Here is a 288,358-nt window from a genome sequence, read left to right on the forward strand (position 1 = left end):
GATCATAGGGTAAATATTTTTTTTTGAGGAATTTCCTTATTGTTTTCCATAACAGCTGCACCAAACTACATTCCCACCAACAGTTTAGGAGGGTTCCCTTTTCTCCACACCCTCTCCAGCATTTATCGTAGAACCATCATTCTTGATACTTCTGACCAATCTCCTTTCTGATACAGACACACTGCAGTTCCTTCTTCCAGTCTAGCTGCCACAGAGGATGCTGTTGACTAGAACTTGGCACACACATTTTATCAGGTTGTCTTTGTCTGGGCCCATCATTTTGTTTTCATTTTCCCTGAGCTGTGGAAGCCAAAAGGAGTTTATTTCCCTCAAAAGAAGTTTTAGGAGAGGCTGTATCACTAGCTTAGGCAAATCCAGTTTGATTACATGCACTGTCTTCTTGTCTCCCCTCACACTACAGTCAGGTTTTCAAATGAAGTTTTAATGTGAAACGGAACCCTTCCAGTTTCACTTTTCCATTGGTACAAAAGCCCTAACTTGGAAAATGAGAGTGAAAATTGTTTAACTAATCACAGGATTTCAGATCTTTTCAGTAGGGCGATAAAGAAGATGAAAATAGTCTTTTACTGGAATCAAGGCTTAAATACACAAAAGCATACAAAGAGGGAAATGTCCATGAGGCCAAAGGGAAAAAAAACAATTGGCTTAAAAAAAAAAAAAGTGACAAGCTTTGTTTGGGCTGGGGGAGTGGGGGTGTGATTGAAAAACCATATTTCATGACATGATTGGCTTGACATTGATAAATGTTCTTTCTACTATCCAAAGTCACTTGTAGGAGATTGGTTTCTTTAAAAAGAAATCTGCTGAATAGACCATCATCACTAGAGGATCTCAGTGTGCTTTTTCCTAGTTACTAATCTTACTGTTTACTCCCTCTCCTTTAACGAGGTGGGAAATCTCACTTTGTGCAATGAGGTGAAAAATAGCTCCCGACTCTGAGCTGATTTTTGAGTCACAGCTCTGTTACCTAAACTTCACTAGGTCTTAGTTTCTCCATTTGTAAAATGAGAAGAAAATACCTATCTTATACAGCTATTTTAAAGATTAAGAAATAAAAGAATAAGAAATATTTTAAGAATAAGAAATATTGTTTATTATTACTATAATAAAGAATATAATTATTACATGCAAAGGGCTTTGTATATGTTAATTTGTTTAATCCCCGACAATCAATCGCATGTGATATACACTAATACCAACCTCAGTTTACGAATGTGAAAACACAGGCACAAATTAGTTAAGTAACCTGCACAAGGTCACTCACTGTAACAATCAGGGAGTTAGGCATGTTCAAAGGGGAAGTAGAATGTTTAATAAAGGTGTGGGCAGAATTAAGGGAACAAGTATCGTGATGGATCCAGGGACTACTCGACAGAACAGTCATTATCACCTCTAGTCCTAAAGGGACAAGAGGAGAGACTGCTATAGCTGAAACCAGGTGAGAGCTGCACACATGGGAGAGATGGCCTTGGATACAGAAACCCAGCCAGTGCCAAAACCACAACACAGCAGGGAAGGAGAGATGGGATTCATGTCTTGATCTTCTCTCCTATCTTCCAATCTTCTGTCAGACCTACCATCTCATTGGTCAAATTCAACTGGGAATCAGAGGTCAGAAAGTTCAGGTGACATAGAACCTAGAGACCGGCCTCCTAGGGCAAGGTTTTGGCTGAGAGCAGACCAGGAAGGGCAAGTGGAGAAAAACTAGAACATAGTTTTAGAACTAGGATTCACATCCCTGTTCTCCACCGCTCACTCTATTACCTCTTGAGCATAAACCGGTTGTTGGCTTTCCTCCTTCATATCTGCAAAGCCAGAGTGTTCGCTTCATATCTACCTTGAAACCAAACGTTCACTGAAAATCATGACTCATAATTTTAATAAACAGTTACCATGAGGAGGGTTCCCAGCACAAGGAGTGCAGATGATTCACATAAAAGGGTTCGCATTAGACAGGTTTTATTCCCAAGTCACTCCTCCTGGTTCTAGCCTTAGAGTGCCTCCTCTTCCCTCCTCCTGTACGTTCGGCACCTCCTGGATCCTTTATCATCTCCCTTTTCCCCCACTAGCATACTCAAGAGCCTTCTTTATTTTAAACCTGGGCGTATTCTGATACTTTCCTTCCCCCAGACCCTAGAGGTTTCCTTCCACACCTCAGTGGGCTGAAGAAACTTTTCTGCAAAAGATGTCTCTCTCCACCAAGAATTCTCATGTCATCTACTAAGAAAATTTTTTTTTTAGTCACTGCATTTATGTTTATAGGGCTTGACACAGTGCTTGCACAGAAGAGGGCTCATGACCTGGGAATTAGTAGTAGTAGTAAGAATAGTGTCATTTTGTCCAAGTGAGGTGAAACAGAAAGCTTACTTCTGGCCGTAGAGAATGATGAAAATGCAAGAGTCAAGATCTAAGCAAGAGAGACAGTGCTTCCCTGAGAGCATCCTGAAACCATTCCCAGAGGACGACATCTTAGTGCATTTCGACCCAACTTCTTCACCACGGCTTTTGGCAGCTTTCTTTGCACTGCTCTTCTCCAGAATCACCCTACTAGGCACCTTCATCCACAAGATTTTTTTTTTTTAACATTTTACAGATGTTTTCCTTTTCCTGAGAAATGCCCTAGTGCATATTATTTTTCAAACTGTTGAGTTTCATGCCATAAAAACTGTATTCCTGGCCTTGGGTTAGCATGATATAAGAAACTTGAACAACCATGACCAATGGCGGGATAATCTTTTGTTTTTTAACTTTCAAACAGACATTTTTGAAATTGTCCATAAGTCTTCTACCCTTTCAGACACTTGACTCAATCAAAGTGCGTTTTCCTGTCCAAATATATGGTGAGTTTGAATCTGTTCCCATTACATCACTTTCTTTCGCCTCTACAACCTACCAAATATTTTAAACACAGAAGACATATAAGGTGAAAGAGATCTGTTCGCCTGTTATGAAATCATCAGTTTCCTTGCTCTAAATAGTAAACTTTGATGCCTACAAAATGGGTAGTCGTGTGGGTGGGAATGAGAACAGGACAGTGAAGTGGAAAGAGCATCGCAGAGGCAAGATGATGTGAAATGGGTGGTCAGATTCACTGTGAAAATACAGATATTTCTACTTCCATGCAAATTTTCACTAACCTAGATACAACTCATGGATCTGCCCACGCCTCCCCATCTCACCACTGCCATCCAAATTTGAACTCCCATCACCTCTCACTGCAGTGGCTTCTGTATCAAATGCATCTGGAGTACAGCCTACCCTCACTGCTGCTCCACTGAATTCTCGCTCTATTCCTGATGCTTGGAACGTGGGATGCTCGTGGGAACCGCTCAGTCATTCTGCCTCATGCACAAACCTGGCAATGCCAGGGAGCTAACCCCTCCAAAGGGTGACCCTGGACCAAAGGAGTCAGGAGCTAGTCAGAAGTGTATTCCCACCCAAACTGAGAGGCCCCCAGCAAGATAGATCTAGGTCCTGGTGTCTTCAGAATTTGTCACCATCTTCCACACCCCTGGGTTGACTTCGCCTTCTTTCTTATCTAACACTTCTAGCCCTCCACTTCCGTTCCTCAGATCACTTCCCCAAACAAACTACCCACACACAAGCGTTTATCTCGGGCTCAGCTCTGTGGAGGAACCCAGGCTACAGCAGCCTCCTAACATTCCCCAGCTATCTCTTTGAACCTTCTATCGTCTGTTCCACAGCAGCCAGAGTATGTCTTTTAAAATATCAATCATACCATGTCATTCCCCTTTTCAGAAACATCTAATGGCTTTCACCACAGTCAGAATAAAACCCAGAGTCCCTTCAGTGCTTCCCAAGGTTCAGCGTGATCCCATCTCTGGTCCCTCTCTGATTTGTTTCCTTCTTCTCCATACCACTTACACCATGTGGCATTTATACTGTGGATTTCCTGTTTGGGGGCCATCTCCTCTGTTGGAATGCAGGCTCCATGACAGCAGGGCCTTGTCTACCTTGCCTACCACTATATCCTCAGTGCCTGACTACACAGGCATCAAAAAATATTTGTCAAATAAATAATGGGGCACATGATTTTCATTATGCATGCTATTGTAATGCTAGAACTAACATTATATCAGACAAAGAGAAAAAAATACTTGCTATCTGCTGCTTTGTTTGAGTGACTTTGGGATATGTTTATCCAACAATGGGTGAAAAATGTGATTAAAATGGCCAAGAACCCTTGTGCCAGTGATAGTTTTGATGAGGACTGAAAAACAAAGGCCATTCCTCTTGATCAAAAGCTAGATATAATCAAGGCTGGATTTGCACAGGGATGTTTAGCTTTATGACTATAGACTTAAAGCTATAAAAACACCAGCATTATTGAAATGCCTGCAGACAAAATTACTCTATTGTTGTGAGTCTGAATGTTCCAGCCACAAATCCCATATTTTCTCTTGGAAATAATTATTTTTAAGGTGATTTTTTTTTTTTAATCAAGAGGCTTCTTAGGAATGCAACTCCACCACTGGAACACAGATCGTACCCTGTCCTAATGAATGAGAGGGAGAAGAGCTGAATCTATGAGAAAGATTTTCCTGACATATACAAGAAAGTCTTAGAGTAACCCCAGAAATGACTACTATCATCTTGAAAGGAGATAGATACCTGAAAGAAAATGTGCCCTGTTAAGGGATGACCTTAAACCTAAAATTAAGCATGACTGACAACTCCAGGGGGCCATTGGGCATAGGGTTGGCAGCCACTGTGGTACCCAACCCTCAGGTAAAGCCCCAGATCGAATGCTAACTAGCTCTGTGAACCTCAATAGGTCACTTTTGTCTCAAATGCTCTTGAGGGCAGAGACTATCTCATTAACTGCAGATCTCAGCACCCCCCATAGTCCCTGACACAAAGGAAGTGCCCAGTACATGGGTGCTGAGTGAATGAGTTTGCAGGTTAGGCCTAGTTTGCACTCTTAAAGATCTAGTGTAACTTTCAACAAGAATCAGTGTGAATTATTTCTCTGTTCCTTCTGAAGATAGCCATTAGTATTTTTGCCATCACTTTGTCCCCTGTGTTAAATGAGCAATTTATTTACATGGGCAACATGATTCTCATGAGGTAGTTAGATTATGATTTTTCAAATTAGAAAGGGATCATGTCCAGCTAACAGAGATTTTTGTCTAAACAGATTTTTGTTAAAAAAACTGTTATATACAGATTGGACTTTATGACATGATTTTTGGTTTAAAATTCCCATTGAAACTAAAATTCTGATGGCTCTTCATGGAAGGAACATTGGATATTGGATCAGGAGACCTGGACAAGTGATTTTTTGGACAAGTTACTTCTCTTTGAGCCTCACTATTTACATTCGAAGAATGAAGGCATCTGAGGAAATGAATAATCTCTTCCCAGGCTAAACAAGGGCTAACTATTGGAAATATCAAGATTTTCCCTTTTTTTTTTTCGAAATATACTAGGGGACGCTTCCATTTGGTCTGCCCATGGGTTCTGGAGGAAGAGTGGAAGAGACTATGCATTCATTATCTGTTGTTACATAAAAAGCCACCCAAATATTAATGGCTTAAAGTAACAATGTGTTATTATATTTCACAAATCTGTGGGTTGACTGGGCTTAGCTGGGAGGTTTATCTGCTCCTTAGAGTGTAGAGTGCAGTGCTCATTCAAGTGCTGCCTTCAGCCATGAGCTCAGTGAAGCAGGAAAGTCTAAGTTGCTTCCCGTCCTTCAGAGTCTCTCCCCTAGCCTCTCATCACTCGGTGTTGTCTGCAGCATGGAAACTGGATTCTAAGAGGAAGTGTTTCTAGAGGACATGCTCCCATGTGCAGGCGTTTATCAAGTCTCTCATGCATCACATGATTAATATCCCAATGGCCAAGCCCAGAATCAAGGTAGGGGGTGGGGGGCTACACAAGAGCATGAATACCAGGAGGACTGGCCCATCGTAAGAGCAAGAAGTACAACACGGGGACAGGACTTTGTAGATTAAGATGTTTCTGCAGAGCTTTATCATTTCTCTCAAGGAACCTATTTCTTTGTTCTCCAGATTTCACCAGGCCACTGGAGGTCATTGCTTCCAGCTGGGGCAGATCAACCTCTTGGAATCATTAAGCACGTCCTCCCCAGAAATATACCCGTGACATAAATGACAATGTCAGCCTAATGGGACTTATCTGGTGTTCATCATACATGAAACATTTTGCCACCATTAATCAGATTCCCTGCAATAATCCAGGAAATAATGAGGGAGGCTGTATGGTCTGAAGGGCTAGACAAAGGATGAAAGGAATAGATTTTATTTTTGTCTTTAGCAAGGTACAACAACAAACATTTATTGAGGCCCTTCAGTGTACTCAGACATGTGCTAGGCAACTAGATTGTAGCAATGGAAGAGAAACATAATAAAAACTTCAATACACCAGAATATAACTAGAAGGCATCTTATCTTACTGGCATTTCATACCAACAACAATACTAACAATTATTACAAGGATTACTGCTATTATTGTTACTATTTTGTTTGTTTTAAATCACTCCATCTTGTATTTTACATGCATTGGTTCATTTAACCCTCACAATTCTATAAGAAAGGTGCTAACATCCCCATTTTACAGCTCGGAAAACTGAGGCTTAGAGAAGTTAAGCAGCTTTCCAAGGTCACTCAACAAATTAGAGGCATAGAAAAGGTTCAAATGTGTGTACTGACTTATTCAGCCACCATTTATTGAATGCTTCCTTTACACCAGACTCTGAATTTTTATATTTTCACCCATTACATGTTCAACAGTAGCTCCTCAATCATATGCCCAGAGGAGTTCAAAAGAGAATGAATGAATAGATATTTAAAAAAAAAAAAAAACTACACTGAAATGAGTTTCTGCCCTTAGTCAAGAATTGAGTCTCTGGGACCCAACACCACACTGTACCATCTGAACTGTGCCGCATAAAATATTGCACATGACTTACCCTCTTCCTTGGAAGCTCAATGCATCTACTTCCCTGATCTGGGGCTGCTGCCCTGCTATCCTGCCTGCATGTGAGTAGGGTCCTGCATGACTTTAAGATGCTCTTGCTTCATCGACATCATATTTCATCGACTTGTTGAGTAAATGGAGGTAAAGAGTAAGAGAAATGATGCAAACTTGGATCCTATATTCATGCTTCAACTTTCAAATTTAGGCAATAAGAACCCTTTCCAGAATGCTGAAACAGAAAAAACTTCAAAAAATATGAAAAATTTCACAGTATTCTCTAGTCTTTATTATAGAGACATGAAAGAAGAATCAGTTATCTTGGATACATTCTGGGGGAAATTTTGTCTATTAGTTTTGAGTGTACATTTACTGCAAAATGCACCAGCACTATGGCCTCAAGCATTTGGATTAAGTGAAATTTTCCTGTGTAAGGCACAGATTTGGCCCTTGGAGTCATGTCTGGATGACAGGCAGGCCTTCTTTACAAAAAACAACTCAAGGGAAATATAAGGCTGGAAAAAGGCAAGTGAAAGAGACAATAAAGTATAATAGGAATCCAGAGAAGACAGCCTAGCTGGGTGGCCTGTCCCTAAGAGACACCATTGGGAGCTGGCAAACTGCCTCGAATGGGGAAGGGAGGGCTGAGATGAGTAACTGAATGAGCAAACAGGGGAAGAGTGTTAAGCTGCATCATCTCCACATGGGATCTTGAAGAGAAGGGATGCATTTCCAAGAAGACACAGTAAGTGTATGCCTTACTGGTTTCATTGGAAGAAGGCGAACAGCCCCTGTTTCCCGGCAGCCCCATTACAATGGATAGAATGGCCACCAGTAACAGAAATTTAAAGACCACTATTAATTTGGAATGAAATAGAGTTTCCACAGGGGAAAGAGAGACTAAGGCATTATCGTCCACAAAGTCCTTAAGCCAAATGGATTTTTCTTTCTTTTAATAGAGGGAGGGACCCTTTCTACATGATTGAACAATGAGTGATGTTTTCCTTCTTCTTCGCATTTTTCTGAATTTCATAGATCGTTATAATGATCAAGAGTCTCTGGAGGCAAGGAAATATCCATAATGAGATAGAGATAGATGGGATGAGGAGAGAACTCTTGGGACCGGTAAGCTTTGGTGTAGGTCAGGAGAATGAAGACGAAGTCTGGAAATGAAATCGGTGGCTGTAGTGTGACGTCACTACCTGAGGCCAGAGAAAAGGTAAAAGGGGCAATTTTAAAAGAGGGTGTAGCTCAGTGGTAGAGCATATGCTTAGCACGCAGGAGGTCCTGGGTTTAATCCCCAGTGCCACTATTAAAAAAATAAATAAGTAAACCTACCTACCTCTGCCCCTTCAAACAATTTTTTTTTAAAAAAAAGCTTTATCTCTCACATTTTTTTCCTAAAATTAAACTTCATAGAAAACCAGTGTCAGGACCACTCAAAAGAAAGAAACCACAAACTTAGAAAAGGAGACGCAAACTCATTTTTAAGGGGATTGATTCTCCCAGTTGTATGTACAGAACATCCTCTGATCCCTATTTCTATGAGAAAGTCAGGATTCTTAATATGAAGCACTAAATTTTAGAACAGGAATGTAAGTAAAGTCTTTATATAAATGTATGTTTTTCATTGTAAATGTGAACACCACATATTTCAAAATGGAGAAAAGAATTTGCTCATAACATAATTTTGCTTTGTGCTTTTGCCATTCACCATACATCACATAGCAGAATCATTCTTCTATGCTGCTACACAGTCTGCATAACCACCATACAAATGGCCACCTACTATTATGTATCATAATTTATAACTTTCAAATATGAGTGTGTGAAGCAGGCAAAGCATGCCATTGGAAATGCTCTTGAGACAGCTATAGAAAAAATTCAGTTTCTTAGTTGAAGTATTCAACCCTTTGCTTTCTATTTAATGGAAAGGCATCTAGTTTTTCCCATGGGTTCATTAAGTTATCAATGCCTGAAGAAAGGACTCTCTCTAGGGACATTCAGCACATTTGCTTTATGAGGACTTAACTAGCATAGTTGTTGAATGTGTAAGTGGCCTACGAGATGGGGGACATAATCACTATGGTAGGTGACAGATTCTGAATCCAAAAAGGATTTGATAGGCTGGAAGGACAATAGGATGCATCAAAGAAGATAATACATTATAGGGTAAGAGTTGAAAGAACTAGGAATTTTTTTTTTTATGGCAGTGTGCATCTGTTAATCCCAAACTCTCAATTTATAGCCCCCGTTTCCCCCACTGGTAACCGTAAGTTTGTTTTCTATGTCCATGAGTCTGTTTGTGTTTTGTAAATAGGTTCATTTGTACTAATTTTTTTAGGTTCCAGGTATAAGTGGTATCATGTGATATTTGTCTTTCTCTGTCTAACTTACTTCACTTAGTAGGATAATCTCTAGGTCCATCCAGTGTTTCTGCTAATGACATTATTTCTTTTTTATGGCTGAGCAATATTCCATTGTGTATATATACCACATCTTCTTTATCAGTCATCTGTGGATGAACACTTAGGTTGCTTCCATGTCTTAGTTATTGTCAATAGTGCTGCTGTGAACATTGGGGTGCATGTATCTTTTCCAGTTAGAGCTTTCAGCTTTTCTGCATATATGCCTGGGAGTGGGATTGCTGGATCATATGGTAACTCTAGAACTAGGGGTGTTTTCAAGAGAGAAAAGAAGCCTTGTAATGGATAAGATAATGGTCTTCAAATAGGTGGGTAGGCGCTTCATTATGAAAAAGGAATTCAGAAGAGAACTGTAATAAAAGCTAACCATGAATATAAAGCTTCAATTTAGAAATTACTTCATTTAAAAAAAGAAATTACTTCAGCAAGTGGAACTGTTAAACAAAAAGTAATCCACTATCATTTGTCCATTTATTCCATAAATATTTATTTCACACACATCTATCTACTACATGTTAGCACTGTGCTGTGTACTGAGGATACAGCTGTGAACAAGGTAGTCACGGTCCCCATCCTCAGAGATAGGATGAAACAAAACAGTCAAATAAACTAATAAAAAAAAAATCACGAAGTGTATGTTATAAAGTAAACAACAAAAGGACCTGAGATAAAGATTAGTAAGAAGGACCCACTATAAGCAAACAGCCAGGAAAAACCTTCCCATGCAGGTGACACTTGAGTGGAGCCCTAACAAAAGAGGAGGAGCCAGTTTCATAAACAATAATGGAAAAAGAGTTCCAGGCAACAGATCCGGGGCAAAAAAACGAGTCTGGGTGTCTGGAAAAAATGAAAGAAGGCAAATGGGGCTAAAGCACAGTGTGTGAGGGGGAGTATGGTGAGAGAGGAGGTTGGAGAAACAGGTGGAAAGCAGGGCTTTGTGATTATAGTAAGGAGAGTGGATTTGCAGATACAAACTGCCGTATACAGATAAACAACAAGGCCCCACTGTATAGCCCGGGGAGCTATACTCAATAGCATGTAATAGCCTATAATGGAAATATGAAATGTATCTGTATAGCTGAATCACTATGCTGTACACCAGAAACAGCATTGTAAATCATCTATATTTCAATTAAAAAAAAAAACAATGAGAAGCTGTTAAGAGGCTTAAACAGGGACTGACTTGATTGATTTTTTATTTTAAAAGAGCACTGTGGCTGCAGTGTGGAGAAGGATTGAGAGAGAGATTGTAGCAGAAGCAGGGACACCAGAGGAGGCCACTGCGTTGGTCCAGGCAAGAGACAATGGAGGCTTGGGCTGGAGCGGTAGAAATGGAGACAGAGAGGAGTGAGCAAACCAGGGTGGAATCTTAGCAGGGAGTATGTTCACAGCCCCCAGAAGAGCTCAGTCAGAGCTGGAACAACCACTCCTCAAGGGGCTGTGGAAGGAATTCAGAATCTCTGAAAGCCGCTTTTAACTCTGTGACTCTACAAAAGGCGGAGAAGAAATTCAAGAAGAGACACCAGCATGTGAATAAAGCCCCTGGTGGGTTCGAGACATGGTTCCCATTGATTTTACATGCACAGGCCCTCTTTTTCTGAAAATTTTAGCAGTGAAAGGCACTAGGTTGGCCCAAATTCCTCCAAAGAGTTAATTGCTGGCCTGACCCCAGGGCGGTCAGAATAAAACGGGAGCATGTGGAAGGCATCGGGCTCACAGTGTGGACATGAGCAGCACTAATGGGAGCACTGCATTGCCAGGCACCACCCCATAACTCTACAAATTAGCCAGAGCCTCTGGAATCCCAGTTTTGCAGCTGCTGCACAGATGTGCGCTGAGCACTGGGATGGGAGCAGAGAAAGGAAGCTGGAGCCTAAAGAAGTTTTATCCAAATCAAACCAGGACTCTAGGTAAGTAAGGAAATGACCACCATTCCTGTCTTGACTGTGTAACCTGGAAGATCTTTCCAAAATGCAAATGCGATCATGCCCTCATTCTCATCCCCAAACTTAAGCCCTTTAACATTTTTAACATTGCTTTTAGGATGAAGACCAAAATCCCTAGCATGGTCTTTTAGGAAGAGGAGCATATGTCCTGGTTTACCCAGAATAGTTGGGATTCATGCCGTTTTGGGTCATTATCAATAGCCCCTTACTTTACTTTCACAGGTGTTTCCGTTTGGGCAATAAATCATGTGATCACCCTACCTATAAGGTCCCATGTAGTCTTTACATGGCTGGTTTTTCCATCCTCATTTCCGGCCACGCTCTGAGCGGCAGTCACACTGGACTTCTTTCTGTTCCTCCAACTCCCCGGCATCTCTCCTGCTACAGGGGCCCCACATAAGCTCTCCTCTCTAGCTGGAAAACCCTTGCACTTCCCTCCCCTTCACCAAAACCCTGCTCCTCCTCCTTCAGATCCTCCCCAACCAGGAGAGGTCTCCTTTAGACTGTCCCTTACCTTCAACGTATGTTCCTCTCCACGGCACTTATCACAGTGGGTTTTGTTTGGTTTTGCTTACATTCATCTGGGTGATTCTTTGATTAACGTTCAACTGTCTCTCCCTTTGGAATCGGGTCAGTGACCGTGTGGTTTTTGCCATTGAAAGTCGAATGCCAAGCAGATTTTGACTGACTGAATTAATAAATAAGTTAATGTACAAATTACTGATTACTTACTGGCTACTCTCGCCCAAACAAAATAAAACAAAACAAATAAACAAAAAGTGTGTACTAATACACTAAGGAAATGGTAAGAGGTGACGATTGATTTCTTATTTCTCTATTTTTATTTTTTTAAGTTGAAGTATCGTCGATCTACAATGTCGTGTTAGTTTCTGGTGTACAGCAAAGTGACTCACTTAGGTTGCTTCCACATCTTGGCTGTTGTAAACAGGGATGCTGTGAACATTGGGGTGCATGTATGTTTCTGAATAAGCGTTTCCTCCAGATATATGCCCCGGACTGGCATTACTGGATTATACGGTAGCTCTATCTTTAGTTTTTCAAGGAACCTCCATACTGTTTTCCATGGCTGAACCAATTTACATTCCCAAAAGGTAACATGATTAAGATCCTTGTGATATATTCATTGGCCTGTGATTTTGTGTGTGTGTGTGTGTGTGTGTGTGTGTATTCCAAATAAGTATTGACTTCCATAGTGATCACCTCTTAAAGGCTAGTTGTCCCAAAGGTATAGCTGATAATTCAATGAATTTCTAAAATTCCTCTTTGGCGCTTGCCTGAAAAGTCTTCATATGTTTTATTAAATCTCCTCAATAATGGCAAAACAACAGCCTATGGAGGGAGGTTTTGATTTCTGGAAAAGCCAGCTGACATTTTGTACCAAGTCTGATAAATGAGCCTGGAAACCAAGTCGGACAGGGGTGTTTAGGTCAAAAATGAGGTAAAACTTAACTGGGGCCAAATCTCTCATATGTCTCCAAAACTGACTCTGAATTAGGTAATTCCAAACACTCTCTGAGCCCTGGCAGCAAATGCGGAGGAAGGAAATAAGCCTCCGATGAGCCTGTTTGAAAGAGGAGCGTGGTTTGGTTATTTGAAAACATTTGCGGAAAATCAACCTTCACAAACAAATTGCTCAGAATAACAATCCCACCTCCCAACTGGGTGGTGCTTTGGAGCTTGTAAAGTGCTTTCCTCAAACTGATCGAGAAACGTCCTTTTCAACAAGTACACACTCTAAGAGATTTTGCTATTTTCATTTTGAAGAGCAAGGCAAATGGGGCCGAGGAGGTGGGGACGTGGAATCGGAGCTCTCCTAGGGTCATGAGTCATGAAGGCTTTAATGAAATCGAACACCTCCCGGGACTAAGCATGACTGGAAAAATAAATACCAGCTCCCCGAGACAGCATCACAGGGTGTTCCAGCCAAGTGTAGGCATCCCCCCGAGCCCACCTGTTTGTGCTTCCTCAGCCCAGATCTGCCGGGGCCTGCCCCACGACTGACAAACATCACTGGGCTCTGAAATTCCATTAGCACCACCAGAATGTTCGCCCCGTAGCTTCTGAGTGGGCAGAAAGAGAAAAAGTATTTTCTGAGCCCCACCTGAAGTTGACAGGAGCCAAGTGCAAGGAGGAGCCGCAGAGCCTAGAGCACTCGATCATGTGATCGGCTTTAGGGTTCTTCCAACGCATCAGGAGGAATCTAGAACAAATATGCCTGTTGAGCCTGTGTCTTGAGGGCCCTCTGTCTTACCACTCTGAACCATCTGGTGTCAAATTGAGTTTCCATTTCAGGATTTCAATGCCATTTTCTCTGGGAAGTGGGTATTCACCTGGGACTGTCCCAGGAAATCCAGGACTTGCCACCCTTCTTGTAACAGAGGCACCCTCCATGGATGAGCTCCAAGTCATTCCATGTTTCCCAGAGAAGGAGAACAAGTAGAACGCTGCCCATTTCTGAGCCAACTGAAACCAACCACCATGCCCTCAGGCTGGTGTCTGACAACACACAGCAGGTCCTGAAACCACAAACCACATCCCCCACCATGCTCTGACAAACAAGAAGGGGCCTGATATTTATCAGGACAGCCAGACATTTGCCTCCATGACTAAACATCCTTTGTCCAGAGTCCCAGGGAAAGCCACCAGCTCTCCACGTAGGCTTTCAAACCCCCACATCTCCATACCTCCCCCACCCCAAGCCCGTCTATTTTCCAAGTGAGTGGAGTGCCTTCCGTGACCATGCTGTTGGATGGCATCTGTGGATAACTGGGTTTAGGGACTTGGTGACAGATTTTCAAAGGTTTGCTTAGGAAGATGATCGATGATGGAGCAGTGCCTCTCATACCTGGATGTTCGTAGGAATCACATAGGGTTTTGTTAAAATGCAGATTATATTTCAGTGAGTCTGGGGCAGGGCCTGAGACACTGCCTTCTAACAGGCTCCCAGGTGATGCCGAGGCAGCCAGCCGATGGGCCACATGGCGCCTGCAGCATCTGTTGTAAAGGCTTGATGATACCTTGGGTGTCTTTAGTGCTGACGTGAGGGAAAGCACGCCAATGAACTCTGTACCCACAAGGCAACACGGTGGAAGGAGAGAGAGGAAGAATAAAGGAGAAATCCAGGGGGATAGATGTGAGACAGGAAGGAAGCAGGCAGGGCACGGACATTCAAAGAATGACACAGCCATTAACACCAACACGGAGGAAAATTCAACTCCCAGTAGGCCTTGAGGCCCAAGCTGGTGGGAGATTTGACTTCCAGGAGACCTTGAGCTTCATTATACACTCGTTATAACATATTAGCATAGGAAATGTCACCCCCACAGGCGCCATGACAGTTCCTAGGCTGCCTATAAAAGGTTGAAGAGTGGGCGGTGGCCCAGTTCCTGGGAAATCGCTGCTCCTTCCCCAGAATAGTTGGAATAATCCTCCCACTTGTTAGCACATGAGGTTACCAAGCCCATAAACACTAACAGCCTCCCACCTGGAGGCCCCTGTCCCTGCTGAGAGGGAGGGATCGCACTGTGTCTATGGCGAGTGTAACTCCCTTTACTTTAAACGGAGCGCCCAAACCCCACACCTCATGGCCTTTCTCTTGCCTTCTAAAACAGCCTGCACTGTCTATGGAGGATGTGTCTCTCTGGATAAATCTACCTTTACTCAGCTGTGGCTCACACTTGAATTTTTTCCTGTGTGAAGCCAAGGACCCACATTTGGCGGGACTCATCCCAGGGACTAAACCGAGACCTGGGACACGGCCATCCTCTTGCCCCACATTTTTCCCTTATCAAATTGAGAGGAAAGTGGGAGAGGCAAAAAAGAAGGAAGAAAGGAAAGAGGGAAACATAAGAGAGAGAAAAAAGAAGAGAATAAAAATACACAAAATTAAGTAGAGAAGAAGAAATAACTGAGAGTTAAGTGGGCTCCTCTGGCGTACGCGGAAGCAGCAGCCCCATCCCCACTGCCTGCAGCAGCAGCAGTCCCCTGCAGTAGAAATCTCACACTCCGATGTTCACCGTTGTCGGCCAATGGCGCACAGACCTATAGCACAGTGTCCTCTAGTCCAGTGACTTTCCAACTTTCTGATCATCCCTCCCCTGAGAAATACATTTTACACTGTGACCCATCACACACACACACATGCACTCATTCTACAAATGTCTTACAGAAATGGTATTTCCTATTCAATTCAATGTTCTACTCTAACCTACTCATCCTTCAGTTGATCAAATTGTAGTCTGAAAGGGGGAGACACTAGCCTAAGGTCTTAGGGCTGGTTGTGAGCAAGGGGGAGACAGGAACCCAGAGCTCCAGGCTCACTCTCCATCTACTTCACAGCCACTGTGCCTTGACTGGGTGAACTTGACGATGCAGACTCCACAAATGGACTTAAAGGCAAGTTGCCAAGCTGAGATTTGGGCTATGTGTTAGGATAAGATCTTTTTTTTTTTTTTTTGTATTAATAGTTTCTCCCCCTTTATTTTAGGTTTCATTATCCCCAGCCCTCGACACTTAAGTAATAGTAATCTCCATGATCCTTGTCTTTGAGAAGGAATGAGATAGTGCAGAAAAGTAGAAAATTTTAAGTCTCTTCTTAGCTTTAGTTTTGAAGTCTTTAAGCCAGTAAGGGAAGATTTAGAGTTTAGCCAGAAAGAATAACTGTATCTGAAGAGAGATCTCCCAACCCCCAGCCACAAGGCATGAGAAAGATATCCCCAGGTGAGGGCAAAGTGAAGTGGAGGGATGGGAGACAAGAAAGAGTTACTGATACAGGAAGTGTCCTGTGGAAGGGTCTGCTACCTCCTAATACCACCACACTGAGGGACAGGGATTAGAACTGCAACATACGGATTTGGGCAGAGGGAACATTCAGCCCACAATACCACTTAACAAATCATTCCAAAACTTAGTGCATCAAAACGTTTCTTGTTAACTCTCTTGGTTCTGTGGGTTGCCTGGGACCAGCAGGGTAGTCCTCACTTGGGGGTCTCTCATGCAGCTGTGGTCGTGTGTCAGCTGGATGTCCAAGATGGCTGATGGTCACATGCTGACAGCTCACAACAGCGCTCAGCTGGGAGCTCAGCTGGAGCTGTCAACCAAAGTGCTTACCCGGAGCTTTTCCATGTGACTGGGGCTTCTCGCTGCACGGCAGCTGGATTCCAAGACAGACTGACCCAAGGGCAAGCATTCCAAAAGGCCCAGGTGACAGTGATGTGACCTCTATATTACCCGTACATTGGTAATTAGATACAGAATCTTGATGAGACTCCGCTCCTTTCTTTTGGCAAGACTATTTCCTGGGTGGTGGTGTGTACTTCCAGCAGAAGGGACGGTTTACCTGGTTGTTTGTCTTTTTGTAATAACAGCCCTTGATCATCAAACACCTAGATGAAGTCATTCATCGGGAGTTCAAATTTGCATATTTCAAAGACCATTCTGGCTATCGTACAAATTATCTTGAAAAAGGAATAAATGCCACAGTTATGTGCAGTGTCATGAGAATGGCAATCAAAATCAAGTCACAATTATATAAAGATTTATTGGGTACTTCATCCTGGTTTGGTCATTTCAATAGTCTAAAAATAAATGAGTTCATAGGAGAGAAAAGGAGTAAATTGTTCTGGCATACTTTTTCACTGATATTGTTCAATTATTTAAAAAAGATCCTCATTAAAAAAATTTTAGGGGGGAGGGTGTAGCTCAGTGGTAGAGTGCATGCTTACCATGCACAAGTTCCTGGTGTCAATGGTTCAATTCCCAGTGTCTCCATTAAAATAAAACCAATAATAAAATAAACCTAATTACCTACCCCCCCACAAAAAATTTTTTTAATTTTAAATAAAACATCAGCCCTTAAATGTTAACAAAAAATTTATTTACCCCACAACCAGGATGCATAATTAGTCTTAAATATTAAGTTTCCTTAAATGATTCCTTTTTCTTCCCTTTCTCCTCTTTTTTCTTTTCTTTCTCCACTTCCTACCTCCCTCATCCCCCATCTTGCTTTCTCAATTTTTTCTATTTCAGGTAAGGAGATATCAAACTTTTTAAAAAGTAAAGGCAGCAAATCACAAATGGAACAAAATTATAAACGTTGTGATGAAAGATGCTTTTATCCAGAAGTTTCCTGAACTGAGGGGTATGTGCCCTGCTCTGGTAGCCATGGGCAGACCTCTTCCCGGAAGGTCAGGTTGCATTTCAGCAATAAATCAAACCCTATGTGCATCACCGAGAGGAGACAGAGCAGCGGCGAGGAGAGAACACAGGAGCTAGAGCCTGATAAACATGGACCAGATAGGGCCCCAGCGCCACCACACACAGTGTCATACCCATGACAGTTCAAAGAGGAGAGATTCTTCTCCGGCTTTCATGAGCCTCACAATCACCTGTGGGTTTTGTTAGAATGCAGAATCCGATGCCGGGGTCTTGGAGTGGGATCTGAGATTCTGCGTTCCTGATGAGCTCCTAAGTGGTACCTAAGCTCCTAGACTGTGCGTCCCTTGGACAGGAGAGACTCTAGAATCCACGGAAGTCCCTGTTTCTGCCCTGAAAGAATCCCATCCTTTGTAAGTTTTTCCTCTGTGGGACAGGATTCTCACCATTGGATCACAAGCACATCAAATGACATTGTCACTGCCTGAATGATTCCTACTAGTTAAAAACGCTTCCCACATAACTTTGTAATAAATGGTATCACTTACTCCTGGACCACAGGGTATTTACATAACTTACTCCCAGTAATGCTGCATGTGAAAAAAGAGACCCGGCACTGCCCTGTGCAAGGAGAAGACAGCAGGAGGGTTTGGAAGCCCCCCAAGAAACAATACTCTTGTCTCTGCCTAAGAGAAGCCAAGATTTTACCACAGGGCTGAAGTCTGGGTGGCCCTTTGGGTTTCCAGTCTGCATCAGAGGCATACAAAAAATGACTTTATGATAATTAGTCTCCGCAACATGCTTCCAATGGACGCATTATTTGATCCATGTTATAGGTGGAGAAACTATAGACGTGGGGAAGTTATTTCTCCCAGCCAAGGCCACCCAAAGTGTCAGGGATGAAAATGAGTTCAAGAACCAAAAACCATGGGTAATCCGTCCTCAACATAAGCCATGAGACATTTTCTACGAGGAATGTTCAGGAATTCGTTCAAAAGTCTGTATTAAAAGTGAAGGGCAGAAAAGCATAAAAGAGCTCGAGATAAAATTTTTTGTTATTTGTTATAATGTGTTGTGTTTTGTACGTATTCTTCACCACAGAGGGTTTTCACAATCACCTTTTCTTGAATTATGCCCGTGTGACTCAAACCAGTAATTTAATCTCTCTGTGCCTCCGTCTCCTCACCTGTGAAAAATTGGGATAGAAATTAGGATAATCACTTCCTCTCCGGTGAAAAACTGGGATCTCACCAAGAATGAAATGAGATCACGCCCGTAAGGAATGTTAGCAGAATCTGGCATGTTGATTGGTATCATGTAAGTGTTGGGTTATTCCTACGCAGATGGTGTGACACATTTCCTCAGTGATAATGCAAGTTTGTCCTTGGTGGGAGCCACGGGGATCATTGCATCCGTTTTCTATGATGCTGGAGTGGCGCTGAGCTCAGAGTAGGCTTAAAAAAACAATTTCCTGTCTGAATCCCAAGGGAAAAGGGATTCTCTCTCTCTCTCTCTCTCTCTCTCTCTGTGAATCGGTTCCCTTCCCAAGTTTCGTACTGTGCAGACATACCGCTCTAACTTTCCCAGAATAAGTGAGATGCCCAGTTTTCCAGAATATTTTTTAAGTTATAATTTCCTTATTTTTATAATCTTCCAAATGAGTTCACATACATCAGCTCATTTAAACCTTACAGCAATTCTATGAAGCAGGCAAAAATCTTAATGTGTCCATTTTTTAGGGATGGGGAAACTGAGACATACTGAAGTAGTTCCCTCTAGGTCATACTGATCAACAGTAATAATAGTTACTACTGCTAACACTTTTAAAGAATCAACATTAGGTTAAACACATGAAAAGGCTGATATTCAACCATTATAATAGTAAGTTCATATTGTCCAACCAAAATGCTAAGTGTATGTGTCATTTAATCCTCATATCAACCCTATAAGGTAAGAACAAATCCCCATTTGATCAAGGGGAATGAATATTTGGAGGTAAAGACATTTGCCTAAGGTCAAACAGTGGCGTCAGGATTCCCACCCAGGCCAAAATGACTCAAAGCCCAAACAATGAACGACTCTCCCAGACGGCCTAGGAAATGACAGAAATTGCACTGCCACCCGGATCTCTGACTATCGATGCAACGTTTTTGGTACTAAAAACACTACGTGTTTATGCTCACTCTCTGTAACAAGCACAGAGGGGAGAAAAGATCCTCCCCATATTGAAAACGAGAACACAGAGGCTCAGAACATTTTCACTGCTTGGTCAAAGTCACCACCTCTTCTACTATATGGCGCCTCCAGGCTGATAAAATCTGGCCCTGAGGTGTCTGCTGTCAGTTTAGCCCCCCAGTAGTGATCTTAATCATGCCTTATGCAGAGCCAGCGCCGACTTCCTAGACACACACTCTGCAAAGGGATCCAAGCAGCAACCAAAGCAAGTCTCAGCAATGGGCCCATCTCCGTCTCGTCCCATTAACAACAATCAGCGGTTACTGAGGCTAACATGGAAAAGGGTTCATCAAAAGAGGTCCTCCACTCTCCCGAGTGTTTAGCTTTCGTCTCAATGGGTAACTCTAAATGGGGACAGCTGAGCATCACTGCAGTCCGGCTGGGGAACAAGGATGAGGCTCTGGACAGCCTTGCGGAGTGGGACAGTCCGCCACCTCCGCCATCACTCACATTCGCCATCTGCAGGGTCAGAGCCCTGATGCTGGGCGTCAACGAGGAGGGATGCACTGCCTCCCACTGGGTCCAGTCACCGCCAGTTCAGAAGACTTCATCTTGACGAACTTCGCTTACTTTCAAAAATATGCTTTTTTGATTCCTGCAAGCCAAACCCATGGAAAAATAACGGAAACCAAATGCCAGGGAAATGGCGCCAAGGCAAACACATATGAGCCCTGAAATAACAGGAGATACTGTGGTCGCGTCTGACCTTCTGAACTGTGCTATGGGTTGAAGCAAAAACAGCCCTTGCTGCTGCTTCAGGGGTGCGGGGTAATACTAGTTTATTTGTAATGCGGAAGAGCTTGGGTTTAGGGAGATCGCGTTTTGAAACTCGGCCTCCACCATGGGGCCAGAAATAATATCATTTTGAGGAATTAATTCTTTTTTAAAGACCACCCTTCACCTCCGTAATCAACATAAGCCCAGAATCTCCTGATTTTTATCTGTCAAATGATGACTAAGGCTCCCAGAGCTTCTTTTACAAATGTTTTTCTTCTGATTATACCAATATTTTGGTGCAGCCTAGCTTAGAAGCAAGAATGCAAGTTCACTTGTTTATTTCAGCAGCCTGCAAGAGATAAACACGGAAGGGCCCAGGTGGGAAGGTAAAATGATCACTCAAGGTCAAAAGTGAACACAGAGGACATTCCTGGTTTCCACCCTGACCAGTCCAGGCCCCCAGGAGTAAGGCAGTCTCAGACCTGCTGGGGGGCTGCCAACAGTCACAGACCTAGCCGTGTTCTGGGCGCACAAAACAAGTCACCGGGAGGAATTTACTCCATGTTAACATTACCAAGAAAAGACCACAAGCTACAGAGCTCATGCAAATAGAGCCTGGTTCCCATGGAAGAGATTAAAACAACTGCCAAGTTTGCCCCAGAATGAAATAGTCATTTTCATATTGTTTTTCAGATCGTATTTTCTTCCTTGAGTTACAGTATTTGCATATGTAGAAGATTTGTGTCTCAAAGAGAAAAAAAATGCATGGTAAAGTTAGCCTTCTCCTAATTATGGTGGGAAAATACCCTGTAAAAGAAATAATAATACAAATACCTTGTAGGGCTTACCATGTGTCAGGTTCACAGGGAAGCTTAACTATTTTTCAGGTATTAATACATTTAATCCTCACAACAAGTGATTGCTATTAGTGTCCAGAAAGTTTATTTTTATTTTAATGGAGTCAGATTTATCAATGTTTTCATCTGTTCTTTCTCTTGTTTGGGAATTTTTGAAAAATCAAAACATCATTTAAGAAGGAAAAAAAAATCCCCAAAATCATAAAAATATTTCTCCTCGATTTTCTTCTACAATGTTCCAATGTTCATATTTAGGTTTATAACTTATCAGAAATTTATTTTGAATGAAGATGTGAGGTAGGAATCAAATATATTTCTTTTTCCAAATGGAGAACCAGTTTTCCAAGTATCACTGATTCCCGGTACCACCATCCTTTCCACACCAGTAACGTCTCATTCCTCATATGTCAAGTTTACATCTCTGTGTGGGTGGGCTTCTGGGCTCTGTTGTGTCTGTTCCCATCGTGACCCCACATGATCTTAATGACTACAGCTTTATTGTAAGTGTCTATCTCGTAGAACAATTCCAACAAGCCTCCCCACCCATCTTGTCTATTCTTTTTGATACTGAACTCTGCCCTTTTATATCAATTTTAGCATCACTTGATTAAGTTCCAGGAAAAACTCTATTGAGGATTTTGCTGTAATTTGCAAGTTAATTTGAGGGAAATGGTATCTTCTTGATACTGAGGCATTACATCAATGAACATGGTCTCTTTCTCCATTCCTGTAGCCTTTTTTCCCCCATTGACAGAAGGAGTCTTTGTCTTGTTCCTGATTTTAAAGAAAAAGATTTTAAAATTTCATCCTTAAAAATGTTTGCTATAGGTTTTTAGTAGACACCCTTATTAAGTGAGCAAAATTCCTTCTATTCCTATTTTCCTGAGTTGGAAAAAGAGTTTTTAATCATGAATAGATATTAAATTTTATCAAGCACTATTGAGAAAGTCACATGGTTTTTCTCCTTTCATCTTTTTAATGTCAACCTATCTTTGCATTCCTATGATAAATCCAACTTTATTTTAATACATTGATTAATTTTCTAGTATTTTGCTTATTTAGGCACATATGTTTATAAACATGGCTGGTTTATAATCTTCCTTTCTTCTGCTCTCTTTGTCTGAGTTGGGAAGTGTTCCCTTTTCTTCTTTTCTTCTATTCTTTGATAAAATTGTCATCAGCAGGCAATTATCCGTTCCTCAAATGATTAGCCAAACCATCTGGTCTTACAGAGGGTTGGAGATAAACTTTCAGCAACTGATTCCGTTTCTTTAGTGGTGAAGTTCATACTCCTGTTTGATAAGTCATATTTTTCTAGGGCATTGATCTTTGCTGTCTTTTCAGATCTATGGGCATAATATCTTCTTTTTTATCTTTATGACGTCTGTAGTTATGACTCCTTTTTCATTTCTAATAGTCTTTGTGAATGCTGTCCTTCTGTTTGAGTTTTGCTAAATTAGCTTTTATTTCAAAGCATCAATTGGAGTGGACACCGCACTCCACTCAGATTCTCTAGGGTCCTTTCACCCCTCTTCCAGATTCAGGGTGGTTTTGCATCCAATGGCCAGCACCTAAAGCTCTTCTTCAGAGGACAGTCCTCACGCTACTGAAGCCACTTTGCCCACCTATGCAGAGCAACCACAATGGGAAGTCACATCCACTCCAGTTAACCTGTGGCCAGTAACTGACAGCTGTGGGAAAATGGGACTCACCTCCCCCTGCCACCGCCAACCAATAGGAACAGCTCTGAAGTGTAATTCATACTTCAGGAGCCCACTGTGGGATCAGGCTGAAGCTATCATCTGTGGGACCTGGCCCAAGACTAAACCTTTGCTTAGCTGCTTTTTTTCTGACCAGCTTTCACTGCCCCTCACATGCTTCTCTAGGTGTATTTCTGTAATAGATCAAGAGCACACTCATCTTCATCTCAGAGTTTGCTTTTGAGAGAACACAACAAGACAGCTGTTTTCTCTTTTTCAGTTCTCTGTATTGTGTTTTGTTTTCTGTGACTTTCATTAACACATTTCATCTTTTTATTTTCTTTTTTCCATTATTTTTGGAAGAACTTATTTTCTTGAATAGATGGTTAGCTCCTTAATTGTTAGTCCCATTTTTCTAATATAATCATTTAAAGCTGTAAATTTTATGCTAAGTACTGCTTTAGTGACATCCCACAAGTTTTCATGTGTTACATTTTCATTATTTTTCAGGTATAAATATTTCCTTATGTTCATGAATATTTCCTCTGCATGATAATCATTAGTCTGGTCACTGACATGTCCAAAAGGTCTTCTCTTTTGCCAGAGTCAGCTATGGCAGTAGATGTGCTTTGCCAACATAAGTGGAAGTGATGTGTGTCTTAAGGAAAACTTTAAGAGCCACATATTCTTCCCTCCACCACTGCAACTGGTCCTATGCCAGGTGGCGAAAGCTCCATCTGCTTGGGTCTCAGAGAGAGAGAAATGGGCAACAGAGCTCCCAGCTGACTTACGCTGGAAATGTACCTTAAATGGGAAGGTAACCTCCATTGTTTTAAGCTCTTGAGATATTTTAAGTCTGTGCATTCTTGCAGCATAATTTACACTAATCTGACTGTTGGATCTACCATAGTCTGCAGAAGTCTTTTTCTTTCTTTCTTTCTTTCTCGTTTTCAAATGGATAGAGTAATTCCAAGTGTTATTTTCTCTTCAAGTTTATACTTTATTGGCGAGTGGGCAGAAACTATACCCTATACATTACTGAGTCTTTGGCATTTGATGAGATTTCCTTTGTGGGCTAGCAAGTAATCAGTGGTTGGGTCACATATGTGTAGACTAGCTAAAGATAGCTAATTGGGTTGTTCAAAAGCTTCCATATCTTCACTAATTTTTGACCTTTTAATCTATCAATTACTAAGAGAGATGCTTTTAAAATCCTACTACCTATAGATTTTCACATTTTTCCTTCTAAATCAATTGATTTCTGCATTAAAGATATTTGAGGCCATATTGTTAAGTATATACAAGGGGGTGAATTGTTTATATTCGATTCTGAAGTGAATGTCTTCATCCCTAATAATGCACTTTGTCTTAAAATCTATTTGTCAGAGTGGTTGCTTCTGCCAAGGGCTCTGAAGTGATCACTGCCTGGAAGACCACTGGTTTGAGGTCACTTTTTATAATGATTTCTCAGCTGGGCAGGTGTGGCAGGCAGGTGCAGGATCATACACATGGATAAATTCAAGTTCTAAACCCAGATGAGAGGGGCTTCTCTTCCTTGTCATCGTTCCGTACTGAGGGTAGGTTTTTTTTTTTTCAGTCACCCTTTAGTGGAGGTATAACTCTTGACAGTTCCAGCTTTAGGAAGGAGAGCCAGTTCCAACTCACCCACCACAGCCTCATCTCCCATCCCTAGATGTAGCTGCAGCATCAACCCACGATCTTTCTCCTTTGGTTTTCCACCTTTTTTTTTTGGTCCCTAACTTTTTTGGGGGGGGGCCCTAAGGAATTTATTTACATTAGGAGGATTTTAGGTCATCTAGTACCAGCAGAACTAGAAGTTGTCTTGATTATACTTTATAACTGCACATCACTAACACTTCTGCCTTTCTAGGACGTGCTCCTGTCCTTTGAAGGACAGACTCTTTATTCTTCCTACTCCAAACAAGAGGATGATCAACATCATCACATCCTAATTTTTTTTCCTTCTCTTTGTTTCATGTTTTCCCTGTCCCTCTAGTTTTCCTTGGAGGCAAAAATCAGGGGCAAGAGATTCCGGGAGCTCAGAAGTGGAATCAGTGAAAGAACACTGCTGATGTTATTAACACTAACAGAATTAATAATGAACTGACATTTATTAGCATTTACATAAGCCGGGGCCTGAGCAAACACTTTACACATGTTCTCTCATTGGAACCTGGACACCCTATGAGGAACTGGACCGCAGAGTGCTAAGCCACCTGCTCAGGTACACACAGCCAGGAAGTGGTAGAGATGCCAACCTCAGGCATTCAAAGCCAGAGCCTGCAATGGCCTGCAGTCTCCCGTGAACATTCCAATGTGAATGTTGAAATTCCTCTTCTTTATTTAATATCCCCTTTACTTCCCTCCCCTGACACAGTATCTACTTGGCCTTTTCATCTCTTCTCTGGTTAGACTGGCAAGGGAATATTATGTGAATAAGATGTCTGGCAGTAACTCCTGGCTATGCTGCAGGACCCGGCTCAGGTGACACCTCCTCCAGGAGGCTTTCATGGTTGCCTGCAGGGGGACCCATGCCCCTCTCAGGGTTCCTGTAAGCATACTGAACCACAGTTATTTCATTCTGTGAATCTCTCCTACTGGCCTATGAGCTTCCTGAGAGTAGAGACAGTCTCCCATTCCTTTTTGTATCTCAAGCACATAGCACAGGTCTGGGCACATAGGAGACATTTGGTAAAACATTTGATGAATGAATGAATGAATGATTAGAAATCATCTTTCATGGAGATCAGAGCCTCAGCTAAATATATTTCCAAGGATGTGGATGTTTCTTTATTATTCTAAAAAAAGTACTAACTTTACTTGTGTTCTGAACACATGCAACGATCTCTCTAGAGGTACATCTTTTTCTGATTTATATGTGAAGTCGCTTTCAAAATTGCTAAGGTGTCACAGGACAAGCAGGGATGCACCTAGGGTCCTGTGACCTTACTCAGCTCAGCATTGTCCTGGGCCTGGGGAGGTCTGCTGCCTCACGGCTTCAGTCCAACTACGTGTCTTCCATCCAGTTTGAGGAACATTCTGTTTTGCCCTGTGCCCAAGTGTCCCTCTCCCCCGTTGTGACAGCATGCTGACCAGATGTTGCTTCCTCTGTGGGTGGCCACTCTGGGAAGCCCTGCGAATTTTTGCAAACTGATCCATTTATCCTGGAAGCAGCATTTTGGCATCTTTTTATTCTCCTCACCCCAGGATGCAACTTTGTGCGGATGCCCTTTTAAAAAATTGTAACAAATCCAGGCAGAGGTATAAATCCACCTGACCATGGCTGGCCCTGTAGGCAACTCTGTTTCCCGCTCATTAAAGGCGATAAACCATCTTGCTTTCTTAGAAATAGCATCGAGATGTCTCAGTCACCCGACTCCTATTAAAACATGCATGCTTCGTGCTCCAAAGCCTGACTGGAAACGTTCCTCTTCTGAAAAAAGGAAAACCACATACACTCAGGAACCCAGTTCTTTTTAATTGACCCCAGATGGGACGTGTTAGTACCCCTCCTCTCACGCCATAATAATTCCTTGTAATTAAATAACAAATATGTATTATATATACCAGAAGCATTTCTCAGCGTAGAAAAGTGAGGTGAGAACTGAGAAGCTATGGATGAGCAAAGTGGTAATTTTTTCATACTTAGATGAAGTAGAAAGGTTACACTCAAGGTGCACACAGCGGGGCTTTGAGGAAACTCACTGATCTCAGGCTTCTGCTCTGTCGGTGGGTCAGAGAGAAGGAAGTTGCATGGTTAAGAGCATCGGCCTCAGTTAGACAGGCTTTGGTTTGAACCCCATCTCTGTAACGCGGTAGCTGTGTGATGCTAGGCAAATTGCCTAACCACTCTGAACTTCAGTTTGCTCCTCAGTAAAATGAAACTAATTCTTCCTACATAGACGGTTGTTATGAAGATTAAATGAGAAGTTATGATGCCAAGGCAGGCAGATAAAGCAAGAGCTATCTTGTTAAGAGTGCCAAATCCATCAACAGCCAGGGCCATGTTGGATAAAGCCGGCTGCTGAGACACTCAGACAGAGAACAGGTAAGTTTCCATAAGGGAAAAGGGCAAGAAAGAGGCAATGAATGGCCCCAGGCATAGAACAATACAGCAAAGGGGAAACCTTGGCAATCAGGTCACCCATGGAACATAAAATTAAAAGGGGAGAATGGTGCTGAAAGCTGGGGAGTGGCGGTGGGGAGGATAGGAGAGAAGACTGGAGTCCAACTTCACCAGTTTGAAAATTCTGCTCTAGGTGAGAATTAAAGACAAGATGGATATTTTGGAAACTGGAGCCATTTCTAAGATTCCTATTGAATGATCTGATTGTGTAAAAATTCATGAGTCATCATGAATCCTCATCCTGCATTTCATTTTAGGCTTAAGTCAGGCTGCATTTGAGGAAGAAATGCAGGAAGTCGTAAGTCCCTGTGATAAAGTGGGCTCAAGTCCCTGCCAGCGGTGACTGCGCGGCTTCCCGCAGCCCATGCCGATGCTGGCAGCCCAGCTCTGGATTCGCCCCCAGTTTACTCCTCAGGGCAGGCGTTGGAAGCTAGCCTACTGCATGGAGCCGCCAAGGGCACAGAGAACCCTCAAGTCCTGGGCCTGAACAAGCCAGTGGCCCAACAATATGCACTGTGTTCATATTCTATTCAAAACGAAGCAATTATCCCCAGTGAGTAAAACTGGGCTAGTGGGCAAAAGCCTCTGGGAGACGACTTGACCCAGTATCAGGAAAGGCTTCCTCACAGTCAGAAGTGACCAAAGGATAGACTATAATGCAGTAAGATCTGGGAGGAGGGTATAGCTCAGTGGTGGAGCTGGTGCTTAGCATGCACGAAGTCCTGGGTTCAATCCCCAGGACCTCCATTTAAATAAGTAAACAAACAAACCTAATTACCTCTCCTCTCCTAAAAAAGTAGTAAGATCACCATCACCAAATGTGTTTCAGGCAGAGGCTGGCTTGTAGAAATTCAGATTTTAAAGAGGAAATTGGACTTGATGAATTGAAAGTTCCTTTCTAATTTCCCAGCCCCTCAAAATAGAAGGCATGACCTCCAATTATAACAAACTTACCCTTAAAAAAAATTTACCCTTTAACCAAGAAAACAGAAATTGTGAAAATTATAGCAGATCCAAAGCAATATATAATAAGTCAAATTAAAGGTCTAAAAACTCGGAACAGCAATTCCAGCTTTCCTGAGAAAGTTCAAGACAAACCTGAAATTCCTTCACACCTGAAGAAAATTCAGTAATTAGCATAAGCAGTATTTAGGCTGGGTTCCTGGTAGTGAGGATGAAAATGAAGTGCACAGATGATTTAGAGCCAGAGAATTTGGTACACAAACTCCCAGGCAGATTCCTATTTAAATATAGTACAGAGCATGATGCTTGCCAATAAAAAATAATAATAACCTCAAATAAACAGTTGCTTCGCCATGCCATGAGAAAAATCAGATCTTGGGCTCTATTTCCTGTGTTTGTGCACACAATGAATCCGTGCTCTGTATTTCGCTTTGCAAGAAATGAGAATTCAAAGTCATGGCTTTCCAAACTTCATTGTTAATTCAGAAGATAGAATATGTGATCTCGCGATTTCCCATAGGCTTTGGAATCATTATTTATTCATTCTTCATTTCTGACAATGAGGATTAGAAAAGGCATCCTTCATCCTACTAAAATGCATTAGCTTGAAACAGGAACTAGAGATAAAAATTACCTAGAGCCTTGTTACTCAGTGTGGTCCACAGACCAGCAGCCCTGGTATCACCAGCTCCTCCCACCCTCACGCCCACCCTCAGATCTGCTGAATCGGGATTTGCATTGTAACGCGATCCCGGTGATTTGTGTGTACCTTAAAATCTGAGAAGCCCTAAACTAGGAAACAGTGATTCTGTTGCAACCTTCTGACCTTCACCATCTGAAAGCTTTAAGAGGAAACAGCAGCCTCGGGAAAATAAAAAGAGGAGAAAATTACTCCGATCGTAATCATTAATGGAATCACTGATCGAGCCGTTTGCATTGTTTTAGCAAATTTTCAGTTGTTAACATGGTACAGCCGTGCTTCAAATGGGCTGGCAGAGCCTCTGGCTTGTTCTGACCCAAATCAGCTGATTAGTCTCGGTTAGTTACTAGGCTTCAGGGGAAAGGATAGAAAAGCCTTCAACAAGGGCCTCTACAAGGAAAGGCAGCTGTTTCTCATAAAGTGCCATGAATGAGCCTAGCAGGGCTTCATCCTTTATAACCTGCAACCTTCCTGCCTCTGGTGGCAGAGAGAAGCCCCTTCCTGCTAGGGTGGCTCCTGAGACACCAAGAGCCGCTACAAGAGCTCGGATGTGCCAGCGGATGGGAGATTTTTGAGCCTCCAGGTATGAGAAATATACAAAACAAAAATAAAGTATTTCCTAGAATACTTCCTCAATTCAAAATGACCACTGATTGCAGAAACACCATAGATCTAACAGCAGTTTTTTAGAAGGGGTGCTCAACACTTCTCTGTGTGTAAGTCACAGATATGTCCCCCATGCTTAAAACGTAAAATTGAGGAAGACAGGATTTGTGGGAATTGATCTTAGAACCCAGAAATTTTGGCAGACTGCTGCTTGACAATGTCATTGGCCAGGTTTGCTGATGGATATTCGTGATTAAGTCTTTACATCGCTCCCTGCAAATGCATACAAAAGTATGATGTTCAATGTTTTCTGCAGGCATCTATTTTGCTGCAGGACCGAAATAGACCCCAAAGAGCTACAAGGAAGAGAAATATCAAGATCCTACCTTCTCCAAAGAAATCTGGATTGAAAATCAGGTAAGTCTAAGAGTTTTGTGCTCCTGCAAAACTTTGCCTTTGGTGACCTGGGGCCTGAGTCTGATCACCTAATGAGCCACACTTCATGAAGAAAGACCATCGAATCATGGGTGTGTACGTATGTGGCAGGGGGAACTGGGTACTAGTCAGAAGCAGAGGTGGAAACTGCGGTCCTAAAAGGGGTCAAAAATTGTCCCCCAAACACATAGTGAGTCAGTGAAATTGTGGTTCCCTAATGTGCAAGGTCAGTGTCTTTCACGCGGCCATACATACCTCCTGCTTCATTCTAGATTTTTCTGGTGTAACAGTCAAGCTCTTTTAAGTAAGTGGGATTCCTCCACCTCTAGCGCCAGCCTGGGAGAAGCACACCAATTATGAAGCGCAGAGAGTGTCATCAGGAAATCCCAAGTAGAAGTTCTAAGCGCAGACCAAAGCCAGGCAGTGACCTTCCCATCCTGCCTGGGTACAAAATCCTCAAATAACTAAGGCCACGTGTCCCGGAATGCACAATGAATCATGCTTTGTCAAGGGAAAAATACTTTTTTCCTATGTCCTTCTGAAAAGTTGGTTACTACCTTTTTTTTTTTTCAATTTTAAATACGAGGATTTTCCACAAACTAAATTTATCATAGAAAAAGTCAGAAGGAAGAATCCTATGCGTTAAGAGTGGAAAAAAGAAAAACTGTGTCACCAGAAATTGTGGTCATTTTTGCATTTGTAGACCTTTATCTGAATTTTACAAAAAGAAAGAAAAAGAAGGAAAAATTGAGGTGGGTATTTATAAAAGGCAGAAGCTTTTAGAAGAATTCCTCTTAGAGGCCTCAGGCTTTCAAGGAGATGCAGGGCGTGTTCTTCTTTCCCCTGAATCCTAAAGCTCCCTCTAGTGACCAAGAACACAACACCGACCACAGGTACACAGAGCAAACATTTTCTCAAGCCTCTCGCTCTTAGCTAGCACCTTGAAGTTTCTACCTCATTTTTCACGTACACCTGATCATTTAACACAACAGGTGTAGGAAGTAGGAAATAAAGTATTCTTATGCCCATTTTAATAGATAAGTAAACTGAGGCTCAGCTTGGGCCAAGACTTGTGCAATGTCACATAGCTGATAAAAAGGGACCTAAGAACTGGAGGCCAGGTCCCCTGTGTTGTTCTGTTGCACTGTCTCATGTTCTGTGACGATTGTGTAAACTTATCCTTGAGTATTCTCACCAAAAGGTGCATGGAAGCACTTTTCGAAGGATTTACAGTAAGTGATTCTTGGCTTTCAGGGATCCCTTTGAGAATCTGATGAGAGCTATGGGCCCAAACCTACACATTTTCCCCTACAGCATCAGGAAATCCATGGGCCACCCCGAAGGGTATCAAGTGACCCTGTAGAACTCCAAGGACCCCACATTAAGAAGCCATCAACATCTACTGGGTACCACCTTGAAACAGCAAGAACTCAAGGAATATGAACTTTGAAATGCCTTACTCTTACCTTTAATTATGCTGTTCTGCATGCTTATTCAGTTATCCTTTCAGCATTGTTCAGAGTATTTAAAAGGATTGAAAAAAATTAGTATATATTTGCTGCCGTTTGAGGAAAAGCCTGTGGATGTTGCCATCAGTGCATTCTAGCACTCCCACAGGCATGCCTGGGATTAGTGGCAAATGGGGATGTTTCTAGGAAAGTAGCAATTTGAAAGCATTTTTTCAAATATAAGAGCACACCACAGCCTCACCGGCTGGCTCTGTGGAGAGTCTAAAAAGGCATCATAGTGAATATGTGAAGAACTTTTCTCAGTGAACAAAAACCAGTATTGCCTCTAAATTCTTAGTTCATTTCATCTTGCCGTTTCCAGTGGCTTTAGAAAAGCCTGGATGAACAGTGATGGTTTGCTGGTTCATGTAAGTCTCTTCCACTTAAGCTCCATGAGGGTGGGGACCACTTCTCTATGGATCAGTCATATTCCCAGCATCCAGCTTGGCCCCCGGCACTAGTCCACACTCAACAGATGTTTGATGAATGACTCTGTGAATAGTCTTCACTGAGTCAGCTCCTCTGGAAAACTGCTCATTTTCCTCCTAATTAATCAGTGGCCTCTGGTTTCATGGGACATTCCCTGGAACTTGTCACACAGGCAACCTCAGGTTCCAGATACCTGGCTATTCCAGAGAACAGAGAAAGTTCTGTTTTCTACTCTGGGAGCCATACCCACAGTCTAGATTGGGTGATAAACAAGCCTAAGGAATGGTAACAGCTTCCCAATGGAGTCATCCTAGAAAGAGTAATAGAAGTTTAAAAGGGATGCTATTAAAATTTGAGTGAAAATGCGGTGCTCTAGGGAGTAGAGGAACATTCAGCCGTCAGGGCGAGTGAGAGTTCATCTGAGTTAGGAACGCCTTTGGACCATCTCACGCACCCTCTACTTAACACGACCTTCCATTTCTCTGAGCTTTTATCATGCAGCCTCTCTTGGCTTCTCACTGACCCTGCCTGCCTGTTGAGATGTCACCTCAAAAGGTATCTTCTCCAGGTTCCCTGGTCAGCAGCTCTCACCTATTTCCATAGCAGAGTTCCTACGTTTACAACTGAGCTCCGCTACAGTCTTTCATAATTATATATATTGTCCCCTCCTTTCCCACATGCAGTAAGCCCAAGAGCAGAAGGATTTGCTGGATTCAAGAATGGAGTAGGGCATACCTTAATTAAAAAATATATTAATGCTAAAAAAAAATGCCAACCATCATCTGACAACACAGGATTGCCACAAACCTTCAACTTGTAAAATTTACAATATCTATGAAATACAATAAAGCAAAGCACAACAAAACGAAGCAGGCCTGTACCAAGTTCACACAGTAAAAGATTCAATATTAAGATGACAATTGCCCTCCAAACTGAGCTATAGATTCAAAGCAATCTTAATCTGAACTCCGAGTATGTATTGTATAAACTGATTCTAAATTTTATACACATATGCAAAGGAACTAGAAGAAGAAAACAAAGTTGAAAAAGAAGAACAAAGTTGGAGGCTTTACACTAGCTAATTTAAGGACTCACTTTAAAGGTTTAGTCATCCAAACCGTGGTGCTGGAGGAGGGCTAGAGGCATATATAGCTCAATGGAACAGAACACAGTCCAGGAACGATTCACACTTATGTGGCAAGTTCATTTTCAACAAACTTGCCTGGGTGATTCGATGGGGAAAAGATGGTCTTTTCAACAAATGGTGCTAGAACAATTGGCTATCTCCACACAAATGCAAAGAAACAAATTTGATGCTTACCTCATACCATATACAAAAATTAACTCAAAACGTTTCATAGACCTAAATGTAAAAGCTAAAACTATAAAATTTCTTTAGAAAAAATGTAGAAAAGAAAAAGTGGATTAGGGGAAGAAAGAAGAGGGAGAGAATAAGAGAGCTGGCAGCAAAAGGAGGGCTCGGCTGGCATTGTTGGCTCTGAAAAGGGAAGGGGCCGCAGGCCAAGAAATACAGGGGACCTCTGAAGCTGAAAGGGTGGAGAAATAGATTCTGCCCTAGAGCTTTTGGTAAAGAAGTCAGCTCTGCCAACACCTTGATTTTAGCCCAGTGGGATCCATGTCAGGCTTCTGATGACCTCTAGAATTGCAGACTAATGAATTTGTGTTGTTTTAAACCAAAGGGGGAAAAAAAGAATGGACTGTTTTACTTTCCAGTTTACGTTGCTTATCTTGATCCTGGTAAAGGCTATTTTTTCAGTGACAACTGGCAACATCCCCATGAAAACCTGGGGGCTTCTCAGTGAAGAATTCTGGTCTGAGCCACTGCTAAAAGCCGGGATTTCAGGTGGCTGGGAGCTTTTCACCCACAGTGCTCCTCTTTTCCCAAGTGTCCTATTGGATGTTTTATTTAAATCAAAGTTGCCCAAAGTTTTGAGCACCACCTTTGGGATTTTTGCCATAGCAAAGTAGCACCTGAGCTATTTACTAAATCTCTTTCTTCAAAGTAACTCAATTTTTAAGGACCACTTTTGCTTTATAAGTAATATCCATAAAATATTAAGTTTGATGTGCTACTTGGTTTTTCCTAATGTGCTTTGAAACAAAAACAAAATTATTAAAATGAAAAAAAAACCTTTTGCATTAAAATAAACTCCTAACCTATTAAAATTTCAAAAACAACTTTGCCTGCATACCCACAAAAACCACATTCAGGTGTCATCAGTGGGATGGCTCTGCCATTTTGTGAAATATTTTCCTAAACCTTTGCCATACCTACCCCTTCATTCCCAGCAGGCTCCCCCATCTTCTGCCTTCTTAAGGAGAGAGTCCACCAGGCTTCAATTCCGTCAAGCTTTTCCCTGTATCTTCCCACTCCATACGCACCCCTGAAAGCACACCTGCATCTGCTCTCATCCTTGCTTCTTCCTGCTCTGCTCTCAGAATATGAGCTGCCCTTCTTTCTACTCAAGAAATGTCTGCTCACTGGTGTGCTGAAGCCCATCCTGATGCATTGCCTCAGGGATCTTACTCCACCAGCTAATTCCCCTTTTGCTTGTACCAAATTATTTTAATTTGGGAAATATATCATGCACACAAAAACACATGAGCATATCTGCTCAGATTAAATAGTAAAATACAAGCACGTGTGTGCCCATCACTCAAGTTAATAGAGCTACCTTCAGACTTGCTCTGTGTCTCCATCGTATCGCTCTCCCACTCAAGAGTAAGCTCTGGTCTTTTTTTTTTTAAGATTTTAATGCCTATGTATGTAGACTTAAGCAACATATTATTTAGTTTTGCTTAGTTTTAAGTTCTATGTAAATAGAATCACATTGATGTATATTCTGTGGCTCACTTCTTTTATTCAATATTGTGTTTTGAAATTCACCCATTTTGGTGTGCTTAGCAATCGCTCTTTATTTTTGCTTCTGTTGTATATTTTATTTCATGACTAATCCACAAGTTTCCTTCATCTTCATTTGGGTAGAATATTCCATTACATGACTAATCCACAATTTATTTGTCATGTTACTGTTGTTAGATATCTGAGCTGTTTTTTAGCCTTTTGTTATTATAAGCAATACTATTTAGACATTTTTGAAAGCAGTGTCCTCAATATAATCGCATATTAAGCATTTTTTTCAGGGCAGGGTGGCTTTCAAAAAATTTTAACACAATTCATAATAAGAAATACATTTTACAACACAACCCAAAATGATAAACAGAATATAAAACCTTACTACTAGCAATCCAAAAACATTACCAAAACAATCTATAACCTTACTATCAGCAAAGCATTCTGATTATTTCTATTTCTTTTCTGTTCTGTTTAATCCTATCATATTCTGCTCTAGATTTTCTGTTTGTTTGCTTGCTTGTTTGTACATTTTAAAAAAGACTGGTTCACCCACCAGTGTGATCTGACTCCAATCAAGAAAGATTAAAATTGCCTTATGACATATACCTAGGAGTGACACTGCTGGATTGCAAAGCATGTACGTGTTTTAACTTTCCAAGGTAATGGTAAGCCTTGCTCCAATGGCACTCTCTTAATTTATAGACCAACAGGACAAATAAGTTACATTGCTCCCTGGCCTTGCTAACTTGCTGACAAATGAACTTTTAAAATGTTTTTCAGTTGGTGGATATTCCATGATAGCTCATTGTGGTTTTAATTTGCATTTCCAAGGTTGCTAATAAGACAGAGCCTACTTTCATGGGCTAATGGACAATTTGTGTTTCCTCTTCCATGAAATGCCTGTTTATATATTTTGGCCGTTTTTCTATTGGAATACCTGCATCTCACATATTTGTAAAAGTCTCGTCTGTTTCTGAGGTGCTGATCATTTGTTGGAAATTAGTTACACATATCATCTCCCACTACATGGCCTGTCTTTTGACTTTCTTTAATGTGTTTTTTTGATGAACTGAAGTTATGTAATATAATTGAATTTATCAGTCTTTTCCTTTGTGATTTACATTTTTTAATTTAACATCCTTAACTTTTTATCTGTTTAATGTTCTTGTGTCAAGAAATTATATTAAACTACATAATCTTCTAAAATTCTATGCTTATGGTTCCACAAGTAAGTCTCTCATCCACTAAAAATTGATTTTCAGTACAGTACAAGGTAGGAAATCCATTTTGCTTTTTTTAACCTATATGGATCCATGTTAACCTACGTGGATCATGCCAGCCCTGCTTACTGAATGGTTCATCTTTTCCCCAGTGGTCTGCATTGACTTCATCATGAATCAAGCTTGCATGCATAATTGGGTTTGTTTTTAGACTCTATTCTGATCCACCGATCTATCTGTCTACCTCAGGACCCATTACAGTATCTTAATCATTACAGCTTTATGAGTCCTGAATCTTGGTAAGGCAAGCCCCTCCATACCTTGTTCTTCAGAAGTTTCTGGTCTATTTTGGAACTTGTTTCTCTTCCATATAATTTTAGAACCACCTTTTCAAGTTTCTCATAAAATGCACTTGGATTTTGATTGGAATTACATTGAATCTACTGATAAATCTAGAGAAGCTGGCATCTTTATTGAGTTTTTCTATTCAAGATTTATGGTATATCTCTCCCTTCATTTATGTTGTCCTTGGGTGATGTGCAATAATGTTTTATAATTTCCTCCATAAAAGGGTTTATATTCCTTAGAAATTTATACTTTATGTTGACATTGTAAAAAGGCAACTGATCTGCTAGTAAGTAGAAATGCATCTGACTTTTCTATATTGATACCATATTCAGTCACTTTGCCTAACTCTCTCATTAAGTAAAATGATTTATCTGTAGAAACTTTTAGAATTATTTAAAATACAATGATGATCTTTTTTCTTACTTTCTAATCTTTATCATTTTTATTTCTTTTTCTTATTTTTACTGTACTGGCCTGGATCCACAGTAGATTCAGGTGCTAGCGAAACTCTCTGTTTTCTTCCTAATCTTAAAGGAAATACTTTCAACATCTCAACCTAAAATGTATTTGCTGTATGTTTTTGTAGTTGCCTTTATAAAATTAAGTTCCTTTCTATAGTAAGAGTTATTATTTCAGCTGTCATTTCTATAATTCTTACTTGTGTCTCCTTCTTTCCTTGTTTTTCTAAGACACTATTAAAATATAGTTGAGATACAATAAACTGCACCTGTTTCAAATGTACAATTTGATAAATTTTGACATATGTACAGTCAACTCGAGCAACTCAGTTGGAAAGCACCCATAACTTACAGTCAATTGTCCATGTCCACAGTTCTGCATCTGTGGGTTTAACCAATCATGCATTGGTGTAGTACTGTAGTATCTACTAGTGTAAAAAGACCCACCTGAAAGTGGACCCATGCATTCTTTTTCATTGCCAAGTAGTATTCCATCATATGATAGACAACATTTTTTTTATTATACAGTGATGGACATTGAGCTGTTTCTAGGTTTTGTCTATTAAGTTTCCTTGAGCCTTCTTTTGGGTTGCATTTAAGTTACTTGAAAACTATTTGATCCTGTTGGTCTTGCTTTTAAGCTTTGCTATGTGGGACTACAGAAGCATTTATTCTTGGACTGATCCTACCCCACTAGTGAGGCAAAGCGCTTGTGTGTGCTCTACTTGGTGGCTGTGGTTATGAGGTTTTGGACTCTGGCTGGTAGAAGTAGGAACTATTACCAGCACTACATGAGCCTTAGGGATTATAGCCTCTAATCCTTTTAGGTGGTTCTTGCCCCAGCCTGAGGTAGTTTCCTCACAGATATGCACTGATGGGTGCTTAGCTGATAACTTTAGGGAGGATTCTCTGCAGATTTCCAGGGTCCTCTTTCTGTGCAGCTCCACTTTGTCTAGGACAGTACCCTGCCATGTCCATCACATTAACTCCCCCAGACTTCCAGCTCCTTCACCTTAACTCAAGCCAACTGCTGCTCTCAGCCTGGGTTCCACTTCCCTGCATGTGGGCTGGAAATTCTCTTCAGGTAGTAAGTTAAAGCAATTGCAGGGCTCACCTAGCTTGCTTACCATCTCTTGGAGATCACCATCCCTTGGAGATCACTGTCTTTCATTGCTTGATATCTAAAGTCTGAAAAACTATTGTTTCGTGTTTTCCCCCTATTTTTCAGTTACTTCAGGTGGGAGAATATCTCAAGTCCCTGTTATTCCGTCCTTGCTGGAGGCAAAATTCTTGAACAGTGTCCTTATGTCTTTTGTGATTTTTAACTGTGAGCTGCAAATTTTCCCTAGAACTTTGGAGACAATTTTTTGAGGCTTGATTTTGAACTGATTTCCTTCAGAAAGGATTTATATTTGCTTTTGTCAGTGACTTGGAAATATAATCAGTTAAGGACTATTTTAAAATTAAATTCTTCATTCGAGTTGTGCAAACAAGTGTATGCTTATAAATTCTCAGGGGCATATTCCCCACTTCCACTCGACACAACTGTTGAGAGAAGAAAGGAACTACCTCCTTCTGCACGGTAAGCTTTGTTTCTTGTTGACCTTTATACAGAGCTTTCAGCCTTTGGAGTCCCAGACTTAGGCATGTTTCTTCCACTGGGAACACTGTGTGGTTGTTACATCTTGTACCCCACACTCCATGCAGCCATCAAAAGAGAAACTCAGCATCTCCAGGGTTCAGAAAACCGCAGAACAAAAGCCAGCTTTGGGGCTGGTTTATCACCCAGATAAACCTTCTTTCTTATTGTTCTAGGTATCTGTAGATTCCTTAATTTCATGTCAGTTCAGCAATTTCTTTTTAAAATTTCACTCTTGAATTTTAGCTATTTCAGTTGCAGGATGTCTATTCTGCCATGCTGATGGACTCGGGACTCTCACTTGTATCTTCAGCCTTTTTTCTTTTTCTACAGGCTCCTCATCAGCCAACAGCACATTCAAGTATCTATCACACTTAGAAAGCACTGGTTTAACAATGGATCCTGTCTCATAGCTACAGCCTTTTCTCACACCTGCCAGATTTTAAAAAGTGTTGTCTACACCCATCTGTTTCCTAATCTTTAATGCACACTCTAACCCACTTCTTCCAAATCTCCAATAAAACTGATCTTCAGCAAACCAACAGTGATGACCTCCACCTACTGAATTGAACAGTCATTTGGATTTATTTTACTTAACTAATCTATAATATCCAGCACTTTGGAGCATTCTCTCTTCTTTGCCTTTTTTTTTTTCACCATCTTTCCTAATTCTTCTTCTGCCTCCCCAATCATTCCTTCAGGCTGGATCCTCTTCCTCTATCCATTTCTTTTTAACACCCTGCAAAAGCTTTTTCCCCAATTTTCTCTTTGTAGCATCATCTTTTGCCAAGTCTTGTGAACCAGACACTATAAACTAGTTGGCAACCCTAGAGCCATCCTTCTTCTTTTCTACCCTCATAAGTAAAAGTACCATTTTTAGCTAGTACCATACTGCTCAGAATGTCTTATATCCCAATCTTCCTAGCATTTAAATAGAACCACGTGACTAAGTGAGGGCCAATGATGTAGAAATGTTGTCTGGGATTTCCAGGAAGATCACTTAAAGGAAACTGGTGAAGCTGGGTAGGGGCTCATCTCTGTGCTTCTGTCTCTCCTGCATCTTCTGCCCTGCAACATGGATGCAAGGATGGCTGGAGCTCCAGCATCCATCTTGGAACAAGAGGTGACTTTGAAGTTGGAAGCTATGCCAGTAAGAGGATAGAGCAGAAAGATAGGAGCATAGGTCCCTACTGACCCCATAGGGCCATATCAGCCTAAACCATGTACCTCCAGACCACTTTTATGGGAGAGAAGTAAACCTTTGTGTTTAATCCTATGTTTTTCTGGAGGACAGGGGTAGTGTTGTAAACAGCAAGTCTAGGCCAAAGTAATATATCTGCCAACTCTTAAGCCTCAGTCATCCTAGACACTTTCCTTTTCCTTATCTTTCACATCACACAAATCCTGCTGATTTTGACCCCTAAATGTCTCCCAAATCTTCCCTTACCCCTCATTTTATACTACCCAAGTCTAACTTCCAGGCCTCAATGTTTTTTGCTTAGACAAACACAGCAACTATTGAAATAAGTCTTCTAAACCATAAGCCTGTCTTGTCTCTCAACCATTTAAAACCCACATAAGTTCATTATCTATGGAATAAAGTCTAAATCCCTTAGCATTGCTTCCTTGGCCCTTCATAGTCAGATACCTGCCTTCTTTTCCTTCCTTTCCACTTCAAACTTTACTGCCAATAATATATCTTATATGATGAGTTCTTATATATTAAACACACCGAGTAGTTCCATGTCTTTATGCCTTTGTACACATTGTACACGTGGGATGCCTTTCCCCTTTTCCTCATCAGACTCTTTTCATCCTTTAATTTCCAATTCATATATAAGCTCATTCAGCTGTTCTTCGATGTCCTCCATCCCTCTCCCACATTTCCTCCTCTCTGCCGTCTCTATATCTTGCACGTATTACTGTCACTGAGTTTGTTATGCAATACTTTTTTGTTTATACTTTTCCCTTCCCTCCTATACAATGAGTTCTGAGGATGGGGAAAATCCTCTACTAATCTCTGTATGCCCAGCAAACAGTAGAGTGAAATGCCTAGCTCATAACCTTTGTTGAAAACTGTGCACTGAAGAAATGAAAATGTTTTAAGAAAGTTAGCAGAAATCAGTAAGTGAAGCATAGTAATTATGATAACTCTCCAGAAAAGACATTTTTCTCTAAAGAGTTGGGTCATGGCATTCTAATGAACTTGATATAGACAAAAAATCACCAGTAAGATGAGAATAATAAAACATCTATCTAGAGGTGGCGTGGAGTGAATTCTGTGAGCTTTGCTCATGGAGGATTTAGCAAGGTGTTTGGAACACAGTAAGCCTCCGCTAGCTTTAGCTGTCATGATTATGATTATTATTGTGTGATTCTGTCATAGAGCACCAAGAACATACTATGAATGTTAGAGAAACCTTCGTGTGGTAGGAAGACAGCTAAGACACCTTTAAGACTCTGTTGGGAAATAGTTTCACAAATGTAAAAAATAGGGGCTTTCCTTCCTTAAAAAAGAGTTTACTACACAGCTTCTTGAAGTGGTAGTTATTGCTTGAGAGTGGACAATAACCATCTATTTGCATGAGACCATTTGGTTGTTGGCATTGAAGCCATAAAGCTAGCTATGTGACCCGCCTTTGTTTTCCAACCTGCACGAGGAGCCAAAACTCTGAATCGACTTCCAGAACTCAAACCATATTTCCAAGAAGTTGAGCTTGGGTGTTTGCTTGCATTTTACATAAATGTATGGATAAACGAAGCAATGTTTTAGCAGGATAGGAGAGGAGCGTGCGTGGGAATTTAAACAACAGACACATTGTCTAGGTTTTCTCTGGTATGAGGGATTAAAGGAATGATCATAGCTTCACACATACTGCATGTTTGTGCAGTCATTATGCTTTACAATTGGTTCTGGTTTCCCCATTAATGCCAACAATTCTTTTTTAGAATGTGATAAACTTTTTTGGCTTCAGCTTACCAGTTCCAAACATTCCTTGGCCTTTTTATGCTTAATGATGGAGTTTTAAAAGCTATACTTTGTAGAACTCTGGGGTGGGTTTGTGTATGTGTGTGTTTATGTGTGTGTGTCTTAGAGCCACGGATAGGGCTGGGATACAGAAGAGGAAAAGAGAAAATGGGGCTTGAGGACTGACTATATTTTAAACATCAACTCACACAGCTGTCATTCATCATCAAAAAAGATAAATTTTAAAAGGATGCAAAGGAAGAACAGTTCCAAAACATAGTTTTAAGATCCTTACTGAATTTGTTTAGGTGACAACAAAACCTGGTTGCACACAGACATGTAGAAAACATGTCTAGATCTGATTGTCATTCTCCGTCCTTCGCTAGGTACATCCATGGGACTGGCCCCGATGAGGGAAAAGTAGCAGCAATTATTTTGATGGATCATATGCAACAGGGTTGAAATCAAACTTGCCCCAAATTAGTTTACTCCTTTTTGATTTCACTTGGATGTTTAGGTTTAGATTACCCTAAGTAAGCCCCAGAAACCTGGTAATTTTTTTTTAACTCCTGTCCTTCTCCAGTATTTATTAGTAAAGGCATCATGAGAAAAGGGAAGAATTACTATTATTCTGATTCATTGCTAACATTTCCCTTTCTCTAGGTACCAATATCGTAGTATTATCAATGCCTGGTATATGTCAGGTGTTGTGCTAGGTATTTTGAAACCCAGTTCTACTATCAACTACCAAGTTAGCTTTCCTACAGTAATGTTTTCTTGAGCATAAAATTGGAGATAATAAAAGTACCTACATAATGGAGTTGTAAACACTAATTTAACATAAAGTGCTTAGAATTAATGCCTGGTATATGGTAAACACTCAATAAATGTTCATTATGATTTGCTATTATTTAAATTCATCCTCAAAACTACCTTTTGAAGCAGATATTTTAATCCCATTTCACAGATGAGGACATTGAGGCTCAGAGGCAAAGAAATGGGCATAAAGTTACTCAGCTAATAAACCTCATAGCTGGAATTTGAACCCATTTCTGCATGCCTTTGAGCCCCATGCTTCACATAATGCTATACTCCTTCCTCAATCTGCTAACTTTTTATTCTTGCCTTGGGCATGTGTTTTTAACCCCTCTGTGCCTCAGTTTCCTCATCTGTAAAATGGGGGATAATGATAATGCCCACTTCTAAGGGTTATTAGAGTAAGACTTCAATAAATATTATTATTCTGATGTTTGTCCTAGTGATGACATTCTTTTCTAAAACTTGGGGCTACTCTGAGCCTTTTTATGCAAGTTCAGGGAAAAAACATGACTAGCTACGCAGTAAAGTGATGACCAGTTTTAACCTCATCTTTCACTCAGTGACATGATCATTATAGTAAAGGTCCTTTTAATCAGCTTAGCATTTTATTTATTTCTAAATTTCTCTTTGAACGTCTCTTGGAAGAACCCTAACATCTTTATGTAAGAATAACAGACTCAAACCACCTGAAATAACAAAAGTGGGGAATTTTTAAAGGGGATCTGTTTATTCTGGAATACCATGAAAGAAGTCAGCTAATTCAGCAGATTACGAGCTTCAAAGCAGTTCATCTTGACCAACTTGGAAGCCCAAACAGTCCTCACGGTCAGCATACAAATGTGAAATTAACAACTGGCCTGACAAGTACATTGTAAAAGTTGTATGGAAGAGAAAAGACTTAAGTGGGGAACTGGGGAAAGAGGGACCGCTTCGTTTTGATGGGAGCCTCGTTTATGACTGCTGACTTGCCATTTCAACAGCCATGGTTAGCACCTGATGCTGTCCTGTCTGGCTTAAGTTGTTACCCCTGGTTGGATTTTTTTTTTTTCCTAAAACAGATTTCATCTTTCTTCTCTTAAATAGCTAAGTATTTCAAATCCAGAGGACAGAAGAGGGCATTCTTCAAAAATAGGCTTGTCAGAACTAAAACTTATAAAGACAAAAAGTAAACTCTTACAAGAAGTTAAACATCAAATCTTTGTCAAAGAATTGCTTATCGTATATGGCATCATCTTCTCTTGATTGTACACATTACTGGAGGGGAACAGTGACCCGGATGATCCAAAAATCATTTATTTGATATTGGAATGTGTTTTTTTTGGGGGGGGGGGTGGTATTTACATTTGATCCTGGGTATATCTAGAGTTCTGGGGATTGGAAATGGAAACAAAACAAGGAGGTCACATTGTTTGATTCAGAGAACCAGGAAAAGCCATCCAGATTCTCGACCTTGAACTTGCCCCCTGTTCTGCTCTCGGTTCTGCCAGGATTTGAGACTTCTTTGCCAGACTACCAGCTTTCCCTTTTTCAGCCTGCAATGTTTGTGACTTACAGCTTCCATTAAGTGAAGGAGAAAATGGTGTTTGGGAGTGGAAAAGCCTTCCCTTCTAGTGCCACTAGGGCCGTACCATGTGTGAAATAAAAAAAAGCAGAAATTGGATGATGTGAAATGGGTCACTGTGCTCTGTACTCTCAGTTTCCTTTCTGCACAGGCTGATTCTAGTGAGGGTTAAAGGCAGTCCTGGGATCAAGCCCTCAGCCTAGCCTGTGGTACATATTTAGTTCTGTAGAAACGACAGCTCCCTTTTATTGGCTTGAGATTGAAGGGAGCTCTGCTTCTGCCAAATCACATGGTGAATTACCAATCTATAGAGAAGAATTCAATATAATCCCACAGGAAAAATAGATGGTAAATATCTTTGCAGAATAAATGAAAAAATACCATTGCTCCACTAACCAACTGGAGCCTACATAAAGTGATATATTTTAAAAGTGCAAAAATGTCAAAAGGTTAAAAGGGAGGAAAACACTGTAGTGCAGATGAAAAACACAGCCAGAAAACGCCTGATTTTTCTGACAAGAAGCCTACGCTCAGTTGCTTGCAATTATTCACTTTTATTATCCAAAATATAACACATTTGTTTTATTTTAATTACTTGCAAGCAGCAAGCAATGTACTGTGTCACTTTTCTTTGGTGATCGTTTCATGATATTGCTGGCTTACTTGTTAATGGTTTGTTTATTTAACTCCCAGGACACGAATGTCTGCATTATCTGATTGCAATACCTCTGCTCAATCCATCCCAGAACTTCTTCACAAGAGCAAGAAATGATGCAGGGTTTTAAAAATATCGCTAAACACTAATTATAACTTGGAAGGTGTCATGCAGTAATTCTTCAATTGCACTTTCTTCTCTTCTGCTTTCGGACAAGAAAGTAGCATTTCATTACCTAATTCTGTCTAGGAGTAACTTAAGTGTTAATCATAGTCAGTAATGTTTTTCAATGATTTCATTCTGTTTCATTTCAGTGATTCTCAGGTCAGTTGGAATTTCTTACATTTCTAGGATTTTAATCCCATGCCATTAAAACTGTGCAACATCAGTAACATTCATTTGTGTACTCATGCAGAAAAAAATTAACTTCCCAAATATTGAATTGAAATGATCCTTCATTAACGGTGTGACTTAATTGGGGATTGTCCCTATATCCAGCTTAAGATGAACTTCCAACCAACCTGAATTATTCCAAATGAAGGAATTAGCTCCTTCTGAAATAATTACAGTGGTTCTCAAAATTTAGAGTACATAACACTCCAGGAGAGCTTTTTTTAAATGCAGTTTCCTGGACTCAACCATTAGATCATATTAGTGTATAAATTCAGAGGTGGGATTCAAGGATCTCTGTTTTTAACCAACACTGTAGGCAATTCTTACATAGGTGGTTTGCAACACATATTTTTAGAATCACCAACTTATACTAGTATATTGATTAGATTTGAAAAAGGAATTTAGTGGCCATAACATAAAACTCTTTTTTTCAACTTGCTGTCTGTTAATCCTAATCATAATTATACTGCAAAGTGAATTTAAACACTTTTAAACTTGTTCAGCTTGATACTGAGAAGTCAGCTACCCTTAAAGGGGCATTGTGTTTTTTTTTAACATCGTGAGTCACTACTTCAAATATTTATTGCACGCTCATTACATATGCTCTGCACTGAAGCATATAAAAAATAAACACGACTAGATTCTGTTCAGCGGGGCTTTATAATCTAGTTAGGGAGGCAAGATACAACCATAAAGAGGTTAAGTTACTTAGAGTGAATGATTAAATGGCAAATAAGGGGAAATCAGAGGGGCACTGATAGGGATGAAAGTGAACAAAAGGGCCTCCCATGACTGCAGGGACGGGGAGAGGGAGGTAACACAGACCTCGAGGTTAGAGAAAGTCAGAGGAGTGACTACATCGGAAGGATTACACTCTTGGACTGCCAGAAACACATGACATCTCAGCAATGCATATTTGGCTTCAGAGTTCAGAGATGCCAACCATAATTAAACCCAGATGCCTATACAGAGTCACTGCTCACTGTAAAAGGGGCAAAGCTCCAGTTTTCTCAAAGGGTCCAATTTTTGAATGTCAAAAATGGAAGAAACTAAAAAGAAGCCTCACCCATAATCAATATGTATCAGAGAATGAACAAAAGTGAGGGAGAAAAAGGCAAGAAGTCTGATGTAGAGGCACATTTTTAAGAAAAATGGAAAAAGGTTTTCATTAATTAGTCAAGTTTTGTGCTGGAACAAAGTGCAAGAATGGAGAGGGGATGGATATGCCCACCCTCATGACACAGACCAGAAAATGTCAAAAGAAGAGCCAGGGGCGTGGGGGGCACATGAGAAAGCAAGTGAGTAAAGCAGGCTTGGGTGGGAGGCAATGGGCAGTGGTAAGATCTGTGGCTGAAACAACCCAAAGTCCATAGAAAATATCAAAAATACGGTATTAATTCAAACAAAATCCTGTACATGAATATTCATGGCAGTGCAATTCATAATAGTCAAAAGGTTAGAAACAAGCAAATGTCCACAAGATCCTATGAGCAGATAAACAAAATGTGGTAAGTCCATACAATGGAATATTTTCAGCCAGAAAAAGGAAAGAAGCACTGATGGATGCTACGTTGATGAACCCTGACAAATTGTGCTACGTGGAAGAAGCCAGACGTAAAAGGCCATATGCTGAAGACTCCATTAACATGAAATATCCAGAATAGGTAAATCCAAAGAGACAGAAAGCAGATTGGTGGATGCCGGGGGGGTTGGGGGGGCAGAATGGGAGTGACTGCTTAATTGGAACAAAGTTTTATTTGGGGTGATGAAGGGTGCTGAAACTAGATAGAGGTGGTAGTTGCCCATTAGGAATTCAGTACAATGGGAATGTACTAAATGCCACTGAAACGTTCACTTTGAAATGGTTAACTTTGTCCTGTGAGTTTCATCTCAATTTTTAAAAATCTATATTGTTTCATGATTTAAATTACTAAAGATAGATTAATTTAAACAACGATTTGGTTTCCTGCCAGTGGTATTTTATGAGGGATTGCACTGAATCTGTAGATTGCCTTGGGTAGTATGGTCATTTTAACAATATTAATTCTTTCCATCCAAGAACATGGTGTATCTTTCCATCTGTTTGTGTAATCTTCAATTTCTTTCATCAGTGTCTTACAGTTTTTTGAGTACAGGTCTGTTACCTTCTTAGGTAAGTTTATTCCTAGGTATTTTATTCTTTTTGATGCAAAGGTTGTTTCCTTAATTTTTCCTTCTGATAGTTCATTGTTATTGTATAGAAATGCAATAGATTTCTGTATATTAATTTTGTATCCTGCAGATTTACCAAATTCATTGATGAGCTCTCTGGTGGTGTCTTTAGCATTTTCTATGTGTAGAATCATGTCATCTACAGTGACAAGTTTTACTTCTTTCTTTCCAATCAGATTCTTTTTATTTTTTTACTTCTCTGATTGCTGTGGCTAGGACTTCTAAACTTTTATGTTGAATAAAAGTGGTGAGAGTGGGCATCATTGTCTGTTCTTTATCTTAGAGAATATGCTTTCAGCTTTTCACCACTGATTATGATGTTAGCTGTGGGTTTTTCATATATGGCCTTTATTATGTTGAGATGTGTTCCCTCTATGCCTACTTTCTCGGGTGTTTTTATCATAAGTGGATGTTGAATTTTATCAAAAGCTTTTTCTGCATCAATTGAGATGAGTGTATGGTTTGGTTTTTCTTCAGTTTGTTAATGTGGTGTACCACATTGGTTCATCTGTGGATATTAAAAAATCTTTGCATCACTGGGATAAATCCCACTTCGTAACAGTGTATGATCCTTTGAATGTATTGTTGGATTCAGTTTGCTAATATTTTGTTGAGGATTTTTGCATGTATGCTCATCAGTGTTATTGGACTGTGATTTCTTTGTCTGTGTGTTATCTTTGGCTGGTTTTGGTATCAGGTGATGCTGGCTTCATAGAATGAGTTCAGAAGTGTTTCTTCGTCTGCAATTTTTTAGAATAGTTTGAAAAGGATAGGTATAAATTCCTCTCTAAATGTTTGGTAGAATTCACCTGTGAGGCCATCTGGTCCTGAACTTTTGTTTGTTGGGAGTTTTTAAGTTACAGATTTAGTTTTGGTACTGCTAATTGTTCTGTTCATATTTTCTATTTCTTCCTGGTTCAGTCTTGGGAGATTATACTTTCTCAGAATTTGTCCATTTCTTCTAGGTTGTCCATTTTATTGAAATATAGTTTCTCATAGCAGTCTCCTATGATCCTTTGTATTTCTGTGTTGTCAGTTGTAACTTCTCCTTTTTTTCATTTCTGATTTTATTAATTTTTTTCTTGATGAGTCTGGCTAAAGGTTTATCAGTTTTGTTTATCACTTCGAAGAACCAGCTTTTAGTTTTATTTTCTATCATTTTGTTAATCTGTGTTTTACTGTACTTCTGTCTAATCTTTGTGATTTCTTTGCTTTTACTAACTTTGGGTTTTGTTTGTTATTCTCTCTCTAGTTCCTTTAGGTATTAGGTTACATTGTTTATTTGAGATTTTTCTTGTTTCCTGAAGTAAGCTTGAATCTCTAGAAACTTCCCTCTTAGAACTGCTTTTGCTGCATCTCATAGGTTTTGGGTCATTGTGTTTTTATTTTCATTTACCTCTAGGCATTTTTTGATTACCTCCTTGATTTCTTCAGTGACCCATTGGTTGTTTAGTAGCATATTGTTTTGTCTCCATGTGTGTTGTGTTTTTTGCATTTCTTTCTTGTAGTTGGTTTCTGTCTCATAGTGCTGTGGTTGGAAAAGATGCTTGTATGACTTCAATTTTCTTAAATGTACTGAAGCTTGTTTTGTCGTCTAGCACGTGAACTGTCCTGGAGAATGTCTCACGTGCACTTGAAAACTGCTTTTGGATGGAATGCTACTATATATATCAATTAAGCCCATTTGGCCTGATATGTCACTTAAGGCCAGCATTTCCTTATTGGTTTTGGGTCTGGGTGATCTGTCCATTGACTTAAGTGATGTGTTAAAGCCCCTAAGTGATGTTACTATCAATTTCTCCTTCTATATCGAATAATATTTGTACCTGGCATTCTTTGATAAGGAAGATTTGGCCCGCCCACCCCTCAAATTAATTTATTAGTTATTTAATTTATTATGGATGTGGATCCATGGATATTTATTTCATTCTTTTGATTATAATCCAGTGTGCTTTTTGTTTATTTGTCACCCCAAATGTTCCAGCTTCGGCACCAACGGCTCTTTCAGTTTGGGCCCTGTGTCCTTCTGACATGCTCTCATCTCCTCCTCCCACCCTTACTTTCTGATACCACTTGATGTTCCAGTCTTATCTTACATTTTTTCTGTCCCAGCCCTAGAGGCAAACAGCCATTTGTCCAAGGAATTCTGGCTCCTTTTATTGTTGAATGGCATTTAGAAACCAAGATCTTGGGTGTGTTCATCACTACCAGGTGCCAGTGCTTCTCAGCCCTCCCAAGGAACAGGACTGGAAATTACAGTATATTAACCACTGTAAACACACCTATCTACACTTATATCTGTACCTACCTATTTGTATAGTAAACCCTAACTCCCACCTCCATCCCACCTTTTTGTCACTTCTTTTTCTGACGGTGAAAAACCTGGCACCTGGCTCCCACTATCTACAACATATTTACTTTTTGGTCCAACCCTAGCAAATATGTAAGGTGTCAGGATTGCTAATGAGTATCCCTGAAAGAAAAAAATTTACTAGTGTTTGCATACGCTTCTTTTTGTCTTTATCCTTACAGGATCTAGGCAAAACATTGTTTTCCATAGTTACTAGGTCAGCTCCTTTCTTTCCCTTCCCCCGCAGAAGGAGTCTGTCCTGTATTTGGAATATAGTTGGAGTCACTTGTAATAAAGTTGGATTCGTTCCATCTTAGATTCCCCTGGCATTGTGGGTTCTGGTTTGGTAAGGTGTCTTGCATGCAGTAAAAGTTATTCTTGTGGTGCATGATTCTCTGAGTTTTGAAAAATGCATAGAGTTATGTAATCATACAGTACCATACAGATCAGGCCCATCTTCCTAAAACTCCCATTGTGCAGTGGGGGCGGCATTTTAAATTCTTTATCCAGATTCATACTCCTTTAAAAATCAAATGTGCAATTGACTAAAATAATCATTTCTAGACTAATATTCTTTAACAGTCACTATTTTTTCTTTTTTCACCCAAAGTTCATGTTATACTGCAAGAAATCTCCATGATTTATCAAAACTCTAAAATCCTCTCTTGAAGATACATCAAGTTATCAGTTATTAATGGTATGAATGGATCAACCAAGGTACATTTTGTATCCCCAGTCCATTTCCCAACATGCCTATTTCCATGTTCATTACAGTCGCGGCAAAAACACTCCTATGTTAATCCAAAGAAAATCAGAAAAAACAGGTACAAAAATAACTTTATAATACAAATTACAAATATTAGTATTTTTAAAAAAATTCTCCAGTGCTTTGAATTTGAAGTTTCCATGTTGCTGCTCTGCTCTTGGACTGAGACTGGCAAAAGTGGACTGGAACTCTGCTCCCTTCTCCCATAAAAATTTAACAAGCATTTTTCTATTTCTGTAAGCCAGAATGTGTTCATTGCTTTCCTAAATTCTTTCATTTAAATACGGAATAAATGAGGGTGAACCATTTAAAAGAAGCAGACGTCAGAAGCCAAACAGGTGGAAATGAAGTTAAGTCATAATTGCTGGTTAAAATTCTGACGGAGGTCTTTTCAGAAGCCAAGACATAGAGACGCGCAGTGGCTAGCAGGCCTCACTCGGTGACTCGGTTAGGCAACAGATAGGAATCCTGAAAATATTCAATCTGCAGACTGGGTAGTCTTTTTTTTTTTTTTTTTTTGTAATCGAAGTACAGTCAGTTATACTGTGTCAATTTCTGGTGTACAGCACAGCGCCCCAGGCATGCATATACATACATATATTCATTTTCATATTCTTTTTCATTAAAGGTTATTACAAGATATGAAATATAGCTCCCGTGCTATACAGGAGAAATTTATTTTTTTAATCTATTTTTATATATAGCGGTTAGCCTTGCACATCTCAAACTGCCGACGTGGCAGTCTTGAAAGCGCTCTCCTGAGCCTATTGCTCCTCAGAAGGGTATAGGGAACTGGAAGTCAAATTTCTACTAGAAATCTTGGACCAGCTTTGAGTAGGGGGAAAAGCTCTTAATCCCCAAGCACATCACCTGTCCTCATCGCCCAAGAAAGCTTTGGTACCTGACCATTGGGACTATGTGTACTAAGCTGGGGGGTCCATGTAGAGAGAGGCTTGAGTGGTGCTGGCTAGGGGTAAAGTGGGTAGAGTCAACCATGAGAAATTGTATGTAAAACTGTATGTGCATATGTGTATCTGTCTGAGGACAGAGTCAACAGATTTCATCAGGTTACCAGAGGTTTCTGAGTTATATATAAAGGTCAAGGACTACCTGGGTTGAGTTCTGGCTGGAGGGTTGGGGTCTCTATAAACGTGCCCAATCTGATTCCTCCTGGGATGCTGCTTCCCAGGAGCAGGTGTTCCACCTGGGAGGAGCTTCACAGGACAGCTGTGGTCCCAGCCTCCCTGGAGTACTGGTCCCACGGTCAGTCCCTGCTTCTTAAAGCATTCCTGGTTCTGGTTTTTATTTCTCCTTCTTCAAACCTTCCATCTCCTAAACTGGCATCTCTTAATCACTTCATGTTTCCTGAAGACAGATGTTGTCTAAGAATGGGTCGTCTGTCGTTTGTTTCCTTTCTGCCCTTTTACATTGGAGATTTCATCTATCCTCTTCAGTCAGTTTCTCCAGCATGTGCCATAATTTCCTATTTCCAAAACATGCTGGGACATTTCTGTTTGGATACATCACACCTTCCTCAAATTCACTAAATGTAAAACAACAACAACAAACTTTTGTGATTGCTTAAAATTACCCTTAAAATTCTTTCCCAATATTGATATTTTATGATTCCAGTTTCTGTTAATTATAATGCGCTCCTCCAAATGACTTGGGTTCAAAATCTGAGTAAATGAAATCAAAGTATTACGAGAATTTTAAATCTAGAAAACTTAGAGAGCAGTGAATCTAGATCCCTTAAAACAGCTAATGACAGTACAACATTGCAGGATAAATGAGACAAGTACACAGGGTCCTTGAGGATGAAAGGAGGGTCCCAACCCGGCCAGAATAGGAAGTCAGAGGAGGCTTTGTTGACATAACTTCAGAGGTGGGGCTTAATGGCTGCTCTCAAAACGTCGTTAGTTAAAAGGACAGGATTGCAGGAGAAGGTAAAACGTGAAGCATTCCAGAAAGAAGCAACAGAAATAAGCACAGGCATAAGAGATGGGAACAATATTGTTTATACAGGGAACTTTCAGAAGTTGGGAGTATAAGGAGTGAAAGCAACAAGGCAAAAGATGAGATGAGGGAAGTAGGGCCAGGTCAAACGGTGGTCCCATATTCCATACAAAGGGTTAAGCCCCTTGGTAGGAAAGCACATATCAGGACGGGGGAAGGGGACATGGAGAAAAAGCAGTGGTGGGGAGAAAGTCTTTTTCAAGTTGCCAGGCTGAGTTCTTCTCAAAGTCTGACACTCTTCTTCCAGGAGAAACATGTCCACATAGGTTGAAAGTCACCACGTATAATGCTCACTGAAGGATGTGTGTCATGCTGGTGAACACTGTGGAGGTGGTCGGGGGAAAGGGGTGAGAAGCAGTGCTGTAGGTGGGGGAGCAGTGTATCAGTCACATTTGCATCTCCCAGAGGTCACCCAGGTCGCTGTGGACAGGATAAACATGAGGGGACAAGATTAGAAGCATAGTGACCAGATAGGAAGCTGAGAGAGCAGTCATCCAAGTGAGAAATGACTGGGGCTGTGGCAAGAGGGATAGAGAGAAGTCAGATTTGAAAACTAAGACATTGGTTTCTAAACTTGTCTGCACATTAGAATCATCTGGGGAGCTCCAAAAAAACAAAAAACAAAAAACTTGTGATTTTATTGATCTGGGATGTCACCTGGCCCTTCGAATTTTTAAAAGATCCTCAGATGATTCTAACGTGCAGACAGGGCGAGGGAATCACTGATCTGGGGAATAAAATCAGCAGAAATCAGTGACTCACGAGACGGAGCTGAGGTGGCGGAGGCATGTGAAGGATGGCAAAGCCCAGCTTCCTAGCACTGGACACGTGGCAGAGCTGGGAGAACAGGACAGGCTGCTCTCTACTCTGGCCTGTTTGCCATTGAAAGTGCTTCTAGATTATTGTCCAGTGTATCTCAATGCAGCGTTCTGTGTTCCTTTTCAATTGTTTTGTGACACTAATACTTGGGGAAAACATGAACCACTGAGACCTCTCTTCCCACATGCTGCCCTAGACTGACTGAGCCCAGCAGGCTCCCTAAGGCAGGTCTGCACCTGCAGGTGTGGACTCCTCTGGTGGGCAGCTCAGGCTGGGGGACTCAACGGCCTTGCTGAACTTTTCTTAGAACTGCACTGCAGCCCAAGATTCTTATTTATTTATATTTATTGAGGTATAGTTGACTTACAATGCTGTGTTAGTTTCTGGTGTACAGCATAGTTTCGATTCTACATGTATATATATTCTTTTTCACTATACGTTATTACAAGGTACTGAATATAGTTTCCTGTGCTGTACAGTAGGTCTGTTGTTTATCTATTTTATATACAGTAGTATGTATATGTTAATCCCAAACTTATAATTTATCCCTCCCCCTCAACTCTTTCCGCTTTGGTAACCACAGTTTGTTTTCTATGTCTGTGACTCTATTTCTGGTTTCATTTTGTATAAAGTTTTCTTGTTGTTGTTGTTGTTGTTTTTAGATTCCACATATAAGTGATATCATATGGTGTTTGTCTTTGTCTGACTTACTTCATTTAATATGATAATCTCTAGGTCCAAGATTCTTCCTCCCCATCCTTCCTTCCCTCTCTCCTGCGCAGGGGTCAGATCTCCATTATAGTCTGATGGCTCTCCCTGCCTCCTCGGGCTCCCTCCCTATTTTCCCTCACAGGCTATTACTCAGATAATCTCTTACATGACCAATTATGTCTTGGGGTCTCTTTCTCAGAGAATCCAAACTAACAGAAGGTTGTAACTTTATTACATTTTAATTTTTCTGTTTGATTCTTATGAAATATGGGAAACAACTCTCCATAATTTCAGCCAAAGACAACTTAAATGAGTTTCCAAGGAGCACACTGGCAAGCCATCAAATCTAATTAGTCAGACCAACCTGGCCAGAGAAAAGCCAAAGTATGTCGGGGTTTTCCTCCATGGAACACACATGGAAGATTACTGCAACATCTTCACAAAGAAACCGGTTACTGTAAAGGCTCCACATCTTGAAAAGACTGACATCCCATAAAACATACACATATCTGAAAATGCTTCTGCAACTTTCAACAACCAAATGTTTTATAAAACAATTGCAAAAAAAAAAAAAATGGCATCACAATGCAGAAAACACCCCAGTGGCACCCATTAGGAATTCCTCTTCATTGTACAACTTGTTGGAAACTTTGTACCCTCATAGAATCTACTGCCAAGGGCTGTAAGTTACTACCATCATCACTAAATATATACAAAATGATACAAGCAGCATCTTCTATGTGTCAAAACATTATATGAGGCACTTTACATAGTGTGTTAACCTTTGCAGCCATCTTATGGAGAAAGGATTATTAAGTCCATTTGTTAGAAGAATAAACTGAGGCTTAGAGAGGTGGACACTTGTCTGGTTCTCACAGCGGAGGTAGCACAGTACATTTTCAAACTCAGGTGAGTGTCTGTTGCTCCCCTGAGCTAGGCTGCCTCCCAGCAGAAGCTGGACATAGCCCACAGGAAGGCCACCTCAAGTCATTTGTTTTCATGTCACACTCTAAGAGGGCATGACGTCACCCTCACCACCCTTACAAGGGGGATGCAGTGACCTAAGTCCACATTCTAAAAACACAAAAATGCACCACACAGAATGTAGAAACTTAGAGCAGAAAAGGGCCTTCGAGATCATCTAATGTCTTCATTGGACAGCTAAAGGATTTGGGGAGCATTTCTCCTCTTTTACTGAGAGACAGACACCCTTTGGCTTTACCTGCATAGGCACTCTGCCTCTCAGCCCACACCCAGAGAGGAGAGCCCTTGGCTGAGGGAGTGGGAGCTGTAGACAGGTTGGCGCTGGCCGGTTGTTTTGGTAAATTTATTCAAACTAAGAAAACATTCCGCTCCCACGCCACCCTGTGCTGCCGCCACCAAAGAGAAACAAAGATGGCGCCCACCTCCCTCTGGCCCTCAGGTGGTGCCTGGGACCAGGAAGCTGGTGGGAAGGGCCAGGCCTCTCCTTTTTTCCAGGTTCTGGCCTAGTTCTCCCAGCTTAGAGCACAGGAGTGAGAAAGGGAAGGGAGACAGCTCTGTGGTTTCTGGGAAAGAAAAGGGCAGTGTTCCTTCCCGAATTTTTTTCCTGCACATAAGGTACCGCTTTCTCCCAACTGACAGATAATTGAATATTTTCCCTTCTCGAGTGTCCCTACCCGCTTCCAATTTTAAGAGGAAATTCAAGATACCACTGCCCCTTTCTGAAAAATTTTCTCTCAGGCAGACTGCCATTATCAACAGTAGTAGGTAAATATTCACTATAAAGCAACTTTGTGCCTTTTCGTTTTTCTTAAGCCAACATATGAATTTAATTTAGAATATTAATGGGCACAGTACACACTTGAATATTATTTGCTGTGTTCTCCCTCTCTGAATAAAGAAAGAAATAATTTCTAGTTTAAGTCACAGTGTAATTTGTTAGCGTACCGTAAACTACTCTTCCTCTGCTTTGTTATTCACGTGGGCCACGAGTACCGTAAGAAAAAAACCTTTGAACTGCTACTGAGATCACTAGCAATTTATTTTTCAAATAAATAGCCCCATCTGTATTACTTTAGATGCTGAGGCCATGGATGGTCTATTTTTATCATCAAACTTCAAGGTTTACTTCCCCATGTAATCCTAAAGATTTTCTTTAGAAATGACTAAGATTTTAGAAATTCCCCTTGTAACTTGGTATTAGTGTGTCCATGGATAGGAGCAGTCTGAGAGTCCCTTTGACGTTCGCAGTCTATCATCTCACCTATCCTTGGTCTTGGAAAGAAGAGTTTCACGTGGAATCACCATTGTTTTAGCCCATTCCTAACTCTCCAGCCACCAAAATGATTACATGCTAAATTTTGTTTATTTGGGTTATTTATTTGAGCCTATCGGTCAAAACTGGGTCTCAGCTTAATCAATTCCTCCTGGAAGCATTTCCTGACCCCAAAGGTTTGCTTCCTCCTAAGGTGCCCTCATAGTTTGTGCCTTAAGGTAAGGACTAGTTTAACAGCCATCTCTGCTAGAATGTAAGCTCTAACAGGTTCAAGAGGAGGTCAGTCTCGTTGACCACTGCACCCCCAGAATCTAGCACAGTGCTAGAAATGCAAAATATACTAGTGGAATAATCGAATAGAGGTTTCACTCATTCCATTTGAACTCTTACGCACCAACTGATATCTTACAACAGCCCCCTCTGCCTTACAACATCCCTCTCTCAGAGGGAGAGCACCCTCCTCTTAACCCTCTTCCCACCTTTCTCATTGCTCTGCCAATGCCTTTGTTCCTTCTTTGTGTCTTTATCCCTACATTCTTTTCTTTTATCGACGCATAGCTGATGTATATTATATAAATTACAAATGTACAATACAGTGATTCACAATTTTTAAAGATTATATTCCATTTATAGTTATAAATTATTTGCTGTATTCCCCATATTGTACAACATACCCTGTAGCTTATTTTATACCTAATAGTTGGTACCTTTTGCTCTCCTACCCCTATATTGCCCCTCCCCCCTTCCCTCTCCCTGCTGGTAACCACTAGTTTGTTCTCTGTATCTGTGAGTCTCCTTCTTTTATGTTATATTCACTAGTTTGTTGTATTGTGACTCCACATATAAGTGATATCATACAGTATTTGTTTTTCTCTGATTTATTTCACTTAGCATAATGCCCTCCATCTATGTTGCTGCAAATGGCAAATTTCCTTTTTTAAGGCTGAGTAGTACTCCACTGTATGTAAATACCACATGTTTATCCATTCTTCTGCTGAGGGTCACTTAGGTTGCTCACATACCTTGGCAATAGTAAATAATGCTGCTATGAATATTTGGGTGCGAGGATCTTTTCAAATTAGTGTTTTTTGTTTGTTTGTTTTGGATATATGCCCAGGAGTGGAATTGCTGGTAGTTCTATTTTTAGCTTTTTTGAGAAACCTCCATACCATTTTCCACAGTGCCAGCACCAATTTATATTCCCAGCAACAGTGTACAAGGGATCACTTTCCTCCACATCCTTGCCCACATTTGATATTTGTATTCTTTTTGGTGGTAGCCATACTGATGGGTGTGAGGTGATAACTCATTGTGGATGTGATTTGCATTTCTGTGATGATTAGCAATGTTGAGCATCTTTTCATGTGCCTGTTGGCCATCTGCATGGCCTCTTTGGAAAAATGTCTATTCACTTCTTCTGCCCATTTTTTAAATTGGGTTGGTTTTCTGTTTAAGTTGAGTTGTATGAGCTGTTTATATATGTTAGATGTTAACCCTTTATCTGTCACATCATTTACAAATATTTTCTCCCATTTAGTAGGGATTGTTATCGTTATTGTTTTCTCAATGCTGTACCAAAGCTTTTAAGTTTAATTAGGTCCCATTTGTTTATTTTTGCTTTTATTTCCTTTGTTTTAGGAGACGGATCCAAAACCTCATTGCTGTGATTTATGTTAAGGGTGTTCTGCCTATGTTTTCCTCTAAGGGTTTTATGGTTTCCAGTCTTAATATATTTAGGTCTTCAATCCATTTTGAGTTTATTTTTGTATACAGTATTAGAGAATGTTCTAATCTCACTCTTTTACACGTAGCTGTCTAGTATTCCCAGCACCACTTATTGAAGAAGCTATCTTTTCTCCATGGTAAAATTCTTGCCTCTTCTGATACTGTGATAGTTATCATCATTCATTCAGTGGATCAGACCTAAAAGTTCTATCTGATTTTTCCTCCTTCCCTTAACCTGACATCCAAATGTTAGCAGTCTCGTTTGCTACACCTCCAAAATACACTCCAAACACATTTCTACTTCTTACCATGTCACTGCTGCCACCTTAATCTGAACTATCATGATGTCTTTCCTGGATACTTCAAAATCCCCCCAGGAGTCTCCCTGCTTCTGTTCTTTGTCCCCAACAAGCCAATTTCCTCACACAGCCAGAGTAATCTCAAAGTATAAGCCAGATTTTATCAATTCCCTCTTCAAACCTTCCAAAGGCTTCCTAATACAATTAGAATACAGTGTGAAGTGCTGAACTCATGACTATATGTGCTCTCACCCTGCCCGACTCTCCAACCTTGACTCCTATTTCCTCCATCGCTCTCTCCACTCCAGCCACTCCAACCTCTCTTCAAACACACCAAACTCACTTCTGCCTTGGGGCCTTTGTACTGGCTGTTGTCCTCTAAGTGGAAGCCTCTGTCTCCAAAGTTAGCAAGGCTAGCTCAGCTGCATGTTATCAACTCAGCGAAGCCCATCCATCTGGAGAAGTGGACCCTCGCCTCCACCCAGTCACTATCTATCCCAACACCTTGTTTTATTTTCTCTACAGCACCTAGAGCCAAATAAATTATTTGCTTACATGTTTAATACATGTTTCCTATCATTGTCATATAAGGGCCCATACGGGGAGCAGGGACCCTCTCATATTCACAGATGAACCTCCAGCCTCTAGAATACTAACCAGCACATAGTAGGTATTCAATAAATATTTATTGATTCAATTTGAAAAAAAGAGAAAACAACAGTATTCACGCTGTTTTATCACAGGGGTAAATGAAACCCACCCCAAGCACTGACAAGCTAACTTATTTGTGATCTATCAGTCAAGATTTGTTACTGTAAACTGACTATACTTTAATAAAGAAGAATGCGAATTTTTAAAAAAGTTAGTATGCTATCCAAGGTCAGTTATGTAAATCAATTATCACTGAAGAAAAAATATTGGTACATCTTATCAGAACTATCATTATACAAAAAAAGAAACAAACTTGCATTTTTAGGTACTTCCACTTATTATTTAACTCATGATAAGTTTCTAATATAGATAAGGTATTGAACATTGAAAAACCAGAGGCACCTTCCAGATCAGTAGACATAAAGCCAGGATACATACACTCAGGTCTGTAACACTCAGGTCTGTAACACCTGTGTTCTTTCTAGCAGATGATGGATTTGACATTACAGGTAATCTAGATATTTTAGAGCAGTTCCAATAGAGCAGTAGAAGTCAAAGAGATATTTTTTACACTTCAATAGAAATTTCACATGTTGTTAATATAGTTTGTAATGCCTATAATACCCAGTATCTTGACTTTCAGAGAAACTTATTCAGGTTAAAAACACTAACCTCCCAGTAATATGTGTATTGACTGGTTTGAAGAAGTCTTTGATTAACAAAAATGGAATTTAAATAATAAAGTTTGGTAGTCAAAATCTTTTAAAAATAACATCACTGAGGAAGAGAAACGGGCACCACAAGCGAGCAGGATGCAGTCCAAACTCTGCGGCACACAGAGCCTTTTCACTCTGACCCTTGCTTCTCTCTCAGCTACTCCTCACTACGTGCACGTGAGTGTGGGCAGCCTCGTAACCGACTAGAAAATCCCTGCTTATCTCTCACCAACTCAAATGTCACCTCCTCTTTGTAGCCTTTCTTAATCCCTTCTCAGGGTGAACTATCTCTTATCTTTCCAGATGAACTCTGAGCTTGATGTTAAGTATAGCGTATTATAATAGCTTTTATTCTATTACATGTTTTCCTGGCAAGGCTGTAAATGGTTTCTGAATTAAAGAAACATACCATTCAAATTCCTAAATCAATATGCATAACATCTGTCACAAAGTAAAAGTTTAACTAACATTGGTCAAACTAATTAATTACTGATTGAATGAAATGTCTAATTAGCATTATGGTTACAGCTGAAAGCTGCCTAAATGACTTAATCCATTGTGTGAAACTGAAGATGTTTTAGATATAAAAAGTTTATCTAAAATCCCTAGGAACACAGGCCCATATACACAGTTTTTTCTACCCAAGTTTATTGCTACCCTGGCAAATTCTACATTCTCTCTGTATAAGTAAATTTGCTCAAGTAGAATGATCACCTGACAGCTTCACCGTATCTAAGAGGTTCTGAGAAAGATGGTAGGCCTCTAAATCTCACCAATATTTTGACCCAGTAAACCCAACCGACTGCTTCCAAACTCTTCTCTGCTTAGAAGTGAATTTTCTGAGACTTCTGGTGAAATGAATAGCCTTCAGAGATCCTGCTGCTGTTTCCTAGTGTTGATCAACACCACCATAGGTTAAGCACCAGAAGCTTGGCAGAAGACTAACCTCGCAGAAACATGGAATATATTCTAAATAGGAATCATTTTTAAATGAACTCACAGGACTTTATATTGCCACAACAAATTTTCATTTCTTGATGGCCCCCTAAAAAAAGATACAGACTTTTAAAATTTAATAACAAGTGCTGAGTGCTATTTTAGTAATCCTTTGATCTACTATCTTAACATATATTTATTAATAAGCTTTTTGATTTCAACTTCAGTTCAAAAGTCACTGAAAATTAAACATTAAAAAGAATGCACTGATATTTCTAATTTCAAAATTAGCAATCTAATTATAATGTGTAAGTATTTGTGCAAAGTACAGCAAAATATTATTAGTATCTCAAGATTATTACATATCAATCTAAGACTGTGAGCCCAAAATGTTTTTAAATTTTCCTCTCAAAAACCCAACCCTCATTTCCCTGTTACCAAACATGCCTCCAGTTAGTGATTCAAAATATTTACACAGGGAAAAATATACCAAAAGTCATCAACAGAGACTGTTTTTGATTATTCTGGGATTCTAATCCGTTTAGATTCTTCTAAGAATTATCCTCAGCATGTAGTTCAGAAATGCTTGTTTGAATGATTTAATCTTACTATGTTCGTAAACATAAACAACATATAGTATGAAAAAACACATGACAAATTGTTAGTTTTATTAATAGTAGAGGGGTAGTTTTAATACACGCTAAATGCAAACACAATTGTTAGAGATTCAGTCACTTATCCTGTAAAACAATATGCCAAGATCAACCTTAAAGCATTTATAAAAATGTATAAAATATCTTCCTCAGTTAACCCTATACAAGTGCAAAAATTTGAACCTGTCGATAGTCAAATTAAATGTTGAGCTACTGACTAAGCAGTAAAAACTAATTTCTGATTTTAAAATTAAATAGCTCCAGGTAACAGCATGGAATTGCTCACGCCTACTATCTTTGTATTCTGCACAGAGTTCCAAGGCAAAGGGTGCTTCTGTCTTTATGTGTTACCAGTGAGGAAGACCTCTGTGGCTGGCTTATCACGGGCCTTTTAGTCTTCTTCCCGGACAGAGCCTTTGCTTCTTTGGGAGGAGGCATAGGAATTGGTTTCCATGGAATTGGGTTATAAAAGGCTGGTTCTGGATAAGAATTTCCACTGTAGAAACCTAAAATTATTAAACAATCAGAAGAAAACAAGAAAACTTCTTGAGATCAAAAAGACTACTTATTTTAAAATTCTTAGAAAAATGTTAAAATATTAAAGGGCAAAATATCACTGATAAACCAGTTTGACTCATTTAAAACTTGAATGTAAATATTTTCAAACAAGTAATACTTTTCAAATACAGGAACTATTGCAGTAAAGTTTAAAATATAAGTGATGATTTTAAAAGTTTGAAGGTTAATGTTAAAATCTATATAAATAAAAACTCATAAAAATTTTTAGTAAGAAATTAATTTTAGAACCCTTAAACTGAACAAAATCTTTATTTTTCTTAACTAGTCTGGGAAACCACTGTTTGTGTACTAGTTTCCCCTAGTTGGACAACTAAAGTTTACAGCAAAAAGAGTGAACCACTGAAATTCTAACTCACTGTCACTCAAATTAATCAGATTTCATAATATCACTGTAATTTTGATTATCAAGAGCAGTAGCACATTTGCAGACAAATGTTTACTAGAATAAAATTCATTAAAATGCAAAAAATTTAGGACAATAAGCCATTATTTCAGCAATTAACTTCTAGTCAATATGTATATTGCCACCTAAGTTTTAACTTTATTATCCAATTGTTTGGTTAAAACCACTCTTATGACTCTTTTTCCAAACAAGAAAGAAAAAAAAAAAGGCGCAGACGATGCTCGGTAGCTGTGACGGATGACCTCTGTGACACGCAGGAGAGGCCTACATCCTGACAGCAGGAATGTGTCATTCAGACACAGGCAACCCACTCTGACTGCACAGATATGTCAACACACACTTCACCAAGATGGTCAAAACAAAGTCTGGAATATGTTCTATTGTGTGAACAAAACAGAATGGGAGTATTTTTAATAATAAATCACTTAAACAAGTGAAGGCAGCTGTCAGCGAGGTATGAGCTTCCACCGTGAAGTACAAAGGAAAACCTGCATTGCCATTTATAACCATTTATAACCAGCCCGAGCCTGAGGGCCAGCCAGTTTTGTCTGCTTCACGTGCTGCCTCGTATTCCACCCTGCAGAGAGGACGCGCCAGACACTGGGAGCTCTGCCTCAGAGAGGGTCAGAAGCAGGGGGAGAAGATGACCCCTTAAATATATCCCAATTAAGGCTTTAAAGAGCCAAGGAATGTAAGAAAATTTTACTTGTTTCTTAACGTCAGACATCATTACTGTGCAATTTTGCTGCTATTGCCTTTAAAATGTATCTGATTTTAGAGAAAGACAACAAATTTGAGGTGGCTCCACAGGAACACAGTATATTATAATCTTCCAGAAAATAGTAATTTGAAAGAAAAATGATTTTTACACGTTTCTATTTCTGTCAAAAGGAAACCTAATGTATAATATTTGCTCCTGCAAACCGTATTTATGTAAGCCACATAACATAAAAACCAACCTGTAAGTTTTCCATTGGCATAACCATAGCTCTTTGCAGCTGGACGAGGTTTATTTTTCGCATTTTCCAACCATTCCTTAAACTTTCTTTCTGCTATTTCCTTTTTCTCCTGTAATTCAGCCTGCCGTTGTTTTTCTTTTTCCTTCAAATGACAAGACCAAAGAATCTCCGAGAATATTCTGTAACTAAAATTTCATTCAAATTCTACTGACTCTTTTCCAAGTAGCTCCCATCCCAGCGGCTTACTGATCATAAACACTGGATCACGTTTCCATAGTGAGCAAAGCTGAACATGATCAGGGATGTGATATGAAGGTGGCTGCCTCTCAACCATAAGACATTAAACCCAAGAAGAAAAAAGCAATTTGCTGTTTTAAAACACAACAGTAATTTATAATGTTATAAAACTTCCCACAAAAGTGTACTAAATAATATTTGAAAGCATAAACAACAGTAAGTTTGAACCTGACTGAAAAAAAATCATAGGCTTATTAGTATTTCTCAACTTAAGAAACTCAGAAACGCACATTCACTTCGGAAGCTGTATCACAGTATAACAGGTAGGGACGGCTGCGTGTATTCACGTTGTGCTAAGACAGTGTCAATTTTCTATTAGAGACCTTTTATACAATAGAGTTGGCACATATGAACGCCAAAGTCATGCATTCCAGCTGATCACTTTAGTAAAAATACCTTTTCTTTCTTCTTCTTCTCGCATTCTTCAGCTTTTTTCTTCTTTAACCATTCTTGATATTTTTCCCTTGCTTTTTCTTGCAAATGCTCTTTTTCCAGTTCCTTTGCTGCTTTTTCCTCCATTTCTTTACTAATTTTTTGTTCCCTTTCTTTTCTTTTCTTAAATGAAAATGAAGAAATTTTAATTGGAATATCTGTAATTATCCTTGCATTAGGAAGGAGTGTTATATGCAATAATTTTCTAAACTTCAGTTATTTCTTAAAATAGGTGGTAACATAGTGGTTGACACCACGTGGCTTATGAAAATGTGTAACCTACCTGCAACTACCTGATCAATTTTAGTCTATCGCTTGAGTACATGAGTATACATCTCATAATGGCCGTAATAAAGATCTTGCTCAATGAAGTACACTCAGAGCCTGGGACAGTGCTGAGTAAACAGTAGGTGCTGAATAATTTAGTGAGCAGAAATTACAATCTATTAGACCATCCTGAATCTTAGTGTTTTTTTAACAGATGTTTACCCTCAGTCTAAAATAGGAGCCACCTATGTACACATTTCCCAGACAGTTTGCTAATATGAATAGCTGGATAAATCTTCACCATCAGTGAGTTACAGAGGACAAATAAATGTTTTGGCCTATTAAATACTGCTTTAAGGGCACAGACAAATCTCTGGCTAAATAATTCTTATAAGTCTTAGATGAAAGGTTGGCAAACTATGGCCTACAGACCAAATATGGGTGCAGACCACCCACTTGTATTTGTAAATAAAGTTTTATTGAAATGTGGCCACACACATTTACTTAGGTATTTATTGTCTATGGCTGCTTTTCCAACACAGCAGCAAAGTTGAAAAGTTGCAACAGACCGTGTTGTTCGCAAAGCCTAAAATATTTATCTGGCCCTCTGCAGAAAAAAATTGACAGAGCCTTTATAATGCAATGTTTTTTTCCTCTTCTCATTCAAAAGATAATCTACAGCTAAATTCTAAATAACCAATGACATGGCTAGTTCTTTCTATCAAAGGTTTAGAAAATAATCTGCAAGGCATAAATAAAGTGCATGCAATACAAATGCCATATACATCACCCTTCATGGAGCAAAGAAATATGAGCCAAGACTAGAAATTCTTCCTTTGAAAGCATCTTGTAGAATACGTTAATAATAAACAATTTCAATAAGACCCAAGTAACAAACATCAGTTACATACAACATATTCCAGGGCTGTGCAGGAAAGGCAAGTCTTAGAAATCAAAGCCCGAGTCATTCCCCAAGTTGCTACATTTCCCTCTTGTTGGGCAGTCAACAGCTGCCAAAAGAAATCCATCCTTTCTTGCTGAGAACACAATATCCGTTGAAATAATACTGGAATTTAAGTACTTCCGACAGTCAGAAAATCCACAAGATTAAAAAGGATCCTGGAGCATATCTCACTCAATCTCTGTCTGAGTCATGAGACTCCTCTACAAGCTCATCAACAAGGAGTCATCTGGCCCCTATGCTGTTTTCAGTTTTAACAGCTAACATGTATTCCGTACTAACTCTGCCTGTCACTCTTCTGTACACTTTATATGTATGTACTGTGTCAATTAATTCTTATAACCACAATAGGAGAAAGATACTATTAAGATCTCATCTTAAAAATGAGGAAGCTAAGGCTAAGAGAGGTTAAGTAATTTACTAGAGGTCACACAGAAGGTAAGTGGCATATCACTAGAGATCATACACATATGAGAGAATGCTGAAAACAATTTTATGCCAATAAATTTAACTTACATGTCAGAATTCCTTCATATATACCACTTTCCAAAACTGATTCAAGAAGAAATAGGGTAACTGAATGAACCTCTACTTGTAAAAACAATTCAGAATTAAAAACTTTCCCACAAAGAAAACTCCAGCCCCCAACAGCTTCACTGGCAGACTCTATAACACATTAAAGGAAGAAATAATACCAAGTACTACATGAATTATTTGAGAAAACAGAGAAAAAGAAACAAAAGATATATACTACCCTTGTACACTGAAAACTAAAAAACATTACTGAGATAAAGATGACCTAAACAAACAGAAAAATCATATTTATAGATTTATTCTTTGGTATTATTACGATAGCATATTTTGTAGAATAATCTACATATTGAATGCAATCCCAGTAGTATCAGGCACTATTCCAGCAAGCATAATTAGGAAAAATGATAAGCTGATTTTAACCTGCATATGGAAGGATGCAGAGAAACTGAAACAATTTTGAAATAGAAGAAAAAAGATGGAGGATGAACACTATTTAATTAGAAAAATTATAAATTCAAGAATGACTGTATAAAGCTATGGTATCCAACTAGTGTGGTACTGGCACAGGATGTAGATCAAAGGGACAGAAGAGAGTCCAAAAATAGACCCACCTATGTATGGTCAATTGATTTTAAATAAAAATGCCAAGGTAACTGAATAGGGAAAAGACTATCTTTTCAACACACAGTGTTGGAACAACTGGATATTCATATGCAAACAAACAAACAAAACCCAAGAACCTTGGCCCTACATTAAAATTAACTCAAAAATATACATACAGGTAAAAGGTGAAGTTATAAAATTTCTGGAAGAAAACAGTGAATAATATTTTTACAACCTTGGCACTGGAAAACATTTCTTCAGTAGACCACAAAACCCAGAAGCTATAAAAGAAAAAACAGAAATACGGAATGTAACTAAAATATAAAACTTCTGCCCTCTAAAAAATACCATTAAAAAATTAAACAGGAGGAAATATTTACAATACATATATGTGACAGGACTCAAAGGAATATATAAACACAAACAAAAACCCCAAGAGAAGTAGAAGTGGTCAATACTGCTATGGGCTGAACTGCGTCCAACCAAAATTCTTACATTGAAGCACTAATCCTCAATGTAACTGTATTCTGAGATAGGGCTTTTAAAGAGATAATTAAGGTCCTAAAGGTGGGGCCCTAATCCAATAGGACTGGTGTCCTAATAAGAAGAGGAGGAGACATAGGGATGGGCATGTACAGAGCAAAGGGCACATGAGGGTATGGAGAGTCATCTGCAAGCCAAGGGGAGAGGACAGAAGCAAAAGCATACCTTGCAGACATCTTCGTTTTGGACTGTCTGTCTCCAGAGGTTAAGAAAATTAATTTCTGTTGTTTAAGCCACTCAGTCTGGTATTTTGTTTTGGCGGCCCTAGTAGACTAGCAGAATAAGCTTACAAAAAAGATGCTAAATATCATTAGATCTCAGGAAACTGAAAAGCAAAACAACAACAGCATACTATACACACTTAGAATGACTTAAAATGAAAAAGACTGACAATCTGGCAAGGACGTGGTGCACTTGGAACTTTCGGAATGGAAAATGGCACAAGCACTTTAAAAAACAGTTTGGCAATTTCTTATAAAGTTAAATACATACTTACCATACAACCCAGCAATTCAGCTCCTAGGCATTTACCCAAGAGAAATGAAAACAAGTGTCCACAAAAAGACTTGTACATAAGTGGTCATAGAATTTTACTCATAATATCCCCAAACTGGAAACAACCCAATTATGCATCAACTAGTTGCTAGATAAACAATTTGTGGCATTCCACATAATGGAATACTACTCAGCAATAAAAAGGAACAATCTTAAGACACGAAACATCAGGAAATTTTAAAACAAAAGCAGCCTGACACAGAGTAATAATATATATTCTATGATTCTATTTATATGAAATTCTAGAAAAGGCAAATCTAACTGACAGGGACAGAAAGCAGATTTTCTGGTTTGCCTGGAGCTGGGCTTGGTGGGGGTGGGGTGTGGGGGTGAAGGAAATGTTCTCTATCTCGACCATGATGGCGGCTGTAAAGGGACAGAAGCTTGTCGAACCTAATCCCACTGAAAATGGTGTGTTTTGTACATAAATGATAGCTCAATGAAGTTGAATTTGAAAGCTCAGACAGCTCTGCAGGATTTAAACTACAGAAGAGAGAGCAGAACGCCTCTAGTTAGCAGAAGGAAGGACAGCAGGATTGAGAGCAGCCAGCCATTCAGCGGCCTCAGACTGTCCAGCACTCCGGCTCTACACCACACACAGCACAACAATAAATTCCCCTTTTTTAAAAAATGATGCCCTGAGGGAAACTTAGTTTCTTGCAACTAAAGGAAAGTAACAAAACAACTGACTAAAAGTTTCTGAATTTCTATTTTGGTTCCTTCAGTAGTACCTGGCACATAATAAAAGTGCTGAATGCATAAATGATGCACTGATAACAGTGTTATCAATCATATGCTTTGTTGATTGGAGTTAATTTTTTTTGAATTAAAAAAAGTAGTTCCATGGTTTGAGAATTAAAAATCACTTTACTTTTAAATAGCATTTTTTAAAAAAATATTAAGGCAAATGCTCTTTTACAAAATATGTGATGACACACCGAACAAAGCAAATCTAAAAACTGGATTTGGACGGCAGCACAGATGTAAGAGCACCAGAGGAGACAAGCCATTTATTTGAAAAGGCTTGAACAATTTACAGTTGTAATATAAGAAACTAGTTTTGCTAATGGATACATAAATTCTTTTTGTCTAATTTTTTGATAGAACACAGTGGAAATGACTTAGAGAAAAGAACGCCACAGATATAGCTGAAATGTGACTGAAGCTGGAGGCAGCAGAGGACCACACACCGTGCAATGTAAACAGAGGAGAAAAAAGCTAGATGCCAGACAGGCAGAGAAGAACCAGAGGAGCAGTCTTTACAAATAGAGGTAAATGTAACCAAGACTGAAGTAAGAAACCTGATAGGTCCCAAAGAACAAAAAAAATGAGAGTAATCAATTATTCCTTAGCATGCACAAGAATTCTGCAGAATAAGTAAATTTAATTCTCAGGGTTCATTTCAAAACCCTTCTTAACTTTATGGAATCTTGCTTTCGATAATTAGTGATTTATGTCAGGGCAAGCCATTTCCCTCCAAAAGAAAATTTTTCCTCAAATAATTGGATTAGATCTACCGCCAGTAATTAAAACAGAATATATCATCTCTACTGTCTTAGACAAACAACAGCCATGTCTGATTGGCATGGTAAAATAAGCTTAATGGAGTCAGAAGATAAGAAGCTTTTAGAGGAGAGAGCATAGTATTCAATACATGCAAAACTATTTTATTTTATAGCTATAAAAAAAAAGTATCACCCAAAGCTTGGTAGTGGTCACACAGGCTTATTTTGATTGTGGCATTTATTCACAAAGAACTCTTTCTTGTATTATGGGATGTAGCAAACATAAAAATAATAATTTACTTCTGAAGTAAAAAAATACATTTATGGTTATAACATATGCACATCTAGCCAATTTCTTTCTTATACTACCTGGATGAAGAAAACTATGTTATCTTCAATTTACTGAAATTATTTACAAGGTTCTCTTCTTAATGTCACTGGGTACTGCATTCAATAATAGTTAGGAATCAAAAATTAGAATTAATTTAAAATTTCTGTCTTAAAATTTAAACCTTTGACTAAATTCATCAAATTAGATTAAAATAATAAAAGCAGAACCATTCTAATCTGCAAAAAAAAAATTACAACAGAAAACAAATGACAAGATAAGTATTTTTTAAATTTCTAATTTGTGACCCAATACAAGAATGTATTAAAATTGAAAGGTATGGGGAGGGCATAACTCAAGTGGTAGAGTGCATGCTTAGCATACACAGGTCCTGGGTTCAATCCCTTCCTCTAAAAATAAACAAATATGTAAACCTAATTACCACCCCCAAATATAAATAAAAATAAATAAAACTGAAAGGAAGATAATACATTTATCCATTCACTCACTGATTCCAAAAACAAATGTTTACTGTATTACAAAGCATTATATTAAATCTTGCAATGGATAAAAAGTAATATAAAAAATAATTCCTATCCTTAAGAGTCTTAAAATTGCAAGGGAAGTGAAGGCATGTGCATAATACAAAATAGCAACAAAATACAGACATAAAACAAGGCAGTATTATGACAAAGTGACATCAGTTAAACAAGGATTCAGAGAAGGAGTGAGTTTCCAGCATGTATCAGTGAATGTTTCATGTAGGAAATACTCTGAGTTGGATAATAAAAGAAAAGGTAAGATGGACCATGTGATGAGATCCCAAACTAAGGAAATATCATACAACAAAAAAAAGGAAGTGAGAAACAGAATGGAGGTGTTCTCAAAATTTCTCATGAACACACATCCTTGGGCACTGAGCAGTGCAGTCCAAAGCCCACAATTTCTTTGAAATCTATTGTGTACCTTAAAAATAATATATAAAATTTATTTTCTACTCCTTAATGGAGTATCTGTGCTGGTTTTAATACAAAACTGACATTTTTCCTCTCAAAATTTTCCAGCAAAACTAATACTACAAGAAGATGGGCCATGCTTATCCTGAGTGTGACTGCTCCCCAAAGGATGCCAGTCAGAAGCCGAGAGCGTGGAGTGAAGGGCAACACAGGTGGAAGGAGACATGGCTCAGGAGCAGAGAGTGGAAGGTGTTTAGCCCACCAGGCTAGACTGTTCAGACATCATTCAGAGGACAGTGTGGAATCATGAAAAATATATTTCAAACCAGGGAAAGACATTTGACTTTTTAGCAAGATTAGTCTGGCAAGGACACAGAGGATGAAGCCACTTATTCAATAAATATGTGGGGGCATTTTTATGTGGCAGGTACTGATCTAGCTGCTGGATAACTGAACAAGAGGCATAAATCCCTGCCCTTATGGAGCTTACATTCCAGTATGGGGAAATAAACAATAAATGAGTTGAAAAACGTAATGAGACCAGACAGGACGAAGAGATCACAAACAGGAGAGCGGTGATTGTAAAGGAAAGGCAGGGATGACTACAGACAGGGGACAGACTTGGCTTCTGATTCTGCCTACGTGACTGAGGTGATGACTAACATCAGTACTAAGCTCAGAAATCAAGGCGTTAGGACGATGGTTCTATCGGAAAAGAGTGGACAAAAATGGGTTGTTTCAGATTTGCAGGCCTAGTGGTGCCTGCCAACCTCACAGATGACAATCCAAGACTCTGGGAGTTTAGGTCTGGAGATACAGACTTCATGACGACGTGCAGCCAGACAGGAGTGGAAGCCACAGGACGGAAAAGGAGAGAAGCGAGAGCAAAGGGCAAAAGACGGACTTGATACATGTCCATGAGGGTAGGAAAAAAATCAGGTCAGAGAAGAAAGACTCCAAGAGCAAATGAGAAAAACCCAGGTGATGATGAGGAGCTGTGGGAAGACCCTGCAAAGGAGATGTCAGTGTGCACATGCATTTTCATCCTCCTCACCTGTTCATTCTTCCTCTGAACCCACTCCTTGTGCTTTTCTTCAGCAATTATTTTTCTCTTTTCACGTTCTTCCACTTCTTTCTTTTTTTCTAGCTGTTGATTTAATTCCTGTGGATTTTATTCAAACAAAAGGCAACATTTAATAGAGGTACTCAAATCACTTATTTTTCAAGTCTGAGGTTAACCAAATTAAACAAGAATATAGTTTGCTTTATGGAAAATATACCATTACTGACAATAGCTTACTTAAGTAACTAGTCTATGATGAAAAGAAAGCATTGGTTAAAAAGTATAAGTCATTTTTTAGAAATGCAAATAATTGCTTGGCAGCAAAACACTAGTTTCTTAGACTAAACTTCAGCTAAATTACCCTCATTGAAATCAACTTTCCCACACATAAATTTTGGCATCACTGTATACTACTGGCAGAAGCTCAAGAGAATTGCAACTTTTTTTTTTACAGTTCTAAAAAGCTTCTTGATTCTTGATGAAGATAAAGGATAGGAATTAAATAATCCCTAAATTAAACTTTTAATTCAGAGTTACACCAAAGAAGAAATGTAAAGAAGTCGTTCCATTTTCTGTAGGGAAAACAAGAATCTAGGTTTTTCTTCACTGATTTTATAGCTGCTGGAGTGTAAAACAAAACCACATTCATATCCCAGATTATTTAACTGCCTTGCTGTCACTCGAATCTACACGTTTGGGCATTTCCTCAGGAGAAAGAATGTGGAAAGTATGGCCAAATAAAACTACAAGCTGAATGCCACCACTCTGTCACTCATCAGTTAAATTACTGCATTAGTTGAGAATGCTGTTCAAACTAGACTCCTTGGACTCTCCTACCATAATTACTGGTTATTTTTCTTCTCCCTCCTTAGATACTAGCAACTGGATACTTTTCACATGTCTTCCACTGGACCTCACTCCTCATCGCCATGCCTCCCTTTCCCAGAGACCTGCCTACTGAGCATGGGTGGTGATGGGGAGGACAGTTTTTCAACTCAGCCAACTCCAGGGGATTAAATGGAATGAAGAGAAGACCCGGCACCAAGAACATACCTTGTGCACTTTACAACCACTGGCCGCAGGATACCTGTCTTCCATGACCTCTCACCCTAAATTCCTGCTGCATAGAAAACAGCTGCCCTCATTCAGAAAGTCCTCCAACTTTTAAACACTACACTCCTTCCATCCTCCCAAAGTAAAATCGCCATCTTGGTTTTAAAAGGATTCTTCATTACCTCTGCAGCTGCCATTCCTTGATTATTCACTTAAGACTTTTTTTTTTTTTTAATGGAGCACCTACTATAAAGACAGTGAGAAATGAGAGGCTGGGATGAAATCCCAGAAGTCTCTGATCTAATCTGGTCCTGTATACACAAAGGAATTAAGCTCTATATTGTGAGGTACTGTGTAGAACAGGAGCTTGGAGAAAGAAAGGGAAGGGGCGACTAGAGGAGAAAGAGCATGATCCAGGGTGGTCAAAATGAGCACCATGAGAGGAGCAGTGAGGAGATGCTGGACTAGAAGGGAGAGACTGGGGGAGGGGAGGGGTGACGAGAAATTAGAGTGTGGTACTAACTAGAAGGAAAAGGTCTCTTGAGACAGGCAGAGTAAATTAAACACTATGAAGCAGGAATACATGGCAAAAGGGGTATTTAAAACTCTTAATGATAAAGGTTGAAGACTCCATTTGAAGGGATCAGAACTATTCTGAGGGAGAATGACTAGGAGGTGGCCATAGTATATGAGCTGGAAGGAGATGAAAAAGGAAGGAACTGGAAAAAGATGAAGGGTGTGTGCGCGTATTGTGTGTGTGACAAGTTAGATACAGATTTGACCACCAATTTTCCAAAATAGTCCTAAATGTTATCGTCAAGAAAAGAAATTATTTAAATATACAACTAAAGATATGATTGATTACATTTATATACGCTTTTAAGATTCTTCATACAAACTCAAAAGTCAGAAAAAAAATCAGTCTTTGTATTCCTATTTCATGGTTCACAAATTTTAGTTAATGTCGACATAAGAGTTAAAGACGAAGTACCTAGAAAACGCCACCACTGACCCAAACAGTGCTCTAATCTTAGGAAGTCTGTTCAAGTAATTTGCTACCTTAGAATATACATCGCATTCTGAGAAACAACCCTCCCTTCCAAGGCTGGCCCCTCTCAGAATTTCCTACCCTGAATGCCTCCATCTGTTCTCCACCAAGGCAAGCCTCTTCCAGACACAGCTGGAGCCTTCTCTCACAAGGCCCCTCTGTCGTCTTCTGGTAACCACTGAATTTCAACAGAATTACAGCTATTTTCCCAGAGTAAACATTTGATTATAGAAAACCAAAATCTAAAGAGGATACTAAACATGCATTTGTATTTCAATAGCTTTTGCCAACTTTCAAAGAATATTTTACCACTGAAGGTAACAATGAGAAAAACTGAACAGTTCTGAGTTTCACTAGCTCTGTATCCTGCCCTATTCCTTCTTTAAGGGCTGATGAATGAAATGGTCAAAGGCAAGATGATGGGGGGGGAGCACCTGTATTATTCACATATTAGATAATTTTTATAATTTAAAACAGACCATACTAAAATATTAAAGCAAATGTTAAAAATTAAAATTAGCCAAAGGCTGTAGAGAATTTAGGGCAGTCTGCTAAATAATTTTTTTTAAATAATAAAAATTAAAGTAAAAACTATATGCTCTACAAAACCAACATGCTAGTTTTTCACAATACTATAATGTTTAATATTTACCATGTTTATCACCTCAACATAGTTACAAATGTAAAAAGACCATAAACATGATTTTGATGGGTTAAAATAATTTTTAACTCAATCTTATAGAGATAGCTGAAACAAATCTAAATATCTGTTGCTGAACACAAATTTATGAGCAAGGATGATCTTTTTAATGACTCAACTGTCCTTTAAATTTTCCTTTAAGTTTTCAAGGAAGAAAATAAGAAAGCCAGGGTAAATTCAAAATTAAATACTAAGTCTGACTCATTTACTTCTAAAATTCATCTTGGTATTGTGGAAAAAATAAATAAATTGAAAGTCAAAAAAATTGGTATCTAGTCCCAGCTTTGCCACTAACTGCAGCCTTGGCAAAGTTACTTCCTGGCTCTCATGCTTTCATAGAGATCTGAGATGAATTGTTCCTTATGGTTAAAAATCTGTGCTTTTAATGGTATGATTTATAAACAAATTAGAGAATACAGTAAATAAGGACAGAGAAATAAGGAAAGCATGACTGAGGAAATAAAACAAAGAGAAAGGCATGAAAAAAATGTGAATACCATAATAGCTCAAAATAAGTTTATACCAAAGTGAGTAGCTGACCCATATGTTATGATATCCCTGGCATGACTGATCCGGGAAGATTCACACGAAAATATTTTAATTGCTTCAGAGTTAAGTAATGATGTAGCCATTAAGAAATGTCAAACTACTAAATACATGAAAAGGATTTAATCTTTCAACCAATTATACTCTGCTACATGCTTAATCATTGTGGCGGGGACTTCATATTTTAGTCTGTTCTCAAAATAAATCCTTAGTAGTTATTATCATCTCCTTTAACACATAACAACAGCTAACTTACACTGAGTGTTTCCTGCATGTTAGGCCATCCCTGCTCTTCACTTAGTCCCCACAACACTATGAGGTGAATGTTACTCTCCCCTTTCACTGACAGTCCAGGCAGAGAGAGGTTAAAAACCCACAGTCCGAGTTTCGAATCCAGAAGGTACGGCTCAAGAATATATGCTTTTAACCACTCTACCATGGCCTCTCTACCACGTGGCTTATAGACGAAGAGACTGAGGTTCAGAGAAGTTAATCAGCTTTTCCAGGTCACAGAGTTAGAATAGCAAGGCTAGAATTTCAGCCTTGTTCTGTGAACTCCAAAGCCCAAGGTTCCTTATAATTTTCTGTAATTTAATTAACTTTTTATTGGATGCTGACTCCAAAATTACTTGAGTGGCCCTCCTTTTCTTAACATAAAAAGTGATTCCTAATAGGGCCAGAGGTAAAGCTAAGTACCATAAACAGAGCTCCACTTTACCACTGACTCACTAGATCACTGTTTCCCTAACTGTGGTCTAAAACCAATTTACAGGTTATGACCAGCCTTAAAAAAAGAAAAAGAAAAAGAAAAAAATAGACTATTACAAGGTTCTGCACAAAATTAAGATATTATTTCAGATATGTATGTAAGCAGGTATTACAGATATGTATGCATTTGTATGTAACACGAAGCAAAGTAGATTTCTCACTGTGAGTAAGTATTTTGAAAGCTACTGAACTAAATAATGGATTAAGTAACATTAAACTTTGAGGTTGAGGTAAGAGAAGTAAGAATCTGGGGTCTCAACAATATACACTAATTCTGAAAATAAATGAAAAAGCTTTAAGAAGGGTATGACTGGAGGGAGCGGCCAAGATGGTGGAGGACAAAGACCCTGAGCTCACCTCCTCTCACAAGCACACCAAGTCACAACCATCTGCAGAACAACTGACGATGAAAAGGACTGAAACCTGCCAGCAAAGGTCTTCTACAACTAAAGACCTAAAGAGGGAATCACAAGGAGACGGGTAGGAGGGGCGGACTATATCAAATCCCATGCCCCGGGGCAGGCAATCCACAAACTGGAGAATAATGCAGAGTTTCTCCCACAGAGCTGAGAGTTCGGAGACCCACATCAGGTTCCCCAGCATGGGGGTCCAGGCAGGGAAGTTGAGCCCCCAGAGCATTTGGCTTTAAAGGCCAGCAGGGTTTAACTGCAGGAGACCTGGGGGAAATAGAGATTCCACTCTTAAAGCGTGCACACAAAATCTCATGTGTACCAGGACCCAGGGCAAGAGCAGTAATTTGCTCCAGGAGCCTGGGCCAGACCTACCTTCTGGTCTTGGAAAGTCTCCTGGGGGGTGGAGGGTGGGGTGGCTTTGGCTTGCCCTGGGGACATGGACACTGGTGGCAGACATACTTGGGGGCGTTTAGCCATGTGAGCTGCTGGTGGCTGCCATCTTGGCACCTTAGGGCCAAGATCTGGCCCCACCCAACAGCCTATAGACACCAGTGCCGGCATGTCAAGCCAAACAACTAATTGGACAGGGACACAGCCCCACTCTTCAGCAGGCAGACTACCAAGAGACCTCCTAAGCCCACAGCCACCTCCAGACATGCGCCAAGACCCAGCTCCACCCACCAGTGGGGAGGCACTCATCCTTCCCACCAGGAAGCCTGCACAAACCTCTAGACTAGTCTAGAGGCCTGAGGATTGAGTCCAGCAACAGCAGGCCAAACTCTGTCATGGGACCAGCTGGGCCCTGGCCCTACCCACTACCAGGCTAACACAACCCGCAGGACACAGCCAATCCCACCCCTATTGTGTCAGGGACAGCCCGTCACCCACCCATGATTTGAAACGAGCTCTGGAATCCCTGGGCCCTGTAGGCAGACTCCAGGAGGCTGCTCTGCCTGCTGGTAGTCCAGCACTAACCCCGGGATCTGGCTCAACTGCCAGTGGGTGGGCAACAGCCCAAGAGTCTTCAGGACCCTGACTCCACCCACCAGCAAGCTAGCACTAGCCCCAGGGCCACATAGGGTTCTGCAACTGGCAGACCAGGCCCAGCTCACCAGTGGCCAGCAGCAGCTGCAAAAGGCAGGGCCTGGCAACCAGCCGAGTGAGGGGCCAACGAAGCCTACTAGACTGTCCACGTAGTCAGTCTGCCACAACAGAAGGATCATGCAGCCCTCTTAAGGGGAACCCCTAGAGCATACAGTGTGGGTGACCAGAGGGGACTGAGCTGCATTTTGAAATGAACTAACTGGCTGAACATTTTGTATGTTCCAGCATTAGTCTGTTCTCTCCTACAGAATGGGAGAAATCATGTGCAAATGATGCAACCAACAAGAGATTAATCTCCAAAATATACAAACAGTACACATATATATATAATGGAATACTACTCAGCCATAAAAAATAATGAAATGCCATTTGCAACAACATGGATGGACCTAGAGGTTATCATACTAAGTGAAGTAAGTCAGACAGAAAAAGATAAATATCACAGAATATCACTTATATGCGAAATCTAAAAAAAATGATACAAATGACCTTATTTACAAAACAGAAAAAGATTCACAGACATAGAAAACAATCTTATGGCTAGCAAAGAGGAAGGGAGGAATAAATTAGGAGTTTGAGATTAACACACTACTATATATAAAATCAGTAAACAACAAGGACCTTCTGTATAGCACAGGGAAATATATTCAATACTTTGTAGTAACCTATCATGGAAAAGAATCTAAAAAAGAATATATATACATATATACACACACACATATACTAAAAACTGAATCACTTTGTTACACACCTGAAACCAACACAAAATTGTAAATCAACTATACTTCAACTTAAAAAAAAGACTATGACTAGCAATGATATCAGTAACAATAACAAAAACATACCAGCCTCATTTAACCCTCTAAAAACCCTGTGACCAGGTATTATCCTATCCTTATTGTGCAGATGTGGAAACCAAAGTGTAAAAGTTTAAATAAGTCTGCCTGACGTCAAACCATAGGTCTTTCTCAAACCCTGTGCCCTTCTAAGTAGAAAGAAGTACTACTGTGCACTTTTCCAGGAATAAATTTGTATTTTAAAATACAAAGTATCATGCAATAGGGAAACAGCAAAATGTACTGGTTTCTACAGTCATTTGAATCATGCCAAGACTGTCTACCTGGATAGAAACCCATCACAGAAAGAAAAACTAGCTTCAAAACTGAAACGGAACGGAATGCGGAGGAACGGGGTGGGAAGGGATAAATTGAGAGTTGGAGATTTGCAGATACTAACTACTACTATACATAAAATAGATAAACAACAAGTTTCTACTGTATAGCATGGGGAATTATATTCAATGTTTTATAGTAACCTATAACAAAAAGGAATATGAAAACGAATATATGTATGACTGAAACTTTATGCTGTACACCAGAAATTGACACAGCATTGTAAACTGACTATAATTAAAAAAAAAATTAAAAAAAAACTGAAATGGAAAATTTATTCCAAGGAAGATCACGGAGAGTCAAGCTTTAGTTCCAAGGACTTTTATGGCAACAGGGATACTAACAGATTAAACTGAAATATCCAACAATAGTGAAATAGTTAACTATAGTCTATTATATATTTAACATATTTTAAATATATTTTAGTAATCTTAGCCAGTCATTTTTAAATGATGATGTAAAAATATTTAGTGATATAGAAATATATTAATAATGTAATATGCAGAGAAAAGCAGGTTACAAAACAGTGACCTTGTTCATTAAAAACAACGTACCCCTCACCACTCAAATCTACGTGGGTTCTGTTTGGGAAGGCAGACTCACTTCAGACAGTGAGTCTGCATACTGGAGGATGCCAAAGTATCCAAACCTATTTGGTTGCTAGGTTGTAAACAGCAAACAGTATGAATTCAAAGAATAAGAGATTATTGTGAAAATGTATCTCAAACTGTTTTTTGAGTTTGGAGAGTGAGAGTTCAGAGAGAATCACAAATACACAAATGTCCACGAGCGAGGCAGCGGGCACAGAGAAACCGAAAACCCATGAAAGCCCAGCGGATTCCCATCTCCCAGCACAAACTCACCCTACGGCACGTGTTCTGAGTGAAAAGGGGGTAGATTTCCTGTCTCTATTTCAATTTTTGTTTCTCTTCTCTCTTAAAAGTTTTACCAAGTGTATGCAGGGGAATTTACTTTTGTTAAATGTACATATGGTGACACTCCACTGTATGTGTCTATGTGTCTACATAAGGACATATATGTACATTTTTAAAAATTTATGAAGACGAACATTTGGAAGGCTGCATGAGATAATATTAAAAATGGTTATCTTCAGGGGATGGGATTAGAGTTTTTAATTTTCCTAATTATGCTTAGCTGTGCTTTCCAGGTGTTCTTATAATTAACATATACTATTTCTACAATAAATTATTAAAATTGATATAGCAAACTGATACAAAGTAATGCAAAAACTTTGTTTTGAGGAATAACATGAACGTTTTGTTTTGTTTTGTTTTGTTTTTATTGAAGTATAGTCAGTTTTCAATGTTGTGTCAATTTCTGGTATAATAACATGAACATTTTAATTTCGACAGCAGCTCCACTTTGTGAGCTCGTGGATTAAACAGGAAGACTAGTTTTACCTCCAGGGCCTTCTGTTGCAGACGGTCACGTTCTACTTTTTCTTTGCCAACAAACCATACTTCCCATGGCGTCAGGCTGCTTTCTGGTAAGAGCACCTGTTTCTGTTCTTCTTGGTTATCTTCGGATTCAAATGCACTATTACAAAAGAGAGGATATGATAGCGTTTGTACTCAAAACTCTTTGGGTTAACAGTGAAAATCACTGAGCTGTACAATAAAAGCCAAATTCCATGATACATTTACAGTACTGTGAATGAATTCATGTATATTTATATGTAAAAAATATAAATATAAATATTAATATATTTTAATATTTTACATATAAATATACATGAATTAATTATATATAAATATACACTTGAAAAATCATGAACAGGAAGTCCAATATTTCCATCAGTTTTATCCTTCAGACTGTCTCTGAATTCCTGCATCTTCTAAAATCATATTATTTAAAAATCTACTGGCATGTGGGTTACCACATCCAGGGCACCTGTCTGAATGACAATTTTTTATTCTTAAAAATCTTGTACTTGGACAACTAATTAAACACATGATCCTAGTCAGATCTTGGAGCAGACTTTTTCCCTTTTCCTTCCTTAAATAGTTCACAAAGGAAAGAATGTGTCTATCCATAGAGAGGATAAAGCCAATGTGGCCACAATGAGGGATTCGGGGTGAAGAGTGAACAAAAGTTCTTTATTCTCTCAACTTTTCTGGTAAGTTTGAAATTATTTTGAAATTAAAAGGTACAAAAAAAAATAGATGGCCCTTGTCTTCTTTAATGTTCTGGTGGACTCCGTTTTGCCAGTTCTCCCCGCACAGCTGGGTTATCTCCTACCACAGTCCCCACCTGCACCATGCACCTCTGTCAGTCTGTCTCTTCTGTGTACATGGAAAGCAGCTGCTCACTCAAGCTAAAGAAAGGAGGGGAGGGGAAATACTAGGAGTACACACAGACATAAAGACTACAGGGCCTTGACCAGACACACAAGCCTCATAAAACTCAGGAAAAGCAGAACTATGAGCACCCATGGAAAGAAGGGTTGTTCAGGACCCAAGGCAGCTCTAAAGATCAGGTTATTAGAGACTCAGCCCCTCTCTGTCTCTTTAACGTTCCTGCTTCAGGCAACCAACTGCCTCGCCCACAGCTATGCACAACTTTTTCCAGCTCATAGCTTCTGTTCACTTGTCTTTTTCTGCCACTATTTCTTCATTCACCCACGTCCTTATGGAATTTGTATTCTAGTGGGGAAGGGACACTGTTGATGTACTGTTTATTTCTTACATACATCTTTCCTTCTCAGTTTTACCAAACACCCTCAACTGCTCTCATGGCTCCAACTATCACCAGGTGCTAGTGATGCCCGAATCAGTCACTCCAGGCTAGATCCCTCTCCTGAACTCCAAACTTTCATTTCCGTCCCGATCGCTCCACTTAAATATCACAATCAGCCCAAAACAAGTCTAATCATCTTTTACCACCACCAGCTACCCTCCCCACCAAGAAAAATCTTACTCCTTCTCTTATGATCCTACCTTGATGAAGAGTACCAACATCCAGCCAGTCAGCCAAGCCAGAAACCCAGATTTCTGACTCCTGCTCCTCGTCCACATCTGGTACCCCTCCCCACACACCCATATAATCACCTTGTCATGTCCAACCTACTTCTTTTAGTTGTCTCCAGCCATTCTCCTTTTCTCCAACCCTACAACCACTTCCTGGACATAACCCCCTTTCTCCTACCACTTCAAACCATTCTCCAGTTGCCTGATTCATCCTCCAAATGCATCCTCCCCATGTCAAAGTTCCTCCGTGGCTCCTCTGCCCTCAAGATGAAGTCCAAACTCCACAGCCTGACACCCTTGAGTTGGCCCTGCCTATCTTCCAGCCTCTTCTTCCCCCAACAGCTGATCCGGACTCCACATTTCAGCCTGGCTGAAGTGAGGCAGGCTGATGAGCGTGCCATGCAGCTCTGCCTAAAACTCAGAAATTCCTTCCACCTCCACACACGGCCAAAGAGCTTAGATTAGGGAGTAAGACATTTGGGGTGAATCTCTACCTGCTGTTTCCTAAGCCTCCATTTCTAATCTGTAAAATGGAGGAAACAGTAGCGGCCACCTCACAGGTACTGTTGCATGAAGGGCTAAGTTCAGTTCTGGGCTCTCAGTAAGCATTTGGAATGTGTCGTTCACTAGTGCTAGGAGGGGTATAGCCAATTCCTACTCTCCCTTTTAAGATTCAACTCAGGCATTAATCTTTATTGCCTCACATTGAAACTCTGCAAAAAATCTGGACTAAGTGCCCTGGGCTTTCTGTCACTTGTCCATCTCTGCCAGAGGCCATGCATTCCTTGCAGACAGAAGACATGTCTTAACTCATATTTTCATTTCAAGAGTCTAGCTTAGGGTCTGGAATATAGTCAGCTCCTAAGAAATGTTTGTTGAAAAGAGGAAATCTGTGAGATCATTTTTTTAAAATTATACTTTAAATATTAAATTTCTTGCTGTATCACTTTTAACGAATATATTCAAAATGTGTGGCACATATCCTGCAGCTCCACCCATAATCAAGAGAGGCTTGATAAGCAGATGTTTATGGCCAACATGTTTAGGCTCAGGTTTCCTAACGGATAGAGTGATATAGAAACCAGGATAAAGCTGAATAAGTAGTCAGCCCAATGCACATTATAAAAGACTCCAGGAAAATACTTATTATCTTGTCTGAAGTCACCTGTAAGCTTCATCTCAGTCCCGTCCAAAGCACTTGAAGGCCAATGCATCCTCCAAGCTTGGCGTTATACACCTAAAAGCCCCGGAGCTCATCTCTGTCACATGCAGCTGGTGCCTGAGTCTATCCCCCCAAAAACTTACCCTCTTAATTTTGCCAGGCATATCCCTGTGGCAGGTGAGGATGGAAAAAAAGGCATAAAATCCCACACAGCTCTATGTACATGCCCTGGTCCACGAGAGGATGCTCACTGCCCAGAACTACGGCTGGACTGTGACTCGGCTGCCTGCTATCCTCATCCCATCACCCCAGAACTGTCTAGGGCACCAACTAAAAATCAGAGGTAAAGAGGAGGAATGAGGAAACATTCTAAACACTTTCCTGAAAAGAAGTGCTAGGTTTTCTGAAGCATTAGAAAACAGTCACCCCGTCTATCTGTTCTCTAGGAAGCGGGAAACAGGCATTGATTCACCAGCATCTGACACTTGCCACACACAGGCCTGACGACTCCTGCATTCTTCCCAGACCACATCCTACCTATTGCTTTGACTGACAGGGAATGAAGTGTGATAAGGAAGGCAGCTATAGCCCTGGGGTGTTAACAGCTCACTGGGGCTGTGGCTAAGATTTGACATAAATAGGACTGGCTTCTCTCATGGTGAGCTCCATTTGGTCAGGGTTTGGCTCTTGGAAGCTACTGCAAGGTCTCAGTGGCTGAGCTGTAGTGTCGATGGCCACCATTACTTTGGTGGCTAAACTGTGTCTACATTGCTTAGTCCCGCTGATTAGCTTCAGAAGGTATTTTCCAAAGCCTTAAAATTTATTTTTAAAATCTTTGGGACCAACTCAGTCCTGAAGAATCTATACAAGGGCCCACATGGAAATGGTCTCCTAAAACTGTTTCTTGCTGCTACAACCACTGTGGACAAGTGGTTTGCTTGGATACTATTACTGATCTCCATTCCTACCAATGTACTTACTGTTTACTCCTCTTAAGAGATTCACTGCTGTAACTGTGTATATGAGTCACTTCAAATGGTTCCATATTCCATTCACTCCCTCTGGGTGCTCATACATACACAAACCCATAGCATGGTTTCTCTTGTCTGTATGCCTTAGATTTCCTGTATCGTACCTTGTGCAACTTGACAGTCAGAAACCTGTAAATGCTTTCTGAAGATGATATACGAGTCTACCCCAGAGTGGACCTGTATTACTAAGCCTACCTCAAAAAAATATATTCCTGCAGGGATAGGCCCTAAGCTCCTATATATACCCAACAACAGGCATATAGCATAGGGAAGAGAAAACTTCATCAGTATTCTTTGGTACTAGGCCCAGCTCTGCTAATAACGAGGCATATGCCTTTGAATTCAACTTTTTATTTGTAAACTGAGCCACAGTTTTGTTACCTGTAAAATGAGCAGCTTGATCTAGGCTTTAATTCCATGAGAGTAGACCCTGTGTCTATCTTGTTTGTGGGCCCCAGTATCTAGACTAGTATGTGGCACAAATGTTTGCTGAATGAACAATTGTAGACATAAACAAGATGACTTTAATAATCCCTTTGATTCTAAGACTCTTTGATTCTTAGAACATTCTCTCTGGGTGCCAAAATTGACGTTGCTAACCTCTCTGCTTCATCTCCTTATTTACAACATAAAAGCTATACTGCTTACTGCAACCTACTTCACTGGCAATCAGATTTTTTTCAAAATAGCTACAGGTATTACTAAGGTGCAGTAAACCACATTTTGGTGTTAAGGTTTGGACAAGAGTTCTAGTGTCCACAATCTGATTTCTGAGTACTCACAAAACTCCTGAAAATGTAGCAAAATTTTGTATTTAAGACTGTGTGTTTCTGTGGCGAGTGAGACTATAGCAATCATCACATTCTCAGGAAAATAGGATTAAGAACGACGGAAAAATCTGTGGTCCTGCTCAAGAATCGGCCCAGGTCTCTATGTGCCAAAAGGAGCAGCACCTGTGCATGCAGGTGCCTGCGCAGCCCTTGAGAGAAGACAGAAGGGCGTTTGGCCACCAGAGGAAGGTACTCAGAAGGGTCTGAGGATTCTTGAGAGGGGCTGCATAGGCCGGAGGCCGCGGGGTTTACCTGGCGCACCCCTGTAACTCCATTCCTCTCAGGCTCTCCACCTTGGCCTCTGAGTCCTGAGCATCTTCGTCCACATCTTCCTCTTCGTCCCCGTCACCATCGTCGTCGTCAAACGGGAAGCTCCGGTGGCCGAGGGGAGACAACAGCGACAGGGTGGAATTGCTGCAGCTCAGCGGCGGCGACAGCGAGCACACCTCCACCGCCTCCAACGCCTGCCCCGGGGCGCCCGTCATAAGGACGGAGAAGGAGCCCGAGGAGGGCCGAAACCTGGACCTGCACTGGCCAAGGAACCGGGTGTCGGGAAGGGGCAGAGGAGCCCCCCACCGCCCCGCCGCCCACATCGGGCCCGCCAAGTTCAAACCGGCGGAGCGGCGGCGGGGGACGTGCTCTCCCAGCAGGCCCCGCGCGCGCCGGCCCGGCCAATCCGGGCGGGCGCGGACCCCGCGTTGCCATGGCGACGCATGGAGGCCGCCGGGGCTTTGTCCGAGTCTGCGGAGCGTGGCTTCCTGCGCCGCGGCCTCTCTCCGCCTGCCCTCCCTCCTACACGGCCTGGGCCCGCGCGGCTGCCTGTGACTTAACCCCGCGCCCTGCTCACGGACGAGGTCTGGCTCCCGGCTGACAGCTTGGAGGCCCCGTCCCACGTTTGCTGTGGTGTAGCAGTTCATTGGTACAGGAAGTGTGCTGTCACTGAATAAGGCAGATGCTTTGAGGAGGAAAGAGGCAGAAGCCAAAACTACCCCCATATCATTACAAGGTCAGGGTTACAAGGATCGGTAGTGAGTTCTCTCAGCGCAGGGACACACGCACGGCGGTATTTTAGGAGTGGAGGCGCGAACTTGATCCACGTTTACAAGAATATCCAAGAATGCACTTTCGGTACAGTCTTTCATTGTTTTTGGTAGCACCTCGTCAGCCTGGCGTCTTAAAGGAACTCGTTTGTGCATGTGAATATTGGGGCCTCTCTGAAGCCTCTAGTTCACTAGAATATGCTAAGCACGTTTATAATATAAAAGTCTTGCCGTTACAAGTTCCTCATTTTGTGCTGAAGAGTCATACCATTTTAATATTCTATGATGTGCCTTTTATGAGGGATAAAAACATTTTGTGGGACCTTGAAAGCCCTGTCCTCTTAGGGGTTGGGGATGTAGTAACAGAGAGATGATAGGCAATAAAGCTGGTTGCTTTGTTCGTGCTGACAAAACTAAACTCTTGTAAATAAATGGGCTTTGTCCAGCTCATAATGCATATCGCTAGTGGAAGTATCACAAAATGAACACTGACAATGGCTAAAACAGCACATAAAAGGTGTTATTGACGAAAGAGTGGTACAAAATCTTTGATGAAATTTAGATCTGCAAAATTTGACACGGAAGAATTAGATACGGTAGAAATAATAGTAACCACGGGCAATTCAAAAGGCAAAAAGCTATAGTTAATAAAATAAGATGAAGTTAAAACTATTTAAATAGAAGGTAAATTTTGTTAAAATTTTCAGTGAAAACAATGAGCATGGACGGACATTGGAGCAATTTAACTGAGTAATAAAATTGATGGAGGAGTAAAAGTTACTTGAGTTTTCATCCTCTATCCCTGTTATTCAGTATTGGCATATCTGGTTAAAACCTTTATAGGAGAGCTTCTCTAGAATCAATAAGAACAGAGTCAGAAGGTCCTGGAACAATTTAGGGCTTCATAAGGAAGGGGCTAAACCTGAGAAGCTATTCCCAACAGACATCACCCAACATTACTGAAGCATAGTAGGAAAAAGTACAGTTTTAGTATGAAAGGGACCTGGATTTGAATCAGTGGTTTTCCTCTTATTCACTAGATTTCCTTAAACAAGATGTTTGGCCTTTCCAAGTCCTGACTTCCTCCTCTGTAAAATAGGGAAATAATCTATCTCCCAGTCATAGTACCTCATTAACTCTAAAGCTTCTAGCAGAGGACTGAAGAGAAAATGGTAAGTGGTAACTTGTGTCATTTAAACTCCAAAATTTTTCCACTGTAACCCCTTGCTGTGGGAATCTAAAATGTTTTAAACAAATTATGCCCTTTCCTAGATGCCTCAGAGTCATCTTCATGACCAACTACTGCGTTACGCTGGAGCAACCCTGGAGCTATGAAGAACCACACGGCACTGGTGCTGGTGCTTGAACATAATCAAGTCCTGTGGTCGTCTTTTTTCCAGTGCCTTTTCATTACTGGGACTAAGAAACCATAATCAAGTTTGGTAGGATTATATAAAACGTGTAAATAGGCTCAAAAGAGGGCCTCTCCCCTTAAGCTTCAGGGTATTAACTTCGTAACTTCTCTTCTTACTACTCATTTATTTTCACTTTTATGGTTTATTTGGAATAATTTATATTTTTGGCTGGCTTTGTAACCTTGTGTAAGCGAAGAGTGACCTTTGCTTGAAAATCTCTGACTTGGTTACAAAAATAACACCATTACCAGTGAGTCCTACAGCGGTATACTTTACAACTTAAAAACAATTTATCCCTAGACATATTGAATTATTTTCAGATGAAACATGTCTTAGATTTGCTTCAAAATAATCCAAGGAGCAGAGGGATCAGAGAGGGACAGTGAATGGGATGAAGATGAAACAAGATTTGCCATGTGCTGTTGAGCACTGCCAAAGTTGGATGATGGATATGAGCAGTGAGGGCCGAAGGGATGGGAGGACAGGTGATTATACTATTCTGCTTTTTGTGATGGGAATTCCAGAAATACACTGAAGTTTAAAACAAACAAAAACAAAAAAATGTCTCAAATTGAGAGGAACTGGGTGCTGGTTTGAGTTCTAATTTGCTTCGTGTGCCAGGTATTGACTTAAAATTCATTAGGCCCTCTGTTTTCCCATCTGTAAAATGAAGGCTTGATGACTGTGAATATTGAGTTACTTGTAAGCACAGTAGTACATTCTTATCCACGGGGGATATGTTCCAAGACCCCCAGCGGAAACTGCAGACAGTACTGAATCCTATGTATAACGTTTTCTTCCTATACAGTTTAATTTATAAATTAGGCACAGTAAGGGGATATCCGAATTGCCAGCATCATTATTCTCACGCTTTGGGGCCTTTATTAAGTAAAATAAGGGTTACTTGAACACAAGCACTGAAGTAGAGAGTCACAGACAGCTACTAGGTGACTAACAGGCAGGATACACTACACAAAAGGATGAGTCATTTTGGAGTAGAACAGCTTAAGGTTTCATCACAATACTCAAAGGGTGTGCAATTTAAAACTTAATGAGTTGTTTATTTACAGAATTTTCCCTTCAGTATTTTCAGACTGCGGCTGACCATGGGTAACTAAGACCATGGAAAGTGAAACCCCAGATAAGGGAAGAAAGGGAGGACTACTGCATTCGGGCAATAGACTGCCTTTGGAATCATGCCAGTTTTTTAATCATTTGCTTTTAAATAAGATCTAATTGATGGTATTATCTTAAATTTCACAATTTGTTTTCCATGAGTATGGTTCAGACTTAAGATAGAAAACAACCTCACTTCTAAATTTCAGCAAAGTGTTCTCCCAACATTTCTTCTAATACTCTTAAAAACACTTTAATTTACTTACTTAAACACTAAGCAAATTCATTAATATACCTAGTTATAAATTAAGGCAAATAGATTGCTTTCCAGAAACTTTAATAATTCAAGACACTGCATACAATATTGTATTTCCTACCATATGCATAGCACAGTTTACCACATCTTTTAGATACCTGCTATTCTATTTTTTAAATGAATGCAATGAAAGTTTTCAGTAACATGACTTTTGGAAAAAAAACTTTTAGCTAGATTTTTTTTTACCAAGTTACGATTTAATATTTATCAGATGTGTAAATATACAAACATGGTAGCAGTTTAAAAAACTTGTGAATAGTTGGCCTTACAAAATTACAACGCACTGTAAATAAATCCTTCCCACATTTTATACAAACTACATGATTTTGATATACAAAGATTCTGTTTTTATTACACTGACAATGTACAACCAAGACTATTTACAATGCAAAAAGTATATAAACCACAATTTAACATTCTGCTACTGGCAGCCACTATCGTTTCGGAGGTAGCTTTAATTAAACGAAATGAACAGAAGCCACATTTCCCAACTTGTGTTCTAAAAATAATTTACATAAGATAAAAATTCATTATATGCACATTATATACAGTTTAATTATTAAACTGCAATCTAGCTTAATGGTTTTTAGTATATCCTGAATAACTAATATGGCAGTGGGTTTGCTACTGATTTAGCACGTTGTTCAAAAAAAAACATACTGAACTTTTATAACTTTAAGACTCCACGTCATGACAAGTCAAAAGTCCATAGATGAGAATCAAGTAAGAATTTTTAATTTTTAAAAACAAAGGCCTAAGTTTTGTTCCTTTTTCTTTTCTTAGTGACGTAGTATCTATTTTGTCTCACAAGAACACAGTTTCCGAGCTGTTGCACAGGCTCTTGTAAATCACAGTCAGTGGAAAAAAACGTATGGAAGCTTCCACGCCATAGCTTAGGTTCAGGAGAATCCAGCTCGCTAAGAAATCAATGTAAGTGCTTTGTGTCCTAAGGACCCAATTTCTTCCAACTGAATGAAACCATTTGCCACAGTTTACTTTCAGTATAATTCAATCTATAGGTAGCTAATGTACCAACAAAACTGGAAGGTACTGGTAGAGCCAATGATACTAGGAAGTGTTTTATCAATGAGAACATTACACGATCAAATCCCTCTGATGCTATTAAAATCCCACGTTAGTAGTTTCGCCAAATCTACTAAACCCACCCAAGCAATTAGCCCTTTACTTTTTCCTGGTAGTATGATCACAAAACACTGAAGAAAAAATTACTGTGATCAAAACAAAGCAATGTATAATGACTGAAAACAAATGTATTCGTCTACTCTTTTAAAAATCTTAACAGTTGTTAATATTGTTTTAAAAACATCTTCAGGTTTTAGGTGTTATAAATCTCTTAAACTTGATGATTCTATTATGCCAAAGATGGAAATAGGAAATGCAAGAAGGTAATGCCTACATACACTCTCAGAGTCTTACCTGGGAGACAATCCCTTTTTTTGGCCCTGCAGTAAGTTGTCCTGAGATTAATGATGAAACATTAGGTAAAATTAGCAAGACTTTTTCTTCAGTTATGCAAAAATCACCATTTAAAATATTCTTAAAAAAATATTAACAGCTGTTCTTTATCGTGCTTAATTCAGAAATAGGTATAAATTTGCTTCTTATGGATCAGAAAAACCTAACGTTATATTGCTGTGATATACATAAAATCTTTTTCAAGTTATAAATTTGTTTCAAATAGACTACCCATTGCTTGGACACTGTGTTTTTCATCAGTTGATAGTTTAGGCACTTGTTCTTTGAAAAGGTCTGGTTTAAGAAACAAACTGCCACCTTCCTCTTCTAAGTGACACCAGGCAGTGATCACAGAGGTGCTTCTCAGATGAAGGGTCAGACTAGGGTTCATGCTATCAACACTGTGGTTTCGGTTCATGGGGGAAACAGTCACAAAGACATCGATTCAGTCTTTCACTCTTGGTAGATTGTAAGCATAGCGCACCAAGGGGAACCCTCGACTCTGGTAGAAGCAGGCTCGCCCACAGGCCTGCACCTGGTCCGAACTGTCCGAGACAAAGGAATCTTCTTCATCCGCATAGTCGGAGTGGGCGGACTGCGTGCCGCAGTCGGACCAGTAGCCGTCCGGTCTTTGGCAAGAACCCACTGCCAAGGCGGGACAGCTGTGCGATTTTATTAAGTGTTTGCAGGACGCGGGCTTTGTCAGGAGAAATGACTCGCAGCAGTCACACACGGTCAGGTGACCCTGCAAGTGCGAGTACATGCCGCAGTCGTAGTAGAAGTCCTGCTCCACGCAGCCGGCTTGGCTGCCGATGGAGATGGACACGGACCCGCTTTTCCTGGTCATGTGTCGCTTCAGTAACTTCCAGTCTTCTTTAAACTTTGGGTTGAAGAAAACATATAGGACTGGATTCAGGCAGGCAGGCAGTGGGAAAAATATCAGAGTAACAGACTTCATTATTTCGGGGCTGATGGAGATGGCCGTGATCAGGGGCGCAAAGGAGAAAAAAGCTACCGGGCAGAAGAAGATGCAGTTGGTGAAGATGAGCCAGGCAACGTGCTTAATCGTGCTGGAGTGGGAGTTCTCGGACAGGTCTTCTTTCTCCAGGTTGCAGTAGAGTTTAGTGTAGATAATGGCCATTAATAAGAATGCCAGCGAGTTCAACAGCACTAAGGTGACGGTGAAGCCTAAGGACGGCGTCTCTCCCGTGGGAAAAGGCAAGCACAGGGGGGAGGCCGAATACTCCCCGCCATGGAGGAGTGGGAAACAGCCTGCCACCGCGGCGCCCAGGAAGGCGAAGAGCGCAGCTACCCGGAACTGCCTGAGGTGGCGGCTCTTCCCATTTTTCATCATATCTTTCGCAGATAAGCTTCTTTCGACCGCTGCTAACATTAATAAAAATATGGCACTTTCTGAGGAGAAAACGGCAAGAAACCCGGCTATTTTGCAGCCGCTGCCGATCTCCCACCAAATACCAAATTCTGCAAATCGGCCCCAGGACACGGCATCCAGAAAAGTTAAGATGCCCGTATAGGCTCCCATGAATAGGTTAGACACAGATATGAGGCCTATGAACAGTTTGGAGGAAGACAGGGATGTGCACGATGCAAATGTTGTGAAAATGACGAGCAGGTTGAAAAACAACGCCACCAGGAAAATGAACCACACGGTAAGACGGATCATCCAACTTCCCAGTAAATACTCACAGGGCTTAAAAGCACCTAAAACGAAAGAGAGAGAGAGAGAGAGAGAGAGAGAGAAATAAAAGGCAATTTAGAAAAGACCATATTCTGTACGGTATGGCTGGAGCGAGAAACTTAAAAGATAGTGAATCTGGAATAATTAATCTGCTACCAAACTGAAGTAAACCAAATTTAAAAGACTGCCATCTCTTAGACATTTTTGTAACTGAACTAGGCTATTTTTAAAATTTATTTTAAGATCATATTTCAATATCTATTTATTTCATTTCTTTTACTATTTGGCAAAGCCATACCGTGATATTTAAAAGAAAAATTTCACTTTCTCTTATACCTAAGTTAATATGCATAGCACCATGTCTAATACAGGAAAGGGACCTCACATACTGGAGACTTGGAATCAGATAGACCAGGGTTTGGGTTTAGGGTTCATAACTTTCTGCTCTTGCTTGAGAGGGCAACTTGAACCTCTACAAATTTCATTGTCTCACTTGTGGATAATAACACCTATTTCATAGAGTTGTGTAGTGTAAGTAAAACGACATACATAAGGCACTCAAACGGGCTACTGGGTACTTAGCTGGACTTCAATAAATGTTAAATCCTTTTCTTCTTCCTTCCTAGTCCTAATAGACTTTACAATAATTATGTATTATATGTATGTATAATACACAAATTTTTTACACATTTCTTATTGCTTTCAAAAGCAATCTGATGAAGCAGGTTAAGACAGGTATAATTATCCCCATTTTTCATCCAGAGAAACTGAGATTTCAAAGTGTCTGGTTGACCTGACAAAGGTCATTCAGTAAGATAGTACAGTGAGAACTAAACCACATTGAAGTTAACTAGTCATATAAAGCCATGTCCAATAAAACCCTGCATAACTTCAACTAGGATTGCAAGGACTAATTTAGTAGCTGAGTTATACATTCTAGTAACTGACTTCGGCATGCTAGTTATGTCCCAAATGGCAACTGTCTTATTTAAAAGTTAGTAAAGAAAAACAAAATTTTGTCTACAAAGCACAAGAAAACTATGTATTACAATGCCTAAAAGACACATTCTGATTTATCTTTGTGGATTGTCCTGAAGTTTGATACCTACTGTAGGCATCTTAGTCACTGAGATATTCACAGACCTAACTACCCAGCTTTGTACCATTTATATCGATCTGACTCGAGAAACTTAAAAAATTTTTTCTAATTAATTTTTTTATCCTCCCCCCCACCCCAGGGAAGTGTTAAAAGGAAGCTTTCACCTTTATCTCAGTATCTGAACTCATCCTTCTGCAAGGAACAAGGAACAGCTCATCTGACCTGGGAGGACGGGCCACCTCCCTTTGGAAAGTGTTTGACTAGTGGGTGGAGTTACGTTCCCTCAAAAGCCTGGGAGGTCGGCCCCACCCAGCCTGTCTTTGGAAACCTGCTGCCTCCTCCAGTTCCAACAGAAGGTTCCTGCTCTCCTCCGCTTCCTGCTTCTGAGTCAGCACAGGGGCCTCTGTGTTACTACAGCTGAGTAGAGTGAGGAGGCAGGCCTGCAGTTCACTCCCATTGCAGCCTGGGGAGATGAGCTCAGACCAGCTTTCCCCCTGGTTGACCCCCGAGGTTTAAATTCAGTGTGGAAGAAATGGAATCTCTGCATATTCAGGTCAAGCCACCCCCCAATAAGAAGTTCCCAGATCATCCTGTGTGATTATATTAAAGAAGGAATCTACCTCATAGCACACAATTTAGCCACTATTTAAATGCTTCTTTACCAGTAAAATTCCAAATCCAGCTTCGCTGATAGATTAGGTAGAAGACAACATCACAGTCACAACCAAATAGGCGGTGTCAGTTTAGTAACTTTCCCAAGTCTAATAAAGTTCAATGAAATAAAATAGAAATAAAAGGAAAGGCAAGGTTGCATTAAAAAAAAAAAAGAGGGCAGGTGGGTAACACTAAACATCCTTATAGACCAGTAACTTCCAGAACTAGACCTAGGGTTAAAGTTGCATGAAGAAGGAGCTTCTCCATCCTTAATGTGCACAACCCTCCTCTGGGGAGCTTGTTAACACAAAGATCTGAGTCACTGGATCTGGGCCTGAGATTTTGCAAGAGATGCTTAAGTGCCTGTATACAGACCACACTTGGAGTCAGGCCTTATGAAACCAGCTCATCCCCCTCCTGTTACAGAAATCATTATCTATCCCCGGAAGTTTTAGACGTACTTGCCTAATGTTTGTTTAAAGTGAGAAACTGCAGCCAAACGTGTGGGGCTTACCTGTCGAGGGTGTACAGTGGATAATGATTTGACTGTGTTCCTCATTTGCAGCGCTGCTTGTGACCCCTGCTACATCAGCGGGACCTGAATGTGTAACACAAACTGTGTTTAATTCAAGCTTCGTGCAATTCGAAAGAACCGGATTTTCCTGCAGTCTTTCCTCTTGTACATGTCATACATTTAAGTTCAGCTTGCAAGAGGCTTAATATCACATAAAAGATGTCAGGTACACAGCACACGGAAGCCATTTTTCAGATTTCATATTGCTCCTTTACAAACCGTTTACAATAATAAAGACTTTGATTAATGCTGTAAAGAGTGTTCTATTTTAAATTTAAAAGTTCATGCACTTGCCTTTATCCTTTGCCACACTGTGGTCTTGGAGGCTGTTATCTCCTGTGTTTGAATGTGTGTAAGAGTCACAACCCCAAAATGCACAGCACTGATAAGCATATGGTACAGATAAAGACCTAGAAAAAAATTGCAAAATCTACACTGAATACCAACTTCACAGACATGCTTTTCTTTTGTAAAAAGAAAATACTTTGAGCTGGTCACTATCCTGTCTGGACTCAGTTTCCTCATCTGAAAAAAAAAATGCTTTGGTATCAAATGACACCATGAGTTTCTCCATTTATATAAAGTACACTTTTAAACACTGAATCTAAATTAGGCCATATTCAAAATGTAATGGAAGTAGTGCAATTTAAAGTAAAATCTTATCAGACTCCTTTTATAAATGAATTAACCACACCCAGTTTATCATATGAAACTGATAGTTTCATTTAAAATTAATGTCCCAGGTCACTTGTGACTTTACACCATTAAGTGAATTTGTTTACATACGTATAATGAAAATATTTTTTCTCTTCCCCCACAATAATATTCCCAAGCCCTCTCTCTACTTTCTCTAATGAGAACCCCCCAACTCTAATGTCTCTATTAAGTCCCATAACATTGTATCAGTTTTCTGAAGGTTCACGTGTCATTTCCGCCATCTTGTTACAAGTGACAAATCCCTCTGTATATACAAAACCGTTCCGATGAAGAGTTGTATTATCTCTCTAACAGCATCCAGGTCTGAAATGCATGTTCTCCAAACCTATGCAATAATGCTCCTGTTCTATTTTTTTCCCAAAATTTGTGAGGATAGAGATTGAAAATACTCTTCAATGATAGCCTCTCAGAAAATCTGGGAACCACAGCAAAAGCACCCAGGACACACTGTAATTTGGAGGCCTACCAAAACTTCCACAGAAAAGAAGAATAAGCAAAAACACACCTGAGATTAACAAAGTCTTTTGCTGCTAAGGCTTCTTTCAGCTTGAAGTTGCCCACAAGTTTCAGCTGATTCAGCCCGTTTAGGCCTTCCGTTGGAAATGACGTTAATTCATTGAAACTTACATCTCTAAAACGTGAATGAGATTTCAAATTAATTCCTAAGACACAAATCACACAAAAACATCTGTACGTGTGTTAACATCAGAAAGACTAGAGCACTAAGATGAAGTTTAGGTGTGCGGATACCCTCTGAGAAGCTGTCACTACATCATAGCAGGTTAGCATTTATACAAGGGAACACTAAAGAGAAAAAAAGATTTTTTGACAGGGTAATGCTAAAACACAAGTTACTGCAGACTCTTCCCTGCCTTCATGATACTGCTAGCCTAAACCCGTCAACTTACAGGTTAGTTATTGACCCAAGCTTGGCGAAAGCTCTGTCGTGAATTTCATGGATCAGATTTCGACTCAGATCCCTGCAATTATAGAAAGAAACTATTACTCTTTTCCAATAAACCCAAAACACAGTTACTTTGACAAGGCATTAGAGTCTGCTATAGTCACAATAACCCTGATTAAGATAACAGAGGTCTTTAATCTTGCTCAACAACATTTTTTATGTTTATGCTGAATGCCTCCCCTTCACAACAATCTATTTCTTGGAATGTGGTCCAGGTAGCAGTCATTCTAGTTGGTATCTGTTTCAAAACAGTTGTGAATTTTCTCCACCTTATCATTCTGGTACCAGTTCAAAAATATAAATGATACGATATAACCTTTGGTACTATTAACCAGGTGAGGGAAAGCTCAGCACCTGACAAAGCTGAGAATACACACAGGCTTCGTGTTATTTGCCTTCTCAAAGGTTAGTGATAAGGCCGTTGAGGGAAGACAAATAATCAATGGGCAAACAAGAGCATTCCAGAAGGGCCTCAGATATCACTACTTCCCCAAGCAGGAAATAAAGACCATATCAACACCAAAGCCACATACTATACTCAGGAACACACCCTGAGGACTTCTGATATTACAGAATTAATGAAACAGAGAAATAATCTGAAGTCACACTTACAACTGAGCCTTAATGGAAATGTAAAGACAGGGGTCAATTCATTCCACGACACATCTCCTGGATAACAGGAAAATTCGACGAACTTGGTTCCAAATCATGAAAAGGCCCCTGGGTTTTCACTGTTGTCTCTTATCAGTGCCCGAGAAGTGACAGCCGCGAGGAGCCAGTCCCCTTCCCCATTGCTGCCCAGACCCACAGTTAGCCTGTGAGCAACCCAACTACCAGTAAAATATTTTCTAGTAGAGAGCGTGTTTAACTTCTTAATGGGGATCCACTAGAAAATAGGATTTTAATATATGTAATATCACTTCACTGTCAACTTTTCAAATTTTTTTTGTATTAAAAAAAATCGTTCCCCAATTCAGTGTATTGTGTTTTATGCGCTGAAGTTCTATGGAGGCAGTGACGTGGTTTGTCTCTGTCACCACTATATTCACTCAAATACACACTCGAATGCAAGTCACTTTTTAAGTGAGTGCTTCTGCTGCACATTAGCTATATTTGCCAGGACAGATACCCCGGTGTAGGGGTCAGCAACCTTTTTCCGCAAAGGGCCAGGCAGTGCATACCCTTCACCTCTGGGGGTCACATTGCCTCTACTGCAGCAATTTGATTACACTGTAGTATGGTGGAAGCAGCTTTAGATGATACTTAAACAAAAGGGCATGTTTGTGTTTTAATAAAACTCAATTTCCAGAAACAGGAAGCAGGCTGAATCTGACCCATGGACTAAAGTTTGCTTACCCCCTGCCCTAACAAACTGACAAACTTCATTATCATGACTTGAAAACACACAAGATGCATTTCTCAGGCTTTACACATTTTACCTTTTCACTCACAAATGGACAATCTCATGAATGAGCTAAGGTTAAAAAAAAATGCTAAAAGGAAATAATTTATAAAGTACCACATGGCAAAGTTTGAAAAACAATATTTATGCTTAATAAATCCTATCTTTAAGTATATCCACTAACATGGGAATTATAATGATATATTAATTTATAGCTTGACAAAAATTTTATGTATCTTGAATAATCAGAGAGAAACTTACAGAATCCTTAAAGATATCAGGCCTTGAAAAGTACCTTCCTTGATCTGGTGGATCTGATTACGTTGCAAAGAACTAAAAAAAGATATGAAAGATAAATGAAAAGAGAGAAAAAAGAGAAAAACACATTTTCTATTTTTGAGAAATAACTTTATAAAAATATTTTCAATGGGGGTAGATAATTAGGTTTATTTATTTATTTGTTTATCTATTTATTTATTTAACAGAGGTACTGGGAATTGAACCCAGGACCTTGAGCATGCTAGTTATGCACTCTACCACTGAGCTACACCCTCCCTTGTAAAAATAACATTCCTTAATAAAACTTTTTCTAAGCTTAAATATTCATTCATAAGTAATATTAATTGATCCTGTTGAAAGAGAACTGCTGGCTCCTCATCTATAAAATGAAAGGGCTAGACTAATTGGTATTCTATCCAAAATTATACTGAGAGTTTAAGGAACACTATCTAAACTCCTCATCACCCCCACTCAGGGGCGAGCAGGAAGACAACACAGTGAGAAAGGATCCTGGACAACACAGCTATACCAAGCAACATGGAAGGAAGGTTAGCGGAAGGAGGCGATGAAAAACGGAGATACGGTTGCCTCCCTCTCCCCAACTCCCACCAGAGCTGTCCTATAGAGCTGCACAGCAGACATCCATGTCTGGTTTTCCCTCAACAGCCAGGACCAGTTTGGGGTTGGATGTCTTTTTGTATACACTACCCTCCCCCCATAGTGTCTCATATTGCCTCATAGAAAAGTGCCTAATAAATGCTGGTCGCATGAACACACCTGGTACAACTGGACATTTATTCATAGAGAACACCCACTTACATGCATTTCTAATTTCTTAATGGGAAAGCCATTTATTTAAAGTAGGAAATGCTCAATGAATTAACAATAGACCACAGCAAAGAGAGTAAATCAAAGACCAACTTACATTTCTTCCAGAGCATGGCAGCCATTAAAGCTTGGAAGATCTTTTATATTATTGTAAGACAAGTCCCTTAAAACAATGGAAGTTAACAAATTAATTATGTTATCAGAATACAATATTAACAGAGTTGTACCTGGAAGCATTGAAAGCAGTTTAAGATCTGTAATAAACAGATACGGCTGAACAAGAAAAGCAACTGTCATTTTCTAAGACTTGTAAGCTTTCTAGAGCACCTCAGTGATAGAACACAACAGGCTTAAGACTAGCAAACTTCAAGTACATAATGTTGAGCATAGACAATATAAAATATATTTTAAAACATTAAGGATAGAACACAAATAAGAAAAATATAGTACAAAAATACATAAAAATTATGTTCAAATGGTAGCACTGTAGATTTTTAAATTTACATGTTTATAATATAAAAATATATTTAGATATTATATTTATATTATTTATACCATAATTATCTATATATTGCTTATATCATAAATAATTTCTATGTTGTTAATGAAAAGGCTATAAGAGGAGTGGTATGCACACTCACATTTTTAAAAATATTTATATTAAATAAAAAATCAGGACTAGTTAACTCTTACTTAATCCCACTGCAGTATTTCCTCAGTGGCGATCACCGTGTTTGATACTCCGTGACACCATTTAATTACTTGCTTGATCAATCAGTCACTTATTTTGTTGCTCTCTCTCTCTCCACTGAATACTTATTAACAACTTAGTAACTTAATTGTTTGTTCTTGTGACATTTTTACATCCTTTATTTACTTTTAATTTCCAGGGCAGCTTGGAGATTTTTTGGGAAGGCTCCATGCTTAGTTGGTTCCTGATCCAAGAAAGATTGGGGCTCTTACTTAGGTTATGGATGAAGGAGCAGCATACAGAGACCTAACCACCCCCTCCACCCACCCCAGGGCAGCCAGAATAAGGACGAGGAGTCAGGATAAGAAAAGAAATGCAGAAAGAGCCTAGTTTGGTCTGACTTTGTTCAAAGTCAAGCCACAAGATGTAAGATATACACATAACCGTAAAACCAAATTCAAGTAAACATGACCTATCCATGGGGGCTACTAAACCACCTGCTCATTTCCATGAAGGGAATAAATGCAAAATACTTATACCTTGAAACAACCTAGTGAAAATAGTTCATTAAACATAAAACTCAACACGTGTGAAGTACGTAAAAGAAAGGTACGAGAAGGGAAGAGGAACCCAACTTACAAAGTCCGAAGCATCTTCTGTTCTTGGCACAAATTACTGGATATGCTGCTTATCTTCGTACCTGTTAAGGTCCTGTGGAAAAACATTGTTTATCTAAGAAATGATGCAAGTTGAGATGGTAAACAAAATGCTACCCTCATACGGAAAAATAAATATTCACATATTTGCATACAGACTTGTCTGTAGGTCCCACTGCCTAATCACTCCCTAAAGTTAGGCCTGTGGGAAGGTGAATTAACCCTAATACCCACATCATTTTCATAGTAATGCAGAAAAGCTTGTGACATGAGATGTTACTACTGTCCAGACAACATGTGAACCAACAGAAAAAAACTAACCCCTAGTCACAGCCTGACCACAATCACCTGCAAGTTCTGTCCCCATCCTCACATCCAGAACATTCAAAACCAACTTAGCATTCTGCCCCCAAACTTTATTTGCATCTTTTCTTTCAATCAACCTGGCTCCATGTTTTGAGATTTTTCTCTTCATCCTCTCCCTTTCTATGTCCCCATCTGCAGTCAGTCACCAATTCTTGTTCTTTCTTCTTCTGGGGGTCTCAGCATCTGACCTTTTCTCTTCATTTTTACGGCTACTGTGCAGATCAAGGGTAAAATGATGCAGAGAGGGGTGGAGGGAGCTCAGGTGGGCCACGTGGAGGAGCTCCAGCAATGGGTTGAGGACACAGAACTCTCATGGTTAAATGTGTTCATTCATCCAAGTGGAGTATTCCATGGCCTCCATACCATTCCATCCCCAGTCTCTCTTCTTACCCTCCATACACCGCCTCCTCCAGCATTTTCAACACCCCTAAACTGCCTTAAGAGTCAAGTTTAAATGCCTTAGCTCAGTGCTTCCCAACTTCTTTTCTTACGTCTTGGCACACATGAAAATTGTCACTTTTATGTGGCATACTGTGGTGACGCTCATTGTGGCAAAGACCCCAGCCATGTCAGGCCCTACAGGGCTGTCTCGGGGCGGGGGGGGTGCTGAAGTCATTAAGGTCTTAGATGCACCTGCAGCCCGTTCACAGACCACCACTGAGAAGCTTTGCCATAACCAAGTGTTCAAGGTTTATCATTTTAAAATTACAATCCAAACAGATTTCCAAATTTCTCCATATCATCCCCCATTCTAATATAAACAAGCAATTCTAACTATATTTGATCATCTGTATGCCATACTTGAGTACATTTTCAGGATTCCCCATTTTACTAAATCCTGTCTTTCTAAATAAAAGATTCAGCTCTGGGAAACTTGACAGCATCCAATGTTGAAACGTTTCACCTCTTCCATAAAGCCTTTTCTCACGTATACGTTGACTGCTCCACTTCTGAATTCCTAGAGCGTTGCTTCTAATTTGGCACTTACTTATTGCCTTTTATTTTCAGTGACCTTTTCAGATCTTCTCTTCACATAATAGGTTATATTCTACCTGCACTGGCTGACTTCAGACCCTATGGATGCAAACCTCCACGGATGATATTCACAAAGCAATATTTAGGAATCAACGTTAACTCAGCATCATCACCAAAAAGCACTGGCAACCCACTAGCAGGCCTGTGTGTTATCTTTACACAGCCCCTCCTCAAAAGGTCACACTCACAGACTCTCCAGATGGACAGTTCCGGTCAGGTTGGGGAACTGCTGCACCATGCTTGCACCGCGAATGACTCTTTAAGAAATTGGGAGAGAAAAGGTAATTTAAAATAAAAAATTTTCATAGATAATATTTTCATTTTATTTTTTAAGCAGTTTAAAATTACAGTACCCCTATACCTAAAAAAGAAGATTAGTTTCATCTCTTGATTGTACCCAAAAATGTGATCATTTTGACCAAGTGTTTATATAAATAAGAGCCATCCTACATTTTCAGAATTGACCTTTGGACTTCCACCCAAGGAAAAGAAAATAAAAGATTTTGTTTTCTGGAGCTACGATAACAAATTCTAGTTTTCCATTAAAGCAATTGTGTAAGCATTCAAGTTTGTTTTTGAATTTCTATAATACTTACAAGGAATGCAGATCAGATAAATTGTGAAATGCTGTGTTCCCCACAAAAGATAGAGGATTATCATACAAGTGTCTGTAAAAATACCCAAAAGAAAAACACAAAGTTTTCATACGTTTGCCAGTACGCCAACACTAAATCTATGTTCACAAAATTCATATATCTAACAGCCTGAATTTTCATTCTTCATCCAGATGTCTGGCATCATACAGACATTGCTTTACAAGATGGCATATTAAAAGAAAATTTCAAAACTACTTACATAGTTCTTAAGAGTGGATTACCATCAAATGCTCCATCAGGGATAACAGAAATAGAATTACTGTGAAATAACCTAAAAAGATAGGAGAAAAATATTTTGAAACACTTATCCCCTTGTGAAATAAGTTAAAACCCAAATACCTACTACTGTTCAGTAGGACATAAAATACAGCTGATAACAACTACGTGAAAACTTCAAAAATGTGGGGAAATTAAATTTTTAATTCCATCTCATCTTTTTCAGGACCATACCTAATTCTTTTTAAACCCACTGCTCAACCTAGTATCTGCCAGGTCCCTTACATACATTTAGCTTGTTTCATCCTCAAAGAATTTTAGACCACAAGAATCATAAGGTATTCTAACCCCAAATCTCTCTCAACATCACCTGCATTTAGTCTTTGAGCAGTGCATCTTAAGAGTGTTAGCTATCAACTCATGACACACAATCTCCGTTATGCCATATGCATTCTTATCTCTGACCCTGACAAATCCAGCACCTAAAATCCTCCCTAATCTCTTTCATTTACTCAAGTATTTCCATTCTTTCAAGTCTAGTCAAACTCCTTCTCTTCAGTGATGCCTTTTCCAATGACTCTACGCCTCAATGAGGTCTTTTTCTGCAGTGATTTACTTACCCTACTCAGCACTTATTTCCACCTAGAAACTGCTGTCTGTCTGTCTGTCTTATGTGGTCAGCCTCCCCAGTGAGACTAAGACCACAGTTCCTACAACACAGAGTCCATAAGTTGTGGCTTATTTCACCCGAGTCCAGCCCTACACAGTAATCTATGATCAAAACTGTCTGTGTTAGCCAACACAATCTATACTGTATGATCATGTGTGTGTATGTGAGCGTATCATGGTCTATATAATGGAACAAAGATGTTCTATGGTCTTATTGTTGGAACATTAAATGGTTCTAGGGCTATTCAGGCATAGAGAGGGCAAAGCAATACTCACAGCTCTTTCAGGCTGGGGAGGGCTTTAATAGCCTGAGGAAATTCCCCCAAGTTATTATAATTCAAGTCCCTAGAAAAAAATTGGGAAAATACATATAAGAATGTTGAAGAGTGGTCACAATTTATTATGTACTTTGGTACAAATCGTTTTTTTTTCTTGTTAAATCACATCCTCTGGATGGTACTCTTTCTTCATCAACCAATTACCATTCTCTTTAACTAAATGTACACCTTTTCTTAGAATATTGAATAGAAAGAAAGAATCTTAATTCTTCTCTGATGTTTTAGGTCAACAACTTTAAACGTTGAAAGAATTCTCAGAATCATATATCACTGGTACATTAAAGAAACAAATCATCTGAGTAACAGTTCTCAGGAAATTCATCATAACATAGAATTTATTGAGTATCCATTTGTAAACGACAATAGCCTGAAACTGAGGATTCTATTTGAGGTTCAGAATGGCTTTCTGAAATTCTGGTGTGAGAGCAGCTGACCTCATCTCTACCATCAGCAGGATGACCTGAGATCAGTATGAACAAGGAGAAGGACCAGGATGGGTTCATACAACTACCGTCCTCAAGGAGGTGACAAACTGTTGGAAAAGCTGCATTAATTAAGAGAGAGAAAAGCCATAGTAATCTGCACTAGAAAATCAATTCTGAGAATGTTTAAACTTTCATTTCTTTTAACCTTAAAGAGAATATTAGCTTATGATTGGCACAATTGATTTCAAATGAGAGCAAAACAAAATCAAAAGTCCAGATCCTTGGAGACTTGTTTATTTTCCTTTTCTACATAGGGGGGAAAAAAGGCAAATCAAAATTTGACTGGAAAGAAAAGGTTTAATTTTAGTATAGTTGGAATAGCATATATGGTCTAGGGTCAGAAGGCACGTCCAGTCTTCTGTTCCACTGGTATTTACACACTTTGAGAAGAAGGACTGGGTTTGGCAGTATCTTCTTCAAGAGCTTAAACTTTCGAATAGCCACTGATGTTTACTATCCTTGAGGAAAGTGATAATAGATTATTAAAAGATGTTAAGTCTTCTCATTAACTGATGGTTAACCGAAAAATTCAATTAAACAAAATATTACAAACCCTAAGCATTCTAATCAGATGTTGCAAATCCATCTAACTGGGACATTCTCTGAATCATTTACCATATCACAATAGAAAATATTATAAATCTCTGAATAAAGGCAACTAATACTAAACTAAAACAACAAAAAATAAAGATCCTACTCTTATTATATATTATACACAGCTGCACAATGTCTTTGCTCCTATCATGGTGCAAGGGACAGTTGAAAACAGTCAGAATTTCCAAACACTTCAGCAAATAGATACAACAAAAATATCTTAAGCAAAATGGAAACCTCCATCGCATTTAGCATATGAAAGCAGAGATAGTATTTAAACTCACTGTTAACAATTAGTAAGGCAACTGAGATCATGGAGAAAACAAAGAAACAAAAAAACTTGTCCAAAATTAGTTTTATAAGGTTCAAAGTTCCAAAATTGTCTATCATACATTTCAACAAAACCAAAATTTTTGAAAAGGTATACAGCTTGGCAGATTGAGCTGCTTTTCCCATGTCCTTTTGTAAGAAATATCAAGTTGAAACTTGCGTGCCATTTTTAACTAGAAACCTAGATTAGTTTTCATGACTGTGTTATTTGAAGGCAAAACTTTAGTCATGTATTAAAGCAAATTAAATAATGAGCTGAACTCAAGACCCTTATTTTTTTCCTTCTTCTGCACTGAAATGCCAAACTGCACTATCAACATCCCAATGCGATTGTCCAAGATACGAATAAACTTACAAGGTCTCCAGATTATCAAGTCCGTCGAAACAGTGTTGACCCAGGCTTTTAATTTTATTGTTATGAAGATGCCTATGGAAAAAAGTATCAAAATGACTCTAGCCTTACCCATAGCAACTATCGTAACATTTTAGATGTCTAAATTGGTATAGCTTAAAGGAATGGTGCAGCTAAATATTGCAACACTTGGCTAATGGAAAACAAACAGCATTGGGTAGTTATCTCAAACAGCATTGGGTAATTATCTCTTGATAAACACTGCACAGACTTGGATTCACTGAACACAGGATGCTAATGGAAAAGGAACAAATCTCTAGTGGCAAAAGGGTACACACGTGGAAGATTCTTGAGTATTTACCCATATCCAAACAAAAGTTTTGATGAGCTTTTAATTATATGAAGCAAAATTTAGATGAGTTCTCCTATGGGGAGGTGGGGTAAACGTCAGCTTACACCAGTGCGAATTGGTAACAGATTTATACAAGAAATGCCACTTTATTATGTCCAAATTTTCGAAGATTAAAAACAACAATGAATCACATACTCTATGAATAGACAGGATGGTAAAAACATGAAATATCACTGCCACTTCGTTTCTATGAGCGTCTCCAAGAGGATTCCGCTTCTTTTAACATTGAACACATTGCTGAGACACAAGTAAAAGCTGTACAAGTGTTTGCTGAATAATCCACTTTCTTCTCATGATTACAAATGGCCATTTATCTTAGATTCCACAGTTATCATCAGATGGTAATTTTTAAAATTATTCTTTGTATTTTAAAAAGTCAGCACATTTAATTTTGTAAAAAAAAAAGGCAGATCCCCCAAACACTAGTTCTCCAGAAGCATACTCAGTGAGGTACTTTCATAACAATCTGTCACAAGAACTCTGCTTTTGCCCCTAAATTAACACCAAAACACAGTATTAAAAGGGGGGTACTTACAGAACTACCAGACTGGAAAGGTTGGTAAATGCAAAATCAGGGATGCTGGAGATTTTGTTGAGAGCCAAGGTCAGAGCCTGCAGAGTCGGCAGATTGCTGAGTGGATGCACAGGCACCTCTGTCAAGCTGTTGTCATCCAGCCACAGATGCCGCAGCTGGGCGAGCCCCTCAAAACTGTCCTCGGGCACCGAGGTAATATGGTTGGCATCTAAACGCCTGATGGAAACAAACAACCCCGTTCAATGATGGATTCTAGCGGAATGAGTCAAGGAATGGGCACGTAACACAGCTCTCAGAGTTTTCCAGGAAAAAAAATGAGTTATAAAAGTGACCAGGGCCACGGCATCCCTGCCTTCTTAGTTTCACTAGAAGTTCTCCTAAAATTGAATGTTTCCCCAACCAGCATATGAAAGGTACTGGTTTCCCTTCATTCACAACAAAAGGATGCATACAAATCTGAATCCTTCAAGAATCTTTGGCTAAGCATGATTTTATCGCAGAATGATATGTTGGGGAAAAAAAAAAGAAACCCACAAAGCTCAAGCTGGGATTTTATACTTGAGAACGTGCTTATCAAAAACACAGAAAAACAACAAGAGGAAACTAAGTTGAGCAACTAAGCTATTTTACTTACAATTTTATAACTAATATTTCATATTAAATTTAATTGCTATTCTGACTTGGTACCAAAGGGGAAAAAGTAGGAATTTATTTATAATTTTTCCTACAGCAACAAACCTTTTCAACAGATTCTCACCAGTCAAGTTAAAAATATAGGTGTCATGTTCATAGCAGCACTATTTACAATAGCCAAGACATGGAAGCAACCTAAATGTCCATCGACAGATGACTGGATAAAGAAGTTGTGGTATACTTATACAGTGGAATACTACTCGGTGATTTAAAAAAAAGAATAAAATAATGCCATTTGCAGCAACATGGATGGAACTGGAAATTGTTATTCTTAGTGAAGTAAGCCAGAAAGAGAAAGAAAAATACCATATGATATCACTTATATGTGGAATCTAAAAAGAAAAGAAAAAAGAAAAGAAAGAAAGAAAAAAGAGGACACTAATGAACTCATCTACAAAACAGAAACAGACTCACAGACATAGTAAACAGTCTTATGGTTACTGGGGGAAAGAGGGTTGAAAGGGATAAATTTGGGAGTTTGAGATTTACAAATGTTAACCACTATATATAAAAATAGATGAAAAATTTCTTCTGTATAGCACAGGGGACTATATTCAATATCTTGTAATAACCTTTAATGAAAAAGAATATGAAAATGAATATATGTGTATATATGCATGACTGGGACATTATGCTGTATACCAGAAACTGACACAGTGTAACTGACTATACTTCAATTAAATATATATATATATATGTATATGTGTGTGTGTGTATATATATATATATATATATATACAGGCATCAGGTACTGACAAAGCAATCCTCTCCTCTACTCTTAGAACTAAGTATGTTTGAAAAATTAGTTTGTCAAAATTAACAGTTATTTAAAAAGGGCAAACTGTCTCTAGGAAAAATTAAGTAGCTCCTCCAATCAACCTTATTGTTGCTTTAGAGTTTCTTTGATTTGTTTTTCCCCCAAATTTTGGAATTAAGGGCACCTTACTAATAGGATTACTCATACTTAAAAATTAAATCCCCAGCTGAAAATCTAGGTGTTTGTGTTGACACAACCAGGCATAATTGTTGGAATAACTGCTTGTTAACAAAAAGACAAGCTAGTATTAATATGATGAGGAACAGTAGGCACCAGGCAAATGACAGCTTTCTTCGCAAGTCCCTGGTTGATATATCTTCACTATAAATCCATCTCTCACAGGCGTGGACCACTTGGTGAAATTAGGGCACACAAACACACACAAATGGGTGCAAGGTCAAAATGGCAGCCTGTTTTTAAAGAAATCAACTTCAGCAGCTTTCAGGTCCAGGACATCAGCGTGGTCTCTGTGCCTCCTGTGTCTCCATGCTGCTCCAGCTTCGGTTCCAGCCATAACTGTCCCTTTTCCCCTTCACGCATGTGCTGAGTCCCCACTCCCATCCAACCGCCCCAGCCCCGGATGCAGTCTCCTTCCCAGAGGCAGATTAGCTGGGGTCACAGACCCCTGCTCCTGGTGAGGATCTGATGGATGCTCTTTGTCTGATAGTCAAGATAACCAAAAGAACATTAGAAAAGGGGAGATCTTCAGAAATTGCACAGCTGCCTTAAGAATTCACTTAGAAACAAACAGTTTTAGGCTTGTTTATTCCTTGGACTCTGTAGAACCTACCACTGAGAAGAGACAGGCATCCTTTACATAACAGACTGGCAAAGTCTGGCTACAGAGCTGCTTACCAGATTTGCTTTAATGAGTAGACAGGAGATTGTTCAACCACTCACACACGCGCACACACCCACTTCAAAACCTCAAGGAACTTCTGATTCGGGAGAGCGAGAGAGATACTGAACATAGAATCATACAATTCATCATAAAATGTAACTAATAGTGCCATTAAATTCTACTTGTAGCTAATTTATCTGCAATTCATTCAACACATGTAAATGAGCATCATGTGAGGCAAGAAAGGTAAAAATGGTGAACCCGACGAGCGTGAGGAGACTGACATTCCAGTGGGAATATACAATATATATATATTTATAATTTGATATGATATGATATAATATAATATAATAAACAAGCTGAAAAAATGACTGTAGAGTGTAGAAAGTGCCATGAAGTAAATACACAGGGAACTCAGATAAAAATTAGCAGAGGCTGAGGGGGAGGGTAGCTACTTAAAATGTGTTGATCAGGAAACACATCTCTAAGAAGGTGCCATTTAAACGGAGACCCAGAGCGAGCGGCAAGGGGAGCTGGGCAAGGAGCATTCAAGGGGATAGAAAGAGCAAACAGCGAGGGCAGAGACTCAGGAGCAGAAACCAGCTGTGGTCCCAGCAACTCCCAGAGGGGCCGAGTGACTAGAACACAGGAGGAAGAGAGTGTAGGCGCCAGAGAGACACTGATGGGGATGTCAACAGGCGCCAGACGGTGCAGACCCCCACAGGCCAGGTAAGGGGTTTGGACTGTATTTTAAGAACAAATTGAGGGGGAGGGCATAGCTCAGTGATGAGAGCCTATGCTTAGCATGTGCAAGATCCTGGGTTCAATCCTCAGTACCTCCATTAAAAAAAAAACGTTAAAAACAAAAAACAAGTTGAAATCCTGCCCCAGTTTCTCAGCATCACAACAGTTTAAAAATTTCAACTGCTTATGTTGTAATAATGAGGATAACGTGCACTCTTATTCAACAAAATAATGAGCACTGCCCCCCCCAACATACACACCCGCAACACTCCACCGACATTAGGTCATCTCTATAAGTGTTTCAGTAAGATGTGCTTCCAATTATAAGGTAAAGAAGTACTAGGGATGTAATGTACAACATACATATAATTAACACTGTTGTATGTTATATATGAAAGTTAACAGAGTAAATCTAAGAGCTCTCATCACAAGGGAAAAAAATTTTTCTATTTAAGTATCTATATGAATTGATGGATGGTCACTAAACTTACTGTGGTAATCATTTCATGACATATGTAAGTCAAATCATTATGCTGTACTCAAACTTATACAGTGCTGTATGTCAATTACATCTCAAAAAATGGAAGAAGAAGAAAAAAGATGTGGTAAAATACTATAATATGCAAAGTGGTCTAGACTTTTTTAAAACGTAAGTCCAGTGTTCTATACGTCATTGAGACTCCTGCAAAATTCTGTGCCACACACCACACAGAAAGGAAAGGGGTGGTCTTAAATGACAGCAAGAAAACCAGGTGAGTGTTGCACTAAGCTAGAAATGAAACTGTCTTCTATGCACAGTAATAATACAACAATTAATGCACAGACCCAAGTTCCTCGTTAAAAAATGTCCCCAAATTGTGAAGTCACACATAAGCAAGAGGTCAAAAGGAAGAACTTTGGGAAAAATGGAACCCTTAAATAAGAAGTTAATGAGGAAGAGGATTTTGTAGTGACTCAAATGGTTAATCCTTATGCCTCATTTCACAGGTGGGTGTTGGTGGCACACCCATCAATGTAATGAGTTTGCACTTAAACTGGGATCAGTGTTTCACAGAGAAATGGTTTTAGAAAGCGTGGCTTTGTGCTGACCTACACTATTAATTATTCATCCTAACAGGTAAAAAAAAAAAAAAAGTGCTACAAATGATTCTTTCAACAGATGCAGTAAATGGCATCAGATATTTCAAAAGTGAAGAGATTATGTGGTTTCAGTTATTTTACCATTTTGACTCCAGTCGGCAAGAGGTAACTATTGCTTTCAGTGCACTTCAGTTGTTCAACAGTTGACAATGTATTAGATGAATTCCCTTACTATTTTCATCTTTAAAACACGCTTCTAGTCCCTATGCTCAAAAGCCTGTTTTATTTCTTACTGAGACTCACATACTTTTTTTCCCTGCCTTAAATGAAATTACAGTAACAATTCTATACACAGATATTTACTGATGAATGTCTATGTTATCATAAACGCTTGTTCTGAATAATCAAAACTCTCCCCTTTTCTCTCTATTCCTAACATATTAATAATGTAAACATTATACTCTTATACTCTGTTACCAGTTTCGAGTTTAAAACACTTAAGAAATTCTGTTGTTGTAGAAAACCTAGGACATTTGGTCTTTGAAATCCTTTAATATTCAATATAAGCATAGACTAATGTAGAGAAAAAAATTCTAATGGAGAAAATTCTGACAAATCTTTTAATATCCTACTCAGGCAATGCTCTAGCCATTTCCCGGCTTTGTGGAAGGCTGTTAAGTTAGCTTTTTATTAATATCTACAATTCATTTTCAGATTTTACAGCCATCTATAGTCACACACTTGTCATGAAACCACTTCTGGTCAATTTCAACCCCTAATGAACTTTGCTCCTTCTAAGCACTATTTCAAAACCACAAGGAAATCTTTCATGTAATTCAGATCTGAAGATCAGATTTTCAAACTGACTCAAGTGCTGATAAGACTGTTTTACACCGGGACAGAATTTCAATTGTATCTAACTTGACCACTACACCCACTATGCTAACAAACCCATGAACATTTCCTTCTTAAGTAAAACAGGCCTGACACACAGCTCCTTGTGTTTCTGATACATAGGAAAAAATCCCAATGTCTTTATTAAAGGAAATAGTTTGACCCCCCTCCTCACCCCCAACCCCCATCCCAATTTTGGAAATGTAAACTATGCAATGTACTCAGTGAGTGAGGAGCACAGGAGGCTTGTTTAAAACATTATTTTAGAGGAAGAAACCTACGATTTCTGCAAGAAACACTTTAAGTCATCTAAATTACCAAAAAAAAAAAAAAAAAAAAAGTCACGTGCACCTTAATGTAATTATGGGCCACAAATTAGGAAAACTCTATTTGGGTATTTTCTTGGTAATTTTTCTAACGTTCAAAGATTTTAGCCTTCTTTCATTTTCAACTTCCAACTAGACAAAATCATTGAATATTTTGATCATTAAATCTTGGGAAATAACTACCATTCTTTTTTGGGGTGGGAGGGTAATTAGGTTTATTTATTTTTAATGGAGGTACTGGGGATTGAACCCAGGACCTTGTGCATGCTAAACACCACTCTACCACCGAACCCTCCCCTCTAGAACCTCCCCTCTAGAAACATTCTGTATGAAGATTTAGAAGGAAAACAAGTTCTGAAGAAGCAAAAGAAAACTATTTAAAATGTCTAAAATATTTTGCATTAAAAAAATAATAAAATGTCTAAGGAATTCCAATCCCAGGGAGGTAAGATGGCCCCCTCCGCACACATCTGTCCAAGGTTAGAGAGCGCGCAGAGCGCGCAGAGGCGGCAATGTCACGTTTCTTGAAAGAAACTCATTCCAGTCTATTTACTGAAAGTGTCTATCCGGGATCTATTCCATTAGTCACAGCAAATAACAAATCCTTATATTCTACAACTTGGCATTCTGGCAAAATGAGCTATTTAACATATTTCTACTTCAAGTTAAACTTATTGAAACTAGAAATTAAATAGCCAATACCCCAGATACTCCTTTTTATGACGTTAGATACATTTTAAAGTTTCACCTTTACAGCATATGACATGCTTTATTAGTACATATTTTTATTTTTGCATTCACTGCCCATTAACTACTAGACTGTCTAATCTAGAATCAAAAGGTAATCTATAGTTTGCCATTTCCAGTGATGTGCTTTTGGTGCAGTTAAGAATGGCTTTATATTAGCAAGTGGAGGGACAAAGCAGTGAGTCATTGTCACCTAAGCCTTCTATAGCTCACACGCATTTTTACAAATGCTATGTTTACAGTTATTTCAAAGGGCAATGAAAAAAAACCTAAGAGATAGATTAGTATACAAACACGTGATGTGGTTAAAACCTAATTCTATAACCCAGAACACGTGTGATAACTACTATAATTTTTCATTTAGTGATTCTCAAAACTTCTGTGTACCTGAGGATGATCTAGGGAAATTTTAAAAAACTGCAGCTTCTTGGATCCTACGTTTAAAGAGACAATATCCTGACTTGGAGGATATGGCCTAGGAGTCTGCATTTTATCAATTACCGCTCCCCCCCCGCCCCCCAGTGATTCTGTTGCAGGCGGTCCAAGCGCCACACTTTGAGAAACTAGGCACCAATTCCACTGTATTTAGTATTAGGACATGAACTAAAGCCATGTGAGTCTGTGCTTATCATTCTAGTAAAATAACAAACTAACAAAGTTGCCTGTTCCAAAGAACACTTTTTCATTACTTTCAGACATTCCCTTCACCTGTTACGCAAACTGGGTAAACCAGTAATCCAGGGAAAGAACAGACAAAACAGTCATCACCATTATTAACAGTAACAGAGTCTACGAATGTTTACTGAGCATTTACTACATGGCAGATACGGTTAAAAGTGCTCTTCATGCATTACAGCACATGGGAGGTAGTAAGCAAACTACTGCAGAGCGAATTTTAAATAACTTGCCCAACATCCCGTAGCTGGGAAGTGTCAAAGTGGGGATTCAGAACCGGACAGGCCTGTTTCAGAATTCTAATTAATCTGAACTTACCTGAACTTCTTTTGAGAGCAACGTAAACATTCTGACAGATAAATACGCAAAGGGTTTTTCTGAATCTTGGCAAAAGATTACAATAACCACCTGCTTCAGTTGGATGCTTCTCTGTCTTTTCCAAGATAGAGGCCCTGAAGACAGAGAAACTGGATCTTCCACCCTGGGGCCGGGGAGACCTAAAGCTGTAGCCCTCACAACGCGAGTCTACAACACACACTCTAGTGTGGACAAGTATCTGTTCACGTAACATAAACATGGTTGTTTCTTTAGAACCTTCTGTGGGTTTGCATGGTCTCTGTGACGCTGCTGCTGCTTGCCTGATCCCCCCACTCTGGGCGGAAGTGAGGTGTGCAAACCCAAACCACGTAGGCAATGGCCCCCGTGCTCCAGGTTCACATACCTACACGTGGACATAGACGTGGGAAAGAAGGCAAGCAAGAATGAAGCAGAGAGCTAGGTGGAAGTGCTTTTGAAAATAGTGGCTAAACATGGTAAAAACCTAGAGCCGAAATCTTGAACACTCCAAACTAAGCCAACCTTTCCTCAAAAAAAAAAAAAAAAAAAAACTTGAGAAGACAGCATAGGCAATTAAGTTACCACCCCCAATGTGTGTACAAAGTCCACAAATGAGGATGTATGATCAACTTGTGCTGATGATCACGACCACCTGAAACAGAAGCCTCTCTGTGGCTGTTTCCTGAGCATCATGGCACAAGACTCTGGAACTTCTGTACACACATAACTCTGGTTCCAAAGAGGGGACAACCACTGGCCACATGCCAGCACGTAGAAGTGTATGCAGCAGTGTACCCAGCACTGTACGCCGGCAGCTTTCCCAGCTTCAAACACAGGAGGGGAGGTAAACCTTCGCTCTCACCAAGAGGCATTTCAGTAACAGCAACTCGCCATCGCCATTTTTATCCCAGGTGGGAGGCTAAATCTCTTCTTCCCCTCAGACTCCAGTGCTTTACGAATTTAGCAGCCAGAGTGGTCTCCTAATGGTTCAAGAAGGCAGAAAACCAAAAAGTTACTTACAAAGACTGCAAAGCACTCAGTCCTCGAATGGCTTCGTTGGGTACTGTTTTCAACTGGTTGTTTTGGAGAGTTCTGAGAGGAAAAGTTTTGGTTAGTGAATAATAAGCAATTGTTGACATTTTTCCTTAGAAGAATTGAGAACCATTTCTTTCAAAGTAAAAAATTCCTCCTAATAGCAAAAAGGTGGGGGGTAGGGGGAGGAGGTGGGTGTCTAGGCACAAAGCACCCAAGACAAGAGAATTGCCAAAGAGCACGGGGCACCTGTCTTAAAGCTGGAAATAAACCCTGGGCCCCCACCCCAAGCCACCTCCTGACACAGACCTGCTGGGTAGCCTGGGGTTGTCTCACTCTCGGGAATTAAGGCGCCCTAATTAATATTCATCACCTTAGATGCTGTGCATGTTAACTGGGAGGTATAACAAGTTAACTGGGAGAGACAACAAGCAAACCCACTGGAATCCCTAGTGCGTTTACAAACTGAAATAAAGCAGAGCCCAGAACACAGGCATTAGATAAAGACAGTTTTACCAAAAGGACAGCAGACCCTGAGCTCTGAGGGAGCAGTGGCCAGGTCCTCAGTGAACGCAGGGCCAGGACAGAAATAAAGCTTTAATTATCCAATCGTTACCACCCGGAGAACAGAGGTATTGATCAGTACTGAAAACGAAGTCTTTGTTATTCTTGCCTAATGCCTTTCCTGGTCACATCAACAAAATGACTGCCTGACATGAGTCATAACCACAGACTGGAATGGAAGAGGGCCCACCCAGTTCACTGAACCAGAGAGGTCTAGTGACTTACAGACAATCACCCAGCGAGGCAGTGGCCAAGTGGGGCCGGCAGTCAGTTCACCTGCTCCCCATTCGGCCAGCCTCCAAGCTTCTGACCATGGCCAGGAATTTATTTCCTGATCCCTCACAGGCTACATAAATCATAGGCATCTCCATCCCCTGTAGCTCTAAAATGACTTTACCATTTGGAGCTCTGATAAGCCTTTTTCCCCTCAGGGTCAGCTGATTTAAAATTCTTACAGCTATCAAAGAAGGAGACACAAAACCTTACCAGTAAAGTTGAAATATAATTTTGATTCAGTGCATTAGCCACATGAAGAGCCTAACATTCAACTGTCATGCACTGGAGGTCAGAAAACCTATTACTTAGACGTTAACTTTTGTTATCTAGACCCGGGGTTGCCTAAATCAGCTGTAGCCTCCCACACTACCCATTGGCCACTCCTTAAATCTTTTAATCCTGAACTAAAAGAAACTGTGCTTAACCTAGCTCCGAGCATGTTGACTATGCAGAAAGAAAATACACAGCCAGCTGTGAAACTCTAAAATTGCATTACTTACAGAACTTTGAGTTCTTTCAACCCCGACAAGGCCTTTGGGTGGATAAAAGAAAGGTCGTTGCCAGCCAATCGCCTAGGGAGAAAAAAAAAAAAAGGTAGCAAGAGAAAAATAGTAATTCAGACTCTTAAAATTCAGAACTCACAAAAACCCAATCTCCTATTGAAGCTCTCCATGAAACATTTCTCAAGTCTGTCTGACATTAAACGTGGACTTAAACCTTTGCTAAAGTGATCCCAAGTTTCCTCCAATGAGATAAATGTCTCTAGAATTTTTTTTTAACTCCAATACAGTAATTTAAGCAGGCACATTTTTATTCCAGTGAGGTCAAGCAAGCTAAAACACATTAGACCAAATTAAGTTTGCTATTCATGGTCACTCTCTGCAGTTTGCGGTATTTTCCAAGTGCCTTATAAATACAGACCGCTGGTCAGCGGGCAGGAGTTTATACAGATCAGAGCAAAGCAGTCTGTCAAGGAGGAATGCCTTGGGGAGGCCAGGCAGCCGGTTATCTCCCCATGACCAAGGGCAGCATACTCCGGGAGAAAGAGAGGCAAAAAGTGAAAGTCACTGTAAGTATAACTTGCCAAACAAAGGCATTTTTTTTTTTTAAACAAAGTTTGTCCTAAAGAAATTTCAAAGTGACACATTTAAGTGGGAGCAAGAGTGAAGGAAGGAAAGGATAAGCATTCTTTGAGTCCTTTTGTAAGAAAGGAGCACACACTTCATACTGAGTGCCACTTTTCCTCCCATTCTCCCGGCCCCACAGACACATGAGGGAAAGTTGGACAGAGGACTTTAGGAAGAAGCAGCTGGAAGTCGTACAACTCAGAGAAGTAATTTGTAAACAGGTGAACTGAAGGAGGACCCTTCAATAATGGCAGATTTGAACCACATGGGTCCATGTACAGGCAGGTCTTTTCCAGCAGTAAACACTGCATGCCACACAGTGCAGGCTGGTTGACTCCACGGATGTGGAGGAGCCTCGGATAAGGATGAGGTGGCGTGGTAACTATAAGTTATCAGTGGATTAAGTCTTGCATTGTTCAAGGGTCAATGGTATCGACTTAAAAATGCCAGTTGTGTGCCCGTGTGATCACACACAGGACTGCTCCAGCTTCCTGGCCCCGGCAGGGGTGCTCTCCCAGGCAACGAGATTTTGTTACCTATGATGTTTTAAAAATGTTTTCTCCCCAACACGTCATGGGATCATAGTCATCAAGTCATATCAATTCCTCCTTTAAAAGATCTATTTCCATTATCCGCTCTCTTCTTTCTGTAAGCACCCTGCACCGCTGGGCCTTATTCATCCATTCATTCATTCACTAAACCCTTGCATTTACCGATGGACAAATATGTGTGTCTACTCAGCGCCAGGCACACGACATCCTCTTCTTAGACTTCAAGTCCCCTCATTTCAACCTGCTTGTCCTAGACACCCTGATCTAAGGGGCATAAGGAAGGCTCCTTTACACTTCCTAAAACTTGAAGTCACTGAGATGACTGAAACCCTGCTTTTCAGATGCATTATTTTTCCCTTGAAGTTTTTGTCCCAGTTAAAATGCAAACGGCCCTGGAAAGGACAATACTTGACCCTTACTTAACATTAACACATAAATGTGTACAGAGATGTGTGTCAGTCGTGGGGTGGGAGCAGGGAAAATGAAAAGGGACTCAGAAAGTGAAAGTACACAGAATTATTTCTTTAATAGCAAGGACAACAATGCTGGATTCTCAGGCAACACCACAGGTTTACACCAGGGTTCATGCCCCTCAACTAAATTCTTCCTAGAAAGCCCGCGCAGCACGCAGGGCTGTGTTTCTCACAAGGCTCTCTGGCACCTAGGTCCCAAACCGCACGCCTTCCTGAGGGCTTCCCACCGTCCAGGCTCATGATTGCCTACTTTGTACCACATAGAAAATGCAGGATTGGAGAAGATGGTTTTAAGGCTTTTCAATGCTTCTATTTAAAAGTATTTCTCCTCAGCAAATCCTTTGGTCTAGACTAGCCAGCTTCACCAACACATCTTTAAATGCCTCACCTCACAATCTCATCTTCACCCCTTAAACACCCAACTCTATTGTGACTTTCTGTGAAAACTGCACTTCTTATCAACATGCCTTATGAACTCTTGGAACACTCAATGAAACAGGCCACTTTGTGCCGATTGTCTCTTGCACATTAGTCTTAATAGGCCAAGTACAAAAGCTTCCAAGAACAGGGCACACATCTCGTAACTCTGTTACCACTCACCACTGTGTCAACCCATTAGTCAGAAACTGCTTTCTCAGCATCTCCTCCTTGAAAACAGATAGCGTCCCACAGTCTCCCTTAGTGCAGGCTTAGGACAAGCTCTCTCGAGGGGCTTCCCCCCACCACCACCACACTCACTCATCGCATTCAGCTGATAAAGCTCATTGCCGTAATGCACTGTTTAAAAGGTCACATTTTTATAAGATCAAATTGGACCATAAGGACCACAATGGGCAATAACCTCCTTCCCTCAAGGGCGGCAAGTAGTCATATGACTATGGTATCTGAAAGGGAAAAAGCCAAAACAAAGCAAAACAAACAAAACAACAACACTATGAACAGATCCAAAGCTGTCACTGGATTCACATTCTCTTGTCTCTAATATTAGTTTCGAACGTCCCCATATCTATGGGCTTTCCTGGAGTTCAGTCTATTGTATGAAAAGAGTATTTTACAAAGAAGCAAAGGAAATGGCAAAATGCAGAGCGTCTGATTTCCTTTACTTGTCGACAGAAAAGGGTGCTGAGCCACATTAGCCAAAATATTTGCTTCCTTTCCCCAAGTACCTGCCTCTTTATAAGCCCTGGGAAAACTAAAGTAGCTTCCAGAAGTCTCCTCTCTTTCTCTCCACTACTTATCGTTCGAAGAAGTGACCAAATGAGCCTGCATGTGGCTTATCCTGGAATCCAAGCCCGCTATCTGGAGAAGTAAACACCACTAGGATGCGGTGAGTGGTGACCACGCTGGGCAAGGGGACACTGCTACTCACACCACTCCGACGGCTTCGTTGCTTCCTAGAGTCAAACATATCGGGTGGAGCCTTCTGGAATGTGTCTACCCACGTTTACCAAGCAGCTGGGTTAATGAATAATAAACACAGCCGCTTGGTAAATGCGCTGAAGCTTCAGCCAGGGCACCTTCCCGAGCCTCTTCACATTTTGCTTATTTCATGAGCCAGTATTTCTTACAGTAAATTCCTGCGGGTGCTTCATGTCCAAAAATTCAGATGCAAGAGAGGGCAAAGTGATTAAAGAACAGGGTAAGGGACCAAGTCCCCAAAACTCTGGAAGAAAAACCCCACTAGCAAATGCACCCAGGTAGGTAGTCGCAGGCACTGGGTGAGGCCGTTTACGTGCATTTGTTTTAATCATCTCAGGACCATAGCCCCACTTCTCTGGGTCTCCAGGAGGCTAGGTGACTTGGAATAAGTCACACAGCGGGTGAGTGCGGGAACCAGCACTCCAGTTCTCACCTGGCTGGCTCCCACGCTCACCCACGTCCTTCTGCAGTGGCAATGCCTCTGGTGTGTCACCAAGAGGCTGGGCAATGACTCCCAGAAGGTGACACAAAATGAGTACAGGCGAGTCAGTATCTGTGTCTGAGCAGCGACAGCTCTCACAGCAGCAGACCAGCGTTCACAGCAGGGACTATGGGTGAGGAGCTCAGAGCTGCAAGGACGGAGGCGTTTTCTACAGACCAACGCTGCCATCCTCCCCACGGCCAAAGATGACCAGGGGGATGGAAGGAGGGAAGACAGGACCCCTGAGTGGCTACGGGTGGCAGGGGGCATGCTCTAAACCCACTCTGATTCTATGTAAGATATAGAGCACTCTCTGATGTGCTTTTATAGGAACGCCCGAGGAAAGAGAGGTGGCTGATCTTGAGGAAGACTTTGTCACCAACGGCCTCTCCTAGCAAAGACCAGCTCCTTCTCCTACGCCTGCATTTGTCTGTGCTACACCTGATGGTTTTCTTAGCATCCCACTTCACGAGGACCTACTGTCTGGGTCCAGAAAACTGTTTTTTTTTTTTTTTTTTGACACCTCCACCTTTTTTTAATTTTGTTTTTTATTGAAGTGTAGTTGATTTACAATGTTTGTTTCTGGGATACAGCAAAGCAATTCAGTTATACATATATACATATATACGTATATTTTTCAGATCCTTTTCCATTACATGTTATTACAAGAAATTGAATATAACTTGGTAAATGATGATATTTGTATCTTTTGTTATTCTTCTGATGACTGTGAAGCTCTAAGGAAAAAAACTCATTAGGGTGAGCCTGGAAGAGTGAACAGTGGTAAAATGTTCCACTTGCTCAGGGAAGAGGGTCCCAAGCATCACTGCCTCCTGCTCTGTGCCCCGTAGCTTCTCAGTCTCCAAAGCCCAGAGAGAACCTCATGCAAAGTTTCAGTCCATCCACTCTTTTCCTCTTCCTGCTGCCACCTGAGTCTAAGCCCTCATTTTCTTCCTCCTGGAATATTGCCATGAACCTCACAAGACTCCTGCCTCAAACCACTTGATTGTAATACCGTGAGATCTAAATCTTAAACAGCACAACTCAGAGCATTTTCCCAAAGGCTTTTCCCCCCACGCTGAATTAGCAGGACTTCAGTATGGGCCTCTCTTCCTTTCTCACCTTACTCCCCAACGTTCCTTGTGTCCTATAGGTTAGTACATCAAGCTTTTCCCCCTCTGACAGCTTTGCCCTTGATACTTCGAAATACCCCCACTCCAGTGCCCCCCAGCTGGAACCTTACTCATCATCACTGTCCAAACTGGAGGCTACCTCCCTGTGACAGCAGTATGATATCACCTTCCTTTGATTCCACAGGTATCAACCCCCGCTTGTTGGATGCATCTTGTTTTGCTTCTGGTTACTATGAACGTGTCGCATCTCCTTCAAGTGTCTTACACATGCCTTATGGGCAGGAACTAGGTCATATTCATTTTGTGTCCTCTTACATGGGACCTCATGTGAAACAGACACTCCAGCGTTCGCTGGAATGCCTCAACGAAGCCCCAGGATCAGCCTCTGGATTCAAAAACAAGTGACGCTGCTACCTAAAGCGTGGGGAAAGCGTACTCATTATCTCCACGTTTCTGCATGTTTTCTCCTCTTGTTCCATTGCGACCCCTCCTCCCTCCTTCACTTCTACCCTTCCCTCTCCTAACGGGCCAGAGCTGCTTGGCTTGATTTTAAGTGCTGTGGCCACAGTGTTCTTTCTTAACCTTGGTGTATTTTCTTCAGGGAGTGAGGAGGGCCTTGAACAGAAGGACACCAGTCCACTGGTCAGTGGTGTTATCTCAACACACACTGGCTCGTGCACAGGATCACACAGAATTAAAACAAGTCTAGCAGGACTTCAAACGGGGACACGCTCTCCCTCAAGGCGACTCCTATTTATTCTGCTTGTTACAGCAGTCCCAGAGGCAGAGGCGGATTGGGGAGGGATGGAAAAAGGGTGGAGGAGAGGGAAACTGCCATCCATCAGCCTTCCTCTCCCATCGGATTTGGAGCCGTTCCAGGAAACAGGATACAAGAGGCTCAGTGTCTGATGTCTTTATGGATCTGTTTTGCGTGCATTTATTATTCATAGGGACCATAAATTCACATTAGGGGCTCCTTCTAGGGGAGGCTAGAGTTTTCAATATATCCTCGATTCTTAATGCGTATGCTATATGATAGTTTCTATCTGCCATCCCTCCCAGAAGTAAGACAGGAACGGCGCTGGTTAAATGGACACGGATCCCCGGTCATCTGTGTCAGAGGGTTCGTATCTTCATGAAACATGCAGAATTAGACTGGGGTTTTTGCACGTGGGAAGCAATTTAAAGAAACGAGAGAGGCCGTGTGAAAGAGAGAGTATACCAATTGGTGTTAACTCCTTGAGAAGTGCCTGGGTTTAGGTTTCTTCTGGTTCATTACAGAAATGTCATTGTAGCCACTTAGCTGGAATTCCAGCCAAGAATCAATGGAGGAAGGACTACCATATCCGCACTGACTAGACACATGCACCGAGATGGTGCGGGGGGGAGGGCGGTGAGGGGTCAGAAGCTTCCAGCAGCTGTTGTGAGGAGCCGTGGGGTGAAGCAAGCAGAGGCAGGCCGAGCGACCGCAGCAGGAAGGCCCAGGCCCCAGCATGGTCTGCACGCAAACAATCGGGAGCTTTGCTCGGGGCCACCTCTCCATCCCCGAGAGAAGTGGTCCGGGCGTAGGTGACAGCCATAGCTTCCTGTCCATTCACGTGGTGCCTCCCTCCACTTTGCAGAGGTGGTTACCAGACAGCCTGGCACTGTGTCAAGTCCCAACCGAACGTGACTCTGTGCACCACCCTTCCTTCTTTCTGAGCCATGTTTATCTACCCCTCAGCCACGTCTTCTCGCCTCCCTCACCATTTCTTTCCACACCTTTGTCTCCCTACCCAACAGCTTCTCCTTGGAAGCCACACAGATGATCTCTCACTGCTTGTAACCCAAACACGTCCGGGCTGCCCCTCCTGAGAGGCCATCACGTTCTCTCCAGCGGGTGGATCAGCACGGCGTCGAGCTCCTGGCCAGCCCGAGACTCGCCCCCAGAGATGGCGTTTCCAGTTCAAAACCCAACTGGCCAGGTGAGGCCACGGGAAAGCGCCCAACAGGAGGTGAGTGGCGTCTTCCTACTAAATGTAACTTGAGGTCAGCAGGACCCCCAATTCTGGCAACAGTTTCAAGGTAAAATTTTTTTTAAAATGATAGGGCATACCTCTAATGAGTCCTTAATCATCAATTTATTTTTATCTTAAGGCCCCACTAAGTGCTCAGAACTTTGCTGGTTCCCGGGGAAAACAGAGCGCAAGAAGTGATACTGTTCCCAGGCAGGGACATTTGGTAGCAGCACACAGTTACAGAAAACTAGCCCTTGTGCAGCACTTTCATTGTCATCGCCCGACTCCACTGGCCCTGACAGGGACTCCGTGCAGCGGGCCTGCTCCTGCTGCTTTGTAAACAGGTAAGGAAAGTGAGCCTATTGCCTCCACGCCTGGTCCAAGGTCCTGCAGCACAGCCAAACGATGTAAATCTCAGAAATAAAGCGAGGTAATTAAAAATAAAATGATGTAAACGCTAAAAGCAGAACAATGTTGTTTCGCGTTATTTTCTATAAATGACTTCCGAAAGGACCAATGCGTGTGGCTATTTTCTTAATGAATACAGAGAGCCAACAGCTAACTCGCATCCTTCACAGCTCCCCTTGGACAGCCTTCTTACCGAGGTTAAATAAACCTCACCGGACACAGTAAATCAGAGCCCAGAATCAACTAACCATGTTTCACTTACCCTTTTCTTCCCATACCAGGGAAGCATTTTATATTTTCATATAACTTTCATGTAAGTTTCATATGCAAAATTCAAATGTGTTTTATGAACATGCATGTATTAAGAATCCTTATTATGGAAATTCCCGAAGTTTTTAATATAGTCTTCCTTTACAGAGAAGGGAAAAATTATTTCATATATATTATATTACCTTACATATTTCTGTTTAAAAGCACAAAAACGAAAGCAGTAATGCTTATCAAAAAATAAACTCATCCTTGCTAAAACTCAGCCTACGGGCCACCTAGAACTCTTCCACATACTACAAGAGCTTTATTCAATTCAGAGAAACTTACATTCCACCAGCACCCAATTGCCCTTTGTGTTTTCCACTTCCTCGTACCGTCAGTAACCCATAGAAGACTTTATTTTATAGATAAATCAGTAAAAACCCTGGCAATGGTTACATTTCCTGAGCACAGTTTACTCTGACAACCTAGTCATTTATCCTCTGGCAATAAACACACACAATATCCACCCATAGGATGAAACATGTTACAGCTTTAAAACACATTTACAGCTGATATCAGCCAACAAAGACTGACCTTCTGTGACAAGCTATAGGTATGGCAAAGTAAATACTGAGTTTTCCCAAGACACTTCTCATTTCTTTTCTTTCACAGAAGGATAATTCATTAAACATAAAACTTCAGTGGAATTTAATTTTTACATAGGCTGATAAGATTTATTACATCAATAAACTCAAAATAAGAAGAAATCCTTTGTCTTAGCCCCTCCCTCAGTGTCAAGGTCAAAAACATGGTCACTGTCAGCAAAGGTCACACAGGAGAGAAGGGTGACAAAAGGCCCTACCTTTAGAGGAAAGTCAGTGGAGCTGAAGAGACAGGTGCATCCTGACATATGCAGAGCACAGAATAACAAGGCCCTCAGCCCAGCACTAAGGGGTGAGCAGCAGAGAAAGGGCAAGAGCAAATGGGAAAAGAAAGACCAGGGAAGGCTCCCTAGGGCCGTAAGGGCTCAAAACGGACCGGATAAAACGAGCGAGATGTGCATAGTATGCAGAGGAACCATGGCACATACTGCTGGTTGTCTGCCAAACACTCATTCCCTCCTTCCTGGCAGAGCCTGGATTTATTCAAATATGACTCAGCTCCATGAGTAAATTCTGATTGGTCTTAACCAACCAGGCTGAGAAAAGAAATTGTACACATCTACCAAAAGTCTGGAAGTATATACAACAAAATATTAACCATGGGTATCGTTCAGTGGTAAGATGATGGGTGATTATTTTTCCTCTCTTCTCCTTATCTTTTTACGCATCCAGATTTTTTAAATTGAGTATTCATTGATTTTAGGATCATTTACTTACAAAACCGAGTGCGTCAATGATACAAATATTTCTAACATCTCTAACATAACCTTCTTTGATGTATCTATAAAGTCCAACAGGGGAAAACGATGAACAAATCCTGAGTTAAAAGTTCCACTAAAGCATATAAAATTGTGTCAAACAAGCATGGCTTGACTAAGAGTGGACAATACATGAAAGAAATGACTTTTCCTCACTGGAAAATTCGATCGTGCTGGTAGACTATTAAATACATTTTCACTCACTTGAAGTCAGTACTCCTTTTAGTCAAAGAACAAATAATTAGCTTTGATGACCATGGATACGTGAGCCAGCAAACTGTGGGTTCATTTGCCTCTCTACACTTTCTGAACTCAATGTCAGACACTTTAACAATGAACTGCTGATTCTCCCACTGGATTTTCCCTAGTTGCTTATGAAACACTGACTTTACCCAAGTTCTGAGTCTATCACATGTCTTATTGCCTCTACTTCGAAGCTGCTAAGCACTTAGGAGCCTGCTGGTTCCACTGTAAACCTAAATTATTTGAGCTTTAACCTTCCTATTCTTCAGTGATCCCTTGTTCATTTCAGGTTGACCCAAGGAAACAAACATTGCCCACAGTGTGTCTACTCACTAGATTCCAGTGGGCTGTCATAACTATGGTTTCTTTCTCTTGGGCATGTTTTCCAACCCTTCTGTTTCCTTTGGGGGACTCCTTCTCTGCTCCAGGTAGTCCTAGCTGGGGTGAGTCCAGGACCCAGGTTGGACCATACCAACCAGAACAGTCAAGTGACTAGCTCAAGGACAGGCACATGAGGCCAGTCTGGCCAACCAGAGTCCTACTGGGAATTTTCTGCTGAAGGCAGCAAGGAAGACTTTCGATGTCCATCTTGAATCTCAAGATGCAAAGACGTCCGTTGGGCTGCTGGAAGGTTATATTTCCCCCTACATGGAGACAGGCTGCTTGCAACAGGAAAGAACAAAGCCAAAACATAAAAGCAGAGACAACTGAAGCCGAAGAGAAATGGCAAGCATGAGAAAACTCGCATAACTCTGAAACCCTGAGATCCAAGACCATCTGAAGTCAACTCTACCTCTGATCTTCCTAGTTCTACGTGAAATAATAAATCCTCTTTTATGCCTCAGGTGGGTTTCTTTGATACAGTATATATTCTAAACTTTATCTACTCTCCCTAAACCAGAACTATCTCCTAGCAGTCCCCAAATGTCTGCTTTGTGATGAACTTCTTTACTCCAAAGTCACTCTTTACAACCCTCAGTAGAAATGATTCTTTAAAGCCCACCCCCCGTAACACACACACAACCACTTAAATTTAGGACCTTTTCACATTATCTGGCTACAGGCAACTTTCTAGCATAGCCATGCTGATTACTCCTTTCTTGTGAAAAGCCTCCCCTCCCACAGGTCCCGGGGCACAGTCCTGCCCTAGTTCTCCTGCTCCTCCTCCACTTGGTCTCCTTCCCACACCCTGATTCGAGTGTTTCCCAACGAGCTGTCTTTCCGTCTACCCTCTTTCCCTTGGCAAGCTCTTCCAACCTAATGTTTCCAATAATCCCCTCAAAAGAAAGGACTCTAAAATCCATACCCATGAAACTCTCTTCTACCATCTCCATCCATGAACATCTAGTCTGGGACTCCACACCTGTATTTCCAGATGCCCTGATCCATCTCTCACCTAAATTCAATATGTATGTTCAAAATGGCTTGCAATAGCTTCTCTTCTGAAACAATTTCTCTTTCTTTAATTTAGTAGTCTTTAATTTTGCCAAAGCACCACCGGACTCCTGGTAATCTTAAAATGAAGTGTTACCCACCGCACCGCCCTCATCCCAGCTGAGACACCCTTCTATTCCCACAGTCGCTTTTGCATAGTTTCCTCCTCCCTCTCCCCGCTTCTCAGCCACCCTTGTTCCGATTCTCCCAATCCTCACCTGGACTTTGCCATTATCGTCCTCGTTTGTCTCCTTGCACCCGCTCAGTCCCAAGCATCCTGCCCTCTGCTAGGTGATTACACTGACAGAAGGTCACATCTGATCAAGTCATTCCCTAGCTCAAGAAACTTCAATAGCCACTCAGAAGTTGACACTCCTCCATTAGTCGGCCAAGAAAGGTCCTCAGCCTGGCCCCGAACTCCTTTCAAGGTTTCTTTCCTGTAATGTCCTTTCAAGAATTCAGTCCTAAAACCAAACCAAACACCAAAGCATTCCTCCTACCTACCCCATTCTGTCTCCACAGCTTTGCTCATCCTGCTTTTCCCACATCCCTTCGGGAATAACTCTGACCATCCCTCACGGCTCTCCAGAAATGCCGACTCTGTGATGAAGCCTTCCTTAATCTTCTTTGCGGGAAGGTATTTCCCTTCTCCTTTGAATTCCCATAGCTCTACTATACCACTGTCTCTCTTGAAGGCAAGCATCCCAGTTTAATTCAACACTGCATACAGTGCTTTACCTAACAAAAGTTTATTGAATCAATGAATTGCCTAATAAGTCTTTCCTCATCCTTTCCACATAGACAAGGGCATAGTCAGACGTGGGACTGAAACCAGGTCCTTTACTAACGTGCTGTGTGATCTTGGGAAAGTTACTTAACCTCTCTGAGGAAAAACTCAGCCTCCTTCCTCATCAGCACAATGGGAATAAACATAGCTCACAGAGTTGCATGAGTTAAAACAATATTCTGGTAGGGCCTATCCGGTACATAGTAGGTCCAATTAGTACAAGGTCCCTCCCACCTCTCTTTTCACCCTCATTCCCTAATCTCAAAGCTCCCCAAATGATACACAGCAAATGGTATGAATCAGAACATCAATACTCCTCTGTGAGATCACTCTGTACTTCCCAACAGCAAGTGCCATGAGCTTGGCTACCAAGTCGTCCTACTCAAACACATGAAGTGGGACAAGAGAACGCTTCCAAGAATACAAGATTTTTAAGTGTCAAATACCACTGGAGCAACTGAGGAGCTCTTTCAGTTTGGGGGAGGGATTTACTGCAGTTGATGAAGTTTACGTGAGAAGCCTTCATCAAGGGAGTGCTAAGCAAGTCAAACATTAGTTTGGAAATTCCTTGCAAGTGCTGGAAGAGAGCAATAGTCAGTTGCTTTCTACAGCTGCAAACAACCTGCAAGACTGAGATGACGTATATGCATCGCAGAGACATGGAAGCTGACGGGATGTCATGGACACACCACTGAACTACGCAGGTCTGATTCTAGCTCGGATGCAGGCTCGCTGTGGGGCGTGGAGCACGCTGCTCACCTATGCTGGGCCTTCATATTCTCCTCTATAAAATGGCACGACTGGACAAGAAAACCTCATTCTAGGAAGAACCCCTTGCTAACAAGCTTTTCGTCCAATGAACTTACTTAGGGAAAGGCTGAGTAACCAACCACCTTTGAGCATTAGCTGTGGACAGACTTAGAATTGCAGACGAGGGTCAACAGATGTCCTCTTAACTTCCCTCCAATTCTGTGCCTCTCAAGATAGTATCATTGCTCAGAAATTAAGAGGAAAGACTTGAATCAGATCAATGTGGATTCAAATCCTGGCTCCGCTAGTCACTGTATGACCACAGTGAGTTTTTCACCTCTCTAAAGCCCCCATGTCCTCATCTATAAATTAGGGTGATAATAAATTCTGTTTACATTCTAGGCATTGGAGTCTTGCAAGCATTAAATCAGACAGTGCATACTAAGTTTTTAGCACATAACAAGCTCTTGATAAATGTGGGCTGCCATTATTAATTCTACAGAACCCTAAAATCATTTACCAAGGGCAGACTTTGAAGATTTTTAATCATGTGCAGTAACTCAGACAGAGGCCACAAAAATCGGTTTCAGAAATTTAAAATGAATTATCAACACACACCATCAGGAGCACCTTGTGATTTTAGATTGTATCCTGAACCAGAAATTGGTTTCTTTCACTATAAAGAATACTAGGGGAACAGCTATTACTTTTGACTAAGAATCACAGATCAGATCATACATACCAATGCCAGTTTTCTAAGTTTGACAACTATGTTGCAATTATTTAAGCAAATATCCTTGTGTTTTTGGAATAACCAAGGTGCTATTTAAGGTAAAGAGGCATTATGACTGCAACTTACTTTCAAATGGATCAGAAAAACAATGTACATACATTTCACATTTTATATTGTGAGTATGGGTACCTGTGTGTGTATGTATGCAGAGTACATTAACATTTGGGGAATCTGAGTGTACGGTACATGTAAAAATTCTTTACGTTTGCAACATTTTGTAAGTCTGAATTTATATACTTACGTGTGCATGTATATGTGTGTGTGTATATATAGTTTTATATATAAGTATTGGCCAAATTATTTAAAGTTTTTAATTTTGATGCACTCTGTTTCTATCTGATTTGAAATCTGATTTGAAATCTCCCTGTTCAAATTATTTACTAACCTTCTTTTGTAAAGTAAGGCCTCCACTTAGAATTAATTGTCCTACAGACCAAAAAAAAAAAAGCACTCAGAGACCTAATTGTCACTTTAGCATTGTTATGCACTCCCAAGTCAAAGTACATTTTGAAATGGAAGGAATTATCCTAGTCTTGCAGTATGTATTAAACAATCATTGTATAAGTGCCAGAGCTGGCAACGGTTTCCACTGCTGTTGCAATATCGAAGCTCAAAGCAACATCCATGGATTCTTCACTGGTGGCCTATGGAAAAGGAGTTGGACGTTCCTTCTGCTGTTTCTAATTAAATCAATTTCACAACTCCACATTTCAGCCATTCCCTGCATGGCTCCCAGCGCCCTGACAGGTCTCAGGGAGAGCCGAAAATAGTTGTGGCAGCATCACAGCAGACAATAGACCCTGTGGATGCTAAATTCACATCTTCCAAAAATTCTGCCTTTCCTTTCACATCACTCACAGAAACCTGTATTGGCCCACTCCAATTCCCATCTCAAGCAAAACCACCTCTTCCCCTAATACCTCAAGACTGCAGTGTGCGAGAGGATTGAGTGACATTTACGTGACTCGTGTGGATGGAGCACTTTATGGTCATGAAGCACTTTTACATAAGTAATTGCCTTTTCCCTTTACAGTACTACTGTGAAGTCCCATTTTAAAGAGGAGGAAACTGAAGGGTGAAAAATCAAGAGACTGTCCCAAGATTTTGAACATTTTTTTTCTATTGAATTGAGGGCCAGATCCTATGTTTTTGGATTCCCAGAGAAAAAGTGTGTGTTGGGGGGGAATCAGTGAATGGCCTCTAGTCTTTTAGGACAAAAATCCTAGTCACCTCCCTTCACTCACACTCACAGCCAATTCAGCTCCTTCAGGATAAAGTCTAAACTCCTTAGCTTAAAAAGTCCCTCAGTGATCTGGCCCCATCTCCTAAGATTTCTCTAGCTTTCAATAGCTCAAATTTCTCTGTATTTCAGTTGGAATAGCTAACAACTTCCTGAATGCTAACGCTTCTGAAATGTCTACCTCTGTGCCTTTGCACATGCTATAAGGGTCTTCCTGGAGCACCTTTACCACCTAACCTCATCTGGCTAATTCCCGCGTGTCCTTCAAGACTCAGCTGAAGTTATTCAGCAAAGGCTTTCCCAAGTCCTCCAGTCTCAAGGCAATGGGTTACTTTAGGCTTCCACTGACCCTGCACACACTTCATCAGCAGTCCTTACCATGCTGCACTGAGTGTTGGGTTCATCTCTTCCTCTGGACTGATGCTGTCCAACCGAACTTTCTACAGACGTGGAAGCTTTCCATATCTATACTATCCATGACAACAGCCACTCACCACAGGTGGTTACTGAGCACTTGAAAGATGGCTAGTTCAATGAAAGAACTGGAGATTTAAATTTTATTTCACTTAATTGTTGTAAATCTAGATTTAAATAACCACCTGTGGCAAGTGGCTATGCTATTGGACAGCACAGCTCCAGACAGTCAGCTCCAAGGACAAAGACCATACTTACTTGCCTCTGTGTCCCTGGCACCCACCACAGGACCTAGCAGAGAGCAGGATTCAGTGCTTGTCGAAAGAATAAGTGAATGTGCAAAGAAAGCATCTATAAACACTTCCTAACCTTACTTGGGAAGTGATTCCACTCAATACTCTGAGCATTCCGGATTATTGTATAAAATTCAGCCAAACCACTCACATCTTATAAAGTGCACCACATTAATGATCATGGGGAAAAAAAAAACTCTCAGTAAATCCCTCATTTCTGTTCAGGGTACTTCAGCTCCACACTCACTCTTAAATGACTTCCAGATGACTTCTGGACAAATGGTGATGCTGTTTATGAAATATTACAATACTCATGGCAGCATCATTCTGGAATGTCAAAATCAACCATGGTGTTTTATAAAGAAAAAACATGGGATTTTTATTCTGCTTATTATATTAACATGGAAAAGAAATTCCCTTGAATGCCTTAAGTATTCCTAGCGTATTAAAGACTGTTTTGAAAGATTCTTTAAAATCAGCCATCAGCGCTCCTGACTGAATTCATTTTTGAAATCCCATACGGTATTTGGAGGAGCTGGACTGACTTGATTTGATGGGCTTCCTCACTGTGAGATGCCAAATACGGACAGAATGCGACCTCGCTAGAAAGGACTGGCAGTCAAATCCAATTTGGTTCCAATTAAAATTCTCGCTTGACAGAATTCAGGAGCTTGACATATGCTTGGTCATTTGAGATTTTCAGAAATCCAAGATGCGAACTTCACAAAGCAGAGATTAACCAGGGAGGACTCCGCATCCTGGAGCTCACTACCAAATCCCTCTGAGTGAAGCTGGCTGGGAATCAAAGGCGTGGACAAAGGTGGTCTGCACACATTGGCCCACCCGGAGTAAGGACAGCGTCTCCATTTCCCACCGGAGGAAGGGTGGTGGGGGTACGGCTCACATCCCCAACGGTTATACAGTGACTGAATCACCACTCATTAATGTCCTTTCATTGTATAATTACTTCTGTAAAGGGAGACTAATCCTTAAGGCTAAAACTGCATGTGAATTAAAAAGAAATAGGTAAAGCATCTGAGAGCTTGACTTGGGAGGGTGGGAGGTAGGGGGCTTCAAATACCTAGTTCACTCCCTTCTCATCCAATTTAAAAAATTTAATTAGAAATTAATAACTATGTCTTACAAAATAATGAATGTTCACTATAGAAAAAAATTGGCAAAAATAAAATAAAACATACACTTAACCCTGGTGTCCAGAGACAGCATTTGGTATATGGGCTGCTGCCTTTTTTTTTCCCTCCTCCCTCTTAGGCACTTTTAAAATCATGAAATAAATACTAGCTTGCATTTACATAACACTGACTCTGTTTCATGCACTGCCTTAAGTACTTAACATCTATTTTAATTCATTCTGCCTTCACCAGCATCCTATGAGAGAGGTTTCTGTTGTTATCAGTACCTTATAGACAAAGAAACCAAACAGAGGGAGGTTAAGTAACTTGACCCAGTTCACAAGCTTGGAAGTGGCAAATGATCTCCGTCCCATTTTGGCTGTGGGAACATTATGTTCAACTAAGTAGTGTGGGAAGGAAAATGTCCCCTTAACTTCATTAAATCCTTAACTGCTGTTTCAGGGCTGTCGGAAGCAGGGAGGCACAACCTGCGTGTCCTATACTTGATGCCTGTTCCCCACACGCGGGGAGGGGCTGAGCTGAGCTGGGAGACCGTCACTGACTTGGATCTAATTAATACTCCACAGCTGGCTGTAGGGCACAATCTGTAATATGAATTTAGATTCCTCCAGGGCTATGTCTCTTTGATGTTCTAACCATCAGACTGTCACCTTCCTGCCTCCACATCTTACATAACCCATTCACTTAGCCATTTTTAAAAGCCTACATTTAACTCGCTTCAACTCTGATTTTATTTTATTTTTCACCTGGGTTCTTAAAACACATTGTTCCCGATTCCTTTAAAATATAAAAGGGCTTATTTTGATTATGAACTTCAAATAAGTATGGAGAGCAAACCAAAATGGAGGTTACTGAGTTCAATCCCCAGTCCCTCCATTAAATAAATCAATGAATAAACCTAATTACCTCCTCCCCCACAAAATAAATAAATAATTTTTTTTTTTTTAATGGAGGTCACAACAGGTGGAAAGAAATTCTCCACCATGCAAACTGTTAAATTGGAAATGTGAGATGGCGCTGACAAGTTCAGAAACACGCTTAAAGTTAAAGGTGAGACCCGGAAGATGTTCCACATCCTCACCCCATCTCTAAAGATCACCTGCAAATGTCCAAGGAGACAGTTTTCTGCTCGATCACGCTGACGTTGTCAGGACCCTGCAATGCCTTGGATTATTCTGTACGGTTGTGTTACCCACACAGCAAATCCTATGGCAACCAGCGTAATTACACAGCAGCCTTGTTATCGCGGAATAACACTGTAATTAACCTCTGTCACTGCAGCATTCATGGTCATAACAATTGTGGCAAAAAAAGTCCTATGGAAGTAACATTTTTAGTTCTGGCTTTCAAAAATAACTTCAGCAATCACACTTCTGAAAAGATCGAGTTTGTTTCCCCTCTAAAAGCATGATTCCCTCTGCACAAGGGCCACAGAACCAAGCCATCTGAGTGCCCCCTTAGAAACAATAGACTCTCTCTGCTGTGAGAGCATCCAACGAGAACGGAAGAAACACACACACAGACATTTCTCAAACGAATACTTACAGCTCCTCTAGAAAAGGGAAGTTCTTAAAAGCGTCTTCTGGTAAGTGAGTAATGTTGTTCATACTGATATCCCTGGAAAACATAAAGTTAAGAAGATTGTTAACTTAAAGCACTTAATTCAACAGAAAACTAATTAGGCGTTGAAATTTTGTAAAGCAAGAAAAATGGGCATAGAAGACAGACATAGGAATAGTCATAATTTAGCTTCAGGAGGCAATGCTCAGAAAGCAAAAAAGTTGAATCTTTTATTATAAATTATGAGACATGGTTATGTCTCATAATTTATAATGTACCCGGACCCTGGGTTTTTGCCCTTTAAGTATTCTTGGGAAAAAAGTCTTGAACTACCTACAGTGAGGGAGCCAGTGCGGCTTTTCAGTGCCTCTGGTATTCGAAGTTCCTGATAAAAATAACAAATGGATACCCAGTACTCGATAAAAAGAAATTTGCAGGGATGGGTGGCTTCTTAAGCCACTGTCAGCGACAATAAAGCAGGTCCTAACTGTGCCCCAGTCGTATTTTCTGCAAAACCTATAAAAGTCCTCCAGGTAATAGCTGCAAGTAGATTTCATTTTTAGAAATGAACAGATGCAGGCTACAGACAAGTGCATACATGACAGGTATGTGGTCCATTTCCAGTTTTTCCTTAAAGAGGCAGCAGAGAGGAGGGTACTGACCCGACGATTCAACTCGACAATTAACTAGTTCCAACAGCTGAAAAAATACTTTATTAACATTTCCTTCTTCCCTGGCAGCTGCCTTTTGAATTGGCCTCCTCCTTCCATACTCCATGCTACCTGTGAGAGACAGGTTCAGGCAGCCTCCCAGGTGAAGGGACAGTCCCAGCGTGCACTGGGTCGATTGCCTCACTCAGGTGCCTCTGCCTCTTCTCTGGTGGTAAATTCTGTGGCTCAGCCAGCAGGCCTCTCCTTTTTAGAAACCACCAGGAAAATGCACACCTGTGACCTTCCCATGACTAGATGAGACATACTGGTCTGAGGAGGTGGACGAGAAATCAAGCACACAAAAACCAGCTGGCAACACTAACGCTGTTCACTACTTCGGCTGGGTAAAAATTTCCTCTAAAGAAGATGAGTCCCTTCTCCCATCTTTCCTCTCACTAAAATTCAAAAATGAGGGAGCAGGGGTAGAGTTCAGTGGTAGAATGTGTGCTTAGCATGCACGAGGTCCTGGGTTCAATCCCCCAGTACCTCTATTAAAATAAAATAAATAAAATAAAATAAAATAAAATAAAATAAAATAAAATAAAATAAAATAAAATAAAATAAAATAAAAAATTAGAAATGGAATTTGCATCCCTTCTTGCTAGTCTGTCCCAAGTCAGGTTTGGAACACGTCCTGGCTTGGGAATAATCGTTAACTGTAGTAGCACCAGCAGGAGCAGTTAAATGCGGGGAATACTGATCATGTGATAAGACTGCACATCAAATCTCACTTTACAAATCAGGAAACTGAGGCTTACTGGGGCAAAATAACCTCCCTGAGGCCACCTCACAAGTGGTGTAACAGGAAATGTGAGCTCCAGAGTCCAAGATCTTAACTGCAAACTTGGAGCCCTTCTGAAGTGCCATTTGAATCCTGCTTTTTAACTCCAGTGGTAGTCCAGACATACAGCAAACCTTCCATCCTACCAAGGTTAAAAAGAGGGAGGGAAATTTAACAAAAAAAAAAAAAAAAAAAAAAAGGAGGAGGCGGAAGACAGCCCCCAAGACTTTGGCACAATCATCAGTGAATTTCAGGAAAAGCACTTCTGCTAGATGATTTTTTAAAAAATGAACTATAAATAAATTCAGCAATTGAGGAAACAAAGTTCATATAAATTTCTCAGAGCCTGAAATTTCTCTGGAGATGACTCCTATGACCATAGAGATTCACGTGCATTTCAAAATTGTGTATCATTGAAAACAACTTAAGTGCTACTAAGGATAACTTATAGAAAGATTAATATACTCCTCAAGGAATGATCATTTTTAAACACCGTCTCGGAGACTACTTCAGTTACCTAAAGTTATTCCTGGGGAACGGGAGGTGGAACTCTTGGTTTTTCAGAAACCCCGGAGCAAGATACTAGAGAAATTGCACCAGAATAGGAGCCAGAAGGAGCACTGTTTAATCCAGGGTCTCAGTTTGCTCACCTGTAAAATGAGGGAGTTGAACTGATTGACCGGGGGCTTCCTGACCAGATATTACACACTTCTGTGATTCACCCTTTTTTTTTTTTTTTTTTTTGTAATTTTCATGGAGGGGCTTGAAATGAAAACACATGAGGTTCATTTTACGGAAAAAGCATGTTTCTGAAACATTTACCATAACACAAAACTTATAGACTATATATTAGTTTGCCATTATAAAACTCGAGTCACTCCCCCTGGAAACACATTTGCCCTGAACCAATAAAATCACTCTTAAGAAAACAGCAAACTTTTAATCACATTGAAAAGCAAACGATAATTTGAGTCAGCAGTGATTCTGTAAAATATCACACAACTGTGATGCTCTGTAGACATTCCAGTAAAGCAGAAAGGAGGACAACCATAATTTATTACTCTAAAAAGAAGGTACAGCATACCGTTCCCTCTACCTGAATTCAGGTGAGTCTCGCAGCAACAGAAGAACTGACTAACTGCCCCACCAGGAAGACACATAATTATGAGAGAATTTTCACCGTGCTCGTCTCTGCATTCCAATTTTTTTAAATGCATACACCTCTATCACTCACTTTTTCCCCCTCAGAGTAACAAGACATAACAGGCAGTTTTGCTGTGAGCTAGAAAAGCAATTAGTGGCACTCCATATTTACAAACCAGTACGTGTTAAACACGTGGTGAGGTTTTGTTTCAAAGCTTCAGATTCAGAGCGAACACTCACTTCCAAATTGTTCTGAATTTCAAAGACGAAGAGAAGTTCTATGTTTCTAGGTGTTTTCCTTCCTATTTTCTGGGCCTCAGTTGCCAAAGATTTGTGAATAAGGAAGAGGAAAAAATAAAAATAAAAGAAAGAAAGGGAGGGGGGACCAGCAAGATGTTATCTCCGGAGAAGCTCTGGAAACATGTGGTTACAGCATATAAGGTGGGTGGGTACTCATTTAAACTAATGAGGGCTAATGGTGATAAACAACCTACAGGCAGCCTTAACAGCAGACTCCAGCCCTGACATCACCAACTTAGGCAAGGGAACCTTAAGGCTGGACAAGGATGCTGGGAGTGAGTTAACACCCAAACAGAAGCCCTAAGCCAATAATTACAAGTATATTGAGCTCATCAGCCATATAAATTATTAAAATACCTAAGTCAAAGAGAGCTGGAGAGACATTTTTCAGCTCGAAGAGAACACCTCTGGGTCACTGCCTTGACATTCATTATGAGCAACACAATCTTGCCAGGAACATCAGTAATTAAACCCAGAGATCTGCTATCCTGGGTTCCTATGAAGAAAATAAATATAACACAGAAAATAAAATCATCACACAAGGTCAGAGCACCACTGACTCAGAAATATCTCTGAAGGGTAATTTCAAGAGAACTGATGGCCTTACATGGGGCTGGCTGGGCGTGGTTGGTAGGACCAAGCTTGGGAGACCAAGGCTCACGCGTGGATTCACCATCACGAGCTGTGTGATCTGGGGCAAGCTGCTCATCTTTTCTGAGCCCTGGCTTCTCCATTTGCAAAAATGGAGGCAGTAATAACTAAGCCCTGTAGAATGTGGTGAAGATCAGAAGATGTCAAGTCGCAGAGAAGAAGCTAAATAAGGAACAGGTGTCAGCTTATCCTCCTTGCTGCTCCTGGAAGCTGTCTGAATCCAGGGGACTGAGAGCCAGAGCCCGAGAATCTCACTGCCTATGGTGGCCTTCCTTCCCAGAAAAGAATCCACTCCTACACGAGAGAAATACTAAATGGTGTAGACAGCCTAGACCCTAGAGGTGTTCCTCACCGCAAAACTGGACTTGAAACTCCAGAACTGCAGGAGTTGAAGATGTCAAGATAGAGGAGCAACTTGAGATGAAATACTTTGTTTTAAAAGAAAAAAGTTGAGGCCCAGTTGTTGACAGTCAAAAAAGGAAGGAAGGAAAGAAAGAGGGAAGGAGGAAGAAATAAATTACATTCTTATAGGAAACTTTTAGAAGGACCGGGAAGACAAGAGCCATTTTCAAAAAGATCACGGTGACTTCAAGCACTTAAGTGACAAAGCAGGGGACAGAATCCAGAGCTTTTACTCAGCAGGGGGGAGGGGGGGAATGCCTGAATGCATCTTTTCTATGCATACTGGTTCTGTAACAGATTTCTCTATGGTTAGGTCTCTGAAGGGACAACAGCTGGAACAGGGCACACACCCACACCTGCATATCACACCTACACAATGCAGTGCCACCCCCCAATTTTTACAACAGAGATGGAAAATGCAAAAGCACACCCCGCTACTAGGAAAATAAAGGGGAACGCCCCAACTCCAGCGGTCACTGATTTCAAAATTAAAATTGAAAGGGTGCAATTGTTTAATTGAAACTGCTAAGTCTCCCCAGTGGTTCAACTATCATCTTTTTTTTTTTTTTGGCCGTCATAAAATTCACCAACGCTAAAGGATCTACAGAGTGAAGAGGAACATCATGTTTCAACAAGGTACCTTTTAAAATCCCTGTAAAATGCTCCCAAAGCGAGCCTAACCTGTTTGCTGACGGCCCAGCATGTACCCCGTGGACTCCGCCACTGCGTGCTTGCCCGTCTGGGCCTTTGGCCATGGAACTATTTAATTTTAAATATACTGTGATTGACCCAATGTGATCCAAATTTGAATAAATTCTCCTATGTGTGTTAGATAAAACTGCACTGCTGTTGCCATGATGTTGATAACAACTCAAATATTACCCGGCATTCCAAACAGTCGATAAATTAGTAAATTACAGCCAGGTTCTACAGAACACGGCGTCCTCTAATACGTTCTCTAGAAAATGCTGGTGATGTCTTTAAACTCAACAGACACAGATTAATAATGATTAAGGACTAATACTATTCCAGTGACTCTTCCAGGGTCTTGTCATCCACCAAAAATTTTCAGGCCCATCTCCAACGAACAGATGTCTATGGTATGAACAAAGACAAAAAAACTAATGCTGAATTTGAAAAATGCCACCGTGGAACCAGTTGGAAGGGAAGTACTCTCTCGTTCACAAGTAGTGTAGACATATATATATCACCAAAGTTCTAGTCAAAGCTTGTGAAGAGTTTAATTTCCTTTTTCACGGTATTCTGTATCTTCGGGCAAGTGATCTCTTTTTCTCCCCACTTTTATAATAACAAAGCAACCGATGTTCCCTGATTTTAAAGAACTGAAATACAGAGGAAACCGTCCACAGTATCAATACTCCAAAATAACCACTGTCATACTTCAAGGAGGTCATTACAGATTCTCTTTCTGTGTGTGGTATATAATTTTACAAATATGAAATCCTACAGTTCTGAACATACTTATCTCTTGACATCTAAGAGGCTTCATCTGCAAAATGGAAAGAAGAATTCTCTGAAAATATCTTTTAATAAAAGCATTAAGTATTTAATCTATCTCCATGATATTTTTAGCAGGCCATATATCATGGGATGGGGACGTCTTTGCATCTGGAAGCCACTGAGCCAAAAGGAAAAGAGGTTAATTAAGGATTTTCCTTTTCAAGAGACAAGGAGACATACTGTCATCTATTTAACAAATATGTACAAAGCACCCTTTATCCACACAGGTGCAAGGCACTGTGCAAGGATGGTGAAACTTTTGTATCAAGAGATATGTTCACAGTTCTTTTTTCCTTTACTTTTTATAAATTAAAATCCATCAGTCCACTCTATTCTTAATTTGCTATTACTGCTTAAGACATTATTGCACGATTCAATTAAATTTAACCTTTCTAAAATGCATGATTGCAGTTGGAAAGAATTAAGAACAACTCCATGTATGTGAAGACACTGCTCTTTATTTATGCTGCAGAAATGGGGCCAAAACCATAAGGATGCCATTTTAGTTAGATTTTGCTCCAGAGAGATTTTTTTCTAACTGTACGTGCTTTAGCACTGCTAGATGGACACCCTTCTGATGCCGGGTGCAATATTTCTACTACTGTTTTAGGCAACGGGATAAATTGTCTCCACATTATCTGGCATCTTCTCTGGTGTTTCAAACACAAATGCTCAGGGCTTCCCAGGGGAAAGAATCCAAAACTTGATTCTCTGAGCCTTGCAATCCTTAAGAGGAGAGCTGGACAACGGTACTGACACTTAAAAATAAAGGCTAATTACTGCAGAGAAGTAAAGCTACCTTGTAAAGTTGTTATCTATTTAAGGTACTTGAACATCCTAGAAATCTTCCTAACAACACAGGAAGGCTAGAGAAAATGCCTGTGGCAAATCTTGAAAAATAGTAAAAATACAATAAAAAGTTTGAGCCATAGGTGAGTCAGAGAAGAATGTTTAATTCATTTTATGATCATCTACTTTCATGGATTAAAATCTCTGCTTTGGGACCTTTTAGCATTCTTCCATTAAAGACCTGCAAAGCTATACTGCCATGGGAGAAAGACTGGCTACGAAGGGAAGCAAGAGAACTTTTTGGCTGCATAGAAATGGTCTACATCTTCATTTTGATGGTGGTTACATGATTGTACATTTTTTATCCAAACTCTTAGAGGGGGGAGGGAAATAGCTCAGTGGTAGAGCACATGCTTAGCATCCGTGAGGTCCTGGGTTCAATCACCAGTATCTCCATTAAAAAAAAAAAAACTCTTAGAACTGTATATTAAAAAATATGTATTTTACTGTATGTGAATTAAACCTCAATACATGTGTTGGCCTTTTATAAATAAGTACACATATGATTTTACCTCTTCGCATTTCTCCCACAGGAAAAAATAATTTATCCTGTGGCTGGAGGTCCTCTTTCCTAGCCCTTTCCAAAACCAAAGAATGTGATGCACAGCACTGGCTCGAGAGACAAACGACCTGCAGTTTTGGGGTTTTTTATGCCTTTTTGGTGTTTTTCTTGGTGTGTGTGGTTTTTCCAGCCTCTGCTATCCACCTGCAGGACCTTGAGCCAAGCCTCTTCATTCTGTCTTTACTGAGCACCTGTTAGGTTTGCGGCTGTGTGCTAGGTACCTGGTGTATAAAGACAAGACACAGAGTTTACCCTAAGGGTGTTCTGAAGCAGCAGCAGTCACAAAGCAGCAAGTAAATGCTGTGATACGTGTGGCATGGCAAGAAGACGGTCAGCCGAACCTGGAGCCGGAGAGAGGTTCCACAGGCAGGGCTGTGGTACCCAGGTGCAAAGGACAGATGTTACTTTATTGAGAGCTGCTATTTTAATCTGTTGTCTCACTCGTTAGGCTGACACTGTTTCCCAGCAGAGATGCGATGGCATGTTGAGCCGGTTAATTTTTCATTATTCAAGAAAGCCTCACTCACTACAGGGTGCCTGGCATCCCTGGTCCCCTGGTGCACCAATCAGTGCAGCCAAAAACATTCCCCAAACACTTCCAACCTCCTTGTAGGAAGTTGGCAGCACAGAGAAGGACATGAAATCTTATTTAGCTGGTGACAAATGGCATTTTTCAAAAAGAAATATAATGCAGAGTTAATATCAAAGCTCAGCACATCACATAGAAAAAGAATAAATACTGTTTCACGACAATTACTTGCAGTTCATATGTCCGTGATGTAAAACATCATTGCCACTGGGTTCGTAAGGAAAAAAAATTGAAGCCTCTGAATCAGACCCCTTGTTTGTTTGTTAAGTGAGATCAAATCAGTGGTCAAAGAGATAAAACTAAGATATACAACAGGAATTGGAGCATCGCGAGCAGTGTGGATGTAACTGGCAAGAGAAGCTACCAACACAAGCAGAAAGTGCATCCCCAAAGGCCTTGAGTCTGACCTCTAGAAATCACAAATTCTAAAAGCAGGGAAGGCTGCCAGAGGACGTGTAGGCGTGTCACGTTTACTGTAGAAAGATCATTCTGGCCGCCATCTATGACGATGGAAAGGAAGGCAAGTTAGGAAGAAGAAACCCCAGCTCCCCTGGAACTCAGCTTCCCTGGCTGGAAAGTATTCCGTACTTGCTAATTCCTGAGGTCCTTCCCAAATCCATCATCATGACTCCTGCTTTGGCATTCCTGCCCCTGCACATTCCATGCATAATTAGTAGAAAATAAGGAACCCCGAGATTCACGTGTTTCGTGTACTACACGCTTGTGTTAGCAAGTGTGTGAATGAGACAGACTTAAACACACCACAGCCCCCTCAGAATTACAAGCGTTCAGCAATTAAGAAAGACGCATGACTTCACTTCCAAAGGTAATATCGTAATTGTTTACACTCTTGGTGAAGCAATACAGCCGAGGAGACACTTAAGGGTGTGTTCTTCAAGGAGAAGCTAACTCAACAAGGCAGAAAAGAGACAGAGCAAGACTCGGGCTTGTAAATACCACACCACAATGGAAATCACATGTGACTGAAATTACGCATCCTGAAAAGGGTAACTTTAAAAAATAAAACTAGTTAGGCGAATTCAGATTTCTCTGATGTTGAAAGAATTATGTTGTGGGGGCTTATTTGTTTTTTCGGGGCTTGTTTTGGGAGGTTTTTTTTTGTTTGTTTGTTTTCTCTTTTTAAACAGAGCCAGTTTCCAAGTGTGAGATGTGCTCTAAAGAGGAAAATATAAAATGCTCTAAATCTGGAGCAGTGTTTACTAACTGGCAAAGAGAAATGAATACCAAAAAACACAAAAAGAACATTACTTTCCTTTCCATAGTTTGACGAGGGTCCCCCTGGCATCTGGCATCACATGGAACAGACAAGGGTTAAACTATAATTTTCCTTGTTTTCTCGCTACTTCACGGGTGTTCTCAGGCATTCTTTGGGTGTCAACAGCTGTTCTGGTAACCCTAACGATGACAAAACAGTGCTCATTACCAGCCAAGGCACACAGACAAAATGCTGTTTCAATAGTGCATTTAGCATCAGCAAGAAGTATTGTAAGGGTTGTCTCGTCGGGGCCGACTGGAAACATTCAATGACTTCATCCTCGCAGACAAAATGAACTATTCATAAAGAAATCAATCCCACGGCGTTTATTATGGTAAATATTCTAATTAACTAAACGGTTTATGTTTTATTATGGCTACACTTACTAACACCTCTGATGGGAAAACATGACTTCATGGTCCCTGCCTTCAAGCACGTACACCCACCCGTGAAAACTGTTGTTTAGATGTGTTGTTTTTTTTTTTAACTTCGGCTCAACCAATTAATGGGTTGTGAAATCATTTTAATGGGTCATAGCCAACTTTTTTTTCTTCCCTTTATTGGAACAGGGAGGAACAGAGAATAAAATAGAAGAATATCAGAATTCATCAAATGGAATAAAGGTAAGTATTGTTTCAGGGAATTCTGCATCAGCACATATGGGCTCCTGTCTTCCTGATTGCAAAGTCTCAACTTTAGATACATCGTTTAGTTTCAAGTTCATACGTATTGTCTGAAATATAATGAGAACCATGAGTTCAAGGACTCAGCTATTCAAGCCAAATGTTTTTATTCTTCCATCCAAAGGGAGCCAAAACTACGGCCACTTCCCTAGCACCACCAGGTTGGTATAATGGATTTAGTAACCTTTAAAGTCTTCCTTCATCTGTGTCCACACCCCAGTATTTTCATATTTTAGTGACATCGGTTTTGTAAAACTGACAGTAGCAGTATGAGAGAATGTCACAATGGGCTACCCTGAGATATTTTTATTAAAAGAAAAAAAAAGAGAGAGACATACACACACACACATTTAACAGGATTTACTACACTATTACTTTCCCACCGTTTCAGCAGAACGGTCGATCAATCAGCTGAGTTTGCTAAATTTCTACTTGGCTACTCTGGACTCTGTCACGATTTCTAGAAGTATATGGTAACAGCATGACAAATTTTCACGTATGTGCACAAAATGTTTAGAAGTAACCTGACAAAACCATCCTTCAATAATGTAATGATTTAAAGGTTAAACCCAAAAAAGACCCCCCCCAAAAAAAACCCCTACATGCAAGTAAATCCCTTCTAATGTCCCTAAGTCCAAAAGGGTCCCCCCAGTCGGCGCAGTGTGCATATCCAGTAGTCATCCTATGCAAGGGGAGCCCCAGTTTCCAAGACCCTGAGGCACTGACCTCATTATGTTGAGGCCAGAGGAAAATTTCAAATGATGAGGCCATCTATACCCTGCAGGCCAGCTGCCAACAGGCAAGGCCTTGAACCCCAGGGCAGGTGCTCCGGGAGTGCACCGTCCCTGTAATGCAGGCTTTGTAGGGCAACTGCTTCCATTCAAGCCTGGAGGCCTGCCTGCAACACCCCCACTGACACACACACACCACACACACTCCTCCTTTTCCCCTCTGATGACCATTTTTAAAAAGGCTTATAAAACATATTCTGTCCTTAAAGGAATGACTCAAAATTGTAACTGGGCTGACTCAATCATTTCTGTTGATTATTGGAGAACAGACATTGATAATGACAGGTTTATAAAAAGTCATTCAAGATATTCCCTTGGGAATGACTTGCAACTCATTAAACTCACTAATGATTTGTTCAATATAGAAGAAGCTAGACAATCAGATCTGAGAAGATCCTGGATCTCTGAGACAAAGATTCTCAAATCTCGTTTTGTAATACTTCTGGACAGCTCCATTTGTGACAAGTCTCTGAGTTCTAAAAAAGTCCAGGACACAAAAAACTTCAATTTCCTTTTAATTTTTGCAATCATTATGGGTCATATGGTCCTTTGTTTCTTACCCTGGACAGAAAACAATGGGCTACCCTGAAATCTGTTTATTAAGAAGAGCAAGAGCAAGAGAGAGAGAGACAGACACGTGTACACACTAGAACTCCAAAAACATATTCAGAGTTACTGCTTTAGAATGTTCATCTCTCAATTCTGCACCTGATGTTGTGTTGAAGCAGTTTTGTTACTAAATTAGAAAGCAGAAAATAAAATAATGTCTTAGAAAATAAGTTCCCGTAAGGAGGAGATTTTATTCCCCCAACCTCCAGTAAAATCAGGTACACACTTTTGATTCATTTGTGCGTGCGTGCACACACACGCACACGCACACGCACACACACACAGAGTCCATAAAGATCTTAACCATAATTGAAGGAAGTAAGATTAGGAGACCAACTCAGTTATCAACAAGGAGGAGGACGGCACACTCCAGGCTGCCTTGGACAACCCCAGTTTACGCCCCTTGTCTCAGCATAATTATTAGCAGGGTTCCTTTCCACTTTCAAAGGTATGGACATTTGGATGATAAATTAAATCATCATCGCACTCACAGCAGTAGGTACGACTGAACAGTGTTGGGTGAGCTGTGATGGGAGAAAGTGGGAACCTTGCTCTGGATTTCCTTGGAGAGGGCTTAGATAAAAGGGCAATTCCTCATCTGTATAAAATTAAGACGATAATAATAATATGGAAAACATTTATCAAGCAAGCATCCGCAGTGTTTGTAAATAGCGCTTTGATCAATTTCCTGCTCCTCCACCTACGCCTTATGCTCCATGAGGACAAGGTCTGGGTTTTGTTCACTACAAGCCTCTAGCACAGTGTGTGGCCACAGCTGAATGAATGATATGCCAGACACTGTGTTAAATGCTTTAGCAGTCATGTTGCAAATACTCACCATTTCAAAAAAAAAAATTTTTTTAAAGGCGTAATTTCCCAACCATCTAAAGATAGTCAAAGACATGGCTGCAAGAGAAAAGAAAGGAGGAGCATATAAAATAGCCCCATCCTTACAAGTGACAGGACAGACAGCAAGGGCACAACTTCTCTTACAGATAGCAAAGAGCATTAATGACAGGTTTCCTCCCAAAGTCTATTGCTATAACCAAATAATAACTCTGCATGCAAACACATTTGGGGAAAGGCAAGAAAGAGAGCAAAGCTTTCATTTAAACACAAGTTCCTGGGTTTAAAAATAGCTTGGGAGGAATGATGTAAAATTGGATTTCAGCAAAACTAATTTTTCTTCCTCAAAATTTCAAAATACAGGCTTTGTCCTATAAATAACATCGACAGAACCGCTGAACTAGAAAGCATGGTGGTTAAAATTTCCTCCCAGAAGCCTGACCAAGAGCCCTGGGTTTGAATGCAGCTCTGCTCGCTCGCCAGCTGTATAACCCTGGGCAAGTCCCTTAATGTCTCTGTGCCTCAGTCTCTTCCCCAGTAAACGGGGACAATACTTCTGACCTCAGAACGTCACTGTGAGGATGAGAGGATGTAAGTGCCAGCCAGCGCCCAGCACAGCACATAGCCCATAGCAAACAGTCAGCTGTTTACTACTTCCACTGTTATCACCACCCCCATCACCACCTAATCAAACCCTCTCGCCTGAATAATAAGGAAACTGAGGCCTAGAGGGGCGAGCTGACCCAAGAACCAAGATCAGAATCAAAACGCTACATCCCAGTTCAGGGGTTTTCTATGACCCTAAACTAGAGCATGTGGCAGGAACGTTTCAGCAATAGGCTTTGGAACTTGGGAAAATAACTTCCCCAGAAGCAACACGTTAAATGGCGCTAAGACTCTGAAGTCAACGGGTGAGAGCTGGCCGAGCTCCTCAACTGTATGCGGCTCAACTAACGGACTCCTGCTAGAACCAACACGTCGAAAGAAACAAACCGGTACTGCCCGTACTTAACCAAGTAAATGCGAAAGTCTCTTTCTGCTTATTAAGAACGCAGGTCCTTGAAGAAGGATGAAGTTTAAATGAGGCAAAATTGTAAAACAGAGTTTTGGATGCCTTTAAAAGGTGCTGATGTATTGATGGTAGGTGATATGTTCAGCTTTACTTAGAGAACTCACAGCTTTTGTGGTGGTTGTTCAACAAATCTTTATTGGCTTGATGAGTAAAACATCCCCTCTGGTCTGGGGGGTCGGGGGGGACAGCGGTGGGGAGGAAACAGCTGTATGCAAGCCAGGCAAAAAGGGAGAGAGAGGGTGGGGCTTCTGATGCTAAAGGCACAGCCTGTGTGAAGGACAGAGCCTTTCAGGAAACTGCAAGGAGAATGGCCTGGCTGGGATGCGGAGTTCACAGGTCGGAGGCAAACCCAGAAGGATAACACAGGCTCCCATTCCGGAGCGCACTGAATGTCCGTATAATAATGGATTTGAGGACAGAAATGAGAAGCTGTGGCAAATTTTTTTTAAGGAACATAAAGAAGGCTGCCTTACAAAGAAATTCTGGTGGATGGGCACGATTTTTACGTTCCCTCCACCTTCACAACCACCTTCACTGAACTCGCACGTTGGCCCTCTGCTCCCAGCCCCCACCGAGGGACGTCAGATGCAGCAGCTCCAAGAGACGGCTCGCCATGCATGTGGTGGGAATGTGGTGAGGTTATGGTTCACGAAGCTGCACAGTGTTCCCTTTATCAGAGCCCCTGAGAAGAAGCTCTCTGTGACCTCAATTCCAAGAACAGCTGTGTTTCTCCTGCACAACGTGTCCTTTTTCTCTTATAGACAATATAGAATCACAGAAGTGGACTCTCCGTTCAACTGTAACCTCCTCCCCTTCACAAATGTATATATATTAGGTGGGCAGCTTCAGTAATTCCTGTCTTCAGTTGATCTTTTCTGGTCCTAACTTGGGGGTGGGAGGCACTCCCGGTCTTTTGAGCCACTTATTTTGTATTTTTTGCTTTTTTGTGTGTATGCTATCTTGAATTCTTTTTGGAATGAGGAGCATTGCATGAGAATTTGGTGAGCACTCCCTAGATGCCTGGCATGCAGAAGCCAATAGAGGCACAAGCCCGTTTTGGAGGTGTTATCAAAGGGGGATTGCAGAAGCAAGAAGGTTGAGGTGGAGAGATACTACAGCACAGAGGCCAGAGGGGAAAGGCAGAGAAGAGCCCCCCAACTCAGAGGCAGAACCAGCAGCAGATGGTGATTAGGGGGTGGGAAAAAGTAAAGGTGAACCTCGAAGATGACGCCGTGGTGGTTTGGTCCACGGGTCTGGGAGAAGGATGCTGCCACCAGTTGGGGGCATCACAGGAGGGAAAGGTGTGTTGGCTCTGCTGGGTCCTGCGGTGTCCTTTCTCGGATGGTAGTAAATTCCAGCCCAGAATTGAGGTACGATGTCAGGGAGGGGTGAAGGCCTGGAGGAATAGAAAATCCAGAGTGGATGGCATCGCCCAGAGAGGACGTGCAGAGATATAAAGAACATGGCTGAGAAAAAAAAAAGTTAGGATATAAGTCAATTTGAGGAACAGAAACAGGACAGGAGTGATCAGGAATGAGAGGGGCGGAGAATCTGAAGGAGAAGCTTCAAGGGGATCAAGTAACACTCCGTCAAACGCCGCCGTGTCATCGGGAAACGTGTTAGCCACAGGGTTTGGTAATTAGATCATTTGTCAATAGGTTTATCACAGCATGAATCTCATAAATACTAACCATGACTAGAATTTTTCCCCCCTTATTTTGGCTCCGGCAATAGAACAAAGAAAGGGAGAGCATTTCCTGAGGTAACTGGGCAAGATTTAAAAGAGAAAAGGAAAAGAGACATAAGGTTTAAAGAGGATGTGTGTAAACATGTGGGAAAGACACTGCCTGAGGTGGAAATGGCTGGGCTGGGATGCTGGGGACCCACCATGGGACTGTTCCTCCCACTGGGACGGAGCGGGAAGAGGGTGGGTCCCCCGGCAGGGAACAGGTGGGGCTCCTGGCCGACCACACCTGCTAAGGGCACAGTGGTGGGGACAGGGCCCCAGGGGTGTGGGACTACTTGGCATCTATTCCTTCTTCTCTAAGGCTGGGAGGTTTGATTCCGGGCTCGCTCTCACACTGAACATGTTCCCCTCACTCCCACCAGAGTACTCACTCCCACTCCATCACAACAGTAGTCTTTTTCCTAATGTGTTTTCCCAGCTCTTTCTCAGCTCCAGTAATTAATTCAAATACACCATCACTTAAGTGCCAATCAAAGCTCCATCGAGATCTGAGAAGAACAACAGTGTGCTTATATGCACAGTCTATTAATTTAAATTACCAGTTGAGTCACTACATGCCAACAATTAAGCAATGACACACACACACACACAGACTGCACTTCACATGAATAGAGCTAAACCAGAGAGCTCGGAGAAGGAGCTGTCCTGGATGGTCAAGCTTCCCAGCTCGCTGAGGGTGTGCCCTCGGGGGAAACAAGGGCTGGAGGGGAGGGGGCACCAGCTTTCAAACAACTTTAGATGATGATTTCTTTAAAATGTTCTTTGCACGTCTCTGCTTTCTAAAACAGCACAGATCAGATATAACTGAACTGTTTCAGGGGCCCCCAGGATGAGCATCCAATGCTGTGAAGAACCACCAGACACAAAAGCAAATGCATTCCTCTAGCTCATCGCCATCCGCGTCTCTCCTTGGACCACTGCAGTCGCCTCTAGTCTGTTCTCCCTGCTTCCATGCTTCTCGAGAACCTCAACTCAACCTGCTAATCAGCAGCCAAAGCAATCTCTTTAAAATTAAAAAACAAAACAAAACAAAAAACAGTTCATGCCACTCCTCTCCTTAGCACTCCACCTGCTCTCCATCAGGGCCCTAGCCGACTTGTCCCCGCACTCCTCCCTAACCCCATTCCCGAACAATTTGCCCTCCCACCCCCAGCTCACCCGAGCTCCAAGCCTTTCTCCCTCCAGGCCTTGCTGCTGCCCTGGTCCCCCTGCTCCTCTCAGGGCACGCTCACACTCACCTTCTGGGTTCACCTCAAATGTCAGCCCTTCAGATAGTTTGTCCTTAGCCCCCTGAGGATGGTTCCCACTTAACTCTCAACTCACCATTCCAGTTTATTTCCTCTTTCTAGCTCATCGTTTGAGTTATCTTACTCGCTACCTTTTGATTTATTTTTAAAACTCCCACATAGCACTTACTATAAGCCAGCCCCGGTCACTCGACTGGGAGTTCTCAAAAGAGTGGTCCAGTATCACCAGGGAATCTGACAGACAAGCACAATATCAGGTCTTATTCCAGACCCACTAATCAGACTCTCTCAGGGGTGTTACAAGCTCTCTGGGTGATTCTGATGCGCATGCAAACGTGAGAGCCGTTGCAGTATATTATGTTGCCTCCTTACATGTTCATGGTCCCCTCTACCAGAACAGGACTTTTACATGGGTAAAGATCTAGTCTGCCTGATCCACCACCAATCTTTTAACTTCTAGTTCCAGACCTGACACATTAGAGGTACCTGAGGGGACGAGGCATCTCATCTCATAACGAACATGCCTGATTACTGAGCGAAAACTAAGCAAACGTCATGAATGCTCCAATGCCTATTGTTATTCAATTCTCCAAAGACACTGCTGACTTGGGTTCCTCTTCTGCTTTTCTTCCTTCTTAACTTAGCTCACTATTCTTTCCCCTAGACTTCTCAGCACTCAGGATGAAAAGGATTATGCCTTCTTAGAGCTGGCTGAACCAGGCGACGTGGCCACTGCTCACAGCACTCCAGCCACACATCTGTAAGATCTCATGGGCCACGGCAGTCACACATCACAGGTAAAAAGCTGGCTTTGCAGCAAGGCTGCCTGGGTTCAAATCCAGGCTCCGCCTCATATTAGCTGTATGAACTTCAACAAAATGGTCAACTTCTGTGCTCACCTAGAAAGTAATGAAGTGTCCGCACACAGCTCAGAAGGTTGCTGGGAGAAGTCCATAAGGGACTACACGTCACGGGCTGGGATCATGCCTGTCATACAGAATGCACTCCATCCACACTGGCTGCTGTACGTCACACCCTGCTGGTTACTAGCCCTCCGTCTTTGGCAAATTCTCTATTGTGGTAGTTCAGGGCCAAGTAGGGGTTTATATAGAAGAGCACTGCCACTCCTTTGCAGGCAAAAACTAAAAAGGCATGGCACATGCTAGAAGCACCGATCCTAAGATGGGCTATCTTTACAGTTCCCGAAATACCTTTCCTACTTGGCATTTTCCACCTCCATACTCTCTCTCCCCAACCTCCATCTTGATCTTGATTTCAAAATGCTCAGAAATGAAACAAGACAAGTACATTTGTCCCTTGGTATCCATGGGGACTGGTTCCAGGACTCGCAGTGGATCCCAGGACCAGTGGTGAAATCCACAGATGCTCAAGTCCCAGAGGCGGGCCCCCCGCATCCAGAGATTCAACCAATGTAAACATCGTACATGATCTGCAGTTGGCTGAACCCAGGCATGCAGGACCCGCGAACGCGGAGGGCCAACTGCATTTGCTTAAAAAAAAAAAATCAGAACTTTTCTGGAAGACAACTGCAATTGAAGGCAACTGTACAGAGGAGTGGAGGCGACAGGAGAGCGAGAGTGGGAAACTGGCTGCTGTTCTCTAGACAGGAGTGTCCCCCTATCCCCCCGCCCCCCGAGAAGGGCCGGATGGCCAAGTTCAAGAAGGAGGATCCTGCAGAGCTGCCTATTTCTACTCTTCGGGATGATATAAACAGAGGAAAATGAAGAAAAACAGAAACTGGGGAAGAGTAACTGGCATGCATCAAAGGAGTTTTAGATGCACACAGCGCTTACAGATGGCAGCAAGCATCTTCATCTCAGGGAATATCCAAGAGTACCATTTCGCAGAGCACGGGCAAGCCAGCACCCTTGCTTAAGAACTTGCTCCAGTGTTGCTTATGGTGCCAAATTTAAGCTCCCCTCTCCCTTCGAAGTTGAGATTCTCCATCAGCTAAGGCCACCTGCACCTTCTTTTTCTTCCCAAGCTTCTGCTATGGGCACATGCTCTGACAACACCCTCCTCCCTCGGACCTCCAGTGCCCCATCCCCACTCCCTGCCCCGAAGGACGAAGCCTTCACACTTTTGTTCACCTGCAACACTGCTCCTCAAAACACGGGGCCAGTGTGTAACCTGTTAGCAAAACACAGCTAGACCACAGAGATATTTAAAGCTCACCTCCTAGCAACCTGACAGAGTCATTTTATGACTCAAATCAAATCATAAAAACTTTGGGTTTTTATTTTTCCATTTTATTTTTCTAAAAAATGAATCGTGATTTTGTTTTACAAAAGTAGCAAGCCACCTTGGATTAGAAATTTAAAAATAAAATGAAACAAAACTGGTCCATCATCCCAGATACTTGAAGGACCCCTGTGCAAGACCCCTCACGTGGGATGCCCCTCTCCTCTCTTCTCCCACACCTTAATCTGATTTTCTTCGAGGTCGCCTATAAACTGTCCTCCCTGAGCAATCCCGCTCAGTGTGGACCCTCTTTCCAAAGTCTGTCCCCATCATCATTTCAGCTTCTGGAAATTTTGTAAGGAACTGAAGAGAAAGGCAAAGTAAGTCACCGGCAAATTCCTGGCTCGAAGGAGCCCTGTTTTATTTGCTTTATGCTTCTCCGCACCCACTGCACAAGGCAGCACCGTGTAGCACTTCAACTTCGGGACCAAAACCAGCCTTCAAAACGGATTCCAGCTTCCAAGGGCCATTGCCAAGCGCTGGCCATGTGGCCGAAGACGAGTCCCTTCACTCTTCCACGTTTCCGGTTTCCCTACTGGGATGCGAGGCGGGCATGGCACGCAGAGCCTTCCCGACTCTAAAATTAAATGCTGTCTGTCTGTTCTTAGAAAGGCTCTCAGGTTCCTCACCGGCACATGGGAACCCGTCTGCCTGCCACGGGGCTGGGGAGGTAGGAGAGCAGTTTTACAACTACAGAGGCCTCTGTGAACTTGAGGATTATTGTTATGACTCTGCAGATACCAGGTGCCCAGGCAAAATGCAGGGACTAAATATAGAGACTCCCTGCCGTCTGCTTCCAAAGCTGAAGGCTGGGATGCTGAAGCGCGCTGAAACTCTGACTATGGGAGCCACGGAAAATGCAGGCTCTGTGGGTGTGCAGTAGATGAGCTGGCAGGGGGCACAGAGAGCTCTCCTGGAGGTCAGGGGAGATGTAGATGAGAGAAGTAGGTATGGATGGAAAAGAAAGAAGGAAAGGAACAATGCCTAACTGTCGAATATATGCTCATTGTTTCCCCTTGTGCCCCCTTTTAATGTTCATAAAACTCCGGCCTCACATACCCAAAGTAAAAGACTATTTGGGGTAGAATCCTTTTCCATTAGGGTGAACTGGGAGGCAGAGTATATCACAAACTGTAACAGAAAAGAACACTGCTCACGCTCTAGGGCAGCTCAGTAAGAGAAGCCGCTGCCTTGTCCCTGGCGACCTCAGGCAGTGGCCAGAAGACCTGTCAGGGACACGAGGGAGCATTCCTCCCAGGACTTCGACTCCCAGATTCTGGTACCTTACGTCAATAAGCACCCAACCCTCCCCCTAAATCCCACACGACTCAGAGCCCAAAGCAGGGTTGCTAACTTCTTATTTTGACATGTGAGAACATCTATGAAACATCTAGTTTTAAGAGTAGGGGGGGGCATTTAATACCAAAATAAACCAAAAGGACATAATCTTAGAATAAAAAAATGTCCTTTAAGATGACTAAATAACTTATTTAAAAGTCACCACATTACCCCTAGTTTTCATATTTCACCACTCAATCTGTCACATAGGCAGGTAGGAACCAACATCGTAGGTGACCTTTCTGACTCCATACGGTTTTTAAATTCAAAGATTATGATGCTACAACCAAATACAAACCCTTTTATTCTAAAGGATCAAATTCTAATAGCAGTATTATCCTTTCTAGATAACATTTTTGTTTTAGCAGGTGCCACTCCCACATTATAATCAACACTACATTCAGCAATAAAGAGTTGGCATTTAGTGCAGGCACTGTGGCAAGTGATTCACATACCTTATCCTCACAACAACCATAAGAGGTAGATATCATTGCTATGCCCATTTTACAGAATGGGCAATGGACCTGCCCACAATTATCAAGCCAGGATCCAAAAACACAGGGCAGCCTGTCTTCAAAACTCTGTCTCCATAATCACTACATCCTTGTGCTTAAAACACACACACACACACACACACACACACACACACACACACACAACCCTGTATAGTTGATGTACAATTTGGTGTGCTATAGACACACCAAATTGTACATCAACTATAGTTCAATTAAAAAAAATCTAAACTAAACACACACACACACACACACACAACTGTCAGGCACAAACAAATTATTTTAAGAAATGTTCCCAAACCATTTTCTTATCCATGAAATTTATCCTATAAGAATGGGAGTGTCCTTTGGTTTGATGGAAAGTGAAAACACTTGTGGGGTGGGGGTTATTCAGTAGTAGAGCGTAGGCTTGGCATGCATGTGGTCCTGGGTTCAAGCCCCAGTGCCTCCATTAAGGGGGGAAAAAAAGTAAAGTCCCTTAACATAATTAAAATGCTTACTGCATAGTTTTTCCACCATAGCTTTTCATCACATATGTGCAGGGAAAAAAAAAATCTCAGGAAAGTAAATCAGAGCAGTAAAGATGTTTTCTGAGAGCTCTACCATCTCCCTAATTACAGTTTACAGCCTGGCAGTGAAAATCGCCAGTGGAGTGTTTGCCCTTGTCACAGGTGTTAACTTAATATTGTTTGTTCATAATGTTATCACGCAACTTTCACAGATTTGCAAGGAACTCCAAGTCGACATATCATGTTTTTGCAAACCTCTATGATGTGCCTCCTGCTTGGCTGTGCCCTGCACCCAGGAGAAGAGGGGTGTTGAAAGGAGGTTGAGGGGGTGAAAGGCGGGAGACACTGGAAAACCTGGCACACATTTGCCTGTTTGGTTTGGTTCCTAACTAGTTTTAATTTCAAATAATCCCCCCACCACTTTATGTTGATTCTTCTGTTGTTTCCACCCAATATTTAGACAGCAACACGAGCCATAGAAAAGTTGGGATGGGTCTAAAATTGGGGGAAGGACGGCAGGGCTGAAATGCCTGGGCCAGAGTGCAAACTGCCACTTATGTGGCGGAGCCGGGACAACCAATGTAAACATGTAAGTTAGTCCAAATATACACACGCTCATTTTTATTTTAAAACTGATTTTTGCATCTCAGTAATTTCTTCCTTAAAAATAGCCCAGGAACCCTACTGTTTCTGACCAATTTTTTAAAATAAATTGCTATTTTGAAAAGAAATCATAACTCTCCATGTGTGGTGGACGGAGAACGGACCCATGACACACTACTATTTTCTAGTGTCGAAAAAAGTTTCAAAGTAGTACCTCGGAGCAATTGTTCAAACCAATGTATCTCCATAATGTGCACTTTTTACAAAGCGCTTTATAAATTGTCAGATAAAATTTTTTAAAAAGTGGCTCTTTTTACTGAAAGCCACCCAGTCAGGTATTTCCTGCAGGAAGAGGGATTAGATCTTTCCTTCCAGTCCTTGCCATGCTGGGCATGGGAAGAAGACGGTTCTAATTCTAATAGTCTTTATAGATTTTTACCTGAATCTTACTTAAAGGACTAGAGTTGTGTGTGTGCGTGTGTTTATACTAAAACAAGCCACAGGGATGAACTAGCTCAAGCTGCCTCCAATCTCACTCCCACCCCCAGAACTTGGACTGAGGAACAAACCTAAGGCCCCTTGTGGATACTTTCTTTTTCCAAAGCTACGCAACCAAAATCAAGACCAGAATCTAGGTCTCTGCCTTTCCCAAGTTCCTCCCAAATTAGTGACTAGTGTGTATTATATACAAGGATCAAAATCTAAAAACATGCCAGATAGCAGAACAAATGCAAGTCTAGAAAGAACAGCTATGATTTCAAGAATGTACAGCAATGGTTCTCAATCAGGGTTGATTTTTATCCCCAGGAGACATTTAGCGATGTGTGGAGATATTTTTAGTTGTCACAACTGGAGAAATAGGGGTTCATGTAGTGAACAGAGGCCAGGAATGGTCCTAAACTTTCTCCATCACACAGGACGGTCCCTGGGGTGGTTAATTTTATGTGTCAACTTGACTAGACCAGATATTTGGATAAATGTTACCCTGGATGTGTCTGTCAGGGTATTTCTGGATGAGATTAACATCCAAATCAGTAATGAGTAAAGCAGACTGCCCTCCCCAAGGCGGGTGGGCCTCACTCTATCTGTCAGAGGCCTGAATAAAACAAAAAGGTGGAGTAAGGAGAAATTCACTCTCTTTCCCTGTCTTTAAGCTGAGACATGAGTCTTCTATTCTCCTACCTTCAGGCTCAGACTGGACTGGAATTTTACTATCAGCCCTCTCAGGGCTCAGACCTTCAAACCATCAGCTCTCCTGACAGCCAGGCCTTTGGGTGCACACTGAAGCCACACCCTCGGCTCCCCTGGGTTTCCAACTGCAAAGCCTGGGACTTTTCTCAGCTTCCGTAACTGCAAAAGAGCCAATTCCTTATCATAAATCTCTCATGTATCTCCTATACATATCCTAATGAGTTCTGTTTCTTGGAAGAGCCCAGACCAATACAGGGCCCCCAACAAAGGATTATCCAGCCCAAAATGTCAATGCTGAGGTCGAAAAACCACGATGGATCAGAATACTGACATTTTCATAATGGAGACCTTATGTTACATATAACATAAAATTGGCCATGTTAACCATTTTTAAGTGTATAGTTCAGTACGTTCACACTGTCATTCAACCATCACCACCATCCATCCACAGAACTTTTTTCATCTTGCAGAACTGAAACTCTGTACCCATTAGATAATAATTCCCCGATCTTCACTCCCTCCACACCCTGGCAACCACCGTTCTGTGTGTGTCTCTATGAATCTGACTACTCTGAGTACCTCACATAGAATGGAATCATACTGTATTTATCCTTTGTCACTGGCTTATTTCTCTTAGCAAAATGTCCTTGAAAGTTCATCCATGATGTAGCACGTGTCAGGATTTCCTTCTTTTTCAAGGCTGAATGATATCCCATTGTATTTAGGTCCCACGTTTTGCTTGTCCATTCGTCTATCAGTAGACACTTGGGTGACTTCTACTTTTTGACTATTGTGAACAATGCTGCTATAAACATATGTGTTCAAATATCTCTTCAAGACCCTGCTTTCATGAAAATGAATATATGTATGTATATGCATGACTGGGACATTGTGCTATACACCAGAAACTGACACATTGTAACTGACTGTACTTCAATTAAAAAAAAAAGAAAGAAAGAAAGAAAGAAAGGGAAAAAAAGATGAATGGAAAAAAAAAAACCAAAACCCTGCTTTCAAATCTTTTGAGTACATAACTCGGAGTGGAATTGCCGGATCATATGGAAATTGTGTTGAAATTCTGAGGAACTGTCATACTGTTTTCCACAGTGGCTTCACCATTTTACATTCCTTCAGGTTTATTTTGAATTGGCAAGGCTCCCAATGCCTGAATTTTTCTTCTGTCTACCTCTCTCTGCACTACGTCCCTGCTCATAGCCTGGTGCTTTCACCAAGGAGGTAATCAACCAATACTTTAAAAAGTGAAGTACCCTCAAAGAAACCCTAGGGGATGAGGTTTTAATGTGAATAATTACTCTCTAATGTTCCTTGAGGTCCAATTTCTATAATGCATCTTAACCAGGGTCAAAGGGTGAGGAGAGGCACAGAGAATGTGGGAAGGAGTATACCTGCATGTCCAGGAGATGATACTTCTCCAAACCCATTCTGAAAGCCACCTCTGGCTCCAGTCTGTGAAACCTGGTAGATGTGATTCCCACATCATCTTGAGTTCTCTGTGTGCCACTTTCCGGGAGATAAAGGGCCTTCCTACTTTTGAGATCTCTTATTTACAGATACTTTATGGAGAAAGGTTCTGGTTTTGGACGGTACTGGGCTCCACCCCCTGTCTACTGCATCAGACATTCTGGGGGTGAAGCCCAGCTATCTGAGTTTTACTGACCCTCCTGCTGATTCACATGCACACACAAGTGGCACAATTTAGAACCACTACCTAGATCCTAATTTACGCTCCAGATAGTATTTGAACTTTGCAACAACCTGGGGAGGCGGGGAAAGCTGGGATAGTGTCCCTTTTTAAAAATGGGGAAGCTGAGGCCCAGAGCAGTCACCTGACTGACCTCAGGTGATACAGCTAAGGAAATGGAGAGTTAGAACAAACTAGTTTTGTATCAAGGAACGTGAGTTACATTACCGGTAATGTAATTAGTATCATGCCATGTGAAGAGGTAGAAAAAAACTGGAAATAGCCAAGTAGTCTCATTACACAGGTAAGGCAACTAGAACCTGGAGCAGGTTTTACACCTGGGCAAGACCACACAGCATCATCACGGGAAACTCACTGTCCATCAGACCATCCCCTCTGAGCAGTGAGCCTCTAACAAGTTAACTAGCGCCTCAAACAGCGAGTCGCTTTTGATTCCCCTGAGATTCATGTGATCAGTTATTGGTTTGGGACCTACCAGGTATTTCACCAAAAAAAGCAGCACAGATAACTAACTAAACTCTTCTCATCATTAGACAAAAAGTCCTTTGATAAGACAACAGGAGCAACAGGACAAAAAGGTCGGGGAGACTGAGTGAGAGAGACCTAAGGAATGGATGGTAGACTGTAATCTGACCAAGGAAAGAAATGAATAAATGATGAATAAATGATGGCGAGAAAGTAAAAGGACTCAGGGGCTCGGGGACTTGATGAGGTTGAAAAATCTGTGTAGTGGCAGTCACGGAGAAACTAGGCTAAATGTAATAATAACAATAATACGTTATGGTCAAGACGCGTTTAGCAGCTTGGGGTGTTGGCAAGGTCCAGGACGTGGCCATGGGAGAACATGGCTACAATGAAACTGAAACAAGGCTCGCCAGTGTGATGGAGAGGAATGAAAGGAGAGGCAAGGGTGCTGGAAGGAATACCGTGTGGGATAAAAGGACTTACAGTAGCGTAGGGGTGGCAGAAATGAGAAGACCATGAGCTTAGCTCCTAATTCTTCTTTGAAGGAGCCAAGAGAGAAGCCAGGTGATGACAGTGCCAGTGAGGGGTCAGAACCGAGGGTCGCGCACCACGGAAGGAGCAGAGGCTGTAAGTGAAGGCGGAAGCCTAGCGAGCTGCACGCAGAAATGGGGCAGGGCGAGAACTCAATGCTGCTCTCCTGACGGTGTGGGAAGATGAGCAGCATCCAACCACAAGGCTGCAGGGAAGCAGGGTCCTCAGGGGAGACCCAGGAAGAGACTGAGGATGTAGGAGAGCGTATCAACCTGAGAAGGAGAGTTAGAAAGAATACGGGGCAAGGGTTTGGGATGGAAAGGAGGAATGGGAAATCAAATCAGAGGAGAAGAGACATGCAACCCAGCCCCAACACCATCTCTTCTGAGAAGCCTACAATCAAAGCAAAATTACTCTCCCCAGGAAATGAAAATGTCATCCCAAGATCCCAGTGGGCCCCAAACTGAACTTCAATGTTAAACAGTTTGTCCAAGAGAAACTTAATTCTATGTAGCTACACAAATAGGTTACCTACCTTGCCGTAAAATTATGTTTAATTTTGCTGTACAGTTTTGGAGAACTTGCCCTTCCAATTTAATGTAGAGATTTCTACAGAGTTCTTTAAAACCACCTAAGAAGTAATCATCTTCAGAACAGACCTGCAAAGTGTCAAATGAGGTAAGTGTTATTACCACCATGTTGCCAATAAAGAAACAGAAGTCAAGTGACTTTCCCAGGGTTACAGGGCAAGACAGAGTCAGGCCTGAGAAGACTCTTAAATGAATTAAGACAGCAGTCCTCAAAGAGCAAGTCAATATTCTGGGATATTCACTAATGGTGTACAAAGCAGGGAGGAACCATGCTGGTTCTGTCCTAGCCAAGGAAGAAGAGAGGGCTGCAGAGGGAAGCCATTTATTCTCATTAAATCATCCCTGAAATCTCAACCCTCTGCTATTAGAAAATCTGGTAAGGAAAAAATGAATTGGGTAAGAAGCAAAGTTACTGGACTCTTACCCCTTGGCTTCAGATTTTAGTATGAGGAGTCACCTACAGTAAAAGAGGAAGGGAATTAGCATAGATTAAACATTTATTACCAAACCAAACTTGGGTCTACCTGCCCACCTTGCAGCAAAGCCAATGTACTGAAACCATGTTGAGGTGAAGGAAAGTACCACATTTACTGCAGGGAGCCAAGCAAGGAGAATGGGCAGCTTGCACTCAAAGACCCAAACTCCTTCAAGGCTTTCGGGGAGGGTTTTCAAAGGCAACCTTAGGGGTAAGGGTTACAGCTTGTGAGATTTCTTCTGATTGGTTGGTGGTAACAGGGTGATGTTTTGGGAATCTAAACCATCGACCTTCTGGTTCCAACCAGTCTGGGGTCTATGTGCTTGTGGTCAGCATGTAGTCACCATCCTTCACCTGTGTGGAGGTCTTAGTTTCTGCAGAAGAACTCAAAGATATGCATCAGATTGTTATGTGTATCCCCTGAGGAGGAACAAAGACTCTGCTTTATTGCTGAACTATTGTTCGAGCTATTACTTTTCTGGTTTAGCCACTTTTCCTTTGTTTCTGTATTCCCTCACTTCTCTGATTAGTAAACGGCTTGAGTCCGCGCTTTGGAACCCAGGGAAGAACAAGGAGACTAAAAAGGCTTTTTCTAAAAATAAGAAATGTGGGACGAGGAGGGACTTTTGCAGCCAGGAGGGCCCTTCAGGGTCCTGCTCAGTTTCAATCCCTCCTCTTTGATACTTTGACACTTCTCATTTCTGAGAAGACCATGCATGGGACAAGAAAGGGAAGAAAGTTCTGGACAGAGAAGTTAATCACAAACTGGGCAGGGGAACTCGGTTTTAGGGGACTCAGTTTCCCACTTCCTAGGGGCCAGGCCCTGTGCTAGACACATAACATGCTCAATTCATTTAATTCTCACAACGACTCTGAGTGACGGGTATGGTTATAACACCAACTAGGGGAATACACTGAGGCTCAGAAAGGTTAAGAAACTCGCCCAAGGAGACTGGGCACCATGGAGTACCTTGCCTACTGCACTAGGCTGCCTCAAAAGACAAAAATCGAAGACCTGTAGTCTTACTGAAGGAAATCACAGCTGACCCTGGGCCCCAAGCCCTGTCTCCTGACCCATTATCTAGGAGTGTATCCCAGTGGGGTGGATTCTGAGAGCTGATCCCTGCACCCTTCCCCCAGCCACACCCTAATATTACACGTGAACTTAATACCAAGGCCCATGGGAGACTCCTCCCATGTTACATTCCTGGTACAGAAAGTAGAGGCTGGAAGTCTGAACTACTGAGTAGGTGGTCTCTGAGACGCACTTGCCCCACCTAAGCAGTCTGTGTATCTACATAGCTTGAGACCCAGCTAAGCACCACTCCACCTCCCACTAATTATGCTGCAACTTTAACAAGTCAGGGGGTGGGGGTGGAGGTTATTAAAACAGGGGAAAGTTGAAGCAGGTAACAGATGTACATATTAACAAATACACAGCTTTAATGTTGGAATCTCATACCTAAAAGCTGTTTAAAAATGTGTTCGTGTAAGTATTACATATACGCACACGCACACACATGCACGCACACGCATGCACACACACGCACATATAGATGGTATTTTTCAAAGGAGAACTGTGGAACGGCTAGAACATGAAAATCACCCTTTTGTGATAAATTCCAGGGCATATTCATAACGGGAGTCAGACAGATTTTGTTTTCCACCGCATAGTTCTATAAAAATAAACTGTCATCACAACATCCCTGTGGTAGTAAAAGGCCATATTTGCCTGCAGTTAAATCCAACAGCAGCTGCTCTATGGAAAAAGACGGCCCAATAATTGGCTTCTTTCACCTCTGTTAATCACGAACAAAAGTGTCATTCAGTTTCAAAATGGACAAAATGCTCCAATGGATGGTCAGCTAGCTGAGCCAATGGGGTGGAATAACAATAACCCTGTAGCATTTTCCTCTTCCCTTTTGTTTGGTCTTTCAAAGCCCTTAATTAAGACCTGCACAAAGCACCCCTACGGGCCTTTTTCAATGAGGCATTACACGCCTGTTTTCTTGTATTTAAAGAAAAAAAAATAGTGGGGATTTTCTGAGACACATTAAACAGAATACACAATTTCCATTTATTTGCAACTGAAATACTGTTAAAATTTTAGAGCTTAAATATTATCATCGGTAACAAAGCAAGTTCTTTGCATTTCAGGCTTGGGGAGCAGAGGCTGAAGGAGGGGTGGCTTAGAGGGGTGGGGGGGGGGCAGGAGCAGGAGTCGACAGTGCCAGCTCGGGGAAATGCTGTGCAACCATTTCTCCAGAAACAAAACTGTTAGCAGACATCATTTAGAAAGGTCTAGATCAGGCTCCTAAGCCTTTCATTAGCTTAACATATACACCCTGAAAGAAACAGGCAAAACTCATGGGGTATTCTTAAAGCAAACAGCTAGACAACGGAGACAAAGAAGTGGAACTGAAGCTGCTTCTTACAAACTCCTTAAAAATCACAGAGAAAAAGATAAAACATTTTTACAGTTAAGTGATCTCTGTAAGAACTTTGTGCAGTTCTATGATTGATTTCTGCCTTTTTTTTTTTTTCTATCTTGGCTTTAACAAAGCTTCACATATTACGGTGGATAAGAATCAGAATGTCTTACTTTTAAAATCTCCATAGCCTAATTAACCTTTCATTATTCAATTTTCTTTTTGCACAACTTAAAAAAAGGCCGTTGTGTTCATTTTTAAATGCTCTGAAATATAATCTTTCCGGGTTTAAGGCTGCTCTGAAAATACCTAGTTTTGCCCATAATTTGTCCCTCCCTCCCCCTCTCACAAATATCCTGAGTGACAGCTTAATGTGACAGCTTTCTTGCCACAATTCACCAAAGGGGAGTGGCAGGTAGGGTTCTTGGAGAACAAATACCTAACAAAGCCATCATTCTGGGGAGTTACTTCCAAACTGTCAATCCAATCCATCAAGTAGAATGTGTGCCACGATTCTCTTGTAAATGTGCCTATTTCAAACAGGGCAGAACTGGGCAGCTGCCCCACAGAAGACTAAATGACCCAGCTCAAATGTCACCTCTGCTGCGAAGCTTTCCAACTCCCCGAGGCAAAGCAAGTTGCCTTCCTCTGTTTCTACAGCCTTGTGTTCATCTCTCCTTACGCTGTTCCCACGCTGTACTTTATTTGTGTTTATGTCTGTCGTCTCCACCAAACCGGATCACCCATGGCCACTTGTGAGCCAGCATCGTAGCGTAGAAGGGGGAACAGCCTCTGGAGTAAGACCACTGGGTTCAGATCCTGGTGAGAGACTATAAAACATGTGACGCTGGACATGTTCCTTAAGCGTTTTGTGCCTCAGTGTTCGGAACTTAAAGTGGGGATAAAGAATACCGATCTCATATGGTTGTTGTGATGACCACAAGTGAACTTACAGATGTGACGCTTTCCACACAATGCCTAGCACGCAGGAGAGCTGTGACCAGTGTTAAAGCAGGAAGCATCACCCTCATCTTCCCTCCTCCCCCGACAAAGACAGGAGGAGCACGGCTGGGAGAGGAACGAGCACACACTCGATGTTCCTGGAGTAAACTTTTACTAAGCATATCAATTTATTAATAAAATATCAGTTTCCAAAGGCAATCTTTCCGTGTCTTTCAAGTTATTTAACATTTAAAACTATGCTGGGGGATGGGCATAATGCAGTTGTAGAGCGTGTGCTTAGCACGCACAAGGTCCGGGGTTCATTCCCCAGTATCTCCAACAAAAAGCTTTTTTTTTTTTTTTTTTTAAGAACAGGATGTCATGGGCAAAGGCAGAAATGCATGCAAGGGGAGCGCTAAAAAGATGCAGAGCGAGACGTGATTCCTGCCTTCAGAGAGCTTACAATAAGCAATTCTGCACAGGAGGCATTTGGAAGTAGGTATCTGTGGCAGTGATGGTTGACTAACCGCATGTCTATGGCTCCGCTTTCACAGTATATTTGACTGACAGGCATTTTCTCATCAGTGCAGTACATCATCCAGTACTTAAGAGACTTACGTACAACAGTGTGTCTCATTTTGCTAAGGGAAGAGCATGTAGGCAAGTCTAAGGATGTTACATTTCATATACTTCAGTGAAGCCTCTCATTCTGTCCAACCCTCATGCTAATACAGCACGTGCACTGGTTCCAAGTCCCCAGCCTGTCCTATGACAACGGTCACTGCTCTCTGGAGCCCTGTAAGAGTCAAAACTACTTATGCATGAAATTTTAAAATTTGGGTCACAAACAAATGTGTAGCAAAATCATTGTTTCCATTACGCTCTTTGCAAAGACTTTACCGTTAAATACAGAAAAGCTTGCTTAAATGTTGCAATTATAGTAAGACCTACTTTAACGAGATCATTGCTAATTAGAAACCATTATGGAATTTAAATAAAATAAACTATCCAGTGTTTCAGTTGTTCTGTAGTTGGAAAGAACGTTAAACAAAATAATTTAGCTACACATTTGCCCTTGACCCAATTTCTTTTGTCATAAAACACTAATTTCGTGAGAGTCTGAATAAGGTATTAAAGCTTCCAATAAATATTTGCATTTGACGGTGTTCGGTAGATTTATTGCATCCCATTCTCTTTAGAGGAAAGTAATGACACAGGAACAGAAATGAACTTAAACCAACCACTGGACCAAGCCCCCTGAGGGCAGCAGGGGCACTGCCTCTTCCCTCTTCCACCACCAGTCACCAAATATCTTTTCTCACTCTCCCATGGATATTGCAAATTCAAACAAAATGAAACAAAACAAACCACCATGATAAACTGTGATTGCTTTTCTTATTTTTCCATGGAAGTATGCAAATAGAGGGGGGAAAACTTACCTAGTTAACAATGTCTTACGATAAGTTAAATAAGCTCTAATAATAATTCAAACTATGTCAAGAGTCTTATATTCTTCATCCAAGAAAGAGTGGTGTCCAGCATCTTACCACTGTCCAGATATTTACTGGCTGTCTGTAAAACAATCAACACCTACTTCAATAGAATGCGCCCTTAAAACATCTCTGAGACTTTAATAAGAATAACATTGAATTTATTATAGTATCAGAATAATTAAAGTTTAGCAGAAATCTATTTCAATCATGTGAAATTTTGCAAATGTCACTTATGAGCAAAATTCTGAGACGCTACTTACAGAAATTAAATGGCAATTGTCTATACTGTGCTGAATATTTAAAACTCTCAAAATACTCTAGGAAATATATTACAGGAGAGTTTAAATTGTTTCTGCTGTGATTTCCAGCCAATTCTTTAACAGCCAGAACTGCTTTATTACCTACTTCAGTAAGCACTTCTTCTCTTTACTCCTTATCTTAGCGAAATGAGTCAGTTCTCCTAAAACTTGATCATTTAAAGCAAAAATGTCTTGTAAGCATGGAAATTGAAATTATTTATGGGTACAAAAAACACCTTCCTTAAAAACATTTTTAACGAGTGTGTTTAATGTGCTGTTTTATTTTCTAACCATGCAGCTGTACCCCAAACAGACTGGCATGCAAGTATTTTTATTGTAGACTATCCAGTGAGCCTACGATGCCACTGTTATTCTAGACCTCCTCTGAGAGGAATGGAGTAGTTAATATTGTTTAAGGAAATGGGAAAGGATAGAATTTTGAAGCTGGGTGACAGGGGCCCGGGGAGGCATGCTCTACAACTATGTTGCCCACTACCCACCCCGCAAAATGACATGAAACACTTCAAGCCTTGTAATTTGCCTAGAGAGACGTGGACATACTACTCTATTCGAAACAAAGCTCTGTAAAATTAATACTTTCAATTTTTCCTGGCAGAATATTTTCAATTCCTCGCAGGAAAATAGACACTTTCAATTCCACCAGCTTCCACGTGGACAATGAAACAGAACTTCCTGCAATGTTGTCGCTGCGAAATTAAAAAAAAAAACAAAAAAAAACTCTCATGGAAAATTTTTCCCACGTCTCCATTCCTCACTTTAGGGCTCCAGATGCAACTAATAGATTAAAAACTAAATGAACTAAAACAAAGCTATCTCTTCACCAAACTCACATAAACCTCTCAATTTCACCCATCACGTCTGACCCTCATCTTGACAGTGATTCGTTAGGTAACAATCTCCTCTGTACTGTGCCTCTGACGTCATGTGACTGCCTTACAAAAACAAGTCTTAAAAACACTCAAGTTTTCTTCTAAGAGTCTAATCTTATTTCCGAAGTTGGCATAACTGTTCGCTTTAAATAAGGAAATGTTAACTTGAAAAAGAGAGGCCACAGAGAAATTATTGAGTCACATTTAGCCATGAACTTCCCTTCCTGTGACTTCAGACAAACGCATCACGCCACTACTCTAACGGACAGTGTCCACCGGTCACATCACTCAAGAACTGAGGCCTCGGTCACTATGTCAAAGGTATAAATTATGGTTCAAAGACAGCTCCAGGCACTGCTGAGCTGGGAATCGCTTACCGAGCAACCGCCTTGCTCCAAACAAACTCAATGCTTAGGGGGCGAAAGGGCAGTGGAGGCAATTATTGGAAGGAAATTTCTCACTAGGCTAGAAAGGAATAATTAAGCCCTTGCATGCTAAATCACATCACCAGGGTTAACAATGAAGTAATCAAGTGTAAATGGTGACAAAGCCCATCTATAGGCCTCATGAAAGGAAATTAAGGTTGTGGGTAATCTAAACCATTGTTGCTTAAATACCACAAAAATTAGTCCCTAAAACTTCATTCATTTATCCCCTCTTTATACAAATGTGTGTGCTTTTTGTGGGAGGCAAGAAATTGGTTAATCCAGCAATTAAGGCAAATATAGTGAATCATCAGAAGTAAAACACCACTCAGCTCCTAATTCACAGGCAGAGATTCAGCCCCACTCCCCGTACTCCTTACATGGGACCTAGCACTCGGTCCATTTACGGGAGACTCACAGGGGTTTCATTCAAATCTATGGCTGAAACCATTTAAACCATAAACCTAATGCACACTTTATATATTACACATTCTGAGCTGCAGGGCACCGAAGCGAATTCACACACGCACACATGCACACAAGCATAAAGCCAGGCAGGACGCAGAGGGAAAGCGGGGGGACCGGTGCGTCATCTCCAACAACTGCTCCATGGCAATCAAAACCGGTTAAGCTCCAAAGAAGGGAGCGAAATAGACAGTTACAAGGGCTAGATTCAGACTTGGGGCTTTGCAACCTCAGGTGACTATCTCACTGCAGAGACAAGAGTTTCCTCAGCTTATTTAAGGAGTGGGGCCCAAACTAAGATTTCTACTAAGATTTCTCAAGACTCTAAATGGATCTGGTATATTTGCTGCTGCTGTTGGAAATAATTTTAAGACTCACCAGAAGTCGCAAAAATGGTACAGAGATGCATCGTTCACCCAGCTTTTCCCAAAGGCAACACCTTACATGGCTGTAATACATGAGCTACACCAGGAAATTTACTTTGGTACAACATTATTATCTTAAGCTACAGACCCTACTCAGATTCCACTACTTTTTACATGCACTCACTTTGTAAATCACACATACGAGTTCATATAACCCCCACTGCAATCAGAACAAGGAGCTGCTCCCTCACCGCAAGAGAGCTATGGGCACGCTACTCCACCTGAAACAAAGCGCTGGACAGAATTAATAATTTCAGTTCCTCCTGGCAGAATATTTTCAATTCCTTGAGAAAATAGACACTTTCAATTCCACCAACTTCCACTTGGAAAATGAAAAAGAACCTCCTGTAATGCTGTTGCTGTGAAATAAAAAAAATACTCTCAAGGAAAACTTCGCCCTCACCTCTATTCCTTGCGTTAGGGCTCCAAATGCAACCACACCTACATTAAAAACTAAATGAAATAAGACAAAGACACCTCTTTGCCATCATGACCCCATGGCTCCCTTCTGCTACCTCTTTACAGTCTCACTGTCCTCCCATCTCTAACCCTGGCAACCACCAACCTATTCCCCATCACTATAATTCTGTCATTTCTAGAGTGTTTTGAACGCAATCATACAGCATATATAATCTCTTGAGATTAGCTTTTTCACTCAGCATAATACCCTGGAGAGCTAGCCATGTTGCTGCACGTATCAACAGTTGGTTATCTTATTGCTGTGTGCTAGTCTTCTGTATTGATCTACCAGTTTATTGTGGCATATGGATTTTAATCTTTTTATGTTTTAACTTAATTATAATTATGGGGTGGGGAGGAACTTTTAAAATCATGTCCTGCTATTGCTTAAAATGGATTCATATTCCAAGAGATACTGACTGATTCTCTTAATCAGGAATCATCTTAATCCCTCCAAGATTCAAGCCTTCCTGATTACCCTACTTAAAATAGCAAGCCTCCTTCATCCCACTTTATTTTGTTTGACCGTACTTAACATTACCTGACCTTATGTGTTGATTGTGTTTATTTTTTTTATGTCTACCACCACCCCTACCCAACCCCATGCCCAGTAAGTTACAGAGGGCAGGGATGTTGTCAGATATTGTCATGTATCTGTATCCCCAGCACCAAGAACAGTTCTTTACACACAGAATACTTAATAAATTTATGTTGACCAAATTAATTTTAAAAGTAATGACTTATCTCAATAGGTAATTATTACTTTACAGTTGATTGATTGATATTGATTCCATAAACCATCATACAAATATTAGTAGCTCCCAGAAAATAGTTTGAACTGATAAAATTATTTGCATGAAAGCTTTTTATTCACTTCCACAAATTAACTATCTCCTGAAATTTCAATAAAGTACTGGACAAAAGGCAAGAAGCAAGTACAGGAAATCTTACCATCTGAGAAGCATAAGCCACAAGCAACACAAGTCAAAAGTCTCACTAAATACTAATGGTTTACATAATCAAGGAAAAGACTGTCAACTCTGATCATGGGCCTCCTTCTGCTTTGTTTCGTCAGCATGCTCTGAAGAGCTATCAATGGTCCTGCGCAAGTCATACCACTAAACATAACTGGATTTCCTCCATGTCAAATGGAGAATTGAGCCAGATCGACTGTTTTCTACCGGTTCCTAAAAGAAGTGGGTGGAGAAAGGAGGGAAGGTTGGAAAATATTAGCAAGAATTTGGTTATGATTTATGTAGCTGAAATGGTTAGCAAATAATAACAGGTAGCAGGTCTATAAACATGTAAGTGTATGTAAATGTATAGATATGTGTGTGTGTGTGTGTGTGTGTATTTACTGGGGACATATATGTAAATATAGCCTCTCTGATGGGTGGCCCATTACACACACAAGACTTTTGGGACCACTGCACCAGAGACCTTTAAGATTCAGAAGGGTCCAAATCTACATTCTGAGGAGCCAGGAATACTTCACGTGGAGGACAAAAGAGATTTAACTTCTCCAGAACTAACTCCTCATCTATAAAATGTGCAATTTATGATATCCACCATATACAAGACAGATGAATGCAAACATCTAGGAAAAGCACCAAAGGACACTGTCTTACAACCCACTCAACCAAAGAACCATGGTCTGAGAAAACAAGATCCAACAACCCACCCACAAAACCTCATTTCTTACCTGTGTTGCCCCCTGGGGTTTCTCCGTCTCTAACATGGAGAGTGAAAGCATGTGCTTTATTGGGCTGCTGGGAGCATTAAATGGATAATGCATGTAAAGGCGCTCCACTTAATGTCTGGGACTCAAAAACATTTTTTTTAGCAACTGTATTAATAACAAGATGATGATGGTGATTTGTCTGAATGGCAAGACAGACCTCGAGGAAGCTCTTCATGATGAAGAATGCAACTTAGGTGAAATAAAACAGAAAAATGCTTCCAGGAGAAGACAGCCTTTAGCATTAACAAGTAAATGACTCTCCAAGATGGGGCTGTGGTCACAGATTCCACTGTGCGCAGCCCTGCTGCTCAAGGAAAGCGCACAGGGATCCAAGCAGGAACCCATCCAGTCTGTAAAACATTAACAGCTTAATAAAGCCAAAAACACGGTGTTCAAGTCACCTGAAGAGGACCAGCGAAATTAATACCAAGTTGACTACATGAAACGCCTTGAGGGGAAAAAAAGGCTCATGGGTGATTCACTTTTATGCTGACTTCCCTATAAAAACATCTTCAACAGGAGAGGCAGGAAATTCCAGTGAGTGAAAGGGGGCAGCTATATGGAAACCATCATACTGCTCACTTTGCTTTTTAATTTACTTCAGGGTTTTTTTCTTGGTTCAAAGAAGCACATTCAGAAATTTTCTCCTTAAGAAACAGAAAAGTGAGTATGCTAACGGAGCCGATCCTCACGTACTATCTAAGTGAATGCCACCAAAGAAAAAGCAAGCCAAAGTGCACACAACTGGTCATTCTTTTCCTGACACGGAAAAACACGATTAACATAGAAAATGATGTGAAAGCTTTTAAACAAAGTTGTACAGAAAGCCAGGAGACCGAGTGAGAGAAAATTAAAAAAAATTCTTCCATGAATAAAAGATAACTTAGTTTTATGCAGTAGATTGATTTTGAATACAAGTTATTCCTAAATCAAACCACAGTCCCCCACTGTACGTACATATATAGATGTGTATGCTTTTCGGGGGAGGCTTCATTTTCAATTCTGGGGTTTTTTTTCTCGATAATAACCTGTAGCTTCTCACCATTTTGTTTCTCATTTTAACCTTTTCCCTCTTCTGATAAACTGTCAACTATCCAAGCTAACTACAGGGTGGACAAGTACCCAACACTGACTTACCACCCACCTGCTAGGATGTTAGGGCAAGTTACCTAACCCTTTCCAATTTTTGTATGCTCAGCTATCAAATGGGACACATGCCATCTATGACATGCCTAACACACAAGCAGGCCTAGCAGTTACTCACCAAATTTCCATTTTTTTTGAATCAGACTTCCCAAACATAAATAAACTAATCATTCAAAGTTTTTCCACTGTAAGCAAAATGCTCCACACTGGTATCATTTCTACACAAGTCCTTGGGGCATCACGGTTAACTGCTCGGTCTCAAAAAGAAGGCTAAGAATTCTACTATTGTAGAAGTACATACATTTAAACATAATCAATTTTAACAGCTTTCGTGAATACCACATACATACCACGTTAACAACATATTAAAGCTTTAGGTAATGAGTGATATCAAACCTCACTACAGCTCTAAGACATTAACATCTATACAACATTTTTGTAGCAACATATTCTTACCATATAACCCAGGATCTCACTTCTAGGTATTTACACAAGTGAAATAAAAACCTACATTCATGCAAAAACCTCTACCTGAATATCTGTAGTGGCCTTGTTTGTAAATTGCCAAGAACTGGACACACGGTAGGTGTCCCTCAACTTTGGAATGGATAAACAAATTGTGGTTACATCCATATAATGGAACACTCTTCTGCAATAAAAGGGACTGTTACCTACTGACATACACAAGAACATGGTAGAATCTCAAATGCGTTAGAAGTAAAAGAAGCTAGGCACAGGACTACAGCCTAGTACATTCCATCTGTATGATGTTCTGCTAAATGCAAAACAATATAAAATAGAAGACTGAAGGTAGAAAGTCGATCAGTTGCTGGAGGCCCGGGGTCAGGAGATGGGTTGACTCCAAAGGGCACAGAGGGAGAGATGGAAATGTTCTAGATCCTGACAGCGGTGGTGGTTGCATTCCTGTATACATTCCAAAACTGTGCACTAAAAAGGGTGAATTTTAAGATTGAGAGGGGACTTCCCCCTATGAATTCAGTTATGAAAATCAGTCACGTAGTCAAAGAAGGAAGATGGAACACCGGAGGTGGTTATTTCAGGACAAACATGGAGTCACTAAAAGAAAGTGAGGGGAACCTCAATCAGACTCATTTGTGAACAATCGTAAAACCAAATCTTTTTTAAATGTGTAGCCTTCCAAGGGCCAAGAAATTTAAAGAAAGTCTCTTATAACCAAGAACTACAAAAGGAATTACTCTTACAAGAAAATGGGAGAGGCATGTTGTTTTACAGCGAATGTTAAGGACTGACACCACGAACCACCAGAAATACCTTCTAGATGAGATGTATAGACACTGGTTATATCTGGGATGAAAAAGGAGCTTCCTTTTCAATAAATCAGCAACTCCTGTCAAAACCAGCCCGCATGTTTAAGAAACAATAGAACTAGAAATTCAGGCTGGGGTAACTTGCAGGGGTTGGAAAGGACCCTGACGAAATACATGTCATTATTTCCTCCACCAAAGTCATGAATCTTCTCATCTTTGGTGTCATAGGGTTTGTTTGGTTTTTTTTTTTTTCCTTCTCCTTCTGGAATGCTCCCTCAGCCAGGGTGGTGCCAAGGGCGACCTGAAAAAGACAGTAGTTGATTGACTCCTCTTCTCCACACTCTTGGCCCTCTCCTGCCACAGCTGCTGACAAGCCTCCACGCTGTGGATTCAGATGCCACAAAGCAAAGCCGTTAATGCCAGCTGATCTGACACCAAGTCCCCATAGAAGCTGGTACTACACAACAGATACCTCAAAGGTCAACGTGGCAGGGTTCGGCCACCATGAGACTGATCAGTTGAGCTCCTGCTGCAGAGTGACGACAAGACAAATTGAAAGTCAGACAGTCCTCAAGGCACATTCTGTTGGGAACAAAGCAGCCTCATTCTCAACTGTGTATTCATCAAACACATATCAAACACAAACAAACTCGAAACGTCCTGCACACCTGCACGCACACACACACGTGCACGCGCACACACACACAAATTCCCTTCAGTGACATATCTGATCAAGTAGGAAACTCCACCATGGAAGCAGGTCATACCAACTTAATTCAAACTGATATTAGAAACTGATTTATCCCAAACCTGAGATTTGCTTTTCACAGAAGGTAAGGGGGCTTCAGAAGACAGACTGACTGCTAACAGCAGAGCCTGGGGTTAGCACAGAAACGTGCCAACCTGTCATGAAGTGTGAAGCTTTCTGCTGCATGCCCTCACAGCCCCAGACTGTTTGCAAAGGACAGGAATGAAATATTCCATATGTTTTCTTTGTCAGTGACATGCCTATTGAAAGCAAGGCCATGGTAGTCTCCCTGCTGAGGGACTGGGTCAAGCTATTCATGTGTAACCAGGCAGATGTCAAGACGGTAATGGGAAAAACATCTCAAAACATTTTTTTTTAAGAAAGAGACCCAGAGTAGAAAATGCACAACTATATTTGAAATACTCAGACATCTAAATAGGTTGTGAGCACTCCTGCATCTGTGAGCTGCTGCTCTGGCTTTATAATTCATTTCCAAATCAGATCTGAATCAAAACCCAGAAAAGGTTTCCAAGCTTCTGAGAAAGATTTAACTGTGCTTCACAAGAATGTCGTATATCTTTTCAGAAATATGAAAAATTATGATGGAAGGATTTTTGTTCTAAAATTACCTCTAGGATAATAAGCTTTTCTTTATCCACAAAACACAAGTATTAGTCTCAAATGTAAAAAATCCACAGGCATCCAATAACTAATAAAATATTATTTTCAAAGTACTTAAAAGAAAAGGTTCTCCCATAATCTGCATATTGCTAAAATCAAAGTGATGTGGAGAAACGAAAACTCAGCTAAATTGGCAATCGTGAATAAATTGTATCCACCCGCAACGTGGAAAGTGATGAGAAACCACACTGGGCACCCACAGCATGAGGCTTCTTCAAGAATTAAGTGTGGTTTCATGAAAATCCCCAGTGTTCCAAAGTCTGGACCTAGATAGTTAGCAGCTAAAGATCACACTGACACTGTCCAAGGTTGCATGACCATTTGCTATGCGGACAAACAATGTGTCCCCTGTTAGGAGAGCAACCTGCCACTTGACCGGTCATCTCAGGAAAGTAGTGCCCGACTAGAGACCAACGCAAGAAAACATGACTTTCTCCCAGCTCTCTCCTCTAGAGAAACGGCAACTCCCCAGCGTTAGGCGCTCTTGTTGGAAAAGGAGTAGCACCATGTATAAGAAAGGATCTGGGTAAAAGCATATGCGCTACCCTTTCTCCAGCAGGATCTTTCTGGTTTTCTGCGTGAAAAACCTACCAGACAAGGAGCCTTTGTTCTATTAGCACCGGGGCTCACTGTGAAGTCTCCAACAGGCTATGGAACTGCTATACATTCAAAAAAAAAAAAAAAAAAAAAACAGAGAAATCGGGTTTGGAGTTTTAAATCTAAGTGATTTAAAAGGATACACACGCAGACAACTGTTTAGTCACTCCCCAAGGAAATGACAATGTATTGGGTCCTCCCTGTCAATCAAACAGCTCATACTGAAGAGTTTCTTACACATGACCTTTGAAGATGAAGTCAACTGACCTCTTTTTGCAGATGGAAGAACCGATGTCCAGTGTGGTTAAGTGACATCCCCAAGCACACAGATTCAGGAACTTAGGGGCTCTTGATTCCTTGTGCCACACTCTCAAAAATAAAACCAATTTTGAAGGCCTGTTGATAAAAATAGGCCCATAAAAATAAGACTGGAGAGTAGACAGTGACATAAAAAGCTGAATTACATGACCATGGACTCAAAATGACCTCGGAGAGAACAGAAGGCCAATAAGAAAAAAATTTTCTTTGTTACAAAGATAAGAAAATATGAAAAGCTTAAAACAAACCCCACTAGTCACGTGAGAATGAACTAGCCAGTAGCACAGAATGGATGAAAACTGGGATTAGGACAAACTGCTAAATAGCAGTTAGTAAAGCCACGTGTAATCTTTTAAAACATGATACTAAAATATTAAATGCACTGAATATTCCTTTCTTAACTCTGATCAAACGATATAAGAATTCTGTACATGCTTGATGTGAGATAAGGAGCTGGAAGAGGACCCGAGGGGCAATTACCAGATTCCGAAAATGCAAAAAACGGATTTAGTGCCTAAAACAGAAGGGGACGTGGATAGTCTTTGAGAACATTAGGAGCCTAAAGGTTAATCAGCATTCTCTGCTTTCTCCCCCCACCTCCTCAGGAGCTGACAGACTTCAGAGGTCTTAAGGCATAAGGTATTCAAGAGACAGATGAGTACTCTGGGTTTCTGGAGATTCTCTGGCAGGAAAGAGGCTCTCGGAGGTGGCGTCCACACAGGAAGGGTGACAACCTAGAACTGAGTGGCAATCACGGGTCTCCTCTTTCCTGAGAAGAATCTAGTCTGCTAAGCCCTTCTCATGTTATCCATCTAGTTTCTCCAAGGGCCTCTGAGCACCAAGCGTACCCTGGAGGAAAATGGAACAGGCCAGAAGGTAATCAACATCCTAGCCCACTTTCGGAGAGAAGCCTGGCAACTCGGAAGGACACCTCGTAACCTGTCCTTCAAAACGAGAAACGGGAAGACAGTGAGACTTCTAAGGTCACTCCAGCTTCCCTCCTAGGAAAGCAGCTCTGATCAAACTCTTCAGGGGAGTTCTGACGTTACCACTTGTACTAATTTACTCTGCCACTTATGCTGAGGGCTCCCAGGGAACTCAGAGCCTGAGGGGAGGGACCCCAAGCTTCCCCCAGCACCGAGGGAAAGGCACCACCTCCCCGTCACAGTCAAGTCACTCTTCCCGGGAGGGAAAATTTCCCCACAGAAAACTTATATTTTATATATATATATCTCTCCAGGAATGGGGAGAATCCATCTCAGGATTTTTCTGGATATCAGGTTCTAAAATCTGATTCAAAGAGCAAAAGTATTCTGTTGTCAGTATGCAGTGAGATTTCCATTCTTTTGATGATCAACTTTATATTTTTTTTTTTAAAAAAAGGCTGTATTCTCCTAGTATAAAAATAGACAGAAGAAAAGAAAACCTAGCTAACGGGGCTTACATAACCTTTTACTTATCTTGACTCAAAATACTTAAATACAAATGAAATATGAAGGATAAAGGGTCATTAAATATCCCGTAATATAGTAAAGAAGCTTCCCCGACATGTGTTTTCTCACTAGCACAGACAACAGTCCAGCCCGGGATCTAAACGTATTCCCAGTCTTGGCCCAGCTGCCTCCCAAAATATCTATGGTTTACATTTCCTTACAAGGATATTCTTATATTTTTATGGGCCAACATGTTGCCACAGCGGGGTTGGGGGTAGGGGGAGGGATTCAATGCTTTCCCCATAAGATCTCTCAGTACAGAAAAGCTAAGAAAACTAGAAAAATCTATTTTTTGAAATGTTCATTTCTGAAACCTAGACTATTAGATGGGCATTCCTGAACCCCAATCAGTTGCATCTAAAATAAGAAATGAAAATGTCAATCTTCCTGTAGACCTACTGCCGAGGGGGAGGACCTGGCTAGGGTGCTTTTCTGACAATTAACACATGTAATAGTACTGAAACATGAGAGAGACTCAACTTCAGAGACTAAAAACCCATTCAGAGTTTTAATTGCCATACGTGACATAGAATACTTCTGGATATTTTAATAAACTAGCTAAAAATAGTCCTAGCCATATACAAAGTTTAATAACAAATATTTGTCTATGGGCGGGTGGGTGAATCCAGAGTATACTACTAGGCAATCTTGCCGTGTAAAGGGGTTATTTGAGCAGTAACTTGCTTAAGTCTTTAGAAAGTGGAGATGTTAGTAAAATCACCTCTAAACTCAATTTTGATCTCATCTGATTTCAGACAGTAAGGCTGCTACCTGGTCTATAAGTTGCCCATCAAGTATTTAAAGACACAAAAGAAATGCCTAGAAAGGCAGACAAATTAGCCATTGTGGAAGAGTACTGATTTGCTCAATGCCGTAGATTTTTTTTTTTCCCCACAGACCGAATTTAAACTAGAGCGTTTTATTATCCTCAGTGATGCTTTTGAAAAAAACCACAGTTCACTGAACAAAGGTGGGGGGTCAGGGGAAGGAAAAAGTTATCCATATTCTTTTCTACATAGGAAACCAAGCTTTTGGCATTGCCGACAACTTGAAGGCTGCAGGAGGCAGTTAAGGAGCAAGCTGGACAACACATTCCCAAAGCCAAAACCTTGATCTCTGGTTTAAAAAATTAAAAGAGCAAAGCTGTGTTATCAAGCTACATTTGTTACATTTTTCCAAATTAAAGGCACATTTGGGCAGGGTTTAACTTTTAACCCAGCTATACCAATAAATATTGTACTTTTATATAAATTTGTTATCTTTTTTATAGAGAAAAAGTGAGAACAGTCTCAGAAAAATTTCAGAGTCACTGAAGGATTCTTACAACTTTGCTTGCTTGACATCCTTACACAGATTCAGAGAAATTCAAAGCCATGAGAGACATCAGTCATCATTTAGCCCAATACCCATTATTTCTTGATAAGAAAAATGGGACTAATTTAGCCCAATACCCATTACTTCTTGATAAGAAAAATGGGACTAAAAGGAGAGGACAACCAAGGACACCAAAGACCAAAATGCAAACTTGGAGGCTGTCAGTGCTTTCCACCTTTATAAAGATGACTAAAATATGAATTTGAGAGATAAACTGACAGAGGCCAAGAAAATGCCCAAACTTGCCTGGATCCACCTACCAGTACAGAACTTTCATCTTCCCTAAGAGATTAAGTTGTCAAATGTTACCTTACAATTCTAATGGGAAGAGCCAAGTGCCTGGACATTAAATGCTTGCGATACCGTAACTGTCATTAACATTTAGTTCAACTGAAAATCATAAAATATTAGCGGTTACCGCAAGCCTTAAGGAGCCCAGAATGAGAGAGTCACTGGTTTAAGCCCCAGGTATCGCTCAGACCACACCCAGCACATTGTTGCCTTGTGAGGCAGTGCCTTCCCCGTTCAGTGGATACATTCCAGCAGCGTTGGACAACTGGAGAAGTTTCTTGGGTGGAGGAGGGATTTCAGGATGGAGAAACCTATATTTCACATAACACAACAGAGAGGATCAGGCAAATACACAGGGGTAAGAAAATCAAATTAGATAGAAAGAAAACTCTTGGCAGAAAGAGTTGTTTACTTCCTTGTTCTCAGGTGAAGAAACCAAGGCCCTGAAGGGTTAAGCTTGTCGCCTCCTCAAGGTCACTTGTGTGACTTCTAGACAGATCTGGAGATCAGCTCTCCATTTTCCCAGCAGAAGGCTCTTGCCTCTCTTTATTTAAAGAGAACCCAGCAATTTGTAAAATAAAGGACCTATAGTTAAAGATGTTCATATATTGGCCTCATTTAAAACAAAGTTCGCATCTATGTAATACACATACATCTCTAAAAAGACACACCACACAAAATGAGCTAACACTGAAATTTATAGACAGTAGTTCAGACATTCAGATACCCAAACTTGATCATCAAAAAAGGTATAAACCTTTAGCCACTGATTACTGACCTGCTAGGGAACACAACTGATGTTGGAGGAAACGTAAGACAATACTTTCAAATAATACTATTAAAAGAAAGGTGCTTAATGTCATGGAAAAGAAACAAAACAAAACAAAACATCTTAAGGAAGAATCTGAGACGATGCTTCCTAAAGTAGAAGACAAAGCAACAGATTATTTTTAAAAACCATTCGAAGCCCCTCAGGTAACCATCAATTCTATATAGAAAGCTTGATAACCTGCCCACAGACAGGATACGCACACTGTGAAGGCTGGAGAGATTATGACTAATTATACTGAAGTGAGGACGTTGAGTAACTTTTTGTACGGTGTCCAAATTAGTAAAATAGAGTGATTTTATTTTCCAAGTGTGAAGCCATACCCACAGGAAACACGCGGGGCTGTTGCACCCGAGCAGAGCGCCTTAGCCAGTCATGCATTCTGTGACAAGTCTCCATGGCAAATTTCCTAACACACACTTCTAAACACAAAGAACTCCTCCTCCGAGTGAGTGGCAATAAACATGCTAGTGCAACTTCAACTTGAACGATATTCTGCTACTTCTGGGATCTTTTTACCACAGCGGCCAAATGCCCTCACCCCCCTGCCATCCCAACATTGTGGAAGAATTATAAAACCACAGAACTTCTGGAAGCCACCAGCTGCCTTAACTATAATCTAGTGAATTCACTTTTCAAATGAAGAAACTGTCCCATGGACACCCCCTAAAAAAGGAGAATGACTTGCCCAAGGCCAAACAATTACTTAGTGGCCGGGTAAGGATCAGACCCACCACCCTCTCCACAAAGCCACAGAAACAGCATTTATAATCCTGAAACTATGCACCAGGTATAATCTAGGACGTGGAAATGTGTACTCCCGGTCCACAGTTCTCAGATTTTGTGGGAGTAACACACAAATGAGAGGACACACGTGCACAATTCCCTCCCCACCACCATTGTGACATTATCACTTTCTCTCCCAGTCAAGGATCGTGGAATGCAGGTGATTAAGAGGGACCTCATGAGCTCGAATAAAGGAATAACCTTGTGTCTTTTTGATAAAATACAGTCCGGAATTTAATACTAGTTTAAAAAAAAACTTCCTTTAAAACCCCTCAGGGTGAATTGTGACACGCCAGTGCTCTGTGACGCAGGATCAAGAACTGCTGTTGCAAAATATAAATAACCGCTACAGGTGCAGCACACGGTGTGAACACGGGAATCCCATCAACAATCCTGGGGATTACATCTGACTCTGCCCCCAGACTCGGATAAAGCAGCTTTCAGCAGGAAATAGACACTGTCAGACCAAACAAGTTTAAACGAGTCTAAAGAGAAGAAGCAGGTATCCTCTCTCTGGGGCCTTCTCAGATCTGGACAAAAGGCTAACTGCTGAGAATGCTGAATTTGGCAATCCCGCGTGGGAATGAGGTCTGGATTCCAAGCCCCTACTCTGCCCCTCGGTGTGGCCTGAAGTCCTTATTCATTCACTGCAACATTTTTAACTGCTTCCTATGTAGTGGGATCTATAGGCTCCAAGTTGAGTAAAATAAAATCCCTGCCCTGTTGACCTGGAGTCTCCAATGGGGGATGTGAACACCCCTGGGTGAGATGAAGGTAGACACCATCGAGGAATGACAAGAAAACAAAAGACTTTTGATTAATAATTACAGTTTCGTCTGGGGGACTTCTATTTTTGTGATTGTCATGTTATGTATAACTAAACAGGCCTCGGCGCACATGCTCCAGAAATTGGGAAAAGGTGAACAAAAGTTTGGGGACCATGGATCTAGTCCCTTGGTGTGTAACCATGGATCACTAAAACTGTGATGGGACAGCAAAGCAGAAGCACTTGGAAAGAGACCTCAGGTGAGCCCAAGGTATCCTAGAAAATAAACTGGAGAGGGCACACCACAGCACCTGCACCCCACCCCAAGCCCACATAGCTTTGGAGATCACTGGTTTCCCCAAATGCAGATCTATTGCCCTTGAAATGCCCTTTGCATGGGCTTGTCATATAACGTATACTTTTAAGGGTGGAATGAAGAGTATTCAGGTGAAATAAGGAGTTATCAGGATGTACAATTACTCTCTACGTCATGGACAGAAGTAAATATCACACATTTGCCCACCACGACGGCTCAGAAAGTGCTATGATGCCGCCAGACTGGGCAATCTGATCTGCCCTGGTGCCAATTATTTTTCTGTCTGTTTCCCAAGCCATGGCCAGTCACTTTTGTAAGGCTCAAAGTTGGAAATATAGGGTGTCACTATCTTTGGTGAATTCTAAAGATGCCTGATGCTCTACAGCAAGGAGCACGTTCTCATAAAAGTGCGATACTTCTTTGCGGTTTTAAGGTACTAACATAAAACAGCCCTTTTCCTTATAGGGCAAGTCTACATATTAAAACTGGAGGAATCTGCTAAACAAGATCTTTGTAACTGGTCGAAATAGTAAAATTATGCTTTTCTCTTAGAGAGAGGCTTGAAAGAGGTTTCAGGGAAAGGCACCTCTCCTGCATGAATTCCCTAAAACTGTGAAGCAGTCTGGGGGTGGCGGTGGAGGGGGGAATGTAGCCCTATCCCCTCTACCCAATCTTCCTTCCCTCACTTCACCTCACTCCCACTCAAACTGTCCCTCCTAATGTACCTTGTGTGGGCAAACTGCTCTTCACTGCAGAGTCACCTTTTTTCAGTGAAAAGTTACATTTCACCATATTGAAGGAAAGTGACTTCTAATACGGAACTAACATCTGGGGTGGGGGGAAGGGCGGCGGGGAGGGGGAGGCTGGTGGCCAAAGAATGACACAGGTCCCAAGGTCACTGACCACAATCCTCAAAAAATAAATAAATAAATAAATAAATAACAAAACAACCCCATTGGCAGAGAGCAAGCAGGACACCTCTTACCACCCACCTGGAAACAGCAGCCCCCTGGCCTGCACAGAAGGGATTTCTTTACGGGGTCTGTTCCTCCCTTGAAACTCTATCTCTATGGGATGTTTCTCAGTAGCTATAAGGTAAAAGAAAATTGCCTTACTCAAAACCTCACAGAATCCCTTCCGCTCTGAAACAGCTCTTTCACTGCCCTTGATTTAATCTGGCCGCACACCGCAGCCAGGAAGAACAGGGCACACACCAAGCGCTGCACTCTGTTACCCTATTCTTCCTCTGTGGGTGCCACTTGCAAACACCCGCTCCAACACCTATTTCAGATTCCTCTTCTCTTCCAAAGCGAAAGTCTAAAGCTCTCCGTCCCCGTTCGTGGACGGGGGTTCTGGAAAGTCAGAACCATCCGAGTGACTTTCTCCACCTCAGGCAGCTCAGAAGAAAAGTTGTGTTGTACCTTAAGCAGGTACAGCAGAAAACTGCCGCCTCCCTCTTGGGGAAGGCAGAGCTCATGCTCTGGAACGTTCATCTTCTCCCAACACCCTGTACTTCAGGTCAGCATTCCTTCTTTAAAAGGCCTCGCTGGGTAAGAAGATTATTTCACCGAGAGAAACCTGCAATTTCCCCCTCCTTCTCCCTCGTTTTCTCCCGGCTTCCCTAGGCGCTTTGCTGGCAAGTCCAGAGTGCAACTGGACCGAGGTGCCAGGTCGCTCTCCCCGGACCGGGCCAAATCGGATGGCGATTCGCCCTGGCCACGGGACAGGTGCTGCTTCTCCCCACACGCTGGAACCCAGGAGGCTCCAGGTGCTTCCCCAGGAAACGTGCCTCGCCTGGTCTGAGACTCAGGCCAAGTTCTAGGCGTCCTCACCCCCGCCGACTGCAAAGCTCTTGCCAGCTGAGCAGGGGCCCGGGTGAGAAGAGAAGGTCGCGTGAAAAGGCTGCCAGGGACAAGCGTTTCCAGATTCCTCCTTCCTCCTTGGCCCCAGATGCACTTGGGAGTTGGAGGGGTGGTGATCGTGCCCGAAAAGTCTGGGGAGAAGAGCTACTCGGGTCTCGGACCAGCACCGGCAAAGCTTCGAAAGCTCGGGAGTGGGTGTCAAGGAGGTGACGGCGCCCCCCTCCTCGGGACACAGGGGGGCGGGGTGGGATCGGCCACTGGCTCCGCCCCCGGCGCCCCCGCCGCCGCCCCCTCCCCGGCGCCCCCGCCGCCCGCACTCACAGGGCTTGGGTGAAGGCGCTGAGCCCCTCAGGCACGGCCGTCAGCCCTTTCCCGGAGCAGTCCACCCGACGGTCGCCGTCGCAGCTGCAGGGCGCCGCGCAGAGAGGCGGCGCCGCGCCGCTGGGCTCGGCCGAGCCGCGCAGCCCCAGGGCGAGGAGGCAGAGCAGCCCCAGCGGGCCCGGCATTGCTGCGGCCGCCTCCCGCGCCGGCCTCTCCCGCGGCGCCGCTCGCTCGGCGCGCCTCCGCCGCCCTCCGACGCCCCCCGCCGCCACGGGCGGCAGGCCTGCGGGCTGGGCCGGGGGCTCTCCTCTCTCGGCAGTAGCGCGGGCTCGGCCCCTTCAACGGCCCGCGGCAGCAGCGCAGGGACGCGGCGCTCCGGAGTTTCGCCCTTCCCGCTGCTCCATGGACGCGCAGAGGCAGTCCCGCTCCTCCGGCGGCTCAGGCCAGCCGGCCCGGCCGGGCGCAGCTGCGGGGGCCGCGCTCTGCCATCGAACCCGCCTCCCGGTCCCCGGCCTCCTGCCGCAGCCGCTCTTCAAGGTTGCGGAGCGCAGCCTTCAGCCATGCCGGCCCCGCGCCCCAGCCCCCGCCCGGCTCTCGCACAAACACCCGAGCTCTTTCTCGCTCTCTCGCAGCCGCGGCTCAACCTCCTCCCGTCCTTTTCCCTTCTAGGGTTGCACGCTCGGGTTCCCAAGCCCCCAGCCACTGGCTTATGCAAATCACTTAGGTACATGCAAAACTAACCCCTCTCCCAGAGCGCCATTGGCCGGGGGAGGTCTCGAGCTTATTACTATGCAAGGAGGGGAGCCTCCATTGGCCAAGAGTGGGACCAGAGGGGCGTGTTTATCGGGCGTGAGTGACAAGGTGGTGGTGGTGGTGGTGGTGGTAGTTCAAGGCAAAAATCCCTGACTTGGCTCGATTTGCGTGGCAGGTTGTGGACTGAAGGTAAAAAGATCTGAAGACATAGAATCTGGTTTTTTCCTTCCCCACCCGTCTTTTTCCCTAAGCAGAAGTTGAATCTTCTAAATTGGATGACCTGAAAGATAGAACTTGCCTCCAGCATTTAGTTAAGTTTCAAATGACTCTCCACTGTTCCAAACGGCAGGACTTCGGGAGATGTGCAAATGGAAAAAAGATTTTGAAGAGGAGGGAAAAGGTTTCTCTGAATCTGACATAAATATTTGGGGGGTTAGCTATATACTAAATTAAAACAGTGTACTCCCACAAGCCTCTCACTTCACCTGACATCTTTATACATATCTTGACATGCAGTTGGTAGCTAAGTCTTAGCAATGAACTAACCATCCACAATACAGGGTTTTGGTGACTGCAACTCAGACTGTTTTCTCACATATTTTAAAATCCTAGGACACAAGAATCTTGCCAGGGTCAAAGGAGGTGATGTTTCTGAACACTGGACAATTTCTCCAGACAACAAAACATTTGAGTGCTAGGTGACCACCATTGAGAAGCCAGCAGCCACTTAGGTGTTAGGTAATTATCAGCATTCCTTCCTCTTCTGGACTTTTGTGGCTTAATAGACCCCACATTATTATTATCATTGTATCAAATACTGCTTTATGGGCACCTCCTTTCTTGCTTTCTACTGTGCCTTTGGGTTGTTTGGGTTGTTTTATTTTATTTTGAAGACATTTCCCATGAATACTTTAAATTAAGACAGGCAGATTAAAAATGTCATTTTCATCAACTTGATTGCTCATATCATATAAGTAAAATTAAAGAAAGTGGAAACAAGTTGATGCAGACCTAAGAAGTTTAAAATGAAAATTTTCCATCATCTTTACATTCAGGAGTTTATCTTTAAAAATAGTGCCCAGTTGGGCACATGGCTAACATATAATACATTTATTTATACATGCTGGAGAAGTCAATAAATACAGGCATGCCTGACTTTAAGTTTTAGAAATGACCAACTTCCTCTAATTGTAGGTCTGAAAGAGAACTCAAAGGTAGATGGCCAACTCTATGGTTTTACAGATAAGAAATCTGAAGCTTGCAGAGGTTGTGCTCTGCCCAAGATCATCACACAACAACTCCTGGGCCCCTGGTTCCTTGAATGGTGGTGCCCTTGGAGCCTTCCCTAAATTGGCTTCCATTGTCTAAATCATTTCCATTATTTTCTAGTGACTGTCACGAGCAAGTGAAATGAGGAGAAAATTGTTAATTTAGTTTCTTTCATTGATTCCTTTTCTCCTGTAATGAAACTGAAAGGTGACAGAATTTTTCTTGCCAAAATATCTCTCTTCTGCTGATTTTTTTCTTGTAACAATTATATATTATACTGATTGATTTTATTTTGGCCAAATAATTCATTTCCTTTCTTTTAAAGTAGTGGTTTTCAAACTTCAGTAAGCATAAAAATTACATGCAAAGCTTGATTAAAACTGCAAAATGACTTAAGTAGGCCTGGGTGGAGCCTTGAAATCAGCATTTTGATGCATGTCAAGTCAAAGTGGTCCAGGTGGTCCTTGAATCACACTCTGGGAACTTTATTCTTCGCTTCCAAGGAATAAAATCTTAGGGCTGACAACTTAAGTGAAAGAAGAGATTTGGATGTTGGAGAAAGGAGAGATGTAGATTCTATTGAAGAGTAAATTCCTTTTATCTATCAAATGAAGAAGATAAGAAAGGAGGATTCGAATTTGCAGCTTGTCCAAGAAGACAAAATATCGGGAACAATGGACTTGGGTGGAGAAGAAAAGAGGTGAAGTCTGTTAAAGCGTTAGCGTTTCTTGTAGTTGCTACATTATGTATGTTTTGCTTTCAAGATAAACTGGCCAATGAGTCTTTACTTCTTGGATAAGATTCCCTAAGAGGGAGAGAGAGAGAGAAACACACACACACACACACACACACACACACACACACCCTAATTTTTAAGATACTATCCAGGCAACTAGAGGAAAATGATCAGCTCTTATATACACCACAAGGACCTAGAAAGGTAACAGGATAGACCAAAATCTGATGGCAAGCAAAAAAATAAACTTAAGAGAGACTTTGCCTTCAGACTGGTTCCTCTTTCTAGTGTTTCACGGCGGTGGGGGAGTAAATTTGTAGCCTCCACAGGCTGGGTGAGAGTCAGTGGCATCTGGCTAAAGCACTTCTGCATTGCAGGTGCTTTTGGGCAGTGAAGGAGGCACCCTCCCCATGATGCTCACTGTGGGGCTTTTGTGCAAAGGGCACAGGGCGTGTTGACTCGTGGACAAGCTGGACTTTGGTCCCACTCACCTCCCTCGCCCAGACATTCCTGTAAATATAGAGCCTACACAAGTGTATGCAGAGGCCACACCTACCAGCTGCTCCACTGAGGAAACAAGAACTGGGAGATTGTAGGTATTCTCCAGCAGCAGTATCATAACTGGATTAAAAGTCCTCAAATATACAAAGTTTCACCTTTTATAAAATATGTGCAACTTCCAAAAAGAACAAAAATCTGCGTTCACAGCAATCAGCTTAAGAAATAAAGTATTGCAAATGGAGCTGAAGTTCCCTTTGTACCCCTCTGCAATCATATCTCTTGCCTTCTTTCTCTCCTGGGGAAGTAAGCCCTTTCCTAAATGTCATAACTAATTCCTGTGCACTTTGCATGCTTTTTGTATGTGTATGTCCCTAAACAATATATAGCATTGGTTTGCATATAGAAAGAATATCATTCTGTGTTCTTCTGCAACTTGGTTTTTTCCACTTAACCTGTGAGCTTTATCCATGTTCATGAAATATGTGCTATTGTTAGTTCATTGTCATTACTACCTAGTATTCCACTTAAAGAATGTACCCAATATTTAATTATCCATTCTATTGTTAATGTTAAGCTTATTTCTATTTTTTTCTAACAATGCTACCATGAATGTTCTTTTACAAGCCTCCTTGTTCATACATGCAAGAGAGTATCTAAAAGGTGTTTCCTTTATTCACATGTATGCCTGTGTGTGTGTGTGTGTGTGTGACTAGAAGTGGAATTGCTGGGTCATAGGTTATATGCAGTCACCAGTATTGGATATCAAATTGCTTTCAAAAGCGATTGTACTTGTTTGTGCTTCCTTCAGCAGAGAATAAAAATGAGAATAAATTAATGTAATTACTCTACATCCCACCAATACCAATATTGTGAGACGCAGGCATTTGTGAATCTGATGCATATGAAATGAGATCAAAAGGTAGTTTGAAGCTGAATTTCCCTGATTACAGCTACATCTTCTCATGCACTTGTTGTGCGTTTGGTGTGCCCTTCTGTGCATTGCCTGTTCATTTCCTCTGCCTGGTTGTTTTCGACTGGATTGTTTGTTTTTGTTTTTCTTGCTAAGGTCAGATAGTAAATGTTTGGAGCTTTGTGGTCCATATGGTCTCCATCATAACTATCCCACTCTGCCACTGTAGCATGAAAGCAACCATCAATGACACATAAACAAACAGATGTGGCTGTTTCCCAGTGGAGCCTTTTTGGCACAAGCACATGTTAGACTAGTCCTGGCCCGTGGGCCATAGAGTTTCCCAGCCCTGTTTTATAGCCACTAATCCTTCATTGAAATCTAATTATTTCTGAAAACCATTTGCAGGATTATCTAAAACTCAGAAGGACACACCTCAAATGTAACCATCTCTCCTTGCATGTTGACATCAAGCACTTTTAAACTTCTGACCTCCATAGTGAGCTCATGCCGAAGATTGTATTGCAGAAAGAGCCCCCCAAAAGTCCATTACAAGCTTAAACATGCCCCTCTTTCTAGAATGAATGGTGCAGAAATTATCCTGGGCACTTAGGGTTTATCATACTTTCCATCGAAAAGACACCCCAAATATTTGACCTGATGCAATCACATGAACTGTGAAAAATAGCTATTGACTCTATGAAAGCATAGGGGCTAAGCTTGCCACCTGAAGCTAGAAGCTGTATGTGAACATTAAAATATGTACATGTATATACACACATACATACAGATCTATGGGCATATGTATATGTATATATATATATATACATAAACATCTCAAAACATAATAGATGCAGGGAATAAAGAAAGAATATTAGTTCTGATCCCTTCCCATCAGACACCTGATATGTGTCTGCCTAACAACTGAGTCCTCGAGGTAAATGCACTTGTCTGATGCTCTGATGCCTCCACACTTGCATCCGGGGCTTTGGGCTGGAGGCGCTGCCCCACTGGGCCCCCAGGCTCGCTGTCGTCAACAGGTGCTTTCACTTACTCATCCTTTCCTCCTGAGTCTCCATGTCTCTAGAGTGGTCCGATTTTTAGGAAATAACACCTCTTTTTAAAGGATGATTTATAACCATTATTTTGAAGCACAAAAAGAAAAAAAAAACCAATAAAAAATAGTTGAACAATTTTAAATGGCCTTTTAATCTACACAAGTGGCTGACTTTGGGCTGCTGAGCCCTCTTTCCTTTACTGCCACCTGCACCAGATCACCGGACTGTGGGACGTGAGGTTTGGCAGTGAGGCATCTGATGTGACTGACTGAAGGCCACTCTTGAAGCCGACCCTTTTCAAAACATCGCCCAAAAGTTTCTTAGTTTCCTGAACTGGTCGAATATCCTGTGGTCAGATACCCTTGTTGGGTCTTCTGAAGACCCATATTGACCCCAAACTTCAAAACATTAGGACAAATATCAGAAATATTTTCCCATTTATAATACTCCTAATAAATATCCCTAATCCTTTCTAAATTGGATTTTCTTTTCTTGAGCTTCCCTTTTCAAACCTAACCCAAAAAGAGAATGAGACTCAAGGGGACAACTTCTGAATTCCAGACCCTCACGTGGATTCCAAGTTCCCAGTGCATCAAATGCCAGTGAGAAACAGAACGAGGCCAAACAGTAAATGAGCATTAAAGAAACCAGGCATCATAATACAAAAGTGAAGGTAGGAAACTCATAGTAGAAAACTGGGGAGATTATCACTGAGCCATGCTGAGGCTTTGTTAGGGCCAGAGTATTAGCACAGAGTTCAGTCATGGGATTTGGTTCCTTTCCCTCCCTCAGAATTCCAAACAAATCTTTGAACATTTGAGAAAAACCTTTAGCATGAGATAATTTTTTCAGAAGACTACGTGCAAAATCTGTACATCCCCCAAGAACTGCGTATACAGAAAACTAGCACTTGGGGTGGGGTCGTGGGGTGGCGTTGAGGGTGATTTTGTTCTGATGTGTCCTGGAAAGCTCTTCTTTGTCTACAAGTACATATGTGGAAAGAAATCTAGGAAAGAAGGCAACAAGAGATTTTAGACTCAAGAAGCCACGAGAGGATGTGGAGAAAAGACTTTACATTGTGTATATGGTCCTTCTTTTCCTGACCTGGACACTCAGTACTGTCTAAAAAAGACCTCTTGGGTAATTCTCTTTCTGTCTAGTGACAGCTACCATGACTCTTTTCAAAATAAAAGGAGTTGGTTGCTATCAGAATGAAGAGTTTAACAATCCCAAGGGTTTTTTGAAAATGTCTTTAAAATCATTTTCAAAATAAAAAAACTCTGAGGCAACGCTCTAAAAATTCAGGCAAACTACCAACCATCTGTAATTTTCAAGATTACCTTGGAAAGGGGCAAAGCAAAGAAAGCCATGAAGACTGGGTCAATGGTGCTGAATGTCAGGGTGATGCTAAAAATGCTTTCTTCGGGTCTGGTTGACAAAATCTGGTACTATTTATTAAACTTTTTTTTTTGGCTTCATGTTACTATTAAAAATATATGAATTCAGTTCATAGAACACTATGAGGATGATGTATGTAAGCCAAATCATTTACACCTTAAACTTAAAAAGTGCTGTATGTCAATTACACTTCAATAAAACTGGAATTTTAAAAAAAGGACACTATGAGGAATTTTTTTAAAAAATGCTTCAGTATGAAAGAGAAAATGGAAGACCTCGAGGTGCCAGGGAAACATGTTATAGTAACTTTGCCAGTTTGCTCCTTTTCTTCTAAAATAACACAAACTTTTCAAGCTTTCAAGATTTTTTTTTGATTTCTTTTTTCAAGAAATATTTACCACGCACTGCTCCTCAGAATCAACTCTGCTGGGGACTGAAAAGTTTAGATTCATGCAGGTCAGTCCACCAGTAAATCGCCTGGGGAAGATTTTAAACAGAAATTCCATCTCCATTGATTCTGATAAAGTAGATCTGGGGATGGGGCCCTGGATTCTCAATATTTAAAAAGTTCCTGATTCTGGGGCGTAGGGAAGTAGCTCAGTGGTAGAGCACATGCTTAGCATGCACGAGGTCCTGGGTTCAATCCCCAGTACCTCCATTAAAAAAAAAAAAAAAGTTCCTGATTCTGATGTAGGTCCAACCCACCCAAATTTATGACCCTCTGCTAGAGGATTGGGCAAGTTTGGGTCTTTTGAGAAGCAGACACCAATACAGGATGGCTCATGCAAAAGATTTATTAGGGGAAATGTTTGTGAGGGAAAATGAGGAGGGAACTGAGGGAGACTTTTAGAGCCATGAGATCTGGATGCAGGTTTGACTCCAGGCCAGAGAGAGAAGGAAGGAAAAGAGGTTGGGTGAGTCTTAGGCTGCAGTGTGCTTCCATCAGAGTTCAGGAAGACCAGTGGAGGGACCCCAATACAAAATCACCCATTAGAGGAGTCCCATGCCTCCTGCCTCAGTATCTCTGCCATGCTCAGTCACTGACCAGGACCAGCCTTTGGGAGATGTGGTGACAGAGTTCCCAGCAGGACTGTTAACAGTCTCCCTACAGTCAGAGATCTGACAGGTGCATTTCATGGCAGCCTCAGAATATAAGGTGTGATTTGGAGCCCCTCTCTTCAAGCAGCTTACAATTCAAGTTTGGAATTTAGAAATTTAGGCTTATGGTTAGGGAGGGTATAGCTCAGTGGTAGAGTGCATGCTTAGCATGCGCAAGGTCCTGGTACCCCAATACCTCCATTAAAATAAATAAATAAACCCAGTCACCACCCCCACCCCAAAAAGAAACAACTAAAGAAATTTGGGCTTAAAAGGGACTTTAAGGCTCGTCAACCAACTGCCTAAAGCTTAAGAATGTTCAACAGCATCTCTGCTTCTCTTGAATCTGTCTACAGTTAGCATATTCACTGGTAGGAGACTCTATATTTGGGCAGTTCTGGATGTTAGAAAGCTCTGTCTTATGTTGGGCCAAACTTTCTTCTTGGTATTTCTGAAATCCTCAGAAAGAGAAGGAACTTTGGAGACCACGGGTTAAATCTCATTTACCAGCGAGAAATCAGACTCGCCGAGGATGACTGAATTACCAAAGGAAACGTAACCCAGTTACCGGCAAAACTGGAGTTAATATCTAGGCCAGTTGCTCTCTCCACTCTCCACTTGGTTTAATACGTAGTTTTTAAATTCATGGAAAAGAGAACACTTTTGACAAATTTAGTGTCATATAAAGCAAGTTAATCTCAATGCCTCAGTCTTTGATTTGTTTAAAGGAACTTACCACGGCCCCTCTGAAACGACTTTTCTCTTGATCAAGCATCCAGTCTGAGCTTGGGTGAAGAGAGCTGAAAGATGTAAATCCAGAGATGATGTCCAGTCAACTAAGGTTGTTCATACTTAGTAGAAGGACCAAGACAATCCTAAATCAATCATCCTCCCCCACCCCTGGAAAACCTGTCTAGTGAACCGTAGATACTCATGCACTTCGGTCATTTATATAGGTTTGGTTTGGTTTTCTTTAATAGAGTGTGTTTGGAAAGTTTTCTCTCCACATTTACAAAGCTCTGAATTTTGTAAAATACATTGAAATATTAATTGGGGGCTTAAAAGGAAAGATCAGGTACCTTTTAAAACTTAGGCCTGCTCTGTAATTAGCCGTAACTACTAGAAAATTCTAAAATAGAACCAATGGCACGTTGGTGCCACCTTGTGGTAAAATATGAAAAGGTAGGAGAAAAAGGTTGTATACAGTTAAATAAATCTCTGAGGTTCTAGGTACAGGAGGTGGGGAAAAAGGGGGAGTGTGTGTTGTCGACTCCTTCCCCCCTTAATCAGCTTTACAATAAAAATATGAATATTATAAAAGAAGCCACGTTTGGATTTTAAAAATTCCAATTCTGCCAATATTCTCAAATTTTAAGAAATGTTTAAGTGATGGTTTAAACATTTGCTTTTGTTTCCAGCCATTTCTGCTCACAAATTATTCATATGGTCATGTTCTTATATGGCTTCAGTGACAGCACACTTGGTAGGTTTCATTTCTGTCTCAGTGATTAGTCCTAACTGCTTCCCCTGCTGGAGCACCACGGGAGACTGTAAATCCGTGAAGAAGGAAGAGGCACCGCTGTCTCACCTCCGCCCTTCCAGGGAGGGGCCTCTAGGCAGTGAACAAGCTCTGCCCCAGAGGGGTGGAGATGACGAGGATTCAGTCATGGTCCAGATGAGCTCGGTCAGTCTGGCTAATTTGATGAAGCACGTTTTCTTCTTAAGCGTAAGGTATGCATGCCTGCCCCAGGGTCTTCAACCCAAAGTTAAGTTCCAGGGGGCAAGGGCTTCATTTTTGTTCTCTACTGCACCCCTACGCCCTAGAACATGACCAGCCCATAGTAGTTGGTACATATTTTAGTATGAATTAATAATTGATAAAGATGTTATTTTTGTTCGCATCTGCCAACTCGTTTGTTTTATTCCCTGCCGTATTCAGAACCACAGGCAGAAGAGAGATGCTGTTTACTGGGCCCAGTCAAAACCCCAACTTCCCAGATATCCACCCGGGTGACTTCAATTCCCACCCTTCAGGTTTCTGTTCAGATGTCATCTCTGAGGCCTTTCCTGTCCTCCCTCTCTACAACAGCACCACTGCGTTCCATCATATGTTCTCCCAACACATACTGATATTTCGCCATGTGCCAGGCCCTGTTCTCCACTCAGATGCGGTGGGCCTGTGTCCCTGAGCCCACCGCAGACAGCCCAGTATGAGAGGGACTGTGGGGTCACTGGTTGTGAACTTGGACGGAGGGATTTAATGTTGCTGAGTCTTATTTTCATTTTGGCTCCCAGCCCTCCTCCTCTGCTGGACTTCCTAACACTCATCACCACCTGAAAGTATGTTTTCTTGTTCTTCTGACTCTCCTGCTTGTGTGTGTGTGTGTGTGTGTGTGTGTGTGTGAGAGAGAGAGAGAGAGACACAGGACTCAAAAATGAAAACATCTAAACCAAAAATACCAAGAAACCTAAATAAAATGAAATGAACAAGAGAAAAAACTAGTTAAAAGTGCACAGTGGCACTAGGGAGAAAGGAGTTTTGAAAACAAATTTGAGATTGAACCTTGGCTGTGTTGATCTTGATGCGTGATTCTGGAAGAACTATTTGGCTTCTCTAATTCCGTGAAAGTTATGGGATGACACCTATCTTGATGCACGCCATCACTGTTATTGTTTTTATATGGTTCTGATGTAAGTTCTCGATCTGTGGAATGAAGGAATGTACGCCAACTCAACACAGTGTAACAAGTCACTACACTAGGTTTTAGGTCCTGTGCTGGGTGGTGGGGGAGCAAATGTGAACCATACGGTTGTGACACTTCTTGCTGCCATTGGAACTTACATTCTAAAGGCAAGACATAATTAAGCACGTAATTTAACAGGGGAACAAGGCATTGCCGTATTAGAAGAGGATGAGGAACTGACCTTTCGATGGAACGGACAGAGTCTTAGCAGAGGCGGGGCCTTCGGCCTGAGGCCTTTTACACCTGAAAATGGAGCAGCCAGCCAGGGTGCGAAGCAGAGGGGAGCCCTCCAGCCCGGGGGGTTGAGTGTGGAGTAGAACAAGTTGGGTGCTGGGATGGGATGAGGCTTGAGAGGAAGTGGGGAGTGCATTATGTAGAACTTTTTACACCAAGGCAAGGGGTCTTCTACGTACAACAGGGAACTTTAAGGAGGGGACAACACAATCAGTTCTGGCTGAATTAATGCTTTGCATCAGGCGTGCACAAGGAGCCAGCGCAAACCTTTAGAGTGAGATACCCCCGGCCAAAGACAAACGCTCATCACGTTCCAGTTGGAGAAAGGGCCTCTGCAGAGACGCCTCTCTGCTGAATATTCTGCCACTGCCAACTCCTGGGCAGTCCTCGACCTGAGAAGGATAAAGCCAGTGCAGGAACTGGCAGCCTAAAATGAGGAAAAGGCTAGGTTCCGAGGGGCTGATAAGCTCAGATGGCCACTTGGAGGCACAAGCTTTATCACACAGATACACAGGTGTTGTAAGAAAGCATTTCAATTACAGCAAAGAATACTTCCCTTCACCCCTAAAGGCCAGGAATCTCCTCCTTTCTTAACCAGAACCATTTCTACTGAGACCCTTTTATCGCACACAGAAGCCACATTTAATTTTGCTTCATTTTAGCGACGCTACTGGAACACGGATTCTTACCCATTTGTTCTCTAGGACTGCCATAACGAGGTACCACAACCTGGGAGGCTTAAAGCAATATATCGTTTCAGTTTTGGAGGCTAGCAGACCCCAGATCAAGGTGTCCATGGGGCTGGTTCCTTGAGGGGCTGAGGGCGAATCTGTTCATGCCTCTCATCGTTCCTGGTGGTTTGCTGTTCATCTTTGGCATTTCTTGGCTTGTAGAACTATCACCCCACTGTCTGCCTTTATCTCCCTGTGGTGTCCTCCCTGTGTGTCCAAGTTTACCTTTTTTTATAAGGACACCAGCCATATTGGATTAGGGCCCACCCTAATGATCTCACTTTAACTTAATTATCTCTAAAGACCCTATCTCCAAATAAAGTCACCTTCTGAGGGGCTACGACTCTAGCTTCTCTTTTCGGGGTGGGGAACCAGGCATGGAATTCAACCCACAACACCTTAAAACATTAAGTCAAAAGTGAGCATCTAAACTCTGGTTCAAAGTCCATCAAGGGAGAGACACCAGAAATAAAAATTTCCCCTTAGCTATTATGCTTTCAGATTGCACTTCTTTGCCAAATAAAAAACAAAAGCAAAATAAAAGGCTTGGGTTCTTGTTACTTTCTGATAAAACGAGTTACTTTCAATGACTGCTGTATAAAGGGATCTTATCTGCACCCGGTGGCTAAATTTTTAACCCAATTGTTTAGAACAACTCTGGAGAGACCACAAGAAATTAGAATTTTTCCATACTTTCTCTCCTAAAGAAAACTTTTTAAAAAGGACTAAATCTCAACTGTGTCCAAAATACGCTTCTGTAGTTGAGAATTAGTTCTTACACATAACTTATTATTGACATGAAGCGCTTGCCTTTTCTTTTTAAAGTTTAAATCAAAAGAGTAAGATTGACAAATGGGCTCTATATGATTTACTTTTGCTCTGTAAATAAAGTTAAGTCCTAAAGATTTCAGCAGGTGCAGGTGTTCTGTCATCAAAGAAATAAATGTACAAAAAACTGGGTCACCACTCCATCATAAAACCAGAATAGTCAACAGTAATGAGTAGCACAGAACCATAATTAAAAAACTTAAAAAATGGATATTCTGTTTCACTGAAATTTTGAAGAAACTGAGGTCTGACAATAAATGCTTTTCGTTGTACCCTGGTTGCCTGTACCTTTTTATGTCTTAAAAACGTTCACTATGGTGAATTATGCCTTGTATTGTCTAAGACCCATTCCAGCAATCCGCCGTCTCCAGAGCTGGGTCATATCCTTCCTACAGACTGCTTTTCTGATTGAACAAACCCCATCCTGGGACTGACTTTATGATTTTCATTCTGGTGAGACCTCAACTCTACGTCTCTATTTCCAAAATTTGAATTTCTTTGATCACAGTGAAGAGAAATCTGAACATTCCTATGAATCTTATTTCCTACAAAGTTTTCAAGCATAATTTAAAGGTTATCTGTTTTTTAAGCATCAAAAATAAAAACTTGCTGGTCTTAACTAATTGGCCACAATGTCTTCCTTTACCTGAGGTCCTGAGCTATTTTATATGAAAGTAACAGTAAACACAAACAAGACTTACTCTGCAGGCATCTTTCAAAGGGTTTTACAGATCATAACGCCTACAGGCATCCTACTACACAGGAGAGACGGGGGAACTAAGGCACAGAGCAGTATCTCGTGTCAGGTTACACAGTCATGACGAGTCTAAGCTTCAAGTTGGCGTAGGCAGGCTCCAGATTCTGTCCTCTCAATCACATACCATACAATCTCTCTTAAAATAACACAAGAGAATTTTTTCTGTAGTTATATTTTATGAAAGACAAAGCAAAATATAGGAATTTGAGGTTTCATTCCAGTAACCACCACAGATTATGATTCACCTCATTTAAAAGTTATTTTATACATGTCTTTCAGAAACACATCTATTGTGTAGTTACATCATTTTTTTTTCAAATCCAAAGACCAAGAATATAAGTAATACAGATTTATTTCAAGTAAGTGTTAAGAATCAGAACTGAATTGATAAATGAAGTCATCCACTGAAAAAAATGTTAAATCCATTTTGGCTATTATATTCCTTTACCTCAAACTTAAGAATTAAAGTAGAAGCATATTGTTTGCTAATGTTTTTAAAAACTATGTTCAGATACAAATTAGTTTGGAAGTTCTTGAAAATTTAATGAGCAAGCAATTTGGTTTTTTCCACTATTTCATCATTACAGAGCTGCAAAATCTTTGAAGAAACACTATTAGTGACATTTTTTGAACAATGAAAAGTATAAAACCAGATTGTTAGCAGAGGAGACAACAAAATGTAAGTTAGGAAATTCATAAACATACATTTATTCAAGAAATACAATTACTGGAGTCCTTGATATTTCAATGATCATTCCACATTATAAAATATTCACAACATATATTCTTTTAAGTCTACACCAAGTCATGCTGACATTCTTTTCAGATAAGCCATAGCCATTTCTTCTATTAAATGCTGTAATATCCATTTATATTGTAAACAAAGTATTTGAGCCAAATTATTTAAGTCCTCGAGCAAAGTAACTTTCAAAAATTTAGAAGAGGAAGACAGTGACTTTTTAAAAAACACATCTGAATTCTCAAACCTCAAAGCACTAGGCCACTATAATCTAGTATGACACTAATGGATAAAGTGGCCATATTAAGACAGCACGTAATTATCAACAACAATATTTCTCATCTGCAATTTTTAAACATGCTTTCTTTAACAATAAATATTTATTTTTATAGGTTTTAAAGGCAAAGGGGGCAGAAAGGTGACAGATATTGAAAGTTTACATTTAAACTACTGACAGGAGGAAGGGACGAAAGGAAGGAGGGAGGGAGGAAGGAAGAAAAAGGTAGACTGTAATTACTTTCCAAATAAGGAATGCCATGTACCTTTTATTCCTAAAGAAATTACTAAGAAATATAACCAATCATTACATTTACAGCTATTTAACAGTAGCTGTAAATTGAATTATTCTATTCTGATACTTCCAGAGTCCAGTGTACTTAGAGCATTTTACAAAGGGGTAAACTAGTGGTTCTCAACCCTAGGTGCACCTTAGAACCAACTAGAAAGCTTAAAAAAAAAAAAAAAAAAAGCCAAAAAACAAGCATCTGGCCCCACCTCAAAGATTCTGATTTAGTTGGTGTGGGATGGCACTCAGTGTCACCATTTTTTAAAGGTCTGCAGGGTGTTCTAATGTGCAGCTGAGGCTGAGAATCACTGAGTCAACTCATTTGGAAAAACCAAGAAAATAAATGGAAACTGGAGAGGGAAGACAATTTATATTTATAATTTACAAATCAAACACCTATTATACACTATGTGCCTAGTTATGTTCATGAATCATACATTTATAAGATGAAAATTCCCTTCATTTCCTCATGATACTAGACCATTACTGTACATCTTTGCCACCGAATGACTGAATTCTTGTATGGTCAGGATTTAAAATTCTGGGACACACTATGAAAACTGCATTAATGAAAATAAACTACTGCTACTCATGCTGAACAGGAGCAAGCAAAACTACTGTATTTGGCTCTTTTAAGCTACCCATATTTTAAGAATTATAAATAAGTGCCAACCCACACAAAGAACAGATTGTGGATTACTGTAGAAGGAAAAAAAAATAGCTTACTCAACTTACTAAGTTTCAACACCAAAAAAGATTTAACTTGGCTGAATGTTCTGAAACAGCTGAGATACTGAACCAGGAAGCTATAATTTATAATGAAATGTTGACACACCCTTAGAAGCTACTGCAGCTGCAGCAATACTAAAATAAGATTTCCTCAGGGTTTACCAGCAATGCAAGAACACGAGCATAACAGTAACAGTACTGTTTTCATATGCACCAACACATCTCTTTAATATATAAAGCTCTACAACAAATACCTTTAATAATTTTATAATTAAATTAAGTCCATAATTCTTCTACACTACTTTGGTCTCAACATTTTAAAACATCAATTAATTTTGGAAATATACAATTTAACAACATGATCCTATCAAGAACAAGCACATTTTGCAGTGGACTAAAGACACATTCAACCATGCAATCCAGTGTTCAATACCTAAATGATAAATAACAATGCTGATTGACTTGTATTCTGAAAAGTTATTGAAAACTGGAATAATCTTTTAAGACTCACAGTGCTCACAAACATGCAGAAAAAGATAACACATTTCCATTCTTCCAGAAGGAATGTTACAAAATGCCCACTCTTTGCACAGGGTTGATAATTATACTAAATTCCTTATATATTTTAATCCACTTTTTCTTTCTAGCACCTGTCACTTAAAATTTCAAAAAGCCATACAAATGAACCTTAGTTCTTTAACTTCTGCCTTTAAAAAGACCTGTCACAGTCATCCACTAATAGCTGCCTTTCAGTAAAACAGTGACATCCAGTGGACAAATGAAAAGTATCTCTCAGAATTCTCATCATTATATTTGAATCATAAACAAAGATCACATCTCTAAATCCAACCATTTTAATATGAATGAGTTCCTACTCATTTTGACAAGAGTCTGCAGATTCTTACAAATGCATCACCTTACAATCTCTATATGTCTTAAACATACCTTCTATCTTTTTCTTATTTAGCATCAATTCTTTAAATTGAGCTACTTAAGAGATGTTAACTCTTGAGTGAGGTTAAAGTATTACTTTTTCTTCTTTGCTATCTCCCACCACAAACTAACTGGCTCACTTCTAGGAATGGAAGGACCAAAATATAAGAAGTATATTTAAATAAAAATGAGTAGCATTAAAAAAATTTGCAAAAGATAAAACCTAAACCTCTTTTGCATTTGTAATTTACGATACACTGTTGAATATAAAGAGAGATGTAATCAGTAATGCTAACAATCAAATTACATTCTCCTGCCTCACTGCTCAAATATTATGAAAGAATACATATTTTAGCAATGATTGTTTCAGTGTTTAAAAACTTTTATAAATCAGTATAAATGAGTATTCATTATATAGTATGTTTAAATAAAAGTAAAAAACTTCCACTGTGCTGGGTTATAATTTACCATTGATTATACATAGTGTGTGTTCCAGATACAAAACGCAGCAGCGATGTTAATTAACATTAGCAGTGTGATGAACTGCTGTAGCTGAGACTGTCATGTGTAATTTCTTGGAAAATCATAAAGAAATGTTGTAGGTTAAAGAAAAATAAAGCAAACAAAGTATGGAGAACTGTTATTTTTAAATAAGCAGCCAAATAAAGAAAACTTTTTTCCCTAAAAAAAGATTAAGAATGTAAAAGTACATTTGAATATTAAAAAAGCATTTTTAAAAATCTATAACAACTTTATGACAAAATCTGCATTTGAAAAAGGCCTGTAAAAACAGCAGGACACAATTGCCCTCATCACCTTTTTACTTTTTCTTGTCAGAAAAAAGAGTATGCATCTCTGGAACCATAAGTGATGTTAAAACAGGCAGGTATAAAATGGCAGGGAGGATTTCATGGGAAGTTTGTTTTTTTACAATCATTGGCATTGTAGCCATCAGTAGGTCACAAGTAAAACTTCTCTAGCTAAAAGCAAAATGGAATATAAAGTTTTTAACTGCATTAGGTTTGTTGCCTGCGTTTTGCTGATCTCATCTTTTCAAAGCGTGACTCCATTTCTTCTAAGACCTTGGGTGTGTACCGCACCACTAATTTAACCTTTCCTTGAGCTGCTTTCAGCAGTTCTACAGCTTTTTCATGATGCTCTCCTTCAACACTCTAGGAAAAAACAACACAAAGACATAAGCACAATTAGCATCTAGGCTTTCTAAGCGACTCAAAATGAAAAATGTTTAAAATAAGTGTAACTAAAAAAGTTTTAATATTGTATCATTTCAAATTATAAACCTATGAGATAATCCTGCTTTATCATTTTAATCAGTGTAAAATCCTCTGCTAAGTCATTCTGTTTGTAGTCCAGGAAATGGTTTTTAAGTTCCAAATAATTAGCATATCAGTCTACACATCCTATTATTTCACCAGATCAGAATTAAATCAAGTAACTGCCATTCTATAAGATAAAATTGAGGGTAGACTTTTAATGTATTGCCTTAACTATGAAAGAGCTTAATTACATCAAAAAATCACACTAAGCCTTGCTAATTTACATTGGAAAGAAGCAGAACACACATGTACAGTGCTTAAAAAAGTATCACTGTACTAATAGTAGTGCCTAAGATTCCCCCAAAGGATTTCTAAACTACAAAGCTTCTTTGGTTTTTCCCTACAATTTCTGTTTCTCTAACTCAAATACACCCCCAAGTGGTCACAACACATTACTACAAGTAGAAATAAAAAGTACCCTTACCACTCCATTAACAGAAAGGAGCTGATCTCCTCGCTTGAGGCCCCCATGTCTATCAGCAATTCCACCTGGAATTATTCGAGATATATAGATTGGAGAGTTTTGTTCTTTGCCTCCCATAATATTGAATCCAAGGCCTTCTTCTGTTTTTGGTAGCTCAACAACTCGAGGATGAGAATGTCCTTCACTGGCAGCAAATGCAGCAACAGTAGCCTGAAGGGAAATTTTACGTATTAAAAAAAGTAATAATAAGACTTTTGTTTACTTCATTCTTTTGTCCCTTTTTAGAAACTACTTTTGAAGTCAGTATTTTTGATGTTTGAATGTCCACAAACTCACTGACAGTTCTGAGAAGGAAAGCTAACCAGATGGTGTTTTAAAGAGGACAACAGGAAAGCCAACCCTGGACTATGCAGGAAGTGTTGAGATCTTTTAGACCACTCCTAGTCCTTCCAGTGCCTGGAACCTCTGTGCCCTGCTTGGCAAGCAGGTTTGCTAGAAAGATGAACACTATGCACATTAAAGAGGAGAATCCCTCCCCAGCATGCCAGCAGCCCTGAGCATTAGGGCTGGTCATTCTGGCTCCTTTAGGGGCTTTTGGGCAGGGCACAACCTACCTACATAGCTTGTAAGGAGGTAGGTGTCCTTGTATGCAGTAATTTGGCTGCTGCACTATCTGTACTGTGTACTAACTCACTCATCTAGAAATAACATGGAGAAAAAGAGGTGTACCTCTAGCTGATGTGAATTTTTCTTGTAGCTTTAGTTAACTATCTAGTTACTACTGAAACTCCACAGCAAATGAAACAGAGCCACATCTTTAAAACTTTAAAATTTAAACTAATTAGACTAATTCTAACACAAAGCTGAGATTTTTGGTTTCATCTTGCTTTCAAAGGTAATTAAGTAATTGGGAACTATTTTTTTGTGTGTGTGTTGGATCAGGGTACATAAGCAAAAATGGGAAGGAAGGGAGAAAGAAAATCAAGATTTGTTGAAAACCACTATCATCACATTCTAAGCTCTAAAAGAGGCCTCATTTTAGAGACAATGGAACCAAGGCTCACAAATTCAGAAAGCTGGGAAAGTCAGGAATTAAACCCAAGTTTTAATTTTTTTTCTACTCTGTCAAACTATATTCACATGTTTAAGTGTTTGTACTCAGTAGAGAATCTAGTATTTCCTTTTGTGAACCAGTAACTACCAATGAATAATGACTAACTCTAGTATAAGTCACCTACTGCTGATATTAACTTACTCTAACAACACATGATGGACACTGAGGTCAACATTTGGTTTGAGGAAAATAGTGGTTCAGAAAAACTACATAAAAACTGCTACCTGCAGCTCTGAAGAGGAAAGGGCAACACAGGGTAGTGCCCTAGATCTCCCATTTACCATTTGCATGGTCTGAGGCACATAAGCTAATCTGACGCCTCCTCACCAATAAATGAGGATCATAATTCATACCTCAGAATTTTTATGAATATTTACATGATGATAAATTATCTTATATATAGCAACTATGTATATGGTATGTGTATTATTTGTGTGCAAGTACATTTTTAAGCATCATCTAAACTGCATAAAATAGCTTTCATAAAGTCAATAAAAAGTCCTGTTTCTTAGTAATTGAGAAGTTTAGCATAGCTTGAAAGATACTGTTAGTTTTCAAAATAAACCTATTATGAATCTAATAATTGCACATTTTAAACCTCTAATTGATGAAGAGTTCTCTCACTTTAAGTAAATGAAAAAATGTACCTTTGCAGTCGCATTAGCTCTTACTTCAGGGCTGCTACTGATGTCCACAGTCTCATAGACATGTTCATACACCTGCAAAACCCAAAGTTACCACTGCGATTTTAAATCTCAGAATATACCATGTTTGAGTTCTTAGTGAAATTAATGAATGTGTTAAAATTTCAGACAAAGTTATACATCTTTGTAAAGTGTTTTTCTATTAGAAATTCCAAAAATGAGAGGGGCAGGTTCTAATGCTTTTCTAAAGTTCACTTTCTTAAGAAATTCTGAATCCAAATTTTTATCTTACCTAATTAATTCAGGGTTTTTTCTGTAAATTTTAATCCCATTTACTCACCTCTCTTACAGCATTGCAGAATTCACTTTGAAGGACTCGCTGTAAAGCCTGAAGTTTCTGTGGTGGTACCTCTCCACTCCTCTGTAGTTTTTCCAACAATTCAATTGCTCTACAAATATCTAGAGTTAAACAAACACACTGTGATAGATAATTTTCTTGGAATATTCTCTAAATGCCTACATAACAGTGGAGCATTGAGGGTCTATTCCTCAATGATTAACAATATATAGAACTAAGAGGAAAAATGAATTAAGAGTGTGAATTTGTGTGTTGTGTGTGTATTCACGTATGGAGGATGGGAATGTAAATTTTACAGCAGATTAGGAAGAAAATATTGATGTTGCACAAGTATAAAACTTGGAAAACAGCATCTCTGAGAGACACAGGGAAATGAAATAAAAAGTATTAAGTGTCACAGGAAAGGACTGGAGCTCAAATGTGACAGACACATGAACACCGTACTGCTTCAGGAAAGCTGACAGTATTATCAGAAACTATTTAGTCAAAATTTACCTACCACCATTTGGTTACCACTAGTAACCAAAGCACTGAACAGTATAAAACACTGTGTGCCAGTGAAATCACTGTTTATTTCCCAAAAGAAAACATAATATATATGTAGACATGAAAACTCTTCAATAACAGGTGCAGTCAGTAGCAGGGACACATTTAAAACAATGATACAAATGAGTAAAATTAACTGGTCTGTTTTCAACTTAGGATCATTAACACAGTGTTTTAATTAAGGCAAGCTCAGTCAAATACATGTTTACAAAATACAGAATAGAAAACAATTAGTTTTGTGAACCTGGTCTCAATAACAGCTGTGGGATTTTGAGCAAGTTACTTAACCTCCCCATGTCTCAGTTTTTCCACTGCAAATGGAAGTTAACAGTATCTCCTTTATAAGAATTACTTGACGACTAAAACAAAAAATACACAGAAAGGGCCTGGCATACAGCAAACATAAATGTTATGTTACATTAGCACCAATCAATCATAATTATTAAGGGGTTGTATACATTTATACAAATATATTAAGCGTGTTAGGCAATTCTCATTGGGAAGTGTGAGGATAAATGTTTTAAGAATTAAGAAATTTTGTAAAATTCAGTCGTGTTTCAACACTGACTATCTCTACTTTGTTTTTTTAAAACTGTTTTTGCACCACAGGGGGCTAGAGTACCTATCATTCTACTTTCCTTGCCTCCTTTTGTCTTAAGTGGAAGAAGTTCTGAATTTTATATTATACTAAAGGATTGGAACTTTTTCTGTACAGAATTAGTATGGCCCTCCTTGTGTCTGCAGCTGGGGAAGTAGAAATACATATAGTGAAAAAAGAAGCAGATTCTTCAATTTCAGGTAATAAAAGCTTCAACTGATGTTAATCAAATGCCATGGAAACAAGACTTTCCCCATTCTGGTCTCCCACCATCAGAATGGATAGTGAATGGGGAGTGTTAGTTCATCAACTATTTTGATTTACAAAGTTACAATATGCAAGCTACACAAAAATTTCCAACAAAGAGTTGAAAAAGCAATACTCTTTATTACATATATTATTACATAAAATACTCTTTACTGTACCCAAGATGTGCTCAAATGTGTTCCACTGAATCTCGTTTTGATGATGTTGAAAGCATTCAGGATCTTGATCGTATGCTCTAATTTTATACTGTGGGACTGCTGGGAGAGTTTCTTAACAGTCTGTTAAACAGAATGCTAAATAAGAACCAGAGTTGGTGTAATCTGACTTTCTCATCCTGCTAACTGGCATCCACTAGTAATTTATCCTACTAGGTTGCTGAACCTTCTACTGTGGAACAGAAATGAACTCTGAAAAAGGAAAAAAAACAAAGCCATGACTACCAAAACTAAATGCCAGAGATAAAGTTTCACATTTTGTACTGCATTTAAAAATACAAAAGACCGCCAACGTGTTAGAAATCCACAAATGACTTTCAAAGAAAAACACCTACTCCTGTTAACACCAAACAGATTTGTTCCCATCCACAAAGCACAGTGCCATTGTGCTCAGAAAGATGTCACAGTCTTAGCACTAACTTAGCAAGTCTTCCCAAAGTGAACTACTCCTCTGGCAAAAATGATGCTTTAATAGCCTGGTGGGCCGGACGAAAACAACATCATTTTAAACAGACTTACAAACAGTGAACACCACAGGGAATAGACAAAGTGTGCATTTGTTTGTGTGAAGGCACGAGGAAAGACATTTTTCCAAATATAATAATTCAAAAAATGTAGTCCCTTCTTAGAGCGGAAGTTCTACTATTCAGACTGTAACTGCGAACGTTAGTATTTGCGAGATAGTTTCAATCTCCATCCTATACTTTGTTTACTACTAGTACTCAAAATATTTAGTTTGTACTTTTTGGCTCTTACCAATGACTTAACATTGGTATGTCAAAAGTATGCTTGAAATTATTTGAACTAAAGGATTTGGGGAGGAAAGAGCGAAATGCTGAAAATCTGCAACAGGATTCTTTTAGGCCCTGTACTTTCACTGGCTTTTCAGTTTCTAATCGCTCAGCAGAACGGGTTTTATTTTCCTCGACAGCCTACTCTAAAAAGCAAGCAACCAGCCCGTTAGCAAAGGTCGCATCTGTAAAGAAAGAATAAGACTGCACTTTTCAAGGCTTTTATATTCTACCACTATTCCTCCTAGTTATGTAACCTCCTTCCCAGGACCACATCAGTAGAATTGTTTTTAAAGCACCCTCTGCTTACCTGGGAGGGGCACCACAGCCAGGAAACACCCCATTACAAATACAACTGAGGTTGTAGTGGAAGCAATGATAGAATTTGTGCGTAAAGAAGGGGGGTTCCGCGGGAATGTGCAGTGTGTCCGGGATGTGTGGGGGAAGGCGGGGACGCTAGATTTGTGCACGCATCAATACGGGCAGTGCGTGTAGTCTGTCCGAACTGGGCGTGTAATGTGTGCACAGCTTGACACGTCTCAGAACGCTGGGTCTGCCGTGCCCTCCCAGGGGCCCGGCACAGCCACGGCGTGTGCGGCGTGTGTCCGCGAACGCAGACATGTGGTGCAGAAGTGTGCGGCGCTCCGGGGCGCTCCGCGCGAACAGCCGAGGGGTCTGGGTACCAGCCCAGGGCAACAAGCGCCCACCCTGGGGCCCGGCACAGCCACGGCGGCGGCCACCGGCGCCAGCGCGAGGGACAGCCTGGTTCCGGGTCTCAGAGCTTGGCTGCCCCACCCCCCTGGCGACACGGAACCCCCCACCCCCTCCGCCCACGTCGGTCCCAGCCTCGGCCCCACTTACCCCTCTCCAGTCGCACAGGTTCCCCAAGCGCCGCCATCTTCTCCCTTTGCCTGCAGACCCACAGGAAATGACGACAGAAGGGCTGCGGTGGAGGGGCGGGGCCTAGCGGGAGCCCGGAGCGAGAGCCGGCCAGTATCGCGAGAGCGGGAGCCGCAGCTCTGGGGCTCCCGGAGTGGAGAGTACCTGGGTCGGAATTCGCGAGGTCGGCTTTGTGCTGCGCCGTGAGCGGTCGTGACGTTCTCAGATTCCCCCTTCCTCCTGTGGTTGAAAAGAGTCCCTTTCCCGATTCTTACGGCCTGCCGCTGGATTCAAGCCTTCTCCCACCCACGTGGAACCCTTAGTTCCAACCTGGCCATTCGTGGCCCTAGGAGCCAGCACTGCTCAATTCTCCTCTGGCCTCAGTTTCCCCTTCTGTCTGACAAAGAATCCTGTCTCCGACGTTCTTAGCATTCTTAAACAATGAGATTCGGTGACAAGTGTGTGAGTGAGATGTAGATTCTCCATTTGTGGCTACCTTGCTTTAGCAACCCAACGCACAGGTCTTCCCTAGAAATCTGTTTGTGAATAAGGATGGAAAGTGCAAAAGGCATGAAATACCCGAGGAGCGAGAGAACGAGGCACTTTGGTGCACCCCAAAGTAACAGTTTTAAAAAGCTGATCCAAAATCTTATGTAAATGAAATACGAAGACGCAAATAATATTCCTAATACATTGTAGATTCTTAGGGCCACTTTTTAAAATTTTATGAACCAAGAAAAATCTTAATCCTTAATGAATATAAGTGAATAAGTGAAATACTAATTTGCCCAGTACTTAGATTTTACTAATGTTTATTCAAGCTCTAGTCTGTGTTGTTAACCGGTTAGGGCCTTTCACAAACAAGTTTTCAACACTACATGACAGGATTGTTTTAACAACCTCCTGGTTGTCCCGACCCACCTGTTCTATTCAATTATAATACTTACTTCTAATCCATCAAGAGTACCACCATTGTACCGTTTTCCTCCTTGAACCTGGGTTGCATTATCAAAGGTTCCTATTCAAAATTTTCCGTGGCTTCTCCCCATATTTCCTATTTATAAAGCCTTGCATACTCTGAGCCTAACTCATCCATCTAACCTCAGTTCGCATTATCCCTCAAAGACAAAAACCAATAGAAGTTGAATATTCAAAACCACATTTCTTCTATTTCTTTAACTGAGTTATAGTCAGTTTACAATGTTGTGTCAATTTCTGGCGTACAGCACAATTTTTCAGTCATACATGAATATACATGTATTCGTTTTCATATTCCTTTTCACTGTGAGCTACTATAAGATCTTGAATATATTTCCCTGTGCTATACAGTATAAACTTGTTTATCTATTCTATATATACCTGTCAGATCTGCAAATCTCAAACTCCCAGTCTGTCCCTCCCCACTCCCCTCCCCCCTGGCAACCACAAGTTTGTATTCTATGTTTGTGAGTCTGTTTCTAAAACCACGTTTCTTCTTGTTTTTAAGTCTTCATTTATGTTGTTCTTATGTGTAATGCCCTTCTTCATCTTTTCCTGTTCTCCAAACTGTATACATCCTCAAACTGAACCCAGTTTTCAGAGAGAATAAAATGAATAAAAAGTCACATTCTCAGGATTGGGAATCAGAACATTACAGATCATTGATTATTTGAAGCATAGGTAAGGAAGAAAAAAGTCTTAGGAGCTATTTCTGAGCTGGGAAAATATGATTCAATTAACTAACAACCCATTTATAGTCAACATAAAAAATAAATGAAGGAGTCAGTTAATTCTTAAGGAGAAAACTCCTAAAATGTCCCTCCCTAATTCATATATCTTTGACAATTAGAGTTGGGAGAGACCTAGAGACTTCCAGCTCCTTCACTTTACAAAGAGGAGACTAATTACAGTCCTGAGTCTCAGCGGAGGCAATTGTGAGCACAAATGAAGCTGGGGTGCTTTTGCTTTTATGCCTCTGCCAGGTTATTAAATCCCCCAGCTTCCTAATCAAGAATTGCCCTTCCTATGGAAGAACTCCTCTTCACCTGTTGCTTCCTCATATTACTTCCTGCCTCAGAGATGAAGAGGAACACAAATTAGAATAGGAAGTCTGGGTCTAGACAAATCCCAGTGAAAGCTAAATTATCCAAATTTAATCTTTCTCTAAGAAATGCAAGTCCCAAGTAGGCTGCCAGGTATGAAACCTTTCTTAACCCAAGACATTGCAGATCGAATGTACTAAGACAGCATCGATTAAGAGAAAAATGGAGTGGGTGGGGAAAACTGGGGGTAAGAGGCTGTCTAGGGAAGCTAGGAACGTGGAAAGTAATATGAGGAAGCCAGACACTCCAAGTGGAATATTTTACTATTTCATTGCCTGTTGAACCATATACAAACAGGCACTACCATACAGAATAGATACTTAAAACAGCTATGTCTTATTACAAGGTAAAACTTTACTCTTAAGGGACCTATTCAGTACAATTAGAGTCTCAGTAGTCCTTTCTTTTTCCAACAGTTTCTATAATATCCTCCTTAGAAAAGCAAATTTTTAGATAAATGTCTTTCTTCATTTGAAGTGAATGATCTTGTCAAATGTGAGATAACCTGCATTTTAAATAAGTTAAACAATATATTAAAACACTTGGTCTAATCAATTAAATACTACAACACAGGGAAATCTCTTCAAGAATACCTTCTGAAGGGAATTTTTCTTGGTCACAGATCTCAGCTCAGAACACAAAACCCCATCTCGAAGTACCAGAAATCTAAAGGAAACCCTACTTGTTGTCAGAATGAGTTGCAGATTATATTAAAGTGTAAGGGTTTACTTTTTTAATGTCAATTGTTTCATCATCACTCTACAGTACATGTAAAGGCACAGATTGATGTATTTTTCTGGCATCTTCCTGACGCACCCTTGCCCTAAATAAATCTGTTTGCCAGGATCTTGTCGCTTAAATTAGCCATCTCAAACTCTTGGTCCTGCCAACACAGGCAATTGTGCCAATGTTCTCAGCATTTACTGGCACACGAGCTGTTGCCTTTTCTTTGGCTTTCTATGTGTACCTAAGGCCATCATCCTTCCTTACCAAGACAGCAGTCTGGCTTATGTGTCACTGAAACAGACTTCAGAATTGTTTGGACTCACTCTGGTTCTCTCCAGGGTGTGCATTCTGCACGATGTATTTTCAGCCACACAGTATATTGTTCAGAATTTGTCGTGCACATACTTGCAGATTGGCAGAGCCACCTGCCAAAGATGAGAACCTTTTAAGTTGTTGTCAAACGTCATAAAATGTGTTCCATGATTAATTTTGTGGGCACAGATTGGTTTTTGCACAGAGTCCAAAATTTGGGATATGTCACAGTGACTAAATGGCACCGGCATGCTGAATGAATTTGGAATTTGTCTTGTCAAGTGTGGGAGCAGGCACACAGATGGGCTTTGATCCAGTGGTGCTGCTTGGAATTCTCATTATAGCAATGATGTCACTTGTCACGTGGAGTGAGTGATAATGCTGCCAAGTTATGGACAAAGCAAGGCAAATAACAAAGTACAGAGGCCAGGGGAAAGGGTTTATGGCAGCACAGGAAGCTTTTACTACTAGCTGACCTTTGCCTAAATGACATAAACATTGTGTTGGGGCTGCCAAAAATATGCCTAGTAGAAATAAAAGCAGACAAGGAAACTTCCAACTAAAACAGTTTTTAAAGAAGGGCCACATAACCTGAAAAGCCTTCATTTCACAGAAGAGATCAAGTAAAACAAACATGCCCTTGCTTTTTAGATTAGGCTGTGAAAAGAATCTTTGAACTGCAAGCAAAGCGAACCAAACCCAAACCAAGCATTTTGCTTGATAAGAAAAGCTTTGTTGACTCAAAAGTTCAGCAACCATGCTGGGAAATGGGGAAAAAACAAACAAACAAACAAACAAAGATCTATAGTGGCAAAGAAATATAGCATATTCTCATCACGTGTGCACATCAGAATTCTCTGCAAGGCTTTAAAAATGCATTAATTGTGCAGCTAAAGCAGTACTTAGAGGGAAATTTATAGCTATAAAAGCCTAGGTTAAAAACAGAGAATGACTTGAAATCAATAAGCTAACCTTTTATCTTAAGACACTCAAAAAAGAAGAGCAAATTAAACCCTAAGTAAATAGAAGAAAGGAAAAAAAATAAAGATTAGAGCAAAAGTAGAATTTAAATATGTATTTAATTTATTTTCTATTCTCTATGTGTGTGTGTACATGTACAGACTAGGGGAAAAAAAGTGAGAAAATCAATGAAACCAAAATTTGGTTCCTTATGAAGATCAACAAAATTGGCAAACCTTTAGCTAGACTGTTCAGGAAAACATGAGAGAAGATTCAAGTTACTAAAATCAGAAATAAAAGAGCGGATATTACTACTAACTTTACGGAAATAAAAAGGAGTATAAGGGAATGCTATTAAAAACTATGCAAATACATATATACTCACTATATATTATATATAACTATATATATAAAAATATATATTCATATATGTAATTTATCTGTTATTTATATATATAACAATGTATATGAGTATGTATATGTATACATATATTTTTTCATGCCAGAGGCCCACCACATAAATTTTGATTCAGAAAGTCTCAAGTATGAAATGAACATTTGTATTTTCTGAAAACTGTGACAGTTTTTGTGATGTGCTGTCTTTGTTGAGAATTCCTGACCTAGCACATAATAGACATTCAAAAACAATGTATGTATTAGTTAATATTAGGTGCAGTTGCATATAAACACAGAATTCCAAAATGATAGTGTACTTAAAGTAAGTAAAAGAACTCCAGAGAGAGGTTGTTGCCGGCAAGTATGATGGCACCACCATGCCATCAGGAAGCCCAGCTTCTGTCACTTTAAACCAATATCCTAAAGACATGGCTGCCATCTTCAAGGTACTCATGACTTAAGAAGGCTGCAAGAGTTCCAGTTATTGCATGTGAGTTGCAGGCCAGGAAAAAAAAAAAGAATAAGGTATGACACAAGAGTAAAAATCACCCTTCCCGGTGGAGTCAGCATCTTTTAAGTACCCTTTCCAGAAGTCCTGCTTAATATTTTTAACCTATATCTCACTGGCCAAAACTCAGTGACAAGGCTCTATCTTGCAACAATGAACCAGGAAATACAGAGTTTTACTTTGAATGACACAGGGCCCAGCTACAAAATCTAAACTCTGTCCGTAGAGAAAAAGAAGAAAAAGAATACTGGGATGAGCCTCTAGACTTTTTGCCATCCCATACCACAACCTCTAAAACTTAACTCTCAACTTAGTTCCTGCAGCATTGTAGGTCCATAGATTTATTTCTCCCATTAGAAAGTTTCAACCAGTTGAGTTTCAACTCAAAAGGATTTACTTAGCAAGTGCTACAGGAAACGGGAGAAATGCCAGGTGTGTTCCTCCCCTCAAGGAAATGTCAAGCAATTTGGACAAATGAAACCCATAGCAATGAAACTATCTGGATTGCTTTCTATGAGCATTTACTGAAGTGTTACATTTTACAGCTTGGCCTACTAATTTTTTTTTAATATTTACATTAAAAAATTTATTCTATCTTATTTTATTTATTTTTTAAATTGAAGTATAGTCGATTTACAATGTTGTATTAATTTCTAATGTACAGCATAGAAAACAAACTTATGGTTACCTGGGGGAAGGGGGTTAGGGGGTATAAATTGGGAGTTTGGGATTTGCAGATACAAACTACTACATATAAAACAGATGCTACTACTATTCTTGCTGTACAGCACAGGGAACTGTATTTGATACCTTGTGATGGCCTAGAATAAAAAAGAATAGGAAAAGGAATATATATGTGTATGTTTACATTTTAAAGTTTAAAAAATCATTCTGTCTGCAAACTGACTCAAACTAAAATATTTACTGAAATGAACCACAGTACTATGTTAATGAAAATTAAGTGTGAAAATTAACATGCCTTCAACCACAAACCATTCCAAAGTGTGAAGATTTAGGAAAAAACAAAATAAAAGCCCAAACTCTCTAGAGCCCATTGTTCTGACTGCTTCTTATAACTTGTCAGGTATGGACAGAGCTTTGCAAACCAGCATTAGAATAATTAGCCTCTCAGTCTTTCAACTGATGCGGTCATCAAATGGCTAGTCAGAAGACAGAGACAGGAGCCTTATCACATCAATTCCCCAAATAAGCTCTGATGACCCACTGTAACAAAGCACTGTGCTGGGCCCTAGAGATACCAGGAAGCTATCCTGCTCCCAAACAGCTCACAATGCAGTGGAAGGGGATAAGGGTATAGACATATGTGCAACCCGAGAAACAACAGAGAGATGGTGCTAAATGTTGTAATTCTTACTGTCGCCATTCTTGTTGCTTTAGTTGCAGGAGTTTTAATAGAGGTGCAAAGTGTAGTGTTGGAAAGAGTGAGATGAAGTGATTTCTCACTGGGGGTAACTGAGAAAACTTTGGAGAGCAGGGGTTCTCAACCAGGGGTGATTTTGAAGCCCAGAGAACATTTGACAGTGTCTGGAGATATTTTTAATCGTCACGACTGCAGATGGTGGGATGGGGGTGAGGATGCGACTGGCATCTGGTGGGTGGAGGCCAGAGATGCTGCTCAGCATCTTACAATGTGTGGGACAGCCCCCTCAATAAAGAATGATCCAGCACTAAATGTTAATGGTGCAAGATCGAGAAATCCAGCTTTAGAAAGAAGGAAACATTTGTTCCGGAATGATCAGAATGTTCACAAGTGGGTAAGTGGGGAATGGGAATGCCAGAGAGAGGGCTATGTGAACAAAGCCATGCAGGAAAAAAAAAAAATGTACTCTCTGTTTAGGAAATGCAGAAGGCTTCAGTGGGGGGCAGGTGTACAGCTGGGGTTGGGGAGGGTGTGGAAGAACACAGGGGTTAACCTGTAGGTTGAGGGGGATTGTGGGGGCTCCTGAATGTTTGGGTTTATTCTTTGGGCTAGAGTGAGCCACCAGAGGATTTTAAAAATTGAAGAACTACAATTGGAACTGTATTTTAGAAATATAATCAGAGGGAGAAGCTTAGACTCTCACAGTAGACAGTAAGGAAATTCCTTTGAGAGAGAGTCACCTTTGTTTGAAGGCTGTCTGTTGTTAAGCCCTGATTCTTGGAAAGTGCCAAAACTTCAAGAAGAAAGGAGAAATTCTGGATAATGGGACCAGGGTGGGATGGTGTGGGATGATAGGGGATGGGTAGGGAGATGAGACAGGGCCAGATGGAAGAAAGAAGTACGCTGCTGAGTTTTATACTGAGATCCTTCCCCCTGACCTCTAAACCTGCAGTTAATAGTTACAAAACTCACAACGTGCTTGTTGTATTTGGATTTCTTGTGGAAGATGACTATATTCGGATTGAATGAGGGTTCGAAGAACAGGAGGTGAGAGTGGGGCAATGGTGGCCAGAGGTGGGGCAAAGGATTTGGATGCTTCTGTAATAAGCAGTTTCATTTCCTTTCAGGTTCCATAGTCCTGCTGCTCAGAACGGCTCGTGCTCCCCAAATGCCCCATGCTTCCCTGCTTTTTTCCCACCTGGCTTGCTTTTCTTCTCTAACAAATTTCCCCCACCCTTCAAGCCCATTTCCATTCCCTACGCGGCCCTTTCTGCAAGTTACCAATAGGGTATTGTGTTTACTGAAGTGTTTTATCCAATCAGATAGTGAGTGCTTCAGTTCACTAAGTGGGTAGGAATGGTCCTTCGTGCTTCCCTGACTCTCCAGCAGGTAGCAAATTATCTGGTGTGTTACCCACGCTCAGCGAGCATTTCTTGTATGAAGCGTGGGTGAGGCCAGTGAGTGGCAGAAAGATGGCAGCTCTGGACCTACCTGGCCTTTGCATGGCTTTTGTTAAGACTTTATTTTCCCTTCTGATTAGTTTTATGTTGTAAACTTCATCTCCCAACTTGAATATTTCCTTCCGATGTCTGATATTCTATCAGGAAGGAAAAAAACCAGAGTATGGCGTTAAGCCGGAGTGAATGGGCTAAAATCATGTTTCAGTATGCTTTTTAGAATGCTTCTATGTTATTAATTTAACATCGACCTGCTTATTAAGATTCCATTATTAAGGAAACAATTGTAAAAATCATTAAGGGCATTTCTATGGATCTTAGCCACTGAGTCATCTTGCTGGTTCTCAATTAGCTTGAGCTGAACATCCCTCATTCAGAGTATCAGGTAAAGTTTAATTTTTCTAATCATTAGTAAACATTTGTCCATGGGCTGATTTTTATGTATTTTTGTTGTTGTTGATGTGAAGAGGGCTCGACGCAGGAGCAGCTGCATGTGTGGAACAATGCCCAGGTACAGTTTAAAGTCCCTTTTCCCAAAACATCTTTCCCACACTCGTGGTGTGCAAGGTCAGTGGTCTCAACAACTAATAAGTATTTCCCGTGAGTTAAAGCATGAAGTTTCTAGTCTCCCTCCTTTTGGAACAGAGCATATCTCTTCTGGCATCAAAAACTTCTATTTGGAATGTGAATTTGGAATAGAAGCTGGACCCAGAGGTGGGGGAGATGGCTCTTTGGTTTCCATTGCTCCAACCAGATCAAGTTCTCTTCCCTCTTAAAGAATTTTGGTGTGAAGTTTATGACACCATGACTGGCTACCCCTCATCACTGTTGTCATCTGCTTACTTGGGGTCACTCCCCATATTCCTGGAAGCTTGGAACTCACCCTCCCTCATCCCAATAATGTGCCTCTCATGATTCTTAGTGATTCCAATCTCCACATAGACGATCATTTCAATACTCTGGCCTCTGACTCCCACGACCTCTTCTCCCCTAATAATGTCCCTCTCTCTCAGTCTCAACCACTCATCCCCCCAAAATGGGCCACTCATCCCCTACCCCAGTCCTTGTCCTTATCAGTGACTCCTATCCCCACCCCCCATCTTAATCTCAAGCATTCCGCTCTAGGCCCAACACCTCATATCTTTCCAGTTGTCTTGACTTGAAAGTACTCTGACTTGGAAATACTCTGAGCAGATAATGTGCATGTCCTGCCATCTCCCCACTGCCCCTCTTGTTCCACATGTCCTCACTTACCTCACTCACTTTTTTTATCCATCCTAGATTTGGTCATCTATCCTAATCATCACTCACATTACACACTTACCTCCCTGGCACCTCTCTTACTTCTTGGTCTGTCTTTGGCAAATGGCAATCCTGGTTATTTACAACTCTATTCCTATTCTGCACTTGTTTTCTGGTTGCTGAACTTGGCTGGAGGAAAAAAACCAGTTTTACTGCATGGTTTCACTTTAAACTCATGAACCACTAAACTCAAGTGGGCCCAGCAATTATAACTCATTTCCCTAGTCTGTTCACTCTGAGTCCATAAACAAGATTTCAAACCTTCTCTCTCCTCAGACTCTCAACACTTTCTTTCTTCATCATGCTGGGCTAATGACCTTGATTCCTTTTTCGCTGCGACAATGGGAGCAATCAGAGGAGATCTTCCACATGCTGTCTCCATCACTTCTACCAGCCTACTTTCATCCATGCTCATGGTCCATCTTCCATTCTGTTACTGTGAGCAGCTGACCATGTTCCTATTCAAGGTATACCTGTCCTCTGGTGCACCAGGTCCCAGGACCCCACATCTACTCAAGGAGATTAGCAGTTTTTCTCTAGAAATTTTGGAAGGGCTCTCTCTTCTTCAATATCAGTTTATTTCCATCAGCATGTAAACATACTGTATTTCTCATATGAAAATATTCACCCTTGGTCCCATGTTTCCCTCCAGCCACCTTGCTATTTCTCTTATCCCCTCTAGAGCAAAACTCCATCAAAGAGTTGCCCATACTTGCAGTCTCCATTTCTGTTCCCCTCATTCTCTCTTGAACCACTATCATTAGACGTTTATCTATACCATTCCACCAAAACAGCCCGGGCCAATGTCTTCAATAATGTTCACGTTGTCCAAGCTAATTGTCAGTTCTCTGTCCTCATCTCACTTGAAACAGTGAAACACTTTCGAACATTTTCTTCTTTTGGTTTCTAGGATATCACCTCTCAAGTCTGCTCTGACCTTATCAGACACCTTCTTGCCTTCTTTAATGGTTCCTCTTTATCTCCCTGGCCTCTTAATTTTGCAGGGCCTCCAGAATTCCATCCTTAGACTTCTTCTATTTTCTCTCTCCTCTCACTGCAGTCTTATAAGTACATACTAACTCTATCAGTGCTGTCTAATAGAAGTATAATGTGAGCTGCAAATGTGAGTCATAGATGTAATTTTGAATTTTCTAGTAGCCTCATTTGAAAAAGTAAAAAAGATACAGGGTTAGATGATTTTTAATAACATATTTTCCATAGCTCTATACATCTAATATTTTAGCATTTCAATATGTAATCAATATTAAATTATTGAGATGTTTTCCATTCTTATTTTCATACTTAAGCCTTTGAAATCCAGTGTGCATTCTACATTTAGAGCACATCTCAGTTTGGACTAGCCACATTTTAAGTACTCACTAGCCATAGTGGCTTCTGTATTGCACAGCATGGATTAGATACTGAATGTTGGTTTTTACTAAGTGAGGGGAGGAGTCACTGAAATGTTTTGAGGAGGGAGAGAACTTCACTTGATTTCTTTTTAAAAGGTCGCTCTGGCTGCCACGTTGAAAACAGAGACGATGGGAACAAGGAGGAAGCAGAGAGACCAGATAGGAGGCTAACACAGGTGGAAGACAGGGAGACAGTGGGGAAGTTATATTATAAGAGATGTAACAAGTGGTGGTATTCTGAAGGTAGAACAATTAGGATTTCTAGACGGATTGTACAGAAAGAAAGGAGTCCAGGAGGACTCCGGGGTTTTTGATCTGAGCTACTGAAAACATTGGAAGAACGGAGTTGCCTTTAAGGGAGATGGGGACGGCTGAGGATGACCAGGTTTGGGGAGGGCAGATGGGTTTGGCTTTTCCATTAGACACATTTAAAAAAAGAAGATAGTTTCAGATAGTGATAGATTGTTAAGAACAAGAGAACAGCTGTCAAGTAGTGTGCTCCTTAGACAGGCTTATCACTGAAAGCATCTCAGAATAAGGGGCATTTGCTGAGTCCGGAATGATGGAGTGAGGCCAGCCAAGCAAACATCTGGAAGAAAAGCATCTCAGATGGAGGGGACTACAAACAACAACAACAACAACAACAACAACAACAACAACAACAACAACAACAACAAACCCTGAAGTGGGCATGGCTGAAGAAGGGAAAAACAGCCAATGCATCTGAAATGAGTAGATGGAAAGGTGGGCAGGGGCCTGCCCTCCAGCGCCTTGTCAGCTGTGATAGAGGAGTTTGGAGTCCGTGTTCTGTGCACTGGGGAGCCTCTGGGAGGTTTTAAGCTAGAAGTGGCATGATCCAATTAACGTTTTACCAAGAAAACGCTGGCTCCTAAGTGGTGAATGGATTTATATTATATTACAGTAGTTATTATTGTTCTTCTTATTAGAGGGGACAAAAGTAGAAGCAGGGAGAGCACTTAGAAGCTTTTCCAGGAACTGGGCAAGACGCGACGGCCCTTCCCATGGCCCTGCTCTACCTGTCTTGTTCTAAGTCTTTTCTTGAGTTCAAGGGATTTCTGGCGGTAGGGAAAAAAAAAAAGATATTCCCCTCCACTCTCTCCTCCAGCAGGGTCACACTACTTCCTGCCCGCAGCAGGAGACTCAGGACATGTTACTGAGTGAATGATAAGACTCTACTCATCAAGGCTCGAGAGCAAGTTTTTCACATATTTGTCTTTCTTGCAGGTCGCATTTTGTCTGTCCCATAACTGAGACTCAACACATGTCTGTTGGGGTGGGGCAAAGCCTCCTTTCAGATAACTGGTTTATGGAGAGGGTCCTTGGAGAGCCGAAGGCAGTAAGTAAGGAGGGTTTGGGTCTTGCTGGGGTGGAGGGTAGAGAGAGGGCAGGGAAGGTGGAGTGTGTTGAAAGAAGGGAGGCAGGTAGAGACACCGGCTTTGAACACGCCAAGGACAGAGTTGGCCTACTTTGTCATTTGGCCTCTGGCTGGCCCGCTTCCATTGATGTGGTGTGATCTCTCTGTGTGGGAATGGCTGAAATGGTTTGATCACCATGGGACCATAATCCAGCCTCCAAATCCTTCATTAAGGAGATCTTTCTGTTCAGCCTTGTTCAAAGCCAAGCCTCCAGGAATTTGCCATCCAGCATCAAAATTCTCTCTGTTGGTACTGATGCTGCAAGTCCCAGCAAACGCAGGACGGCAGGCTGAATTCAGGCTTTCTGGTGCCCCTCCTTTCCTGGCTGGGACAGATGTCCTCAGGCCTAATATCAGCGTAGCAGAGAGTTAAATGCTGGGCTGTGTCTCTGCTTTGCTGCATGTACTGGGCTTGAGTTTGATTCTGTCCCATCAATGTCTATGGACTGAGGGATGACATTTGGCACCAAGAAACCCAGGTGTCTTCCTGGTTTTCAGTCTCAAAAGCCTCGTTCTTTTCCTTCAAGTCTCTGCAGATATTTGAAATCCATCTCTCATCGCCCAGAAGTTTCAGTGCCTTTAGATTGGAGATCTACACCCATAACTGACGATCCACTGGTCTCCCATTCTTGGCGTCTGACCAGAGCCCACAGGGCTGGTTACAAACTCGTTGTTAATTACCACGTGTAATCACATTAGATCCAAGTTCGGAGACACCCTACTTTATTATTGTTTTGGGTCTGAAATGTGTACAGTTTTTTAAAAAGCATGTTGTTTTTGTATTCTCATTAGGAGCTGGGGATTTGGAGTGGCACCATTGTGCTGTTATTTACATGCTTTTCCTGGGGGTGGGGAGGAGAGGAAAAGATTTTCCTTTTTCCATCGACAATTGCTCTCATTTCTGCATTAAGAGGGTGGAAACTTGTTTCCTCCCTCATCCCCTTTAGGCAAAGAGTCCATGGCTCAGATTCACAAAGGTTGTTGATTTTGACTTTGGGTTGCCCCACTGTGTTTTTCCCCTTCTGTCATACTACCCTAAATAATAGGTAAGTTCTTCTAGCCAATACTCCCTGAGGGTGGGGTAAGAAAGGCTGCCATTTAAGATTATTTTTTTTTTTAAACTTTGAATAATCTGCTTTTATGTTCACCGAAATCAGCCAGGTTGGTGGCATATTGTCCTTTGTTCCTATATCTGAGCTGAACTTAAAGTTTAAATGGTGCCAGAATGAATCGCATTGCTTGCATCCTTTTTTTTCTAAATAAACTTTTTTTTTTTATTATTTTTTTTTAAAGGAGGTACTGGGGATTGAACTCAGGACCTTAGGCATGCTGGGCATGCTAAGTATGCACTTTACCACTGAGCTATACCCACCTCCCTACTTGCATTCTTGTAAGTAACTGCAAAACATCCCAGATTCTAGAGCCCAGGAACCGATGGAGGACGGCATGCCTGGGGACGTCACTGCTGCCACGTTAGCCACTCCCAGCTTTGCTAAATACTTGCATTTATGATATCTTGTCTCAGCCCCATGTAGAACTGAGGCCATTCTAATATCATTCTTGCCCATCACCTCTCTCCCTCCTTTCCCATCCCACCTCATTCACACATTCTTGCTTTACAGCCAGCTACATATCTGGCTAAGCCTCAGTTTTCTGGTAAGTTTCTCATAATAAAATAACTGCCTTGCCACGGGCCACAGAGTCACTGAAGATCCAGTGAGATAATGGCTAAGAAAGTGCTTTGTTTCTACAAATGTAGGCTGTTGTCAATATCATTTGCTTACTGTTCTTTGTTAGCTAGTTTTGGGGAGGTAGAAATTTTCCTCTCCCCTTCTAGGTTCTTCTGGCTGGTCTAAGAATTCAATTGACATAAGATGGATTAACTGGGGGAAATCAGATACAAGTTTAATAACCTGTGTGGATGGGAGAGACCCAGGAGAATGACTCACTCACCAAAATGGCTGAAACCCTCACCTGATGCACCATCTTTAGCTAAAGACAAAAGAGGATGTTGGGGAGCATGCTTTGGGACTTCAAAGGGAAGGAAGGCAATTGACATGGAGATGGAAAAGCAAATGTGTGGTAGACAAATGTTTGCTGGACCAGGTGGAGACAATAGGACACAGAGAGGGATTTTAACAAGCAGAATTTGTTAGGATCCTTCCTGTCTACACACCTAGTTCATACTAGAATGATCCATGGGGACAGCTCCCTTCCTGCAACAGGTCTTCTGTCTACATTCTTTAGGCAGTTAGGGGCAGGGGCAAATATTCTTCTCGAGCCTTTTGGGCCTTGATTGTTTTCAGCTGGAAATAATCCACATGCCAAAGAGACATTCTGAGTTGGCAAATTTGACTCCCCGCCACTAGCTGCATGGTGTAGCCTGACTTGTGTATCAAATGTGGAAGCTCTGTTGGTCCTGGTAAGTGGAGGACCATTTCAAAGCCCCATGAAAATGCCTGAAAATGAAACCCTATAAGAAAAATTTCTCACTGGATGGTTCATTCATTTACTATGTACATTATTTATACTCTTTTTCATTGGGGGCATAGGTTGAATGTGGCTGCCAGGACTGGGAAATAAAAGGCAGCATCATAAGTTCATTGGGGATCAAGTTTTCCATCCAAATGGCCACCACTTAAAATTGGATTTCCCCTTGATTTTCAATAAATGGACAACAACAGAAAGTGATTTGTTCTAATTATATCGCAACAGGAATTCTAAGCTTTGCTTTGCAAATAGCTACTTTTATATCCTAATAATGAGTTTTGAGGGGAAGAGCTCTGAGCCTTTTCAGCATATTCTTTGTTTTCTCTGTTTTATCCCCATGAGGAAGATGGATAAACTTGAGGCCTGAGGAGGAGCAGAAACTCCCCAAAGTCTGAGTTGTGACGGCTCCTCACCTCCTTTTGTTCATTTACACATTCCAAATGTTTTCTACAAGCTTTATGAAAAAAATAACTGAGTAAGTCTGTGTTTACAATTTTCACACTGACTTTTAATTTACTTAATTTTTGGTTAGTGTTCACTCTAGGTTTCTGATGGTTGAAAGCTGCCTGCTAAAAGCTGCTTTCTCTGTCCCCAAACAATATTTAAACCACTTCCGCCTAATCAGATCTGCTAGGTGAAGCCCATCTTCACGCAGGAAGAAAACAAAAGGGAGCAATATTTATCGAGTGTCTACTCCATGCCGGGTCTTGTGCTAGGCTCTGTACACAGGTCGTTCCATTTAATCCTCACATCAACTCTGTGGACTATATAAAATTATTTTCATTTTATTGACAAATACCCTGAGACTAGTCAGTTGCATCAGGATTAAACTATCTCTGTTATCTGCTTACGAAATATTTAATTCCCTAGATATTCTGGTCCACAGGATTTGCATTTTTGAAACATTAATAATCTTTCTAAAATTATAGTCACATCTCCCCACCCTGAGAGACCCCACTGCCTTTGATTTAAAAAAAAAAATCTACGAAGTAGTAAAGATTTAGTTGTAGTCTAAAAGTTAAATATAAATCTGCAAAAATACTAATAATACGAATAATTTTCATGAACTATAAAGATAAAGTAACATATTAGTGGGCTTGCTTACATCAAGATTTAGCAGTTTTAATTGTGACTTACATTAAATACCTCTGATTGCAGTGTATGGTTTTAATAGAGTATGCAAATAGTCCCCATAGTTGTTCTTTGAATTAAAAGATCCTCTGAGTATCCCAGTGGTTGGGGAACCACCAGCATACACACTGCTGAAACTGTACCAAGTGCAGGGACCATCCTGTGCTCTACAGCTTTCATCACTGACACTCCAGCAATGCACGTATCCGCCTCTTCATGGCTAGGAAGATTGTGTCACCTTTTTTTTTTTTTTTAAAATTTTATTTTTAGTTTTGTTTTTTGCTGTTGTTGTTGAGGGGGAGGTAATTAGGATTATTTTTAGAGGAGGTACTGGAGATTGAACCCAGGACCTCATGCATGCTAAGCATGTGCTCTACCGTTTGAGATATACCCTTCCCCACCAAGTGTGTCATCTTTGCCCAAGGTAAGCCCTTAGAGCTAGCGTTACCTTTTTCAGCCAAATCTGAGCCACTTAAAATGCCACTATGAGCACAGTGGGATCACCCCTTGTGGAAACTTGCAAATAATATCAATACCAAGAAGCTAAAGGGCAGAAGAGCAGAGGGACTCCCACCTTTTCAGTTGTTGTTGTTTTTCCTGGGGGGAAGAAAACTAGAATTTGTTGCACAAACACTCTGCGCCTGGCTCTCCAGATGCCATTATCTGATTTATGTCTCAAAACAACTCTGCAAGGAAGATATCACTATTCCCATTTTTTAAAACAAGAAGTAGTTAAGCATCTTACCCACAGTCATGGGGAGGCTTAGATTCAAACCTAGGTCAGCCTGTTTCTTCCTACTACATTAATAGTTCCTCCTTGGGGGAACACTTCCCAGGATTTTCTTTATAGAAGAGTCGTCAAATATAACAGAACAAGTACATTTTAAAAAATAACATGAAAATTTTAAATGTTCATAGAAACCATTTCTAGTCCATTGTTGGACCTTTTGAAGTTCTAAGTTAATATCCAAAAGACCTTTTACCAATTCATTTTATTTCCTTCCATCTGCCACCGGCTGGAGCTACTGTATAAAAGCCTTAGATCACTTAGATCTCAAGGTGTAGCTCTGGAATATGGAGCTAGACTGCCTGTGCCCTCAAACAGCTTGGGATAAACTCTGGAAAATTACAGATTGAGAGATGCAGTGTCATAGGGGGTTAAGTAGTTGGGCTTAGCTACCGAGTAGTTATGTGACTTGGGGCAAGTTAGGTTGACTTTCACCCCCTGTTTTGTTAGCTGTAAAATGGAGATAACAGGGCCAATCTTGTGGGGCTCCTTATAGTGAGAATTAAATGTGAGGAGCTTAGTACAGAGCCCACCACATAATAAATGCTCCAAATATGGCCATTAACATCACTCATAGTTATTATTATTCACTTTGCATCAGTATCGCAGCCCATGGGATGCTCAATTCATTGTAATTACAATTCATATTATTACTCATCATTGTGTATTCACACATCACCTAGCAGATGATAAGTACTACATGACTCCCCATAACTTGGTGTATGATTTTGGGGTGAATGGTTTGGATGTTGTACGGTTGAGGGATTACTACACTGTTGAGCTGGAAAATGACCCAGGCATTCTCTGTTGGAGGGATGAGGATCACCTCTGAAGAGTGAGTTCATTTGTTATGTCAATCACTCCATCAAGGCTGGAATTCCAGTGAGTGACAGAGAAGGTCAAAGAGAAAATTTCTCCTGGATGAAATGTGCTAGCTCCCTGGGAGATAACTTCTTCGTGATGGGTGGTAAGATGGCATCCACACGTGGAGACACTGTGCTTGGAGATCAAAGGAAGCTGCTGAAGGAATTTTTGAGGTGGGTTGGATCCTTTTGGGCCAAAGTAGTGTTTCCCAATATTCATTCTGTAGACTTCTTGTCTCATGTGGATTAAGTTTCTACGGTCAAGTGAGAATGGGAAATATACCATGTTATGTTCCTTTCCCACGTTAGGAAGTCACAATGCATATGAGACATTTAAGGCTCTAAAAATACTGTAGGAATCAACCCTTCTTCCATTTATGCCTGATCATGAGTGATGCCCTCATCTTCGCCATGAAAATGTTTTTTAAAAGATTTGGGGGGAGCTTACATATGTAAAATTTGGAGATAAGTGAAACAGTAACATGCCTATTTATATTTAATTTATAAATTTAGATGACATAGGTATTCATTTTTTTTGACATAGGTATTCATAATGGCAATATTATAGAAAAACATTTATTTAGAAACATTGCTTTTGTGAACTCAAATTTTATGAGTTTTTTTTTTTTTCTGCTCACACAGATAAACCCCCAGGGGAAAGGAAAGTCCTGGGGATGCAGACTTGACCTCTCTTATTCTGTCAACCATCTCTCCCTGTGGTCTTAGCGCTGACTACCCACTGAAACCTCCCTGGAGGCTGAAAAACCACATGATGGCACCTGAAAACATTTAAGTCAGAATCTCTGGAACTGGACCCTAGGCATCAGTGATTTGCAAAGTCTTCCCTAGGGTTGAAAGGGTTAAAGTCTCTTAGCAGGTCATCAGTCCCCTTATGTCAACCTTCTGAAAATTTAAAGAGCAGTGACCTGTTGAAAGGAGTCAGGGCTGAACTGAGAAAGCATCTGTATGATATGCATGTTTCTTCTTGTATCTCCCCTCTACTTGCAAGTCACTCCTAATGCCCCCATTACAGAGTTGCTCACAGAAAGCCCTGGCATAGCCCCTGATGAAGAAGCTGTTTCTCCCAATTCGATGGGATGTTACTGGTAATGAGCAGTCTTATTTCTGAACTGACTTTGAGTGCTGGGAAAGCATATTGGCTAATATTTCATTCCTTTGGTTGAGTTTATATCTTTGACAACAAATGCTTATTGTTGGGGCTACACAATTCTCATCTCTTTCCACTTCCCTTCACTGGGGCATGCTTCCTCTATGTGTTAGTTCCTCAGACGGGAAGGAGAATCTGCAGTGACCCTTCTTCTCAGCCATAGGCTGCCTCCTTGTGAGCTGTAAAGAGGGCAAAAGAGCGAGTAGGAAGCAAAGACTAGACTCCTTCTCCTATGGAGGTGGCCTACTTAGAAGGCGGTCAATTTTAAAGATAAAAACCAAGAACACCAGTGGGGAGCAATCACAATAATACCTTACGGGTGTAGGACATGTTGTAACTTTTAAAACACTTGAGTATCCATCACTTTTCCTTTGAAACATTGCAAAGAGATTGATGGCACAAATACCTGGTAGCCTTGTTTTAGGACAAAGAGACAACAGAGATGCTGTGGAGATGAATCAATTCCCCACGAGAACAAGGACAAGGACAGAGGTAGGACTGGTAACTGAATCTTTAGGTATTACTCACCTTGAGCGGCTTTAAAGGTCACATGGTAAACCAGTGGTCCCCAGATCTGGCCACTTACTAGAGCAGCCTGGGAAGGCGATAAAATAACACAATTACCCCAGCTCACCTGTGGGACACTAACTCAGTAGGCCTGGAGCTCAGGGAATCTCTAATTTAAAATAATTTCTTTGTAGCTGTTCTCAATTCTGACTCAACTTTAGAATCGCCCAGGGGCCTTAGAAAACCCCCTTGTTCAGACTGTACCCCAGACCAATTAAATCAGAATTCCTGGTGTTGGCACCCAGACATGAGGGTCTGAAAATATCCCCAGGTTATTTCAAGGTGCAGCCACAGCTGGGAAATGCTACTCTAGACCAGAATTCTGCAAACTCTTTTTTTTTTTTTTTTCCCTGAATTTCATCACAGCAAGTAGGGAAAGACAAGTGTAAGATTAGGAGTGAAAAGACCAGGATTCAAGTCCTGTTTCTGCCTCTTGGGAAAGTCACTTTATCTCTGATTCTCACTTTCCTATTTTTAATCAAATGAAGAAAAAATGGTAGTAGCATCTATCTCTCAGAGATAAGGCATATGAAATCACAATGTTCCATCCAGCTATCAGCTATTCCTACCACTTCCCAAAGAGCTCCCTGAAAGATGTGTCTTCTTCCTCCAGATGTTCCCTTTGTGTCCAAAGATCCCATCCTCAACCTTGCACAGGTTTGGACCTCCTAGGGCATGACGCAGCCCTCCAAAAGTTTCCACTAATAAAATCAGGTTTGGAAATTGGATGGATGTCCTTAAGGCTTCTTTTAGCTGTTGCTATTGGCATGTTCAGCCCTCTGCACACTGGAGTTATGAATCTGCCAGTTTGCTAAATGTTTACTCAGAAGGGCAATTTTGTTTTCATAATACAGGAACACTTTAGCTATTACGATTCACCTTCCCCATTCCTCCATCTAGCTCTTTGAGTTCCCCGTGAATGTGCCCCCAAACACCTCTTGGTTAGTCTCATTCAGCAAATTAGGGAAGGTTCTAGTATGTGTTTATTATCCAGTAAATGCTGAGTTCACTGTAACCCCAGCCCACTGGAGAACAAATAAACCCGTACCATAAACACCCACTCCCTGGCCTAACAATTTGTACTGGTTAGAACGGAATCTTCTAATATTAGGCATGGTAGCGTGAGGATCATTTCATAACCACAAACACAGGCAGAAGCAATCATGAAATCAGGGATGACTCACTGTCAAAGGAACTCTTGAATCATCTTGGTCAACCCTCCAGGTTCATCAAATGGGGAAACTTCTGCACCAAATTCACGCTGTGCCGTTGGTCTTCTGTCTAATTGATTGTCATTGCCAGCTTTGTCTGGACCACATCAGACATGTTTTAAACCTCTCCCAATTCTTTCCTCTCTTAAGTAAAATATTCTTTTTGTGTGAGTACCTTTATCTTATTTCTTATATATTTACTCACTTCTTTCTCAAAGTAGACAACGAGTAGGAAACAGATTATTTCTTATTTATCTTAAACGAAGTAGTAGCTGACACATAGTAGGGTCTATGACACGTGTGTTAAATCTACAATTTTATTCTTTCCCAATGAAGGGGGTTGTTTCTAACAAGGTAAGGAAACCAAGATTTGCTTTGTTTCTCTAGGGTTCCATTACTATGGAAATTTTGCTGTGATATGTACACATATATATTTCAGACAGAGAGGAGAAGAGAGGAGAAGAGATGGGAGGTAAAAGGGGGGAAGCAGAGAGAAAAAGAGAGGAGAGGAGATGGGAAGAGGGGCGGGGAGAGGAGGGAGAGGGGAGAGAGAATACTGCATGCTGGATACTAGTCTGGGTTTGGGGATATGATGATGAACAAAACAGCCCAAAATACTTGCTCTCGAGGAGTATGTTGGGGAGAAGAGGGGCAGACAATAATAACAAAAAAGTAAATAAGTATAATGTAACACTGTTAGATAGCAATAAATGTTATAGAGAAAAACGAGGTAAGGTAAGGGAACAGGAAGTATGGGGTGAAGAGTGGGCTGTTGGAATTTTAAATGCATGAACAGGAAAGGCTTTGGTAAGCAGATGAAATTTGAGCAGACTTAAAGGAGCTGAAGAAGGGAAGCTTGAGGCTATGCTGGTGAAGGACATTCCAAGTGGAGGGAATAGAGATCAAAAGGTCCCTCAGGTGGGAGAGAACCTGGGATGTTCCCAGATCTGCTTGGAGGCTAGTGGACAGGGCATGGGACAGGTGCCGGTGAGAATATAGAAGAGATCATAGGGGTGGCTGGATGGGGTAGGATGGGTGGCAGGGGTGGGCGAGATTTGGAGGGACCTTTTAACCAATTGGAAAGACCAATTTTTCCTCTGACTTAGATGGGAAGTCATTGGAGACTTCGACCTGACTGATGTTAAAAAGGGTCATTGGCTCCTGAGGTGACAATCGTGGGTGGGAGGGGAGGGTAAAGGTTAGGAAGTTATGAAAATAGAAGAGGTGGCTCAGACCATGACGATGGAGGAGGAGACAGTAGAGGTGGAAGAAGTCTGAATAAATTTTGAAGGTCAAACGAACTGGATTTACTCTCAGATTGATTCTGTCATGAGGAGAATTAAAAATTACTCCAGGTTGTTTGATCTAAACACCTGAGAGGATGGATGGATGGAGTTGCTGTAATTGAGAGGAGGACTAACATCTCCTAAAGGAGAAGTTTTATGGTGAAGGGGAAGATGACCTGTCTGTCTCTCTCTCTGTCTATCTATTAAGCCCAATTTTATGTATGAAACCAAAATGCAGAGGATGTCTCATTCACTGAGGGTCTCAGACCTAATATGTGCCCATATTGGGTTTAAAGTGAAGTATTTTAGATTTCAAACCCTCTACTATCCATACCCAACTAGGCTTTTGCATATACACATTCTCATTTTTAATTCTCACAAAAATTTTATCCCCATTTTTCAGCTAAAAACCTGAAGTTCAGAGAGTTGAAATAACTGGCTTAGGTCATGTTGAACGAGCGAGCAGAGATTCAGACTTGGTTTCTGAGCCTCAAACCTACATTCTTTCTATGGACGTACCCTCCCTATTATCTACACCTTACAAAATGGTGCTAGAAATTACATGTATGTACCCAGCACATATAAAACCTGGGACATAGTATGTTTTAAATAAGTGATAACTATTACTGATTGACGTGTATCTCATGTCTATATATTGTTTTTCTCCTTAAGGGAACTATAAGTTGATTAAAATATGGGGCTTAAAGTAATTCTTTTGTAGCCTTGAACACACCATAAGCATTTATTAATATTTACGGAGTGAATCATAAAAAGTGCAATTGAGTATATTATAAACAACATACCATGGACACTTCCACAATGCATACCGGCATTTCCTAGTAGAAAAGACACAAAGGTGGGAAAATGTGTGGCTGAAGAAAATATATGAGGCTATAAGAATCGTTTTTGGCAAAAAAGATCAAGAACTTTGCAGAAGAGGCTCCCACTCTGTTGAAGAGAATGCTGCTTCTGTTCTTTGCTCCCTGACAACTCCTGCCTATAATAATTCTCTGATTAGTTCTGCACTGGACCATTTAGAGTTTTCACATTTGGAATCACTTTGCTCCCCTCTCTCAGATGAGGTGACGGATTCATTAATTTGCAAATATCTTGTTTGCATTCAAGTGAAATCTGATGCCCCCTAACACTAAGTCTGAGTGTTTTTCTACCGCACAGAATTTTCCACAAAAATTTAAAAAATAAATACCATTAAATGCTTATCTAAGAAAGAAGAAAGGTCTCAAATCGATAATCTAGGTTTCCATTAAAAAAAAAAAAACCTAGAAAAATAGGAGTAAAGTAAACCCAAAGAAAGCAGAAAGAAGGAAATAGTAAAAGTAAAGGCAGAAATCAACAAAATTAAAAACAGATAACAGTAGAGAAAATCAAAAACAGAGGCTGATTCTTTGAGGTTAATAACACTAATAAGCCTTTAGCAAGACTAACAAGGAAAAAAAGAGATGGCATAAATTATTAACATCAGGAATAAAGGAGGGGATATCAGTACAGATCCCATGGACATTAAAAAGATATTAAGGGAGTAGCAAGAACAACTCTATTGACACAAACCGGAAAACTTAGATGAAATAGAACAGTTCCTTGAGAACAACACATACCAAAACTCACTCAAGATGTAATAGATAACTCAAATAATGCTATAACAGATAAAGAAATTAAATTTGCAGTTAAAAGTTTCCAAAAAAGCAATCTCCAGGCACAGATGGTTGCACTGGCAAATTCTACCAAATATTTAAAGAAGAATTAATGCTAGTTCCACACAGTCTCTTCCAGAAATTAGAAGAGGAGCAAACACTTCCAACTCAATTTATAGGCCAGCATTACCCAGAATACCAAGCCTAGACAAAGACAGCACTTCAACAAAACAACACAAAACAAAAAACCACTCTAGGCCAGATTCGCCTCTTGACCGTAAGTGCAATAAAACTCAATAATATACAATATTAAGGAATTAAATCTTTCAATATATGAAAATAATAGTATACTATGACCAAATGGAGATTAGACTGGGAATGTGAGACTGGCTTCAGTATTTCAAAAATCAGTCCATGTAATCCACTAGTTAGATTGTGAATAACCTAAAGAAGAAACATCCCGTGATTATATCACATGCAGAAAAAGTATTTGACAAAATTCAACATCTACTGATGAGAAAGACTCCCGGCAGACTAGGAATAGAAGGAAACTTGCTTCACATCTACAGAAACACCTAGCTGACATCATACTTCATGGTGGAAGTCTCAACGCTTTTCCCCTAAGAGTATGAACAATACAAGGATGTCCACCTTCAACACTCAACATGGTATCGGATGTCCGAGCCAGTATAATAAGGTGAGCAAAAAGAAAGAAAGGCAAGAATATTTTCAGACAATGTGATTGTCTGTGCAGAAAATTCTAAAGAATCCACAAAAGTACTCCTAAACTAGTAAATGGATTTCATTAGAGCAACCAGAACTCACAGACACTCCTGGCAGCAAAACGAAACCGCCACTCTGGGTAGCAGTTTGGAAGTTTCTTATAAAGTTAAACATATACTTATCATATGACACAGCAGTCCCATTTCTAGGTATTTGCCCTATAGAAATGAAATCTTAAGCTCACACCAAAACCTGAACTTGAACATTTATAGGTGTTCTGTTCATAATCACTAAGAATTGAAAACACCAAAAAGTCCTTCAGCAGGTCAATGTCTAAACAAACTGTGCTACATCCATTCAGTGGAATACTATTCAGCAACAGAAGGAACATCATACAAATACAAATACAAACTGCATCGCACACAAAACAATTTGGATGAATCTAGAAAGCATCGTACCTGCGGAAAGAAGTCAGTTTCAAGAAGTTATGTACTGGGTAATTCCACTCATATGCCATTCTGTAAAAGACAGGACTGCAGTGACAGGAAAAAAGATCAGTTACCTCCAGGAGGAAGGCATAAAGAGAGGATGTGACTACAAAGGACTAACACAGGGAATCTGTTAGTGGGGTGGTGAGGGTAGGGAACTGTTCTGTTGTTTTATTGCGGAGGTAGTTATACGAATCTATACCTATGTCAAAATTCATAGAACCATACTTTAAAAAGTCAATTACATTGTAGATTAATGTAAAAATAAAATAAAATCATTACTTAAGGACTTTTTGGTGCTGAAGGGCTAAAGGAGTTGGAGCTTAAAGTTTTATAAAACTTGGTTGCATGTATTCCCTGGTTTGTTTATACTCATCTATTACCTACAGAGAGTTTATTAGTTTATATACATATACATGTTAATGAAGCTAGAACAGTTTTTGGATGAAATATATTGATTTGGTTCTACATATGTTAGCCTTAAGGAATTGGTGGGATATTACTGGTGGAGGCATTTGTTCTGTACAGACCTGAAACTCAGGAGGGAGGCGAGGATGGAAAATTGTGCTTAGGAAATTCGGGGTGTAGATGAGGTCACCCAGGGAGAATGCTTGGCGTGAGACAAGGACTAAGGAGGGAGCCCAGGGATACTAATATTTGAGGGAAAATGAGAGGAAGTACTCATAAAAGAGATTGAATTGTGAGTAGGAAGAGAAATAAGGCATTGGAGTAGAGAAAGGATCTTGCAGGTCAGGAGAGTTGAGTGGAAAGAGGAAAGTCAGCAATCTCCGATGGCATGGAGAAGTTGAGCAAGATGAGGTTTGAAAAATCACCATTGGGTTTGGCAACTAGAAGGTCACTGTAACGTTGTAAAAGCACTTTTATGGTAAGAGCCAGAGGGACATAGCTTTAGGAGTAAATGAAAAGTAAGGAAGTGTCTTCATAAAGTTTTGGCTAATCTGAATTGAGATTCTTGAGTAAGGTTCTGGTGCGAAGATTACTCTCATCTCAAATCACCAAGCCAAGCTAAATCAGAATTTCAGTGAAGCTTTGCATTTCTGGCAAACCTTGAAGCCAAGTAAAAATTTTGTGTTTAGAATTTAGACACACTTTTTTTTTTTTGCAAGATTCAAAATTAGTGAGTCAACTCTACACTGCTAATTGAGCTCTAACAGCATTGCAGACAATGAAAGATGTATAAAAATGCACAAGAAATTAGAATTGTTTATTTAACCTTACCTCTTCATTTGAAAGATGAAGAAACTGAGACTCAGAAACGGGGTCACACGGCCAAGTTAACTTAAAATCCTTCCGTCCTCTCCCACTGTCGTATTTTGCTAGTTTCTGTATCTTTCCCTTTACTTGGAGCTGTTCTCCACCACGAGTACAGCACACGTACAGCAGATACTCATGGTCTGTGTTTGGTCCCTTTCTGAATGGTTTTGTGTAGTTGGGTGAACCAGAAATGTATGGGAAAATGGGAATTACCTTCCCTGGCAGCAGGTGGGCAGTAAGTTCAGTGTGTACCGGCCATGGGTGTGGCCTTGATGGATTCATAGACTTGGTATAAACAGAAAGAAGAGGTGCAGGCACACCTCGGAGATACTGAGGGGTCTCTTCCAGACCACGGCAATAAAGTGAATATCACAATAAAGCAAGTGCATGAATTTGGGGGTTTCCTGGGCGTATAAAAGTTATGTTTGCACCATACGTAGTCTATTAAGTTTGCAACAGTATTATGTCTAAAAAAATTTACATACCTTCATTTAAAAATACTTTATGGCTAAAAAATACTAGCCATCATCTGAAACTGCACTGGTTGCCACAAACCTTCAGTTTGTAACAAATGCAGAATCTGTGAAGTGCAATAAAGCAAAGTGTAATCAGATGAGGCATGCCCGTACGAGGGTACAGACTGCCTTTTGAAAGGAAAACAAGACCTTGGGCAGAAAGATATTGTGCTTGGTAGCACATATGTACAGATATTTTGTTCTCCCCCCTAACTGGACACTATCCTTCTAGAATTCTTTGCTAACACACTGAAAGTTTCTGTGGTTTTCTCTAATAAGAGAGACTGTTGCCTTGCCATAATTCCAGACAGTGTTTTCTGGGGACAGTTTGGCTGCAGTTTGGCTAGAAGACACACTGGAGAGGGAAAATGGATAACCTCTGATGAGAGACTAAATCAGAAGCCTAGTGAGTAAGCATGTTGGTGTCCATGTTCAGTGGTGGATCTCTGCTTGTGTTCATTGTTACCCGCCAGTTGTGTAACCTGAAATAAGTATCTTGACTTCTCTAAGCCTTGGCTTCCTCCCTCCATCGTAAAACAGGTCATGTGTGAACTTCTGTTTACAAACCGAAAACAGACTCGCAGACATAGAAAACAAATTCTGGTTACCACAGAGGGAAAGGGAAGGGAGGGATAAATCAGGGGTTGGGGATTAACAGACACACATTTCTACATATAAAATAGACAAACAACAAGAACCTACTGTATAGCACAGGGAGCTATATTCAATTTCTTGTAATAACATATAATGGGAAAGACTCTGAAAAGAAAAAATGTCTGTGTGTTTATCTATAACAATCACTTTGCTGTACCTCTGAAACTAACACTGTAAATAAACTACACTTCAATAAAATTAAAAAAAAAAGTAATGTGTGAATACTGAAAAGTGTACATACGATGTCCTTCCTCTAGCACCAAGCCTACTAAATGCTACACTTAATAAATGTGAGGTTTCTCTTTGATTATTAATCAGGAGTGTAGCTCTATTCTGTAGGAAATGGCCAAAGACAATACAAGCCAGTATTTTTGGATGCAAATAGTTCCTGTCTTTTGTAAGTTGATCTTTATGTGGCTTAAGCTGGCATGGCCAGGCCTCTCAATGGGAATTGGAGAGAGATTTAGAGCTGAATACAAAGGCCTGAGCTCAAATAGGAGAAATGATGAGCTGATTCTAAAGATATAAATGGAAAGGCACACTCTACTAGGGGCCTGGGGGTGGGGTATAGGCATTGTTTGTCAAGTGACATCCGTGTCCACGGCAGACTGGACCAGTGCGAGGAGGGGAGACTGGAGGGTGCTTACTGCTGGAAAAGGGGCCTGAAGCAGAGAGCAGAGGGGAGTGAACTCCTGATCAAATTTCTCTAGGATGATGAGGGGATTATAACGTTCTGAGAGATTACTCAAGCTTAGAAAGAGGAAGTAGTGGGATCTCATCTTCCTGCCCCTGAGAATTTACGTGTTGGATGCCACGTTTCCAGTGCTTTTTATTCATCCATTTCTTCTAAAAAAATTATTTTAAACTGAGATGACAAAATAGAGGTGAAAATGCTCACCTCGTTTGTTTGTTGTAGGTTTTTACTCTTGGACTCCAAAGTAAGAGGTGGGGGAGATGGTATAGCCCAGTGGTAGAGTGCATGCTTAGCATGCATGAGATCCTGGGTTCAATCCCCAGTACTTCCATTAAATAAAAAGAAAAGTAAGGTGGTGATGGAGCAGGGAGTGCAATTTATATTCTTTTCCTCAATCTTTGCTGTAAATTAGATATTTAGTGTGTGTGCTTACAGATGCACACAGTCAAAAGATATTCTATAGAACTCATTTATGAGGATCCATAGTTGCACCTCTCAAAAAGCTTCTGTTCCAGTCATGTTTAAAAAAAAAATTATGGGATTGTAAACAATTGTGTATCAGCACATAGCTACCTCTCCCCTGTAAATAAAATTCCTGGGTAGGTCAGGGTGCACATTAATGAGCCCCAGTGGTCCTCAACCCTAGCTGTACTATAAAATCAGCTCTACAACTTAAAAAAAAAATATGTGCTTGGCCTGGGCTCCACTCCAGAGCCTTTAAATTTGACTCTCCAGAAGTAATTTCCTTTAATTTACTCAAAGAATCTAAGATTTTAAAAAATAGAATTGGCACAACATTTCTAGCTCTTAAAACAAAATTCTTGGCTTAATGAGTCTTCTGTGAATAACTTCGAGAGTATTAACATTTTGCAAACTCTGATCCAGCATATCCATCCTGAGGAATTGAACAGAAGGAAATGGTCGTGGATGCAGGCAAAAATGTATCAACCATGAGTCATTGAAACCATGTTTTTAATAGTAAAAACTGGAAACAATCTAAATGTGTAACAACAAGAGTTTTGTGGTTTTTTTTAAATTATGGTACAACCATTTAACCAACTACTTTGCAGCCATTAAAAATAATGTAAAAAAAAAGAATGTAGCAAAAATTATCATATATCTTTCACCTAGGAAAACAAAATGTTGTAAGAGAAATACTTAATGCATACAACATGCATGTAGTTCATTAAGAGAAACATGATAACATCTTTCATCTCAACATGAAAGATCTCAAGATCATAATATGAATGGTGAGAGGTACATTGTAAAAAAATTACCTATATGAATATAAAAAAGAGGACTATATTCTAAAATAGTAACATTTATAAGATAATAAGATGGAAAATGAAATTTTTTTATATTCTTTCCTAACCTAATGTTACTTTCTAGATTTTTTTATACTAAGCCTAGATTTTAATGATGAGAAAAATATTATTAAACATAGTTATAGAAATCTAAAGGAGATTTACGTTTAAATACTACTCTACGGAGCCACTCACTTTGTGTTTAAAGTAACTGACATCTTCATTTTGTGTATGCCACCTGTGTGAATAGATTCCACAGGTAAAATCACCTTACAGAAGCAACTTTGAATTTCTGTGAAGGTAACCAGAGGTGGGTCCTTGTACAATATATGACTTTGACTTAGGAAGGAGAGTCTGGAACAACTGGCTTAACTGGGCAAAGACAGAGGAAGATGGGGTTTTATGCTCCGTGATTGGTTTTTGCTGTTGTTCTGAATTAATGGGCTGCTTTCTTCCTTAATGTTTTATAATTAGGAACAGCTGCTATGAGCTTTGCAAGAGGTTTCTTCCTCCTTTCAACCCCTATCCCTGGAAGTTAAATCTATCTCTGTAGTTAATAAATTGGTAGAATAGACAAGGAGGAGGGCTGGCACATTTGTTTCCTTCTGCTATAAAACACGTAATTTAAGTGTCCCGTGGAAGAACTAGATATAGTGGTGTAACCTTAACATTTCCCTATAAAATGTCTTTCAACATTAGATGGGGAAAACACAGTAACATTAATTGGCTGGGCAAGTGATGTAAACCTTCACAGAAGTGAGCAGATGCCCTTCTCCCAGACTAACTGGAGTTCAGATCAGCTGAGAAGCCAAGGGTGCGTTCAAGGCTGCACTGCCTGGGGACACATCATTGTCCTGTGTGAGGAGAGCTGATGAGCAGTGGCTGACCTTAGTAGTAACCTTTGTGGCTGACCTTTGTGGGCTAAAACGGAAAGAGAAGAAAATATTCTCATTCCCTGGTATATGTTTCTTAGTTGTTTTGTGGATCTTGAGATAAGTTTGTTTCCAAACTGATGGAGCCGGAAAGCCCCCAGGACCCCTTTCTCAAAGGGAAAGGCACATTTTGAAGGGGCAGGCCTCTGGTGATACCTTGAGGAGTCAGCGATGACTTCCCAGGCCTAACCACTGGAGCCACGGACGCCCCTGTGAGTGGAGACGGGGCGAGCTTTGGCGAGGGCAGACTTGACTGCTGAAAATGCGTCTTGGTGATCATCTACCTATTCGTGTAATTTCCCAGATGATGCGGCTGGCACCCAGTTAGCCAAGGGTGCCCAGAGTGGGAGAGGTGGAATTCAAACTTTGTAAGTCCACATTCTCCAAGCAATTTCTCTTTCCCATACAATGCTATCTCTCACAATGAAAGTGGGGAGAACTGGAGGGAAGAAGACAGTGTCTGTCCCTCAAAATTCAAAGGCTGATGGGAGGAGCTCCCTTAGAGTGTTCACTGTGAAAAAGGAGAAAGTGGCAGGGGAAAGGGAGGGAGGGGAGCAGACTGGCAAACAAAGCAATCACCAGGCTTGGGTGTGGGGTGACCAGGTCTGTCTGGGGTGATGGTAGCTCAGATGGGGAGTAAGGACCAAGTATGAGAACATAAAGGAAGACTGTACCACATCTGAGTATAGACCAGCTTCCTCTGTTTTTTGTTAAATTAAATGAGATGAAAAGCCCTTAGCACTGTTCCTTGCATTTGGTAGATCCTCAGTAAACAGGAGCTTTTACTGATCGTAAAGCCCCTACACTTGAGTAAGCCTTAATGATTCTGCCATCACCCCATTGCTAAGCCAAATTTATGTTTTTGCTGGGCTTCTACAGGGTTAGCATTAAACGATATTAAAATATATATTAAATATATATAATAATGCTAACATGTTTTTAGAACATATTAGTACCTTTAATATGCTCTTTAAAAACATGTTATTTTCTTCCTCTCCCTTTCTTAACATATGCGTGTATATATACATATATATATCTCCATATAGATATATATCTGTGTATACACTCAAACCTCCGTACATATGCATGGGGCATGTTAGCATTACCTAGAAATAGATACACATTCAAAAGCTGTCATCAAGTTTATATGTACTTAAAGGCACGTGAGTTTTATCTAGATATATCTCTCTATAATGTACTATATGTAGATCTATATATTATCCTGTCACCCATCATGAATTTCTGGCTCCCATAGGAAATGGCTTGTGTATTTCATGACCGACGCAAGGACAAAAGATTTTGCATATTCAATTGTATTCAGTACACAGTCCATGAATAAAAGTGACATAACTTAAAATACAGCCTTTGAGAGTTATGTAACACCTTCATTATTTTTGAACAAAAACTGATCTACACATTCATTTCGTGGAGATAAGTTTCATCAGTGTGATGAATGGGATTTTTTTTTCCCTTAGTCCTTAAAATGACAGTATAAAAGAAATTGGATTTCTTTTGCCTGGAGATGAAACTACCCAAGGGGTATAATATTTCCAGAAAGGATACAGTACAAGTGGTGAGGGGCTGCTGTATCTCATTTCCAATGAGACCATGAGAAAAATGATTGTAGCAGGAAGTTGTGGTTTAGGCTTTAAAATGCCTGTCCTGTGAGGTAGTGTAGAAGGAATTTTTTTGATGTTTCAAAAAGGCAACCAGTTATCTGAGGTTAATTACGTCAGTCTATTCCATAGCCCGTGCTAAGAAGAAATGGCTCCTTCCTTCTCTCAATAATCTTCTGTTGAGGTGGTGGGTGGGTCTCAGTAGCCAGTTTTATATCACTATGACCCTGACACTATTTTCCTTCTGCCCACCCCCCCTAGGAACACCAGCTGATCTGACAGGAGATGGGGACTGAACCAAGGGAAACCAATCAGAAAGCTGGTCAGAGACATCACGCAACCTGGCAATAAAATATAAACTGGATCTATCCTATTTACTTACACAAGCAATTACATTTTAACAATGGCAGCCAAAGTTGAAAAGAAGCCATTAAATAGAAAAAAAAATACAGAGGAAATGATGGTTAAAGAAAGGAGATTGAATAGACGCAGGAGAGAGAAAGCTAGTAAGTGTTTATGCAACTAATGAGAGAGCTTCTTTAATTCACAATGGTCTTCCAGACTCTGTGTCAAGCACCCTACCCCCATTTCTTCTGAAGGAAATTGAGTCTCTGTGTCAATTGGATGACTGTGGCCACAAGGAATAGAAAATCCAACTGAAAGTGATTTAAACTGGGGCTTTGTTATCTCACATCCCGTGAATTCTGGAAACCAGGATGGCTTTAGGTATGGTTCTGTGATGTCGTCAGGGACACAATTTCGTCTGTCTTTGCTGTTTTCTATGCTCAACATCTTGGCTTTGGCTAAGGCTTGTTCCATCATGGATGCCAGATGCCTTTACCAGCAACTTTATCAACTTTACTTTCTCGTAGATGCATCTTCCAGAGCAGCGTAACCTGCACCAATTTGTATTGATTTCTCCCTAGGTCCCCTGTTCAGCTCCCATCCTGAGGTCTCTCTCTCTCTCTCTCTGTCTCTGTCTCTCTCTCTACCATCATCCTGGAGTTCCCTGCATCTGTTTGTTGTGTTGAATGCCCTGCTCCCCAGATTTCCTGTCTTCAGTTTTCTCGATTTATTCTCTGGGTGGAGTAAACCCTATAGTAGCTTTCTGAGACAGGGTACATGGGGAATAAAAATTTTGAGGCCATGAATAGTTGAACATATATTGTATCCTAATGTTTGATTGATAGTTGGGCTGGGTATAGATTCATAGTTTGGAAGTAATTTTCACTGAGAGGTTTGAAGGAGTTGCTCTACAACCTTCCAGCTTGCCATGCTTCTGTAGAGAAGTCCAATGTCATTTTGAATCTTATTATGTAATATAATTTTTCCCCACCTCTGTAATAGACTCTCTTTGTCCCCAGTGTTTTGGAATTTCATGATGCTGTGTCTTAATGCCTTAGTGTGGACCTATTTTTATTTTCTGACACTTAGTAGGGGATTTCATCTGAAAACTTATGGTCTCCAGTTCTGGGATTAAAAAAAAAAAAAAACTATCCCTTCATTTTATCTTCCCCTATGGTTTTCCTTTTTCTTTCTAGAGATTTTATTATTTGGATGTTGCACGTGTTTTACTTGACTATTGCTCCTCCTTTATTTCACCTTTATTTCACTTTTTGCCCTATTTCTAGGAAGATTTCCCCAGCTTTAACAAATCTAATCCTTTCATTGAAAAATTTCCTCTCTCTTATGTTTAACTTTCAAGTGACCTTTTCTGTTCTTTGACCCTCCCCCTCATCCCTTTTGTGAAAAATAGCCTCTCTGAGGCCACTAGTGATAGTTCTTTGAAGTTTTTTCCTCTTCATACCATAGCCATGGGTTCCAAATTGTTTTTCCATATTTGCCTTGGATTCTGTTCTTTGTTTTGAGACTTCCTCTGATGATACTTAAAGTCTAATCTTACTTAAGAGTGGGCCACTGAAGAGCTAATTGATATTCTTTGCCCATGAGTGGGTATTGTTAACTGCGAGCTTTAATGCTCTGTGATCTGGCTGGGAAGATTTACTGGAGGGATCCTTGATAGCATGGCATTTAATTTTTATCTCTTGGCTAGACAGATTACCCAGAGAAGAACACTCCAGTCTCCTGCCTGGAGGGTGTAATCCTGACTGCCAGCATTTTGGGAACACAACTTGTGGATGAGTCCTGAGGATCTCAATACTGAATATGTAGAATTTCACTCAGTCTCCTAGGTACACCCCTATCCTCAACTTTGCTCACTGTCCCCTGAGCAGGAGATCCTCTGACTCCTTCTGGAAAGTAACCCGTCAGTGTGGGGACAGGTAATTAGTAGATGCACAGAGGGGATTTGCAGATGTCTTTTGTCTTTTTCTTTAATGGATTTTTAAAAAAATTCTTTTGTTTTCAGCTTGTTCTTTACTCCTGTGACCAGAATTTCCATTTCCTGATATTTTTCAACATTCTTGTAAAGTTGACTTTTTTCTCAGCTTTCTCCACTGATGACAGGATTCAACTTTCTTAGGTCTGCAGTCAGTTCCTACATTTAAAATTTTTGCATTAAAGTTTTGTTGGTCTTCTCTACTATTTCCCTTGTTCTTACAGACTTACCCTCTAAAAAAAGTTTCTTTACTGTCTTTTTAGTGGGACTTTGGAAGGAACTGGTGGTGAACACACATATTCAATCTACCAACTTTGCTGTGAAGCTTTTTGGACATCTCTTAAGACTGAAGACATTTTTCCAGAATTTTTCCCACTAGACCTTTCTCCTTTTATTGGCCAGCATGGGGCTACCTGCTAATATGAAACCAATCACTGGCAAGGGGAATGACATCACTTGGGTTGGATTAGACAACCTGCAATTCACTCTTAGGGGTGAGGAGGAGCCCCTTCCCAAAGCTTTTTCTATGGAGGGTGCAAAACAAGAGTTCTATTCAAAATATTCAGTATCAGATACAGCCTGGCACCAACCAATCAGAACGGAAATGCTGCCTAAACAGAGCAAATGAAACTCTACGAATACCCAAGTGGGATCTGATTCTGCCAACAAGGAAGAAGATGAGAATCACTTCATAAGGGTCATTCCAGCCTATAACTTGTCATCCAAAAGAGAATTGCTTTATTTAATGTTTTTTTCTTGGGGTGGGTACAGATCAGTAGTAGAGAATATGCTTAGCATGCATGAGGTCCTGGGTTCAATCCCTAGTACCACCATTAAAAAAAAAAAAAGTCTTACTATTTTTTTCTCAGCCCAATCTACCAACCTGAACTGAACAGCACTGCAGGGAGCCAGAGTAAGGACAACTTACAGAGTTGAAGACACTTTCCAATTCGGCACAAAAGAAGTCTTTATGTAAAAGTTGCTCTGAGACTCTAGGAATGAACTTTGGGAGAAAGGTTCTGCCCCAGTGGTGTTTACAATTAATTGGCTTTATCTCACTTGCCAGCTCTTGATTGATGACATCTGTCTAAACGGTTGGCTGGGGTAGGACTCTGGGACCTGGCTGGGGATCAGCTGGAAAGAGCGCTGCACTCATTTAGCAATGCGAGTGTGGGTGTTGGTATGGGGCTGGCAGCCCATGAGCTGTGTATTTTCTCCCGTCTTTCAGACCATTCCCATGTGGGTCAAGGCTCCACGGAATCACCCGAGCTAGAGGCTTCCAGGTTGCAAACTGTGCCTAAGACAAGGAGATGGATGACCTTTCTTCTTGGATGGCATTCTCAATCAAGGAATAGGAACATCCTGGAGGAAAAGATCATCAAGGTCAAAGGAGAAGGAAGTTTGGTTGAGCTTCATTTGGAGAAGAAAGAAGACAGAGGTTCAAGGGTGTTTCAGTTCCTCTGAAATGAAACATGGGTGAAGAACTATAAAATGATTCCAGAACTCTGTGACTAACACCACCAAGACTACTGTATTTGTTTCTTGAGGGTAATTAGCAGATAAACAACTTGTGTGTTTTGGGTCATCAAATATGATTGTGGATAGGGAGAGCAACTAGCCTTAGAGCAACATGATTCCAAGCATCACGTGGGTGGTGGTGGCAGAACCCACCAGAACAGGAAAGCAAGGTGAATCTCTGGCCTCTGTGGTAAAGAGGAAAGAGAATTTGAGGGAAGGCTGAGAAGGACCTTTGGGTTGAGTAATAATAAAGTCCTCGCGGGGGTTTCCAAATATAGTGCCTTGTACTCTTCAACTCACTCCCTCATTGTTAGCTCATAGCATTCTCTGACTACGCTTTGGGTTACGTATAGTTGATATTTTTAGCTCTGTTTTCTCAATTAGTAAATTAACTTTCAGAGAAGATAAAGTCACTCCCAAAGTACACGGTCCAATAGAATTTGGTCCAAGATTAGAAGCAAACCGAGGCTATCTCACTATGTCATAACGACACTGGAACCTAAAACCGCCCTTCTGGTCTGGAGGAAGTCTCGGAGTATATGAGGCAAAGGTGAGAATGTGGGCAAGGAAGAGTGTTCCAAGCAGAAGGAACAGCACTTGCAAAGCCCTGAGGAAGGGGAGAGATGGTGTTTCCTGAGAACCAAGAGGGAGCTAGGAAGACTGGCACGGAAGGCAACATGGGCATTGGTGTGAGGTGAGGCTCAATGTGTAGCAGAGGACAGATCAGGAAGGGCATTGAGGGCTAGTTGCCACCTTGTCAGCTGCATCTGCTTACCTCCATCAGCAGACTCCCTTCTCAGTGGTATCAGCACACTCTCTGGATTTTTGTTACAGCCAAAGGTACCAACCTTTGAGCCACTGGTGGCAAGCGCAGGGCGAGGGCATGGGGTTACTGTTAAATACATAAACCCCTCTGTACACTCGTCTTAGCCTGAATAAATAACATGTTCTGCACTTTTATGTATCACTAATTTTTCAAATGAATATAGATATCATAATGAATAAAACTCAAATTTATTTCAAAGGACTCCCGGATTCTTAGGAGCTTTGGGCTATTATGTATACAAGCCCTGCATCTCTGGCCTCATATTCTCTAATGTCAAATACAGCTGCAACTCCTTTTGCTCCACAAATTGTTGTGGCTTGAAAATTGCCCCACTCAAAATATCACCCGGCTATTTCTGAGTGTTTGTGTGGGAACAGAATAGGTCTCTTGGGCTTCTCATCTTGTCTCCACACTGTTGCCCCTACTCTGCTGCCCTCACAGTTCATTGCACTTCTGAGCCCATCTCTGTCCATTCACACCTGCCATGACCCCACCACTGCTTTATGCATTCCCATCACTCATGTCTCCCCTGCTGGCTTTGCTCATCCCCACCAGTCATGTCAGCATCACTACTGTTGATAGAAAAGGCTCACAGAGTTTGCTCTCTGCTTGTGTTGGAAGTCTGGCACAACCTCCTAAGGTTGGAGGGTGGCCCTGTCACATCCCTGAGGTTGCCCTCCCCTCCAGCTAGCATCATCTGCCCCTCTGCCTCTATAGCGGCGGCTGATGTAACAGCACCAGCACGGATGCTGCAGAAAGCCAAGTCTCGCTCTTACTACCCTCTTCCACTCTCCTCTCTCGTACCAGAGCAGCTTACACTCAGCAATGGGACTTCCCTCAGTGTCTCCACGTGTAGGACTCCGGTCCAACTGGCCCCACAGAAAGAGAGGAAGCTTCTTGTTGCTATCGTCCAGGCGTCAGCAAACTATGACTCAGGGGCCAAATCCATTGTCTGTCTGTTTTTGTAAATAAAATTTTACTGGAATACAGTCACATGCGTTTATTTACATATTGTTTATAACTGCTTTCGCTCTACAGTGGCCAAATGGAAAGGTTGTGACAGAGGCAGTATGGCCTGCAGAGCTGAAAATGTTTGCTATCTGATTCTTTACAGAAGAAGTTTGCCAACGCTTTATCTAGTCATTAGGTCTGCCACATTTTCTGCCTAGAGAGTAACTTCTGCCAGTGGGAACGCCACTCCCTTCAGTGGAAAATGACGTTCCTCCTCGCTAAGGTGTGAGCTTGTCTCCCGAACTCCACCCAACAGCCTCACTCTGAAAATACAGCGATAATTTTTCTAAAAGCTGTGCTTTTCAGCCTTATTTATGGTAACCTTGTTATTTATACTTTTTGTGTAAAACCAGCAATAGTATTAACACAATCATGTTAGCAGCTTTTCTTTCTACCTAATATCTCTCTTACTCTATTTACCTGTCATATATCTATATAAACATAATTTGAACTACACAGACACATATACATCTGTGTAACAAAATATTTTTCATACAAAAATACGACTAGAACTTTATTCACTGAACAACAAATCAGAGATATCATTATTTTAAGTGGTTTCACTATTTATTTATTTAAGAAGTCTTCTATTACTATACATCTAGGCAGGTGACAATTTTAACCTCCTCTGTGCTAATTTACACTCTCTCCAGAAAGACTTCACCTTTGCTTCAGCAAAGTCCCATGGAAGGTGCCCACTGGCCCATCTATGACCATGTGACCATCACTGGAAAGGAAGTACTATGCATAGGGAATACATGTTCTAACTGACCATGTTGGGATCAAAGGCCAACCCTGGAGTTTGAATGTGGAGTCAGCCCCACACAATATGAACTGAAAAAGAGAGGTTCCTCAGACAAGGTAGGCAGATACAAACATATTTTTCCTGAGGTGGGTCTGAAGGTATCAGGGCTTTGGCAGCCCTCTTCTCTCTTCAGCTGGGGGCTCCTAACTCTATATAATAGCCCTGCTCTACCCGAGTCACTGCACCACCCAGCTGTGATGGGGGAACACCTTTCCACCCATAACCTGTTACTCTGCAGTTCAGTGGGAGAATGAAATATTCGGTCAACAAATAGCTACTGACCATTTTCAGGAAACCAGGCTGAGTGCTGAGGATGGAACGGCGAAGAATAGTTCTTACTCTCCTGGAACCCGCGGTGCCATAGAGGAGCTAGACAGAGAGAATTATAGCACGGCAGGACGATGTGAAAACAGGTGACGATCTGGGAGTGTGTTGCCCAGGCGCTCAACTGACTCTGCTCTGTGTAGAAGTGGTGTCTTGGCTGGGGTTAAAAGAGATCCGGCATACCCAGAGGAAGAAGCTGGAAGTGTTCTAGGCGGGGGAAACAGCACTTTCAAAGGCCTAGAGGAGAGAAGAGTTCAGAGAACTGCTCATTTTTTTTATATGCCTGGACCACAGACTATTAAGGGGCAAGTGGTGAGAATCAGGATTGGAGAAATAAGTGGGGACCAGCTCCTGAAAGACTCGTTAACTCATCCTAAGGACTCAGACTTTATCCTGAGAGAAACAGGGCTACAGGGAATGGTTTCTTAATGGAAAAGGTGGGTGATATGATCAGATTCATACTTTGAAAAGTATGCAGTTGCAGTGATGAGAGTGAACTCAGGGTGAGAGAGCAAAACTGGAGGCAGAAAATATCAGGTAAGAGGCTGTTCTAGTCATCAAGGCAAGAGGTGACGGAGGCCTGAACCCAAGCAGCAGCGGTGGCAGTAAGGAGAGGTCACTGATGGACTGAGGGGGTCATTTATCAGGTGTTTCAGTGCCTCTTCTCTGAGAGCTAGTCCCCATGCTCTGGGTACCAGAGTTCTGATAACGGATATTCTGCCTTGTTTCTGGAGTCCCCCTGTTCCTGGGGCTCCGCTGAGTCTGCTCTTGACTACCTCCTGAACACGAGAGCACTGTTCTCTACTTTTGCCTGATTGCTGGGGGCCTACTGCCTCCTGAGGACCTTCTGTAAAGCAGTTAGAGGACTTCACCGCTCCACCCTCCCCAGCCCTGTGTCTGGCCTTTGTCCGTATATGGAAGATACTACTTACTTGAATTTGCATTGTCTTTTTTTTTTTAATTGAAGTATAGTTAATGCATTGTCTTTTGCTGTCATGGACTGGAACCTCTGTAGCCTTCCATGATTCTCTCTCAGACTGAGCTTTTTGCTAGCAATGATGTATTTCAAGAATGAATCTAGTTTCAAATCCTTCGTTTCAGTTTCCTGGTTATTGTGTCGGTACTTAAGGTGTGCTGAGCCAATGTGAAGACACAACAAACATAAAGAAAGGTAGGTAGGTGTTCTGTGGCTTCATGATATTAAAAAATGTCAGTTCTGTGCTTTTTATTCACTTATCTTAACTGTTTGAGAATTTTTTGGTGGAAGGAGGAAAACTTTCTCCTGCTCTCCCTTCTAGAGTTCTTTCTCTGTTCATTGTGTATCCCTATATGCTGATGACTCCCAAATTTATAGTTTCTGTCCTGAAACCTACCATATAGTCACTGCCCACTGGATTCTTCCACTTGAATGTTCCCAAGCGCTTAAAGTCTAATTTGTCTAAAAAACCAAATCTTTGGCCTTATCACTCCTTTTCCTTCTCTTCCTCTCATATTCTTTGTGCTGATGAATGGCTCCATCAATCACTGCCTCAAACAAGCAAAAGATGCGAGAGTCATCCTGGAGTTATAAAATCTTCCTATATCCTTACTCTGTTACAATTTATCAAGATGCTGTCTCTTAAGTACATTAAAAATATTCCTTCTACATTTTACATGCTTCTACATTCTTACTGTCTTAGTTTAGTCTTTTTACGTCTCACAGTGATAAGTCATTTCCTGGCTTCTCTCTTTGCCTCTGGTCTTGTTCTGATCTAAGCCTTCAAGAACAGGAACCAACTGACCGTCATCTTCCTGTCCTCAGAACTGAGTATGAGATGGGCATGTGGAAGCTCCTTGTTGAATATACATTCACCTCTGAATAAAACAAACAATCAGAGACACATGTGTCTCCTCTTTTTGATACTCCCTATGAATCAAGGTCTACTCTTAACAATATTTTCCTTCTGGGTTTTAAAAAATTCCTTCTGTGTTTTGGCAGACCTTAAATGAGGTTTCTATTAAGACTCTGAGAAAATTTGAAGCTCTTTTTAAATAAAAAGTTTAGCTTTTTCACAGGCACTGCTATGGCTCACTTTGGAGGGTGGGAAGGCCTTCTGCTGGGGTGAGAATACAAGTCAGGCTCCTGAATTTTCATAACGGAATGTCAGCCTTGCCACCTGACAGTCTAAAACATATGCCTAAAGCATATGGGTCTCTTTTCAATCAATGCAATGTCTTCACTTCCTCTAAAGAGCTCAATCTTGGCCTGACTGATATTCAGCCCTGTCAAAAAGCTTAGCTGAGAAGAGTGATATTTGAGGGATATTTGGAGCTAACCATTCAATCTTTATGTTTAACCTTAAACCAAGTTAAAATTTTGTTTGGACTACAGCTCTAATTCCGTTAGAAATTTCATCACTGGATAATATATAAGTAATCTACTATCTGGTTTGATGCAAGGATGGTATAGACATGTCTACTTCTGAAGGGCTACCTCTAAAGTACTTTTCCATTAATTTACTAAATGTATAAACAAGAAAAAAATGATTCTAAAGAAGTGGAATACTTTTTATATTGGGTACTGAGAGCTATATTAGTTCTATTAGTTCTATAGTTTTGATCTTTGAGCCACTCCCTTCTTCTGTAACAGTTATTATTTAAAATGACAAAAGAGAAAATTTAAAGGACAGTAACATTCTAAAGAACAAAATTAATGTTTCTTTGGATCAGAAAGAGAATAGAAACCCAAAGCAATAAGTGAGGCTATTGCTGAAGGTCTGCTGGGCTCTGGCATTGTAAAAAGACAGAGGCAACTGGAGTTCAGCTCCCATGGGGTGATGGGCTATAAAGGTGTCAAGCAAGTGGGGATCAGATCTGGGATCATTCTTTAAAGTTAGGGTATAGGATGAGGTACCATTCTATGAAAGGAAGCTTAAAATGAAAGCTTTTGGCTACCCACTACCTGAATATCCAGGAAGGTAAGATGCAGACACAACTTTGAAGCCAGAATGTTAGCCAAGAAGACTTCTGCCTCAGAGACTAGATCTCTAGTGTCACAATTCCTGGTGCATTTGCCAATCCCTGCCCCATTAGCCTATACCTATGGGACAAGATACCTGATATAACAGTGTCAGATCCAGCTCTAGCTTGGGAGCCTACCAGGACTGGGTGGGGGAAATTGAAAAATCACTAGAAAGGAAAGGAAGGAGAGAGGATAGAAGGAAGAAACCCCTAAATATTGACAAAACTTCCTCCTACTCAAGATAAACCTGAAAATCTAAATTCCATAAGTCATGAAAAAAAATGTTAATAAAAGACAGTTATCAAAATATTGATAATTTATAATTTATTAACAAATTATTAACTCCCTTCCAGATGAAGTGTAAACTATTGAACAATCTGAAAAAGTTTTTATGGCAAGATAATTATGGACTCTCATGAACAAGATAAAGAAAACAACTACAATGAAGAATAAGAAAATATTGAACAAACTTGCAGAAGTAAAACAATAATAGTCAGGTCTAAAAACCACCTATTAGAAATACTGGAACTAAGATGGCATAACCTTTAGAGAGGACACAGTCAAAGAGATAATTAGTAAATCAAAAAAGTAGAACTGAGAAACTTGAGGAAAAGTAGTTTGAAGAAACAGAGGATAGATTGTGGAGGTGAAACTGAGGTCTAGTAGAAGCTCCAAAGCATTAGAGCAGAGGAACGGGCGGAGAAGCAACAGTGGAAGAGATGCTAGCTAAGCATTTTTCAGTGTTGATGCAAATCCTCAGATTAGAAATGTAACCCAGCTTCTAAGAAGGATATATAAAAACAAATACATGCTTAGATGCATCATAATGAAATTAAAAAAAAAAAAACAGAGAAAATAGTAAAATCTATTAGAAAAATCAGATTCTTAAAGAAATGATCATTAGGCAGGCAGCTGACTTCCCATCAGCAACTATCGATCCCAGGTGACAATGGAGTAATAGTTACAAATTGCTGAGGGAAAATCACTCTCAGTCTAGAATCTTATGCCTGGCTAAACAATCTGAGAGTGAAATATTAGCATCAGTCCTGGGACCTAAATGTAATAAGGCTTTCCCAGGAAGAAGAAAAGTTTTTATGTCTCAGTTATGTCTTCTCATAGTATCATTCCTTTGGATACATGCTGAATTAAGATAAATGTGGAATGTTACATGCTAAGAGAAAATAATCTGCCTTATTTACTATAAAATTCTTGACTGGTGGGAATACATCTGGACTGAGGTTGCTATAAGTGGGCGTACAAGCTTTGGGCCTGTGTGATGGGAACAATATAGCAGGTAGCTGGGAAACCAAGGCAGTGGCTTCTCTGTGCCAAATTAACCACACACATGTTGAAGTGATCCCTATTTGCTGCACACGTTTTGTTTACGTAAAAGGAGAACAAGAAGCTGTGTACGTATATAGCTTCAGGGCCTCCCCAGTGGAAATAATACTGTTTTTCCTGACTTACTCTATAAATCTAAATAAATGTAGTAATACATTAAATCCTATTGTGTTGAAAGAATGAAATGAGAACATTAACACCATATACAAAAACAAACTGAAAATAAAGATCTAAATGTAAGACCAGATACTATAAAATTCCTAGAGGAAAACACAGGCAGAACACTCTTTGACATAAATCGCAACAATATTTTTTTGGATCCATCTCCTAGAGTAATGGAAATAAAAGCAAAGATAAACAACTGGGATCTAATTAAACTTGTAAGTTTTTGCACAGCAAATCATAAACAAAACAAAAAGACAGTCTACAGAATGGGAGAAAATATTTGCAAATGATGTGACCAACAAGGGATTAATTTCCAAAATATACAAATGGCTTATACAGCTTAGTATCAAAAACAAACGCTAGTCAAAAAATGGGAAGACCTAAATATGCATTCCTCCAAAGAAGACATACAGCTGGCCAAAAATCACATGAAATGATGGTCAACATTACTAATTATTAGAGAAGTACAAATCAAAACTACCATGAGGTATCACCTCACACCATAATTACAAAGTCTACAAATAATAAATGCTGGAGAGGGTGTAAAGAAAAAGGAGCCTTCCTGTATTGTTGGTGGGAATGTAAATTGGTGGAGCTACTGTGCAGAACAGTGTGGAGCTTCCTTAACAACCTAAAAATAGAGTTACTATATGATCCAGCAATCCCATTCATGGGCACATACCCATAAAAGACAAAAACTATAATTTGAAAAGATACATGCAACCCAATGTTCATTTACAATAGCCAAGACATGGAAGCGACCTAAATCTCCATCAATAGATAAATGCCCACTTGAACTTAATGAGAATGAATTTAAAGTGAAGCCAGTTGACATTCCCCACCCCCTGAAAAAAAGAAAAATGGATAATCTTAAGTAAAACATGAAGAAAAGCAACTTCAGAATATTTGGCTATTTTAAATGATTTGCACATATCCTGTCATAAAAATAGCTATCTATCTATCTATCTATCTATCTATATCTATATCTATATCTATATCTATATCTGTATCTATCTATCTATATAGATATATATAGGAACACTACTAAGCCATAAAAAAGAATGAAATGCCATTTGCAGCAACATGGATGGACCTAGAGATTATCATACTAAGTGAAGTAAGTCAGACAGAGAAAGACAAGTATCATATGATACCAGCTACATGTGGAATCTAAAAAAATAATACAAATAAAGTTATTTACAAACCAGAAATAGATTCACAGACATAGAAAACAAACTATGGTTACCAAAGGGGAAAATAGGGGAGGGATAAATTGGGAGTACGGGATTTACAGATACACACTATTATATATAAAATAGATAAACAAAAAAGACCTATCGTATAACACAGGGAACTATATTCAGTAGCTTGTAATAACCTATAATGGAAAAGAATCTGAAAAAGAACATACATATGTATGTGTGTGTGTATATATATAACTGAATCACTTTGCTATACACCTGAAACTAACACAACATTGTAAATCAACTATGCTTCAATAAAAAGAAAAAAACAAAACAAAAACAGACCAAAAAACTTGGTGAAATCCAAATAGGTGTTTTTTTTTGTTTTTTTTTTTTTTTTTGAGAACAGTATTTCACCCAGGTAGCATTTTGACAATGCACCATGGTTATGAAAGACATTATCATTAAGGGAAACTAAGTGAGGGACATGAGGATTCTCTGTACTGTTTCTAGAATTTCTTGTGAGCCTAAACCTATTTTAAAATGAGACACTCTAATCTAAAAAAATCAGTTGTAACAAGTTTTTGAAAATATTCCAGTCTCAAGACTTGAAAACCACTACTCTTACCTGCTAGTAAGGATCTTCTGGGAAAGTGCCCATAGGCACAAATAAAGGGCTCTCTCAGCTACTCAACATTATTTTTGTCCCCTTAGACCTTAGGAGAACAAAACACAAGAGAGGAAATGGGTACTTGAGACAGTTTGAGGTGGGATGGTTCTAACAGACTTTAGATATCAGCTCTCTTAGGATAAATCCCACTTGCTTGTAAAGTGATCTTATAATGCACTATGAATTATTCTTGCTAGGTTTTCACATCTATACTCATACAGCACCTCATTCTAGGTGTTTGTCCCTTGAATATTTTTTTTTCTAAAATGTTATGCTTTGAAAAGCTGTTTCCTATCATTTTAGTCAGTTGAGAACCAAACTGAAGGGAAACCAGTATGTTTAAAATAAGCTTTTTAAGAAGTTGGAGCCTATAAACTTTTTACTATTTTTCCTACCCTAATATCTCACTAGTGTTATCACATTCCTGAGACACCCAAAATAGTTAAAAAGTGTAAAAAGCGCAAATATTGAGAAACCTTAGGAGACTGCATTTTGAAGCTCTCAGAAAATGTTAACTCGGAAGTCCAGAAAACAACTCTATCTGTCAGGGCTAAGGCCGTGGGAAATACATCTGTTTGCATTTGTAGAGTACACTGTCATAGTAAAAAGCACGGCTGCTGCGTGCAGTTACATCATCTGCTAAGCACGTACATCACAAACTGCTTGAAAGCGATCATCATAATATTCTGGGCCCCACCAAAATGTTATGATTAAACATTCACAACAAAGGCTGTGCCCAGAAGGCCCCGCTTTTGTTCTGAGCTGGGTTTATTTGAAGAAAATGGAATGTGATTGTAATAAGAAACCTGGGCTGGCTCTGTCTCTTCAACTCATTAGGCTGCTGTAATGTACAAGAGGCAGTAGGGTGGAGGGGGACAGGCTAGGGGGAGCCTCGTGAGTTTCACACAACACCCTGGGGCTTGACAAAGGGAGACGGGATGACAGGTGCAGAGGAGATAGATGAAGTCCTCCATCAGATGCCTCCTGCGGAGCTGGAGTCCTAGCCTTCAGGGTAGAGCTCTCTAGGGTGGGGTGGGGGGGTGTGCACTCCATCATAGTCAAAAATTCCAGTGATACATTGTTCGTGAGAAAAATCAGACACAGCAATTACAGGAAAGAACAGGAAGCCACCTCCAGTCTTCCAATCAGATTTTCAATATTTAACCATCAGTTCCTAAGTAGAGTTGGGCTTGGTGAATTATGCAGTATCCACAAGGCTGTCCGAGGAGATTTGCTCCTAGTAATGGATTTTTGCATCACAAATGAATAGGGCTTTATACTCATCTCTCTTTCCTGTAGTTACTCCGCCTAATTTGCATTTCTACCTGTGACTTTGGTTTGATGACAAGAAATGTGAAGAATATGAAGAATCCTCTTTCATGACCATGGTGCACAAGTGCCCAGACTAGTTGACCCTATATTCATTAAACATGCTTGTTTGGATCTATTGTTCTCACTTGAGTGCAGGGCTTCAAATAGGTACAAGTCATATGCAGTGAAATCCAAATGTTCTCTTCTCCCCAGAAGAATAAAAACAGGCACTGACCTGTTAGGAGCTGAAGGTGACAAAGTAGAACTAGGTGTAGCTGAGTTGGAGCAAATTAAAAGTGGGAAACCAAGCACATAGAAACAGAGTAGAACGGCAGTTACCAGAACTAGTGGTGTGACTTTGGGGAGATGTTGATCAAAGGGTACAAAGTTGCAGTTGGAAGATAAATAAGTTCTGGAGATCTAGTGCACAGCATAGTGATTATAGTCAGTAATTCCATATTATATACTTCAGAGGTTCTAAGCGACTAGACCTTAAATGTTCTTAACACCTAATGCTACAGTGGTAAAAGTGTAGTCCTATTGCAATATATACATGTATCAAATCAACTCATCTGTACACCTTAAACGTATACAATGTTATATGTCAACTATGTCTAAATTAAAACAATTGGTTATTTGACATTAAAAAAAAAACCAACAGTGGAAACCTGGGGCATCTTTTAATAAAAACACGAGTCAGTGGTGGTTGGGAACTGGCTACTGTCCTGTGGGTGGTTTTGAAGCTAGAGGGAGGTCATTTAAATGGAGCACATTACTCTCCGGTTGTAGGGGTGAGGGTGGCGAGCTTTTCTCCTGAGGCAGGAGGACGCTCATCTGTTAAGGGACTGCCTTTGGCTTTTTCCAGGCACGATTTAAGTATTGGGATTTCCAGGTCACATGTGGCATTAAGGATGTCATAACAAACTCCACTTTCTAAGGTTTCTAATCCTTAAATATAATTCAGGAGAAGTAGTTGTTCATTTTCATCTGCACACGTTCTCATGCCTTTATTTTTTTCAGCTTTATTTAGATATAATTGACCTATAACACTGTGTAAGTCTAAGGTGTACAACCTGTTGCTTTGATACATTTACATATTGTAAATTGATCACTGCTGTAGCTTAGCTAACACCTTTACCATGTCACATAATTACTTTTATTTTTGTGGTGAGAACATTTAAGATCTACTCTCAGCAACTTTCAAGCATATAATACAGTATTATCAAACACAAGCACCATGCTGTACATTACATCCCTAGACCCTATTCATTTTATAACTAGAACTTTGTACTTTTGACTGATATCTTCCCATTCCCCTCACCCCTCAGCCCTGGTAACCATCACTCTTTTCTGTTTCTATGGTTTTGGCTATTTTAGATTCCACATGTAAGTGATATCATACAGTCTTCAGTATTTGTCTTTCTCAGTCAGACTTATTTCACTTAACATAATACCCTCGAGTTGCATCCACATTGTTGCAAATGGCAGGAGTTCCGTCTTTTTTCATGGCTGAAGAGTATCCATTGCATGGATATATAGACCACATCTCCTTCATCCATTCATCTGTTGGTGGACCCTTAGGTGGTTTCCATATTGTGAATAATGCTGCAAGAGAGATGACAGTTCATGCCTTTATTCCTATGTCAAGGAAAAGCAAGAATACCTATATAGTGAGAAGCCTGCCTGCCTGCCTGCCTGCCTTCCTGCCTTCCTTCCTTCCTTCCTTCCTTCCTTCTTCTTCCAGTCTCTTCCTAGTCTTCCTTTCTCCATCCGCAGAAGTTCAAGCCATGTGGCAGATAGCTACTATGCTAGGCTCTGCGGAAATCACAGCTAACAAGATGCAGCCTCTGTCTAAAGGATGATTTCTGTAGTCCAGTGTGAAATACAGAAGAATAAACAGGCAACCGCAACCTAGTAGAGTGAGTGGAATAACATCTTACGAGGATAATGATAACAATAATAAGGATTTATGTTCATTAAGTCATTCTCACAACTATCCCCTAAGCCAGGTACTAATATTGTTCCTATTTTACAAGTGAAAAGCTAGAGGCTTAGTCAGTTTTGCAAGTTTGCACACTTGGCGAGTGTAGAGCTGAAGTTTGGGATCTGGATTCTGTCCGAGAAGTCGTAGGATTCAAGCACTTTGACACTAGCTGGTTTGTGGGCAAACACGGCGATGGGAACTGTGCAGCTAGCATAGTCTTGGAGGAGCTAGTGGGTGGTCAGGCAAGGCTTCTTAGGGGAAGTTACAGCTAATCTGAGAACTGAAGAAAGATTAATAGTGGAAAGAATAAGACCTGAAGAATAAGATAAATTTGTGTCTGAAATCTGGCTATTTCCACTTCCTAGCTGGGGTGAAATGCTTGACTTCTCAGCCTCAATGGCCTTATCTACGAAGAAAATGAGGTTGATATTATCCTCATTTCAGAGTTGTTAGAATGAAATGTGTCATAGTTCTAGCATAGGACTTGGCACGAGGAAGACACTGGGTAAATATTTCCTTTCTACACTATGCCAAACAATAATCTTCTGCATTTCACTATGTGCTGGGGAACATGTGATCTACATTAACCCTAAAACCATGGGATAATTCAGATAGTTTAGAATGAGAATTTAGATTATTTATTCTAAGTTATATTAGCACTAACCCTATTATTTCTTTGGTCGAGTACTTCATTTGTCTGCTTGCTGAACTACTCATTCGGCTATTACTGGATATATTTTAAGATAAACACTCATGGTGGAAAAAAGATGTTTGGCTATTTCTCAGAAATAACAGAGCCTGAAAGGAGCATTTATCAAAACAACTCAATTAAAAAAAATCTCTGTGATTGGTTGCTGAGATAAAAAGAAGCCATGAATCTAAAACATAATCAATTTGCTAACTGATTCTCAAGTTCATAGTCATTTGTAACATTAAAAAAAAATTGTGTACTTTGTGATAGAATCACTTCCAGATGTAAGAATCCCCTCCTTTCCACACTGTTTAATAAAACATTAGATACTGTTGAAACAAATTGATGCAATTGGTTTAGGACAAACGGATGTACTGCAGAAACCCCAGGATGGCAATCCCAAGCAAGATTCATGATCTTTCCATTAAACCTCTTTTTCTTTTATGTGTCATATCAGTTAACAAACCATGAAAAAGAATATATGTATGTATATCCATCACTATCCTCTTAATTACTCAGGCTAAAATCTTTGAGTGATCTTTGTCTCCTTGTGTCAAATCAGCTGTTAAATGTGGTAGGCAAATATGGCAGGCCCAGGACTCCTACCCTCTGGTTAACACTTCCTTTGTGATCCTTTTCCCTTGGGTGTGGGTAGGACCTGGGAATATGATAGATGTCACTCCAGTGAACAGATTACACTATATGGCAAAGGGAAAGGGATTTTGCAGATGAGATTAAGGTCCCTCATCAGTTGGTTTTGAGTTACTTGAAAGGGATTATCCTGGGATGGCCTGACCTTGAGATCAGAGACTAGAAACAGCAGGAGATTCTTCTGCTGGTCTTGAAGAAGTAAGCTACAGTGCTGTGAGAAGAGGAATCCTGTGGCAAGGATCTGAGAGTGACCTCTAGTAATTGAGAGGTGTTCCCTACTGCCAAGAAAATCGAGAACTCGGTCATATAACCACAAAGAAATGAATTCTGCCAACGATCCAAATGAGCTTAGAAGTAGAGTCTTTCCCAGTCAAGCCTCCAGATAAGAACATAGACCAAGTGTATACCCAGAGGGAACTTTAAGTCAAAAAGATACATGCACTCCAATGTTCATAGCAGGACTATATACAATAGCCAAGACATGGAAGCAACCTAAATATCCATCAACAGATGACTGGATAAAGAAGTTGTGGTATATTTATACAATAGAATACTACTCTGTCATAAAAAAGAACAAAAATGCCATTTGCAGCAACATGGATGGATCTAGAGAGCGTCATTGTAAGTGAAGTAAGCCAGAAAGAGAAAGGAAAATACCATATGATATCACTTATATGTGGTATCTAAAAAAAAAAAAAAAAAAAAAAAAAAGAAGGGACAGTATGAACTCATCTACAAAACAGAAACAGACTCGCAGACTTAGTAAACAATCATGGTTACCAGGGAAAGGGGGTGGTAGGGGGTAATTTGGGAGTTTGAGATTTACAAATGTTAGCCACTATATATAAAAATAGATTTCAAATAAAGTTTCTTTTGTACAGCACAGGGAGCTATGTTCAATGTCTTGTAATAACCTTTAATGAAAAAAACCATGAAAATGAATATATGTATGTATATCCATGACTGGGATATTGTGCTGTACAACCAGAGGCAGACACGTTGCAATTGACTATACTTCAATAAAAATTAAAAAAAAGAACATAAACCAAGTGACACCTTGACTGCAGTCTTGTGAGACTCTGAGCAGAGACCTAGTTAAGCTGTCTCAGACTCATGGCCCAGAGAAACTGAGATAATAAGTATATGTTGTTTTAAGTGACTAGGTTTGTGTTAATTTGTTACACAGCATAGAAAACAAATACATTAAGTTCTCCTAATTCTCCCTTTGCAGTATCTTTATCTATCCCCCTTTCTTTACTGTTATTGTCCTCATTCAGGCCCTCATGTCCCTCACCTGAACTAATAACTTTCTAACTAGGCTTCTCACTATCAATTTCTCACTTTTCGGGGAAATCCATTGCCACTATATTTTTCTTCCAGAAACAGATTTTTAATCATATCTCCCTCTTAAAACGTGCTCACCACTCCCATTTTCACCACAATTAAGGTTGTAGAGCTTAGTCATTTTGGCTATGGGTTTTGGATTTAGAGATCTTTGGATTTGAATCTAAATTCTAACACTTAACTAACTGTGTGAACTTGGGTATGTTTATAAACCTCTTTAAGCCTCAGTTTGTAAAGTGGAGGTCAAAATTGTATTTTTCTCATAGGGTTATTGTAAGAATTAAATGAGATAATGCATATAAAGTTTCCATTATATAGCATGTGCTCAATAAATCATAACTATTATAGTGATTATTATAGAATTAAACCCAAACTTCCTATTTTGGTATTTAAAGCCATCAGTGATCTTCAGCAGCTTTCCAAGCCACATCTCCTTCTACGCCTCTGCACAACTTATACTCATCAGCCACACCAGTCTAACCAATCCACTTGATTTCACATTATGTAATCCATTTTTTTTTTTGGCCCAATGTTTATTCCTTGAGGTTAGAGTTTTTATTCCTGCTATTCCACCCCTATTAAAATTCCACAAATCAACTGAGGCTCAGCCTTTATGAGACCCACCCTCCTCTAAACCTGGGGAAGGCTTCAGCAGCCAACTGCTGTTATCACCGTACTGGATACTTAATGCTTGAGTCTATTCTGATTTCTCAGAAGTCCATTCGGATCAGTGGTATCTTATAAGTTGTTACATGTTTTTAGTAGTAACCCTGCCTACACTCCTTCCCTTTCTTTGATTTCTCAACTCAAAATTATTGTTTCTTCTCTTTGTGTGCCTGTAGCAGTTTCCTTGAATCTATGATTAGTATTTCAAACTATGTTTTGAACTTCAACCTGCTTACATGATTGTCTTCCTCACTATATAAAAAGAAGAAATCATCTTTCACTAGGTACATAATAAATGGTCAAATCCTTGTTGGATGATTAAGAATTAGTTTCATGGACCTACTTATCAGTTTTCGGAAGGATGAAGCAAATTTTTGTAATGGCTGATATCTACTAATGGTTGACTGGCTTCAGCAGCATCTTATTTGGCTTAAGTAATTAAATATTCTGCACAAGAATGCATCAAAGTAAACTATGTATGATTTATAAAGCCCAATAAATCTCTAGGGATGTGGATGGCCAATTTATTTACATGAGCATATCTCTATCTCCATATCAATGTTTCTTTGTCAAAATAATTGCAGATCTTCATTGCTATAACAAATCCTTTTATGTCAAGCAATTGCATTTATGATCCCAGGAAAAATCTGGGACACCTAGTCTATGGATCTGGAGATTTGAATCCATGTAAAGTAGTAAAATACTGTCTTCCGTTCTCTCTTCTAACCTATCTTTTGGTACGTACCTGTGTGACTCCCTCTTTCCTTTCCAGTCGAGGACCATTCTTCTTGCTGGGAAATGTAGACTTCAAATAGAAATCACTCAGCTCTGCCATCTCTTTTTCACCTGGTAACTTTGCATAATAGTCCCCAAAGGGTGCATGTATTCTGTTCCACATCTTCTTCCTATAAAATGTAGCTGAAGAAGTTTTGTCTTTAGAAATATAACTTCATTTACTCCACAGCACTATCCTTTTAAAACTCCATACTTAGAGGTTTGTGACAGCCTTTGGTGTTCATTCTTAGTCATGTCCTCCTTTAATCCACTTCCTATTCATTTAAAAACTGAGATAGCTGGTTTCTTTCATGAATCTCTCACTTTCTTAGGATTTTGGAGTCCATAAAATATAATGTGTGTGCATTTTTTTAAAATGCTTCCTATTTACCAAACACAGTGTTATGTATTTTACATGAATTTTCTTAGTTAATTATCTCAACAAACCTATGTGGGATATATAATTCCTATCACTGTTTTGTTTTCTTTTTATTAAGAAGCTTAGAGGTTAAGTAATTTTCACGGACACTTGGTGTTCTTCTTTACCATCCTCACTTTGCAAAGGAGAGCTGAGATTTAGAGAGGTTAGATATCTTGATCAATGTCACACAGCTAGCAAGTGGCACACCTGAGATTCAAACCTACATTTTTCTTGAGTCTGTCGTCTGAGCTCCTTACTTCCCCCCACCCCCCACCCCCATGCTATAACTCCTTCCTTTCCTTTGAAGCTTTGACATTTGTTTTCTTAAATTCTTCAGCACACGTCAGCCTCTGCCCTATACTTCTTTTCCTTATTACAGAGTCCAAGATGACATGGTAACCATTCAGTTATTCCTTGTTAGAGAGAAGGTGGTCCAGAATAGCAGTCTCTTTGCTGTAGTTTCTGTCACTTAAGACCTGATCATGTCAATGAGCAATAATTTTCAACCATTTTACTCTGAGCTGTAAAAGATTTCTAGCAGATGTCAAGAGAGTTGAGATTCCTCATCAATGCAGAGCTTGTCCCTGTGCCAGCACTGTCACAGAGGCAGCCCAAATTCTAGCATACGATACTTCCCTAAGACTGTGCAGGAAACCAGAGGTGCAGATATTAAATAGTACACTTGGACATTATAACGGATGACCCTGTTTCCAGAATAATTTTTAAAAAGTCTTAATTATACCACAACTTTTATTTAAAAGTTGATGGTGGTTCTGCTTTTTTATATATTTTAATTTTTTTTTCCTTTACAACTGAGCATCAATGCGACAGCTTACTCCAATGAATTGATGGTAAAGAACTGCTATTTTTGAAACAACCTGTGGTTTCAATCTTGATGTTATTTGCACTAAGCTTATGAAAAATATACTACTTATTAGTATTACTGATATCAACTTTTCTATTTCCCAATCACATTTTAGAAATAATCACCAAGATGTAATAGAATATCCAAATAATTGCACCAACACTGTAGTAAGGGCAAAGGTGACTACATTGCTGAAAACCTCCACTGAAAAAAAGAAAAGAAAAGAAAGCTCAACATGTAATTATGAAAACTCAGGACTGCTAGTCTACTTTAAGACAGTATTAATATTAATTACTTGTAACTTCCACGTGATTAAACAGGCAGTGGCAGGCTTCCATACCTATCAGTTCTGTTTCTTTCTCATTTTAGCCTTACTGAAATAGTCTTCACTGTGCTTCCAGAGTCAAATCTAAGAATTCCCACTAATCTTAGACCTTATTTATCCCTGGACGTTCCCTTTCCTTTTATATTCAGTCCATTTCTTTCCAGGTGGATATTCCCTTTGTTTGCCATATTCTTGACATGAATTTTACCAAATATCAAGAATGTCTCTGAGTTATAGTTTCTTAAAATACCACATTTATCTTTGTTATCTGTTTTAGTCACAATTCTTTATTTGCAGATAACAGAAATCCACTTACAATAGGTTAAGCAACAGGGGAATTTACTGGAAGGGAAAAGGAATGGCTCATTAAACCCTAGGATGAGAAGTAAGGCTGAGCTTTTTGAGGTTCTGGAAACACCACATGGGAAGCCAAGGGCTGCGGAATTGCTCTCCACTCTGTGGGGCTGTGGGCTACTAACTTGGTGGTTAGGTCCACTCCTTCTAGAAGAGCCATAAACAATGAACCATTCTCAGAATGAATGGTTCAAAGGTCTCATGAGATTCTTTTCTGTTATCCTTGTCTAAATATTTATTGTGTTGTTAATTTTTCATATGTTTTCACAAACCCCCATAATCTACTAGGAAGGCATAATGTCATGTACATAATATATGCTGAATAAATATTTATTGATTGAATAAATGTTATACCTCACTTTTAGAGTACTGTCACATATTCCTTCCTGGCTATGAAAAAGATGTGACAGTGACATCCATCACTCTATGGACTGATAGGATTGATTTAACTGATCTGACACTTAATTTGTGTTTCCTACAGACACTAATTTTCCATACATTGCATGAAAGTCTTAGAAGATCAAATAACACTAGTTCAGGGTAATTACCTTGGAAAACCATTTCTCTTTGAAAGCCAGGCTTCCTGATTTGAAAAATTATTTTTGAAATAATCTAATTGTTTGAATTAAAGATCCAAATTAAGGAGATCTTTTTAAGAGTAGAGTTCATTAAAAAACATTTTTTTGTACAAATTCCACCTCCACTTGCGTGCCAAACACCTAGTGCTTTAAGAGACCCTGGTGGTGAAATCAGATCAATTAAAGCTGGAGGAAGCAACAGGCAGCTCCTTAGCGAAACTGTTCTATACCAAACCCTCCCTGGCTCAGACTTCTCCCTCTCCTTATTGTTCCTGATCAGGTTTGGTCCCTGGGACCCTGATTCATGAATCTGCCATTCTGTCAGCATCTTAGCAAGTCCTTCCTGATTTCCAAACAAACTCTTCCAATCCTATTCCCAACAACTCCAATTTTATTTCCTAAAACTTATCTTTCAGTATCTCTAGGCATCCTCCTGTAATAGTACTAACTGTGATCTGACTGCATGCATTAGCTACAGACTCCTCCAATGCTACAGACGAAGGCTGATTCCCAGTCACACACTCCTGTCACAGATCTCGTTCCCTCTTCTGAGGGTACAGTATTAGTCATTAATACATTTCCAAGCATGGGTCCCTGAATCTGCTCTAATGAGAGGGATATGTCTCCTTTACTATTATTAACCTCAATGGCAGAGTTATCATATAACGTATTGCCTATGCTAGGAAATATCTGAGAGTGAAGGGAAGCACTGTTAATAATTACTCTGAAGTAGCAGGTACACATCAAGATTGCTGGGCAAGCTAGAACTACTGTCATTCTAGTCATTAGTGACTAACTGATTTCTCTAAGAAATGTTTTTCTATTGAAATTCATTTATTTTTCCTGATGTATTTACATCTCTCTTTGACTTTGCTCATTTTTAGAAATGAGTGATTCAAGAAATAGGTTAAGGACCAGACTTTTTGAAATGCTCCTTAAAAGCAAGCAAATACCATCCCAAGGACCTTAGATTTTCAAAAATAAGCAACATTTGACATTGCACTAATTACTGGGCAGGGACATTTTTCTTTTTAAAATAAGCAGTTGATAACAGTGTCAGAAGGAATGATATACTTCTTTCTTTGTTCATGAGTAATTACCAGTTTTTATGTTAGGTCTTTAAGTTCTTTTGAGAAGCCTCTGTAACCTGACCCAGTCTGAACTAATATTTGAGGTTCTGTTATAGAAACATACATGCAAAATTGACTAAGTAGTTTAGCCTCTTTTATGTAGCAATTACTAAATTTCCAAGTTTGAGATAATTCTTTATATTTACGTATATAATCATAGAATATCTGAATTGATATGTATCTCAAAAACCCATAATCCAGAAGGTTTCCAACACAGCTGCATATCTGAATATTTGAGGAGCTTAAAAATTACTTTTGTCTCAAACTACCAATGGCATTTTTCACAGAACTCGAACTAAAAATTTTTAAATTTGTATGGAAACACAAAAGACCCTGAAGAGCCAAACCAACCTTGAGAAAGAAGAATGGAGCTGGAGGAATCATGCTCCCTGATTTCAGACTATACTACAAAGCCACAGGAATCAAACCAGTGTGGTACTGGCACAAAAACACACAGAGATCAGTGGAACAGGATAGAAAGCCCAGAAATAAATCCACACACTTATGGTCAATTAATCTATGACAAAGGAGGTTTAAGAATATACAATGGAAAAAGGACACTCTTCAATAAGAGGTGCTGGGAAAACTGGGGCAGCTTCATGTCAAAGAATGAAATTAGAACATTCTCTAACACCATATACAAAAATAAACTCAAAATGGATTAAAAACCTAAGTGTAACACCAGATACTATAAAACTCCTAGAGGAAAACATAGGCAGAACACTCTTTGATATAAATCCCAGCAGTATTTTTTTTGGATTCATCTCCTAGAGTAATAGGAAAAAAAGCAAAAATAAACAAATAGGACCTAATTAAACTTAAATGCTTTTGCACAGCAAATGAAACCATAAACAAAATGAAAAGACAACCTTTGGAATGGGAGAAAGTATTTGCCAACAATGTGATCAACAAGGGTATATTTCCAAAATATACAAACAGCTTATACAGCTCAACATCAAAAAACAAAACAAACAAACAAAAAAACAACCCCATCAAAAAAATGGGCAGAAGGTGTATGTGAGATAATGTTTTGCCTGTATTTTCTTCTAGGAGGTTTACTGTATCTTATCTTATGTTTAAGTCTTTGATCCATTTTGAGTTTATTTTTGTGTATGGTGTAAGGGAGTGTTCTAGCTTCATTGATTTACATACTGCTGTCCAGTTTTCCCAACACCATTTGTTGAAGAGACTGTCTTTATTCTATTGTATATTCTTCCCTCCTTTGTCAAAGATTAGTTGACCAAAAGTTTGTGGGTTCATTTCCGTACTCTCTATTCTGTTCCATTGGTCTGTATGTCTGTTTTTGTACCAATACCATGCTATTTTGATTACTGTAGCTCTATAGTATTGTCTGAAGTCTGGAAGAGTTATTCCTCCAGCCTCTTTCTTTTTCTTCAGTAACGCTTTGGCAATTCTAGGTCTTTTGTGGTTCCATATAAATTGTATTATGATTTGTTATAGTTCTGTGAAATATGTCCTGGGTAATTTGATAGGGATTGCATTAAATCTGTAGATTGCCTTGGGCAGAATGACCATTTTAACAATATTGATTCTTCCAATCCAGGAGCATGGGATATCTTTCCATTTTTTTAAATCTTCTTTAATTTCCTTCATCAGTGGTTTATAGTTTTCCATATATAAGTCTCTTACCTCCTTGGTTAGATTTATTCCTAGCTATTTTATTACTTTGGGTGCTATTTTAAAGGGGATTGTTCCTTTACTTTCTTTTTCTGTTGCTTCATTGTTAGTGTAAAGAAATGCAACTGATTTTTGTACATTAATCTTGTAACCTGCTACCTTGCTGAATTCTTCTATTGGTTCTAGTAGTTTTTGTGTGGACTTTTTAGGATTTTCTATATATAGTATTGTGTCATCTGTATATAGTGACACTTTTACCTCTTCTTTTCCAATTTGGATCCCTTTTATTTCTCTCTCTTGCCTGATTGCTGTGGCTAGGACTTCCAAGACTATGTTGAATAGGAGTGGTGATAGTGGGCAGCCTCATCTTGTCCCAGATTTTAGTGGGAAGCTTTTGAGTTTTTTACTGTTGAGTATTGTGCTGGCTGTAGGTTTGTCATATATAGCTTTTATTATGTTGAGATATGTTCCCTCTATACCCACTTTGGTGAGAGTTTTTTTAATCATAAATGGGTGTTGAATTTTATCAAAAGGTTTTTCTGCATCGATTGAGATGATCATGTGGTTTTTGTCCTTTCTCTTGTTGATGTGATGTATTACACTGATTGATTTGCATATGTTGAACCACACTTGTATCCCTGGGATGAACCCCACTTGGTCATGATGTATAATCTTTTTTATGTGCTGTTAGATTCTATTTGCTAATATTTTGGTAAGGATTTTTGTTCTCCTAGGGCAGTCTACCCAAGCAATAGAAATAAAAGCAAGAATAAATAAATGGGACCTAGTTAAATGTATAAGCTTCTGCACAGCAAAGGAAACCATAAGTAAAACAAAATGACAACCTATGGAATGGGAGAAAATTTTTGCAAACTATGAAACCGACAAAGGCTTGACCTCCAGAATATATAAGCAGCTCATACGACTTAATAAGAAAAAAATAAACAACTCAATCCAAAACTGGGCAGAAGACCTAAACAAGCAATTCTCCAAGGAAGAAATACAAATGATCAATAGGCACATGAAAAAATGCTCAGTATCACTAATTATCAGAGAAATGCAAGTCAAAACTACAATGAGGTATCACCTCTCACCAGTCAAAATGGCCATCATTCAAAAGTCTACAAATGACAAATGCTGGAGAGGCTGTGAAGAAAAGGGAACCCTCCTACACTGCTGGTGGGAATGCAGTTTGGTGCAGCCACTGTGGAAAACAGTATGGAGATTCCTCAAAAGACTAGGAATAGACTTACCATGTGACCCAAGAATTCTGCTCCTGGGCATATATCCAGAAGGAATCCTACTTCAAAAAGACACCTGCACCCCAATGTTCATAGCAGCACTAGTTACAATAGCCAAGACATGGAAACAGCCTAAATGTCAATCAACAGATGACTGGATAAAGCAGAGGTGGTATATTTATACAATGGAATACTATTCAGCCATAAAAACCGACAACATAACACCATTTGGAGCAACATGGATGTTGCTGGAGAATGTCATTCTAAGAGAAGTAAGCCAGAAAGAGAAAGTAAAATACCATATGAGATCGCTCATATGTGGAATCTAAAAAAAAAAATTAATATAAATACAAAGCAGAAACAGACTCATAGACATAGAATACAAACTTGTGGTTGCCAAGGGGGAGGAGGGTGGGAAGGGAAGGGACTGACTGGGAGTTCAAAATTTGTAGATACTGACAAGCATATGCAGAATAGATAAACAAGATTATACCATATAGCACAGGGAAATATATATAAGATCTTGTGGTAGCTCACAGCGAAAAAAATGTAACAATGAATATATGTATGTTAATGTATAACTGAAAAATTGTGCTCTACACTCAAATTTGACACAACATTGTAAAATAACTATAACTCAACAATAAAAAAAATAGGCAGAAGGCCTAAATGGACATTTATTCAAAGAAGACATACAGATGGCCAACAGGCACATAAAAAGATGCTCAACATCATTAATAATTAGAGAAATACAATTCAAAACTACAACGAGGTATCACCTCACACTGGTCAGAATGGCCATCATTAAAAAGTGTACAAATAATAAATGCTGAAGAGGGTGTGGAGAAAAGGGAACCTTTCTCATTATTGGTGGGAATGTAGTTTGGTGCAGCCATTATAGAAAACAGCATGGAGGTTCCTTAAAAAACTAAAAACAGAACTATCATAAGATCCAGCAATCCCACTCCCGGGCATATATCCAGAAACTAATTTAAAAAGATACATGCACCCCAGTGTTCATAGCAGCACTATTTACATTAATAGCCAAGACATGGAAGCAACCTAAGTGTCCATCAACAGATGAATGGATAAAGGGGATGGATAGATAGATAGATAGATAGATAGATAGATAGATAGATATAAAATGAAGTATTACTCAGCCATCAAAAGGAATGAAATAATGCTATTTGCAGCAACATAGATGGACCTAGAGATTATCATACTAAGTGAAGTAAGTCAGACAAAGACAAATATCATATGATATCACTTATATGTGGAATCTAAAAAGCAAAAGTGATACAAATGAACTTATTTACAAGCCAGAAATAGACTCACAGACATAGAAAACAAACTTATGATTACTAGAGGGGAATATGGGGAGGGATACATAGGGAATTTGAGATTTACAGATATACATAACTATATATAAAATTGATAACTAGCAAGAACCTATTGTATAGAACAGGAACTATATTTAGTATCTTGTAATAAACTATAATTGAAAAGAATATATATGTATGCATATATATATACACATATATATGTATAACTGAATCACTTGGCTGTACAGCTGAAACACTGTAAATCAACTATACTTCAATGAAAATGAAAAATAAAAAAAGTAAAAATTACTTTTGCCTTTCCTATTTCCAGAAATTCTGAGTTAAGTGGTCTAGGAAGGACCCCAGGCACAGGCATTTAAAAAAAAAAAAAAAGCCTCAGGTGATTTTAATGAGCAGTCAGGACTGAGAACCTCTGATTTCATTCAACTCTTTTCATTTTACATCTGAGAACACTGAGGCCCTCTTACATCAGCTGTCACTGTGGGTTAACAATCCAAATTTCCCTGGGAATTGTGAGATGTTTTTAAAGGGCTCTGTGAATATGACATCACCTTCTTTATTTAGAACTGATCATAATTTTTATGGCTTTCAACAGATGTCTTGGTTTCTTGAATTATCCTTTAACGTCACGGGGCTTCTGAGGCACTTGCTGCCAAAGAGCCGGAAGGTATGTCTCCTTTTTCGTTCTCCAGGTAGTGCAGCATATTTTGGCTTTTTATTTCTTGCCAGCACTTTTGCTTCAATTTCTTCATTTATCTTTTTTGTCCACTGAAGTTTGTCTCCTAAAACTTTAGATCATAAGGATTATATCCCTGAAGATCTCACAACTTCAAACATATTTTGCGTTTGCCTTTCAGCCTGAGTGATAGTTTAGCTCAGGGGTCAGCAAACTATGGCCCATGGGCCAAATCCAGTTGGCTGCCTGTTTTCGTAAATAAAGCTTTATTGGCACACAGCCACACCCGTTCATTTATGTATTGTCTCTGACTGCTTCCAGGCACAATAGCAGAGTTGTGACAGATGGTATGACCCTCAAAGCTGAAGATACTTACTGAAATATCCTGTATTGAAAATGTTTTCTGACCCCTGGTGTAGCTAGTTTTAAAATCCTTGGACTGTAAGACATTTATAGGCATTGCTCCCCTATCTTCCAATGTTAAATGGTGTTGTGGGGACATCAGAGGTCACCTTGGTTCCCATCTACCTTTCCTTTACATGCATTAATGATTTGACCTTTTTGTCTGGATGCCCAAAGGATTCTTTCTATCTTTAAAATCCAGAAACTTCTAGGCTGTAGCTTAGTGTCAACTATTTTACATTTATTTTCTTGGAACACTGTACATTTGATTTTTTTTTTAATGCTATCCTGATTGTATACAGAGTTGAACATCTGTATTCCAAGGATCCCCGTTAGACACGTTTTCATCTAACTTTGACTGGCTTTTATGGTGCTGTCTTTTTTTTCCTATTTATTTCATCTTGCTTACTTTCTTAGCTCCATCTTCAGTATACCTTACAGGATTTACACAAGGGGGTAAGTGGGCAAGCATCTTCAGCCCAAAGATGCTTTAAAAATACTCTGAGTCATCACAAAGGCAGCCAGAAAAAGAGACCTTATCCCGTATAATCATGCATTGAACTATACATGAACTTAAAACATGTAAAATGGATATTAAAATTGTTTTCATACAACAGGAAATAAATCCTGAAAAACTAGAGAACAATGTCTTGGCTAAGGAAAGGAGTATTCTATATTAGTTGAACTGTAAATGTTCAGGAATTTAATATTGAGTGCAGCTGTCTGGGAAGAGGACACAAGGAATGGCTCAGGCTGCTGTTGGTCCAGAGTGTGGTACTCGGAGCCACGAGAAATATGTGTGAGTGGTCAGGGTGCTGAAAAAATGAAACTGAAATGGGCTGTCAAGAAGGCATGAATGATTAATACACAAGTGCAGTGATGTGGAGCAGAATATATTGCACATCTGATTGAGTGGAAAAAGCGTGTGTGGGGGAGGGCGCCTAGTACCTATAAATGTATGTGGGATTGTTTTAATATTGTGCATTAATAGACACTAGCCAGATCCATTAAGAGGTTGTCACCAAGCCTCATCAATTTTTCTTGCATTACATTTCTTGTATCCACGCTTCTTTTTCATTTCCTCTGCCTTTTCCGCAGTTTAAACCCAGCAATGCATGCATTTCACGTCTTGCCTATTGCAGTCATCTCCCAATTAATCAACATGCCAGTCTTCACCAAAGCCAACTGACCACACCTAAAACCAACAGGTCAGGATCTCTAAAGCAACCCTGTAATTGTGTCACTCTTCGATCTCAATCCCTTATTCTCCTCTCTATCCCCTCAAAATTGCCCAGAATAGTGGGTTTCAAGCTGTCCTCTCAGGACTGTACATGGCATGCTCCAGAAATAAGGACTGTGTTTATTTTCACTCAGGCATTGTCTTTCTATAATTCAACACAATGCCTGGGGCAGGATAAGCGTTCAGTAATAATTAGTAAAATGAATGAATGAATGAATAATGAAGTGACTCATAGGTTGCTGGGGACTGGAATTAGAGAAGACCAAGAGACTGGATTCTGGGCCTCCAGCTTCCTCTCAAATCAGCAGCTCCACGGTTATCTACTAATTAGGTTGGTGTCCCCAAGTTAAATTTGTTTGAAAAGGAGTCCTGCTGCTCTGTCTGTCTGAAAATCAATGAACTAGATTAAAATGTCTTCTCTCTCATATCTGACATTCAAAACCCCAATTAATCTTCCAAAGGCAATTGCTACCACTCCCTAGAGTGTAAAGGATGTCCTGTTTTTGCTCAGCAACCCCCACCCAACCCCATGGCTGCCATGTTTGTTCCCATATGAGCCTATTCCCTGAGAAACAGATTTTGACTCACGCCTGGCCAGTGATGCTGCCTTGACACCCAGGCCAGAGCTGATTTGCTTTGTTAGGCAGCTAACCCCAGCTGGGCTCTTATCCTTGCCTGGGATTTAAAACATTTTTCTTTAAATCAGAAACTAAGCAATAAAAAAAAAAAAAAAAAAAAAAAAGCCTGTCCATTTCTGTGGTGAAACCTGTGAGAAACTCCATGATTAGGTTTTCCAGTAATTGGAGAAAGTCAGTTTGGACTGGAAGAGACAGAAACAAAGACGTGGAGAGGACAGATGACAGGCAGACAGAGCATCCTTGGTGGCCTTTGAGCCCTTTGTTCTACAAGTTTCTTAGTCTGTCAGAGGTTGGGTTCTACAGAATCAGATCCTGAGATGGAGTCGGGGGGTGCAAGACATTACTTGGAAACACACAGGAAGGAGGAAGGAGGGGAGGAAGGAGGATTGGGTGGAGGGAGAAATTGAACTGCAATGCTGGTCTCACAAAGCTTCAGCCAGCCCCACGGAGAGCTCTGTGGCATACACGGCCCACTGGCATTCTCCTACAGGAGCCGAGATGGCCTGGTCTTCATACACTCGCAGAGACCAGTCACTGGAGGCGGGCCACCCAGGGAAGGGCGTGTTCTTGGGTGAGGCAGCTCCGTAGCTGAGGCAAAACCCTGAAGTAGCTGACAGCTGAAGACAGTCCACTGACTGCACAGCCACATCTGGAACAGCACGTCCTTCTGTGAAGGGGATGTGGCTGCCCCTCTCAGGTCCACCAGAGGCCCACCTTCCTTCTGTTTAATGTTCAGCTCTTTTGATTGCGTGAGGCACTCCAATATGCTTTCTATACATTTCTATTTTTGCCAAATCGAGGTCAAACTAGACCCTGACCACTTGCCACCAAGAAAGTCCTGCCTAATATCCCCCAGCCAGATCATTCCCCAGAAAACCCTCTCTCCTCCTTTGGTCAGGAAAGTTCTGTATTTTCCTTCTCTACCCACTCATGCATGCAACAAATGCTTCCTGGGTATCTACTATGTACCAGGCAGGAATCTAAGTCCTGCCTTTCCCAAAGCTTGAGCCCTGCCACAAGGCATTGAGAAAGCCTCTCCCGACTGCTGAATCCCAACCCACACCCCCTCCACCACTAGATCGCCTCCTTTGAAAGCCAATGGCAGGCACGGCCTCTACCCTTCACTCAGCTCTACTTTGCCCCTCCCTGGACTACTGGCCTCCGGGGGGACTGTTTTTGTGACACCGTTCTAGGAAATAATGGACCTCAGTGAGGAATGGAATGAGAAAATACCCAGCCTCTAAAGGTGTTATTCATTACACTTCAGTGTTCTTTCTATAAAGAAATCTTCAGGCGAGATTTCTTTCCTACCTCCATCTCCATAGCATGTGTGCTTCTGAACAAAGGCTTGGTTTTTATCACACCACATTGTGAATTGTGTTATTGGCTAAATTTCTCTCTTCACATCGGCTGCCAGAGAGCTCAAGGCAATCTATGACACCCTTTTAGCAGATGTGTGACAGTGTTGATGTCACTAACTATGGCCTCCAGGTTAATGGAGACCAAGGATGTGTTTTATTTGTTTAGTTGGGGTTTCTTAAAAAATGGAATCTGAAATGCCTTCGGGTTAGGCATATAGTCTCTTGTTGCCACAAACACACCCACTCACGGATATAAATACAACTTGTCACTTCACAAGTGTATGGTACCGGTTGGCTCCCTGAAAGTCTCTGATTTGATGATTCTTCATCTGTGGTATGCATTTTAAAAAAAATTAATAACATATTTTATTTAATTTACCATATCCAAAATATCGTTTCAACTTGCAGTCAATGTTTTAAAAAGTATTAATGAGGTTTTCTTTTTTTTTTTTTTACTAAGCCTTTGGAATCCAGTGTCCTTGTCTTTCATTGTGGTAAAACATACATGACTTAAAATTTACCAGTTTAACCATTTTTAATGTAGAGTTCTGTGGCATTAAGCACATTTGTGGTGTGCAACCATCACCACCATCCATCTCTAGAACTTTTTCATCGTCCCAAACTGAAGTGCTATGCCCATTAAATAAGTATTCCCATCCCCACCCCCAGCCTGTGGCAACCGTCATTCTACTTTCTGTCCCTGAGGATTTGACTACTCTAGGTACCTCATATAAGTGGAATTGTACAGTATTTATCCTTTTCTGTCTGTCTTCTTTCACATAGCATAATGGCTTCAAGGTTCATCCACACAGTAGCATGTGTCAGAATTTCCTTTTTTAAAGCTGAATAATATTCCACTGTATGCATACGACACATTTTGTTTATTCATTCATCTACAATCTGCATTTTTGTACTGGACTCATCTTATTTTACTATGGTTGCCCTTTCTAGATAAACTGCCTTCAATCCTTTTCTGAACAGAGTGCAGTATAAGTAGATACATTCACATTTTTCATCATCAACAAGACCACAAGCTCTTTAAAGAAAGTGCCCAGAAAAAACTTGGCACAAAGGAGATGTTTGACACACGTATTCTAGGCACAAGTCACATAGATGTCTAACCTGGGGGTGAGGTGACTGTGGAGGGAAGGCAGCAAGTGCCTGCGCCTTGGCTGGGGTGATGTGGGAACAAAACCACGAGCAGCCTTTGGAGAACTTATCTTAGTGTTTCACGATTCTGCATTCACTCTGCCTCCTCCAGTAGCTTTTCCTAAGTCTTAGGAATAGCCTTGTCAACATATGTTACCTTAAAAATAGAGTCATCTTTGGGATATCCACAGGTGATTGTTCCCAGGATCACCCTCAGATACCAAAACCCAAGGATGCTCAAATCCCTTATATAAAATGGCGTAGTATTTGCATATACCTACACACACCTACACACATCCTCTCACATACTTTAAATCATCTCTAGGTTACTTGTTATCCCTAAAACAATGTAAATACTATGTAAATTCAATGGAAATGCTATGTAAATAGTTGTCAGCACCAGGCAAATTCCAGTTTTGTTTTTTGGAACTTTCTGGGTTCCCCCCAATATTTCCCACTCAAGGTGCATTGAATCCATGGTTGGTGAATCTGAAGGTGCGAACCCCCGGATAGAAGGGCAGACTGTATGGAAATGGGCGCCTCTGGGCAAGGTGTGCAGGCTGAGGAATTGCTCTTTCTCTTCTCCCCTCCTTCCTTTTCCAACCTCACTGCTGTTGCTTGCTGGGGACAAGCACTGTGACATCAGAGGAGACTAAGCTTAAGGCTGCTTCAATGCTCAGACATTTCCCAAAATTCAGATTCACTGAGAAATGCTTTTAAACTTTAAAAAATACAGATAAAATCTCTTGCTTTTAGGGAGAACCTTTAAACACCAACCTAAAAAAAGCTTTGCCAAGACCCTATATAGAGAGCCAGGTTGTCCCAGGAGGCAAGGCTACATGGGGTGGATGGCTTCTCCACAGTATAATTAACGGGTGTGAAAAATCTCCCCAACCCCAGCTGCAGCAGGCCTGGGGGATTCTCCCACGTGCAGCCACACTTTCGATTGAGGGTGTTAACTCCAAAAGGCTCTTGTGAAAAGACTGCCAGGGTGGATTGAGGCTGGGCTAGAGCCCCACGTCAACGTGGATTCCTTTAGAATCCATGAGAACTGGAGGAGTTGGAAGTGGGTTCAGAGGCATCTAATCCAACTGGCAATGGCCAAGGGGACCCCTCACCGCCCATCCCTGACCAGGTGAGCTTTCAGCCTGTGCAGGAGCTGCTGTCAGGAAGGGAGCTAAACACCCATCCATGCCTCCCCTCCCCAACGCAGCCTACTCGGGGTTTACACAGCCTTGTGGTTAGAAGGGTCTTTATTTTCTTAAGAACAAAGCATCATTGTCTATAATTATCACCTTTGGTCCATGGTTTGCATATATATGCAAACATAACATACAGATGTTTAATCCTAGATGTATACACTCAGCTGGTCCTCACTCAGCCAAGAATTAGCCCCCGGGGTGAGACAGGAGGGAAGGGGGCAGGGCCCAACCATTAAAAGAATGACACAGCAATTAGCACCAAGATGGAGGAAGATTCAACTCCCAGTAGACCTTGAGCTTCATTGTATGCTCATTGTAATACATTAGCATGCTCAATGGTTCTCCCACAGGTGCCATGACTGTTTCAAGGCTGATCATTAAAGGTCAAAAAGTGGGTGATGGCCCAATTCCCTGGGAATCCCAGCCCCTACTCCAAGGTAGCTGGAATCCTCACATTTGTTGGTATATAAAGGTACTGAGCCCATAAAAACTAACAACCCCAAGCCTTGTGGCTCTTTCTTCTCCTTGTGCGTTTATGGACTATGTATCCACTTTAACCGCTCCCACCTCCCCCTCGCCCCACACCCCGTGGTGTCTCTGGCCTTCTGAGATGGCCTGCACTCTGTCTATGCAGTACGTATCTCTCTTAATAAATCTACCTTCACTCTACTAAGCCTCGCTCTTAAATTTCCTTGGCAAAAGCCAAGGACCCTCGCTTGAGGGGACACATCCCAGGGACTCGTCTAGGACCTGGCCATCTTCTCACACCCCATTTTCCTGTATCAGAGGGACCTAAAAATGGGATTGGGTGATTTTCATGACACAAGAGGAGTGTAGACTGGCTACCGGAGGAGGCAGGTCTAAATGAGACTGGGCAAGGGTGACCCGCAGGAGCGGAGGGGGCAGCAGCTCTGCAGGGGCGTAGGCAGCCGACAAGCAGCTGGAGGGACTTGACTGATACCCGGGGAAAGGCCGGGAAAAAGAATCCAGTGGGCCGTTAAGTCCCTGCGTTCCCTGGGACCTCCCCAACTCCAGTGCCCTAGGCTCCAGAATTCACTGAGCACTGGGCTGGAAGTTAGGAAACCGTCATCTGGTCCCAGCCTATCTGTGCTAGTTCTGCTACCTTGGGAAGATCATTTAAGCTCATCCTGCCTCAGTTTCTCACTTGTAAAACTGGGTGAATAGTGCCTAAACTTTCTACTTTGTAGGACTGCCATAAGGATCAAAGTGGATAACGCACATACATTTTAACAAGGGCAAAGGGCTTTAAAGCACATGTATGGGTCTATCTACCCAGTCTCTGCTTCGATTTTACTTTCCTGCCTTTAGCTTTCTCTGTTTTGTGCCAGAACTTATATTTACAATCTTCTGTGTAATGTGAAGTTGTTTGTACACTTTCAGGTACATCCTATCCTTTTTGAAACATGATGTGGAATACTCTGAACACCCACAAAGTCATGATTGAATGGATAGTTATGCTTACTATTGTCTTGGGGAAATATATGAAGGGGGTTAGACATGGGATGTGCCATCTAGGGAATATGCAGAGATTCTGCTATGCGTAGAATATATTCTACATAGAATATATTGTACAGGGACTCCATTAGAGAGAGAACATGTTACAGAGTATATTCTATTATATCGTATTATGGGATTGGTCTAGGCTTTTGCGTAAGCACTTTAAAAATGTTACTTTCTCTGCTGACTGGGAAACTCCTTTACTTTGCACCGTGTGCCTCACCCAGTTCTGTAAAAGGGAGAACTCACCGGGAGTCCCTGCTGAGCCCATGTTCCCAGGATGTTTGTTCTCGCCCATTTTGGCACCAGGAGAGCCATTTGCCTTGCTTCTGGTGGGGGGAGGGGGAGGCCTGTCAACAAGTGGGCCTGTCAAAAGGCCTCCTTTTATTCTCTCTGTTTTAAAACAGGCCAGCTGCAGCAAACCTGACGGCTGTTCTCCGCTCCCAGCACAGCTGTGTGAGCCGAGGCAGGCCCGCCCCTGGCCCGCAGGTGGGCAAGTGAGGCCCGGGAGGCGTGCGGGCCGGAGGCGAACAGACCTGGTCGAAGGCAGGCTCCACCCGGCATCCTGGTCCACACTGCTTGTTCCGTCTCGGGCCAGTAACTTCAACTCTCTGAGGCCCAGTTTCCTCATCTATGAAATGTGGAAAATAACAGCAGCTAGAAAACAGAGTTGTAAGAATAATAAAGCTATTAAACTCTACGGCCCCAAGCGTAAAGCTTGACCCGTATCATTTCATTAATGAACTACTCCCACCACACCCTTTCGTCTGAAGAAAGCCGCAACCCACACTTGGCTCAAAAAAAAAAAAAAAAAAAAAAAAAAAAAAATTTGCGTTATGGGGAAAGAGGAATTAAAAGGAAATTTCCCCTGTGATATTTGGAGTCTGTTCTCTGAACCCAGAAGCTGAACATTCTTGTGATCTTAGCAGGTAAATGAAAACACAGGTGTCATGCTAAACCAGACGGGTGACCCTGTCTTCCTGTGTCTGACTGTAAAACCTCTGAGGGCTAAGCCTCTTAGTTGCCTTTCAGGACTCGGGCCCAGCTTGTGGATCACGACTCACGTGTAGGCTCTGAACCCAGCAGTTGGCAAGCTGAGATTCCACCAGAACTTTATTCAAGAGACCGCCCCTCCTCACCCTCCACCCACACAGGGATTGCCCCTGGTACTTGGCTCTTGCCCTTCGTATGTACAGGGTGACATTTGTAATTTCACTCAGCAAAATGAAAGTGGTCCTCTCTCAACTTACAAAGATTTGCTTTACAGGAAATACACGAGTGAGGTCAGGGTATGATTTAATGAGAACCACCAAACGCCTCCACCAGGAACTGTCACTCTCACTGCTGTGCCACATTTCCTGGAATTGCACCCGGGATGCAAACCTTTCGGGTCACCAGTATCTCCGGAGGCTTTGAGACAAGTGCATTATTATGCCCTGTTTACAATATGCAGTAACACCTATTTGCATGTGTATCTGTCCCTCCCATCCCAAGGCCCTCCATGCACTTGGCCCCACTTACCCCTCCCACCTCTTGCTGTCCCACTCAGCCCCATCTCACTCCATTCCAACCAGCCAGGCCTTCCTGTTCACTGGAAGCAAAGCTCATCTTGCCTCAGGACATTTGCACTTGCTATCACTTCTGCTTAGAACATTCTTTGCTGGCTGACTCCTCCATCAGGTCTCAGAGAAAATGCCACCTTCTTAGAGAAGCATTTCCTTCTTGCCACTCTGAAGTGGCAGACCCCAGCTTTTCTCTGTAACACTCCTGTTTTATTACCTTCATAGCACTTACCACTGTGTCTGGATGACTTTAAGTTATGGAGGTGATGGAGTGATTGATAATATGAAGAGGTCAGTGCCATTAAAGGAAGAATGAGCTACTTACATTTCCCAAGAGACAGGGTGGGAGCGCACCACACCACATATGGCCACAGAGGAAGCATTTGGTTTTGGTCCAGAAGCAGGGCAGGAGTGAGGGGAAGGCCCGGGCCAGAGCCTGTACTGGGTTTCTTTGGGAAGGGCAGGGCAGGGCTGAGCAAACAGCTTAGGACTGGCTGGTTTGAAGACTCCTGGCAGGCTTTGGGCTGCAGCAGTGACCTCTAGTTGCCTGGTACCCATCCCTGGGATGATTCAGGGCAAGGGACGTACTGACTTGGTGTGTAAGAGTTTGTTAAGAAGGGTGGTTGAGGGGTATAGACTTAGGGTCAGTCGGTTTGTGTACCAAAGCTGTGCCCTAGGTTGAGCCCTTTGCTGTCTCTAAGAATTGGTTAGCGCAGTCTCTCCCCTGCTAGCAAGATTTTTACGATATTAAAACATCATAAGATAAGGTACAAACATCCAGTTATAAAATAAAAAAGTCCTGGGGATGTAACGTCCAGCATGGTGACTATACTGTATTGCATATTTGAAAGTTGCTAAGAGAGTAGATCTTAAAAGTTCCCCCTGCAAGAAAAAAATTTTTTTTGTCTGTGTACAGTGATATATTAACTAGACTTACTGTGGTGAACATTTCGTAATACACACAAATACCGAATCATTACCTTGTTCGCTTGAAACTAACATGGTAAATCAATTATACCTTAATAAAAAGTAATCGATTTTTAAAAAAGAAAAAAGTCATAAGATACAAAAGATAAAAAACATGATTAATACACACTACCTGAAATAATCTCATTTATTTATGTATTTTCTTTTCTACTCCAAAAACAGGTAAACCCCATGAAAATTTATTGTTTTTTACTGTATCACTGGTGCTTAGGACAATGCCTGGTGTGTAGTAGGTGCTCAATAAGCATTTGTTGCGTGAATGAACACATATGAGCTTCTAGAGTCAGGAGCTGGGTTGTATTCACATGTGTATCTCCCTGTCCCACTCCATTCCTTCTACGTCACCCTGCACAGTGCAGAGCACATAGTGCCTGTTATAAGTAAAAAGACTTGAATTAAATTGAACTCAAAATGATGACACCATTTTAATTTGTGTAGTTTCAATAGTTTTAGCAAATTTATTCATTTGTCCCAGGCAAGGTGGGTGGAATAGCATTAAAAAATCATGAATTTTGGTGGAAAGAGAGAAGATGAAATAGATTCAAGACATATGCCCCCTTCAGTCAGGGCTTAGCGTGAGCATCTTCAAATATCAAGGATAACAGATCACAGGTTATAACCACCCCCTCATCTCCGCATTCAGGAGGTGTTTAATCTTTTAAAATACAAATGCAATACCCAAGGATGTGGAAAGCATTCATCTCTCGACAGCAGACTTATGAGTATCTTTGTAGTGTTCTGCATTTTCCATATTTTCTACAATAAGCATGCATGACTTTTTAAATGAGAATAAAAATCATTCACAAAGAAATTAACACTTCAGCTATATTTTATTTTGGTTTCTACCCTAGACTATGCCAACAGATTAATAGAACTAACAAAGAAGCCTAAATTCTGCTGTGTTTTTTCTAGATCCTTCTTTATTTATTAATATCTCAGAATAAATGTGAATTCCTAAATTAGCCTTCTTGAAATCTATTCAGAGTTTCGATTGACTCTAGCTAACGAGAGCTTAGCACGTTACCATGTCGTGCAAGAACAGAAAATAGCCTGGTAAATTCTCCATGTCCCCCCACCGATGCCAGCCCTGCCAACGTTCCTTACTGACGTCCTCAAAACTGACATTACCCTTTCATTGATGTCACTGAATCAGGAAGCTGAAAAGCTGTTGCAAAGTGACTGTTTCTATTGCAAAGGTTTAAAACTTTAGAGATTGAAAGGTTAAAGTTAAAAATATGTATTTTAATTTGAACAACAGATGGCCTTGGAGTGACTACAAGGCTGAATTAACTCTCGAAGCTCTATGGCTGTTTGTGGAAAGGGAAAAAAAAAAAAGACAACCAAAACCCTTAAAAAGCCCACACTAGAACACACAGCTCAAGTGCTGGTGACATCAGCAGAATCTCTCTGTTGAATTAGACTCCCGAATTTGGCTTCAGAGCCATCTGTTAGCCTCCAGATAGAATAATCTTCTATGAAATTATACTGCATCGTTTCACTAATGAACTATTTCCAATTTTTAGAGCGTCAGCTTCACAACTATCTCACCTCTCAAGGCTGCCATGGCTCCCAGAGCCCCTGAGATACACAGAGGGATCTCACTTGCCAAAGCCCACCGTGGAGCTGTCCCTTGGAAAGATGTGCCCTGTCCTAGATCGAGTTCTATGGAAAGAGAGTTTGAGATAGGGAGTGGCACGGAGAAAGTTTATTTTAAATGGAGGTGCTGAGGATTGAACCCAGGACTTCGTGCATGCTAGGCATACACTCTACCACTGAGCTATACCCATCCTCTTCCCTGGATTATTGAAATAGCTTCCTAATTGGTCATTCTGCTTTTGCCCTTGCCCCTTGGTAGTCTGTTCTCAAGAAGCAGCCAAACTGATCTTGTAAATACATCAATTCAGATTTTCTAATGCAGAGTAAAAGCCAAAGTTTTTAGTATGACCTACAAGCTCTGACCTACCTAATCTATCTCCCCAGTTCCGTCTCCACTCTAACCGTATCCCCCTCTCTCACCCTGCTCTACTGGCCTTGCTGGTCTTCAGCAGCCATACATGCTCCCACTTTGAGACGTTCCCTTTTCCACCTTCCTAGGATGATGCTACCCCAACATCAAAAGAGCTAGCTCCCTCACTTCTTCCCTGTCTTTACTTAAAAGCCACTCTCCTCATAAGTCTTCCCCTGGCCGCCCTGTCCAAAGGTGCAGCTTTCAACCTCGGTGTTTCATAGCCTCTTTCCCTGTTTTATTTTTGTAATCAGCACTCTCCATTCATTGCCTCCCTCCCCACCACAAGAGTGTGTGCTTCGTAAAAGCTGGACTTTTTGAGTATTTGGTTCACCATTGCATTCCTAGCACCAACATCAGTGTCTGGCAGATGGTAGGTGCCTCATAATTATTGGATAAATGGATAGAGAGGCTTTGGAAGATTTTTCTGGAGAGTTGCGTTACCAGGTAGCAGGTATAGCTTACCAGGAAGTAAATTTTCTTTTTTATTTTAAAACTTGAGCATGTTTAGTGGATAGCTTTCGACAACGTGTTACACTATTATCTGCAACTGTGAATAAACGTAACTAGTTCTGCGTGCTTGGGAGGGATGCTTTCAGAAGCTCTTGAGGCATTTGCCCCCATGCTAAATGGACTCCGGGTATCGTGTCTTGTGCCTGGGTTGTTCGGCTTTCCTCCGCTTTCTTCACTGACTAGTAGGCTTCAGCTATAAATGTGCTTAAGGCTTCTTCAACATATCAAACTAGACAAGAGTCAAAGACACTAGCGCATCATACTACAGTGACCGAAGCATCAAAAAGTTCCCCAGTCAACTAGAAAGCATAGAGGACTTGGAATTAGCTTCTAACGCAGCTGCTACTAAGTTAAGATATGGGCGGGGAGGGGAGACAACTGATCCTTATGGAGCTGTTAACTTATTTGATTCACACAGTCACTGGTTGATGGTTGTGTCATTGCCATCTCACAGATAAAAAGAGAAAAAAACAGACTATGGGAAATTAATCTGTTCAAGATTAGATGACTTGCCAATAACAGACCCAGAAATGATTCCAGGCCCCCTGATTCCAAATATTATGCTCTCTGTACCATATTGAGGTAAATCGCTACTTCTTTCTTCACAAGAGATGGCTTAAATCAGAGCAACAGCAATAAAAAAGAGTCTCACGTACCATCAGTTGATTGCCTGCAAGAATAGTGGTTAAAAGGAGTAAATGTCAAGCAAACTCTGATTTATTTCTTGTTCCAACAAGTCATTTAAACTTTCTGAGCTTCAGTTTCCTTATTTGTAAAATGAGGATGGTAATGATAATCATGCTCGGATCAAAGGGCTGTTGTGAGTGCTTCTGGAATAATCTATGTGAAGAACTTACCTTAGTCCCTGCCATATTCTGAGCACTCAGTAAATGGTTGCTTGATTACTATTATTGCCAAAGTAAATGGGTCCTTCCCCTTGACACCAGGTACCACCCAGCGAGCTTTTGGGCCATGTGTACAGGTGACTTAAAGCTTAAGGGTGGAGAGGGAGATCCGTCAGCTGTGCAGCACTGGAGTTAACAGAAAGGAGACGCCGTCCTGGCAGGACTGTAAATACATACAGAATATCAAAAGGTGGGGAGAAGCCAACAATCCGACCCAGCAGGGATAAAGCCCTAGAGTCTGCTGGCCGGGGCACCTTGCTTCCACCGGAAAGCCTCCCGCCTGGGCTGCCGCCAGAGTAGGTCTGAGTGATCTCAGGACATTATGTGGATTGGATTACATGGCTGCAAACTGACCAGTGCATATTCATATGCCGTCAAGTATCTCAGTTCAAACAATTGGACTATTTCAATAGGATTAGCCACTTGCTCCCTTTCTTACATTTTCCTCTCCGCGGGATGCCATTCAGAATCCTTCAGAGAAGAGTGTCTTAGGGAGGCAGCAGACTTTCAGGATGCCCCGCATCTTCCATCCTGAGGCAGGCACAGCTGAAAAAGACCTCCATGTCTGCTGCCCAGAACCACCTGTGCCCTCAAAAAATGTTTCAGAGAAAGCCCAGAGTCAAGGGAGTGGTCATGCGGACAGGAGGCTTAACAGAAGGAGTATGCATTCTTGAATGGTAAACCTCTCACAGGTGTGCTTGAGACTCACCCAAGCATTGTGAGCCAGGTTTGCCTCCAAAGGCTAGCGTGTGACAGACGGCCGCACGTCCAGTTGTGTGAGGCCGAGTTTCACACTTTTATAATTGTTAACAGGTTGGTATGAGGATCATAGAATCACGCAGACCCACCTCTCAAATCCCGGTTCCCTTATTAATTTTGAGACCATGATGAAGTGAGTTAACATCTTAAATAGTGTTAGTTTCTTCCTCTTTAGAATGAGATAATAATACCTACCTGTGGCAACTGGACCTAAGTCTACTTAGTTGCTCACAAGTATGAGATCCTCCAAGGATTATTATTATTACTAGGTTCTTTTGGTGGAGAGTCGGCCGCTTGTGATAGTTACAGATAGATGAGGGCTATAGGGTTCACCTTCCAAAATCTCACTATCAAGTGCTACTTCGCAATGAGAGCAAATCTCAGGCCAAATTCTCAAATTCTGCTCCAGGTAAGTAGGCACAAAATAGCCATGGAACCCATTTTGTGAGTGTGACAAGATCTCAGCTGTCTCTGATTCTCTTTCAGTGACCCTGACCATTTTTAGGGGTAGCATTCTGCTTAAATGTCTACTAGGAGCCAGGTAATACCATCCTCTCTTCAGAATCCTAAACCCAGTGATTCCTTGTGGAAGCCGCTGGGCTATTGGGTGACTGGACTTTTACATTCTATTTTAGGGGTGGAGAGAGAGTGTACCATATTTTTAGCCAATGCAGCATCTGGAACACCCCTCATTTAACCTCATTTCAGTAAAAAAGGATTTCTAGAATCTGTTATGCTAATTAATAAGCTTTTGGTGTTGACTACAGATCATGGTAGCTAAAGGACTAAAGGAGTTTAGTAGTAACTGCCTCTGGGATGCGGGATTCTAATAAGGTCTTGCAAAGGCTAACCAGCCATTCCTGGAGTGTGTTTTTCTGATTAGAGACCTTTGAATATTACTTAATCACCTTAAGGTGGTCTGAATTAGGCTAATTACCCTAATTACCCAATTGATAACCCCCCAACACACACACCTACTACTGATCTATGCTGATGTATTTTAAAGTTGAAGACTACATAGACTTCCTCATAAAATTAAACAATGCATATTAGGGACTTACTAATACGTATTAAATGTACTAAATGGTAGCTATTAATATTACATAAATTTATATTTCTAATAATAACATTAACAGAACTTGGACAAATTAAGGCATTCAACTTGGCGATTGGCTCAGAATGGTAGAGCAAAAGCCAGTAGTGAATTCCATAATTCCTGAATTATGGAATAAATGATACCCCCTTGTTAGCCAGCAGAAATACTTTGATGGGGGGTCGAATTTTCAAGGGATTGAAATTCTTGGGTGAATAGTAAGGGTGAGTGTAGAGAAGGTTAGATATTAATGTTCATATGGTATCAGTAGATATCACCAGATAGTAAAATCTGTACAGGACAGGAAATTCTTCCATTTTCTCCCCTGATGTATCTCAGTGCTTAGAACAGTGCCTGGTATCTTGTATTTGCTCAATAGATACCTTTATGAATAAATACATTAATTTTTTAAATCCAGTCTGGTTCTCTTGAGAATGTTCAGGACTTATTGCTGTGCTAGGTATAACGTAGACAATTTTGGTAATTCTTGCACAGTTCAAAACTTTTTAATTACTATTAGATTTGTTTGGTGATCTGTGATCATCAATCTTTGATGTTACTATTGCAAAAATGTTACAGTTTGCTGAAAGCTCAGATGATAGCATTTTTTTAGCAATAAAGTATTTTTAATTAAGATATGTAATATTTTTAGACATGTGATTGCATATTTAATAGACTACAATATAGTATAAACATAACTGTTAAATGGAAGGGAACCAAAACATTTGTATTACTCTATTGTGATATTTGCTTTATTGTGGTAGTTGGGAACCGAACCCACAATATCTCCAAGGTATGCCTGTAATTTCATCCCCCAAACTAATGTGAGTGGGAGCCTGTGGTTAAGAATTTGGGGTGAGGTGTCCTGCCTGCCCCCGGTTCCATTTAGAGTCAAGTCTGAGACAGGCCAACACTTCCTTTTCATTGCAAGTTTACTTATTATCCAATGAGGATGTCAACCTTTGGAGTATGGGGTCCCTCCTTTACTCCAGAATTTCTGCCTTACTTTCTCATTCTGCTCTGTGCCCTTCAAACTTTCTGCCGCATGTGTGGCCCACTAATGCCAAGGCTTTGGACCACCAGGGATAAGCAATTTCGTACTTAGATTATTTCTTTTTACTGTTGATTCTAGCCTCAAGGATTTTGAAATTTCCCAACAGCTCATGCATGCATTTAAATATATTTCCACAATTCAGTTCAAAGTTTTAGGTGTTCTGTACCATGAAGGAGTCTCCAAGGACCTCGTCTCTCCTGTTGAAATAGAAGTCTACGATTTTTTGTGTTTAAATCTTTGATCCATGTGGAATTAATTTTTAAATATTTAAGAGTGCAGTAGGGATCCTGCTTTATTTTTTTCTAATGTCATCCAGTTACCCCAGTTACGTACTGAATAATTCACAAGATGGAAGTCTTAGGATGCAAATAGCCAACATGCTATGGGGAAAAGAGAGCTAACACAAACATGAACAAGACCTGGCCCCTGTCTTGGAATATGCTACAGCCCAGTGAACAAAGGACTTACATTATTACCATTTGCCAATCTGCATTGGATACGATCAGCTTCTTGAATCACCAGGTCCATTTGTGCTAGAGATACTGCCGTCTCTTTCTAGCTCAAGATACTAAAGACATCCATATACTGCTGAGAGTATAATGGAGGATATCTTAACAATTTTCTCATGTTCATTGTTGCCTTACTATACATAGTGGATGCGTTTCACAAAAGTTGTATTAAATTTAAATCATGTTTTGAATTTCCTTGGCAAGTTTTCTATTTAAAGGGATTTTACTTTGAATGATTTTCGAAAATCATTTTGAAGAGCAAGTCATGATTCCCCAATTTTTCTACGGTGCAGATAGGAATTTTCATTTACTAGGTTTCTTAATGCAAAATATACTTGCATAATTCAGGTTCTTTTCCAAAAGAGGAAGAAAAATATAAGGAGACTGGAATTTTAAAAGCAAATCAATGTGTATTTTAAAAAATGCAGTTGTTGGAATAGACTTAACGACATTTCTTAAGGATCATTTACATGAACTCAATTTGCTTGCAGCTACACGCAAGGCAACATTTTGGGTGTTGTTTTTTTTTTTTTTTTTTTCAAAAGCTAATTTTTAAGCTTTGTAGGGTGGGTGCCAAATGGTATTTTAAAAACACACATTTAAAAAAAGAAGAACGTGCAGTTTTGCCTGGAGTGCAGATGGGGCCTGTGTCAATTGAAGGCATTTTGCCTAAGGACACAGAGAAAATCACTTTTTCACAAAGACCATAAACTCCACTCTTAGGTTTCTGTTCATCTTAATTTGTGGAAGGTGGGAAGGAATTAAATAAGGGGCTTTAAGCTTTCAGCTATTTCAACAATCTCATCGCTCACGTTTTATATCAATTATGCTGTAAAAATGATTTGACCTTCAAATTAGTAATAAAAGAATATGATCATTTTTGGTTATTTCTTTTTATTTCTCTTATTGATTTGCTTCTATTGTGTACAGACTGGGCCTAATTCTATTTTATTTTTATATCTAAAAATACATCTTCTCATACCTCATCACCTTGGCCCCTCTAGCACATGGTACATTAATAATATTAAAAATGATGATACTAATTCTCATTATCAAGTGTTGCCTTGTGCCAGGCATTGTACTGAGGACTGCAGGGCATCATTTCATTTCTACTGCAAAACAGAAGTGAAGACTCAGGGAGAATTTGAGAGATAAGGGACAAAACGTACATTGGCTTTCAATCTTTTCCTTTTCCCACCCTGAGGATAATTCTTCGTGAACACATGTGTGTGAAAATGTCAATGAGAAGAGGATGTGAATCTTCATTTACTGACATGGAACTATGCCTAATACATAATGTCATGTGTAAAACTCAAAGTATAGTACAGTGCCTGCATTAGGATCCCATTTTTGTTAAAAATAAATTTGTGTTGGTGCAAAAACTGCTGGAAAGATAGACTCCCTAAATGTTCATATCAGCTACCGGTCCTTTTTGGTATTCTTTACATTCTTTAATTTCATTTTTAAGTCATGGTTCTTTATTGCAAGCGACAATTTTGATTAAAAAAAAAAGATCAGCAGACGCACATGACTGTAAGTGGGATCTTTGGTTTGACCCCCGTGCCACTGCCTCACTTACAAATGATAATCCGTCCTTTTGATTGTAAAAGCCAATTCTCATATTATTATAGGTGAGGTAAAATTAACCCTGCCTGGTGATACTTTCTCATCAATTTTCTATTTTTAAAAATGAGCTCAGTTTTGTCTGCCTTTCCTGTATCATTTAGCCTTACTGTGGTGGTGTCAAGCTACATAAATCACTGCACAAATGAGCACATTCAAAAAAAGAGAGAGAGAGAAAGAATTTGTTAGCTCACGTGACTGGAGAGTAGATGTTCTTGGTGTTTTCAGGGGCTGGACCCGCTTCTCTGTGATTCGCTTGCCTGTGCTCTCCTCCCTGTGACAGGCTTGTCATTCTCACCCCGGTTCCTCACTCTTCTTTCTACCGACAGCCTGCAGTTATTCCAGGCTTCACATCCTTAACCTTCGCTCTTCAGAGAAGGACAGTCACCTGTCATAGCGCCTGAGGACCCATGAAGAAGTTTCTTTCCCAGGGAAACTCCTGCAAATCTTTGCTTCTCACTGGCTCAAAAAGGGCCACCTGCATATTCCTGAGCCAGTTACTAAAACCAGGAGCTGGAGACATCTTGAAGCTGAGGTGGGGGCGGCTCTCCAAAGGGAAATTCAGATGCTTTGGTGGGAGAAGAGGAAAACTGGAGGCTGAAGACGCCGCCAACAACATGCAGTCCCATTCTCCCTGGCTTCCAGATTCCAGCTCCTCAGTCACATCCCCTCAACATCCTCCTCCCCCAGCGCACACACTTTAACCCTCCCTTACTTCACAGTTGCAGCAGCTTTATCCCACTGACCCACGGAACAATCTTGCTCATTGAGGTCTTCATCCTCACATCAAGAAGGTAATGTGACTTGCCTTTGGCCACAACATCCAACTCAAACTCTAATACCCATTTACGTTTTTCTCTCCCAACCGTGCACTCTCACTTGCTAGATCATCCTAAATAAACATCCCGTTTGAAATTATCAGTGGTTCCCTGTCGCATAGCAGGTAAAGTTCATTCATTTTATCCTGTCCTTTAAAAATGTCAGCAATCTGGCCTCATCTACAATTTAACTTTTTCTCTTGCCCTTCCGGTAAACTATTTCCAGAAAACTGTTTCCATATTCTTCCTTACCTCCACAACTTTGAAAACACGGCTGCCTTCCATTTGAAAGTCAACTGTGTTTTCTTTTCATAAGTCTGGGTAATTAAGCAGCATTCCATACTATGGACTTCTGCATCCTTAGAGCTTTTACCGTGTGTTATAACTGTTCATTAAAATACAAATAATAATACTGATAAAAATGTAAATTTAGTTTATTAATTTATTCACTGATCATGGCATGTAAGGTCCTGCATAAGCTGGTCTCCACCTACCTCTCAGCCTCACGTCACCATCCTATTTCTTGCTGGCCACACCCTGCCACACAACAAATTCCTAATTCTGTTTCCTGTTTTACGAAGTCTACACTCATAGCCTCTTCCCAATACATTCCTTTGCCACCTCTTGACCTGGATAAATCCTACCCATCCTTTGGCTGTCTCCTTGAATGTCACATCTGCAGGAAACCCTTCTCTGACTCCCCAGAGTGGGTTTGGTCCTCCTGTTACATGCTTTTACAGGACCCTTCCCTCTTCCTTTACGATACTTGCTTCAGTTGCAATTAATTATTCATTTGATTATCTCTTTAGTGCCTATTCCTCCTCACATATGCTAAGTGCCTAGGACAGCAACTGGTACTAGTGGGTGCTTCATTCTTTGTTGACGAAATAACGGTAGATATTTTTCCCCTACAATGGTGCTTTTCTCCCACTATCAGCACTGGCTAACAGACACTGCTTAACCCAACACTTGTTTTATCTTTGCATAAAACAATATACCCAAGTCATTTCATTAGGTTTAGAGGCCTTCCAGGATATAGACATCAACTACCAACTCTAGAGCTTTGAAAGTAACTTTGCTTCCAGCCTCCGGGTCCCTTTCTCCTGTCCCTGATCATCTCACTCACCTAACAAGTGAGTAATTCCTTTCATATCACATTTAAGAAGAAGAAACTCTCGTTTGCTACTTTGTGTCCTGTTCTGTCTTTTTCTCAAGGACAACACATAAGATAAAAGACTGTAAGTTTTACATGAGCACGTCTTCATCATGTCTTGGCTGTTCCAGTCAGTAGGATACAGATACAGATACAGATGCAGATGCAGATACAGATACAGATACAGATATAGATAAACTGGGTTTTTCCCTTAGCTTCACATGGGATCTAATAAAATGCTAATTTTTTAATCAAATATCAAAAATCCAATTAACCATTTAAGTAGACTCCAAAACTCTTTCAACCTGGTCATTCTTTTAGAACATTTCAAAACCTATTTAATCAAACTCTTACGCTGTTTAAACTGAATCTTCAGAGTTTCAGAGTGAATTTCAGAGAAACTAATTTCAGGGATTGTCTTATTGCTCCTACAGTATCTTTCTGTGAGGGCTACAGAGACAAATGCTGCTCTTCTAACTTGAAAAAAAAGTGGGGAAGTGGGAATGATGTCAATGACCCCATTCTTTTTGCAACAAGGGAAATGTTCTAAATCTTGGCTGTTCAATATGGTACCACTAGTCACGTGTGGCTACTGAGTACTTGAAATGTGGCTAGTGCAACCAAGAAACTGAATTTTTAATTAAATTTAAATAGTCACATGTAGCTAGTGGCTGCTGTATTTCACAGTGGAGCTTTATTTGCTGTGATGGATGGATGGGATTCTGGATTTGTGTAAGAGGAGTCAAGAAGTGACGAATAACACAGGTCCTCTCTCCCTTTATTTCTGTGTAGGTGAGGGAACTATTCTAAAGCAGAAACTGGTTTCTAATAGGTTGCCCTGGCTACATCGGACATTCCATGCTGTAAAAACTACACAACACCTCACCTGAGACGCTGAAAGACAGACCTCCACAAAAATAATTTGTTAAGCATGTTTGAACAGATGCAATCAGTTTCTTCTCTCTCATAAGGCTCAGATGCAGGAGTGCTTAAAGTGTTCCGAATCATACCAATACTTTGAGCATGTATTGTGGCTGAGTGTTTGTGGCAATATTGCACATCCAACTCATCACCTGTTAAGTCATATCTTTGTTTAATTTTCAAGAATGAAATGATTCATAGTTATTTCATTCATAGGAATTGGTGCCAGTTCATTTCTGGGAGTTCAACCGCCAGCTTCTAGAATTGAGACACAAGCATCTTGGTATAAGGAGAGATTTCTGTCTTGTTTCCCCTAGGAGAAGTATCAGTAACATCACCTTCAATCTAATAAATCAATTTCCGGAAGAATATTTGTTGACATCATTTTTGTCATTTCCTGCAGAGTAGATCATGTTCAAAGCAGTAGATGAGCATGGGCATTGTCTCTGCCAGCTGTAGTCCCCACTCCCCTGCCATCATGTTTAAAGGTGTTTTCACCCTAGCACAAGAGAAGCGCCTTTGTGAAAGGTATGCTGGGCAGAGGAACTGGAAAGTGATCTCATTGATTCCATCATGTCCCTGTTCAAGTGGTGGCTGCTGTGTGCTCTCTTCAGAGACAAGGCTGAAGTCTCAGCCTGCATTCCAAGCTCTCTGTGATCAAGCAAGCCAGCTCACAAGGTGAGCCACACTGTAAGGGCTCATCTCGTTCACATGTAAAATCTTATCGGTGTGAATTTTGGTCAAAATTAACATCAAGGGCAGCCTTGAAAGCGAAAGGGGAAGTGAGCATTTCATTAAAAAGCAGCACGCGGCATTCTGGAAGAGAAGAGAGGTTTCCTGTCCGGAGCCCCTACTGCTGTGACGTTTGTTCGGAGCACAAAGCGCTTTCCATTCATGTTGCAGCTGTTTTCCAGGGTCCAGTTCCAATACCGCACCGTGTACTTACTGATCTCCGGCTCTGGCCACAGAACGGGGCTCAGTGGTACAGCAGGATTCCGTTTACAGCTTTGTTAACTATTTAAGCTATGCATTTAAAAAAATGAATTTCTATTTAAAAAATTTGAAACATACAGAAAAGTTGAGAGACTAATACAATGATCCTCCAAGCAGCCATCACCCAGATTCAACAATTTTGCAAACATTTGCTGTGAGCGCATCATTTATCCTTTTCTGTCGTAGTCATTATTGCTAGATATTTTTAAAGCAAATCCTACATTTCCTAACTCACTTGTATATGTCTCCAAAAAATATGAGCATTTTCTTCCATAACTTTAGTGCCGTGATCACACCCAAGAAAATTAGGAGTATTTCCCTTAAATCTTCCAACAACCAGTCCACATTCAGATTTCCCCACATACTCAAAAAAGTGTTTTTAAAATTGATTTGCTTGGGGGGGTGGGGGTGGATATAGCTCAATGGTAGAGCACATGCTTAGCATGCACAAGGTCCTGTGTTCAATCCCAGTACCTCCATAAAAAATTAATTAATTACAAAAATAAATAAAATTGGTTTGCTCAAATTAGGAAGCAAACAAAGCCCAAACATTAAGTTAACTCAATTCAAACCAAGTTCTATTTCCTATCTCTTCTCTCTGCCTACCTATTTATTATTAGTATATTATGTTATAATAAAAATATATATCATTGACATGTTGAAGAAATCAAGTCAGCTGTCCTACAGACCCTCACTCCTAAATTCTAAACTTTTCCATTTACTCCTTTGTAGTATCATTTATTTTGATTCTGTATCTGTCTATTTTCAAAAAACCGGAAGTTAGCTTTAAAGATCTAACTAGATTTACGTTCAACGTTTTTTAGCAAGCATGCTTCCTGAGCGGTGCCGTGTGCTACACATTTTTTTCGCATCAGAAGGTGCCCAGTGTTGATCATTCCATTTTCTAAGCATCTTCCCTCTCCCCTCGAAAGTTAAAGGTGACCTTGGGTAAACCATTTGGCCCTGCAGCACCTCAGTTTTCTCACAGAAGATGGAGATAATCATAGTGCATATTTTTAAGTTTGTTGTAAGGATTAAATGATGTACTCTGTAAATGTAACACAGTGCTGGGACAGAGAAACATTTAGATGTGAACTATTATTGTGAATAAGGCATGAGATGTGTTTCGTGCAGTACACAGGTCTACAACGTATTTGATAATGTTAGCTACTATTATTGTCATTACAAATTATTTTGGCTGAACAGACCAGGGAAATTTCCCTTGGGGACTCTATCTGAAGGATGAAATGAAAGAAGCATAGACTCCAACACACTCAGGCTCTGAGAAATCCAAGCATCTTCTTAGAACTAGATTATAAGATTCAAGATGGCAGGAATTCACTAATTCCTGGAACCACAGTAGGAGGCCCAGAGCGTGGCCCTCAATAATGGGTGAATAAAAGTCCCTGCACAAAACTCAGCTCCGACCCTTAATCTGGTCCCTTATTGCACAACCCCCTCCTCACTCCCCTGCAACACCCATTTAACAACAAAAGCATTCCCCTCATTCTCAGCTCTGGACATCAGGCCCTGCTACCACTCCCCGCACTGCATAGATACTGTGGGCCCTTTCTTTTCACCAATGTCAACTGGACAGTCCTTCCATGTCTGTCTCATGCCTGTCTCCTCCTGGAAGACCTCTCTGAGATGATCCCACCCTACCACACTCTTTTCCTTTTCTCTTCACCCCCATCACATACTGTTTGCCCACACAACTGGATGCTTAAACCTGACAAATCTGTAGAGCGTCTTGATTCCCTCCACTTTCGTCTTATTTCCTGAAATTAAGTTGTGAACACTGATGGTTGATATGTTTTCTTGCTTTCCAACTTCCAGCCTTCTCTTTCTAACACCCATCCCCAACCCAAACACCTGGCCCAGGAGTGGAAACATAGCAGAACTTTATATAAACACTCTCTACTGATTATGCCCCTCCTCATTATACCTCTCCAATGTACCTGGAAACTCAGGAACAGAGTCATCCATACACTGCCAGGATGACGCTGGTTATAGCTCTGTGCTCAAAAGCACCCTGTGTCTATTTCCTGTACCTGTCACCACACCACACGATGATGGTCTGGTTCTGTCCCCATCAGACTGATTGGGTGCTAGAAACGGATTATGGACTTTCATCCCTGTTGCCCCAGAAACAAGTGTAGAGCTTGGCACATAACAGATGCTTGGTCAATGATGAATATGAGAAATACTGGGTCACCCAATCTGACAAATTCACTTTTGCCCAAAAAAAGAATTATAACTGATTTTTGGACTAATTTAGTCAACAAATGAAGATGTTAGAACCAACTACACACGTAGGCCCAGCCCTCAGGAAAATATGAAACATATTCTTAGGAAGTAGGTAAAATTGAAATGGAAAAAAAAATTGAAGAAAG

At 40.7% G+C, this 288,358-nt stretch overlaps 3 protein-coding genes and 2 long non-coding RNA genes across 8 annotated transcripts; 2 read left to right on the plus strand and 3 right to left on the minus strand.

Annotated features, from left to right (window-relative positions):
- Positions 1-10,909: 10,909 nt before the first annotated feature.
- Positions 10,910-76,848, plus strand: LOC116666331. 3 transcript variants are annotated; one of them, XR_004323119.1, is made up of 6 exons: positions 10,910-11,317; positions 26,960-27,105; positions 29,769-29,869; positions 68,111-68,277; positions 69,904-70,997; positions 71,731-76,848. It is a non-coding gene; the product is annotated as an uncharacterized LOC116666331 (long non-coding RNA). The 3 variants fall into 3 exon arrangements; XR_004323117.1 differs by lacking the exon at positions 26,960-27,105; XR_004323118.1 differs by lacking the exons at positions 26,960-27,105; positions 69,904-70,997.
- CCDC34 (coiled-coil domain containing 34) lies at positions 58,585-84,701 on the minus strand. 2 transcript variants are annotated; one of them, XM_006195085.3, is made up of 6 exons: positions 83,925-84,701; positions 79,084-79,219; positions 70,850-70,957; positions 63,508-63,666; positions 62,815-62,956; positions 58,585-61,379 (listed from the first exon to the last, which is right to left on the minus strand). In XM_006195085.3, exons 1-6 carry the CDS (start codon positions 84,665-84,667, stop codon positions 61,165-61,167), a joined length of 1,503 nt encoding a protein of 500 aa, XP_006195147.2. In that variant the 5' UTR covers positions 84,668-84,701; the 3' UTR covers positions 58,585-61,164. The 2 variants fall into 2 exon arrangements, with proteins under 2 accessions (XP_006195147.2, XP_014423564.2); XM_014568078.2 differs by lacking the exon at positions 63,508-63,666 and having other exon boundaries at positions 83,925-84,700.
- LOC116666332 lies at positions 84,689-87,296 on the plus strand. The gene is made up of 3 exons (XR_004323120.1): positions 84,689-84,800; positions 85,753-85,884; positions 85,985-87,296. It is a non-coding gene; the product is annotated as an uncharacterized LOC116666332 (long non-coding RNA).
- A 267-nt stretch (positions 87,297-87,563) lies between these two features.
- On the minus strand, positions 87,564-180,632 carry LGR4 (leucine rich repeat containing G protein-coupled receptor 4). The gene is made up of 18 exons (XM_032488383.1): positions 179,904-180,632; positions 131,526-131,597; positions 114,112-114,183; positions 112,760-112,831; positions 104,587-104,802; positions 103,643-103,714; positions 101,817-101,885; positions 100,855-100,926; positions 100,596-100,667; positions 100,188-100,256; positions 98,582-98,653; positions 97,349-97,414; positions 96,406-96,477; positions 94,687-94,758; positions 94,284-94,409; positions 93,356-93,471; positions 93,002-93,085; positions 87,564-90,757 (listed from the first exon to the last, which is right to left on the minus strand). Exons 1-18 carry the CDS (start codon positions 180,086-180,088, stop codon positions 89,481-89,483), a joined length of 2,856 nt encoding a protein of 951 aa, XP_032344274.1. The 5' UTR covers positions 180,089-180,632; the 3' UTR covers positions 87,564-89,480.
- Positions 180,633-193,076: 12,444 nt separating this feature from the next.
- LIN7C (lin-7 homolog C, crumbs cell polarity complex component) lies at positions 193,077-203,110 on the minus strand. Its single transcript, XM_032488385.1, has 5 exons — positions 203,042-203,110; positions 199,746-199,864; positions 199,409-199,480; positions 197,648-197,857; positions 193,077-197,058 (listed from the first exon to the last, which is right to left on the minus strand). Exons 1-5 carry the CDS (start codon positions 203,076-203,078, stop codon positions 196,903-196,905), a joined length of 594 nt encoding a protein of 197 aa, XP_032344276.1. The 5' UTR covers positions 203,079-203,110; the 3' UTR covers positions 193,077-196,902.
- Positions 203,111-288,358: the final 85,248 nt, after the last annotated feature.

This window comes from Camelus ferus, chromosome 10, assembly GCF_009834535.1.
Source record: "Camelus ferus isolate YT-003-E chromosome 10, BCGSAC_Cfer_1.0, whole genome shotgun sequence".
NCBI classification, from domain to species: Eukaryota; Metazoa; Chordata; class Mammalia; order Artiodactyla; family Camelidae; genus Camelus; species Camelus ferus.

Bases quoted from the DNA above. Each gene is read 5' to 3' on its own strand.
- CCDC34 (XM_006195085.3), bottom strand. From the start codon at position 84,667: ATGGGGGTAGTTTTGGCTTCTGCCTCTTTCCTCCTCAAAGCATCTGCC. The intron at 62,957-63,507 runs GTATTTTTACTA...TGTCATTTGAAG, and splicing joins AGAAGAAGAAGAAAGAAAAG to GAAAAAGAAAAACAACGGCA. The intron at 61,380-62,814 runs GTTGGTTTTTAT...TAATAATTTTAG, and splicing joins TGCCAATGGAAAACTTACAG to GTTTCTACAGTGGAAATTCT.
- LGR4 (XM_032488383.1), bottom strand. From the start codon at position 180,088: ATGCCGGGCCCGCTGGGGCTGCTCTGCCTCCTCGCCCTGGGGCTGCGC. The intron at 131,598-179,903 runs GTGAGTGCGGGC...TATGTTTTCCAG, and splicing joins AGCGCCTTCACCCAAGCCCT to GGATATCAGTATGAACAACA. The intron at 97,415-98,581 runs GTAAGTTGGGTT...CATTGTTTTAAG, and splicing joins CAGAAGATGCTTCGGACTTT to GGACTTGTCTTACAATAATA.
- LIN7C (XM_032488385.1), bottom strand. From the start codon at position 203,078: ATGGCGGCGCTTGGGGAACCTGTGCGACTGGAGAGGG. The intron at 199,481-199,745 runs GTGAGTAAATGG...TGGGTTTTGCAG, and splicing joins TCTGCAATGCTGTAAGAGAG to GTGTATGAACATGTCTATGA. The intron at 197,858-199,408 runs GTACATTTTTTC...ATTTCCCTTCAG, and splicing joins GAGCTAATGCGACTGCAAAG to GCTACTGTTGCTGCATTTGC.